At 44.9% G+C, this 288,358-nt stretch overlaps 3 protein-coding genes across 5 annotated transcripts; 1 reads left to right on the top strand and 2 right to left on the bottom strand.

Moving 5' to 3' along the window:
* The first annotated feature begins 30,475 nt into the window (after positions 1 to 30,475).
* Positions 30,476 to 52,152, top strand: nabp1a (nucleic acid binding protein 1a). Of its 2 annotated transcripts, XR_013577945.1 has the most exons (7): positions 30,476 to 31,137; positions 31,481 to 31,619; positions 38,960 to 39,031; positions 41,928 to 42,012; positions 42,197 to 42,263; positions 46,709 to 47,006; positions 52,075 to 52,152. XR_013577945.1 is itself a non-coding variant. In XM_078551855.1 (6 exons), the coding sequence occupies exons 1-6, from the start codon at positions 31,047 to 31,049 to the stop codon at positions 46,915 to 46,917; spliced, it is 663 nt and encodes a 220-aa protein (XP_078407981.1). In that variant the 5' UTR covers positions 30,476 to 31,046; the 3' UTR covers positions 46,918 to 49,765. The 2 variants fall into 2 exon arrangements, 1 of the variants encoding a protein (XP_078407981.1); XM_078551855.1 differs by lacking the exon at positions 52,075 to 52,152 and having other exon boundaries at positions 46,709 to 49,765.
* An 11,648-nt stretch (positions 52,153 to 63,800) lies between these two features.
* LOC144686535 (caveolae-associated protein 2-like) lies at positions 63,801 to 67,926 on the bottom strand. Its single transcript, XM_078551854.1, has 2 exons — positions 67,073 to 67,926; positions 63,801 to 65,356 (listed from the first exon to the last, which is right to left on the bottom strand). Exons 1-2 carry the CDS (start codon positions 67,556 to 67,558, stop codon positions 64,553 to 64,555), a joined length of 1,290 nt encoding a protein of 429 aa, XP_078407980.1. The 5' UTR covers positions 67,559 to 67,926; the 3' UTR covers positions 63,801 to 64,552.
* Positions 67,927 to 75,947: 8,021 nt separating this feature from the next.
* tmeff2a (transmembrane protein with EGF-like and two follistatin-like domains 2a) lies at positions 75,948 to 192,150 on the bottom strand. Of its 2 annotated transcripts, none has more exons than XM_078551852.1 (10): positions 191,672 to 192,150; positions 190,314 to 190,423; positions 190,036 to 190,165; positions 189,554 to 189,580; positions 100,234 to 100,330; positions 91,449 to 91,597; positions 87,485 to 87,544; positions 86,206 to 86,332; positions 85,935 to 86,093; positions 75,948 to 77,000 (listed from the first exon to the last, which is right to left on the bottom strand). In XM_078551852.1, the coding sequence occupies exons 1-10, from the start codon at positions 191,826 to 191,828 to the stop codon at positions 76,904 to 76,906; spliced, it is 1,113 nt and encodes a 370-aa protein (XP_078407978.1). In that variant the 5' UTR covers positions 191,829 to 192,150; the 3' UTR covers positions 75,948 to 76,903. The 2 variants fall into 2 exon arrangements, with proteins under 2 accessions (XP_078407978.1, XP_078407979.1); XM_078551853.1 differs by lacking the exon at positions 75,948 to 77,000 and adding an exon at positions 81,160 to 82,254 and having other exon boundaries at positions 191,672 to 192,115.
* Between the last annotated feature and the right edge of the window lie 96,208 nt (positions 192,151 to 288,358).

Below are 288,358 nucleotides of genomic sequence, written 5' to 3'. Positions count from 1 at the left end.
TCCTGCAGTCAGCATCGCAGTGAAGCAGTCTGGAAAGAGTGTCCCACAGACAGCATCATGGTGAAGCAGTCTGGGATGAGCGTCCTGCAGTCAGTGTCGCAGTGAAGCAGTCTGCGAAGGGTGTCCTGCAGTCAGCATCGCAGTGAAGCAGTCTGGGAAGAGAGTCCTACAGTCAGCATTGCAGTGAAGCAGTCTGGGAAGAGTGTCCCGCAGTCAGCATCGCAGTGAAGCAGTCTGGGAAGAGTGTCTTACAGTCAGCATCACAGCGAAGCAGTCTGGGAAGAGTATCCTGCAGTCAGCATCATGGTGAAGCAGTCTGGGAAGAGTGTCCCGCAGTCAGCATCACGGTGAAGCAGTCTGCGAAGAGTGTCCTGCAGTCAGCATCGCGATGAAGCAGTCTGAGAAGAGTGTCCTGCAGTCAGCATCACAGTGAAGCAGTCTGGAAAGAGTATCTTGCAGTCAGCATCGCAGTGAAGCAGTCTGGGAAGTGTCCCACAGTCAGCATCATGGTGAAGCAGTCTGGGAAGAGTGTCCTGCAGTCAGCATCATGGTGAAGCAGTCTGGGAAGAGTGTCCTGCAGTCAGCATCGCGATGAAGCAGTCTGAGAAGAGTGTCCTGCAGTCAGCATCGCAGTGAAGCAGTCTGGAAAGAGTATCTTGCAGTCAGCATCATGGTGAAGCAGTCTGGGAAGAGCGTTCTGCAGTCAGCATCATGGTGAAGCAGTCTGGGAAGGGTGTCCTGCAGTCAGCATCACGATGAAGCAGTCTGGGAAGAGTGTCTTGCAGTCAGCATCGCAGTGAAGCAGTCTGGAAAGAATGTCTTGCAGTCAGCATCGCAGTGAAGCAGTCTGGGAAGAGTGTCCCACAGTCAGCATCATGGTGAAGCAGTCTGGGAAGAGCGTCCTGCAGTCAGCATCGTGGTGAAGCAGTCTGGGAAGGGTGTCGTGCAGTCAGCATCACAGTGAAGCAGTCTGGGAAGAGCATCCTGCAGTCAGCATTGTGATGAAGCAGTCTGGGAAGAGTGTCCTGCAGTCAGCATCGTGATGAAGCAGTCTGAGAAGAGTGTCCTGCAGTCAGCATCGCAGTGAAGCAGTCTGGAAAGAATATCTTGCAGTCAGCATCATGGTGAAGCAGTCTGGGAAGAGCGTCCTGCAGTCAGCATCGCAGTGAAGCAGTCTGGGAAAAATGTCCCACAGTCAGCATCATGGTGAAGCAGTCTGGGAAGAGCATCCTGCAGTCAGCATAGTGGTGAAGCAGTCTGGGAAGAGTGTCCTGCAGTCAGCATCACAGTCAAGCAGTCTGGAAAGAGTGTCTTGGAGTCAGCATCGCAGTGAAGCAGTCTGGGAAGAGTGTCCCACAGTCAGCATCGCGATGAAGCAGTCTGGGAAGAGTGTCCTGCAGTCAGCATCGCAGTGAAGCAGTCTGGAAAGAGTGTCTTGCAGTCAGCATCGCAGTGAAGCAGTCTGGGAAGAGTGTCCCACAGTCAGCATCATGGTGAAGCAGTCTGGGAAGAGCGTCCTGCAGTCAGCATCGTGGTGAAGCAGTCTGGGAAGGGTGTCGTGCAGTCAGCATCACAGTGAAGCAGTCTGGGAAGAGCATCCTGCAGTCAGCATTGTGATGAAGCAGTCTGGGAAGAGTGTCCTGCAGTCAGCATCGCGATGAAGCAGTCTGAGAAGAGTGTCCTGCAGTCAACATCGCAGTGAAGCAGTCTGGAAAGAGTATCTTGCAGTCAGCATCATGGTGAAGCAGTCTGGGAAGAGCGTCCTGCAGTCAGCATCGCAGTGAAGCAGTCTGGGAAAAATGTCCCACAGTCAGCATCATGGTGAAGCAGTCTGGGAAGAGCATCCTGCAGTCAGCATAGTGGTGAAGCAGTCTGGGAAGAGTGTCCTGCAGTCAGCATCACAGTGAAGCAGTCTGGGAAGAGTGTCCTGCAGTCAGCATCGCGATGAAGCAGTCTGAGAAGAGTGTCCTGTAGTCAGCATCGCAGTGAAGCAGTCTGGAAAGAGTATCTTGAAGTCAGCATCATGGTGAAGCAGTCTGGGAAGAGCGTCCTGCAGTCAGCATCGTGGTGAAGTATTCTGGGAAGGGTGTCCTGCAGTCAGTATTGCAGTGAAGCAGTCTGGGAAGAGTGTCCTGCAGTCAGCATCACAGTGAAGCAGTCTGGGAAGAGTGTCCTGCAGTCAGCATCACGGTGAAGCAGTCTGGGAAGAGTGTCCTGCAGACAGCATTGCGATGAAGCAGTCTGGGAAGAGTGTCCTGCAGTCAGCATCGCGATGAAGCAGTCTGGGAAGAGTGACCTGCAGTCAGCATCGTGGTGAAGTATTCTGGGAAGGGTGTCCTGCAGTCAGTATCGCAGTGAAGCAGTCTGGGAAGAGTGTCCTGCAGTCAGCATCACGGTGAAGCAGTCTGGGAAGAGTGTCCTGCAGACAGCATCACGGTGAAGCAGTCTGGGAAGAGTGTCCTGCAGACAGCATTGCGATGAAGCAGTCTGGGAAGAGTGTCCTGCAGTCAGCATCGCAGTGAAGCAGTCTTGGAAGAGTGTCTTTCAGTCAGCATCGCAGTGAAGCAGTCTGGGAAGAGTGTCCCACAGTCAGCATCATGGTGAAGCAGTCTGGGAAGAGCGTGCTGCAGTCAGCATCGTGGTGAAGCAGTCTGAGAAGAGTGTCCTGCAGTCAGCATCACAGTGAAGCTGTCTGGAACGAGTATCTTGCAGTCAGCATCATGGTGAAGCAGTCTGGGAAGAGCGTCCTGCAGTCAGCATCGTGGTGAAGTAGTCTGGGAAGGGTGTCCTGCAGTCAGTATTGCAGTGAAGCAGTCTGGGAAGAGTGTCTTGCAGTCAGCATCACGGTGAAGCAGTCTGGGAAGAGTGACCTGCAGTCAGCATCGCAGTGAAGCAGTCTGGAAAGAGTGTCTTGCAGTCAGCATCGCAGTGAAGCAGTCTGGGAAGAGTGTCCCACAGTCAGCATCATGGTGAAGCAGTCTGGGAAGAGCGTCCTGCAGTCAGCATCGTGGTGAAGCAGTCTGGGAAGGGTGTCGTGCAGTCAGCATCACAATGAAGCAGTCTGGGAAGAGCACCCTACTGTCAGCATTGCAGTGAAGCAGTCTGGGAAGAGTGTCCCGCAGTCAGCATCGCAGTGAAGCAGTCTGGGAAGAGTGTCTTGCAGTCAGCATCGCCGTGAAGCAGTCTGGGAAGAGTGTCCTGCAGTCAGCATCATGGTGAAGCAGTTTGGGAAAAGCGTCCCGCAGTCAGCAGCATGGTGAAGCAGTCTGGGAAGAGCATCCTGCAGTCAGCATCGCAGTGAAGCAGTCCAGGAAGAGTGTCCTGCAGTCAGCATCGCAGTGAAGCAGTCTAGGAAGAGTGTCCTGCAGTCAGCATCATGGTGAAGCAGTCTGGGAAGAGTGTCCTGCAGTCAGCATCATGGTGAAGCAGTCTGGGAAGAGTGTCCTGCAGTCAGCATCGTGATGAAGCAGTCTGGGAAGAGTGTCCTGCAGTCAGCATCGCAGTGAAGCAGTCTGGAAAGAGTGTCCCACAGACAGCATCATGGTGAAGCAGTCTGGGATGAGCGTCCTGCAGTCAGTGTCGCAGTGAAGCAGTCTGCGAAGGGTGTCCTGCAGTCAGCATCGCAGTGAAGCAGTCTGGGAAGAGAGTCCTACAGTCAGCATTGCAGTGAAGCAGTCTGGGAAGAGTGTCCCGCAGTCAGCATCGCAGTGAAGCAGTCTGGGAAGAGTGTCTTACAGTCAGCATCACAGCGAAGCAGTCTGGGAAGAGTATCCTGCAGTCAGCATCATGGTGAAGCAGTCTGGGAAGAGTGTCCCGCAGTCAGCATCACGGTGAAGCAGTCTGCGAAGAGTGTCCTGCAGTCAGCATCGCGATGAAGCAGTCTGAGAAGAGTGTCCTGCAGTCAGCATCACAGTGAAGCAGTCTGGAAAGAGTATCTTGCAGTCAGCATCGCAGTGAAGCAGTCTGGGAAGTGTCCCACAGTCAGCATCATGGTGAAGCAGTCTGGGAAGAGTGTCCTGCAGTCAGCATCATGGTGAAGCAGTCTGGGAAGAGTGTCCTGCAGTCAGCATCGCGATGAAGCAGTCTGAGAAGAGTGTCCTGCAGTCAGCATCGCAGTGAAGCAGTCTGGAAAGAGTATCTTGCAGTCAGCATCATGGTGAAGCAGTCTGGGAAGAGCGTTCTGCAGTCAGCATCATGGTGAAGCAGTCTGGGAAGGGTGTCCTGCAGTCAGCATCACGATGAAGCAGTCTGGGAAGAGTGTCCTGCAGTCAGCATCGCAGTGAAGCAGTCTGGGAAGAGTGTCCTGCAGTCAGCATCACAGTGAAGCAGTCTGGGAAGAGCACCCTACTGTCAGCATTGCAGTGAAGCAGTCTGGGAAGAGTGTCCTGCAGTCAGCATCATGGTGAAGCAGTCTGGGAAGAGTGTCTTGCAGTCAGCATCGCCGTGAAGCAGTCTGGGAAGAGTGTCCTGCAGTCAGCATCATGGTGAAGCAGTCTGGGAAGAGTGTCCTGCCGTCAGCAGCATGGTGAAGCAGTCTGGGAAGAGCATCCTGCAGTCAGCATTGTGGTGAAGCAGTCTGGGAAGAGTGTCCTGCAGTCAGCATCGCAGTGAAGCAGTCTGGAAAGAGTATCTTACAGTCAGCATCGCAGTGAAGCAGTCTGGGAAGAGAGTCCCACAGTCAGCATCATGGTGAAGCAGTCTGGAAAGAGTATCTTGCAGTCAGCATCATGGTGAAGCAGTCTGGGAAGAGCGTCCTGCAGTCAGCATCGCAGTGAAGCAGTCTGGGAAAAATGTCCCACAGTCAGCATCATGGTGAAGCAGTCTGGGAAGAGCATCCTGCAGTCAGCATAGTGGTGAAGCAGTCTGGGAAGAGTGTCCTGCAGTCAGCATCACAGTGAAGCCATCTGGGAAGAGTGTCCTGCAGTCAGCATCGCGATGAAGCAGTCTGAGAAGAGTGTCCTGCAGTCAGCATCGCAGTGAAGCAGTCTGGAAAGAGTATTTTGCAGTCAGCATCATGGTGAAGCAGTCTGGGAAGAGCGTCCTGCAGGCAGCATCATGGTGAAGTAGTCTGGGAAGGGTGTCCTGCAGTCAATATCGCAGCGAAGCAGTCTGGGAAGAGTGTCCTGCAGTCAGCATCACGGTGAAGCAGTCTGGGAAGAGTGTCCTGCAGACAGCATCACGGTGAAGCAGTCTGGGAAGAGTGTCCTGCAGACAGCATTGCGATGAAGCAGTCTGGGAAGAGTGTCCTGCAGTCAGCATCGCGATGAAGCAGTCTGGGAAGAGTGTCCTGCAGTCAGCATCGCAGTGAAACAGTCTGGAAAGAGTGTCTTGCAGTCAGCATCGCAGTGAAGCAGTATGGGAAGAGTGTCCCACAGTCAGCATCATGGTGAAGCAGTCTGGGAAGAGCGTGCTGCAGTCCGCATCGTGGTGAAGCAGTCTGAGAAGAGTGTCCTGCACTCAGCATCACAGTGAAGCAGTCTGGAACGAGTATCTTGCAGACAGCATCATGGTGAAGCAGTCTGGGAAGAGCGTCCTGCAGTCAGCATCGTGGTGAAGTAGTCTGGGAAGGGTGTCCTGCAGTCAGTATTGCAGTGAAGCAGTCTGGGAAGAGTGTCCTGCAGTTAGCATCACGGTGAAGCAGTCTGGGAAGAGTGTCCTGCAGACAGCATTGCGATGAAGCAGTCTGGGAAGAGTGTCCTGCAGTCAGCATCGCAATGAAGTAGTCTGGGAAGAGTGACCTGCAGTCAGCATCGCAGTGAAGCAGTCTGGAAAGAGTGTCTTGCAGTCAGCATCGCAGTGAAGCAGTCTGGGAAGAGTGTCTTGCAGTCAGCATCGCAGTGAAGCAGTCTGGGAAGAGTGTCCCACAGTCAGCATCATGGTGAAGCAGTCTGGGAAGAGCGTCCTGCAGTCAGCATCGTGGTGAAGCAGTCTGGGAAGGGTGTCGTGCAGTCAGCATCACAATGAAGCAGTCTGGGAAGAGCACCCTACTGTCAGCATTGCAGTGAAGCAGTCTGGGAAGAGTGTCCCGCAGTCAGCATCGCAGTGAAGCAGTCTGGGAAGAGTGTCTTGCAGTCAGCATCGCCGTGAAGCAGTCTGGGAAGAGTGTCCTGCAGTCAGCATCATGGTGAAGCAGTTTGGGAAAAGCGTCCCGCAGTCAGCAGCATGGTGAAGCAGTCTGGGAAGAGCATCCTGCAGTCAGCATCGCAGTGAAGCAGTCTAGGAAGAGTGTCCTGCAGTCAGCATCGCAGTGAAGCAGTCTAGGAAGAGTGTCCTGCAGTCAGCATCACGGTGAAGCAGTCTGGGAATGGTGTCCTGCAGTCAGCATCGCAATGAAGCAGTCTGGGAAGAGTGTCCTGCAGTCAGCATCATGGTGAAGCAGTCTGGCAAGAGTGTCCTGCAGTCAGCATCACAGTGAAGCAGTCTGGGAAGTGTCCTGCAGTCAGCATCACAGTGAAGCAGTCTGGGTAGAGCACCCTACTGTCAGCATTGCAGTGAAGCAGTCTGGGAAGAGTGTCTTGCAGTCAGTATCGCAGTGAAGCAGTCTGGAAAGAATGTCTTGCAGTCAGCATCGCAGTGAAGCAGTCTGGGAAGAGTGTCCCACAGTCAGCATCATGGTGAAGCAGTCTGGGAAGAGCGTCCTGCAGTCAGCATCGTGGTGAAGCAGTCTGGGAAGGGTGTCGTGCAGTCAGCATCACAGTGAAGCAGTCTGGGAAGAGCATCCTGCAGTCAGCATTGTGATGAAGCAGTCTGGGAAGAGTGTCCTGCAGTCAGCATCGTGATGAAGCAGTCTGAGAAGAGTGTCCTGCAGTCAGCATCGCAGTGAAGCAGTCTGGAAAGAATATCTTGCAGTCAGCATCATGCTGAAGCAGTCTGGGAAGAGCGTCCTGCAGTCAGCATCGCAGTGAAGCAGTCTGGGAAAAATGTCCCACAGTCAGCATCATGGTGAAGCAGTCTGGGAAGAGCATCCTGCAGTCAGCATAGTGGTGAAGCAGTCTGGGAAGAGTGTCCTGCAGTCAGCATCACAGTGAAGCAGTCTGGAAAGAGTGTCTTGGAGTCAGCATCGCAGTGAAGCAGTCTGGGAAGAGTGTCCCACAGTCAGCATCGCGATGAAGCAGTCTGGGAAGAGTGTCCTGCAGTCAGCATCGCAGTGAAGCAGTCTGGAAAGAGTGTCTTGCAGTCAGCATCGCAGTGAAGCAGTCTGGGAAGAGTGTCCCACAGTCAGCATCATGGTGAAGCAGTCTGGGAAGAGCGTCCTGCAGTCAGCATCGTGGTGAAGCAGTCTGGGAAGGGTGTCGTGCAGTCAGCATCACAGTGAAGCAGTCTGGGAAGAGCATCCTGCAGTCAGCATTGTGATGAAGCAGTCTGGAAAGAGTATCTTGCAGTCAGCATCATGGTGAAGCAGTCTGGGAAGAGCGTCCTGCAGTCAGCATCGCAGTGAAGCAGTCTGGGAAAAATGTCCCACAGTCAGCATCATGGTGAAGCAGTCTGGGAAGAGCATCCTGCAGTCAGCATAGTGGTGAAGCAGTCTGGGAAGAGTGTCCTGCAGTCAGCATCACAGTGAAGCAGTCTGGGAAGAGTGTCCTGCAGTCAGCATCGCGATGAAGCAGTCTGAGAAGAGTGTCCTGTAGTCAGCATCGCAGTGAAGCAGTCTGGAAAGAGTATCTTGCAGTCAGCATCATGGTGAAGCAGTCTGGGAAGAGCGTCCTGCAGTCAGCATCGTGGTGAAGTATTCTGGGAAGGGTGTCCTGCAGTCAGTATTGCAGTGAAGCAGTCTGGGAAGAGTGTCCTGCAGTCAGCATCACAGTGAAGCAGTCTGGGAAGAGTGTCCTGCAGTCAGCATCACGGTGAAGCAGTCTGAAAGAGTGTCCTGCAGATAGCATTGCGATGAAGCAGTCTGGGAAGAGTGTCCTGCAGTCAGCATCGCGATGAAGCAGTCTGGGAAGAGTGACCTGCAGTCAGCATCGTGGTGAAGTATTCTGGGAAGGGTGTCCTGCAGTCAGTATCGCAGTGAAGCAGTCTGGGAAGAGTGTCCTGCAGTCAGCATCACGGTGAAGCAGTCTGGGAAGAGTGTCCTGCAGACAGCATCACGGTGAAGCAGTCTGGGAAGAGTGTCCTGCAGACAGCATTGCGATGAAGCAGTCTGGGAAGAGTGTCCTGCAGTCAGCATCGCAGTGAAGCAGTCTGGAAAGAGTGTCTTGCAGTCAGCATCGCAGTGAAGCAGTCTGGGAAGAGTGTCCCACAGTCAGCATCATGGTGAAGCAGTCTGGGAAGAGCGTGCTGCAGTCAGCATCGTGGTGAAGCAGTCTGAGAAGAGTGTCCTGCAGTCAGCATCACAGTGAAGCAGTCTGGAACGAGTATCTTGCAGTCAGCATCATGGTGAAGCAGTCTGGGAAGAGCGTCCTGCAGTCAGCATCGTGGTGAAGTAGTCTGGGAAGGGTGTCCTGCAGTCAGTATTGCAGTGAAGCAGTCTGGGAAGAGTGTCCTGCAGTCAGCATCACGGTGAAGCAGTCTGGGAAGAGTGACCTGCAGTCAGCATCGCAGTGAAGCAGTCTGGAAAGAGTGTCTTGCAGTCAGCATCGCAGTGAAGCAGTCTGGGAAGAGTGTCCCACAGTCAGCATCATGGTGAAGCAGTCTGGGAAGAGCGTCCTGCAGTCAGCATCGTGGTGAAGCAGTCTGGGAAGGGTGTCGTGCAGTCAGCATCACAATGAAGCAGTCTGGGAAGAGCACCCTACTGTCAGCATTGCAGTGAAGCAGTCTGGGAAGAGTGTCCCGCAGTCAGCATCGCAGTGAAGCAGTCTGGGAAGAGTGTCTTGCAGTCAGCATCGCCGTGAAGCAGTCTGGGAAGAGTGTCCTGCAGTCAGCATCATGGTGAAGCAGTTTGGGAAAAGCGTCCCGTAGTCAGCAGCATGGTGAAGCAGTCTGGGAAGAGCATCCTGCAGTCAGCATCGCAGTGAAGCAGTCCAGGAAGAGTGTCCTGCAGTCAGCATCGCAGTGAAGCAGTCTAGGAAGAGTGTCCTGCAGTCAGCATCATGGTGAAGCAGTCTGGGAAGAGTGTCCTGCAGTCAGCATCATGGTGAAGCAGTCTGGGAAGAGTGTCCTGCAGTCAGCATCGCGATGAAGCAGTCTGAGAAGAGTGTCCTGCAGTCAGCATCGCAGTGAAGCAGTCTGAGAAGAGTGTCTTGCAGTCAGCATCGCCGTGAAGCAGTCTGGGAAGAGTGTCCTGCAGTCAGCATCATGGTGAAGCAGTTTGGGAAAAGCGTCCCGCAGTCAGCAGCATGGTGAAGCAGTCTGGGAAGAGCATCCTGCAGTCAGCATCGCAGTGAAGCAGTCCAGGAAGAGTGTCCTGCAGTCAGCATCGCAGTGAAGCAGTCTAGGAAGAGTGTCCTGCAGTCAGCATCATGGTGAAGCAGTCTGGGAAGAGTGTCCTGCAGTCAGCATCATGGTGAAGCAGTCTGGGAAGAGTGTCCTGCAGTCAGCATCGCGATGAAGCAATCTGAGAAGAGTGTCCTGCAGTCAGCATCGCAGTGAAGCAGTCTGAGAAGAGTTTCCTGCAGTCAGCATCATGGTGAAGCAGTCTGGGAAGAGCGTCCTGCAGTCAGCATCATGGTGAAGTAGTCTGGGAAGGGTGTCCTGCAGTCAGTATCACAATGAAGCAGTCTGGGAAGAGTGTCCTGCAGTCAGCATCACGGTGAAGCAGTCTGGGAAGAGTGTCCTGCAGACAGCATCACGGTGAAGCAGTCTGGGAAGAGTGTCCTGCAGTCAGCATCACGGTGAAGCAGTCTGGGAAGAGTGTCCTGCAGACAGCATCACGGTGAAGCAGTCTGGGAAGAGTGTCCTGCAGACAGCATCGCGATGAAGCAGTCTGGGAAGAGTGTCCTGCAGTCAGCATCGCGATGAAGCAGTCTGGGAAGAGTGTCCTGCAGTCAGCATCGCAGTGAAACAGTCTGGAAAGAGTGTCTTGCAGACAGCATCGCAGTGAAGCAGTCTGGGAAGAGTGTCCCACAGTCAGCATCATGGTGAAGCAGTCTGGGAAGAGCGTGCTGCAGTCAGCATCGTGGTGAAGCAGTCTGAGAAGAGTGTCCTGCACTCAGCATCACAGTGAAGCAGTCTGGAACGAGTATCTTGCAGACAGCATCATGGTGAAGCAGTCTGGGAAGAGCGTCCTGCAGTCAGCATCGTGGTGAAGTAGTCTGGGAAGGGTGTCCTGCAGTCAGTATTGCAGTGAAGCAGTCTGGGAAGAGTGTCCTGCAGTCAGCATCACGGTGAAGCAGTCTGGGAAGAGTGTCCTGCAGACAGCATTGCGATGAAGCAGTCTGGGAAGAGTGTCCTGCAGTCAGCATCGTGATGATGCAGTCTGGGAAGAGTGTCTTGCAGTCAGCATCGCCGTGAAGCAGTCTGGGAAGAGTGTCCTGCAGTCAGCATCATGGTGAAGCAGTTTGGGAAAAGCGTCCCGCAGTCAGCAGCATGGTGAAGCAGTCTGGGAAGAGCATCCTGCAGTCAGCATCGCAGTGAAGCAGTCCAGGAAGAGTGTCCTGCAGTCAGCATCACGGTGATGCAGTCTGGGAAGAGTGTCCTGCAGACAGCATTGCGATGAAGCAGTCTGGGAAGAGTGTCCTGCAGTCAGCATCGCGATGAAGCAGTCTGAGAAGAGTGTCCTGCAGTCAGCATCGCAGTGAAGCAGTCTGAGAAGAGTGTCTTGCAGTCAGCATCGCAATGAAGCAGTCTGGAAAGAATGTCTTGCAGTCAGCATCGCAGTGAAGCAGTCTGGGAAGAGTGTCCCACAGTCAGCATCATGGTGAAGCAGTCTGGGAAGAGCATCCTGCAGTCAGCATTGTGATGAAGCAGTCTGGGAAGAGTGTCCTGCAGTCAGCATCGCGATGAAGCAGTCTGAGAAGAGTGTGCTGCAGTCAGCATCGCAGTGAAGCAGTCTGGAAAGAGTATCTTGTAGTCAGCATCGCAGTGAAGCAGTCTGGGAAAAATGTCCCACAGTCAGCATCATGGTGAAGCAGTCTGGGAAGAGTGTCCTGCAGTCAGCATCACGGTGAAGCAGTCTGGGAAGAGTGTCCTGCAGTCGGCATCGCGATGAAGCAGTCTGAGAAGAGTGTCCTGCAGTCAGCATCTCAGTGAAGCAGTCTGGAAAGAGTATCTTGCAGTCAGCATCATGGTGAAGCAGTCTGGGAAGAGTGTCCTGCAGTCAGCATCGCAATGAAGCAGTCTGAGAAGAGTGTCCTGCAGTCAGCATCGCAGTGAAGTAGTCTGGGAAGGGTGTCCTGCAGTCAGTATCGCAGTGAAGCAGTCTGGGAAGAGTGTCCTGCAGTCAGCATCGTGGTGAAGCAGTCTGAGAAGAGTGTCCTGTAGTCAGCATCGCAGTGAAGCAGTCTGGAACGAGTATCTTGCAGACAGCATCATGGTGAAGCAGTCTGGGAAGAGCGTCCTGCAGTCAGCATCGTGGTGAAGTAGCCTGGGAAGTGTGTCCTGCAGTCAGTATTGCAGTGAAGCAGTCTGGGAAGAGTGTCCTGCAGTCAGCATCACGGTGAAGCAGTCTGGGAAGAGTGTCCTGCAGACAGCATTGCGATGAAGCAGTCTGGGAAGAGTGTCCTGCAGTCAGCATCGCGATGAAGCAGTCTGGGAAGAGTGACCTGCAGTCAGCATCGCAGTGAAGCAGTCTGGAAAGAGTGTCTTGCAGTCAGCATCGCAGTGAAGCAGTCTGGGAAGAGTGTCCCACAGTCAGCATCATGGTGAAGCAGTCTGGGACGAGTGTCCTGCAGTCAGCATCGTGGTGAAGCAGTCTGGGAAGGGTGTCGTGCAGTCAGCATCACAATGAAGCAGTCTGGGAAGAGCACCCTACTGTCAGCATTGCAGTGAAGCAGTCTGGGAAGAGTGTCCCGCAGTCAGCATCGCAGTGAAGCAGTCTGGGAAGAGTGTCTTGCAGTCAGCATCGCCGTGAAGCAGTCTGGGAAGAGTGTCCTGCAGTCAGCATCATGGTGATGCAGTCTGGGAAAAGTGTCCCGCAGTCAGCAGCATGGTGAAACAGTCTGGGAAGAGCATCCTGCAGTCAGCATTGTGGTGAAGCAGTCTGGGAAGGGTGTCCTGCAGTCAGCATCGCAGTGAAGCAGTCTAGGAAGAGTGTCCTGCAGTCAGCATCACGGTGAAACAGCCTGGGAAGAGTGTCCTGCAGTCAGTTCTTGTTGAAAATAACAAAAGCGACATCACGAGACAGCGCGAGAGAGAGTTGTGGAGAGATCAGAACCAGTGTGAGTGTGGGGAAGCTTCAAAAAATGACGTCAGCACAAAGGTGAGAGCTGATGGGTGAGTAGTGGGTGAGTGTTTTTCTCCAGTTTAAAATAGATTAAGCTAAGGAAAGGTAAGAGTTCTAGTTTTTATTTAAAGTATATAAATCATTTATTTTTTTTTACTATATTTAACTTAAACTAATGGTTTTTTTTCAACTGGCGGGGCAGCTCAGTCCTCCATGTTATGTACCGCCTGCAACATGTGGGAAGTCCTAGACGCTCCTTGTGCTCTGACCGACTACGTGTGCAGGAAGTGCCACCAGTTACAGCTACTTGAGCTCTGAGTTTTGGAGCTTGAGCGGCAGCTGGAGGCACTGATGTGCCTCCGCGAGGCAGAGTGTTTCATGGATAGCACGTTTTTAGACGTGGTCACCCCACAGCTTACAGAAGTGCAGACAGAGAGGGATGGGTGACCATCAGTCAGAAGAATGGTGTCAGGCAGGTAGTAAGGAAATCTCACTCGAGAACCGTTTTTCTGTATTGGAAATGGTGAGAATGACAGTTCCTCTGGGGAGTGCAGCCAAGCTCATGGCACTGTAAGTGGCTCAGCTGCACAGTGGGGGGAGGAAAAAGAGGGGCAGAGCAATAGTGGTAGGAGACTCGATAATAAGGGGAATAGACAGGCATTTCTGCGGCCGTAGATGTGTCTCCAGGATGGTATGTTGCCTCCCTGGTGCCAGGGTTAAGGATGTCATTGAACAGCTGCAGGGCATTCTAAAGGGGGAGGGCATGCAGACAGAGATTGTGGTACATATTGGTTCCAATGACATAGATAGAAAGAGGGATAAGGTCCAGCAAGCAGAATTTAGGGAGCTAGGAAGCAGATTAAAAAACAGGACCTCAAAGGTAGTAATCTCTAGATTACTTCCGGTGCCACGCGCTAGTGAGTACATAAATAGGAGGTTAGTCCAGATGAATGCATGGCTGGAGAGATGGTGCAGGAGGGAAGGCTTTAGATTTCTGGGACATTGGGACCGTTTCTGGGGGTGGTGGGACCTGGTCAAGGCAGACGGGTTGCACCTGAACCAGAATGGGATCAACATCCTTGCAGGGAGATTTGCTAGTGCTGTTGGGAAGGGTTTAAACTAACTTGGCAGGGGATGGGATCCTGAGAGGAGATTCAGCAGGGGGAGATGCACAGCCAAATTTAGAAGAGAGAGCATGTGAATCTGGAAGGCATAGAAATTATAGGCCAGTTCAGGCACAAGGGAGTTTGGCAAGGTTGGATGGTATTTATTTTAATGCAAGGAGTCTGACAAATAAGGCAGATGAGTTGAGGGCACAAATTAACACATGGAAGTATGATGTCATTGCTGTCACAGAGACATGGTTGAGAGAGGGGCAGGATAGGCAGCTCAATATTCCAGGATATAGGGTCTTCAGGCGAGACAGGGAAGGAGGTAAAAGAGGAGGGGGTGTCGCAATGTTGATCAAGGAATCAATTACAGCAGTAAGGAGGGATCACATCTTAGAAGGCTCCTCAAATGAAGCCATATGGGTAGAACTTAAAAAGAAAAAAGGAGCAATCATATTGCTGGGAGTGTACTATAGGCCCCCAAACAGTCAGAGAGAAATAGAAGAGCAGATATGTAGGCAAATTTCAGAGAAGTGTAAAAATAATAGGGTAGTAACAGTGGGGGATTTCAACTTCCCCAACATTAACTGGGTTAGTCATAGTGTGATAGGTTTAGAGGAAGTGGAATTCTTAAAATGCATCCAGGAGAACTTTTTAAGCCAGTACGTAGAAGGCCCTACAAGAGACGGTGTGGTCCTGGACTTAATTTTAGGGAATGGAGCGGGCAAGTGGTAGAGGTATCAATGGGGGAGCATTTTGCAGATAGTGATCATAACTCCATTAGATTCAAGGTTGTTATGGAAAAGGACATGGATAGGCCAGAAATCAGGGTTCTAAATTGGGGGAAGGCCGATTTTAATAAGATCAGATATGATTTGGCCAGAGTGGACTGGGAGCAGCTACTTTTAGGTAAATCTGTGTCAGAGCAGTGGGACTCATTCAAGAAGGAAATAGGGAGAGTACAGGGCTAACACATTCCAGTAAAGATAAAGGGTGGGAACAACAAATCCAGGGAGCCCTGGATGTTGAGGGATATACAGGATTGGATAAAGAGGAAAAGAGAGGCTTATGGCATATATCGAGGGCTCAAAACAGCGGAAGCCCTAGAGGAGTATAGAATATGTAGGGGGGGGGGAGTATAGAATGTGTAGGGGGGAACTTAAAAAGGAAATTAGGAGAGCAAAAAGGGGGCATGAAAAAACATTGGCAGGTAAAATAAAGGAAAATCCAAAGTTATTTTACAAGTACATTAAGAGTCAGAGGATAAGAGTAGGGCCCATTAAGGACCATAGTGGTAATTTGTGTATAGAGCTAGAAGATGTAGGTAGGGTTCTGAATGAATACTTTGTGTCGGTGTTCACAAGAGGGACAACGTGAGTATGGAAATCAGGCAGAAGGACTGTGATATAATTAAAGAAATTAGCATAGAAAGGGAGGAGGTTCTAAGTGATCTGGCAGGCTTATAAGTAGATAAACCTCCAGGCCTGGATGAAATGTATCCCAGGCTGTTGAGTGAGGCAAGGGAGGAGATAGTAGGGGCACTGGCAATAATTCTCAATACCTCTCTGGCCACAGGAGAGGTGCCAGAGGACTGGGGGACAGCCAATGTGGTACCATTATTCAAGAAGGGAGGAAGGGATAAACCAGGGAACTACAGGCCAGTCAATCTAACCTCAGTGGTAGGGAAACTATTAGAAGCAATTCTGAGGAACAGAATTAACCTACACTTGGAGATGCAGGGATTAATCAAGGACAGTCAGCATGGTTTTGTTAAGGGGAGGTCATGTCTGATCAATTTGATTGAATTTTTTTAAGAGGTGACCAGGAGTGTAGATGAGGACAATGCATTTGACATAGTTTACTTGGACTTCAGCAAGGCTTTTGATAAGGTCCCACATGGGAGACTGATAACGAAGGTAAGGGCCCATGGGATCCAAGGCAATTTGGCAAATTGGATCCAGAATTGGTTGAGTGGCAGGAAGCAGAGGGTGACTGGATACCTGTGTCCAGTGGGGTTCCACAGGGATCGGTGTTGGGTCCCTTGCTGTTTGTGGTATATATAAACGATTTAGATTTGAACGTAGGAGGGTTGATCAGTAAGTTCGCGGATGACACGGGTGGTAAATAGTGAGGAGGATAGCTTTAGATTGCAGGAGGATATAGACGGGCTGGTCAGATGGGCTGATCAGTACAAATGGAATTTAATCCGGATAAGTGTGAGGTGATGCACTTGTGCAGGACAAACAAGGCACGGGAATACACGATGAATGGTCGTACCCTGGGAAGTACCGAGGATCAGAGGGACCTTGGTGTGCATGTCCATTGGTCCCTTAAGGTAGCAGAACAGCTAGATAAGGTGGTCAAGAAGGCATATGGGATACTTGCCTTTATTAGCCGAGGCATAGAATACAAGTGCAGGGAGGTTATGCTGGAACTGTATAAAATGCTGTTTAGGCCACAGCTAGAGATTTGTGTGCAGTTCAGGAATCCGCATTATAGGAAGGATGTGATTGCACTAGAAAGAGTGCAGAGGAGTTTTACCAGAATGTTGCCTGGGCTGGAGAGTTTTAGTTATGAGGAGAGATTGGATAGATTGGGGTTATTTTCCTTGGAGCAGAGGAGATGGAGGGGGGACATGATTGAGATGTATAAAATTATCAGGGGCATAGATAGGGTAGACAGGAAGGAACTTTCCCTCTTGGTGGAGGGATCAATAACCAGGGGGCATAGATTTAAGGTAAGGGGCAGGAGGTTTAGAGGGGATGTGAGAAAGAATTTTTTCACCCAGAGGGTGATGAGAATCTGGAACTCACTGCCTAAAAGGGTGGTAGAAGCAGAAAATCTCATAACACTTAAGAAGTGTTTGTACGTGTACTTGCAATGCCATGGCATACAAGGCTATGGGCCTAGTGCTGGAAAATGGGATTAGAATAGTTAGGTACTTGTTTGACTGGCGCAGACTTGATGGGCCGAAGGTCCTTTTTCTGTTCTGTAGACCTCTATGACACCCATCAGTTAGGTGGCGTTTCCCTGGCCGTCGACTCTTTGCATTTGATTCCTAATTGAAAGTCCTCTGAATCGCGGCCTCCCTGGACTCCTTGACTCCCATATACATCTTCACATCAGATTCTTGCTCCTTATCCTGGGGCTCTTCAGGCTCGTCCTCAGCCTCAGCACTTGAATTGTCCTCTGCGGCCTCTGGAACAGCACTGCTGTCTTCATCCTCCAACTGGGTCCACCCTTGAAAGAGCAAGATTGTGCAGTCTGCAGCAAACAACAGAAGGGAGACGCGTTCAGGAGAATATTGCAGTGATCCCCCTGAGTGGTCCAGGCAGCGAAACCTCATCTTGAGTAGGCCTATTGTCCTCTCAATTATTGCTCTTGTGGAGGCATGACTGCAGTTTTAGATCTCCTCAGCTGCAGTCCTTGGGTGTCTCAGTGGCGTCATTAGCCACCTTTTCAGAGGATAGCCTTTATCTCCCAGTTGCCAGCTATCCAGACGTCCTGGAGCAATGAACAGCCTTGGCACCTGGGAGTGACGCAGGACGTAGGCATCAGGGCAGCTTCCTGGATACCTGGCACAAACCTGCAGTATCTGGCTCTTGTGGTCACACACAATCTGGACTTTGAGAGAGTGGAAGCCCTTTCTATTGACAAAGGCACCCGGATCCCCCGCTGGCACCTTTATGGGCACATGCATGCAGTCAATGGCTCCCTGAATTCGGGGAAATCCTGCAATTGCAGCCAAGTCTCTGGCTCACCCTGCCTGGCTTAGCCTCGTTGGTCCTGAAAGTGCTGATCCTTGGGAACAATGCATCTGTGACCAACTTGATGCAGCTGGAGGCAACTGATTGTGAGACTCCACAGAGATCTCCCACTGACCCTGGAATGAGCCTGAGGCATAAGCGTTTAGGGCAACTGTCAACTGCAGAACCACTGGCATAGGGTGGCCACCTGCACAGTTGGAGGCAATCTCGCATATAGAGGTCACAGTTTCCCTGGAGAGGCAGAACCTTCATTGGCACTTAAACTCTGACATGTCTAGGTAGCATGATTTCTGCCTGTACACTCTACCAGCCGGGTAACGGCGCCTTCCCTGGACTCTTTTGCCTTGCATTTCCTATTGGCCATCCACCCCTTCTGGCTGCACCTCTTGGTCCATAGGGCCGACTCTGGAACGGTGCTTGTGGGCAACTGGCCTCCTCTCCATTATGGCCCTATCCTCTTCTGAGGAGGAGGTCTCTCCAACAGCGTACACAATTCCAATTTTTGTCCATGTGAATGCATAGTTTCCGCACTGAAGGGGCCTTTCTGCAGAAATCCTCTGCAAATGCTTAAAAATCAGACAGTGCTCCAAAACACCAAAAAAAAAGCCTGAAACAATCTCTTAACCAACTCCAAACAATTCACAGCAAACTCCTAACTCCTCACCTTATCAACATCCTGTGGGTCTTTTATCCCACCCTGGATGTAGAATGAATGAAGGCTGACTGGCCCATGCGCTGTGTGTAGAAGTTCGGGCTACTCAAAATCATTGACAATTAGTCCTTAAATGGGCTTAATTGGCCCTTTAGCTGTTGGTGGGCAAGCATTCACCTACACCAGCCGACTGGAATATAGCAAGGTGGCGCAATGACGTTGGGAAACCATCCTGATGTCATCACGGCCCATTTCATAGCTGCTCATGTCTATTGTGCGCCCACTCAGCCAGCACAAAATACTGACCGTTATGTGTAAATGGACATTAGTAAACATTTCCCATCCACCACTACCCTCCTCCACCTGGCTGAATTTATTTTCATGTCGAATAACTTCACCTTCAACTCCACCTACTCCCTCCAAATTAAAGGTGTTGCTATGGGCACCCGCAAGGGTCCTAGCTATGCCTGCCTTTGTGTGTGATATGTGGAGCATTCCTTGTTCCAATCTTACTCAGGCCCTTCCCTCACCTCTTTTTGCTGTACATTGATGACTGTATCATTGCCACATCCTATTCTTGTCCTGAAAGTGAAAATTTCATTGCCTTTGATTCCAATTTCCAGCCTTCTCTCACCATCATGGGGGTCCAGCCCTTCCCTTCCTTGACTTCTCTGTCTCCATTTCTGGGGATAGGCTAGCAACCAATATTCACTATCAGCCCAAAGACACCCACAGGTACCTTGTCTACATTTCCTCACACCCCACTTCCTGTAGGATTCTAATCCATTCTCCTAGTTTCTCTGTCTCCTCACATCTGTTAAGACAGTGCAACCTGCCATACCAGCGCTTCCCATGTGTCTTCTTTTTTCCTCAGCCTGCACTTCTACCTTCTCACCATGCAAGGCCCCAAACACTCCTTCCAAGTGAAACAGTGATTTACTTGTACTTCTGTTAATTTAGGATACTGTATTCACTGCTCACAATCTGGTCTCCTCTACACTGGGGAGGCCAAACACAGACTGGGTGACTGCTTTGCAGAACACCTCCATTCAGTCCGCAAGCATGACCCTGAGCTTCCAGTCATTTGTCATTTAAATTTTCTACCTGCTCCCACTCTGACTTATCCATCCTTAACCTGCTAGTGTTCCCATGAAGTTCAATGCAAGCTTGAGGAACAGCTATTTGAAAGCCTCAACTTTCAAATAGGCACTTTACAGCCTTCTGGACTCAACACTGAGTTCAAAAATTTTAGATCATAACCTTTGCCCCATTTGGTTTCATTTATTTTGCTCATTTGGTTTTTTTCTCATGTTTATTTCTTAATACTTTTTCTTTGGATGGCTGCTATCTTGTCATTGACACCTCATCTAGACACATCTTTTGTTTCTTTACTGGTCCTTTAACCACTCTCTTTGGCTTTGTACCATGAAACCTTTTGTCATTTAATCTCTCCTGTCCTCCAACCTATCACAGACCTTCCCTTTTGTTCTTCTTCCCACCACCCCCTTCACTTGCTAAAAACCTATTACATTTCTAACTTTTCTCAGAAAGGTCACAACCCGGAAATATTAACTCTGTTTCTCTCTCCACAGGTGCTGCCAGACCTAGGATGTTTCTAGCATTTTTTGTTTTCAGATTTCCAGCATCCACAGTACCTCGCTTTTGTTTCAGTGAACATTGTTGAGTGTGAAACATCGATTGCAACAGATTAGATGGTTGGTGCAAAGCATGGAATCAAGAAAATTGATTATAAGGTCTTCCATTCATTAATTTTAGCCACATGCTTTGCCTTTTTGGGTAATGATTTTCTGTGGTCAGAGATGCTGATGCTTGGGAATGAAATTTCCCACTAAAGACACCTGAGGGCAGCGAAAGGTTTAGTGCAAACTGCCAAATTGTGAACAACAGTATTTTGTGACCACATTTACCTAGCCTTCTCATTCGGAACCTGTTTTAATGATGCCAGTTTATTCTGCTTTAAAGGTAAAAACTCCTGTGCTGAGGTGCTTGTCCTTGATCGTCAGCTGACCTCTAGTATCTTGCCCAAATAGCCAATATAATCATGGAATCAAAGAATGGGTACCGCACAGAAGGAGGCTATTCAGCCCATATGTCCATGCCGGTTCTCTGCAAGAACAACTCAGCTAGTCCCACTCCTTTGCCTTTTCCCTGTAGCCCTGTCATTCTTTTCTCTTCAGATAATTATCCAGTTTTCTTTTGAATTTTTAAAAAATTCATTCATGGGATGTGGGCTTCACTGGCTGGGCCAGCATTTATTGCCTATCCCTAGTTGCTCTTGAGAAGGTGGTGGTGAGCTGTCTTCTTGAACCGCTGTAGTCCATGGTGCTGTTAGGGAGGGAATTCCAGGATTTTGACCCAGCGACAATGGAGGAACGGTGATATATTTCCAAGTCAGGGTGGGGAATGACTTGGAGGGAAACTTCCAGGTGGCGGTGTTCCCATCTATCTGCTGCCCTTGTCCTTCTAGATAGTAGTGGTCGTGGGTTTGGAAGGTGCTGTCGAAGGAGCCGACTTGAGTGTTGGCATGCTATTTGACCACGAGGTGGATCCAGCTGAATCGGATCCTGTACTCATTCCAACTCTCGTGCATACATATCTCCCAAAAGAGTAATTGGATCACAATCATGAGTGAAAACTTTACCCCCTCTTTACTCTGAGGTCTGCTTGACATCCCTGCTACCACTTTGTTGAGATAAACTACCTAACATAAACTGGTGCCTTCTTCACCTGTATGGTTGTTTGCTGGATAAACCTGCCAGAAGAGACAAGAGGTGTAGGAAGAAACTGCAGGGACATGATGTTTTGTCACTGATGGAGGGGGAGAAGCAGGAGACCTTCAGTAAATCAGTATTAGATGTTAGCAGGGATGTCAGACTGGAGGAGTTTGCAGAGAACAAGGTCAATGAGAAGAGGGATTTAGAATCAATGCGTGGGGAACGGTGCCGGTGGATGCCTTTAAGTGCAGGGACATTGTATGGGAGAGAATGTGGCAGTGAAGTTTTGGAAGAATTGGTTATTGTTTGGGTTGGGGTTTGGGAAACCAGTGAGGAGATTGTTGGGGATATCTAGCTGGAAGAAGGTTCATTTGACTTATTCCTGGGATGAAGTATTTATCTTATGAAAAAAGGCTGAACAAGTTGGGTCTGTAGCCATTGGAGTTCAGAGAATGAGAGGTGATCTTATTGAAACATATAAGATCCTGAAGGGTCTTGATAGGATAGATACCAGAAGGATGTTTCCACTTGTAGGGGAGACTAGAACTAGGGGACACAGTTTAAGAATAAGTGGTTGCTCTTTTAACACGGAGATGAGGAGAATTTTTTTCTATTAGAGGGTTGTTTGTATGTGGAATTCTTTTCCCCAGGAAGTAGTGGATAATTGAATTTATTCAAGGCATAGTTAGACAGATTTTTGTTATACAAGGGAGTCAAGGGTTATGGGGGGCAGACAGGAAACTGGAGTTGAGATCACAACCAGATCAGCCATGATCTTATTGAATGGCGGAGCAAGCTTGAAGGACTGAATAGCCTACTCCTGTTCCTAAGTCCAATGTTCCTAAGTGATAAAGGTGTAGATGTGTTTAAAAGGGTTGGGGCTAAGGTGGTGACAAAGGCAGTATTGCAGAGCTGGAAGTAAGCAGTCTTGGTTATGGATGAGGTGTAGCATTTGAAAAACAGTTCCAGGCCAGGGTCAAATAGGACACAAAGCTTGGCCCTGTCAATATCAGCTTGAGTGAGCAGCTGGGGAGATAATGGGATCAGGGAGTAGGTTGTAGAATTTTCAGAAGAAGCTGAATAAGGTGGCTTCAATCTTACCAGTATTTAGTGTTGCCATTGTCAGGTTTATAAGACTATTATGTTTTGGGACTGGATCTTTTGGTTTATAAAATTATTTTATTTTGGAACTGTAGCTTTAAATGTAGGGTAGGTGAAGGGGTGATGACTTCTTTCTGACTGTAAGTCTGGGTGGTTTGATTGTTAGGGATCAAAGGGAGGTTTGGATTGTTTGACTGAAGAGAAGGTGCAAGATATTTACGCCTCAGCTCTCTCTGAGTGTACCATGAATAGGCTATGAGTCTCCCAAAGCCCCAGAGATGTGTTAAAAGTTGTAAACAATCCTATAAACTGTCCATTTACTTCTAAAATGAAAGAGTTGAGATCAAAGATAGCTAATTAGGAATTCTACCTAGATACAGTTAATGGGCTAATTAATAGATTTCATGTTGTCATGGGGAAGAGGGCTGAGGATGCCATTTTTGAGATCAGGTTACAGGCTTCCCTACAAATTCATGAATATCAAAGACAGGCAGCAGTTTTATTCAACTTGAGGTGGTCTTCAGTCATCTGAGAGGCAGAGAGCAGGAGATACAGGCAGCCAGTCGTGCACCTGAAGCAGAGAAAATGCTGACTGTTTTGTTGACCACACAGAACACAGGTAGGAGCTTGTGCACAGATTGAAGGCTGAGTTATGAGGATTTAAAGGGAGGCTGGAAGATTTATCTAGCTTGGGGCTAGAGGGAAGGAGTCAACAGAGTAACCCTCACAGTGAAAGTTAGTTTTGGAGTCAGAAGTTACCCAGCTAGGAAAGTAAAAAAGGAAGCAAACCCTTTTAGACTGGTTCCTGAAGGATAGTGTAATGTATAACTGTAGCAGGAGATTTTTTGTCGTGATAAAAGTTAAATGGGAAATTGTTTCTCTGTGGTTTAAAATACAAGTTGTCTACTAAAAGAAAATAGTGTTTAGTCAATAGTGCTTTAGTCACTTGTTACAGTAAAAGGTTTAAAACATGTCATCTTTCAGCTGTTAACTGGAAGTTCAAATTTCACTTTAAAAATTATTGGTCTCTGAGAGATCATAACATTAGTTGGAGAAAGACCAGGTTCATCCACAAATTGATGTTGGACAAGCAGTTAGACAGCAGAGTAGCAAGGGTGATAATAGAGTGGTAAAGCTGCATTTCATCAGCATACATGTAGAAAATGATTTTAATCTTTATAGATCATGTTGATGAGGGGCAGCAAAGAATAAAAGGGAACCAAAGATGTAATCTTTAACTGTGTTGCAAGTGGCTATGCACAGGAGAGGGAGAAGTGACTGCAGGAGATGTGCTGGTTTCACAGGAGTGAAACAATGAGAGGATGATATTGCAAATGCATTTCATGCGAGAGTGCACGTGGAAGAATGTAGAAAGATGAACCAAGTGGAAGGTTGATGAGAAAACAGGGAGTGGTTTTGTGAAACTCTTGCAAAGTATGTTGCTGTTTAAGCAGCATGGTCTCGGTGCCATGTTTAAGAGAAACCAAACTGAAGGGATTTGAATAGAGAGTTGTGGGAGAGGTGGACATGGTGCTAGCATTACATTTGAGAAGCTCAGGAAGAAAGGAAGCTACAAGATGGTGCAATAGTTGGAAATGACAGAGGGGTCTAGGATGAACTTATTAAGGACAGGGTGATGGCAGAAGGAGGAAAACATTGCTTTTGCAAAGGGAGCACTTATGATGACTGCAAACATTTGGTCGGGAACGGGACTAAGGGAGTAAAAGCTGGAACTCCTGAAGATAAGGACATAAGAAATAGGAGCAGCAGTGAGCCAATGGCCCCTCAAGCCTGCTCTGCCATTCAGTAAAGGCATGGCTGATCTTCCTTATTGTGAATTTGATAACAACTGGGAGACAAGCTACAAAGTCCTTTGGGACCAGGGCAGCAGAGATGGTGGGGAGGAGGAAGTTGAGGTAATTGAAATTATAGCTTCGGTTTTGGAGACAAAGAAAACCATTAGCTCTTCATATGGTATAAAAAGTGATAACAGTTGGGAAAGGATTTTGGAGAAAGTGATCTATGATGGAGGAGATTGAGATTGCCCTGTACCCCTGAGAGGATATGGCTGCAGAGAAAGAGTGGCAATACTATTTTAAAGTGGTTAAGCTAGAGCTGGCAGTTGATGACCAAGTCAGTTATGCATCATGCACACTCAAGCCTCTGGCTCTTAAATGGAGAAGATTGGAGATGGAAGACCATGAAAAGTTATGTGAGGCTGACGGCATCAAAGCAAAAAAAAAAGAGCATTTTGCGGTCAACAGCGATGGCAATGTCAGGAAAGTGGAGAGCCAGAGAAGATGGAGGTGGAAGTTAGGAATGACGCTGTGAAGGGAGTTGAGGATAATGTTTCCCTGAGGTGGCAGGTGAAAAATGGGGGTAACAAGAATAAGATGTGGATAGTGAGAGAGACAAGGAAGAGCTTGGAGATAGAGGGTTCAATGGGGTGGCTAATTTTGGTGGAGGGGGTTGGGGGAGGGCTATGTGCTGGGTGAATGAAACATATATAATGCCACTTGGGTAATTTGTAATCATAAAACCATACCTTATCAAGAAATCAATGAGGTCCATTTCAATCCTTCCAGCCCTCTCCTCCTCCTCCTGTACTGCTCCTGTTCAGGCCTAAATGCACCTTTGCTGTGCTATTAACATGACCTGGGGCTGGGAGGGCTGTGGCACCTAACATCAGCAAAAGAGGAAAGCATTTTGTGTGACTGCGTTCCTGGCCACTGACGCTGAAGCCTGCTCCCAGAGGAATATCAGTTGCAGCTTAGTGGCAGCATTTTGAGTCAGAAGTTTGTGGGTTCAAGTCCCACACCAAAGACCTGAGCACAAAATGTTTAGGCTTTTTTAAAAAAAAAACTTTATTCATAAAATATCTGAAAGAACATTACAAAACATTTCAAAATCACCATCACAAAAAGTATAATCAGATTCAACTTTTACACATGGATCATGAGGTGCTTCAATACAGTCAATGAACATTACAATAATTTCAGTATGGTCATTACAGACAGTCAGATATCACAATGGTATTAGAGTTATCAATATACATCATGTTGCACTCTGAGGTGCTTCAATAATAGCCAACTATTATTCAATGCATACATTCATTGTGAGCCGTACACCTCGAGGGGCGCTAAACAATTCCCAGCCCCTCGGTGCACTGTGGCAGAAAGGTTTCAGACAGCGACCTTTCCCCATTGCGCCTTTGCGGCGCCTGCTCCAAGCTTTAGTGCATCCCTCAGCACGAAGTCCTGGACCTTGGAATGTGCCAGTCTGCAACACTCGGTCGGGGACAACTCTTTGCGCTGGAAGACCAACAAGCTTCGGGCAGACCAAAGAGCGTCTTTCACCGAGTTGATGATCCTCCAGCTGAAGTTGATGTTTGTCTCGGTGTGTGTCCCTGGGAACAGCCCGTAGAGCACAGAGTCCTGTGTCACAGAACTGCTCGGGATGAACCTCAACAGAAACCACTGCATCTCTCTCCAGACCTTCTTTGCAAAGGCACAATCCACAAGGAGGTGAACAACGGTCTCATCCCCACCACAGCCACCTCAAGGGCAATGTGCAGAGGGGATGAGACTCCTGGTGTGTTGGAAGGATCTGACGGGGAGGGCCTTTCTCACCACCAGCCAAGCTACGTCTTGGTGCTTGTTGGAAAGTTCTGGCGATGAGGTATTCTGCCAAATGACTTTGACAGTCTGCTCAGGGAACCATCCCATAGGATCCACCCTCTTCTTTTCCCGCAGGGCCTCTAAGGCGTTACGTGCCGAACACTGCCTGATGGACTTGTGGTCAAAGGCGTTTCTCTGCATAAATTTTCCCACGAGGGACAGGTGGTACGGCATGGTTCAACTACTTACAGCGTTCCGCGGCAGCGTGGCCAGACACATCCTTCACAACACCGGAGACAGGTAGAACCTCAGCACAGAGTGACACTTTGTGTTTGTGTACCGGGGGTCTACACACAGCTTGATGCAGCCGCACACAAAGGTGGCCATCAGTATGAGGGCGATGTTGGGCACGTTTTTTTCCCCCCTTATCTAGAGGCTTGTACATCGCGTCCCTGCGGACACGATCCATTTTCGACCTCCAGATAAAGCGAAAGATGGCTTGGGTGTTCGCCATCATGCAGGAGTCTGGAATGGGCCAGACCTGCGCCACGTACAGCAACAGCGAGAGTGCCTCACACCTGATGACCAGGTTCTTACCCGCAATGGAGAGGGAGCGTCACTCCCACATGCCCAGTTTTATTTGCGCCATAGACACTCGCTCCCTCCAGTTTCTAACGCATGCCCCGATCCCTCCGAACCACATCCCCAGCACCTTCAGGCCGTCAGCCCTGACGGTGAAGGGGACAAATAATCGGTCAGCTCAGTTCCCAAAGAATATGGCCTCGCCCTTCCCACGATTTACCTTGGCTCCCGAGGCCAGTTCAAACTGGTCGCAGATGTGGATCAGTCTGCGCACCGACAGCAGATCCGAGCAGAAGACGGCAACATCGTCCATGTACAGGGAGGCTTTGAACTGAGTGCCTCCACTGCCTGGGATCGTCACTTCTCTTATGCCCAGATCCTTCCTGATGGACTCAGCAAAGTGTTCTATGCAACACACAAACAGGACAGGGGAGAGAGGACAGCCCTGCCTGTCTCTGGATTTAATAGGAAAGCTATCTGATTCCCACCCATTGATTAAGACTGCGCTACTGATGTTAGCGTAGAGCAGTTGGATCCAATTGCGAATTCCCTCCCCAAACCCCATTTTGGAGAGCACATCCACCATGTAGGTGTGCGATATTCTGTCAAAGGCTTTCTCCTGATCCAGGCTGATGAGGCAGGTGTCCACACCCCTGTCCTGCACATAGGCAATCGTATCCCTGAGCAGCGCGAGGCTGTCAGAGATCTTCCTGCCCAGCATAGCGCAGGTCTGGTCAGGGTGGACCACCAATACCAGAGCGGACTTGACCCGATTGGCGATGACCTTGGACAGAATCTTATAGTCCACGTTCAAAAGTGAAATGGGTCGCCAATTTCTAATTTCCTCCCTTTCCTCCTTGTGCTTGTCGATGAGGGTGATGATGCCTTTCCTCATGGATTCTGACATGCCACCGGCCAGAAGCATACTCTTGTACACTTCTAGCCGATCCAGTCCCACAGAGCCTTATAGAACTTCGCCGGCAAGCCGTTGCTTCCGGGAGTTTTACTCTTCTCGAAGGACTCAAGGGCCTTAGTCGGTTTGTCAGGAGTTAGTGGTTTGTCCAGGCTCTCCTGTGTACTCTCGTCTAAGATCTCCTGATAGAGGACAGGAAGGACTGGGAGGCCGTGCTGTCTGTGGGATTTGCTGATCCTCAAAATGTCGGACTGCGATGACTTTACTGAGCCGTCTTCTTCCTCCAGGCTGCTGATCACAGAGCTCTCTCTGTGTACCTTTTGGAAGAAGAAACGTGAGCACGTCTCATCCTGCTCCACGGAGCAGACTCTGGACCGGAAGATGATCTTGGAGGCCTCCGAGGCAAAGAGCGAGGCTTGCTGGCTCTTCACCTCTTGGAGTTCCTCCTTGACATCGACCCCCATCGACTGCAGCCAGAGCAGATTCTGCATGTTTTTCTGGAGTCGGGACATTTCCCTCTGTTCTTTTCTAGCTTTCTGGGCGCCTTTGAGGATGAAAAACATCTTGATGTTTCCCTTGATCGCTTCTCACCAGTGTGTCAGGGGCTCAAAAAGGGGTTTCACGGTTCTCCAACCTTTGTAATCCCTTTTGAGCTCCTCAATATTCTCTGGGGTCAGCAGTTGCACGTTTAGCTTCCATGCTCCCCTGCCAACCCTCTGGTCTTCCTCTAAATGACAGTCAGCCATGTGGAGGGAGTGGTCAGGGAAGAACACCGGCTTGACGTTGGTGGATCTGACTGCGAACGCACGGGACACAAACAAGAAGTCGATCCTGGAACGGATGGACCCGTCTGGCCGCGACCAGGTGTATCTACGTTGCGTTCTGTCTGCAGGGTTTCTGAAGACGTCGTACAGCTTGGCATCCATAACTGTTTCCATCAGGGATCTGGACATAACGTCCAATCTGCTGTCGGCCCTGCCGGATCGTCCAGCCGCATCAATGATGCAGTTGAAGTCACCGCCCAGAATGAGCGGCCTGGAGGTCGCCAGCAGCAGTGGGAGCTGCTGAAAAACTGCCAGCCGCTCGCCCTTTTGTGCCGGGGCGTCCACGTTAATTAACCGGAGTGGAGAATTCGTGTACATTACGTCTGCTACGAGGAGGCGCCTGCCCACCACCTCCTTAACCTCGGAGACGGTGAAGTTGCCTCCCTGCAGCAGAATACCCAGGCCGGAGGAATGAGAGTTGTTTCCTCCCGACCAGATCAATGGCCCATAATCTTTAAGCTTGGCATTTCAGTGAAGGGGGTGCTGCATTGTCTGACGTGTTGTCCTTTGGATGAGATGTTCAACTGTCTGTCTCATATTGAAGTAAAATATGCAATAACACTTTTTGAAGAAGAACTGGAGACTTCTTTGTGATGTCCTGGCAAATATTTAGCCCGCAACTGACATCACTAGAAGAAAACAGATTATCTGGTCATTATCTCATTGCTGATTGTGAAACATTTGTATATGCAAATTGGTTGCCAAGTTTCTACATTACAGTAGCCACTACACTCCCAAAATAAATAATTAACTGTTAAGTGCTTTGGGACAAACTGAGTTTTTGAAAGGCACTATACAAGATGCTCTCAAGGGCGTAATGAAAGCAAAATACTATGGATGCTGGAGACCTGAAATAAAAACAGAAAGCACTGGATAAACTCAGCAGGTCTAGCAGCATCTGTGGAGTGAGAAACAGATTTATTGTTTCAAGCCCAATATGACTTCTTCGGAACTGAAGAGAGGTGGAGATGTGGTTGGTTTTAAGCTGTTGAATAGGGGGAAGTTTGGAAAAGGTGGGGGGGTGGGAGAATTCTCAAGGGCAGTTAGGAATAGCAACAAATGTTGGCTTACCAGCCACACCCATATCCCAATAAATGAATATATAAAAGAAATATAATTGCAAGAGCGGACTGGTTAGCTTAGATAGCTAGTGTGTGGTTCAGAATAATGCCAATAGCGTGGTTCCATTCCTGTTCCGTATGAGCTCGACTTGGGATCTGCCTCCTCACCTGTTTCTTGCTTGATAAAAGCAAAATACTGCGGATGCTGGAAATCTGAAACAAAAACAAAAATAGCTGGAAAAACTCAGCAGGTCTGACAGCATCTGCGGAGAGGAATACAGTTAATGTTTCGAGTCCGTATGACTCTTCATCAGAACTAAGGGAATATTTCCTTAGTTTTGATGAAGAGTCATACGGACTCAAAACGTTAACTGTATTCCTCTCTGCAGATGCTGTCAGACCTGCTGAGTTTTTCCAGATATTTTTGTTTTTGTCTCTTGCTCGATATGGACTGGTGCTCCTTAAGCTATATAACTAATTGTCTCTCCCTCTCTAATAGAAAGGGAAAGGTTGCCCATGGTCCCATGTGGACTGTGGCTAATTACCTATCCGTAAATGTAAGGTCTTCAGCAAACAGCAGACTGGAAGCTCCCCAAGTGCCCTATTAGGGAGTGGTTTGAACTACATAAGCTGCCTGCAGATATCTTTCACACTGCTTCCAAGATCCTCCTTTCTATGGGGGTCATGGTACTAACCAGAACACAACTTCAACATGCAACCCTCTAAGCAGACAACAGGCCAATGTAAAAGAAAAAGCAAGTCAAAGAAGCCCCCTCCTCACTTGTTTACAAACCTACAATAGGGTGGTACCTCCTCCTGCTGCGGACCCAATGCTGCACCCTCCCCATCAGTGGGGTAAATCCCAGGAATCCCCAGGTAATGTCCCTGCCACATTTTCCACATTGTTGCAACAAGAAAGAGGTGTTTTCTGGGGAAGGGGCGGGGAGGGAATATTAATCCAGATGTCTCAGAAAAAGGGTGGAGTAAACTGAAGAAAGAAAAAAAATCGGCTGCTAAACAAAATACTGGGAAAGATGAGGACTTCTACATCTCAAAAAGATTAAAATGGCCAGTGGACTAATCTTTTGGGAAAGTGGCACAGATCTAATGTTACTTGCCCATCCTGATCCTTATGGTTTAGTCTTTTGTGTAGGTATATGTTTGTAGTGTGCCAGCGACATCTAACCAACTTGACCACTTACTATCCGGGGAAGCGCACGACTATCAAATAGTTTAAAAGGTAAATGGGAGGTGGGGGGGGAGCGGGGAAGGGGTGGTGAAGAGGAATCTTTTCTGATGACTGCGCAGAGAACTTTATTGTCCACATCAAACGTTTGATTAAGCTGGTTCTCACACAGCCCTTCCATTATACACAGGATTCCTGATGAATTCCCCCCTCCCCCGCCCATATTTTGTAATGAACAGGGTAAGGGATTGGGACATGTAACGCTGGCAGCCCATGTGCCCTGTGCAGCAAGGACGTGTCAGGCTCTGCAACGTCAGCCAAGGCGATTGGAATCCGGAGACAATGGTTTGGAACATCCGGACACTGAGTAACCAATCAGCCGCTTCGCTGACGTTCCAACTCTGATTGGCAACTGTTGGGAACACACCCTTTGGAACAAAGCTTATTTCCCCAGATTGATTTTTTTATATTAGAAAAACACAAGTAAAGACGCAATGCCAATGGAGTTGATGTCAGGACAAAATATTCAATAGTCAGTAAGAGATTGCCGCTATCTGTCCCTCCTTTTCCGAGGGGTGGGGTGTTACGTAGCGACGGGGACGTTTCACGACCGCCGTAAATGCGCCGGTGGGCCTATAAAAGGCGCTGGGAGCGCATGTTTGCGTAGTGTGGGCTTTTGTGTGAGAGTTGGAGGTTAGGTTGAAGCTGGGCAGTAGGACGAAAAGGCAGCCTACATTAGGAACAGGGCGCAGTCAAACAGCTTCGCGGCTCATTTATTCTGATCACGGGGCTTAATCATGATTTTAATCAGCTAATTAAAAATAAGTTATTGCCAGTTCCGAGATGAGAGTTAGAGAGAGAGAGAGAGTGTGTGTATATCTATACATATCCCTGTATGTGTGAGCAAGAGTTTGCTTCATCGCTGCAACAAAAAAATAGCGTGGGAGTTATTAGGGGAAAAGCTGGAGGTTTAGTTTTCGTTTTTGTTTTAAAATACAAATCCCTGACTTAATTTTTCGGAAGCCACCGGGTTTTTTGAGTCAGGAGGAAGTATTAACTAGAAGTGTCACCAAAGGGACTTGTAATCTGCGGAAGTTGCATTTTTTTGTCTCTCTGTGAGAAGAGGGGCATCAGTAGCCAGCTTCCCGCACACCGAGCCGGGACTCCAGCCAGCGAGGCTTTCCCCTCCCCGAGTGATGCTTTGTGTTGCGCTGTCTGCCCGCAAATTTTCCCAATCACCATGAGCATGACCAACGACACATACGCATTTGTAAAAGACATTAAGCCAGGAATGAAAAATTTAAATGTCATCTTTATTGTTCTGGAAATAGGTAAGTTAGGTAGGGGCTCCAGCCCTGAAACAACAGAAATAAGTTACCATGTTTTCGTTTAAATAATGACAGAAGGTCTCTATGTAAGTTTACTAAAAACCCAAGACACGCTGGAAGCATGATCGTGGAGTTTTAAAAAATCGGTGGGAAGTGAACCAAGCCAGTTTAAAACCCCTTAAAGTGCTAGCGAGGTACAGGTCAGCTTCCTGTCAAAGCGACGCCTTCAATTTTCTTTTATCAGTGAGTTTTACTTCTGGTGCAGTTAAGTGCATCCGTTTCTAGACAGGTTTATGAATGTACGTTACTGGAACTAATTATAGGTTTTTATTCGCTCTCTGTGCAGGTCGAGTTACCAAAACTAAAGATGGACATGAAGTGAGGTCGTGCAAAGTAGCCGATAAAACTGGCAGCATCACAATTTCAGTGTGGGATGAGGTTGGAGGTCTAATACAACCCGGGGATATCATTCGCTTGACGAGAGGGTACGTCGAATGTGGCCAAGTGACTACTGGCATAGCGTGTGCCTGAATAACACAGCTTGTCAGTATCCTTAGATGTTTGTGTGTATACATGAAAAAAAATTAACGGTTGAAAACCAGAAGGGAAATTGAGCCGCAATGGTAACTCGGGAAACGTCAAAAAAGTACTATTTTAAAATGGCAACGCGATCACTGATAAATCCTGCCTGGTTTAATAAAGGTGTTGCAGGTTTATCTGTGCCCAGTGGGGTGAGGTGTCATATTGCTGGCTGAGTAATAAGGTCTAAGAACGATATGACTCCTTCCAGAATGGAGAGTCCCTTTCAGATGTTGGAATAGAATGGACCCCCATGTAAAATAAACATGAAGTAGGTTTCCAAATGTTTAGAAATTTGACCATATGACATTGACTTGTATAATCATAGGAATTTCCAATGACAACTCGATCATTAAGTTAGGCTGCTAATGGCCTACAACTGAACAATGCCAAGTGATCTTGCTTTCCTACTTACCCTGTCCTAACTTGGGTATTGAGGGTAATTTATTCTTTTACTGCCAGTGGCTGTGATTAGTCTACTCAAACTAGGTTTAGTCATACAGCTTCATGCTTAATAACAGGGTTATTTTGGGAGCTGAACTGTGGCTTAATATGCCATGTTGTGAATCTTGCTCATCTTGATCTGTTCCTCCAACTGCTACAACAATAACTTATATTTACAAAGCTCCTTTAATGTAATTGACCATTCCAAGGTACTTCACACGTGCATTATAAAATGAAGAATGACACTGAGCCACATGAGATATTAGGTCAGATGACCAAAGGCTTTGTTAAAGAGGTAGGATTTCAATTTTATCTTTAAAAGGAGAAAAAGGTAAAGAGGTGCAGGGAGGGAATTCCAGAGCTTGGGGCCTAGGCAACTGAAGGTGTATCCACTGATGGAGTGATTAAAATTAGAGAAGTGCAGATATCTTGGAGGGTTGTAGGACTGTAGGAGATTAAGAGATGGGGAGGGATTTGAAAAAAGGATAAATTTTAAAATCAAAATGTTGCTTGACTGGTAGTTGTAATGTAAGTCAGTGAACATGGGTGATAGGGGAACTGGTGTGAGTTAAGACACATGCAGCAGAGTTTTGGATGATCTCAAATTTAGAGGGTAGAATGAGGGAGACCAGCCAGGAATGTGTTGGATAGTCAAGTACAGAGATAATAAAGTCGAGTACTGGATGTCAGGTAAGGAGTCTGATAATTGAGCAACATTGGTGGTTATGAGGCAGAGCTGGGTTATCAGCGTACATGTGAAAATTAATGCTATGCTTTTGGATGTCGTGGGGCAGCATGTAGATGACAAATAGGAGGGGACCCTTGTGGGGTGGGGAGGGGGAGACATCAGAGGTAATGATGTGGGAGCAGGAAGAGAAGTCATTCCAATTGATTCTCTGGCTATGATTTAGATAAGAATTGAACTAGGTGAGAGCTAGTTGGATGACTGGGGAGGCATTAGAGGACGGTGTGGTTAGCCATGTGAAAGGACAAGGAGGGAAAGTTTACCTTTGTCACAGTCACATAGGATGTCATTTAGGACTTTGGTAAGAGCTGTTTCAGTACTGAGGCAGGGGAAGAAACCTGACTGCAGGGATTCAAAGAGGGCATGGATTTGGGAGGTGACAATACAAGAACTTAAATGAAGCTGGAGATGGGACAGTGGTTTGCAAGGACGGTGGGGTCAAGGGTTTTTTGAGGAGCATGGTGATGGTAGATATGCTAGCACATTCTAATCTTTTACTTAAGTCCTTGTCACACATCACCTAACTCCTTATGCATCTCTGGCAGCACTCTTATTGAATCCCCTCAATCTGGTGGCTGTGCCATACCCTTCAATATTTGATGTGTGCAGTCCCATGTTCAACTTCTCCATGGCTCCACTCCCATGACTCATATGTGGTCTGCCTGTGTCAGTGTCCTATCCTGGTCCCATTCCTACATCTCCCAATGTAGAAAATAACATCCCAAGTGATGGCTTCTCTTATTTCATTATGCTAGAGGTGATACTACTAAGCCTCTCCCTTGACTCTATGCTGCTCTTGATATTATAAACACAGACTTCCATGTTTACTGATGTGTAATTATCTCCCACCACTAACTTTGATTCAAGGGTTCAAATCTTGCTGGAGTGGGAATCTGCACCAGTCACCTTTAAGTTGCTGGAAATTCACGCTGACAACAGCATAGTGAGGGCAAGGGGTACCTAGGATCTCAGTGAATGATGGGACCAAAGGTCTATCTCATTAACAGAGATATGACTGAGAAAGAAACAGGAGTAACAAATGGAGGGTGAATTAATCAAATTGTGTACAGAAAGAGAAGGAACAAAAGATTAGATTGAGACAAAGGAAAAGTAAGAAATTAACTTAGCATTTTTTAAATTGAAGAACTTACCACATGGAGAAATGAGATTCAACATTTCAAACAGCTTTTCTGAGCTGAGGGGTTGGCTGGAATTACTATATAGTTAAAGGGTACATGCGCTGTTAAGTACCATCTTTAACTTTCTGCCATGTGTTTAATTTGTTTGTGCAAATCCTGCAAGTTCCCAAAAAAATGGAGGCTGAAGATGCAATGCTGCTTGTGTGAAGCAACCTGTGGAACAAACTAACATGTTATGGCTATTTGCAATTCTGCCTGAACTGGTTGGCTGGTTTCTACATTAATATTGGTTTGCATTGTGAACTTCAAGTCTTATTTTTCCAACAAGATTTGGGCCGTAACTTCTGCCACCTTGAATTGCTGCCTGTCTTATATCTTGGCTGAACAAAAGCTTCTTCCCTGGTAAGATGGAAGCCATCCAATTTTCACCCTGTCTTTTCAATCTTTAAGTTGTGGCACTTATTTTTCAATTTTGTTACTGATCTATGTATGCTGCCTTCTTGCACTCTACTATCTATGGCAGAGCCTCCACCCATCATGTCTGGCACTCTGAATCCTCTGCCTTTCTAACTCTCCATGATTTTTTTTGTACCTATGGCCACTTCCTATAACATTTTTCTCCCAGTTAGTGTTTTGATTTCCTACAAAGTATCTTGCAATGAATTGCATGAAATGCACTATACAAACTTGTTTTAAATAAGTGAAGATTCAGAATTGTTAAAATGAACTTGAGTAAAATCCCCATTTGGTTTCACAACACTAATCTTTATATCCCTGAGGTTGTCAATATGTACTGAACGTTAATGGTTTGTGCGGAGTCCTATAGCTAAACTATTGAGACTGCAAGCACACTTCACATGAAACTTTTGTATAGTAAAAGAGAATTTGTGAATAAGTGAGTTCAACCAAACCCAGGATACAGATGTGAAAGACCAGTATGCCAAACAAGTGCATCGTCCGTTCCTGAAACACAAGAGTACTGAAGCTTTTCTTGCAACTGAAACTGTAAAAGTTGAGTGGAAGAAGCTGCTCTGTAATGTTTGGCCCCTGGTATGGAGAATTCTGGGGCTCAGTACTCGACAATAAATTCAGTCGGTGATAGAAGTTAAGGAAATTGAAACCTAAAACCTATCCTGAATGAATACATGCTGGAATATAAATCTGTTGCATTTGGAGGTGAATTTCAGATGAATGTGTGATATAGATGATCAAACGACAACCTCCTGGTTAAGCATTTCGATATTCTGTCAGATCAGTGAGGCAAACAAATAATTTCTCAAGTTGATTTGCACTGTCTGATTTACTTCCAGTACTGGAGGTTTCCAGGACAAATTTGTTCTGCCTTAGAGTTGAATAATTGGCCATCAGACAAACATTTGCCAGGGTCTTGTTCTGACTTGTTTTTAACTTCATGAGAATTATATTTCTCAACCAGCTGCTTTGTCTTTCTAATATAAAATATTGGCAGATGAGTTTAGACTACAGCTGTTTGCATAAATGTGAAAGCACCAGCTATCACTGCAGTGATAATCAGAGCCCTGTGCATATATATAGATTTAATACAGTCCTCTTTTTGTAAAAATGATGAAAAAGCTCTTTGTCTAGGAGCAAAAGAATCCTTTGTGATTTGCCTTGCTGCAGAGGTCATCATTTGAGCAGCAATGAGCCCCCTCCCCTCCTCCCCCACCCCCACCCAATTAGCCTGGGCTTTGTGTCTCCCAGGGTTTTGAGCCTTTCAAGTGGAGTGCATATAGTAGTGAACATAGCATCACAGCATAGGCTGAATGGAGCTGTGGGTCATTTTCCCCTCCATCATTGTATCTGTATAAACCAGTGCTTTTACTTGTAGGGTCCTACATCTTTATCATTGGAGGTTTAGCTTATGATGGGTCATGGAGAAATTATATGTCATTCAATAACAGCAACTTTAAATCAGCTGCATATGTTCAGTTTTTTTTTTGTTCTAGTACCATTGAGTCACTGCAATGCAAGTCTGGCAGGTTCCACACCAGTGGTGTCCATGTCAGCATTAAGGATTGTTCTCCTGTACTAATCTGAAAAATGGTGTGTAGGGTTTTTGTTTCTGCTTTCACCCTTTTTTAACCTGAATGGGGAAGGCCAAATCTCTTAGCATGAGGGAAGATGTGTGGGAGAAGCAGGAAATGATTGTTCCTGACGTCATTTGTTGAGTGTGTGTGGTTTACACACGCCTGTTAACAAGTCACATTGTTTCCTATCTCACTGCCCTTCAGTTTGACATTTGTCTTCCTGATGTTTGGCAGTTTTTCAAGCACAAAAAAAAAGCTACATGGTTTAAAAAGGGTGATTAATACTTTTGATTCTCTAGTTTGGAGTAGAACAAAATTCTGTTGGACTTTTAATGACCAGAGCTCCATTTCTAGACCAGTTTTTGATGGAAGTCACACTTTATTCTACTGTTGGGAAGAGGGGAATTTTAACATGCTTGCCAAGTCATGGGTGTGAGGGAATGCTCTCCACTTGCCTGGATGAGTGCATTTCCAACAACACAAGCTTGACACCATCCAGGACAAAGCCCACTTGATTGGCAACCCATCCACAAACATTCACCCCCTCCACCACTGACAGTGATAGAAGCATGTGACATCTACGAGATACACTGCAGGAACTTGTCAAGCACCTTCCAGACCCATGATGACTACCATCTAGAAAGACGAGGGCAGCAGATACATGGGAATACCACCACCTGGAAGTTACCCTCCAAGTGTCTCACCATCCTGACTTGGAAATATATTGCTATTACATCACTGCTGGGTCAAAATCCTGGAATTCTCTCCCTTACAGCACTTGGTGTATCTATACCAAATGGGCTGCAGCAGTTCAAGGCAGCTCAGCACCACCACCTCCAAGGGCAATTAGGGGATCTGCAATAAATACTGGCCTAGCCAGTGATGTCCACGTCCCATGAATGAATAATTAATCATTTGTTTGTATTTCTGCTGTATATTTTCAAAGTTCTTCAAAAGTAAACAAAGATTCTTCATTGATCAGCACTGTGATCATTACAGATTTGTAGGTGTTTCAGCTGATCTTGCTATGAGGGTGGAGGTACATCTGTCAACATTTGGAGGAAGGTTTATAGCCTAATTGTGCTTAACTGAACTTTGGGTTTAGAAGGTAATGAAGTATCAGGTAATACATATATGCAAAAAAAAGTAGTGGTAGATTGTGTATATTTGTACCATGTGCATATTTGATTTAGGGTTTATAATTTTTAGAATGCTATGATTTAATTATTTGGTCAAATGTGGACCTGTAGTAGGTTTAACTTGTACCTGATGTTGCTTTTTCAAATTCCAAGTGAAACTAACTATTTGAGTTTACAGTGTCGACTCCTATATATCTGACAGTGAGATTGCTGTATATGGTACAAAATTCTTGAGGCTGCTGAAACACAAACTATAACTGATCTGATGAGTAGGTGATTTAAAAGTACAAAGAGTTAAAAGCCTAGAAAGCAAAAAATTGCTTCTGTTTTCTATATAAATGCCTTCAGTATTTTAAAGGTAAAGGGAATACCCGGCCTGATGTTCAAACTTTAAGTTGCGTGCCGCAATTGGTCAAGAACAAGATGACTCTGACCCCTGAGTGAATTTCCCATTGACTCCAGAGTGCATGCCTGAAGAATGACCACCTGAGGGTGCTGGTGGTTTTGTATTCCACTTTTAGCCACTGAAGGGAGAGTTCACCGTAGTTACAATATAGGAAGCTACCCTGTGGTCCAATCTACCTATTCTGGTGCTAGTTTCTTAATAACAGCCTATTCACTCTAAACCTTGACCTGTTCCTGTTTCCTACTTTTCAAATGCTTATCCACAGCATCTTGTGGTAAGGCATTATATCTTCTAAACGACTGGCAACAAATTTTCCTAATCTTTAGGACATTGGATGCCAAAAGTAGTGTTCCCTTTTATGGGCAGTTTACGTCAGATTTACATAGGATATGTTGCACAGAAACAGCCATTTGGCCCAACCAATTCATCCATACATTGGTCAGCACAAAAATGTCAGTTTGAAGTAATGAAGTTATTGACTGACATGGCAATTCTGTAGACCTGTTTCCAGTTATTTTGGATGGCTGTCTTAAAAACTCTAGTGTTTATTCATCAATTTGTATTCATTGCTATTGGGAAACATGTTTCAACAGACTGTCAAGACATTATGCACATTCAGAAGCTTGTTTATGGGTTTGTGAATGTAGAATATGAAACCAAAATGTGTGTCTTCTATTTTGAGTCTTTGGCTGTATAAGGTGCTAGCAAGTGTTTCAGCAATGTTAAGGTTTTAATGAAAATGTAGATGGGGCTGACAGCTGCAGTATCTTCCCTAAGAAGTGCCTCAATTTAAATTTGCTGTCTGGAGATGTGCTGTTTAGCTGCTCAATTGAAGTTAAAGGCTACTTTATTAAGCGTGCAATAATATTCCATACCCAATGTTGTCCTGAAAGCATCGCATTTTTTTTATTCGATGGAGGTTACAGCTTGTGCTTCAAACAAACCCCTTTTTGGGGTCAAGGTCTGGAAACCCCTGTTCTTGGATAGATTTTTCCACACCTCTCTGGTTCTCTTGAAGTTGTATTTTGAGAGGATTTTTGAAAAAAGCAAGACTAGGCCTGTGCTGTGAGGTGGCACTGATGGTACTTTGGAGTCTTTGGATTAGACCATCCTGCCATCCTGTGGCAGGAGGTGGTAATATTATGCACTTGATTATGTTACTGCATACACATTGTAGTGGCAAAAGTATTTTATTTTGGTTATTGGCTTCTCAGCAGCATCACTAAATAGAAAAGGCTTTGCAAAGTGTTTTCCTTAATTGTATGGCATATCTGTTTTTTATATATAATTTACCAACCTTTTTCTTCATGACCTTTCTTGTTCAGTTACGCTTCAATGTGGAAAAATTGCCTGACGCTGTACACTGGGAGAGGTGGTGATCTTCAAAAAATAGGAGAGTAAGTATGATGACACAACATAAGGAAATCCAAGGAAAATAGCTACTCAAATTCATCCTTATGTACTGTGGATGCTCTCCACAGTCAGCCTGACATCATTCGCTTATAGCTCTGGTGTGTATCATAACCACATGGGTAGTGTGGTGGTTACCTTTGAGGTTGTACCCCAATAGTGTTGGTGTCTTCAGGAAAGGGATTTGGAATGGGAGAGATTTGAGACTGAAGAACTGTTTCAGCACACTTTGTTCCCCACAGTCGTCCTGCTGTTGAGTGTTTGCAATCGGTTTTTGAGACTAAAGGAAAATCAGCTTGGCTGTGAGAAGAAAGGCTTAAGCTTGCTTATTGTTTCACAAGGGAATTCTATGCAACAAAATATTAAGAATATGACCTAAGAAATAGGAGCCAGAGAAGGCAGCCCCTCAAGCCTGCTCTGCCATTCAGTAAGATCGGTGCTCATATGGTGTTGCCTCAACTCCACATTCTTGCCAATTCCCTGTAACCTTTGAGACGCACACACGCGCCCCCCCCCCCAGTTCAAAAACCTGGCTAACTTGGCCCTGAATATATTCAGTGACTCAAACTCCAAAGCACTTTGCCCCCATGAGGGGAACATTAAGCACTTACCCTGTCAAGTCCCCTCAGAATCTTGTATGCTTCAATCAGAACGCCCCTCATTCTTCTAAATTCCAATGAATATACCCTCAACCTTCCTCATAAGACAATGGCATCATCTCATGAATCAATCTAGTGAACCTCTGAACAGCCTCCAATGCAAGTATATCCCTCAAATAGACAGACTGTACACAGTACTCTAGGTGTGGTTTTATGACATGAGGTATATGTACTTTTAAGGGGGCATATAAACCGCTGGCAATTACTACCACCTCGACAGGATGTGATTTGTGACATGACTTGTCAGATGACCAAGCACCAGCAGTAGAGATCAGATGTACTATACTTAGCCTCCAAGTTAACTTTATCTGTATAGTCTTAGCTTCAAATAAAGAACCCATATTATTGTATTACCAATCCTTGTCATATGATTGGTACGCTTATGTCAAAGAGAAGAATGTAACGGGTCTTGCCAATGCCCTGTACAGATGTAGCAAGACTTCCCTACTTCGATCTCCCTGCAATAAAGGCTAACATTTCATTTACCTTTCGAATTACTTACTGCCCAAGCATGCTAAATGTTTCTTGTACAAGGATGCCCAGGTCCTTCTGTACTGCAGCATTCTGTAGTCCTCCATTTAAATAGCTTGCTTTTCTATTATTCCTGCCAAAGTAGATAACCTAATATTTTCCCCCTCATCTGGAGGTCTGACTAGCTTAATTGGACAGACAGCTGGTGTGATTAATGCCAACAGCATGGGATTCAATTCATTTCAGGCTGAGGTAGAATTGGAGCCTGCCTTCGTGCCCCACCCATAGTTTAAATAAAAAAATCACAGCTCTTTGCTGTGGTTTGGCAAATAATTGCCAAGGACCTTCCTTCAGGCAGAGAATGAGATACTCCATCTGCCAAAATTTTGCCCACTCACTTCACCTATCTATCCCTTTACAAACTGTCTTCCTCAACTTGCTTCTCCACCTATCATTGTATTGTCAGCAAATTTGGCTACAATGCACTCAGCCCCTTCATCCAAGTCATTGATATAGATTAAATAGTTGAGGCCCCAGCACTGACCCCTGCAGCACTGCATTAGTTAGTTGGCCAAGCTGAAAATGACACATTTATCCCGACTGTTTTGTTAGCTAGCTAATCCCTTATCCATGCTCATATTATCCCCAAACCATAAGCTCTTGTGTTGTGCATAACCTTTTTATGTGGCACTTTAAATGCTTTTTTACATCAGCCACAACAGGAGATAAATGTGTCTTGATTATGCCTGGTCAGCACAGAGCAATTGTGGCTTTAATTGTTTTGATTAATTTTACATTTATGGCTCTTTTTAAGAAGCTGACTTGACTTTCAAATTTTTAGAAGTACATCTAATTAATGGAGATTTTGTGTAAAAGGCAAGGCTAGTAATATAACATCAGACAAGTAGCAATCCCTTTTTCTCCATTGGTGTTGGGATCACATTACATGATTCATAATTTTCTCCTGTGGACCCTGAACCAATAGCCTTGCCCATAATATATAAAGCAGCTATCGTGGACTTTGACTTGGTCTGTGCGAATGCTGATGGATTTAGGGATTATGTTTGGGATTTCAGCAGTTGTTTCCCCGCCTACCCCACCGCAGCAGAGAACACAACTTGGCCGTGGGAGTATTGATAAAATGAAGCTGTTCAAGTGAAATGAAGCTCTACTTTTTAAGTATTGAATTCTTTTTGACATAATTGTGATAATGCATCTTTGGCAGTTTTTAAATGAAGTACATATTTCGTCACTACTTCAGATTACAAATTATACAAGTAAAATGTTCCTGCTCCCATTGTCTCCTAGCAAATTCAGAGTAGTGGAGGAGGTAGAGATGGGACAATGGCATAAATGAATGAGGTGCAGGAGGTGACTGGTGTGTATATGGCTGTGTTGCTGAGAACATGTCTGACCTGATGCTTGGAAGTGACACCTGGCCATTTTAATAATCCTCACTAATTCTAGCCATACAGGGCTCTGGAGGTAGTGGAGGTGCTGAACTATTGTGCTGCTTTCAGTGCTTCTCTGATCATGTTTTGTCACAGTGGTCTGGAGATGTTTTGTCTCCTCATTCCCTTTCTGGTCCATACATCAACTGCTGGTGGCACAGGAGTGTAGTTATATCATTCTTTGCAACTCCAGCTTGCTCCCTTTCATCTATTTTCACAACTACATTTTCAAATTATTAAAAGAATTGATATATATTTCACTTGAGTGTAACATTTTAATGTTTTCTTTACTTTGCTGTTAGGTTTTGTATGGTATATTCAGAAGTACCCAACTTTAGTGAACCAAATCCAGACTACCTCAACCAGCTGAACCAAACAAACAAAGTTGTAAGTGGCATTAGGACTGTTGAAAGCATGTTTTCTTGGCATAATGGTCCTCATTTCTTAACTTTAAAAATATGGGGGATATTAATTTAATTCAATGTATAATCAACTTTTTATTGTGGAGCTTTTATTCCTCATTGTCTCTATGATACTGTTCTTTCATTTAATATTTAAATGTTTTATCAAGGCACAAAGTGAACATAGAAACAATTCTCCTCCTAGTCAGCTGGCTACAAATGGACAGATGCAAACAGGTAAGCTGGTAATGCAGATCACTCTTGAATAAAACGGACATACTTGTGTATGATCACTGCAGTGTCCATGCTTGTTCATTTCCTCTTTCAGCCTGTCATTCTCTGAATTTTAAACAGAACAGAGGCAATGAGTGATTGTGACCTGTTCTGCAGGAAGGCTTTCCATCTGTGCTAAAATGCATATTTTTGCTCCTAAAATATTTATTCTTGGTAAACAAAGCAATGGAAAGTATATCTTAACGTAACTTCTACTTATTAAAATATTTAATAGAATTTTTTGAAGGGGAAGGAATGGAGGTTGTCTATGGATTTTAAAGTTTGTCAAAGCACATGAAAAGCTATTGAACAAAGTTGAGGCACATTGAATCGGGTCAGAGTCAGCTTGGATAAAAGAATTAAGGACTGAAAACACAAGTTATAGTAAATGGTGGTTTTTCAGACTAGAAAATGGTAGATTGTCATGTTTTCCAATTAAGTGTTTGGACCAATGCTTTTTTTGATATGAATAAATAAATGATGGATATTTGAAAACAGTAAAATTTCAGAATTTGCTGGTGATACTAAACTTGGAAGTGTGGCTGACAGTGAAGAGCATACCTGTCGACTGCAACAGGACATCGGCTAGCTGAATGGGCAGATAAGAGGCAGATGGAATTTAATAGAGAAGTGTGAGGTAATGTATTTTGGCAGAAGGGATAGGGAGAGGCAATATAGACTGTTTTAAAGTGTGCAGGGACAGAGGGAACTGGAATTTCATGTGTCTAAATCTTTCAATGTGACAGGGCATATTAAGAGAGTAGTTAGCTAAGCATATGAGACCTTGGCTGTCTTAAATAGAGGCATCGAGTATAAAAGTAGGGAAGTTCTGCTAGACATTGATAAAGCTCTGGTTTGGCAGCAAAAAGCAAATTGTGCCCAGTTCTGGTTGTCTTGCTTTAGGAGGGATGTGGGGCTTCTTGAGAAGGTGCAGAGGAGATTTACCAGAATGATTTTGGGGATTTTAGTTAGAGAAGCTGGGGTTGTTTTCCTTAGAGCAAATGGGGTTGAGGGGAGATTGATAGAGGTGTACAAAATTGTAAGGTTTAGATCTGGTAGACAAGCTGTTCCTGTTAGCTGATGGTACACAGACTTAAGGTTCTGTGCAAGAGATACTGGGGGGTGGGGGGTGGGGGAGAGGAAATGTGAGGAAGACTTTATGCAGCTAGTGGTAATGATCTGGAACTTGCTGCCTAATGGAGATGAAAGGTTTGGAAAGGAATTTGGAACTTTAGGGACTTGCAAGGTTATGGGGGCAGAGTGGGGGAAATGGAACTAATTGAAGACCCCAATTGTCTGACTAACTTGGTTAAGTTATTTGATTCAAATAAGTTGATTGCTGAAGGTAGTGTAGTATGTGTTGAGGAAATAAATGGGATACTTAACTTTGTAAATGGGGGCATTGAATACAGAAACGGGAAGTTATGCTAAATCTTTAGCTGAAGCTTAACAAGTGAGCTAGAGTATGGTCCAATTTTGGGCATCACACCTTGGGAAGGGTGTTAAAGCTCTGGAGAGGTTACAGAGGAAGTTTATCAGGATGGTGCCCAGCATGAGGGAGTTCAGTTGTATGGGTGAGACTGGAGAAACTAGGATTGTTCTCCTTGGTTAAGGGGATAAGGGCATTCAAAATTGTGGGGTTTTGGTAGAGCAAGTCAGGAGAACTATTTCCTCTTGCAAGTGGGTTGTTAACTAGAGGGCACAGATTTGAAATAATTGGCAAAAACTAGAGGGGAAATGACAAATTGCCTTGATTGTTTTGAGATGGGGGGAAAAGGTGTGTGGGATTAAATTGGATGCCTCAATGACTCAATTCTGATCCTGTTCCTAAATCTAAACAAGAGGATTAGATTTAGTTGTGATGCCCTCTTTATTCAAGCATGCTGCTTGCTGATGACTTTAAACAAGTGTCTTGGGAGTGGGTGGGGAGAAATGAGTCAGTGCATTGCATTTGGGCTTCTGGAGCATCCCATGGAAATTCAGTTCACAAATGCTCACTGTCCTGAGCTGTGAAAAGATTAAATACATTTTGTACATAAATTTTGAAATTATGTAAAATTGCCCAAGGCCAGTGAACATTTGGTAGCCACAGTAGCTGACATTTCATAAACATGATTTCTGCAGCTGTCCCTGAATCGATGCCATGAGATAAATACTTGGAGTCATTCCCTGCCCCCTGTTAATTTTTAAATGACACAAGTTTATTCCAATCTCCTGCCATAACTTTGAAAGATCAAAGGAAACCAAAGGTGTATTATTTGACTTCAGCTTCCACCAAAGTGACAACAAGAATGTTGTAGAAACCCTGCTGCACTGTTTTGGTTGTATGGTAAACTTTAATGCTTTGTCTACTGATTGTGAAGCTTTCAGATAGACTAGCCCCTGGTCTCATGGTCCTGGTCACTGAACCTTAGGATCTGTAGAGTTCACTTTTAATGACATTTAATCAACCGGTTTAGGTAAAGCTTTATGAAAGAGTCATGTAAATGACTTGCTATGGAAAATAACACATTTGACAATTTTTAATAATGCCAAAGCTAGGACAGTTAAAGAAGCCTTCAGATTGTTACTGCCATGGGAAGGAGGAGAGTACAAACTTGGTAGGTTGTCCTATTATCAGGAGTTGAGGTAAATTTTTGTGTACCATGACTGTCCTCTGTTCAGTGCCATTAAAGTAGAACAGTGATACTTGAAGTGTTTTGTGACCACTAAAACTACCTGAATTTAAGTGGGGACAAGACAGAGCAATCTGTCATGTAAGCTCAATTTTTCCTCCTCCTGCCAAGGTGCATGGAGTACTCTCACCTCTTGAGTCACAATATTGTGGGTACAAGTACCACTTCAGGATTTGAGCACAAAAATCAAGGCTGACGCCCCGTGCAGTGCTGAGTAAGTGCTGCAATGTTGCCTTTCAGATGAGACGTTAAACTGAGGCCTTGGGTGTAAAAGATCCCTTGGCAATGCTTTGACAGAAGTGGAGGGTTACCCCCCTGACTAATATTTATTCCTCTGTCAACATCACAAAATTATCTGGTCATTATTACATTGTTGTTTGTGGGTGCATGCTGTGCAGAAATTGGCTGCTGTATTTCCTGCGTTACAACAATTATGACACTTTTTAAAAAAAAAGTAATCCATTGACTGTAAAACACTTTGGACAACCTGTAGTTGTGCTAACTTGAAGCTGTTGAGATTCTGTTAGGTATTTGTTTGCCTGCATATAAAACAGTATAATTTTGTTCTGTACAACATTTGGTTTGTCAGGTTGGATGTGGTAAGTTTTATATAACATTAACAAGTGAACATTTTCTTGATGCTGCCAATGCCCTCTTCATAATATGTTAAACTGTTTAATTGTGAAAATGTAATTCTCCTTGAAATCACTCAACCATTGCTTCACTTTTGTAGTGACAAACATGAGTAGAATGTATGTATTTAGTAACATAATATATGCTATTAAAGTGCAAATAGGTTCCATGGCCTATCAAGCCTGCTCTGTCATTCAATAAGTTCATGACCTTCTACATCAACTCCACTTTCCCGCTGTCCCCATATCCTTAGTGCCCAAAAATCTTATCTCAGTCTTTTGAATATACTCATCAATTGAGTATCCACAGTACTCTGGGGTAGAGAATTCCAAAGACTTTCAACCCTTTGAATGAATGAATGAATAAATGTATCCTCATCTCAGTCCTAAATGCCTTACCCCTTAACCTGAAATTAAGTCCCCTAGTTCTAGACTCTCCAGCCTGGGAGAACAGCCTTTCAGCATCTTCCCTTATTTTGCTTTTCTTACCAGAAATGGATGATTTCATATTTCCTCACATTCTACTGTCTGCCACCTTGTTCATCACTAAACCAATCTATAGCCCTTTGCAGTCTGTCTTCCCCCCACAGATTTGTATTGTCAGCAAACTTGGATATATTGCACTTGTTCCCCTCATCTAAGTCATGGATATAGATTGTAAATAGCTGAGGCCCCAGCACCGATCCTTGCATCATCCCACTACTTATACCCTGCCATCTCAAATGACCTACTTCTGCTGTTCTGTCATTAACCAGTCCTTAGTCTATGCTAGTATATTACCTCCAATGTTGTGGAATAAGCTTGTGTGCAGCACTTCATTGAATGCCTTCTGAATATCCAGATATACTACATCCACTGGTTTATCCTTCTAGTTACATCCTCAAAATAACCAATAGATTTGTCAGTCAAGCTTTTCTTTCATAAAAGTGCCTGTCTAAACATATTGTGATTTTTTTTTTTTCCCCCAAGTGCCCAGCTATCATGTCCTTAGTATACCTATATGACATGGGAGCTTGTTCTTTTAATGTTGAATTGAATTGTTTAAAATGTACAGTATTTTCAAGCATTAATGTCAAGGATTTTGTTAATCATTTTTGTTTAGGAAATGGCTCACAAAGTGGGCCATTGCAAGGGGGACTTCCCCCATCAAGCAATAATCATCAGCAGCAACAGAACCCTAACTTTGTAGGTGGTGGAAGAAGCAATGGACGGGGACCAATAAGTCAGCCACAGATGACTCTAGCTCAAGGATCTGCAGCTGTCGGCACTGTTAGCAATGGAAGAGACCCACGTAGAGCATTCAAAAGATGATATGTGCCATATGTATATACCAGCCTTGTTCAACTCTACACCCTACTTGAACCCACTTGATGCACTTTTATTTTTACATAACTGAGTTTGTATGTATTGTTTTGTTTTAGCCCTGTTCTTCATTTAAGGTGGGGTTTTGAACTGTAAAACATTGCCTCAATAGCTGAGGTGTCTTGCAGTGTTCAACCTGCACAAAACTTTATGGTCTGAAAATGAGTTGTGAAAGTAGAGGTGATTGTGTTGAGAGCAGTGGGGGATAAGTTAATTTTAGGTTAAAAATGTCAATAAAATCATTAAATTACTGATAGCATGTAGTGAAAGGTATTATGTCACCTTTACTGTCATCAGGAGTGTTAAGTTGAATCTTGCTCATGTATCCTATACTAAATTTACAAAGGATTGTTTCTTCAAGTGCTTTATAATGGCATTGCAGGAAGTTGTCATGAGGCTACAATGAGATTGAAAAAGCTGTTGCCTCATTCTTTACAGTTCATTTCTAGCGAGCAATCTCAGGTTTCACCTTTAGCCTCTAATCCAGCCAGAGTGGCAGTCTGATGATACAACTGGTTTGTTTCCCCGGCTTAGAGAGGGAAAAATTACAGGCCTCCTGCTCCTGGCTGCTGAGCAATGACTCTTGCTGGAGGAGTACGGGATGGAGCTTGGTTGGAATATCCTGTCCAACTGTGCTTCATTGAGTAGCTTGCAGCAATAAATTGAGGAATGGTCACTTAAGAACACAAGGTAGCTGGCATCTGTTACCTTATCTATAATAAATCCCTTTTTAATATGTTGGGGAGGGGATGGTTCAGAGGAAATGCCACTGGTTGGGGTGGCGGGGGTTGGTGGTTGTGGAGAATAGCCATAGTTCAAAGCACAAAAGGAAAGGTATTCTGAAACTTCATTTTCTCTTTTGGGCATCTTTTATAACATGGAGCAATATACTGCAGTAATAGGTGCCTATGCAGTCTAACATTGGACCTGAACTGACAGGAAGGTTCTTACTATTATTGCCTCAAATGTTTGTCACTGAATGTGTAACTGCTCATTTTCTAGGTCAGATTTAACATGCCTATTTTCACATTTTAAACTTGTGTCCAAGCAGGCATCAATGAAGATGCAAAATGTACTATGCTTAGACATTACAGCATGCTTAGCTAAGAAATTTATTTTTTCCTTCCAATCCAAGCTGCCTGTCTCACTGCCTTCATTCTGCCCAGTTTTAAGCTATGATCCAAGCCCTACTCTAGATAGTGTAATCATGTGTTCAAACTACTGCTGGAGTATCCTGATTGCTACAGTCTTTCAGCTGAGATGTTAAATTGAGGTCAAGACTGTCTCCCTTGGGTGAATGTAAAAATCCCTGTTGCACCATTTTTGAAGAGGAGCAGAAAAGTTATTCCAGTGTCCTATCCAGCATTTGTCTCACACCAGCATTTCATTGTCTGTCTGTAGGATCTTTACTGTGAATTAGCTACCACACTTGCCTAAATTACAATTGCAACCACAGTTCAAAAGTACCTCATTGGCTGTCCTGAAAATGCAAAAGGTATTATGCAAGTTCAGGCTTGTTCTTTTGTACCTATTTGCACAGAAGTATGCATCAAACCTCAAGTGTGTTATTTTACTTATCAATCTGTAGTTCTGGGTTAATAAAAATCCTTCACTTAGTGCTGTACAGGGACTAGTAACAGCCTTTTCAGACTGCTCATAATATCCATATCAACAAATGTTAAATGTAGAGCAGCTGAAGTCTACAGCAAGGATGGTGGAAATAATTTTCAATGGAAGTTGTGGAACATCTGGTGGGGTGGTTGGGGAAATTGGCATGATGGAAAAGCCAACAGTTGAAATTGCTTAAAAGTTAGATTTGGGTGAATTTTTAGTGTTTTCCTTTTTAAAAACTAATTAATCTGTTATACTGATGCATTACAGCAAATTGACTTTCTGAATTGCTGTAGTGATCAGAAATGAAAATTCTAATATGACTTGATAAATAACTATTGTGCATTCTTCATAAGCAAAAGTTTAAGTGCTGGCTAATATGTACCAGCTTGATTTTTAACACTTAAATGATTAGCATTTTGCTTTACAATGTAGGTTTAGTCAGGAAGCCCCTCAAAGTAAATATATTGTAGTGCCCAATTAATTCAGAATTACTAAGTTATAGTGCTTAAGGCATGGAGGTTTAGATGTTATATGGTGTATATTAATTTCCATTTCTGCTGCTCTGCACTGAGTTTGGTGCTATGGCTTCTGCTACCTTCCCCAACTGGCTGTTCTGCATACCTAGCAAACAGCTTAATTCTACACACTGCTGACTTCCATCAGGGCTGCTAGACTGTACTTGGGAGTAGGATATGTAGCAGTTTTGTCTTTTATGATCAGCCTTATCCAAAACTGTTAAGATGCCTTGTCATGCTCCAGTTCTTGCTGTATCTGAAATCTGTGATTTGGGAGTGGGAATCAAAGCTTGGGCTTCTTCTGGTCAATATGTGTCACTGGACTAGTAATCCAGAGGCCCAGGCTAATGCTCTGGGGAGATGGATTCAAATCCCACCACAGCAGCTGGTGGAATTTAAATTCAATTAATAAATCTGGAATTAAAAACTAGTTTCAGTAATGGTGACCATGAAATCATTGTTGACTGTTGTAAAAACTCATCTGGTTCACTAATGTCCTACATGTGGCTGCAGTCCCACAGCAATGTAGTTGACTCTTAACTGTCCTCTGAAATGGCCTAGCAAACCACTCCACTTAGTTCAAGGGAAATTAGGGATGGGCAACAAATGCCGGCCTTGCCAGTGATGTCCACATCTCATGAATAAAAAATATATTTCAGCTCACTGAATCAATTGGGGAGGCTTTCTGTATTTGTAATATCTTTAATGCACTTTTGCTAGGAGTTGACAAAGGCACTTGTGCAAATTATGGATGGTGCTTTTTTTTAAAAAAAATGTTGCTATAATTATACCATACATAACAAAGCAAGCACTATGATCACTTCTGGAAGTTGGGGAAACTGACTGAAACCAGGTTTGGAATGTTTCAGGAGAATTGTCCTACCTATTACAATATGTATGTGACATTAAGATGTATGTGGGATACAGAGGACTATGTGAAGCAGAAAGTATGTGTTGTGGATGTATATAGATCTGCCAGTATGTGTGCAAACTGCTGATATTTTTTGAGATGCTGATGAATCTAATATAATGTATTCTGGGTTTGTAAAAAAAAAACAACTTTTTATCATTTGTGTGTAGGGGCTAGTGCCTTTATTCATATTCAGGATACGAATGGAACAAATTTCAGGAAGTGATAGTGTAGTCATTCAAATGAAATGACTGTAGATGGTAGTTTATGCAAAGATTTGAAGAACTGGTTCCATTTTGTTTCCATATATAATGGTCTTTAATTCAATACTACTTGAAGATCCTTGGATGGAGTATTGCAGCATCTTCCTATTTGAAGGGCCTGGATTATAGGTTCAAATTGTTAACGATTAATAAGGGGACATCACTGGCCAAAGTACAATGAATGTGAACAATATGGAGTCAATATATCCTACTGTAAGAAATGAAAGCATTTCATACTTTAGCTGCTCTGAGTTGGGTTGAAGTGCAATATTATTAGCAACAGAATGCGCACTCTTCTATGGAGCTGATCTTGAAAGGGTACAGATAGTAATGCTGAAGTCATTAGTTACTGCTAGATGTCTCCTACCCTGTTGTGAATTTATAAATACAAAGCACCCACTTTTTTTTAACTGTTTCCTCACCACCACCCCCCACCCATTCCACAATACATATGCCAGTTTTACTAATGAATTGCTTCTTCCTCTAAGTTGAGGGAAGTGTAATGATGAGTGAACAGCAGCTGACATGCATATTCAGTGTGTGTTCTTCTAAAGTAAAGATGCTTCCATCTGAGCATGCCCCTGTTTGTTCTCAGAATTCCACATTGGTCCCAAGCCCCGAATCCTCCCTCGGGAGCTGGTACTTCCCAACCTGAGCCGCTTCGTGGAAATGTTCCCTGTGCCTTTTAGCATAGCGCGGAGGGGTTTCCTGTATGGGCTGCTGCACACCCTTCACTTCCTTGCCCACTGCCTGGACGCTCCCTGGCGTGCCTTGTTGCCATCCAGCAGCAGAGGACCCCTCCCGCTTTCCATCGGGGACCTGGGGTGGAGGGTGTTAGATGCAGCAGTCCCACACAATTGTAGGATGTGTCAGTTGACGGACTCCCAATATACCTGCCCTTTTTGCAGTCTTGTGGAGTCCGTGGACCATATTTACATAGGGTGTTGTAGGCTGCATTCCCTTTTCAGTTATTTAAAGAACCTTTTATTAATGTTTTGTTTGCACTTCCGTCCCACGCTCCTGATCTACAGGCAGCCGGGGTGGGGAGGGAGGAGGACCTCCTTGTGAACCTGCTCCTGGGCCTGGCCAAGTTGGCCATTAACAGGTCCAGGCAGCGGGCAATCAAGGGGGTCGTCTGACCCGACTGCCTGCCTCTCTTCTGCGGCTACATTCGCGGCCGGGTGTCCCTGGAAAGGGAGCACGTGGTGTCTGCTGGCATCGTCGAGGCCTTCTGTGACCGGTGGGCACCGCGGGGACTGGGGTGCTTTATTGACCCTCTTAATCACATTTTGGTTTGATGTTTGTAAGTTTCCTTTAAATTTTGTCTTTGGCTTTTTCAGTTACCCTAATTTAGGGGCTGTGTTTATTTTATCCCTCATTTTGTTAATTTAGTTTATTTGGTGGACTCTAAAAGAGTTAAAATAAAGTTGTCATTTTGAAGCAAAACCGGAAATAGCTTGATGGCCAACCTAGGGGTGGGTTCGGTGACGTTTGGGACGGAGCCTCGACCCGCAATCTGTGTTGTGCCCAGTAGATGGCGGCTGAGCTGCTGGGCATTTGCAACGTTTCTTTCCCGCCCCAATCATCTATGCATTTATTCCATCCACGTAGCTGTTACCTCGCTATCCTAGTTTGATTCTGTTGTGCTCAGTGAGAGCATTGCAGGTGGTCACTGAAAGTTGCATCAGTTTTTGCAAAAACCGTCGGAACTGCGGCCATGCAAAAAACTGAAATACCCTCACATTGCTTAGCGGATGCCGTTTTCTTTCTGGAATATTTAACCTGTGTTTTTCTTTTTTTACAGTTGGACGTGTCATTAAAACTTTGTATAGGGACTATTATTCCTTAAATACGACACACAGTACATCCAAAAGGTGTTGGTGGATCGGCAGTCATTGCTTCACGGTTCTTGATGAAAATGCCTTTTTTTTTTCAACCTGCGCCTCGTGATTGGCACAAACCCAAGAGGCCGATGATCTTTACTGTCAGTTCACGCGTCTTTACAATAGCGACAACCTTACAGGCAACGTCAATTAGCGTCTCACTTTTGTCTCCCCCCGTGGTTTTTTTTTAAATGGTAATCTTGGCCATTGATTTTCTATATCTCTGTTTATTATATAGCGTCTTTACATGAGTAAAGTGCCCTAAGGCCCTTCACAGGAGCATTATAGGACCAAATTTGGCACTGATCCATTTAAGGCGTTATTAAGATAGATGAACAAAAACTTAAGTGAAGGAGGTAGAATTTAAGTAGGGTTTTAAAAGAGGTGCGAGGCGGGCATTTTAGGGAGGGAATCCGAGACCTTGAGGCCTCGGCAGCTGAACGCATAGCTTGCCCGTGGCGGAGCAGTGAAAATTGGGCATGTTTAACGGGCCAGAATTGGAGGTATCTGGTGATCTCTGGAGGACTGTAGAGCTGGAGAAGGTTGTAGAGAGGGAAGTGTGAAGCTGTGGATACATAATTAACATCTAGTGTTTAAGGCTCAGCATTAGATCTCTACAGACTGAAATTCCAATGTTTGAACCTTTAGCAATTCTGTCCAAAATAATCATTGGCGCCAAATTTCTTAAACCTGGTACTCATACACTGGGTGGAAACTATGCTGCAGGGATAGAGGCAATCATCCCTTTTCTTTCCTGACCCTTTACTCACTTCACCGCCTCTCTTTGCTTTGAAAATATTTAACCCAAGATAGTTCAATCAAATTATAATTAAAGGACTGGATGGCTAAAGTACAATTATCAGGGGACGATGCAGCTCTTGAAGTAACATTTGCCCTTGAATGAGAACTAGTCCTTCACCATTGGTGGTGAACTCCCTGCAGTTTTTTTCCAAGCTTTTGCAGGTGAGAGTTTTGGGACACAGGCTGGAGCTAAGGAGGCCAAATGGAGTTGAGGTACGAATGATCTAATTGAATGGCAGAGCAGATTTGGGGGGGCTGAATGGCCTACGTTAATGTTAAACGTTTTACCTTCCCCTTTCTTGGTCATATTAAACTCCATTTCTTTGCCCTTGCTTCTCATGGAAAATACCCACTTTTCCATCCCTTCGCCTTGGGAAGTACTCTTTTCACCTAACGAGCGCTAGATAAATGCAAGTTTGATACAATGGGATTTAGGGCTCAGCATTAGATCTGAATATGCTGAAATTCCGGGGCCTGGACCTTAAAAAAAAACTATATTCAAAATATACCGCCGTAAGTTTCTAGCTAAGAGATCTCGACTGTATTTGAAAACGGGTTCCCTTGACCCTGCGGGTGTCTGAGGTTTACCAAGGGGTGCGTGAGGCTGGAACGTGAAATAACAGTTCCGTTGCGTATTCGTAACTCGCAGTCTCATTATAATACAAGATAATCTGGGTGGGTGTAATGTTACAATGTGGGAGCTTCAATTGATTTTACTGGAGGGCAGCGTGCCACCAAATATTGTGCATCACAACTCATTCTGTCTCGACTTTTTTGACAGATGGACTGAAAATGTATGACCAGTGATAAGATGCAGAGCAAAAAACATCAAATATGTGCATTTTCTGTTGTCAATGCGTTACCACCGCCAATTATAAGAAAGACTGAGGCAGTATTGATTCCAACAGCACCTGAGACAAGACCGAACTTTTCGGTTTTCCCTCATGTCTATTGGACACTGTGTTCTGTTTCAATATGAAAATGTTTACGATAGTGATAGCGAGGCAGATCGTGTTGTCTTTTGAGTGATTTGGGACACGGTGTGCAAATAAATTTCCAGTTTTCTTTCAGAAGTTTTAGGATTGAAAATTCACTGGCTTAAATTCTCAACCCTCCTGCCCGAAGCCAGCGTGCTTCGAACGAACACAACAGAAGAGTATTCTCTTCTCACGCCATTCTCAAGAAAAATAAGTGACCTGATTCTTATTTTTTTATTTTCTTTCTCTCATTTGCTCCGCTTTTACTGGTAGCCACCAGAGCACTTTAAATCCCTTGGTTGTTTTATTGTGGGCGTTTTCTCTCAAAAGTATTTACATTTTATTTCAACATATATTTAATGGTTTGATTTTTAAATCCTCTTTCACTCAATATATACCCGTTACTTTTGAATTCACCTTAATTTCGAGCCCATGTAACTCCAGATATCGGACTGTCAGTGTTTGAATTCCAGCTTTAATGACTTTTGAACTAGATTTCCTCAATAAAGGTGTCATGCAGTAGAGATGCCTGTCCACTGGGAAGTCTACAATTCAATCAAGCCTTGCAGGCAGGCATTGAAAGCGATACCTGCTTCCATTTGTGATTAGAAGAATGGATACAAAATTACTTAAGGGACAGAAAACAGAGCATTGGTGAAAGGTTGCTTTACAAGCTGGAGGGAAGTATGCAGTGGGTGTTCACATAAGTCTGTATTAGGACTGCTGTTTTTGATATATATATATATATATAATATATGTGATATATTCCACCCTCAGCTATCCAGAATGTTCAATTATACTTATCTCTCCAAGGGCACTTCCATTTTGAGGTGCTCACAAGATCTGCTAGCTACTTCAACGAGCTAAGGTAATGAGTTCATAAAGCTCAGAAATGTAGTTAACAGTAAGGAGTATAGGAACAGACTCCAGGAGAACACAAAGAGATGGAATTAAAAGACATAAGGCACAAAAATTTTAACACAAGCGTGATGTGATAAATTTTGATCAGAAAATGGGGTGAGGCAATATTAAAATGCTATAATTTTAAAGGAGGCAGGAACAGAGACCTGATTTCAGGTGTACGCACACAAATTATTGAAAGTGACAGTGGCAAGTTGAGAAGGCTGTTTAAAAACATGGGATACCTGGTTTTATTAATAGAGGCATTGAGTACAAAAGCAAAGAATGCTAAACCTTTACAAAATACTGGTTAGTCTTCAGCTGGTGTATTGTGTTCAATTCCAAGCACTGCACTTTAGGAAGGATGTCAAGGATTTAGAGAGGGCGCACAGAGATTTACTGAAACAATGCCAGAGATGAGGAACTTTAGTTATTTGGAGAGATGGAAGAAACTGGGTTTGTTCTCCTTAGTGCAGAGAAGATTTGATAGAGGTGTGTAAAATCACAAAGGGTTTTGTAAGTAAGGGGAAACTGTTTCCAGTGGCAGAAAGGGAAATAAAGAGAGGGCACAAATTTAAGGTGATTGGCAGAACCAGCAGTGATATGAAGAAACATTTTGCACTCAGCGAGTTATCATATCCCGGAATCTGCTGCCTGAAAGGGTGGTGAAAGCAAATTCAGCAACAACTTCCAAAAAACAATTGGATAAATGCTTAAAAAAAACAAAACGGGGCTATGGGTGATGGAATTAGTTGGATAGCTTCACTAAAGGGTGAGCAAGGGAATGTTGGAGTGAATGATTTCCTCTGCTGTATGATTCTATGAATCACAATCTTTACAGTGCAGAAGGAGGCCATTCGGTCCATCGAGTTTGCACTGGCTTTCTGTAAGAGCATTCCTCACATCACTTTTACTCCTTTTGCCAATTATTTTGAATCTGTGCCCTCTAGTTCTTGATGCTCCCTTGAGTGGGAGCAGTTTCTCACTATTTACCCTGTCCATACCCTTCAGGGTCTTGAATACCTCTATCAAGTCTCCTCTCAGCCTTCTTTTCTCCAAGGAAAACAGTTCCAACCTCTCCAATCTATCCTCATAGCTACAGTTCTTCATCTCTGGATTCACTCTTGTGAATCTCCTCTGTGCTCTCTCCAATGCCTTTACATCATTCCTCAAGTACGGTGCCCAGGACTGGACGCAGTGCTTCAGATAAGGCCTAACTAGTGTCTTATACAAGTTCATTTGACCTCCTTAATCTTGTACTCAATGCCCCTATTAATAAAGCCGAAGATGTTATATGCTTTATTAACTGCTCTTTCAACATGCCCTGCTATCTTCAATGACTTACGTACATATACACTGAGGTCCCTCTGTTCCTGCACCTCCTTTATAGTTTCTCTCTTTATTTTATACTGTCTCTCCATATTCTTCCTGCCAAAATGCATCACCTCACACTCTCTGCATTGAACTTCATCTGCCACTTGTCTGCCCAATCCACCAACATGTCTATGCCCTTTGGAAGTTCAAGACTATCCTCATCACAGGTGACAATGTTTCCAATCTTCGTATCATCTGCAAATTTTGAAATCATGCCCTAAACTCCAGCTTAGGTTATTAATATATATCAGGAAGAGCAAGGGTCCCAACACTGACCCCTGGGGAATTCCACTACAAACCTCCCTCCAATTTGAAGAACATCCATTAACCGCTACTCTGTTTCCTGTTACTCAGCCGATTTCTTATCCAAATGTCTACTCTCCCTTTTAATCCATGAGCTAGAATTTTGCTCACAAGTCTGTTGTGTGGCACTGTATCAAATACTGTTCGGAAATCCATATATACCACATCAACAGTGTTGCCCTTATCAACCTTCTCTGTTACCTCCTCAAAAAACTCCAGCAAGCTAGTTAAACATGATTTTCCCTTAATGAATCCATGATGACTTTCTTTAATTATCCTGCAATTGTCTAAATGACTATTGATTTTGTCCCAAACTACAGTTTCCAGAAATTTTCCTACCACTGAAGTCAAACTGACTGGTCTGTAGTTGCCAGCTTTATCCTTGCACCACTTTTTGAACAACAGTGTAACGTTCACAATTCTCCAGCCCTCTGGCACCACCCCTGTGTATAAGGAAGACTGGAGGATTATCACTAGTGCCTCTACAATTTCCACTCTCACTTCCCTCAGTATCCTTGGATGCATCTCATCTGGTCCTGGTACCTTTTCAATTTTAAGTAAAGATTGCCATTCTAAAACCTTCCCCTCCTCAATTGTAAATTCTTCTAGTGTACCAGTTACCCCCTCTCTCACCTCAGCCTGGGTACCATCTTCTTCCTTTGTAAAGACAGATGCAAAGTACTCATTTAATATCCCTGCTATTTCTCTTGCCTCCACGTGCAAGTCCCCTTTTTTACCCCTAATTGGCCTTATTCTTTCTTTTACCATCCTTTTATTATTTATACGCTTATAGAAGATCTTGAGATTCCCTTTCATGTTAGCTGCCAGTCTCTTTTCATTCTCTCTCCTTGCTTATTAATTTTTTCACTTCCCCTCTGGTCCTTCTATTTTCAGCCTGATTCTCCATTGTATTTTCTACCTGAAATCTGTCGTTTACATACTTTTTCCTTTTCATCTTCACCTCTATCTCTCTTGTCATCAAGGCACTCTGGATTTATTTGTCCTATTTTTCCCCTTCAAGGGAATATACCTTGACATTGCCTGCAATATGTTTTCTTTGGAGATAGCCCAACATTTGATTCCAACTCACATGACTCAGATGCATTCTCATCCCATCAAAGTTGGCTCTCCCCCAGTAAATTATCTCTGCTTTGGATTGTTCCTTGTCTTTTTCCATGGCCAACCTAAATGTTATGATACAATGGTCACTGTCCCCTAAATGCTCTCCCAACTGATATTTGGTCCACTTGGGCCAACTGATATTTGGTCCACTTGGGCCAACTGATTCCCCAGAACCAGGACCAACAGTGCCTTCTCTCTCATTGGACCGGAAACATACTGCTGCAGAAAATTAACTTGAACACATTCCAGGAATTCTCAACCCTCTTGTCCCTTTGCACTATTCCTATCCAAGTCTATATTTGGATAATTGAAGTCCCCCATTATAATTACTCTATAATTCTTGCACCTATCTGTAATTTTTTTGCAGATTTGTTTCTCGTTGGTGGTCTATACACTATATCGATCGATGTTATTGCACCTTTTTCATTCCTTACCTCCAGCCAGAGAGATTCCACCTTGACCCCTCTGGAAGATCCACTCTCTCCAGTACTGTAATGCCATCTTTAATTAATACTGCCACTGCCCACCCTTTTCTGTCTCTCCTCACAACCTTATACCCAGGCAGATTCAATACCCAGTTCTGCCCTTCGTTGAGCCAGATCTCTGTTATAGCAATAATATCATAATTCCATTTGTCAACCAGGGCCTGTAGTCCTGAATCCCAGAGGACCTGGATCAAAAACGTTGTAAAAAGGACTTATTTTGAAGGAATCCCAAAAGTATCTATATTTTGGAGACGCAGGATGATAAGATAATAAAACTTGATGTCCGTTTTCTTGATATGTCTCTGTAAAGCACCTTGGGACATTCACTGTGTTACAGGTGCCTTATAGATGCATGTTGTTATTGGCCAGTTGATCATAGCAAGCGTCAGTGCTGCATAACTTTGCATTAGATCCACAAAACTTAGAATCTCTTAAAGAGAAAGAAGTACTTTTGAGTGGGATCAGTACCTTTGACCTTACTTTGCTCAGTGATAATGTTTTTCTTCCACAAAATAGAGAGAAATTGAACTTTTAAAGTTAAATTTGGGTAAGATTGTTAATTCATGATCATCCCTTGTTTCATCACACTTCCCAACATTTATTACTCCAGGCTACTCCTAATCTGATGCATTATGTATGTGAAATCACAGGAAAGTTTCCATTTCTGCTATTCCAGACTCTGTAAGAAAATGGCCTGGAATTGCAGTAGTAACAGTAAGGATGTCAATGCTTGCTCTCATTACTGTGTAAAACTGACAGCAACTTCTGGCAGTTTAAGGTGGAAACCCAATAGTTGTTGTCAGTGGTACCTTGCTCCTCCATGTTGTGTGTTGCAGTCTTTGCAGATGGAATCAACACCGAATCACAGATTTGACATGAACGTCAATTATTTATGCAATATTCTTGCTGTAAAAAAACAAATAAAATGTTAAACCACATTTAGTCAGGAGTAACTGAGTTTTTAATGATGTACAAAGTCATAATTATTGCTAACAGTCTCTTTGGCCCTGAAAAACAAATTTTTACAAATGCAAAGTCTCATCCCTTCAGGAAGAATATTTAAAAATCACAGATTTTTAAAAAGGAAAACAAGAAATTTTAATTTTTTACAGTTTGTTTTGGAATATTTAAACTTCTCTCAATCCAACGCGTACATTCCAATCTTTATTTTGATTTATGTACAATGATTTAAATGTAATTCAGATTCCCTGTTGTTTACTTCCTGCTTCACTAGCAGTGAGAATTATTCAATCTGATTGGCCGATTGGTCTACTTGCTGCTTGCCCTGTTCCTGGATGTCACCTGTTGATGGCGCCAATTTGAAACTAATGGAGAAGAGGAAATCTACACCCTCGAGCCTGCTAAATCTTTGTGGGTGGCTTTTCTCAAAGTCAGCAGTCAGTTGGACTATTAACCGTGACCCATTTGAGGCCTCCCTGTTCCAAAATGGGTAAATTGGGAGGTCAGGTACAAGCCTGGTTTTCTCCATTCAATAGAAACATATATTTGTTCTCCAAAGCAGTGATTGGTCAGATTTCCAATAGAAAACTAAGTAAATCGAAAGAAACCCACATCAACTTCTATGAACAAAGCACTTTTAGTGTAATATAACATCCCAAAGTGATACACAGAGGCATTATAAAATATGGTACAGATATTAGGGCAGCTAACCAAAGGTTTGGTGAAATTTTAAGGAGTGTTTTAAAGGAGTGAGATAGAGATGTAGATTTAGAAAGGGAAGTCCAAAGATTAGGGCCTAGGCAGCTGAAGTCATGGCAACCAATGATGGAGTGATTAGAATTGGGGACACTCAAGAGACTGGAATTAGAGGAGTGCAGGTATCTTGGAGGTTTGTAATGGAGAACATTACAGAGATAAGGAGGACGAGACCAAAGAAGGATTTGAAGACAAGGACACGAGTTTTAAAATCGAGCCATTGCTTAACAGGGAGTCAGTGTAGGTCAGTGAATAAGAGTGACGTGGGTACGGAACTTGTTATAAATTAGAACACGGGCAGCAGAGTTTAGGATGACCTCAAGTTTATGAAGAGTGGAATATGGGAGACCAGCCAGGAGTTCATTAGAATAGATCAACCTGGAGCTAACAAGGCATGAATGAGGGTTTCAGCAGCAGAAAAGTTGAAAAAGTGCTGAAGTTGGGTGATGTTATGGAGATTGAAATAGGAGGTCTTAATGACAGCGGAGCTATGTGGTTGAAAGCTCATCTCAGAGTCAAATATGACAATGAGGTTGCAAACAGTCTGGTTCAGGCCCAGGCAGTGGCTAGGGAGAGGGATGGAATCCCTTGCGAGGAAATGGAGTTTGTGACAGTGACCAAAGGCCAATATTCAGTTTTCAGTTGGGAGAAAATTTGTTCATCCAATACTGGATGTCAGACAAGCAGTCTGATAACAGAGATAGTGGAGTGGTCAAAGAGGTGCTGGTGTAGGAAAGCTGGATGTCATCAGGATACATGAGGAAACTGATGTTGTATCTGGATGATGTTGCCGAGGGGCAGTATGTAGATGAGAAATAGGAATGAGACAAGGTTAGACCCTTGGGGTATATGAGTTAACTATGTGGGAATAGGAAGAGTAACCATTGATGCTAATTTTCTGGCTAAAATTAAATAAATAAGACTGGGACCAGGAGAGTGCAGTCCCACCCAGATGGATAATGGCGGAGAAGCATTAGAGGCAGGCAGGTCAAAAAGGACGAGGGGGATAGTTTACCTTTGTCACAGTCGCATAGGATGCCATTTGTGACTTTAGTAAGAGCTGTTTCAGTAATGAAGCAAGAGTGGAAACTTGATTAGAGTTCTGGGAAGATGGGCATGAATTTGGGAGGTGACAACACATTCAAGAACTTTGGAAAGGAAGATTGGAGATGGGGCGGTAGATTGCAATGACTGAGGGGTCAAGTCACTTAACTATGTTTTGTTACAAGATTGAGGGGTATGAAGCTGACCTGGGGAAATCTGATTTACAAATAAAACACCAGACTCCATACAGAATGATTTTGTACAAGTAGCATGGAGCTTCAAGTATCGCTGTTGGTACAGTGTAGTTCAGTCAGTAGGTGGCACTCTTACTCTGTACGAGAAGAGCTTTGCATTAATTGATATAATTGAATCTTTAAAATGCTGTGATTTGACAATGAATTGCCCTTTATCATAACCCTTCTGGAGGCAGTTACTTATTAAAAGTGGCTTGTAGCACACAGTGTTATAAATTAAACACTGCCAGCAATAATCTGGATTGATCTGCCACACTTACAGTAGCTTCATGTCATTTTTCTTTATCCTTTTACGGGATGTGGGCACCACTGGCTAGGCCAGCATTTATTGCCCATCCCTAATTGCCCTTGAGATGGGCAATTATAATCTTATTTCCTCTGATCACAGTTCTTCTTCACCCAACACTAATCCTGCTAACCTATCAGTCCTGTCCGTATTAGCTCCAGGTCACCGAACCTCTCCAATTTTAAATTCACATCCTAGAAATCCATTGATGGACTAATTTCTTAACCATCTCCAGCCTACAACCTCCCCAGAACTCTCGAGTTACTTTTTGGCCTATTGTGCATCCACCTCTTGTCACAAAGCTATACCCTTTATTTTTGAAATATGATTTTCAAACCTTCAACTGACTGGAAATGTTGCAATTTGAAATGAGACAGAACAAACTACTTTAAAATGTGAGGCCACCTGCCAAGGTGAAGGTGAGAAAAGCAAACATGACCTTCCCCACCCCTAAAGGGCATGTGAAGAGAGTGATAGTTCTGGTGATTTACAGATCCATCGAAATTCATCTTCAAGGAAGAGATATTAAAGTGCAAAGTGCTGGATTTTAATAAACTATAATCTTATTAAGACAATGGGGGACTGCTAGCCAGCCAGGGTATGCAACTTGCACTCACTCAAGTGGGTACAGGCACCCAAACCCCATTGTGGAGTGTGAAAGACCCCCATCCCCTGTTGGCTTTCGCTATCTTGAAATGCTTCAAAAGTTTCTGAGATAAGACATCAAAAATGGGATTACCTGTCCTACAACACAGTGACTACAGCAGACACGGTAATCAAATTCCTCTGGAATATACAGCCAGCAGGACTTTAAGAACTGGCCAGAGGCAGGTCATCAGAGCAGAGACTTTTGCAAGAGACTTTAGCAGAAGAGAAAGGCTGAAGAGCTCTTTTCTTGGAACAAGAAACTGGTTTGAGAAGTCAACATATGAGAAAGCTACCAACGAACTGAGGTCTCTTAAGAATAAGAACATAATAGGAACAGGAGTACAATATTTGGCCCCTCGAGCCTGCTCCGCCATTCAATAAGATCATGGCTGATGATCTTGTGTTTTGCTTTGCACATTTCCCATCTAACCCCAATAACCTTTGATTCCCTTGTCTAACAAGAATATATCTACTTCTGCCTTAAAAATATTCAATGACCCCACTTCCATCACATTCTGTGGCAGAGAATTCCAAAGTCGCACAACCCTCAGAAAAAAATTCTCATCTCTGTCCTAAAAGGGCGACCCCTAATTTTAAAGAATTGCAATATCTTCTACAGCTGACTGCATCCAAGAATCCAGCTAACCTAAATCAGCTGCAAAATTTAACAATCTATGCCTCAAAGACAATCAAAGGAAACTTAAGCATATACTCTTGTTTTTTTTCTTATTGGACTCTAACTTTTCTTATTTCTGATACTGGTGTATGAGACATCGCATTTTTATTATCCCAATCCACCCCCTTGACTTATGAAAACCTTGTTTGATTGGCTCTTTATTAAATGGTAAATAAATTTGGATTTGGAATAAGCATATCCTTGTGGAAAAGAAGTTTAAACCTTTGTTGTGACCAATCTAGGAGGCTGAATTGAGGGGAGCCAGTTCAACCCATCTCACCTTGCCATAACACTCTCCTTATTACTGCAATGAAGTTCCCTTCAATTCTCTAAGGCCCTGGGATCCCCTCCTTTCCAAAACCCACATCTTTTACCAGGCTATTAGTAACCCCTCCTAAGAACTCATTCTTTAATTTTCCAGCACTTCCACCTCTGTGAAGGCCTGGAGACATTTTTCTAGATTAAAGGTTGTAAATAAATACAAATTGTTTTTGTTTAACACAAAGGTAGAGCACATTTCCTTATCCATAATGATGTAATCACAATGTTACCTACAAAAGGAAGGGGGCAAAAAAATGTAAAGCTCATTAATAGCCATATGTGGCCCTAGTTATTCAGAATCTACAATGCTGATCTAGCAGTTTTATAATGAAACTCATGGTCAAATTTCAGCTTTTACTGACACGTAGAGGAATACAGTTCTGATTAATGTGTGGTCCTTCAGGAAATGGTACCTTGTTTTGACAATCACTGCTCGTCAACACAGCCTCCTTCGTTACATGGAAATTCTGTCAAATAAACAGTATTTTACACGATCCACTTCTTGAAGATGTGCATCAGTGCCCAAACTGTCACTGGGACGTATGCTTAAGTATTCTGCTGCTCGTCACCATCAGACTCACTGCACTTGAAACGATAGTCAATTAATCTGGCTGACAAGCATAACCACCTAAAGGAATTAAGCATGAATGTAGGAAGATATATATTCTATACAGTACACAATATCATGCTATTAGTGGTTGATTATCATAATGTTAGTAGCAAGGAATAACAGGCAGGAATCCACTTTTAATTCTTTTTTATTTAGATATTTAATTAGGATTATAAAACATTTTGGCTTTCATTTTGTTTAATAGCAAACTGAAAATAACAGAACAAAAATAATGTTCACCAAGCAATATATTACATGTGAAAATAATTAGCTTATGTATTTATCATGGCAATTTATCTCAGAAAAGCTTTCCTCAATCAGCAATAAGGTGAAAGAAGCTAGAATTCATCTACATTACACAGGCCATGAAAACGGCACCAGGGTAGCTGAACTGCTTACATTTATACAGGGAGTGATGATACAGTACTATTTCCTTTTCAGTCAGTTTCTTTGGGTTCAGTGTTAAGCACAATTCTTTTAGGAAATTGGCATCTATCTAAAGAGCTTGCAGCTATGAATCAAAATTAGAGTATTTGTATGTACGAAACAGATGCATTTCAAATAATTAAAACATAAATTGGCTTGGTGTCTGTTTTACGACTTTTATTCAGGCCTACAATATTAAACCCAAATAACTCAAACTTTGCCGAAAAGGTTTCAAAACCATTTTTGCTTCCACACCAAATACGCAATTGTATAAACATAGCCCAGCACCATTTGTTCATATCTGTTTCTCTCTTACCATTTACCTCTCATCTTCCCCCCCTACAACATACTTCAGTCCCTCTCACACTCCTCGTAGGGTTACAGTAGCTAATAATAACTATCGTAAGCATGATTTTTGTATACAAACAGAGGTTCATTGATCCGCTCTCCAGGGGTTTAGGCTGTTTGCTTTATCTGCAGAACAGCGGGCTCATCTGGCTCCTCAATGTGCAGCTCTATATTCGGCCCTATGTATTTTTCTTGGTCTTCTTCTTCTTGTTGGTCTTTGGGCAGAGTCTCCAGCAGTATCTCGGCCTCCTCTGTGCTTTCCGCTTTCATCACAATGCCCCGGTTGTTACTGCTTCCCATCACTAATTCTGCCTCTTTCATTTCCTCCTCTGCACTTTCTGCCAGCTCTTTAACCTCTTCAGATGCTAAAGTGTTGGGGCCCAGGTGCACTTCGGGGAACTCGCTGTCTTCAGGGGAACCTGATGGATCGGCTTCCAGCGTAACGACTGTGTCACTGGGGCTCTGTGGAGGGGTCTCCCCGTTCCTAACCTTTTTCACCTTGAAAGTCATGGGCGTTACTTTGAAGCTGGAGGACTTCGCTGAGTGTGGCTTCTGCTGACTCGGGGTCAGTGACTTCTTAATCTTCTCTCGTCTTTCAGGCGAAACAATCTTTGTACCAAACTTATTCATCCTTTTCTCAATGTTCTCCCGGGAAAATGCCTTCTTGATGCTATCGACTTTCTTCATGCTGGATTTCTTGATTTTGGCAGCCCTGGATTGCTCCAGTTTTTCAGCCTTTTCCCCATCGTGTATCTCGTCATTGTCTTCACCTTCGTGGATGTCTTCATCCGAGGACAGCTCCAGCGATGGAGGGGTGTCTTCCACTGCTTTGTTCTCATCCACACATCCTTCCGCTGCCACATCTTCTTTTGGTTTTTCAACAAAAATGTTGGCTGGAATCTCTGCTTCTTCCTGCAATGATTCACCAAGTATAAAATCAACAGTTGCTCAGTACCCCATAAATTTAAACAAAACTATGGCTGCTTTTAAAAAAGCAAAATGACAGAACAAAACTGCTCCTCCTTAGCTTTTCAACATCTTGCTTCTTTTTGAAACACCCAGCTATCTTCAAATTTATTGTTTCAAGATTTTCGGCATGAAAAAGGCAATTGAACAGCTTAATAACTGATTTAAAAACTACACAGACACACAACGGTAAACAGAGTGATGAGCACATCAGCCTGGGGATATGTGTAAGCTTCAGAGTAAGGCTAGTATAAACTTTATTTTAGCAATTAAAGCACATCGGAAGACATCAACAAGTTAAGAGTACAATGATAAGCGCTAAAAAGTGACTGAGTTTGCGGAACACAAAAGTCTGTTCAGTCTACAGAATTAGAAGAACTCAGAATTGTGCCAAGAATGAAAGAAAACATTAGCTGTCATTTATTGTGCTTACTTTTCATTTAAAATTTGGTTCTGTTGACTTCATATCTCTCTACCCCTGCATTTCCAAACACTCATTTCTGGTTGAGATTCCTAATTGCTTGACAGTAATTCAAATAACCTAAGTAATTAAAACCTAATTATTTACCTTCAGGCATTGATTACATTATAAATTAAAGCCCTACTGATTAAAAACATGCTTGAAAGACATATACAGCTCACAATGCAAGTTGGCTGCTAATCCTTGTACAGTATTTTAGTCTAACTTCTCTTCAAAATCAGACCTAGAGGGTTAGAGATAGAAGCTATCAAGGTCCAAGAAATCAAAAGCAAAATACCACGGTTGCTGTATAAACAAACATCGCCCCGCAATTACTTTAAATTGGAAAAAATGTCCGTGTTGTGACTCATTCTCCTAAAATCCCGGTCAAATGGATAGTGGAAACTTGCACTAGCATGTGAAATTTCAAACAGGTCAACTTCACAAACGCCAAATTAATTCTACACATTTGGAATGTGTTTTAAAAACAGTTCGGAGGTTTATAGTTTCAGCCAGACGATTATACACTTCACTGCTTTGCATTCCAACCTCCTCCCACTCTTACCGGAAAAAAAGAGGCAGAGCACTGGTCCCGGGCCACTGGGGTCCCGGGGTGACAGCAGCGCACAGACACAAGCACGGCCTTGCCTTATAACCCCAAAAAAGGTTTTCACTACAGATTGCCTGACACACCCCATCTGCTCACATACCAAAACCGAGATTAGTCCGCCATATCAGCAAAATGAAAAAGCACCGCTTTAATGCCACCAGGTTTGATGAGATAGGGTGGGGATGGTGATGATTAGTGTTAACATTTCAAACATGTATCATGTGAGCGCAAACTGCTTTCTTGCGAAACAGAAGCGCCCGAAAGAAGCTTTTACCGAGCTGGTTGAAAGAGTTTAAAGGCCCTACAGTGCGTTATGTTTATCACTTGTAATTCTTTCTTTAAAAAAAGTTTGTAGCCAGCTCAGATGGAGCGATTCGTAAACAACTCTCAACTCTAAAGCAGGGTTCATTTCTGAAATGTACATAAGCTGTAACTGACAGCATTGAGGTTCCCCCAGTCTATGGGCTGATGTTGCCACCAATCAGCGTTCACTTTCGGTGTGTTCTGGCCATCTGTTTACTGGTGAGCATCAGTGTAAAAACTGCAAAGTGACTCATGCCCCCACCCACCCCACCCCACCGCACAGTCTTACCTGGAAGATCAGCACTCTGAAGTTGTTTTTCTTCAGGAGCTGCGCCTGGTTGGTTTCCAGTTTCTTCACCTGCACCGCCTGTTTGTCCAGGCGCTCCCGCATCTCCTTCACGTTGTTGCTGACCTTTCGCGATTTGTCCAGTAGCTTGTTGACGGTGTTGCTGGTCGTGCTGTGACTCTTGGAGAGTTTGGTGATGTCGCTCTGGATGCCTTTCACCGAGCTCTCCACCCCGATCTGTCGGTGCTCCATCTTTTTCTGGTTGTCCTGCACTGTGTCCAGCATGTTGACCAGCTTGTCCAGGAGAGCCAGCACGGTGATGGCGTTAACCTGCGTGCCGTCCCGCAGCAACTCGGCCGGGATGGGGCCGGGAGCCGGGCTGGGGGGCGAGCTGGACTCCAGGCTCGGGCTGGGGGGCGGGCTGGGCTCCGTGGCTCCCTGCACGGCCTGGGCGCTACTTTTCTCGGCTTGCACTCCGTCTTCTCCCATCTTCACGGTCCCCGCCAACTTCTTTCTGCTCCTCCTTGCTCAGTCTCGGCTGTGCAATCCTTGGTTCGGTTTCCTTCTGGGAGAAGAGAGTCACAAACTGCAGCCCTCTCTCTCTCAGCTCGGTCCAGCCTGGCTCCCTCCTTCCCCTGGGGCTGTTGATTGTAACTTCCCACAGCCGCTTGCCTGCAGCGACCGAGTTATGGAAAACTCCCAAGGTCCAGTGCTATAGTGTCCGCCCAGTAACTGTGCCTTGTTACAGGCGGGGTTTGAGCTCCCCCCCGAGATTATTTTTTTCCATAAATGCCATAACATTTTTGCAAAGTATCTGGATCCTGTGAAAGCAAATCACCAGGAGCTTGGCCCCGGTCCCACTGCTGCTATTGGCTGCAGAGGCGGGGGGAGCGCCGATGGGCTGGGGTGGGTTTTCCTGGACGCTGCTCCCATGTTCTAACTTAAATTGGGCAAATGTAGCCGCTCCGTAGGCATTGCACACATCACTGACCTTTATATACACTGTGCATACCCCACGCTGCAAAGCCAGCTTGCAATATCTGCTTTTTAAAAAAAAAAATCAAAAACGCCACTAAATGCAATCGTCTGTTATTAAGTATGAACTGAAAATAAATCCCGGGAGTCGGTGTTTCTGCTGAGAACTTCCAGTCCTCGGTGGGAAGTTCAGACCGATCCAGGGTGACTTTCATGTGATTGAAGTTTCTTCCTGCAGGTGGCAGCAAACCTCTTGCGGTGAAAACGTGGAAAGTGAAGGAGGGGCTGGGAGATATTTCGCCTCTGATGTAATGTGCTCGGAATTATTTACCAAAATACCTTTAGTTTTCAGCACCCCATACACTCAGGCGCGTGCCTTCCGTTTCATGCTCAGCGTTCATCGATGACCAACTTCTTTTTGTGCGCAAATACTTTTGCACTCCTCAATGTGAACCCACAATTTTAGTTACGACAGCACGGATCCTCCTCCCAAATAGATGCTTAGCAAAGTCCCCACGTCCTCCCACATACATTCCGCATGTCAATAAAACAAAACAAAAACCTGCCGATGTTGGAAATCAGGAATGAAGCAGAAATATTCAACAGCTCAAGCAGCATCTGTGGAGAGAGAAACAGAGTTGAGCTTTTTAACTTGGTGCCGTTATAAGGAAAGGGCATGGACCTATCTATAACTGTTTCTCTCTCCAGAGGTGTTGCCCGATGGATGTTTCCAGCATTTTTTGGTTTTTATTCCACACGTCACTGTTACATTGATCCAGGACACTCAGCAAGTCAGAGGCAGCATTTTTGGAAAGAGGAATCAAGAGTTAACCTTTCAGATCTGTGACCTTGGGTCGGAACCTGGAGATGTTAGAAGTGCTGGCCTGAGCTGGGGAGATTTTTTTTGTTAACAGCCACTTTCGACCAGTATAAGACTTCGCATCTGATTATTATCGCTGTTGGGAATAATCACTATGAAACTGAGGGTTATTGGAACAAGATGGAAGTTAACTTCATTAAACTGATTATATATGTTATCCAGCCAGCAATAGTCCATATCCCGCTCCTAGACAAATACAAGCGTTTAAATTTACGCACTTGCTTGTGTTTACACAACTGGTTTCCGTGTATTGTGGTTGTCAGAAAGTAGAGAAATAGTTGGAAGCAGGATTCTCTTCAGCAGCCCACGTGTTTGGATGATTCATTACTTCACAGCACAACCCTGCAGTTAATTCCTATATTAACTAATTGTTAACCAATTTTTAACTCCTATGCTTGGCCAATTGTTCTTGACATTTTTCGAGCTACGTAAACAAACTTATATTTGAAGAACACAACTTTTTAACAGATGGAGATCTTTTAAGGTGGTTTGACAGGTCTCGCCATATTTTGTCATCAACGCTGAAGTATTAATTCTTTGGAGTTATCAACAGTCACAGATTGCAACTCTTTTGAGTACAATCACAGTTCTTGGTTTCCGGGAGTGGTACATGAACCCACAACCCTCTAATTCAAAGGCGAGGGTGCTATGAACTGAGCCACAGCCGAACCTCAGATGGACTCGTTCCAGCCAAGAGTGAATGAAAGCTTTCTCAGCTGCCAATCACGTTTACACAGCCATTGTATGTTTGCATATTTGCCTGCCTGCTTGTCCCTTCAATGATTATGTATATGTGTGTCTCAGTTATTGTGTGTGAGTATGCCTGCCTGTCTATCCCTGTCATTGGTTGTGTGCATGGTTATCTGCCTCTGCCATTCATTGTGTGTATGTTTGTGTCTGTTCCTGTCATTGATTGTGTGTGGTGTCTGCTTGTCACTGTCATTCTTTTGTATATCTGCTTGCCTGACAATCTTGATTTTGTGTGTCTGCCTGCTTCTCTATCATTGGTTGTGTGTGTCTGCTTGTCCCTGTCATTGATTGTGTGTGTGCCTGTCTCTGATTAGATGTGGTTGTGTGTGTCTGCCTGACTGTGTGTTGCCTGACTGTCCCTGATTGTGTGTGTGTGTCTGCCTGTCCCCGATTAGGCATGGGTGTGTGACTACCTACCCCTCATTGTGTTTGTGTGTGTGTGTGTCTGTCTGTCCCTGATTGTGTGTGTGTGTATTTTTCTGCCTGTCCTTGGTTTTGTGTGTGTCTGCCTGTCCCTGATTGTATGTGTGGGCCTGTTGCAGATTTTGTGTGTGTGTGTGTGTGTGTGTACCTATCTCTGATGTATGTGTGTGCCTGTCGCTGATTTTGTGTGTATGTATATCTGTGCACGTGCCTGCCTGGATTGTGTACGTGTCTCTACCTGCCCTGATTGTGGGCAGAATCTAGTGAAGCTCTCAGGAACAGGAAATGAGGTGAGTGAGGAAACAATTGTGTTACTTTACTGATGAAAGTTGGGAAGTAAGCTGGTGGGGGTTCCAGACTACGGGAACATATTTTTAATGCATTAGCATGTCATGCATACTGATTAAAATACATGGTCACGAGATCAAATTGTACCTTTGTGATTAAGTCAGCAGCAAATGGGAAACACGTGTCTTCAGGTTTGCAAGTGATTAAAGGTGGCATGCAGCAAGCAAAGTAATAGTTCTGGTGGATTTGGAGTAAATAAGAGCTGCTTTTCTTGCATGGGGAACTTTGTTGGACCAGGGGGGTGGAGGCTAAGCTGTTGTATTGAGTTTGGGTGATGGCTGTCTGAGGGAGGGAGGTCTGGTCATGGTGGCCCTAGGAAGGGTCATGGGGGACAGGAGGAGGGAGCTGGATAACAGAAAGAAGGTCAATATTTATTGAAGGCAGCAAAAGCATGGTAGACGGGAGATCAAGGTTGAGTGAGGGCAGGTCAGTGGTGAGGCTGGGAGAATCAAGAGTAACCGAAGGCAGGTCAAACATGGTAGTGGGAGGGTCGAAAATGAGGTTTGGCAGGTCAGGGTGATGGTGACAGGTTTGACAGTGCCAGGGGCAGCTTGATGATGATGGAGGGAGCAGCTCTAGGTTGACAGTTAATCAGGGGTGATGGTGGGTGGCTCGAGGGCCACAGAAGGCAGGTATAGGGTGATGGAGGGAGGGTTGAGGGTGATAGAAGGAAGGTCAAAGGCGACTGAGAGATGTTGCTAGGTGATGGCTTGCAGCTCCAGGGATCCAAATGTGGCAGTTTAGGGGGGTGGGGGAATGGGTTGTGGTGTTGGCAGCTGTTCAAATTCTAAATTCTCCCCTGAGGCTGGCAGAATGATGCTCCTGGCTTGCAGGGAGTGGTAGCCTGTGCAGCTATCGGTTAAATATGGCGCACGGACCTTTCACTGCAGTGAGTTAACAGGGGAGTTGGCAACTTGCTGCCCGTCCCCGCACAGTTAGTCAGGCTCCTCGACTGTCCATGTGTAACTGACTGGCTGCTGCATGATTGCACGTGGTCAGGCTACTTGTCTTAGGGTGGAAGTCCCGCCCGCTCACTCCCCCCCCTCCCGCCCACCCCACCATCCGCGCCGTCAGGACACTCGCAGCTGCAGCAAGATTCACCCTCATGCGAGATTTTCATTATGAAAAAACCTGGACTGCAACTGACATTGATGGAATTGCAGTTTCTATGTTCCTCCAGTGTAACTTATATAGGGACACAACCCTATGAGCGCAAGTTGCAGCCTGGCACTCTTCCTAAATGACTGTTCATTATATGTTAGTTTAGGTAGTGAGAACAGGTTGGTTATTTGATCATGGGTGAAGGGCAACACAACTGAGCCGAATGCTGTCTTCACCTGTTCTCCTTACACATTTGTTTTCCAGCAATGGCCAAAGGAAGTAACCAAGAACAATAATATGGGACAATTTTCTCCTCCCTCCGACTTGGGAATATTGTAGCAGAGCAACTGTTGCCTCAAAGATATTTTTGTTCACCTATATTAAGGGCAGAGTTTTTAGCTTGGTGGGCGGGCGCGCGCCTGACCCGCTCGAACGCTAAATAAAGCGCGTTGATGTCGGCCGAGTGTGCAGACGTCAATGCGCACTCTCATGATATGTCGCTAGGCAAGCACATAATGGAGATGGAGGTGTGTCCGCCATTAATTAAGTGGCCAATTAAGGCCCTTGAGACACCAATTGTCTCTGACTTTACGTAGCCCGTGCAATTTTTAAGCCGTCGCAAGGGCAAAACTGGCAGGCGGGCAGGTCACAATTAGCAAAACCTCATCCATGGGCAGGATAAGAGGGGTCAGTGGCCTTGACAATGTGATTACTGAGGAGTGCAGGCTATCACTTGCTGCTGGTTGCTTCTGTGAACAGGAGAGCTTCAGTTCACTTCAGAGCTGCATTCAGAGAATTTCAGTTCAGGAATCAGCTATTTTCCAGGCCCCGGTGGATTCACACCGTGTGGGGTCTTCCAGGTATCAGACAGCCTTCCCTTTACCCTGGTAATGGGGATTATGGTCTCCATTGGAGGCACCTCCTCTGAGGAGGAAGAGGGGGCCAGAAGGGGGAGGAGGCCAGGAGTCCAGATTTGTGACTCTGGAGGTGCAAGGCACTCAGTCCAAGCAGACAGGGCTCACCCCCTTGGCCAGCTCCTGCCTCATTGACATTTGGCATTCACACTCTAACACCTCTGAAGTCTATTGGGGGATGGGCAGCTCTTAACTGCTCTGCAAAGTGACCCATGCCAACATGGTACTCACCCTTCCCGATCGCAGCAGATCATTGAAGTGCTTCCGGCACTGCATCCATGTGCGCCTCACTACATCGTGGCTGCTGACCCTGGATGCCACCTCCTCCCAGGCCTTTTTGGTGAGGTGAGGGGGCGGGGGGGGGGGGCCTCCGCCTCCCATCCCTGGGGACATGGGTTTCTCTCCTCGCTGCCACCTCCTCTTGGAGGGCTGCGACTCACTCATCCCCACCGGCCTGCCCTCCTACCTGCGGTGTCCACCCGCTACGGTTTCCATTCACAACACTTCAGTGTCCTTTGGTGGCAGCCTTCCAGGGGCTGCCGAGGCCGCAGTTGAAGCAGCCGCTGGGTCATCATTGGGCCTGGCGGACATCATGCCCCCGCCCAGCCCTTCGCGCACATTCAAGGCCGCGTATTACGCGTAAAATCGCGGAGTGCTGCCGATCACGGGTGGTGGTCAGCTTCCCGATTGCACCTGCCGATCCCACACACCAAGGGTAAAACTCTGCCCTAAGTTTTAGATCTTAATCTAATACGTGTTACTTAACACAACTACAGATGCAACAATACGGAGACAGAAGCTGTAGCTTGAGAACAGGTTGGTGACTTATGAAAACAATGTCATTTCAGTTGCACAAACTTCAATTAATTTTTATACATAAATTTGGTTTTTAGTTTAGCAACAAAATAATTTTTTGATTATGGTTTTATGAAACAAAAAGATGTTGGTTATCATTATAGTTAATTAAAACATACTTGCACGCATGTCCTTTAATGCCCCATTTGCCCTGCAGCACCACGTGTTGTGATAATACTGCTCCAGCAATAAACATCGCCTGATCAAAAACATTGATTAGATATCATACAAAATACTTTGTGAAAGGGCTCCAAAAGAAGTGTTTTTCTCTTGTAAATTTATACATATTTTTGTCATATCTCTTAAAATTAAAAGTTTGCTTGAAATGCAAAATTACTTGTGTAGGGAAATTGCGCAAGGTAGGATTAGTCAGTACAGTAACACTAATTGTTACAAACTGCTATAACTCAGTCTTAATGGACTGGATTTTGCTCTCAGCAGAGAAAGAATGCCACCATCCATTCATTTCAGTCACACTCGCTCACAGACTTTCTTGGGCTTTTGCACTGTAACTTGGGGCTCATCCATCTTGTGATTAGAAGACTATTTTGGCATAGCATCTTCTACAGGGGATTTGTCTGAATGGGGCAAACAAGCGTGTATTTTCCAAACCAGTCAGTCTGAAGAATCATAAATGAGCAGGACAGAATCTGAACCAGGAAGTGTAAATAAAGATAGCTCATTAATTGCCAAATCAACAACAACAATTTACATTTATATAGCACAAGGTCTTTTGGCTCATATATAGCGCCATTGCCTCCGAGATAGAAGCCCTGGGTTCAAGTCCCACTCCAGGACTTGTTTTGGTGAGGTTCAATAGGTTGATAATCAGCCTGCTAATCCTTCCATCACTTCCCCACAATTCCCAAAGGGAAAGGTGAGTGAAGATATGAAACAAATAATCTATATAACACCTTTAATTTAATAGATGTCCCAAAATGTTTTACAGATGTATTATATAACAAAGTATGACATTGAACCAGTAAAGAAGATATTAGGTTAGATGACAAAAAGGTTAGTCAAGGAGCTAGGTTTTATTTGACTCAAAGGAGGAAAGGGAGATAGAGGCAAAGAAGTGTACAGAGGGAATTCAAGAGCTTTGGGTCTATGCAGCTGAAGGCACAGCCACCAATGGTGGAGTGATTAAGATCAGGGAGACTCATGAGGCCAAAATTAGAGGAGTGCAGATACTTTAAAGAGTTGTGGGGCTACAGGAGATTATGGAGATAAGGGAGAGGCCAAAGAGGGATTTGAAAATAACGATAAGCATTTTAAATAAAGGCATTGCTTGACTGGGAGCCAATGCAAGTCAGCAAGCACAGGGGAACAGGACTTGGTGAGATTAAGACATGGGCAGAGAGTTTTGGATGATCTCAAGTTAATGGAGGGTAGAATGTGGGAGACCAGCCAGGAGTGCGTTAGAATAGTCAAAAGGTACCCAACGCATGAATGATGGTTTCATCAGCGGATAGGTTGAGACAGGGTGAAATTATAGCGGTTGAAATAGGTTGTCTTAGCAATGGTGCAAGTATGTGATTAGAAGTTCATCTCTGGATCAAATAAATCAGGTACATAAAGTGAAATAAAAAAAAGATAAAGGAAGATGACAAGATGAGAAAAAATACAAAAAGAAAGTTTTTTAAAAAGTTAAAATCATAGCAACAATAATTAAAATATTAAAGGATGGGGGTCCTCACTTGTAAAAGTTAGTTTTCAGTGCCAGAGTGGTTGTTTGACAGTAATTAAGATTTATCACATTGTTAAATTGTTACTTATAATGGAATGGACCTTTGCTTGGTGAATTTAGTGTGTATCAATCACACAAGTACAGCATCTTCATGTATTTGAATGCTGAGTCTTTTGGCAAGATACTATTACAGTGAAACTTCAGGAGGAACTGGTAGCCCCCCTCTACCAGTTTATATTTCATCTCATTGCTATATTTATTTGTTCTGGTGAAGGGTCATTCGGACTCAAAACGTCAACTGTGTCCCTCTCCGCAGATGCTGTCAGACCTGCTGAGTTTTTCCAGGTATTTTTGTTTTTGTTCTAGATTTCCAGCATCCGCAGTATTTTGCTTTTAGCTCAGGCAATTTCTTGGTTTCTGGTTTTAACTACACATTTGTGGTGCTGGAAGTTACCGTCAGATTTATTTTAATAATGGTGAGCGCCATTAGCCTCACCATTATTTCTACAGCAAAATCTGAGGCATAATTTTATCAGTAAACTTGACCACCCAAAGTACTTTTAATGTATATGTACATAAGATTAAAAGGTACACATACTTCCAAGCTCAGGGCCAGTATAGTTATCTTGCCTTCCTTACACATGACTCATGTAGGAAATATTGCTTGATCCCTTTGTTAGAGGAGATCTGATTCATGCTTGCCCTCGTGTAATATGTCGGGATTCTTCAACATACACCAGGGTATGTGTTACTTGTGGTTAAGCCCTGCTCAGACTGTGCTAGATCAAAACGTAATCTAGTTGGGTGTATTTGTTCAGTAAATGATGTCTAATCCTGAAGATGCAATTCATGTTTCCAATTTTTAGGCTCAGACCAAGTCCAGGATAAGGAAAAACATTGTTAAGTGACAGTAAAAAGAGACTAAGAAAACAATTCAAAACTCCCTATTGCTGAAGTAATATTTTTATTTTTGTCATCTTATTATGAAACGTTAGCACTGGAAATGTATATTTCAAATGAGGATCCATAACAGAGCAAAACAATGCCCTAACTATCCTTTGTCATTATCAAAAAGTACATGTGTGATCCTCTAGTTACTACCACTTTGGTCAATGCAACACATTTAAACCATTGTTTTTGACTAACCAGCCTGGGTGACCTGTAACCAATTGGTAAAAATTGCTTATAATGTATGTTCCTGTGTTTATGTAAAAGGTGCATTTTGAGTTATGCTAGTGCAAAAGCACACACAATATAAAATAGGATACTTCACTAATGACACTTATTATAGTTTATCTGTCTAAACCGAGAGAGCCTTGTTGACTGAGTTCTTTTGTTATGGTGTGTTACACTGTCATGTATACAATACTACTGAATTCAGATAAATAGCATTGCCCTTATAAAGCTCACCGCCCTTGGTAACAAGTGAGTAAAAAAATTATGGTAGAACCTCTGGTCATTAACCCACAGCTTCCCAAAATTAATTTTCAATTAACAGCATAGAATCCTTATTTTCTTTACTTAACATTGGTAATATCTGACTGAGCATTACAAATTGCTTGCTTTTAAAAAAAAATCCAAAGCACGATTCATCTTTAAAAAATTCAGAAACATCACAGAAGTATTTATTCTCCATTAGTCCAGCTTTATAGTACTTCATGTGCAAATTAAATCGATATTGTGATATAAATCGTTAACCATTTATTTTTATTACTGAAAAACACATCAAGACAGTATATACTATTTGAAATATATCCAGACATAGTCAAATATAACTGTAGTATATGTATTCATTGGTGTAGTATACCACAAATGCAAGGCAACATGTGTTGTTCCATTTTGTATGATAATAGTCCAAACTGTGTCTAATTATTTTTGCAGCTGTACAATCATGCTTTTTTTTAAATTAATCTTGTTGATGCTCTTGTTGTGTTGTCGGAACTGTAATGTGTTGCATTTTGCTTCTGTCTTTGAATTCTGTTGCCCCGAGGACATTTTCTGCAGATATGAATAATATTACTAATTCATAGCATAGGAAAATTATCTTTTACTTCAAAGCAATTTATTCATTTCTTCAACACATTTCCAACTGAAAATAAATGGCTAAGAACCACTGTGAATCTTTTAATATACACATGATTGTTTTGATAGATATATATATATATATATTTAAAATCTGATGCTTTATGGTTTCCATCTTTGATCAATGGTTTAAATGAACAGAGCAGGAAATTTAGCCTGTTCAGCTAAATTTCAATAATTGGAACCTAGGTGAAAAACCAAGGCCTATAGTGTAGCACACCATCAGCAGTCCACTGGCACCTTGCCCTACTGCTGATCCTCCACGTATGAGCCTCAGGAGTGAGTGTTAATCATCACATCCAAGTTCAAACTTGCTCTCACCACAATGCACAAACATGCAGGTTTTGCAGCTGGAATCACTGCATGATAATGAGGAGTACAATTTTTGGCTAACTATTCCTATCCTGTGAGCTGAATTTTCCAAGCCTGTTGGTGATGGGCTGGCAATATGGAGGGGTAGTGCCGGGAGGAGAGCCTGACGTCTTCCTGTCACAATGGCATATTGCCAGCAGCAGGCACCTTAGCAGCATAGCTGCCCATTGGGCAGCCAATCGAGTCATTGATATAGCTATTTAAGTGCCACTTCCTGCCCCACAGAAATTTTACCTGCATTGGGACGGCCTGCTGCCATGTGTGGAGACCACCCAGGAGGCTCTGGGGCAGGGGCCCTCCTTGCTGGGACTCCATGGCCCATGGAAGGACCTTTTTGGCGCCAATAGCCACCTCTGCAGCAATAGCCATACCAGTGCACCACAAGCCCGAACCCTGATCATCAGGACCTGACTGCCTGGCCCTGGCTCCGCTCAACCAAACTCACCTCTTCGAGGGTGCCTCACCATTGATGCGCCCTCTGCCAGGTGCTGCAGCATCAGTGATGGCCAATGCCAGGGGTGGTACTCTTGAGCTGTCGGCTTTCTGATTGGGTTGGCAGCTCTAGGGGGCATGGCATCGTCCTTATTTGGACAGTGGCAAAATGCGACCCAAGGGTCCCGCTGTCTGCTGGAGTGGAGTTAGCTCCAGTTTTTGGTCCTGGTGGCAGGAGAGTTCAAGAGGAGGACCCCGAGCCAGGCAGTCAGCAGATCTAGAAGAGAGTGTGAGAGGAGGACCCTGGGACAGGCAGTCAGCAGCATCTAGAGGATCTAGTTTATCTAGAGGATCTAGCATCTAGTCTATACTTGAGTAGGTGTAAGAGTAAAATAAAAGCAAGGGTCCATATTCTACTTAGTTAAGGTATGTCTGGGGAGCATATCCTGCGCTATGTGGGAAATCTTAGACGCTCTTGGCGGTCTGGATGACCATTTGTGCAGTAGGTGCCTCTGACTGGAACAACTTGAGCTTCGGGTTTTGGAGCTTGAGCGGCAGGTGGGGGCACACTATGCATTCACAAGGCTGAAGGGTTCATGGATAGCACATTTCAGGACATGGTCACCCTGCAGCTTATGGAAGTGCAAGCAGAGAGTGAATGGGTGACAGCCAGACAGAAGAAGGGACCAGGTAGATAGTGAGGGACCCCCCTCCCCCGAGGGAATCTTGCTCGAAAACCGTTTTTTTGGCCTTGGAAAATGGTGAGAGTGATGGTTTCTCTGTGGAGGCCAACCAGAGCCAAGGCCATGGCATGGGGATGGTCCAGCTGCTCAGGGTGGGAGGAAGAAGTGTGGAAGGGCAATAATGATAGGAGGTTTGTTAATGAGGGGAACAGACAGGCACTTCTGCGGCTGTGGGTGTGACTCCAGGATGTATGTTGCCTCCAAGGTGCCAGGGTCAAGGATGTCACAGAACGGCTGCAGAGCATTCTGAAAGGGTCGGGTGAACAGGCAGAGGTCATGGTCCATGTTGGGACCAATGACATAGAAAGAAAGAGAAATTAGGTCCTGCAAGCAAACTTTAGGGAGTTAGGTAGGAAATTGAAAAGCAGGACTTCAAAGGTAGTAATCTCTGGATTACTCCTGGTGCCACGCAGTAGTGAGTATAGGAATAGAAGGATAGAGCAGATGAATGCGTGGCTGGAGAGATGGTGCAGGAGGGAAGGCTTTAGATTCCTGGGGCACTGGGACCGTTTCTGGGGGAGGTGGGACCTGTACAAGTTGGATGGGTTACATCTGAACAGGAACAGGACCAACATCCTCACAGGGAGGTTTGCTAATGCTATTGGGGCGATTTGAACTAAATTGGCAGGGGGATGAGATCCTGAAAAGTAGTTCAGAGGGGAGAGAAGCTGAGAAAGAATTAAAAGTTAAAATGCTAGTAAGTGAGTCTGGAAGGCAGAGGAAACATAGGCTAGATAAGAAAGAAGTGAGTTTAGCAAAGCTAAATGGAATATATTTTAATGCAAGGAGCCTGAGGAATAAGACAGATGAGCTGAGGGCACAGATAGGCACTTGATATCATAGCTATAACTGAGGCTTGGCTAAAAGAAGGCCAGGATTGGCAGCTCAACATTCTTGGTTATAGGGTATTCAGACAAGATAGAGAGGGATAGAAGAGGGGGGGGGGGGGTCACAATATTGATCAAGGAGTCAATTATAGGAGTGAGGGGGGATGATATCTTGGAAGGATCATCAAATGAGGCCATATGGGTAGAAGTAAAAAACACAAAAGGGGCAGTCATGCTGCTGAGTGTGTACTAAAGGCCCCAAACAGTCAGGGAGAGATAGAGGATCAAATATGTAATCAAATTTCAGAGAAGTGTAAGAATAATAAGGCAGTAATAGTAGGGGATTTTAACTACCCAAATATTAACTGGGATAGTTTTAGTGTGCAAGGTAAGGAGGGAGCAAAATTCTTAAGTTGCATCCAGGAGAACTTTTTTAGCCAGTACATAGAAAGCCCAACAAGGGAGGGGGCAGTTCTGAGCCTAATATTCGGAAATGAGCCCAGGCAGGTGGAAGGCGTATCAGTAGGGGAGCATTTTGGAGATAGCGATCATAACTCAGTTAGGTTTAAGATACTTATGGAAAAGGATGCGGATGGGCTGGGAATAAAAGTTCTTAACTGGGGAAAGGCTAATTTTACTAAGATGAGATACGATTTGGCCCAAGTGGACTGGGAACAGCTACTTGCAGATAAAACTATGTCAGAGCAGTGGGAGGCTTTCAAGGAGGAAATAGCAAGAGTACAGGGGGAAATATGTTCCCGTAAAGACAAAGGGAGGGACCAAGTCTGGAGAACCCTGGATGTTAAGGAACATAAAGGTTAGGATTAAGAAAAAAAGAGAAGCTTATGGCAGATAACAAGGACTCAATACGGCATAGTCCCTAGAGGAGTATAAAAAGTACAGACGGGAACTTAAAAAGAAAATTAGAAAAGCTAAGAGAATGCAAGAGAAAGCGTTGATGGGTAGAATAAAGGAAAACCCAAAGAGGTTTTTTAAATACATAAAGAGCAAGAGAATAACTAGGGAAAGAGCAGGGCCAATTGGGGACCATAGAGGTAATCTGTGTGTGGACCTGAAAGGTGTGGATACAGTCCTCAATGAATACTTTGCGTTGGTCTTCACAATGGAAAAGGATGACGCAGGTATAGACATCAGGGTGGAGGACTATGAAATGTTAGAGGAAATACTAGCGGGTTTAGCGGCCTTAAAAGTGGATAAATCCATAGGCCTGGATGAGATGTATCCCAGGTTGTTGAGGGAGGCAAGGGAAGAGATATCAGGGGTCCTGGCAGTAATTTTCAATTCCTCTCTGGCCACAGGTGAGGTGCCAGAGGACTGGAGGACGGCTAACGTTGTCCCGTTATTAAAAAAGGGAGGAAGGGATAGGCTAGGAAATTACAGGCCAGTCAGTCTAACCTCAGTAGTGAAGAAATTACTAGAAAGAATTCTGAGGGACAGAATATATCTGCACTTGGAGAGACACGGATTAATCAGGGATAGTCAGCATGGATTTGTTAAGGGAAGGTTGTGTTTGACAAATTTGACTGAATTTTTTGTGGAGGTAACCAGGAGTGTTGATGAGGGTAATGCATTTGATGTGGTCTACATGGACTATAGTAAGGCTTTTGATAAGGTTCCTCATGGTAGACTGGTCAAGAAAGTAAGAGCCCATGGGATCCATGGCAAAGTGGCACATTGGAGGCAAAATTGGCTGAGAGGCAGGAAGCAGAGGGTGATGGTAGAGGGATGTTTCTTATGACTGGAAGTCTGTTCCCAGTGGGGTTCCGCAGGGCTCGGTGCTGGGGCCCTTTCTGTTTGTGGTGTACATAAATGACTTAAATGTAGGGGGTATGATCAAGAAGTTTGCGGATGACACAAAAATTGGTAGGGTGGTAAATAGTGAGGACGATAGATAAACTGCAGGAACGTATCAATGGACTGGTCAGGTGGGCAGAACAATGGCAAATGGAATTCAACCCAGAAAAGTGTGAGGTTATACGCTTGGGGAGGGCTAACAAGGCAAGGGACTACACTATGAATGGTCGGACCCTGGAAAGTACTGAAGATCAGAGGGACCTTGGTGTGCATATCCACAGATCCCTGAAGGTAGCAGGGCAGGTAGGTAAGGTGGTTAAGAAGGCATATGGGATACTTGTCTTTATTAGTCAGGGCGTAGAATCTAAGAGCAGAGAGGTTGTGCTGGAACTGTATAAAACGCTGGCCACAACTGGAGTACTGCGTGCAGTTCTGGTCACCACATTTTAAGAAGGATGTGATTGCACTGGTGAGGGTGCAGAGGAGATTTACCAGGAAGCTGCCTGGGCTGGAAGGTTTGAGCTATGAGGAAAGATTGGATAGGCTTGGTTTGTTTTCCTTAAAGCAGTGAAGGTTGAGAGGGGACCTGATAGAGGTGCATAAGATTATGAGGGGCATAGATAGAAGGCACTTTTTCCATTAGTAGAGGGGTCAATAACAAGGGGCATAGGTTTAAGGTAAGAGGTAGAAGGTTAAGAGGGGAGCTGAGGAGAATTTTTTTCACCCAAAAGGTGATGGGAGTCTGGAACTCACTGCCTGCAAGGGTGATTGAGTCAGAAACTCTCATAACATTTAAGAAGTATTCAGATATTCACTTGCATTGCCATTGCCTCCAGGGCTATGGACCAAGCACTGGAAAATGGGATTAGTGTAGTCAGATCTTTGTTGACCGGCATGGACACGATGGATCGAATGGCCTCCTTTTGTGGTGTAAATGTCTATGAGTCTATGAGACTTGACCATCAGCAAAGTAATTCAACCCTGTATGTATATTACATAAACTAGTAGTAAACAGCTGAAGTAAACAATGATCTTTTTTCAATGAGTCTCAAATCAGCCACTATATATAAAACAGGAAAGACAGGTCCTTCGACATACTGCTTGGTTTATATAAGAACCAGTTCTCATTGCCATGCAAATACACCCTAGTTTTAATTGCATCAACGTAAATTTCAATGAGAGTCTAAGTTTCATTAAGTGAAGTTTCACTTCCCTAAAATGTTGGTCATTTTCATAAGAATAAATTTGCAAGAAGTCCCAAACTTTAGTCATTGAACTGTAAATAATCAGAAACAATAGAACTGCAAATCAGTAGCCTATGGGCGGAATTTTCCGCTCCCATTGGTGGCAGACTTGTTTGGTGACATGGGCGGACAATATTGCGTGAAGTCCAAAAATCGCTTTTACACCGCTGTGAAACCACTTTGCGATCGTCCACTCCACCCATCAATGGCAGGCTCGTTCCCATCACCGCACATCGGGAACCTAATTTCAATACTTCAGCATCTCATTATAAGCCCTGCTCACCAGAATCATCCCTCCATGCTGGATCATCCAGGCATATTGGTGTGATTGCACGCCAACGTGTTTCACAACTGTACATAAGCAACGTGCATTGGTGAGGTGCACTTCACTCAGGATTTTGAGGTTTGTTTGCAAACCTTGCTTTGGACAGCACTTGCGGTCATCACCGCTACCTGGGACAATTCTACCCTATGTTTGCAGTCAAAGCAGCAGTTTTTTTTTTATTCATGGGATGTGACCATTGTCGGCAAGCCCAGCATTTATAGTCCATCCCTAATTGCCCTTGAAAAGGTCATGGTGAGCTGCCTTCTTGAATCACTGCAGTCCCTGTGGTGTAGCTACACCCAGTGTTATTAGGGAGTTCCTGAGACTTGGAGTGGAATGTGCAAATACTAGTGTTTTGATGTGCCGACTGCCCTTGTTTTTTTGGGTGTTAGAGATCATAGTTTTGGAAGGTGTTGTCAATGGAGCCTTCGTGAGTTGCTGCAGTGCATCTTGTAAATGGTACACATTACAGTCATTGTGCACCCATGGTGGAGGGAGTGAATTTTTAAGGTGGTGGTTGGGGTGCTAATTAAGTGGACTGCTTTGTCCTGGATGGTGTTAAGCTTCTTGAGTATTGTTGAGAGTTGCACTCATCCAGCCAAGTGGGGAGTGTTCCGTCACACTCCTGAATTGTGTCTTGTAGAAGGTGGACAGGTTTTGGGGAGCCAGGATGTGAATTAACCACTGCAGAATTCCCAATCATTGACTTGCTCTTGCAGGTACCTTATTTATATGGCTGGTCCAGTTAAGTTTCTGATCCATGGTAACCCCCAGAATGTTTATGATGGTAATGCTGTTGAATAGCATGTGTGAGGCACAAACATTAAGTTCACTTATCAGCCCAAGCCTGAATGTTGTTCAAGTCTTGCAGCACACAGGCACAGACTGCTTCATTATCTGAGGAGTTGTGAATCGAACTGAACACTGCAATCATCAGTGAGCATTACCACTTCTGGCCTTAGGATAGAGGGAAGGTCATTGACGTAACTGCTGAAGAAGACTTCCTGCAATGATGTCCTTGTGCTGAGTTGATTGACCTTCAACTGCTGCAACCATCTTCCTTTGTGCTAGGTATAACTCCAGCAATGGAGAACTTTCCTCCATATTCCCATTGACTTCAATTTTACTTGTGTTCTTTGATGCCAGACTCAGTCAAGTGCTGCTTTGATGTGAAGGGAAGTCACTTTCACCTCACCTCTGGAATTCAGCTCTTTTGATCATCTTTCGGCCAAAACTGTATTCAGGTCTAGAGCCGAGTGGTCCTGGCAAAACCCAAACTAAGCATTGGTTTGCAGAATATTGCTATGTAACTGTTGCTTGATAGCACTATCAATGACACCTTCCATCAGTTTGCTGATAATTGAGCATAGGACTTCTGGACGTTGATTGGCCATACTGGATTTGTCCTGTCTATTGTAGACAAACATACCTGGCCAATTTTTCACTTTGTCAAGTAGATGCCACTGTTGTACATGTACTGGAACAGCTTGGCTAGGGGCACAGCTAGTTATGGAGCTCAAGCCTTCAGCACTACAGGTGGGATCTTGCCAGGGCAAATAGCCTTTGTGGCTATTGCTATCTAGTGCATTCAGCCGTTTCTTGATATCACATGGAGTGAATTGAATTGACTGGAAACTGGCATCTATCATGATGGGAACCTCAGGTGGAGGTGCTTTGCACTGACATGATGGTTTCCATTATCATTGAGGGTGGGAATGTTTTTGGAGTTTCCTCCTTCCATTACTTGGTTAATTGTCCATCACCATTCAAGACTGGACATGTTAGGACTGCAGAGCTTTGATCCGATTTATTAGTTTGGGACTGCTTAACTCTGGGTGGTAGGTGGTAATCAGTAAGAGGTTTCCTTGCCCAGGTTTGACCTGGGCGATGAGACTTCATTGGGTCCAGGGTTGATGCTGAGGACTCCTAGGGCCACTCCCTCTTGCTTGTATACCACTATCTCTTTACCTCTGCTGGTGGAGCAGGGCATACCAAAGGATGGTGATGGTGGAATGTGGGACATTTGTTGTAAGGTATGATTTGGTGAGTATGACTATGTCAGGCAGTTGTTTGCCTTGTCTGTGGTATAAGCTCCAGATGGTAGTGAGGCAGGATCAACTGGACAAAGTATGCCTATGTTGTGTCTGGTGCCAAGGTTCACACCAGATGGTATGTCCGCCTTTATTCTTATTCAACTTTGCTGTTGCGGTTTGATACAAGTGAGTGGGCAATTAACAGTCAATCACATTGCCATGGGTGGGGAGTCACATGCAGGCCAGACTGGGTAAGGAGAGCAGATTTCCTCTGCTGAAGGGCATTAGTGCACCAGATAGGTTTTTAACAACAATCCAGTAGTTTCATGGCCATCATGACTGAGACTAACTTTACATTCTGTTCAATTAATTAATTTTAAATTCTCTCCAGTTGATGTGGCGGAATATGAACCCATATCTCCGGAGTATTTGTCTAGGCCTCTGGGTTATTAGTCCTGTAACACCACTATTCTACCATCCCCCTTCAAATTCAAATTTCCAATGCTCTGTGGAAACATGTAAAATTTCTTCAAACTACTGATTTTAATGTGGGCATACACTGTTGTTGCAGGTACGGATAACTCCCTTGGAGCCTTGCTTTTCCTGGTGGTGGCGTAGTGTATTGTCACGATCCCAGGCACCCTTACGAAATTCTCTGGGGGCCTGAGTTCGAAACTCACAATGTCAGATGGCGGAAATTATATTCAATAAACATCTGGATTTAAAAGTCTGAAGATTACCATGACATACATTGCTGTTGAAAACCCATCTCGAACACGACTGCCCTTTAGGGAAGGAAATCTGCTGTCTTTATTACTCAAAAGAGTTACAAGCCAGACCCCGGTCTCTCTCAGATTAATAACATTGCAGAGCACTTGCTCCTGCTGCCAATCAGGATTTGCAAGAGTGCTTAATGAGGAGCCCAGGTGTCTGAAATGAGACAGTGCTTCTCAAGACTAACATTACCCACTTAGATAGCACAAGATGACAGTGGAGACCAGAGAAATGCTTAATTATCATACTCATTAATAATTGGTCAAGTCATTTGATTGAGATTACCTTGTTATGCAAAGAACTACAATCAAAATGATGGCCACCTGCACAGCTCCAATGATGGATGCTATTAAGACATACTGAAGTTTTCCAGCTCCAGGAACTACGTACAAAACATTAAACTCTTTTTGTTCACAGCGTGGTCCTTTAAAACCTGCTTCGCAGCTGCAAAATAAGAATAATTGGATAGAAAATGAATTGATACAATACTGAAATAAGGGATGTTTACAATGAGATCACAAAACTTTGACTAGTTACTGTATTGTCTAAACATTACCTGCAAGATGGTTCCTGTTTATTAATCAAGTATTCACATTTTCCATGTAGACAAAGATTATCCAAGTGATTGGGACATGGGATATATAGTCCCCGGGCAGGTTTTTCTAATTTATTGGCATTTTTTTCTGGTAATATAAAATGTAAAGTAGGAGATAAATAAAAGGTAATGAAAGACTGGAGTTTAAAGAAGAATTCTTTATGAGTCAGAACAAGTTGGGTTCTCTATGAACCTCATCTTAAAAAGCACAACATCAAGATTAGATTGATCACAGCACAAGTATAATAAATTGTAGCGAAGGCACTTCAGAGAGACATACCAGTAGAACAAGATCTAACTTATGAAACTGAGATCACAAAAGCAATTTAGCTTTAATGTTCTTGGCCAGTAACTTCGTGTACTGCTATCCCATAGGTGCTGCATCATGCTATGTGTTAACTCCACAGATGCTAGTTCTCCTCCACCATCTCATCCAAGTGGCTATTTTTAATGTAGACCTAGTCGGTGAATTTTGGCAGACTTATTCAACTGTGGAGGGCATTACATCTGAACCCGATCTTGTCTTCACCCTTTCCAGAAAGAGTCACTGTATCGCTATTAGAAGTGAGAATCCTACAGATATTTCTTCCTTTCTAGCTTGTGCAAGCATTTGGGGTTACCCTTTTCACATTTGGGACACCTGTCAAAGATGCTACGTCCCCCCCACTTTGTTCCCCCAACCTCCTCCCCAGGCTGCCCAATCTCTCCATACCCTAAAAGCCCAGGTTTATCTGGATCTGGGATTCATTGCAGCTCTTTGTGGGACTGCTTGCAGTCCCGGCAGCGCCCACTACTCAGTTCTAGCACTGCTGGGAATACCCTCAGGAACAGGACTTTCTCCCACTGAGGGGCGGAAGACCCATTCTCAGCCCGTTTAGCCTGCCAGAAGCACGATATTGCTGCAGGGCGGGCTTTTTATGTTAAGTTCATTGGTTGTTGGCTGACTCTTGCAACAGTGGGCGGGGGGGGTGGGGGGGTGGGGGGGGGGGCGGTGGGGGTGGCAGGTGCGAGCAATACACCCCTCCCCTTCCCCTGTAAAATTCAGCCCATTGAGTCATGAAAACATCACAATAAGTGATATTTTGTAATGGTTTTCAGAAAGCGTAAAGAACCTCAGATGTCTCTTAGCTCCTAAGATTATTGGAAAATAACCTCAAAACTTCAAGCATTTTGTTTTAACATTTTTTGCTGAAAAAAAGCAACTGTATCCCTCAAAAGGGTTAGATATTGAAATGGGTACCTGTGTAATCAGTTCTTGCATAAAGCCCATCTTCAGTTTTTGTACCAGTGGTCACATTTTCTGTTCAAAGAAAGTTGGAAATTTGACTTAGAGACACTGTAGCTACCGCGATAACCTGCATGATAACAACACATTTCTGTCTTGTGACTCTTTCCATTAGCTCTCTCTACAAGTAAACAGTTGGAAAGTAAGTTATACATGTTTCCTGTTAAAACCACCAGGGAATAAGCAGCATTTTATTTAACTCAATGTGTTAATTAAACATTTGCACAAAGGCATTTCATTTTAAGCCTCATTCTTGAATTAATTATCTTGATATGCAATGTGCTGCCCTGTGGGTCATGTGCAAATTAGTAAGATTAGAGTTGCTAGTTTACAGAAGGTAATTTTCCAGAACAATTTTCCCTGATAAAGATGGGCCATTAACTACAAATAAAGGATGCCATGCACGTTTGGAGGCTTTATGTGTTAAGTTTAATGGTAGCTATTTTAAAATGGTATTTCCTTCTTGCAGGTTAGTTCCACATTATCCTCTGTTGATCAGGAAGACTTGAGAATTTATGGGTGTCTCCATTGATAGAGTAAATGATTGATTCTCTATCACCGTCCATGTCTGGCTTTCCTCCCTATTCCAAGTAACTTCACATTTACTCCTGTAGAATTCTTAGCATAAAAGGATTTCTTAAAAAAATGTCTTTTACTTAAAATATAACACAGGTATGACACTGAATACTGTTGCTTGTCACGATCATATTGTTTATACTTCATGTATTGAAAGACACTGTAATCTGAGTTGAGGAGTAGTTTAAGTTATCCTGTATATATTCTGACAAAATCTCTCTTTGGAAGTTATGGGATATATATGGTTTCATTACAATAAATATTACAATAAACCTTTTATTTAGTAAAAAATAACAACATTGCCATATTCCATATTTACTTTACATCCTGGTCAAACTACCAAACAAGTGTAACTGCGTTAAGCATCATCAGGATCAGTAATTTTGGGACAAGTGCAAGTAATTCAACAGTGATTATTTTTTGTTCCTGATCTTCTAATCCCTCAAATTCCTGCTGAATTGGGGGATGGTGGAGAACATCAATCTCTGCTAATATCTCTAAGGATAGTGTCAATATACTCCCTGGTTTAGCGAATATGGGCATACTTGAATGCTATTGACTTGAATGCTACAGAAATGAAAAAGCAACCTTGTAGACAAAACCAGGGAATGATTTCCAGCCAAAACTAAGTGCTGCACATGGGTCTCCTAATCTGCAGTGACAGTGTCATAGCCTATGGTTTGCCAGTAAAAAAACTAATCTTACAGTTTATACAACTTTACAGCTCTTCCAACTTTTCTGTTCCATTATGCTCTTAACTCAGGTGATGCCCTCAAAGCAGACATTGATAAATTCTAGAGTAATGGAGAGTAGTGTATACACACCGTTATGCAGGTTGTTGGGGGATGGAATGATGGCAGGTGAGTGGGCGGGGGTGGCGGGGGGGTGTTATCTGTTCCAGAATGACTGCTATCTAGACTGATTTACAAAACTGCAAAATACACACAGGTTCACCCGAATCTTGATAAGAGTAATACACTTGATTCAAAACTATTCTTATTGTATAATGCTATTAGAAAGCAGAGTTGTCACTGCGAATGATGAAACCCCTACTTTCTTTGTCTTATATTAGAAAGGATTTACCATTGTTATTCATATCATGCGATTGATCCCAGAAATTTATACAAAATTTGTTATAAATTTTCGAACATGCTACAATCTCTATATTTTAGCATGCTGCACAGATGATGTGTTGTAAGATCATAATACATTCAGGAGTTTTGTAACCCAGCAAGCAGACTGCGCTCTCAGTGATGAACTTTCTTCCTGTCAGTTGAGAAAACCACATACTTCATTTTGTAGTTAAAAAAGTAAACAAATACAAGTCACACTGTCTAATAATATTAACTTATAAACTTTGTGTCACAATATGTGCATGTGCATTATAGGACCTAAAAAGAGTAAGAGAAAACAATAATAGTGGAAAATGTCAAAATAAAGTTCAACTGGTTTACCTTGGAAATGGAAAAACAAAGATGCATACAGTGATTACAACATATTCAGAGCCTCCATGTAGGTACATTTCAGCGCGCAGATCAGTTATAGTGGTTTACAACATTAACTGGCTCTCTATATTATGCTCACTTTTGCATGGTTTATAATAAGATGACATCAGGACTTCAAGATTTGGTTCTGGTCATTCAGCATCACTCAATGGAAACAGTTCATTGTATTACTGAATATTTGGGGTTGTATTACTAGCTTTGTATGATCTTAGCAGCTGAAGTTGAACAGAAGGTGTAGGTCACAGATGGTCAACTTTTCAAGAGGTGAAAAAATAGTTTGTGTGCTGTCAAGAGGCTACAGATTTTAAATTGATGGGAAGACTGTATATTTCCATGCTCTCACTGAGGAGTGGCACTTGCAGGGAGCACACAGTGAGAAATTTGTGCATAAAGCCCATTATTTTTCATCGGTTAAAACGAATGGCTACAAAGTCACAAGTTGTGCATCCACAATTTCCCATAATTCTCTCCTGGTCAACACCAGTCGCTGCTGAGTGTGGAATCAATCTTATAATGCATGTCATTATGCTAGCTAATATTCTCATTGTAACTAAGGCATACGAGTCATTTTGAAACTTAATTCATCAATGTGGCAGTTAAATTATGCTTTGTTTCCACAGTTATTTGATATCTGGATTTCTCCCTCTTATTTTCACTCTGTCTCTACCTTCTCTCCCTCATTCCATCTCTTCTCCAACACCCCTCTCTCATATTCACTTTTTTTGCCCTCTATTTAAATCACATTCCCTCTTCCCCACTTCCCTCTACCTCTCATCTCTTTCATTCTCTCATTCTGGCTTTCCCTCTTCATTTCTTGCCTTCTTTCTTTCATTACCTATAATTCATGTCCTATCTCCTTGTTTTTTTCTCATTGCTTCTCTTTTTGTTTTTCACTCAACATTCCAGCCATTCTCCCATCCCCGTCCCCTTTTGTTCTCCCTATTTTTGACCTCTTTATCCCTCTCATTCCATGTCTGTAATTTTCTATTCAGTACATGAGATTCTGTTAAAGTTTGGAAAATGTGACTAATTCGTTCTTCCCTGTCCTTGTCCTTCAGTGCAGTGGAACAACAGCCAGGGAGGGTTTCTGCCTGAACTTAAGGAGAAGCTCAGTGTTGCCATGTCATTCTTCTTCAGCTCCATCAATGTCTGTGTCATGTATGCTATGATCAGCAGTTAAGGGCCCAGCATGCTGCACCTTTTAATTGAAAAAAACCATGCGGCACAATCTATCTGATGGTAAACCAGCAGCAGCTCTTTCAGTCCAGCTGCCTTGGTTCCTGCTAGAGAGTTCGGTATTGTGCTGCCACTTCACCAATGGGCTCTGGGTGAGATTTGCATGAAGTGACACAAATAAGTAAAAAGTCACACTTCACCAACAGGAGAACTATTCGAGAAGTTGGCTACCCCTGATATAGGTGTTGTCAAGTTGGTTCATTTTGCTTTATAAATGCAGGTAGTCATTCAGTAATTTCATTATACTTTTTGATTGCTACACAGACAAAACTGATTATGGAATTTCGTCACAAAGATTAAACATCAGATGCACTAGAATAAAATCATGGTGTTGTATCAGGAAAAGTCATAATTGTTTTGTAAGTTTACTGATCCTGTACTTTTGAGTGTGGGTCAGAGATACAACTGTAACACCGCAGCCCTAATCCTCCAACCTATGTCCTCTTCACGCACTTTAGTGCAGGATCAGTGAATTTACCCTCATCAGACACTACAATAGTGTGAACTTTGACAGAATATTCACAGGGCTCTGCAGAGATAAAATCATGACTAAAATCACACATTTTAAGTACCAAATGGAACAATCAAATTGTTCAAGTTACCTGGACATCTTCCCAAATGGGTAACTTCTATGAATTCCTGATTCTGGCAAGATGCCTCTTTAACCTGACAAGGGTTATCATAGGATTTACCATCAGAAGCACACACAGGGTTGAAACTGATGCGGGAACAGTCAATGTTGCACACACACCTAGACAAGAAAAATAAACTTTATTTAAATCTTTGGATCATTCCACCATCTTGAGCTCTAAGCAAGGAGCTGCTTTCATATGGAGGGCAGGATGAAGAATTGCTTTAACAATACTATAGTGCTATGCCTGTCCTGCTTTCCCTGTCATTGGGAACCTGCACTGTGGGCTCAGAAGAAAGCAATTATCCCTTAAAATAATCTCCTGGATGCAGAGTGCTTAGCAATAAATATACACAATAGTAATATGCAGCAATTGGTAGTTATTTCCTATTGAAAATATTAATGAAATTCATCATGGCAAGCTTTCATGTTTGAAGAAAGCTATTATGTGAATTGTAGACATTTAAAATGTAACAGTGATATTCAGAATCTTTGGTGACAGTAACTACACAGTATAATTATCACAAGGCCAATTTTAACTCCAGGTGGACTGCAATCCCACGCCGGAGTGAAGTTGGAGTCAGAGTTTCAATTGAATCCAGTCTGTGAGCAGTTTCTGGTGGTAGCTGACAGCAAGGTAAATCTAGGATGGGGGATGTTTGCAGAGTCACAAGGCTGGGAAGGGTTGAGATGGGTTGTGATCTAGTGAGGGGGAAGCCAGAGGCTCAGGCTTTGCTAGTGGGGCCTGGAGGAACACTCCTGTTCCTCCCAGGCTCACTAAGGAAAGATTTAGAAATTCATCCAAGCATACATTGCTGGTTTCTAGGCAGGTTAATCTAGTGGAACGTCCACAATAGGCGCCCTGGTCAGTAGCCAGTTAAAATTCCAGTGAGTTCCCATGTACATCACATAACCCTGATTACATAAGGCCGCCACCAGAGCCCAGTGAGAGTCTTATCCTTCACCAAAACTAGTCACTTAAATGCAGATCAGCGGGAACAGAGCAGAAAATGGAACTCCTCACTTGAACTGCCCCGGGCCCCTCCATTACCACGGATCAGGGATAACTGAATTGCCCCATGATCTTATGCAGTAACATTTAGCTGAGGATTACAATCAGAATCAATATTCTATATGAGAGTACCCTCAGGAATTCTGCAATATGCTGCATCATGGAATGATGAGGTGTAGGTCTGATTCTTTGTTCAAGTGAAAGCCAGGCACTTCACCCCCTCAGAAGGAAGTGTTTTAAAAAAAGCAAGGCCAATAGTTGTATTAAAATAGTCCTATGATAATTGTATCCTTTCACTCCTTGGATGGAGCCCAGTAGTGATACCCTGATGCTATTTTGCTGTCTTCATTTTCTGAGAGCAAGAAAAAGAGGCAAAACAGCAAAGGATCACTACCAACAATACCTCAGAGCCAGACAGGCCACAAATGGAAGCCTAGAAGCACAAGGAGCAGCAAATCCACCAAAGCTGCAGTTCAAGAATATGCTCAGGACATAAGGTCCTGGATTGTATAACAAATACAATTGCTAGAGTGCAATATTGGTTTAAAACAGAGAGCACTAGGCTTTATTTCTAGAGGGATGGAATTGAAAAGTAGGGAAATTATGCTAAACCTGTGTCAAACCTTGGTTAGTCCACATTTAAGAGAACTGTGTGCAGTTATGGTCACCATATAAAAATGATAGAGGCACTGGAGGGGCTGCAAAGAAAATTCACAAGGATGCTACCAGAAATGGTTGCATATACATATCAGGAAAGGACTAACAGGTTAGTTCTCTTTTCTCTTGAAAAAAAGGATAAGGCGTGGCCTAGAGCAGAATTTTCCATGCCTACTGGTGTTGGGTGTCATGGCGGGCCTGAGCGGACAATATGGCTGGAAGGCAAAAAATTAGTTTCACACCATCGTGAAACATGTTTGCAATTGTTTGCTCCACCCGTCAATGGCGGGCCGCGTTTCCCATTTCCGGATGTTGGGAACTTCATTGTAATACATCTGCATATCATTATAAGTCCAGCTCGCCAGAATCATCCCCCCAACATCAAATTTATCGACTACATCGTGGGGGAAAACACGCCGGTGCAGAACACATCTTGACAAGTGGATGTGCAGAAGTCGGGACTTACCGCTGGGGCCTTGCTCACATCGCGGACATCCGAGGAGCAGAAGATGCTGGAGCCCGACAGCAACGGGACCCTGAAGGAATGTCCATTGCTGGGTGCACATGGCCATGTTGCAAAGCAGCTCGCGGAAGTTGGCAAGTCAACATTGAGGGTCTGCTTCGGGACTTCAGCGTCTTGGCCATGGTCTGCTATGGGTGATCATCGAAGGGGTGGAGAGGAATGTCCAGCTGTGAGTGGGAGAGGAAGGTGTTTCGGGGGGTAGGAGAGGAAGGCCTAGGTTTGACTGGGGGAGGAAGTTCTGTCGAGGGGCGAGATTAGGGGGACGGATGGTAATATGGCAACTGGAGAGGTTGGTGTAAGGGGGAGGAAGGTGTAAAGCAAGGAGTTCGGAGGGGTTAAGAAGTTCGGAGGGGAGAAGGAGTTCCAAGGGGGTCAGGACTTCAGGGGGAGGAAGGAGTCTGGAAGGGGCAAGGAGTCCAGGCAAGGGGGGAAGGAGTCCAGGCAAAGGGGGAAGGAGTCCAGGGAGGGGGAAGGAGTCAGGGAGAGGAAAGGAGCTCTGAGGGGGTAAGGAGTAAGGGAGGTAAGGAGGAAGGGGGGAGGTAAGGGGTAAGGGGGGGACAAGGAGTAAGGGGGGGGGGGCGAAGGAGTAAGAGGAGTAAGGGAGGGAAGGAATGGGGGGGAAGGAGTAAGGGGGGAAGGAGTAAGGGGGGAAAGAGTAAGGGGGTAAAGAGTAAGCTGGGGAAGGGGTAAAGGAGGGGGGGAGGGGGGTGATGTCCAGGTGAACATGCAAGGGAGGGGATGCAGATCAGCAAGGATGGACAACTGAAAGCGAACCCCAGTAAGCAGCATTGAAAATGCTCAGGACATTGAGATGAGTGTGATGGAGTATGGATCCACGTGTGTGGGAGAGTGCTTGCACGAGGTTCCGAAAGGACCTGCCACACACACACTTCATCCTCTAGAATCACTGGTGGGCCAGCTGCCTGCAGCTGAACTGCTAATGGGAGGGATGCAGTGGGACAACTCATGAAGCCTGTCAGTGAAGGTGAAAGACTCCATTACACATTATTCAGTGAAAGTGAATATATTTTCAGATTATAAAGTGACAAAACGTGTTCACCTGTGCAACCAACTGTGATCAGAATTTCTTAACTTTTCTAGGCCTTCTAACACTTCTAGGTGCTGCCCTGATATCTGCGTTCGGGTGGAGACAGCCTGTGCAATGGCTGGCCCTGTTGCCTCTGATGTCTTTGACCTAGGTGCTCTGGAAAGCAAAGGCCACCAGGAGGGATGTTGAGGTGCCCTGTTTCCCGCTCACATTGCCACTGCAGGAACTCACCAGTGGCTACCGCTATGGAGTGCAGGTCTGCGTGCATCCCCGCCTTCTGCTGACTCTCCACAATGATTTGGAAGGCCTCGTCATTGGGCCTCACAGATGCCTCTTCCCCAGCACTCCTTCGAGTGCTGGAGAGCTCGGCTAAACCTGCCTTCTCCTGCTGCATGTCTGTATGGTGACTACCAGATTGTGAACCTGAGCCTGTTCTAGATCTAAGTCCCACTGGGGTGTGTGTCTCTGTGCTGGTGGAGGGTGTGATGGATCTTCCAGTCTGCTTATTTCCAGCTCTTCAATGGAGGAGGTGTCCTCTTAGCTGGAGATGAGGACCTGGATGGAGCTGAGTGACTGGCTGGCTGAGGGTGTCAGTCGCTTGACAGAGCTCCCTGTGAACCAAAGTAGAGATAGTTAGTGCATGGCAGCAGAGTCAAAAGCAGGAGAGAGAGCATTCACTTTTGTGTTGAGAGAGGGATCAATTGGTGCAGGATCCTCACATGGGTGTTCACTGCCGACCTCACCATCACCTCAGGCGTGGTCCATGTCCTCACGAGTCAGTGCAATAGCACGCTCCTCAAAGTGAGTGAGGGGCCGAATGTGGGTCACTTCACCCCAAGTCTGGGACCTCTCCCTGCTGCTTTGAGCCAGCTTCTCCTGCATGAAAACAGATGGAGAGAGTGTGAGTAGGACACATGGCACAGCGTGGAATGTTTGTGTGGTGAGCAGAGCTATGGATGGGATGAGATGCGAGCTTGAGAAGATATGAGCCTGATGGAGATGTGAGGGTGTGTGTGAGAGTAAGTGGTGTTGTCCTTTGAGGCGTGAGATCCCGTGGATGTGTGATGGGTTTGTGAGTGTGAGTTGAGAGTGACTTACCCTGGTGGAATGGATGAGACCATTCATCCTTTTGCAGCACTGGGTGGCTGTCCTCTTTTATAAGGCGTTGGCACTGACCATCACCTCCCATGCTGGACTGGTGACCTTGCTTGCCAGTTCTGGCCAGAGCGAGGGTAGAGGACATTGCGGTGGGCCTCTGCTCCATCCAAAAAGGCGTTCCAGGGACATGTCACTGAATCGGGGGGCTGCAATCTTCTTGCCTTTCAGGGGCATGTCTTCTGGGCAGCAGTCCTGGGCTGGAAGCACTGAGAAGTGCGTGTGCGGCTTAAATATGGCATCAGGTGTGAAGAAGCGGCGAGGTGACAGTGTGGCGGGCAAATCGGAGGCTGCCCGCCATCGAAATGGCGTGTTAACCGTGAATGCATGATTAATGAGGCGGGATTCAGACAATACGACATGGTATGGTAAAACATTCTTTTTCCTGCCCACTACCGCACTTAGTGCAAACCTGGGATGATCCCACCCCTAATTGAGACCTTTAAAATTATGAAAGGGTAAAGCTTTCCACTTGCCTGGAAGAGCATAACTAGAAGCCATCAATATAGGATAGTCACCAAGAAATCCAATAGGGAATTCAGAAGAAACTTATTTACCCAAAGAGTGGTGAGAATGTGGAACTCATTAGCAGAAGTGAATAATACAGATGGATTTAAGGGGAAGATAGACAAGCATACGAGGGGAAAGGGAAGAAGATTAGATTTAGTTGAAGAAAGACGGGAAGAAGCTCAAGTGGAGCATCAATGTCGACATAGACTAGTTGGGCTGAATGGCCTTTTTCTGTGCTGTATACCCTACGTAACATATATATGTATATGTTTTTAAGCACCTTAAATGATTTATATTGAATTGCTAGTGTGCTACAAAGATTTGCAATTGGCTGCTTTCTCTGCAGTTCACAGAATCATGATCTGAACAAAACTCTGATCTAAGCACAGCATTTCCTAGCAAGCAGAATTGTATGAACAAACAATGAAACAGGCAATGCATAGGGGAGTTAATTAACTAGCAGGGATTTGGAGTAATGTACTCATTTAGATAAATAATCGATCTGTTACATAACAACAACAACTTGCATCTGTATCGCGCACTTAATGAAATAAACATCCAAAGGTACTTTACAGGGGTATTATTAAACAATTTTTGATACCAAGACACATAAGAAGATACTAGGAAAAATGAGGTCAATGATGCAGTTTTTGAGGAGTGCCTTAAAGGAGGAAGGAAAGATGCTGAAGGCAAAGCTGCCAATGATGGAACAAATAAAATTGGGGATGCTTAAGAGGTTAGAATTGGAGGATCACAGATATGGTGGAAGTTTGTAGGGCTGGAGGAGGTTAGAGAGATAGGGAAAGGTTTGAAAATGAAGATTTGAAATTGAGGCTTTGCCAGACTGGGAGCAAATGTAGGCCAGTGAACATAGGGTTGATAGGTGAATGGGATTTGGTGCTAGATAAGATGCAGGCAGCTATGCGTTGAATTGCCTTAAGTCCTTGGAGGGAGAAATATGGGAGGCAAGGCAGGAGTGCATTGAAATAGTTAAGTCTAGGGGTAATGAGGGAATGGATGAGAGACTCAGCAACAGATGAACTGAAGCAGGGGCAGAGTAGGGTGATGTTACAGAAGTGGAAATAGGTGTTCTTTCTGATCGTGCAGATATGCGGTTAGCAGCTCAACCCGGGGTCAAATGCGGCACTAATGTTGTGAACCGTCTGGTTCAATCTCAGAGTTGCCAGAAAGATGGCTAGAGTTGGTGGCTAGGGAAGGGGGTTTGTGGCGGGGACCAAAGACAGTACCCTATACAGCTAGCTTTAAAATGTCTTTACCTACCTTCATTTAAAACATTATTAAACAATAATGACATTCTTTAGGTAAATGTGCATTTAGCAAATCATAATTTCATTAAACTTAAATAAGTTATCAAGATATCAGTCAGTTTACTGCAGCTCATAGCCCAGTTACAAGAGATGAGACTGTCTTAGAACATTGGAAAATGCGAAAATGTAGATGAAGAAACAACATGTCTGTATGTGTTTTTATATATTATATGAATGTATTTTTGTAGATAAACACTTATGATAACAGGTTGCTGTACATGGACTTTTATATTTACATTATCAAATTACTATTCAAATGCATCATCACCATTAATACATGAATACTGTTGAGTAAAGATAGATCTGGCAGTGTTATTTAGTATTCAAGACAGGGAGGTGAGATTCAGTATGGGAAAAGCAGTGTACAGTGATATGTTTTTCAAATTCGTGATCTTAACTGTTTGTTCTGCATTTAAATTTATTATGGAAAGCATACTTTGATGAGGTCTATAAATAGTACTTTGGAAAAAATTTACAAAGATGTATTTGGGGGGAAAATGATGGAACAGAATTGAGTAATTGATTTGGGTCCTCAAGAAAGAAGTGGCTTGAGGTTTAGAACATTTTAATCCTGCCTTTATAATGATCAGAGTATTTCTGCATCTTCTAACATCTTCCTATGCTGGGATAGCTATTCAAACATTTTATACAGATACCACAGACAAAATGTAAATACGAATAAAGTTAAGGATTTTGGTGCTGGTAAAGACAGGTAGGCAGGAAGGCTGCAGGGATAGTATACTGTTCAGGAAGCTCAGATGTACAGGTTTCCTGCAGGTCTTACTGAATTTAATGGCAGGACCTGATTTTTTTTAAAAGAACCATTTCCTGGCTGCAGCCAGCCAAATTGAAGGCTGGCTGGCTGTCAGGTCGCTCTAAGCCAGAGGTAGGCATTGGTTGTTGGCAGGGGTTCTGGCATCGGGAAGGGATGAGTTATCAGGAGCGGGTCAGACTGATTGCCAGATGGAGGTCTGAGGGACAGATGGTGGGTACACATTTTCCTACTCCTTCTGGCCTACAAGTAGTACAGGCACCTATATCATCCAGCCCTCATGCCTCCGTTCAGCTACTGGGTTTCCCGAAGCCTGGGTAACCTGGCCTGCAGGTGTTAAAAATAAAAGCGATGTTAAAGTGGATGCATGCAGCCTCCTTAAAATGATTTGAGGATCCAACCACCACATGACAGCGGGTTGGTCTCCCGTTGCCATTAAAACCAGAAGTAGTTTGGAGGTGAACTGCCCTTTCTAAAAAATTGTAACTGCTATGAGTGGAGGAGTTTAAAATTACCCCCGATGATAGTGTGCTTTACAGCAGTTAAAAATGTTCGCAGGTATTGGTACTTTGTGTGCAATCCCAAAAGTCTTTGTTAAAATACTCTGATCTTGAAGTGTAGGCACTGGTATGTGTGAAGTACTGTATTAGAGTGATTATTTATAGTTACAGACCAGTTGGATCAAGTCAGGTCATATTAAGTTGTTTCTGGACGCATGTCTTTTTGGTCAGCTTGGCTAATCTCAAGTGCTTTGAGGGTAAACTTTGAATGAAAATGCTGGGTGTTAATACTCAGACAGGTTCTATATAAGCCTATGACTTACAGAATTAGGGTAAAGACTAGCTTTGTGATTTTTGCATCCAAATACACTCATGTAATTCCTTTGTCTGCTGTCTTAACAAGGACATGATGTGTTCATATACTAACATTTCATTGATTTTCCACCAAATTGATTTTTAAATAGTTAACTTAAAATTCATTAAAGTCAAAACAATTCACAGCAATGAATGCCCTATTTATTGTATGCAGATTTTTTTTCAAACAGCTACAATTCAGTTTGACTTGAATGCTTTGATTTGTGTTATTGTATCCTACAGTGACTAGAATGTAATGTCAAACCAGCAGTAGGAAACACGTCAGTCAGCGTAATGCAAATTTCAAAGAGCACAGTGAACTCACTAATCAACTTCCAGTTTAAACACCATCTCACACCAGTTGGAATTTGCTATGAGCACATGCAATGACCTTTTTAATTCTTGGTCAACACTGTGCTGATCAAGGGTGCTGGGGAAAAAAAACACCACTTTACATTTGATTTCAGTAGCAAGCACTCTTTGGCCAGGTACAGAACAGATCAGGTATGGGGTAAAACCTCCTAAAGGCCTCCCCATAATTTCAGAAAAGTATCCCAACTGCATCAATATGACATCCCCACCTCCCCCAACAATCAATTTTGGAATTAAGATTAAACATATTTGGATGCAGGTTAGGACACTTACTGAGAATGGAGGCCACACTCCTTTGAGGATTCTGCCCAATTTCTTTTAATTCTCAGAGTTGCTAGATAGAAGGGACTTTCATCCCATTGGACTGGGCTGGATTTAAATCCAGGTCCCAAAGGCAAGAGCCCCAGTTGACGCTCTATAAGAATTTCTAATTTAATACAGTGTGCCAGTGATGGAGTTGCATTTATAGTTTGTGGATATTAGCAAATATTAATATTTGCTGTTAATTAACACTGGAGAATTTACCAAACATCTTCTGCGTCTTCATCACATTCTGCTCCAAATTGGCAGATATCACATGATGAGGTTTTCTTCGGAATGGTTTCTCCAGAACCTTCATTTCCTGCAGGTCACAGAATTCACAAATAAAAATCATGCAAAATACTACTAGGACTTTGTGATTTTATTTTTATTTTCTGATGCACATTAGAAACTATTAAAAGGCATTTTTAAATTGTTTCAGTCACCTGACAATCTAGCCAACAAGGAATTAAGGTCCATAACTCTAACCCAGCCCTTATGTTTGACTTTGACAAGGTGAAGCCATTCTTCAAATTACTACTTTTGTCCATTTAACCACTGTAAATATTTCATAGTCCTATCTTATTCTCAAGTCAGAGGAGTGTCATAGAAAATGTCAAAGCAATCACCTTTCTCAAAATGTGACTGCATACTTGAAGTCTTTTTAAACCCTTCCCTCCCTCATATCATTTTTATTTAAATGAAACTAATCTCAGTCAAGACAGGCTTCAGTGGAACTATCACGACCAGTTGCAAAATTTACCAACAATCCTTTGCGGGAATATACATCATGGTAACCCATATCCACTAAATAAGTCAGCATAGAATATTCTGACAAGAAGAAACAGCTGAGTCGCATTCACAGTAATCACATGAAGAAATAGAATGAATGCACCGCACTGCAGTATATAACGATTGAAGGACCATAGAGGAATATGAAATTTTTTTTAAAACTGTGTGAAATAGCACTTAAAATGGAAATATTCAAAACAGTTTATTCCACCCAGAAATACCATTCTTTGTCAAAAATATGTAATTTTAAAAAAGTTTAAACCAAGATTTCATTTCTACTAATCAGATTCTAAAAACTTGTTGGAGACCTTAACCAAGTGACCGGACCTTGAATGATACATTGCTGGTGTAATCAATTGCAACATATGCCATTACTGTATGCATATACCATGCATTGTTTTTATTTTATATGGAGCTGGGTCACGGTCAGGGTGATCCGGTTTTCTGAACCCAGAGTTTATGTTCTGAATTAACTTAAGCATAGACTGAATCTAGGCAGCTGATGGCTCAGTTGTTCTCTGCAATGCCCACTATGGAAATGAGCAGTATAAACCCTGGAAGGTTCAAGGTTTGACTTCAGCCTATGCCAAGCTGACTGATTTTTTTTAGATATGCAAATTGTCCCTGGACTGCAGGTTAGACATTAAAGTCATGTTCAAGAATAGAGAGGAAACCCTGTTCAAGGAGGGAGAGGACATTGAACAAATATAGTCTGGTTAATCTAAAGGCTAAAGAAATAACTTACATTTACACAGCACATCCTTAGGACATCCCAACATGCTTCACAGCCAATAAATTATCTTTGAAGTGTACTCACTGCTGTAATGTAAGAAAACTTGGCAGCTAATTTGCTCACAGAAAGCATCCACATACAGCAATGAACAAAATGACAAATGAATGTTTTTATTAAGTGTTGGTTGGGGGATAATTGCTGACCAGGCCACCGGGAAAAATTATTTACACTTCCTACAATAGTGCCATGAGGTATTTTATGCCCACATGGGCAAGTAAGTACCTTACCCAGAACACAGCACCTTCAACAATATAGTATTCCCTCAGTACTGCACTGAAGTGTTCACCTAGATTATGGACAGAATTTTCCATTCTGGAGACTAAGTGCGGTGGCATGTTGGAAAGTTGATGTTATTCCCACTGGGCAGCAGGTTGGATTAATCCGTGTGATTACTTATGCATCATTGAGGAGCTCGTTGAATCTCATGACGTGGAGGCCAGGGATTCGTCCGCCATGCCATTACCTAGGGTCGAAGGTCCTGGCGCCATATTTAAATGGCATACGCACAGACATTCACTCTCTGCAGACCTGGTGTGTTGTTTCATTCTGCTTCTCAATGGTGCCTAAAAGAACCAAACCCTCCACTCCATGGTTCAATGAGGCCTCCCTTGGGATTCTCCTCCAGGCTGACCAGGAATGGCAGATGTCCTCTTTCCTTGGGGTGGGAGCTGGAAGTCCTCTCACCTCACCACACCAGCCTGGGAGGAGGTCGCTAGGGAGGTCAGTGCCAATGGCCAAGAAAAAAAGGACTGCCGGGAAAGGATGAATGGTCTGATGTGCTTTACAAGGGTAATTGAAACTTCTACTCACTCCAAACTCTCTCTCATAGGGCCATCAGGCAGTCTAAGAGCTAAAGTCAACAGGGATGTCACACACTATCAGCAGATGGGACATCAGCATTGAATGTCTGCCAGCTACTTTAAGCCCACCATCTCATGTAAATTCTTCCACAAATGACATCTTAATCCCTTACTGGGAAGGGCTTATGCAGCAGGCACGCATGCTTCTGAACTGCTCTTTCATCCATAGTGCTCACAGTCAATTCATCTTTCTTTATGCAGGACAACATTTCCCACAACAAAAAAGGGAGAGAAACAAGACCGGACGAGGGACCTCAGAGTTGAGGACACTCTCCACCCTGGAGGAACAGGTGGCAGAGCTCTCTGGAGAGAATAGTGATGATTCCTGCATGGAAGGAGAGATTGGCCTCCCCCAAAAAGTCAGTGAGGGTCCATCCAGTATACATCAGCCACATGTGGACAATGACTATGAGTGTCCTATAATGTTTGGAGCCTGCCTAGTCAATCACTAATTATCTCTTCTCTCTATTCAGATACCAGCAAGAAAAGGTGAAGGCTGTCTTCAAGCAAGCCCCTCAGCACCAGCCACCAGACCATCTCAGAAGAGGATGCTGAACACCCATCTGATGAAGATCCGTCACTGCATTCACCTGCACCATCCACCAGCGCAGATGCACACACCTCAGTGGGACCTAATTCTAGAGTAGGCTTGGGTTCACAATCTGATGATCACCTCACCGACAAAGGTCCATAGCAGGAGGAGGCAGTGACAGCTGAGGTCTCTAACACTCGGAGGACTGCTGAAGACCAGGCCACTGGCTGAGTCAGAGTCCGATGATGAGTCTCTGCAATCGGCCCTGAGGGAAATATTGGAGATGCAGAGACATTAGGGGAACATCAGGCAGAGTTGTCGGAGGCTGTCAGCAGACTGGAATGAAGGATGGAGGAGTATATCCATGTTCTATCTGACGTCATGGCTCCGGCATGCGAGCGCATCGAAATTTCCATGGAAAGAGTGGTGGCCACATTGAAGACAGGTCCAGCAGTTTCTGCCAGGTTTGCGCTCAGACTTGCACACCATCACACTAGCCATGGATGCGTTCTAGCAGTGGCTAGGCGAGAGAGGGACAAGGCACCTTGACCTCCCTCCAAATGCCCCTTCTCCTCAAGGAGTCAGGGAGGGACCTCAGGCACCCAAAGGGAGGATAAGCCCCAGCTAGACACCCTGGAGGCATCCACCCAGGGCACTCCAAAGGTGTCCTGTCACTCCACTCCAAATCTCCTCTGCCTGTGACCCCATCAAATCCAACAGGTCAGGCTGAGGAGGGTGCACCTGCCCAGAGCATGAGATCCTTAGCAGGCTGGGCCCCCTAGACCTCAGACCACCAGAAGTAATCACCAAAGTAATCTCAGATAACAGGGCATAGCAGTCAACAGGCTGCCTCCACCTCTGCTGCAGATGTTGGGGTTGCATCCAGACGTAGCAGTAGGGTTAGAAAATTAAGAAGTTTTGAATGCAGGATGGTTGCATGGGTGTTCATTCACAGCATATACTCCTCACTATTGCAAATATAGTTCGCATTTATCCCTCTCCAAGTCTCAGGTATTCAATGGCTAGTTGTTGTGATGCAAGGTCCCACATTCATTCAAAATGTACCCCCCCGCCTCCCCCCAGTTAGCTCCCATCTGGATCCTCAGTTCTATTAACTCTCACTCAATCCCATCACAGTGATTTGCCTTTATTTCCACGTCTGTGATATTAACAAAAGTACTTCATATGTGAGAAAAATGGCTGGACAATACATGTGTGACCCTTGGATTATTATTTTGCCTCAGGAGTAATGCTCATCAAGGTTAGTGATTATCCTGATGCTGTTGCACTGAAGTCTGTAGTTTGTGGATGTAACAACTATTTGTCATGACCAATGTTAGATTCTTTTCTCCCAAGTGTACTTTGTACTGGCGTTTATTTTACGACAGTAAGTTTTTGGGAAAAGTAGTGTTCATTGTCGAGCACCACAGCCTTTCATGTCTCCCTGCAATGTGTTTTTGTCTCTGCATTTAAGGCTGAGCATTAGTCCTTTCTTAGTTCCCACTCTCCCTGTGCATAACAGTGAACGATGGAAGTAGGTTTCACTCAGTAACATTAGAAATGTCTGCTAGAGGGGAATGAACGTGTGGTGTCAGAGGTGTGCACTCATCCCGATGAAGCCGTCTACTTACTTGTGAGGATCTTACTTTGCTCTGGAATGGCTGCCTAGTGGTGCTTTATGGAATCCTCCATAAAGGCACAGTAAGTGACTCGAAATGAAATTCGTTGCTTGACTGTGCACTCAGACTTAGGGTAGAAAGAAAGGATTGGCCTTTGTGAGATGGAGAATGTCGAGGACTGGAATGCTATGAAAGCAATATTTTGGCACATGTCCTGAGTCCTCAGCAGGATCTATGAAGGGAAGAAGCTGTCATTGACTGCTGTGTCAATACTGACTGGGCCACATCGCCCCCAAATGCCAAGGCAATGCAGGATGCAGGACATAGACTTGACAGGCTTCCGGCAAATGCAGGGTAATGAGTGTTTGTAAATAATCAAATGATGGTCCTGCTGAGCCACTCTCTGTGAGGACAATTCCAACAAAACTTGCAGTTTGGGTGCATGCTGTAGAGTAACAGGTCACCTGTGTCCTGATGACCAAAGGCATATTGGGGCTTAGTAGCAAGATGAGGCCTCTGCATTATTCATCCATGACAGTTGACATTTGGAGAGATGGTGCTGTCCAGATGTATCTCCCTCTTGAGATGGTCAAGCACTAACCACCGACGAATGCTTTTCCTGTTAGAGCCGCTTAGTGTTTCAGCCACTTGAAGGCTTCCATGCCCACTGACCTATTGATGCCACGGGTGAAACGACTGCACTATGTAATTTCTTAAGGAGGTGCACTAGTGGAGTGCTAATCACATTCCACAGCAGCCACATGTTCCCTAGGCTACTGCGCCTTCCAAAGATGACTCCATCGTTAGGGATGAAGGTGACTTATGCTGCTTCTGTGATCACTGTGAGATTGATGATCTTTATGGTGACACTGAGAATGAAGATTTTGTTGTGTACCCTGCATTGAAGCCTGAAGATAACTTTGATCATGAAAACTTGTCTTCATCTTATTCCACTTGAAATCTTGTAGCTATGAGGTTGTCACGGGCACGTCTGCCACATCGTGCCCGTGCAATGGCATCTTTTTGTGGCTTGTCTGAATCCACGCACTCTCCACATTCATCCTCTTCCAAGACCTCCTCATCTGAGGAGACATCTAACTCCTCATTGTCTTCCTCTGGCAACACATCCCCCCTTTGCAGCACCAGGTTGTGCAGGGCGCAACAAACAACAATGATATGGGGCACCTTGCAGTAAGCATTGGGGTGCCCTGACTGACCAGTCCAAACTTCGGAAATGCATCTTTAACAGGCCAATAGTTTGTTCTATTAAGGATCCTGTGGTGGAATGTGCAGCATTGTATCTCTTCTCAGATGCACTCTGTGGCTGACGAACAGGCGTCATTAGCCATGTCTACTCTGGGTACCCCTTATCACAGAGGAGCTAACTCTCCAAGGGCTGAGCTACCCCAAATATCTCTGGCACCTGGGAGTGACTCAAAAAGTAAGAGTCATGTGAGCTCCCTTGGTACCTAGCACAAACATGTTGGATCTGCTTTCTGTGATCGCAAATGAGCTCGACATTCAGAGAGTGAAATCCTTTCCTATTAATGAATCTCACAGGTTGTTGTCAGAGAGCTCTCAGGGCCACATGTGCACAGTCAATGGAGGAAAGCCTGAGACTGTAGCAAATCCCACAGCTCTGGCAGCCTGGCTTGCTTCATCCACGCGGAACTCATGGTGAGCTTTAATGAAAAGGGCGCCTGTCATCTCCCTTATGTATTTCTATGTCGCCAATTGTGAGATTTCACACAGGTCCCCAGTGGAGCCCTGAAAGGACCCGCTGGCAAAGTAGTTCAGTGTAGCAGTAACCTTCAGAACAACCGGCATTGGATGCCCTCCGTTGGTGTGGCATGAGTTCCTCACGGAGAATGTGGCAAATGTGAGCTACCACATTCTTAGACAAGTGAAGGCATCTATGGCACTGTCTTTTGCTCATCTCCATATATGAGCTCCATCTTCTGAAGACCTTTGGTCCTGCCAAATGTCTTTGTGGATTTGGCCCCTCCTCATAAACATCTGGGATTTCCTGGGGTCCTGCTGGCTCTTGATCCTCAGGGCGATGGTCTTCCTTGAGCTGCATTAATCGGCGACAGGTCCTTCTCCTATTCTAATCATAGCTCTCAACCAAGATCAACATTACCTGCAGTCTGCATTCTCCACTCCTCCTTGTATCTGTGAACGGCTACAATTGAGCAATCAATGATAGTTCCTTGGTGCTCTCAGTCGGTATATTGCATACCAAGGCCACCCCTTGCAGGATGATATCATCCTGGAGGCCAACAGGTGGTTGAGCTTTCCCCTCAGAACTGCACATTCACAACGAGGATCCTAATTAGGGTAAAAAGACCCATGCCCTATAACACAGTAAGACTTCTGGTGGTTGTCTTCCAGTGGCACGTATGTCACAACTGTAAGCATGGTGCCTTGAATGCCATGACCAGTGCACTGGGAACATGGAGGCTTGTAGGGTCCTTGCTGTCTCTGCACAGCAGACATGGCCCTTGATTTTTTGACTCAACATCCATTCTAACATGCCTCTGTAAAGATCAAATGCCAATTAAGACCAAATGCAACACAGCACCTAAACTTAATGGATTCTCGCCTGAATGTGAGTAAAGGAGTTAGTAAATTAGTAAAGGAGCCAAGCTCATTCATTGTGCTTTAGACCCTCGAGTCCAGCACTCAGCTGAGCCATGCTTTCCATGGTTTGTCCAGGAAATTTATAGGGTGCCCCGTCAATCGGCCAAAAATTGCTGTGCTGAACATCCCCCACACGTCCAGAAACCCATCGCCGACTGATTTTCTTCTGGCTTGTTTTTCAAACTCCATCATTCTTAGGTGAAAATGAAAATGGTGCTGCTAACTTTCATTCATGACACCAGTTTCCAACCTCCCCTATCACCCACCAAGTTCCTCACATCCACCTCCACCACCACACTCACCACCTCCTAATTCCCATTCCTCCTGTCACTATCCAGCCTCCCCTTGTTACCCTTGACCCCATCATTGTTCATGTGGATATTCCTGTTCCCCCCACTGAACCCTTTAATGTTGATGTCCTGTTGCAGTTTATTTGCCTGATCCCACCCTTCATGGTCACATGCACCCTTACTTTACAGGACGCCCTCTATGAGACCATCCAATATTTCTTCCGCCCCCATGATTTTTCAGCTACCAACTTACAGGATCCAGATGCCTTCCCTGATCGCTACTGTGCCCTCTGCCTCACAATACCATGACTCGACCCCTCAAGGTCGAATGCATTAGGTGTGCATGATCATCACTGCCCAGATAGACCTTCCTCTGCCCAAAACTGGGACCAAGACATGCATGCCATGCCATGCCATGCAGAATCGTCTGCATGGCCCATATAGCAGACAGAAGAGGACAGCCTCTTCAATATGGTCCTGACAGCGAGGCCTCAGTCCCAGGACGGTCTCTTCAATATGCCTCTGACAGCATAGCCTCAGCCCCAAGACAGTTTCTGACTCTTCCCTGGACAGTCTCATAACTCTTGCCCCAGGAGTCTTTCACAACTCCTCTCTGTTCTTTGACCACCCCAATCATGCCTCTATCTTCCCCCCAACTCTCTTGTTTCCCCCTGCTTAGTCCTGCCTCCGTCTTCCCCCTTCCATCTAATATTCTGCACCCACCCCTCCCTCACCTATGTCCTGCTTCCGTCTCACCCCTCCTTGCTGGTCTTGCCTTGCGTGCCCAGCCTTTGCGCAGCTTGTGCTACAGGCACCTGATATTTCACAGCTATGGTCTTAAAGGAAAGTGAATGCAGCATCTACTGACCTCCAAGTTGTTGATGAACTGAAGCTGTCCAGGTGCATGCCACTTATATACAATTCTGAAACAGACTGTTCTAATTGTCTGCTGGCAGGATACTTAATTTGGAGAGGGAACGCAATTCTGGCAAGTTGGCCTTTTAAGGAGCATTCATGAAATGCAGATGAATGGAAATGTGGTTCCTGATATTGATCAGTGGGAAACTCAACCCGCCTATAACCCGTCATTGAAGCTGGGAGACCAAACTAATTTTCTGCTGGCGGGAAACTGACTTTTTCCGTCATGCCAAATTTAGTGCCCTTGCCTGCCTCAATTCCCGTCGATGGTGGGAGCAGACAGTTCTGTTCACATTTCTGGACTGGATCTAAATCCACTATCTTCTGAATCAGTCGGGAGTGATGTACACCTCACTGGGGTACCCTGCATCGGCTTGTTTGAGGTCCTTACACGTGGTGCTGTAGGTCAAAATGCCACTAAAAAGGCCAACAATAATTTTGATTTTATGAATAGAGGCATGGAGTATAAGTGTAAAAGGATTACTTGGACAAGGCAATGGTTATGGCAGAGTCCATGTAGCTTATGGTAACCCATTTTAGAAAGCTACAGAGTATGTACAGTGTAGTTTCAGCAGGATGATACCAACTAGTTATTAAGTGAGACTTACCATCCTAGGAATATTTCCCATGGAATAAAGAATGTTAAGAAAAGAATTTTAAAAAAGTTTTAATTAGGTGAATAGGGAAATTCTATTTCTACTGGCTGGGGAATCAGTAAAAGAGAGTGAAGAGAGCAGTTTGAAGAAGATAACAGAGAGCTGTTTTTGCCACAGGGAACGGTTCAGGTAAAAACCATTGCGATTTTCAAAGGATGGATAGATAAACACATGAAGCAAAGGGAGATAAAGGATTACAGCAATGAGCAAAGCAGTTTAGATTAGTAATAAAATTAGGAAATACTCAGCGGTGGCTTATTGGTCACGTACTTAGTGCATACAGGTTGAGTGGGCACGGGAGAGATGAGGGACCATGGGAGGGTAGGTGGGGGGGTGAGAGGTGAGGTTCTAACAACCATGAATACAACTGGGCTGATGTCCCAGAAAAAGGAGGTGGGCCTTCTAACCTGCCGGTCTTGCCAACTGCCTGCCTCTGTTCCTGCATTGGGCCTTCCTCCAGAGGTGGCGGACCTATCTCCAGCCCATGTCCATCACCCAGGCGTGAAAGTAAGACTGGCAGGCTCCTCCAGAATGGAGATAGGATCACAAAGTTGAGAATTTTCCCCCGTTTCCATCTCCTTGATGAAAATATGGCCCTTGGTGTTCATTTTATGAGTATCCCTAAGGACTGAATTTTTAGGCCCTGTTGGGTGCAAGCATGGAGGCAGGCAGGTACAGAATTTCACCCCATTGGCTGGCATGCTGGTTTCCTGGCACCAATCCTCTCCTGGGACATTGGGTAGCCAATTAAGAGCTGTTTAAAGGCCTATTATCAGAGGCCAATTGGAATCTTCCTGTTAGTGACCAGGACCACAGCTGCGTGGTGGCGGCCTCTCAGGGGCATGTTGAGAGGCCAGCACTCCAGACAGGCTTTGAGGCTCTCCCCACCTTCCTGGCTTCAAATACAGCTGATGGTTGCCCTTTGAAGGGGTTCTCCCTCCACAATGGTGGCCTGGCTGCCAAGGGGATTTTTTTTATTTTAAAGTTGAAAATGTTGGTGAGAAGGTGTCTCCATCTTGGAATGCCCTCTCTCACTTGCCTGAAAAGGCAGCCTGTTGCTTCTTCAGTGGTGGGAGGCCTCCTATTTGCCCTCCAGCTTAGAAAGCCACCATCCTCAATTGAATGGCGAGCCTGCCCTCTGGCTATTAATTGGCCAATTCAGAGAAAATCAGAGGAGAAAATCTCCACACAGTGCAGACTTTTGACCTTCATGTGACCCTGATGCCAGGGTCCTGAAACCCGCAGGGAAAATCCTGCCCCAGGTCTCTCTGAACATCAACATTTAAAAGTTTCACATCTTTTAAAAAATATTCTGCTTTTTTATTCTCATGACCAAAGTGAATAATCTAATACTTCCCCACATTTTACACCATCTGCCACCTTGTTGCCCACTCACAAGCTGTCTATATCTCTTTGCAGCCTCCTTTTTTGTGTCCTCCTCACAGCTTACACACCCACCTACAGAGGAAACCTTGTTTGCTATATATAATTATCAAAGTAAGAGTCCACTTTACAGTCACTCATTTTAGCAGCTTTGCTTCTTTGCAGTGCACCAACAACACGTACCATTACTGCAGACTTTGACAAAAAAAGAACAAAAATAATTCATTGGTTTGAAGCTCTTTAGTATATCCTGATGTTGTGAATAGGTGCTATATAAATGCTGACTGCCGTTGTGCATCTCAGAATGATCACAAATTTAAATTTGAATAATATGGATTCTAAGAGTTTTCCCATAAATGACTCTGGAGACCAGCTAGCTTATCTGACATAGAAATAAGGGCAATTCCAGGCTCAGAAGTTTGTTCTATTCATAAAATATTAACCATTGCTGTGTGACAGGAAAGGTTTTATGTTGACCCAGATTTTGCTGTAATAATAATGGCAAGGTTAACATTGTGTGCTATTATCACAGGGTAAACCTAACAGCATCCACATACAACACAGTTAAGCGCAGGATCTGGATGTTGCTGTTAGAAATACCCTGCTCAGCCAGAGGGTGCGCTGTTGCAGTCCTTGCTGATGGATTCAGCATTGAAATTACTGCAATGTATGAACTTACTGCACTTGCCCACTTGTTCCACGCTGAAAACAGTTTTCAATGGCATAATAAATCATAATAGCTGAATTACGTATCTCACATTGAAAAATTAAATTTACAATGTAAAAACTCATTTCCTCAGAAGAAAATTAATGTTGATTTAAAAAAAGTTTGTTTTTCCTCTCTGTCCCTAAACTCCCTCCTTTAATATCATCCGTACTTCCCAATATTTATTTTCCTCCTTGTGCACAATTTAAATACAATTTATATTTCCATCTTTACACTTTATGGTTTGAACTCTGTAGACTAGAAATTCAAGTGTCCCTGTTTCTTTGGCGCGGGAGTCGTAATTTGCTACCTATCTACCTGTGTTCTGATTGAGATGGGCAGCATGCAAATTTGGTACATCCACCTCATTGACATAACTGCAGCATCTGGCCAAGTGGTCCCACACTGCTTTCCTCTTCACACCGCAGGGCACCTCTCTGCTCAGCAAGGGGACAAGCAATGTTGTGCAGCCAGCCTGCTCCTAAGAGCATGCTGACCTGTTAAAAGTGAAGCTGCGCTGAATAATATTGGTGGAATTTAAATGATGGAAAATTGAACACTAGGCCAGGCAGTGCGGGGGGAGTTGAGACTGACGATACAGTGCTGGAAGCATTGGTGGTGGAGACGGGCAGGAGGAGAGATGCTGTGGTTTTGCAGAGACCCTCAGAACGGAGTGGGAGGTGGTAATCAGGGAAGTCAATTCCAGAGTCTGGACCCAAGAACTTGGCAGCAATGCCACAAGAAGTCTAATGACTGCATGTGGGAGGTCAAGGTTAGTGAATGTATCTTCAAATGACACCTCCTACCCACCACATGACCAACCTCTGGACTAGGGCTGGTGGGGTCAAGATGCCTGTATCTCCTGAGCCCCATGGAGGAAATGGCTCTTGCCAGCAGGGTCAGAGCCAGTGTCATTGAGCATTGCTGAGAACATCAAGGATGGTAGTGTGTTTCTGCCTTATGCCTCTCTCAATCCCCAGCTCATCCTCATCCTGCTATCTGACATGATGTGAAAACTTCAGATGCAGTGGCCATGGATCTTCTGCTTCCCTCATATCAAGATTTCTCTAATGATTTCCTGCTTTTGGACACCCAAGAATTTCTGTCTGTTCAGCCACAGGAGCTTGTAACAATTTTGAGGTTTATAAGGTTGTTATGTTTGGGACTGTGTCTTTAATTTAAGGCAAAAATTGAAGGAGGTTTTGTGACCTGGTCTGAAGTCTGCCTGACAGCAAGCCTGGGTGGTTTGATTATTAGAGATTAAAGGGGGCCCACATTGTTTCACCGGGAAGACAGTGCAAGGTGCTTATAACAGGAGACAATGGCAGTTGCCTGGATAGATTGCAAGTCTCCCAAGCCCCAGAAAAGCATCAAGAATGTTGGGTGCTTACAACAGGAGACGATGGCAGTTGCCTGGATAGATTGCGAGTCTCCAAAGTCCCAGAAAAGCATCAAGAATGCTGGGCTGTAAACAGTTGTGCTTTAAACTGTCCATTTACTTCCAAAATAAAAGAGAGTTGGCGTCTCAAGGATAGTTAATCAGCACTTTTACCGGGATACAAGGCCTGTGTGATTCACATGGCCACGGAGATGGGCTTTGATAAAGGAAGGGTCTAAGATATCCCTGAAAACTTACAGACAAGCTTTGTCTGCCCGGATCTGGGAGAGGCACACGATGCTGTGATTCACCATGCAGGAATGCGGGTGCGAGCTCACGCTTGGATTGAAAAGACCAAATTCATGAGGAATTAAAACAAGCCTGGAAGTTTCACCTGGCTTGCGCTCTGGGGAAGACACCTCACTGTGGAAGACAGTTCGGAGATTAAATGTTCCTAGAGTAAGAAAGGAAAATAACATAAATAAATTCTTGGGAGCTAAGAATCACCTTGGACCTGTTCTGGGAGAACTGAATGGCTAGATAAAGGGCAGCGTACAGTATGTCTGTGAAGCACGTTTCGGATTTGCTAAAAGAAAAAGGGGAATGTTCTGTTTTGTCGTTTAAAGTATAAGTTGCCTACAAAGATAGTGTTTCGTCAATAGAGCTTTTAGTCTTGTTACAGTAAAGCCTTAAAAAGTAAAATCTTGTCATGTCATCCTTTCAGCTCTTATTTGGAAGTTTGAATTTCTTTTTAAAAGTTATTAGTTTCCACAGAGATCATAACAAGCCCTAGGAGGAGAAAAGTGAGCAGCAGCACAGCACCAGGAGGCCCTGTCACTTGATCGGACACTTACAGCCACCATCTCAGATACTGGCATTGTATGCACCTTGGGAGCTAATAAAGATTTGGGATCAGTATATGGTAAGTCATGTAGGCATAAGTGGGTTGCTGCCAAACCAGGAGTAAAGGATTGCTTGTTTGCCATCTCCCTAGAGGGGCAGGGATTCTACTATAAAGGACTCAGGTGAGGAGCTAGACGGGATGCATACAGGAGATCACTAACGGATATACATACTGAGATGTTGCGTGCATTGCCTGACCAGCCAGATGCTTTTCCTCTCAGGGTACAGCAACACTCTCTGGCAAATCCAAGGACACATCACAGCAGCTCCAAAAACAATCCTGAGTATTTCAGACACTCTGCAATAACAGAAGTTCTTAAAAATGATCTTACCTACAATAAATGACCTGTCTTGCATCTCTGTGCTGATTTTTTTGTATTTGTTGCCCGAACTGGCTTACTCAAATTAGGTATCCTGGCATCGCATCAGCCAGTTGGGCTGTGTGACTTCAGGATAGCGCTGCTTTACATGCTTCCAACACATGTTGGGATGCCCACATAGTTTTGAAGAGGCCGGGCTGCAGCACTGCATGCCCCAGCAAGGTGGTGCTAGGCCTCTGTAACACATGGATGAATTTCCCACCTTGTACGTCTCAAGGATGATTATTTAAGCTGATTGGTTGAAGAGTCTTGCTGTTTCTTGGCCTGTTCATAGATGCCATAGATCACCTGTAGAGGGTGCAGCATTGAACCAGAAGCTGGATTAGTGGATATCCCTGCTGACAAGCCTCTGACAAGTCTGCAGGCAGTTGTCAATGAGGTGAATGGTGAAAGCCTTTCCTTCACTGCTGTGAGAAAAATCTGTGCAGTTATATTCCCAGAAATTACACAGTACAGGGCAATTCTATGAGTCTACGCTACTATTGGGAGAATTATCAATGATTGCATATATTGGAATTTCACGTATGCGCTGGTCAGTACATGTCCAAATTTCCAACCTGAGATGCTGGTGAAGCTGTTGTCAGCAGCAGAGACTTTTAAAACTTGCATATGTTTAAAGGGAAATCACAGATTACTTATCTGTTTCTCAAGCTCAGCTTCCAATGTCCAGTTCCTCATAGATGAGTGGTGTTTAAACCGCATTGATCATTTTCTAAAGGCTCCTGTACCCAAAAGCAGGACCTTTCGGGGACTGGGGCAGAATGGCTGACTCAATGTAATTTAAATGCATGATGCATGGAACACTTAACACGTATGATAAGCGACTGTAGTGGAACAGACCTGAGCATGATGTTTTTAGGCAAAAAGTTATACCTGCACTGGGATGAAATCACCCACCGTACAGACACATTGGCTACATGTTCCTTTATCTGCTATTTTAATGAAAATGTGTGTTAAGATCCCAGTTAAAATATGAGCCAAAAACATGTGAACATGTTGGTGTGGTCGTGTCACAATGTGTGATTTCACCCCAGATTCTTTAAGAAATAAAATATAATCTTAAATTGAGTCCACCATTAATATTCTAATTACAAAGGAAACAGTAAGCTTCTCAATGGTTCAAAAGTCTCATACATTGAGCATGTGACCATAGATACCAAGGAGGTCACATGTTTGATTCTAGGCCTGTGTTGGGTTAGTTGCTCTAAGACAAAGTATTGGTGAGTGTACTATAATTGGCCTCAGTGCCCCTGGGTCAGGGAGAGAAAATCAGCCAGGATTCCCACCTGATTGCTAGCCAGAGGCCCATGCTTGAAGAACATGTGCACTGAATCGATGAAAAGCAGGTTTAGACTCGCTTGCAACGACCCTTGTAATTGAATAGGCTGCCAATAACAGCTACAAGGTTCACAGATGAAGAGTAGCCGCTTGCTTAACGAGCATGCATTAGACCAGCAAGAGATCAATGCCTTCAGCAGTAAAAAGGCAAGAAAGAGAGGTTAATAAAAAAGGCAACATAAAACTTCTAATCCTCACACCTTGGAGTCAATGATCTGTGCCACATGATGTGGAGTGACAGCAAAGAGAGATCAGACTCTAATCAATGTGGAGGAAAGGCATCTGGAAATTTGCTCCTGGCCAATACAGGCTGTCCAGCTCTGACCACCATCGGCAAAATCTTGGAATTTCAACCCTAATTTATTTGGGGTTACAATGCTAACCAACCTTTGCACACCGTTCCCTCACACTTTCAGTATCTTGTGCCTCCACTCCATTACTGTCACAAATATCTAGCTCATAATTCATTTGTTTTAGAATATAACTTTTAGTTTTAGGAATTAAAATTTTAACTGTAGAAAATAGGGGTATCTAGTTGAGAAACTGGTGAAGGCAGCCTTGAAGCAAATACAATTCAAACAAGCTTGGAGTTTATTACACTTAAAAAATTGGGCCATGTTGACTTGAGAGGTTACCAGCTAGAAATGCAAGATCATATAACGGCAGGTGTCTTACTTAGCTAACAACTGGAGACGTGATGTTTGCAGTTATTCCAGTAAAGGATGTTTTCCATGTGGTTTCCTAGAATTAAGGAAAGCTTTGGAATTAAATAGTTAATTTGTGTTTTTATCTGGGAACAGGCCGTGTGTGTCACATTGCCATGGGGAAAGGTGGAGCTTAGTGAGATTCTTTGTTTTGAGTTTATCTCTGTGAATTCAGTTAGGGCAAAACCAGCAGGCAAGACTGGCTAATGTTTGGAAAAGCAGCTAAGAGATTGTGTTAATGTTGGGTCTTTTGTTGCTTGATGCTCCTTGGAAGCAGAAAGAGAAAGCCAGATCTACACCTGGAGTAAATGCCAGATCTATCATCCATGACACAGTCTGCGATTGGGAGCTGTTATTCCGTATAAGACAAGTTGTTAAGTGGAGTCCTGGGCCTGAATTTTCATTCACGTCAGGTGCACAGAGTCTGGAAAATTCCCAACTCCTGAAACCTGACTCGGGAGAAACTTCCCTGAATGGCTTAATATTCGCTGTGGGGCATGATGGAGTCTGGTCCCGTTGACCCTGGAAGCAATGGAGTTACGGAGGCGTGCCCAGTGTGGGTTAAGCAATGCGATTGGAGTTTAAAAGGAGAGTCGATGCGTTGCTCAGAGGAGACATCAATCAACAGTTAGGTGCATACTAACTGTAATAGTTGTCTAACTGGTTGCTGACACTGGATAAGACGGTCCATTATGAACTTTCTATAGGAGAATATAGTCATTGCTGTTGCCTATTCACATTGTATTGAAAGAGGACACTCTACCAAGTTAAGGTCAGAAAACCTTCACAAGACACAGCCATGGAGATGGTAACATCTTGGTACCATCAACTGCTCACAATATTCTGTATTTACTCAGGCTACTATAATGCCTCAGGGATGACTGATACACAGCATATTTGCCACGAGCCTATGCCCTTCCTCCTACCCTCTTTCTACCCATCTCTCCTGGTGTGGCCATGAAATTGAGCTTTGACTAGGAGCCTCACAGCTACATACTGTCATGGCAGAATAGTGTGACTCAGAGGGAGCAGGCTATCAGGGTAGTTTGTGATTGGGAGCACAACATGTCACTCCCAGAGGGCAGGATAAAAAGTCAGGATAGCCTGCATTCATCAAGTGCCATTTCTCCCCGCAACCCCCAACATTAGACATTGATGAAATAGAGAACATAGTTTGTGTATGCAAGCAGACATATATGTGTGAGACCATTTGAAGCTGGAAGCCTTGTGTGCCTTTTCTTTTTTAATTTCTCATTACAGAATGTCACTAAGAAGGGCATGTGGGGAAGGAGTGGGAGGTGACTGTGCCCCTTCATTGACCAGGACATGGAGATGGTGGTCCAGGGACACCCCAGCATATTATGGCGGAATCCACCCACAGCAACTATACAAACATACGAATTAGGAGTAGGCCACTCAGCCCCTCGAGCATGCTCCACCATTCAATATTATCGTGGCTGATCTGATTGTAACTTCAACCCCAAATTCTTGCTACCCCTGATGACCTTTCACCCCCTTGTTAATCAAGAATCTATCTAGCTTTGCCTTAAAAATACTCAAAGACTCTGCTTCCACCGCCTTTTGAGGAGGAGAGTTCCAAATGCTCATGACCCTCAGAGAAAAAATTTCTCCTCATCTGTCTTAAATGAGCGATCCCTTACTTTTAAACAATAACCATAGTTCTAGATTCTCCCACAAAAGGAGTCATCCTCTCCACATCCACCCCGTCAAGACTCCTTAGGATCTTAAAGGTTTCAATCAAGTCCATAATGCCAGGGAGATGGCCTGGACTAGGGATGGGACTGTGAGGCTATGGGGAATCCTCCTCTGTGTCGGATTCATGAACCAGGACAAGGGCCTCCTCCTCCTGGTCCTCATCGTCCTCCTCCTCAGATGTTAGAGCTATAGGTCCGGCTTCTGTCCCCTCTGGTTGCAGGCCCCTCCACAGGGTTTGAGCAGGTACAGGGTGGCGTTTTCACTGCCAGTAGGAAGCAGGGCTTTACATCCATGACATTCAGATATGATTGTATGTGCTAGAAGTACTGCAGCTATTGCACATGGTGCAGGGTGATGCCACACGTGTGTTAGAACAACTCCTTCAACTACCTTCTATATTATCCATCTACCATCAGTGTCCAATGTCAGGAATGTGCAACATCTGCAACATACAATGTTGCCATACATCTTGGCTCCTTGTGAAACCGCGGCCTCTACCACATAGAAGACAAAGACTTCAGATGCAGAGGGGAAACAACAAAGGCATGCATCCCTGCAGCATACATGGCATCATGACATGTGGCAGCCTCTACTATGTATGGGAACTGTGAAGGTGGTGAAGGATGTCTCAAGGTGTATTTGTGCAGGTCAAGGGTTGTTGAGGCCAAGGGTTATGATGGTTATGGTTTCAGCCATGTTAATGGCACTGACTTTCAGTATGTACTGTTGTTGGGATGCATTTCCCCAAGGAAGTATGGCTTCCACGTTGAAGGTTTATTATGTGGAAGCAGGGATTAGCTGATGTAATTTGTGACCTCTTAAGAGACTAGGGGAACCTACGCTCGATTAGCAAACTTCTGGAGATGACCCCCTCCTGTAAAGAATCAGCCGTGGTCTACATGGGCCTGCCCCTCAGCTGGTCTCCCATTGCCAACCTATTCCTCCTCCTCTGAGTCAGATTCTTGAGCCTGGACAAGGACCTCCTCCTCATTGTCCTCCTCCTCAGGTGTTAGAACCCTCTGGTTGCAGGCCCTCCGCTGTGCCATATTGTGGAACATGCAACACATGATGACTATTCCAGAGACCTTTTCAGGAGAATATTGTAGAACTCTTTCAGAATGATTAATGCACCTAAAGTGCATCTTCAAGATGCCAATAGCCTGCAGCTCCATTGTGTTGTGGGTCAGCACATGGCTGTTGCAATGGCTTTCAGCACTGTTTGCAGCTGCCTAAAGGGGTTCAGCAGCCACCTCCTTAAGGGGTAATTCTTATCCCCAGAAGCCAACCACGGACTGAAACTGGAAAAAGCTGACTGTTGCAAATTCCTCAGGATAAATTAGTTGTGGCAGCTTTCAAGATACCATGCACACACGTGCAGGAACACCTTGGTGTGGCCGCACACCACTTGCACATTCAGGGAGTGGAAGGATTTTCTGTTTATGAAGGTGTCAGGTTGATAATGTGGTGCTCTTCTGGCGAAGGGGGTACAGTCGATAGCCTCCTGTGCTTGAGGGGAGCCTACTAATTCAGCAAACCCCCGGCCCTCTGATTCTGCAACGCCACATCCAATTGGGAAGTTTATATGCTCCCCTCCCTGAGCAAAGAGGGCATCTATGACTGCCTTGATGCACCTTTGTGTGGCTGGCTGTGCGATGCCGCAGACGTCTCCGGCTAACCCCTGAAAAAGCCTGCAGCATGAAAATTCAATGCCACTGGCAGAGTATGTGGATCTGCAGATTGTAGTGCCAGATCTTGTTGCACCAAGGCACATATGTTGGTAACCAATTCCCAGCTTAACCCGAGTCTGCTTCTGCATTGGTTTGCATATCCAGATATGACCTCAGCAGTAGATAGATCCTTACCTCAGGGTGAAACCTGGTTTTCCTCCTCCTCCTACCTCTAACTCCTGGCCATGTCCCCTCCCCTGACCGCATGTTGCTCCTGCTTTTGTGCCTCTATGGCGCGAAGGTGCCATCCCCATTTTGCAGCCTCTTTGTCATGATGTGCACTCTTCCCCTTATCTGGCACACTCTCCTTCTTCCCACCTCGGTGCTCGAGTCAAGAGGAACAAAAATATCTGCCCTTCCAAGGCATAGGCCCCACCCTCCAATTCCCTTGGGTGTGAGGCACACATCTGTGTTTGAAGTTGTTGAAGTTCTATGGCACTTGGTGAAAATATTTAAAGCTTTCCAAAAGGGTACCTGAATTCTCCAAAGAACTCTGGTAGGTTTAGACCTTTTCCTCAAATTCGTAAATCAAACCTCGGTGATGAAAATCCCTTCTGAGTGAAAGCAGCTGTGAACCGTGCCTGTACAAAATACATGCCACGCCCCATTTCCCTCCCCTCCAGCGAAAACGATGGTTACCAGAAGCTGGGGGCAGGACTTCCAGATTCAGGACTCCGGTGCCTTTTTGGCTAAGGTGAGGAGCCCTTATGTCTTTGCAACAATTTGGGTCCTGATTTCTATTTACTAAATTGCCCATTTCCAATAAGATTACAGGAGAGCCAAAGGACATGGTATTATAATTATGTTTCCTTTTCCTTAATTTTAAAACAATTAACGAAAAAAATCAGAGCACAGGACAGAAAGAGAGGCTGAGCAGGCCGAGTCTGTTTTACATGCTTGTGTTATAAAAAAAATCTGACATCACAAAGCATCACACACTGACTGCCTCAATTTATTAACAATGTCAATTGTGGAAGGCAGTAATACTGGGGCACACTGAGGCCCAAGCAAGTGAGTATCTGATGTCATTGACCGAATAAAGGCTGAGAAGTTCACATTTGGCAGTGCCAAGTGAAGGCGCTGCACCCACATTTCAGGAGTTGGTGCCTTGAATTACCAGCACAGATTCAGCCAATGTGCTTCAGCAAGATTGGCATTTCAACTGGGAATTTAGTTCAGTTCATATGCATCAGATTCAGCGACCCAGCAAAACCAGGTTCCATAAGGGTTCAGCAGAACAGATGGTTCATTGGGTTATTATGTTAACATGGTAGGTCTTTGTGGGTTCTCAGCCTCTTCTTAAGTGCTGGTAGATGTCAGGAAAACTCCAATCGAAATTCTATCCCTTGCCCTAACTCAAGTAAGTTTTCTTTCCCTCTAATTGTTCTTTCTGTTGCTGCAAAGAAAATCAGTAACTTCGCAAAGAGAAAATCATCATTCAAAGTAGATGTCAAACAAAGTAAAAACAAAACAAAATAATTAGGATTTGAATGTTAATCATAATTGTTCAGCTATTGTAGGAATGTAGGAACAGGAGTAGGTTATTTAGTCCCTCAAGCCTCTTTCAACATTCAACTAGATCACGGTTAACTTGCATCTTAATTCTATTCATTTGCCTTGGATCTGTAACCCTAACATAAATATCCATCAATCTCAGGATTTAAAACTTTCAATTGGCCTAGCCTCAACAACTGGGGCAGGGGGGAAGGTGGCGTTTGGAAAGATTTCCAGATATTCACTGTGTGAAGTGCTTCCTGACATAAGCCCTAAACAGCCTGGCTCTAATTTTAAGGTCATGCCCCTTTGTCCTGGACTGCCCTACCAGAGGAAATAGTTTATCTCTATCTACCCTATCGACTACTTTCATCATCTTAAACACCTCATTTAGATCACCCCATAATCTTCTATGTTCAAAGGAATACAAATCTGGTCTATACAATCTGTCCTCATGATTTAATCCTTTAGCCTTTCGTACCCTTCAAGTGAATCTATGCTGCATTCCAAGGCCAATATATCTTCCTGATTTGCATTGCCCAGAACCGAATTCAGTACTCCAGATGGGGTATAACCAGAGCTTTATATAACAGTTGCATTACTTCCACTGTTTTGCATTCTGGTCCTCGAGATAAAGGTCATATTCTATTAGCCTTTTTAATCATTGTATTTTAACTGATGGTGATGCTTTGCCTTCAACAAAACTTGCATATATATGCCATCTTTACATGAAGTAAAATATCCCAAGGCACTTTGCAAGAGTGTAATCAGAAAAATGATTAGGCGAGATGCACAAAAGTTCAGTTAAAGAGGTAGGTATTAAGGAGCATCTTAGAGAGAAAGAGAGAGAGAGAGAGAGAGAGAGGGAGCGAGAGAGAGAGACAGAGAGAGAGAGAGATGGGGATAGAGAGAGAGAGAGAGAGGGGGATAGAGAGAGAGATATAGAGAGAGAGGGGGGGGGATAGAGAGTGCCAGATAGAGAGAGAGATGGGGATAGAGAGTGGCAGATAGAGAGAGAGAGAGAGGGGGATAGAGAGAAAGAGGGGGATAGAGAGAGAGAGGGGATAGTGAGGGGGATAGAGAGATAGAGCGGGAGAGAGAGAGGGGGAAATAGAGTGGCAGATAGAGAGAGAGGGATTAGAGAGAGAGAGAGGGGTAGAGAGAGAGGGATAGAGAGAGGGGTAGAGAGAGAGAGAGAGAGAGGGGGACAGAGAGAGAGGGGGATAGAGAGAGAGAGAAGAGATGGGGATAGAGAGTGGCAGATAGAGAGAGGGAGAGGGAGAGGGATAGAGAGAGAAGGATTGAGAGATAGAGAGGGATAGAGAGAGAGAGGGATAGAGAGAGAGAGGGAGAGATGGGGATAGAGAGATGGGATAAAGAGTGGCAGATAGAGAGAGAGAGCGAGGGGATAGAGAGATAGAGCGAGAGAGAGAGACGGGGATAGAGAGTGGCAGATATAGAGAGAGAGAGAGGGATAGAGAGAGAGGGATCGAGAGGGGAGAGAGAGAGAGAGAGAGGGACAGAGAGAGAGAGGATAGAGAGAGAGAGGGGGCGGGATAGAGAGAGAGAGATGGGGATAGAGAGAGGCAGATAGAGAGGGAGAGAGGGATAGAGAGAGAGGGATAGAGAAAGAGAGAGAGAGAGAGGGATAGAGAAAGAGAGAGAGAGATGGGGATAGAGAGAAAGAGATAGAGAGAGAGAGGGATAGAGAGAGCTGGGGATAGAGAGTGGCAGAGAGAGAGAGAGACACAGATGGGGATAAAGAGTGGCAGATAGAGAGAGAGAGAGAGCGCGAGGGGATAGAGGGATAGAGTGAGAGAGAGGGGGGATAGATTGGCAGATAGAGAGAGAGCGAGGGGAATAGAGAGGGGGATAGAGAGAGAGAGAGAGATGGGGATAGAGAGTGGCAGATAGAGATAGAGGGATAGAGAGAGAGAGGGAAAGAGAGAGAGAGATAGAGGGATAGAGAGAGAGAGATGGGGATAGAGAGTGGCAGATAAAGAGAGAGAAGGGGATAGAGAGTCGCAGATAGAGAGAGAGGGATAGAGAGAGATAGAGTGAGAGAGGGATAGAGAGAGAGAGAGGGGATAAAGAGAGAGAGAGATGGAGATAGAAAGTGTCAGATAGAGAGAGATGGGGATAGAGAGTGGCAGATAGAAAGAGAGAGAGGGATAGAGAGAGAGAGGGATGAGAGTGAGAAGAGAGAGGGGAGAGAGAGAGAGAGAGGGATAGAGAAAGAGAGGGATAGAGAGAGAGGGGGGAATAGAGAGAGAGAGATGGGGATAGAGAGTGACAGAGAGAGAGGGATAGAGAGAGAGAGGGGTAGAGAGAGAGAGGGAGAGGGATAGAGAGAGACAGAGGGATAGAGAGAGAGAGGGATAGGGAGAGAGAGAGAGACAGACAGACAGAGAGAGAGGATAGAGACAGAGAGAGAGGGCATAGAGAGAGAGAAAAAGATGGGGATAGAGAGAGAGAGCAGCGGATAGAGAGAAAGACAGAGAGGGGATAGCAAGAGAAAGAGAGAGAGCGGATAGTGAGAGAGAGGGATAGAGAGAGGAATAGTGTGAGAGAGAGAGGATTAGAGAGAGAGAGAGTGGGCGATAGAGAAAGAGTGGGATAGGTGGAGAGGTAGAGCGAGAGAGAGGGGTATAGAGAGTGAGAGGAGGGGATAAAGGGTGAGAGAGAGAGAGAGGTGGGTAGAGGGAGAGAAAGGGAGAGACAGAGAGAGGGAGTGGCGGATAGAGATAGAGAGAGGGGGGGATAGAGAGAGAGAGAATGGTGGATAGAGATAGAGGAGGGGGTATAGAGAGAGAGAGAGGGGGAATAGAGAGAGCGAGAGAGAGGGGGACAGAGAGGGTGGATAAAGGGTGAGAAAGAGATAGAGAGAGGGGTGGATAGAGAGAGAGAGGGGGGGAATAGAGAGCGAGAGAGAGGGGATTAGAAAGAGAGGGTGGATAAAGGGTGAGAGAGAGAGGGGGATAGAGATAGAGAGAGAGGGGGAAAGAGAGAGAGTGGGGGATAGAGAGATATAGCGAGAGAGAGAGTGGGGGGTAGAGAGATAGAGCAAGAGAGAGGGGGGGATAGAGAGATAGAGTGAGAGAAAGAGGGATAAAGAGAAAGAGATAGAGTGAGAGAGAGGGATAGAGAGAGAGGGGGATAAAGAGAGAGAGAGATGGAGATAGAAAGTGTCAGGTAGAGAGAGATGGGGATAGAGAGTGGCAGATAGAAAAGAGAGAGGGATAGTGAGAGAGAGGGATAGAGAGTGAGAGAGAGAGGGGGATAGAGAGAGAGGGATAGAGAGAGAGGAGGGATAGTGAGAGGGGGGAATAGAGAGAGAGATGGGGATAGAGAGTGACAGATAGAAGAGAGAGAGGGGATAGAGAGAGAGGGGTAGAGAGAGAGAGGGAGAGGGATAGAGAGAGACAGAGGGATAGAGAGAGACAGAGGGAGAGAGAGGACAGACAGACAGAGAGAGAGGATAGAGACAGAGAGAGAGGGCATAGAGAGAGAGAAAAAGATGGGGATAGAGAGACAGCAGCGGATAGAGAGAAAGACAGAGAGGGGATAGCAAGAGAAAGAGAGAGAGGGGATAGCGAGGAGAGGGATAGAGAGAGAGAGGGATAGTGTGAGAGAGAGAGAGGATTAGAGAGAGAGAGTGGGCGATAGAGAAAGAGTGGGATAGGTGGAGAGGGAGAGCGAGAGAGAGGGGTATAGAGAGTGAGAGGAGGGGATAAAGGGTGAGAGAGAGAGAGAGGCGGGTAGAGGGAGAGAAAGGGAGAGACAGAGAGAGGGAGTGGCGGATAGAGATAGAGAGAGGGGGGGATAGAGAGAGAGAGAATGGTGGATAGAGATAGAGGAGGGGGTATAGAGAGAGCGAGAGAGAGGGGGACAGAGAGGGTGGATAAAGGGTGAGAGAGAGATAGAGAGAGGGGTGGATAGAGAGAGAGAGGGGGGAATAGAGAGCGAGAGAGGGGATTAGAGAGAGAGGGTGGATAAAGGGTGAGAGAGAGAGAGGGGATAGAGATAGAGAGAGAGGGGGAAAGAGAGAGAGTGGGGGATAGAGAGATATAGCGAGAGAGAGAGTGGGGGGTAGAGAGATAGAGCGAGAGAGAGGGGGGATAGAGAGATAGAGTGAGAGAAAGAGAGAGGGATAGAGAGAGAGAGAAAGACAGAGAGAGAGGATAGAGACAGAGAGAGAGGGCATAGAGAGAGAGAGAAAAAGATGGGGATAGAGAGAGAGAGCAGCGGATAGCAAGAAAGACAGAGAGAGGGGATAGCGAGAGAGAGGGGATAGCAAGAGAGAGGGGATAACGAGAAAGAGAGAGAGGGGCTAGCGAGAGAGAGGGGATAAAGAGAGAAAGAGAGAGAGGGGATAGCGAGAGAAAGGGATAGTGTAAGAGAGAGAGAAAAGATTAGAGAGAGAGTGGGCGATAGAGAGAGAGTGGGATAGATGGAGAGGCAGAGTGAGAGAGAGAGGGGTATAGAGAGTGAGAGGAGGAGATAAAGAGTGAGAGAGAGAGAGAGGCGGGTAGAGGGAGAGAAAGGGAGAGACAGAGAGAGGGAGTGGCATATAGAGATAGAGAGAGAGGGGGGGATAGAGAGAGAGTGGTGGATAGAGATAGAGGAGGGGGAAAAAGAGAGAGAGAGAGGGGGGAATTGAGAGAGCGAGAGAGAGGGGGACAGAGAGAGAGGGCGGATAAAGGGTGAGAGAGAGATAGAGAGAAGGGTAGATAGAGAGAGAGAGGGGGAATAGAGAGCGAGAGGGAGGGGATTAGAGAGAGATGGTGGATAAAGGGTGAGAGAGAGAGGGGGGGATAGAGAGATATAGCGAGAGAGAGAGTGGGGGGCAGAGAGATAAAGCGAGAGAGAGGGTGATCGAGAGATAGAGCGAGAGAGAGGGGGGATAGAGAGATAGAGCGAGAGAGAGGGGGGATAGAGAGATAGAGCGAGAGAGAGAGGGGGATAGAGAGATAGAGTGAGAGAAAGAGAGAGGGATAGAGAGGAAACGAGAGAGCAAGAGGGGGGATAGAGAGAGGGAGAGAGAGAGAGGGAGAGGGGATAGAAAGAGAGATGGGGATAGAGAGAGAGAGTGGGTTAGGTCGAGGGGCAGAGAGAGAGGGGTGGATAGAGGGTGGCAGATAGATGAACAGAGAGAGAGGGGGAGACAGAGAGAGAGAGAGAGAGAGAGGGGATAGCGAGAGAGAGAGAAAGGATAGCGAGAGAGAGTGGACAGCGAGAGAGAGAGAGATAGGATAGCGAGAGAGAGGATAGAGAGAGAGAGAGGCAGGGATAGAGAGAGAGGGGGGATGGAGAGAGAGAAAGGGGGATAGAGAGAGAGAGGGCGATATAGAGAGAGTGTGGGGGATACAGAGAGAGAGATAGAGAGACTGGGGGATACAGAGAGAGGGGGGGATAGAGAGAGGGTATAGGGAGAGAGAGAGAGAGAGAGAGTGAAGGGGTAGAGAAAGAGATGGGATAGAGAGTGGCAGATAGAGAGAGTGGCAGATAGAGAGAGAGGAATAGAGAGAGAAAAGGATAGAGAGAGAAAAGGATAGAGAGAGAGGGATATAGAGACAGGGATAGGGATAGAGAGAGAGAGGGATAGAGAGAGAGAGAGAGAGAGATGGGGATAGAGAGTGGCAGATAGAGAGAGAGAGAGGGAGAGAGAGAGAGAGTGAGATGGGGATAGAGAGTGATAGATAGAGAGAGTGAGAGGGATAAAGAGAGTCAGACTGATAGAGAGAGTGAGAGAGGCATAGCGAGACGTATAGAGAGAAAGAGGGAGAGAGAGAGAGAATGAGTGGGAGATAGAGGGTGAGAGAGAGAAGGGGATAGAGAGGGAGAGAGACAGAGAGAGAGGATCATGACAGAGAGAGAGGGCATAGATAGAGAGAGAAAAAGAGGGGGATAGAGAGAGAGTGGCAGATAGAGAGAGCGGGGGGATAGAGAGAGAGTGGGTGATAGAGAGAGAGAGGATAGTGAGAGAAAGAGAGAGAGAGGGGATAGTGAGAGAGAGGGATAGAAAGAGAGAGAGAGAGAGGGGGAGAGAGTGAGTGGGGGATAGAGGGTGAGAGAGAGAGGGGGATAGAGAGAAAAAGAGGGGGATAGAGAGAGAGCGAGCGGAGATAGAGAGAGAGACAGAGAGAGAGAGGGGATAGCGAGAGAGAGGATAGCAAGAGAAACAGAGAGTGAGGGGATAGCGAGAGAGAGGGATAGAGAGAGAGAGAGGGATAGAGAGAGAGGGATAGAGAGAGAGAGAGGGAGTGGGAGATAGAGAGAGAGTGGGATAGATGGAGGGGCAGAGTGCGAGAGAGAGGTGTATAGAGAGTGAGAGGAGGGGATAAAGGGTGAGAGAGAGAGAGACAGAGACGGGTAGAGGGAGAGAAAGGGAGAGACAGAGAGAGGGAGTGGCGGATAAAGATAGAGTGAGAGCGGGGGATAGAGAGAGAGAGAGAGACTGGCAGATAGAGGCAGAGTGGGGGGGGATAGAGAGAGAGGGGGGAATAGATAGAGCGAGAGAGAGGGGGACAGAGAGAGAGGGTGGATAAAGGGTGACAGAAAGATAGAGAGAGGGGCATAGAGAGAGAGGGGGATAGAGAGAGAGGGCGGATAAAGGGTGATAGCAAGAGAGGGGGGGATAGAGATAGAGAGAGAGGGGGAAGAGAGAGAGAGGGGGATAGAGAGAGATGGGGGGATAGAGAGAGAGAGTGGGTTAGATCGAGGGGCAGGGAGAGAGAGAGGGGGATAGAGAGAGAGAGAGAGAGAGTGAGAGAGAGGGGTGGATAGAGGATGGCAGATAGATGGAGAGAGAGAGAGAGGATAACGAGAGAGAATGGACAGCGAGGGTGGGAGAGAGAGAATAGCGAGAGAGTGGATAGAGAGAGGCGGGGATAGAGAGAGAGAGGGAATGGAGAGAGAGAAAGGGGGGATAGAGAGAGAGGGCGATAGAGAGAGAGAGTGGGGGATACATAGAGAGAGATAGAGGGAGAGAGACTGGGGGATACAGAGAGAGAGGGGGGATAGAGAGAGAGAGGGGAAAGCGAGAGAGAGAGAGAGAGAGAGAGAGTGAAGGGGTAGAGACAGAGAGAGAGAGATGGGATAGAGAGTGGCAGATAGAGAGTGGCAGATAGAGAGAGAGAGGGATAGAGAGAGAAAAGGATAGAGAGAGAAAAGGATAGAGAGAGAGAGGGATAGAGAGAGGGATAGAGAGAGGGGGAGTGATAGAGAGAGAAAAGGATAGAGAGGGACAGAGAGAGAGAGGGATAGAGAGACAGGGATAGGGATAGAGAGAGAGGGATAGAGAGAGAGTTGGGGATAGAGAGTGGCAGAAAGAGAGAGAGAGAGAGAGGGATAGAGAGAGAGAGTGATAGAGAGAGAGAGGCATAGCGAGACGTATAGAGAGAGAGACAGAGAGAGAGAGAATGATTGGGAAAAAGAGGGTGAGAGAGAGGGATATAGAGAGAGAGAGAGAGAGAGAGACAGAGAGACAGAGAGAGAGAGGATCATGACAGAGAGAGTGAGGGCATAGAGAGAGAGAGAAAAAGAGGGGGATAGAGAGAGAGACAGAGAGAGAGGGGATAGAGCGAGAGAGAGGGGATAGCGAGAGAGAGGATAGTGAGAGAAAGAGAGAGAGAGGGGATAGCGAGAGAGAGAGGGATAGAGAGAGAGAGAGAGAGGGAGAGTGAGTGGGGGATGGAGGGTGAGGAGAGAGAGTGGGATAGAGAGAGAGAGAGGGCACAGAGAGAGAGAAAAAGAGATGGATAGAGAGAGAGAGCAGGGGATAGAGAGAGACAGAGAGAGAGAGGGGATAGTGAGAGAGGGGATAGTGAGAGAGAGGGATAGAAAGAGAGGGATAGAGAGAGAGAGAGGGAGTGGGAGATAGAGAGAGAGTGGGATAGATGGAGGGGCAGAGCGAGAGAGAGAGGGGTATAGAGAGTGAGAGGAGGGATAAAGGGTGAGAGAGAGAGACAGAGGCGGGTAGAGGGAGAGAAAGGGAGAGACAGAGAGAGGGAGTGGCATATAGAGTTAGAGTGAGAGGGGGGGATAGAGAGAGACAGAGAGTGGCGGATAGGGGTAGAGTGGGGGTATAGAGAGAGAGAGAGAGGGGGGAATAAAGAGAGCGAGAGAGAGGGGGACAGAGAGAGGGCGGATAAAGGTTGAGAGAGAGAGAGAGGGGTGGATAGAGAGAGAGGGGGGAATAGAGCGAGAGGGCGGATAAAGGGTGATAGAAAGAGAGGGGGGGCTAGAGATAGAGAGGGGGAAAGAGAGAGAGAGGGGGATAGAGAGATAGATCGAGAGAGAGAGTTGGGGGTAGAGAGATTGAGCGAGAGAGAGGGGGATAGAGAGATAGAGCGAGAGAAAGAAAGAGGGATAGAGAGAGAGCGAGAGAGTGAGAGGGGGGATAGAGAGAGGGAGAGAGGGAGGGAGGGGGGATAGAGAGAGAGAGTGGGTTAGATCGAGGGGCAGAGAGAGAGAGGGGGGATAGAGAGAGAGAGAGAGAGAGTGAGAGAGAGGGGGGATAGAGGGTGGCGGATAGAGGGAGAGAGAGGGGCAGACAGAGAGAGAGGGATAGCGAGAGAGAGAGAGAGAGAGACAGGATACCGATAGAGAGAGAGAGGGATAGAGAGAGAAAAGGATAGAGAGAGAAAAGGATAGAGAGAGAGAGGGATAGAGAGAGGGATAGAGAGAGGGGGAGTGATAGAGAGAGAAAAGGATAGAGAGGGACAGAGAGAGAGAGGGATAGAGAGACAGGGATAGGGATAGAGAGAGAGGGATAGAGAGAGAGTTGGGGATAGAGAGTGGCAGAAAGAGAGAGAGAGAGAGAGGGATAGAGAGAGAGAGTGATAGAGAGAGAGAGGCATAGCGAGACGTATAGAGAGAGAGACAGAGAGAGAGAGAATGATTGGGAAAAGAGGGTGAGAGAGAGGGATATAGAGAGAGAGAGAGAGAGAGAGACAGAGAGACAGAAAGAGAGAGGATCATGACAGAGAGAGTGAGGGCATAGAGAGAGAGAGAAAAAGAGGGGGATAGAGAGAGAGACAGAGAGAGAGGGGATAGCGAGAGAGAGGGGATAGCGAGAGAGAGGATAGTGAGAGAAAGAGAGAGAGAGGGGATAGCGAGAGAGAGAGGGATAGAGAGAGAGAGAGAGAGGGAGAGTGAGTGGGGGATGGAGGGTGAGAGAGAGAGTGGGATAGAGAGAGAGAGAGGGCACAGAGAGAGAGAAAAAGAGATGGATAGAGAGAGAGAGCAGGGGATAGAGAGAGACAGAGAGAGAGAGGGGATAGTGAGAGAGGGGATAGTGAGAGAGAGGGATAGAAAGAGAGGGATAGAGAGAGAGAGAGGGAGTGGGAGATAGAGAGAGAGTGGGATAGATGGAGGGGCAGAGCGAGAGAGAGAGGGGTATAGAGAGTGAGAGGAGGGGATAAAGGGTGAGAGAGAGAGACAGAGGCGGGTAGAGGGAGAGAAAGGGAGAGACAGAGAGAGGGAGTGGCATATAGAGTTAGAGTGAGAGGGGGGGATAGAGAGAGACAGAGAGTGGCGGATAGGGGTAGAGTGGGGGTATAGAGAGAGAGAGAGAGAGGGGGGAATAAAGAGAGCGAGAGAGAGGGGGACAGAGAGAGGGCGGATAAAGGTTGAGAGAGAGAGAGAGGGGTGGATAGAGAGAGAGGGGGAATAGAGCGAGAGGGCGGATAAAGGGTGATAGAAAGAGAGGGGGGGCTAGAGATAGAGAGGGGGAAAGAGAGAGAGAGGGGGATAGAGAGATAGATCGAGAGAGAGAGTTGGGGGTAGAGAGATTGAGCGAGAGAGAGGGGGATAGAGAGATAGAGCGAGAGAAAGAAAGAGGGATAGAGAGAGAGCGAGAGAGTGAGAGGGGGGATAGAGAGAGGGTGAGAGGGAGGGAGGGGGGATAGAGAGAAAGATGGGGGGGATAGAGAGAGAGAGTGGGTTAGATCGAGGGGCAGAGAGAGAGAGGGGGGATAGAGAGAGAGAGAGAGAGAGTGAGAGAGAGGGGGGATAGAGGGTGGCGGATAGAGGGAGAGAGAGGGGCAGACAGAGAGAGAGGGGATAGCGAGAGAGAGAGAGAGAGAGACAGGATACCGATAGAGAGAGAGGGGACAGCGAGAGAGAGGATAGAGAGAGAGAGAGGGGATAGCGAGAGAGAGTGAGAGATGGGATAGAGAGAGAGAGAGGGGGAAAGAGAGAGAGAGGGGATAGCGAGAGAGAGGGATAGAGAGAGAGAGAGAGTGGGAGATAGAGAGAGAGTGGGATAGATGGAGGGGCAGAGCGAGAGAGAGAGGGGTATAGAGAGTGAGAGGAGGGGATAAAGGGTGAGAGAGAGAGAGACAGAGGCGGGTAGAGGGAGAGAAAGGGGGAGACAGAGAGAGGGAGTGGCGTACAGAGTTAGAGTGAGAGGGGGGGATAGAGAGAGACAGAGAGTGGCAGATAGGGGTAGAGTGGGGGTAGAGAGAGAGAGAGGGAATAAAGAGAGCGAGAGAGAGGGGGACAGAGAGAGAGGGCGGATAAAGGGTAGAGAGAGAGAGAGGGGTGGATAGAGAGAGAGGGGGAATAGAGCGAGAGGGCGGATAAAGGGTGATAGAAAGAGAGGGGGGGATAGAGATAGAGAGAGAGGGGGAAAGAGAGAGAGAGGGGATATAGAGATAGAGTGAGAGAGAGAGTGGGTGACAGAGGGTAGAGCAAGAGAGAGGGGATAGAGAGATAGAGCGAGAGAGAGAGAGGTGGATAGAGAGATAGAGCAAGAGGGAGAGGGGGATAGAGAGATAGAGCGAGAGAGAGAGGGGAATAGAGAGGGAACAAGAGAGCAAGAGGGGGGATATAGAGAGGGAGAGAGAGGGGGGGATAGAAGGGAGATGGAGGGAGAGAGTGGGTTAGATTGAGGGGCAGAGAGAGTGGGGATAGAAAGAGAGAGATTGAGAGAGAGGGGTGGATAGAGGGTTGCGGATAGAGGGAGAGAGAGGGGGGAGAAAGAGTCAGAGAGAGGTAATAGCGAGAGAGAGAGAGGGAGAGGATAGAGAGAGAGAGGGGACAGCGAGAGAGAGAGAGAGGATAGCGAGAGAGAAAGAAAGAGGGGATAGCGAGAGAGAGGGTATACGAGAGAGAGAGTGAGGGAGGATAGTGAGAGAGAGTAAGAGAGGGGATAGAGAGAGAGTGGGAGATAGAGAGAGAGAGGGGGTTAGATCGAAGGGCAGAGAGAGGGGGGAAAGAGAGAGAGAAGGGATAGAGAGAGAGTGGGGGATAGAGAGAGAGTGGGGGATAGAGAGAGAGAGGGGGTTAGTTCGAGGGGCAGAGAGAGAGAGCTGGAAAGGGAGGGAGGGAGAGAGAGAGAGACAGAGAGAGAGACGGGGAGAGAGAGTGGATAGAGACAGAGAGAGAGAGAGAGGATAGAGAGAGAGAGAAAAATAGGGGGATAGAGAGAGAGTGGCAGATAGAGAGAGCGGGCGAATGGAGATGGAGAGCGGATAGAGGGAGAAGGGATAGAGAGAGAGAGGGGATAGAGAGAGAGGGGGTGTTAGACAGAGAGGGGATAGAGAGAGAGAGAGTGGGGTATATATATATAGAGAGAGGGGAAGAAATAGAGCGAGAGGGGATAGAGACAGAGAGAGAGGATAGAGACAGGGAGGGGATAGAGAGAGTGGGGATAGAGAGAGAGAGCCGATAGAGAGGATAGAGAGAGAGGATAGGGAGAGAGGGAGGATAAAGAGAGAGAGAGGAGAGAGAGAGAAAAAGAGCGAGACACAGAGAGAGAGGGGGTTAGCGAGAGAGAGAGAGGGGATAGCGAGAGAGAGGGGATATAGAGAGAGAGAGGATAGCGAGAGAGTGAGAAAGAGGCAGAGAGAGAGGGGATAGAGACAGTGAGTGAGGGGATAGAGAGAGAGGGGTGATAGAGAGAGAGGGGGGGATAGATAGAGAGGGGATAGAGAGAGAGAGAGAGTGGGGGATATAGAGAGGGGGGATAGAGAGAGAGAGGGTATAGAGAGAGAGAAGGGGTAGAGAGAGAGAGGGGGAATACAGAGAGAGACAGAGAGAGAGATAGACAGTGGGGTTAGAGAGATAGAGAGAGTTAGATCGAGGGACAGAGAGAGAGAGGGGGATAGAGAGAGGGAGTGAGTGAGAGAGTGGGGGATAGAGGGTGGCGGATAGAGGGAGAGAGGGGGTAGACAGAGAAAGAGGGGATAGCGAGAGAGAGGATACCAATAGAGAGGGGACAGCGAGAGAGAGAGAGAGGATAGCGAGAGGGAGAGAGGGGATAGCGAGAGAGAGTGAGAGAGGGGATAGAGAGAGAGAGAGAGGGGGAAAGAGCGAGAGGGACAGAGAGAGAGAGGGGATAGAGACAGAGAGAGAGGGGATAGAGAGAGAGAGAGAGTGGCGGATAGAGATAGAGGGAGGGGGGATAGAGAGAGAGAGAGGGGGGAATAGAGAGAGCGAAAGAGAGGGGATAGAGAGAGAGGGCGGATAAAGGGTGTGAGAGAGAGAGGGGGGATAGATATAGACGGAGAGTGGGAAGAGAGAGAGAGAGGGGATATAGAGATAGAGTGAGAGAGAGAGAGTGGGTGACAGAGGGGTAGAGCGAGAGAGAGGGGATAGAGAGGGAGTGAGAGAGCGAGAGGGGGGATGGAGAGATGGAGAGAGAGCGACAGGGGGGATAGAGTGAGAGATGTGGGGTTAGAGAGAGAATGGGTTAGATCGAGGGGCAGAGAGAGGGGGATAGCGAGAGAGAGTGAGGGGTGAATAGAGTGTGGCGGACAGAGGGAGAGAGAGAGGTGATAGCGAGAGAAAGAGAGAGAGAGGATAGAGAGAGAGAGAGAGGGGATAGCGAGAGAGAGGGGATAGCAAGAGAGACAGAGGGGGGATAGAGAGAGTGGGGGATAGAGAGAGAGTGGGGGATAGAGAGAGAAAGGGGGTTAGATTGAGGGGCAGAGAGAGAGAGAGGGGGAAAGAGAGAGAGAGATAGAGAGAGAGAGGGGACAGAGACAGAGAGAGAGGGGGATAGAGAGAGAGAGAGAAAAAGAGGGGGATAGAGAGTGGCAGATAGGGAGAGTGGGGGAATGGAGATGGAGAGGGGATAGAGAGAGAGGGAGAGAGGGGATAGAGAGAGAGAGAGGATAGAGAGAGAAAGTGGGGGGATAGAGAGAGAGAGTGGGGGACAGAGAGATAGAGAGAGAGAAGGATAGAGAGATAGAGCGAGAGAGAGGGGAATAGAGAGGGAGCGAGAGAGCAAGAGGGGGGATACAGAGAGGAAGAGAGAGGGGGGGATAGAAGGGAGATGGGGGATGGAGGGAGAGAGTGGGTTAGATCGAGGGGCAGCTAGAGAGAGGGGAAAGAGAGAGAGAGAGGGGATAGAGAGAGAGAGTGGGGGATAGAGAGTGGGGGATAGAGAGAGAGAGATTGAGAGAGAGGCGTGGATAAAGGGTTGCGGATAGAGGGAGAGAGAGAGGGGGAGAAAGAGACAGAGAGAGGTAGCGAGAGAGAGAGAGAGGATAGAGAGAGAGGGGGCAGTGAGAGAGAGAGAGGATAGCGAGAGAGAGAGAAAGAGTGGATAGCGAGAGAGAGAGGGGATATGAGAGAGAGAGAGAGAGGTAATAGCGAAAGAGAGAGAGAGAGGGAGGATAGTGAGAGAGAGTGAGAAAGCGGATAGAGAGAGAGAGTGGGGGATAGAGAGAGAGGGGGTTAGATCGAAGGGCAGAGAGAGAGGGGAGAGAGAGAGAGAGAGGGGATAGAGAGAGAGAGTGGGGGATAGAGAGTGGGGGATAGAGAGGTGGGGTTAGATCGAGGGGCAGAGAGAGAGGTGGAAAGGGAGAGAGAGAGAGACAGAGAGAGAGTGGATAGAGACAGAGAGAGAGAGGATAGAGAGAGAGGATAGAGAGAGAAAGAGGGGGGATAGAGAGAGAGAGAGTGGGGGATAAAGAGATAGAGCGAGAGAGAGAAGGATAGAGAGATAGAGCGAGAGAGAGAAGGGAATAGAGAGGGAGCGAGAAAGCAAGAGGGGGGATATAGAGAGTGAGAGAGAGGGGGGGATAGAAGGGAGATGGGGGCATAGAGGGAGAGAGTGGGTTAGATCGAGGGGCAGAGAGAGAGAGGGGGGATAGAGAGAGAGAGATTGAGAGAGGGGGTATAGAGGGTTGCGGATAGAGGGAGAGAGGGGGGAGACAGAGAGAGAGGTAATAGCGAGAGAGAGAGAGAGGATAGAGAGGGGGGGGGACAGCGAGAGAGAGAGAGAGAGAGGATAGTGAGAGAGAAAGAGTGGATAGCGAGAGAGAGAGAGAGAGAGGTAATAGCGAAAGAGAGAGAGAGGGAGGATAGTGAGAGAGAGTGAGAGAGGGGATACAGAGAGAGTGGGAGATAGGGAGAGAGGATAGCGAGAGAGAGAGAGAGAAAGAGGCAGAGAGAGAGGGGATAGAGAGAGAGAGTGGGGGATACGGAGAGAAAGGGGATAGAGAGAGAGAGGGTATAGCGAGAGAGAGAGAGAGAGAAGGGGTAGAGAGAGAGAGGGGGATACAGAGAGAGGGAGAGAGAGATATAGGGAGTGGGGTTAGAGAGATAGAGGGAGTTAGATCGAGGGACAGAGAGAGAGAGGGGGATAAAGAGAGAGAGAGACAGAGAGAGAGGATAGAGACAGACAGAGAGAGGGGATAGAGAGAGGGAGGATAGAGAGAGAGAGAAAAAAAGGTGGATAGAGAGAGAGAGAGTGGGGGATAGAGAGTGAAAGAGAGAGAGAGGGGGGTAGCGAGAGAGAGGGAGAGGAGGAGAGAGTGAGAGAGAGAGAGAGATAGAGTGGGGAATACAGAGAGAGAGAGGGGATAGAGAGAGAGTGTGTGGGGGTTAGTGGGAGTGTGGGGGAGAAGAGAGAGAGAGAGTGGCAGAGAGTGGGCGAGAGAGAGAGAGAGGGAGGGTAGGCGAGAGAGAGGGAGAAGGAGCGTGGGCGAGGGAGAGAGGGAGGGTGGGCGAGAGAGAGAGAGAGGATAGAGAGAGAAAGAGGATAGAGAGACAAAAGAGAGAGAGGATAGAGAGAGAGGATAGAGAGACAGGATAGAGAGAGAGGATAGAGAGAGAGGATAGAGAGAGGGGATAAAGAGAGAGGATAGAGAGAGATGATAGAGAGAGGGATAGAGAGAGAGAGAGAGGGAGAGGGGATAAAGGTGGTAGAGAGAGGGAGAGACAGAGAGGGGGGGATAGAGAGAGAGGGGATAGAGAGAGAGGGGATAGAGAGAGAAAAGAGGATAGAGAGGGACAGAGGGGATAGAGAGAGAGAGATGGGATAGAGAGAGAGGGGGGATAGAGAGAGAAAGAGAGGGGATAGAGAGAGGAGGGTGATAGAGAGAGATAGAGGGGATAGAGAGAGAGTAGGGGATACAAAGAGAGAGGGGGGATAGAGAGAGAGAGAGGGGATAGAGACAGAGAGAGAGAGAGGGGATAGAGAGAGAGAGGATAGAGAGAGAGAGAGAGCAGAGAAGGAGAGAGTGTGGGGGATACAGAGAGAGGGAGAGAGAGAGAGAGAGAGTGGGGGATACAGAGAAAGAGTGGGGGATAGAGAGAGAGGGTGGGATAGAGAGAGAGAGAGTGTGTCTGGGGGATAGAGAGAGAGAGAGAGATAAGAAGAGAGTGTCTGGGGGATAGAGAGAGAGGAGAGAGAGTGTGAGAGAGAACAAGAGCGGGGGATAGGGAGTGTGGGGGAGAGAGAGAGTGGGAGAGAGGGGGCGAGAGAGAGAGAGAGAGAGGGTGGGCGAGGGAGAGAGAGGTGATAGCGAGAGAGAGAGAGGATAGAGAGAGGGGACAGCAAGAGAGAGTGAGAGAGGGGATAGAGAGAGTGGGGGATAGAGAGAGAGTGGGGGATAGAGAGAAAGAGGGGGTTAGATCGAGGGGCAGAGAGAGAGAGAGAGGGGGAAAGAGAGAGAGATAGAGAGAGAGGGGATAGAGACAGAGAGAGAGGGTACAGAGAGAGAAAGAGTGGGGGATAGAGAGATAGAGTGAGAGAGAGAAGGAGAGAGAGATAGAGGGAGAGAGAGGGGAATAGAGAGGGAGCGAGAGAGCAAGAGGGGGGATATAGAGAGGGAGAGAGAGAGGGGCGATAGAAGGGAGATGGGGGGATAGAGGGAGAGAGTGGGTTAGATCGAGGGGCAGAGAGAGAGGGGGGATAGAGAGAGAGAGATTGAGAGAGGGGGGGATAGAGGTTTGCGGATAGAGGGAGAGAGAGGGGGGCGACAGAGACAGAGAAAGGTAATAGCGAGAGAGAGAGAGAGAGGATAGAGAGAGAGAGGGGACAGCGAGAGAGAGAGAGAGGATAGTGAGAGAGAGAGAGAGTGGATAGCGAGAGAGAGAGAGAGGGGATACGAGAGAGAGGTAATAGCGAAAGAGAGAGAGAGGGAGGATAGTGAGAGAGAAGATAGAGAGAGAGGGGGTTAGATCAAAGGGCAGAGAGAGGGGAAAGAGAGAGAGAGAGAAGGGATAGAGAGAGTGGGGGATAGAGAGAGAGAGGGGGTTAGATCGAGGGGCAGAGAGAGAGAGGTGGAAAGGGAGAGAGGGAGAGAGACAGAGAGAGAGAGTATATAGAGACAGAGAGAGGATAGAGAGAGAGAGAAAAAGAGGGGGATAGAGAGAGAGAGTGGCAGATAGAGTGGGGGAATGGAGATGGAGAGGGGATAGAGAGAGAGAGAGTGGGGTATATTTATATATATATATATATAGAGAGAGATACAGAGAGGAGAAAGAGACAGAGCGAGAGGGGATAGAGACAGAGAGAGAGGATAGAGAGAGAGAGGGGATAGAGAGAGTGGGGATAGAGAGAGGATAGGGAGAGAGGGAGAAAGAGGCAGAGAGAGAGGGGATAAAGACAGAGAGTGAGGGGATAGAGAGAGGGGTGATAGAGAGAGAGGGGATAGAGAGAGAGAGTGGGGTATATATATATAGAGAGAGAAAGAGAGAGGAGAAAGAGACAGAGCGAGAGGGGATAGAGACAGAGAGAGAGGATAGAGAGAGAGAGGGGATAGAGACAGAGAGAGAGGATAGAGAGAGAGAGCGGATAGAGAGAGAGAGGATAGGGAGAGAGGGAGAAAGAGGCAGAGAGAGGGGATAGAGACAGAGAGTGAGGGGATAGAGAGAGAGGAGTGATAGAGAGAGAGGGGGGGGATAGAGAGAGAGAGAGGGGATGGACAGAGAGGGAGAGAGAGTGGGGGATACAGAGAGAGAGGGGGGATAGAGAGAGAGAGGGTATAGCGAGAAAGAGAGAGAGAAGGGGTAGAGAGAGAGGGGGATAGAGAGAGAGAGAGAGACAGGGGATAGAGACAGAGAGAGAGGGGGGATAGAGAGAGAGAGGATAGAGAGAGAGAGTGTGGTGGATACAGAGAGAGAAAGAGAGAGATAGAGAGTGGGGTTAGAGAGATAGAGGGGGTTAGATCGAGGGACAGAGAGAGAGGGGATAAAGAGAGAGAGACAGAGAGAGAGAGAGGATAGAGACATACAGAGAGAGGGGATAGAGAGAGGGAGGATAGAGAGAGAGATAGAAAAAAGGTGGATAGAGAGAGAGAGAGAGTGGGGGATAGAGTGAAAGAGAGAGAGAGAGAGGGTAGCGAGAGAGAGGGAAAGGAGGGGAGAGAGTGAGAGAGAGAGATAGAGTGGGGGATAGAGAGAGAGAGGAGGGATAAAGAGAGAGAGTGTGGGGGATAGTGGGAGTATGGGGGAAGAGAGAGAGAGTGGCAGAGAGTGGGCAAGAGAGAGAGAGAGGGAGGGTGAGCGAGAGAGAGGGAGAAGGAGCGTGGGCGAGGGAGGGTGGGTGAGAGAGAGAGAGGGAGAGGATAGAGAGAGAAAGAGGATAGAGAGACGATAGAGAGAGAGGATAGAGAGGATAGAGAGAAACATGATAGAGAGAGAGGATAGAGAGAGGGGATAGAGAGAGAGGATAGAGAGAGAGAGGGATAGAAAGAGAGAGAGAGGGGATAAGAGGTGGTACAGAGAGGGAGAGACAGAGAGGGGGGATACAGAGAGAGGGGATAGAGAGAGAGGGGATAGAGAGAGAGGATAGAGAGAGAAAAGAGAGGATAGAGAGAGGGGATAGAGAGAGAGAGAGAGAGTGGATAGAGAGAGAGGGGATAGAGAGAGAAAGAGAGGGGATAGAGAGAGAGAGTGTGTCTGGGGGAGAGAGAGAGAGAGTGTGTCTGGGGGATAAAGAGAGAGATAAGGAGAGAGTTTCTGGGGGATAGAGAGAGAGAGAGAGGAGAGAGAGTGTGAGAGAGAGATCGAGAGAGGGGGGATAGAGAGAGAGAACAAGAGTGGGGGATAGGGAGTGTGGGGGAGAGAGAGAGTGGGAGAGAGGGGGCGAGAGAGAGAGAGAGAGAGAGAGAGGGTGGGCGAGGGAGAGAGAGGGGGGGTGGGTGACAGAGAGAGTGGAAGGGTGGGCGAGAGAGAGAGCGGGAGAGTGGGCGAGAGAGGGAGAGGATAGAGAGAGAGAGAGGATAGAGAGAGAGGATAGAGAGGAGGGATAGAGAGAGAGGGGATAGAGAGAGAGAGAGGGGATAGAGGGTGGCAGAGAGAGGGAGGGGACAGAGAGAGAGGGGGGATAGAGAGAGAGGGGGGGTTAGATCGAGGGGCAGAGAGAGAACGAGGGGATAGAGACAGAAAGAGAGGGGAGAGAGACAGAGAAAAAGAGGGGGATAGAGAGAGAGAGTGGCAGATAGAGAGAGCGGGATAGAGAGAGAGGGGGGGATAGAGACGGGGATAGAGAGAGAGAGTATCTGGGGGATGGAGAGAGAGAGCGTGTCTGGGGGATAGAGAGAGAAGGAGAGAGAGTGAAAGAGAGAGATAGAGAGACAGAGAGGATAGTCAGAGGATAGACAAGGAGAGAGAGAGGATGGAGAGGATAGAGAGAGAGGATAAGTAGAGAGAGGATAGAGAGAGAGAGAGAGGAGATAGAGAGAGGCGACAGAGAGGGAGAGAGGGGGGATAGAGGGTGGCAGAGGGAGAGACAGAGAGAGAGGGGGGATAGAGAGAGAGAGAGAGAGAGGATGGAGGATAGAGACAGATAGAGAGAGAGATAGAAAGATAGAGAGAGATAGAGAGAGAGAGGATAGAAAGAGACAGAGAAAGAGAGGATAGAGGGAGAGAGAGAGAGGATAGAGAGAGAGGATAGAGAGAGAGAGGGAGAGGTCATAGAGACAGAGGGGATAGAGAGAGGGGTGATAGAGCAAGGCAGGGGGATAGAGAGAGAGAGGGGACAGAGAGAGAGAGAGTGGGGGATACAGAGAGAGAGAGGGGATAGAGAGAGAAAGAGGGTATAGCGAGAGAGAGAGTGCAAAGAGAGAGATTGTGGGGGATACAGAGGGAGGGAGGGAGGGAGAGAGAGAGGGGGGGAGAGGATAGAGAGAGAGAGAAAGAGAGGATAGAGGGAGAGAGAGAGAGAGGATAGAGGGAGAGAGAGAGAGGATAGACAGAGTGAGAGACAGAGAGAGAGAGCTATATAGAGAGAGGGGTTAGAGAGAGAGGATAGAGAGAGTGAGAGAGAGGGTATAGAGAGAGGATAGAGAGAGAGAAAGCGAGGATAGAGGGAGAGAGAGAGAGGGGATAGAGAGAGAGCAGATAGAGAGAGAGGGGTTAGAGAGAGATAGAGAGAGAGAGGGAGAGAGGGGATAGAGAGAGAGGGGATAGAGAGAGAGGGGATAGAGAGAGAGAGGGGATAGAGAGTGGGGGATACAGAGAGTGGGGGATGCAGAGAGAGAAATAGAGAGAGAGAGAGAGTGCATGATACACACAGAGAGAGAGGGTATAGAGAGAGAGAGGGTAGAGAGAGAGGGATAGAGAGAGAAAGAGAGAGAGAGGGGATAGAGACAGAGAGAGAGAGGGGTTAGAGATAGAGAGGATAGAGAGAGAGAGAGAGAGAGGAGGGAGAGAGAGTGTGGGGGGGGAGAGAGAGAGAGTGGGGGATACAGAGAGAGTGGGGGATAGAGAGAGAGAGGGGGTTAGATCGAGGGGCAGAGAGAGAGGGGGATAGAGAGATAGAGAGAGAGAGACAGAGAGAGGGGATAGAGACAGAGAGAGAGAGGGGATAGAGAGAGGGAGGATAGAGAGAGAGTGGCAGACACAGCGGGATAGCGAGAGACGGGGGGATAGAGAGAGAGAGTGGGGGATAGAGAGTTAGAGAGAGTGAGAGAAAGGGGGACAGAGAGAGAGAGGGAGAGGAGGTGAGAGAATTAGAGAGAGAGATAAAGAGAGGGGGATAAAGAGAGAGAACAAGAATGGGGGATAGGGAGAGAGAGTATGTGGGGGATAGTGGGAGTGTGGGGGAGAGAGATAGAGAGAGTGGGTGAGAGAGAGAGAGGAGGGTGGGCGAGAGAGAGAGAGAGGGAGGGTGTGAGAGGGAGAGAGAGGCAGGGTGGGCGAGAGAGAGAGAGGGAAGGTGGGTGAGAGAGAGAGGGAGAGGATAGAGAGAGAGAGAGGTTAGAGAGAGAGAGGATAGAGAGAGAGAGGGAGAGGTCATAGAGACAGAGGGGATAGAGAGGGGTGATAGAGCAAGAGGGGTGATAGAGAGAGAGAGGGGACAGAGAGAGAGAGTGGGGGATACAGAGAGAGAGGGGGGATAGAAAGAGAAAGAGGGTATAGCGAGAGAGAGCGAGCAAAGAGAGAGAGATTGTGGGGGATACAGAGGGAGGGAGGGAGGGAGAGAGAGAGGGGGAGAGGATAGAGAGAGAAAGAAAGAGAGGATAGAGGGAGAGAGAGAGAGGATAGAGGGAGAGAGAGAGAGTGGATAGACAGTGAGAGACAGAGAGAGAGAGCTATTAGAGAGAGGGGTTAGAGAGAGGATAGAGAAAGTGAGAGAGAGAGAGAGGGTATAGGGAGAGGATAGAGAGAGAGAAAGAGAGGATGGAGGGAGAGAGAGAGAGGGGATAGAGAGAGCGGATAGAGAGAGATAGAGAGAGAGAGGGAGAGAGGGGATAGAGAGAGAGGGGATAGAGAGAGAGAGGGGATAGAGAGTGGGGGATACAGAGAGAGAGAGTGGGGGATGCAGAGAGAGAAATAGAGAGAGAGAGAGTGGAGGATACACACAGAGAGAGAGGGTATAGAGAGAGAGAGAGGGTAGAGAGAGAGGGGATAGAGAGAGAAAGAGAGAGAGAGAGGGGATAGAGACAGAGAGAGAGAGGGGTTAGAGATAGAGAGGATGGAGAGAGAGAGAGAGAGAGAGAGAGGAGGGAGAGAGAGTGTGGGGGATACAGAGAGAGGGAGAGAGAGAGAGTGGGGGATACAGAGAGAGTGGGGGATAGAGAGAGAGAGGGGGTTAGATCGAGGGGCAGAGAGAGAGGGGGATAGAGAGATAGAGAGAGAGAGACAGAGAGAGGGGATAGAGACAGAGAGAGAGAGGGGATAGAGAGAGGGAGGATAGAGAGAGAGTGGCAGACACAGAGAGCGGGATAGCGAGAGACGGGGGGATAGAGAGAGAGAGTGGGGGATAGAGAGTTAGAGAGAGTGAGAGAAAGGGGGATAGAGAGAGAGGGGGAGAGGAGGTGAGAGAATTAGAGAGAGAGATAAAGAGAGGGGGATAAAGAGAGAGAACAAGAATGGGAGATAGGGAGAGAGAGTATGTGGGGGATAGTGGGAGTGTGGGGGAGAGAGATAGAGAGAGTGGGAGAGAGTGGGCGAGAGAGAGAGAGGAGGGTGGGCGAGAGAGAGAGAGAGGGAGGGTGAGAGAGGGAGAGAGAGGCAGGGTGGGCGGAGAGAGAGAGAGGGAAGGTGGGTGAGAGACAGAGAGGGAGAGGTTAGAGAGAGAGAGAGGATAGAGAGAGAGAGGATAGAGAGAGAGGATAGAGAGAGAGAGGAAGAGAAAGAGAGGATGAGAGAGGGGATAGAGTGAGAGGATAGAGAGAGAGAGGAGGTAGAGAGAGAGGGAAAGTGTCTGGGGGATAGAGAGAGAGAGAAGGAGAGAGAGAGAGATAAAGGGGTATAGAGAGACGGGGATAGAGAGAGAGAGAGCACAAGATTGGGGGATAGGGTGAGAGAGTGTGTAGGGGACAGCGGGAGTGTGGGGGAGAGAGAGAGAGAGAGCGTGGGTGAGAGAGAAAGAGAGAGAGGGTGTGCAAGAGAGAGAGAGGGAGGTGGGTGAGAGAGAGAGAGGGAGGGTGGGTGAGAGAGAGAGAGAGGGAGGGTGGGCGAGAGAGAGAGAGGGAGGGTGGGCGAGAGAGAGGGAGGGAGGGATGGTGGGCGAGAGAGAGGGAGGGAGGATGGTGGGCGAGAGAGAGGGAGGGAGGGAGAGTGGCCGAGAGAGATTGAGGGAGGGTGGGTGAGAGAGAGGGGAGAGAGAGGAGGGAGAGAGGTGAGGGGGGGCATCAGGGCTCTGCACTGAGACCTGGAAAGATCTGGCAAGATCTGGCTGCGGAGAGGTTGAGGGCCACCATGATCTTCAGAGTCATCGGCATGGGATGTCCACCAACATAGTCGGAGGTGATCTCAGGCCCAATCATCTGATAAATAGAGGTCAGTCTCCCTGGAGAGGCGGATCATCCTTCAGCATTGCACCTCGGACATATTGAGGTAGCTGCATTGTCGCCTGTAAACCCTGGCAGCAGGATAGTGGCATCTTCTGCTCCCCCTTCCGCCTTGGACTACCTGCTGGCCCTGCGCCTCTCCTCCCACAGGTCGCTCCCCTGGAAGCTGCACTGGGAAACCTGGCCTTCTCTCCCTTCTGCTCCTCTCTTCCTCCTCAGAGACATGCCTCCAGCAGAGACCACAATTCCCATTACCAGAATTACAGAAGGCTGTCTGATACCTGGAAGGATCCACATGGTCTGAATCCTCCGGGGGCCTTGGAGACACCAGTGAGTCTTGAAATGAAGCCTGGAAATGCTAACAATGAAGCCCTGAACAGATTCAAAGCTGCCAAGTATCAATATGCAACCAACAGCGAACCATCTCCAAAACTCCTCACTACTCATACTGGCAATGCTGCTGACCCTTTTTATCCTGCTCTTGCATGAGGTTTTGCAAAATGTCAGCTGCTTGCCTGCCCGGTTGGCCTGTGCGACGAGCGCGAAATCGCACGGGCAACATGAAATCTTGGTCTATTGCCTTTTAATGCCTTAACTGGCCTCTTAACTGATGGCGAGCACGGCTCCGACACCTGTGCGCGTCTGCCAACCGAAATATCACGTGAGTGCGGAATGACGTCAGAGCGCTCACCCGCCATAATCTCGCGTGATTTCTCGTCCGATCGGGTCAGGTGCGCACCCGCCTGATTGGCGTAAAATTCTGCCCTGAGAGAGAGAGAGAGACAGAGTGAGAGAGAGACAGGGAGAGATGGAAAGAGAAAGAGAGACAGAGTGAGAGAGGGAGGAAGAGGTGGGGATGGTGCATAGAGGGAGGGGTCCATAGAGGGAGGGGGGCGGAGACGGAGGGGGGCAGAGAGTGAGGGGGGCAGAGAGAGAGGGGAGAGAACGGCTGGCAGGGAGAGAAAGGTGGAGAGAGAGGTGGAGAGGTATAGGGAGGGAATTCCACAGCTTATGGCCTAGACAGCTGACGGTACATACACCAATGGTGAGATGCAGTAAGCCAGGAGGAGTCAGAAGGAGTCAGTTCCACAAGGAGTCAGAACTAAAAGAACACAGAGTTCTTGGAAGATTTTAGGGTTGGAGGACGTCACAGAATCATGGAAGGGGCGAGGTCATGGAAGGCTTTGAACACAGTAACTATATCACTTCAAAATAAATGTGGATTGAAGGAGATGTAAAAGTTCAATTATATTGCAGATTATTCAAAAATAATCTATTACTAGTTATAATTAATTCTATAATTGCTTTTCTCAATGTGTTATCAAATAGATGTAAGAGGTTGGAAATTAACAAGATGTTGGAATATAAATAGGTGCAATGTACATTATGCAGCAGGGCTGGCTATATGTGTATAATAAACAATCACTCAATGCAGTTGCACAGAAACAGGAAATGATATGAATTACAAATGCACACTGTAATGATTTTAACACTCGGTGCTGATTACTGTTTTAGTCTTTGTTCTAAGTGTCTATGCTTCTTTTGTGTTTGACTGTTTTGTGCCAACAATACACAGCCTGCATACACAGCTGCAAACCACTTTTCTTTTCTTGAAGAACTGGTAAACATTACCAGCACTGGAAGAGGATTCATGTTCTTATCATGCCTTAAAGCCTTGAAAGTCAGTGCCTTTAAAAGGTCAACAGAAAATGTTGACGAGTTTCCTTCAAGGGACACGTTTTTAAGTCATACCATAAATCATAAGTGGTCCTTTCCCAGCTCCTCCACCCAAAAATAAAAAGAATATTTTGTTTCACAAAACAGTCAACATAATTTATGTACAAAGGTTAGATAGATCACAGGCAAGCTCATAATTCTCTTATAAAATTGTTCCAGCCAACAAGTCATTATGCTGTTGTAGTGGTGCACAACTTTGCCAATCCTGTGCGTAATTATCAATGATGCTTTTAATTAAAATCAGAGATGATCAATGCAGTTGACTTTTCTGATTTACCTGAATTCTTTTTATAAGGAATATATTAGTTGGTCTTTTTAAAAAAAAATAACTTCATGCTCACAGTGAATGCAACATTCAGTGACTAAATTTATCCAGAAAATTCTGATGGTTTTTTTCAATGCAGCATTCCCTGTGGAAGTGCTACAAAGCTGTTCTTGCATAGATCTGCAGACAGTCTGATGGAAAAGGTTATCAACAGCTCCCCTAGGCAAAACTTTACAACAGCAATTTATACTGATGAGATTATTTTAATTAAATGTACAAGACAGTTCTTTATTTTTCAATGTAAATCCACCAAATCCTAATTTTATTAATCTGCGCCATAGAAAGTATATCAGTGTTGGCAGAACCGAGCTGTGCATGTCCCTGTTTCACACTGAGTCACCCAAGCAGAAATGACTGAAACTGTTTGGCCTGCTATTGATAAAGCTGCTATAAATGGAATGAGGAGTAGAAAAGAAATCTAGATTATAAATATTTAATGTCCTCTTCTACCATGTAAAGTTTCATGACTCCAGTGTCACAATAACAATGATGCTTGTATTTTTTTCCTTTAGGCAGTTTTTTCCCCGTCAAATAACCATCCTCATTAAAATGATATACAATATTGTGTAGGTATACAGCAGTATCATTGAATTGGCTACAATATTGCACTCTGATTAGCAGGAGTTTTATGTATTTATGTCTTTCCTCAAAAATATTGCCCATAATTAATTGCTTCAAGTGTCTTGGACCCTGCTTTATTCCAAAAGCTGGTATTTGTTTAAATTCTGCTGCATTTGTGCAAATTGTGAAGATGATTATTAAAACGTGATGTGAAATCATCAAATAGTTCTGAAGTTAGGCAGTTTAAACCCTTGTGGGAAGAAATTGTGCTAGATATATACCCAGCAAGATGAAATAAACTAATGCTAGCTACAGGAAGTGTGATTTAACAAAATTGTTATTTTTACAAATGTCCTTTCTCCATTTTCCCAATCCCCTCCTCAAGGTGCACAGCTTCCCTCAGGTACAGTTTCACAGATACCCCACCAAATGACCAATGAGCCTGGACTCTGAATGTCATTAGGCTATTTAACCATGGCAGGCCTCATGGCTAGACCCAATTCAGTCATCATTTGAACAAGCATGCTCAGTAGAGGTGAATAGATGAAAAACAAGAACAGGACCACTCAGATTTATTCACCAGGCGCCATCCTCACGTCCTCTTCTCTAGCTCACCAACACGATCCCTACCAACTCCCTGCATGAGATTAGCTCACTTCACACAGACTATAGATCAAACTGAGGACTTGCTTGGTCTGTATCACTCAGTTTCACACTGTACAGAGTATTTGACAGAAAAGCAAAATTACTTTATTTTAAAAATAGCCATATTGGCAAATAATAATTGTTTTGCTATTAGAGGACAAGATGTGTATTACACATAGCTGAAAGTTGTGATGCGAATTGATACAAAATGTAGCAAAACGGTGGAAAGCAGTACATTGAGTGATATTGTGCTCCTGTGATGAAGAAAGACAGAACTTGGATTTATATAACGTCTTTAACAATTTCAGTAAGTCCCAGAGTCCTTCACAGCAAATGAAGTACTTGGAAGCACTGTAGCCAGTTATAACAAAATATCCTCCCTAACATAAAATAAGCTTTGTTAATGATATTATTGAACGTGACATTCCTTCTGTCAACCCCTTCACTACCTCTACAATGTTAGACTGTTGTTCAGTACCCATTTATGGATGAGAAGAAATTTCCTTCAAATCAACTTTGGGAGGACTGAAGCTATTGCCTTTGGAACTTGCCATAAGCTCCATTCCTTAGCTACCAACCCAGCCTCCTCCCTGGTTACTGAGGCTCAACCAGACCATTTGCAATGTGTTTTTTTTATCCTGAACTGAGCTTCCAGCCCTATGCTCTCTAATACAAAGGTCACCTACTTTCACCTTGTCCCAGCTGCTGTTGAAATCCTCATTTATGATTTTGTTACTTCCAGAGTATTCCAATGCTTCTCTGGCTGGCCTCCCACTTTCCCAACTTTCATAGGGATCTTCACTGGCTCCGATCCAGCAACATTTCCATTTAAAAATTTTCATCCTTGTACTCAAATCTCTCCATGGCTTTGTGCCTTCCCACCTCTATAAAGTCCTCTAGCCCTACAAACCTTTAAGAACTCTATGGGCAGAATTTTCTGTGCTTGCTGGGATTGGGTGTGTTCGGCGGCGTGAGCAGACAATTTGGCAAGAAGGCCAAAAATCGGTTTCAAGATGTTGTGAAACCAGTTTGCAATCGTCTGCTCTACCTGTCAATGGCGGGTTACATTTCCCGCCGTCGGACGTTGGAAACCTCATTGTAATACATCTGCATATCATTATAAGCCCAGCTCATCAAAATCATCCCCTATGCTAGATCATCCACCCATGTCGATGTGATTGCACGCCAACGTGTTTCACAACAGCATATATAAGGCTTGTACTTGGCGGGCAGCACTTTGAGGGAAACTCAGAGGTGAGTACACAGTAAGGTTACGCAGCACTTGCCAGGGTTGCCTGTTGGACTTCAAGGTGGAGGCGACTTGTGGGGGAGGCGGCGGGGTGGGGGATTGCAAGGGTTGCACTGTGGTCGAGGCAAGTTGTGGGGGGGGGCAAGGGCTGCACTGTGGTTGAGGTGAGTTGGGGGGGGGCAAGTGCTGCAGAATGTGGTTGATGGTAGGGTATAAGCACTTGCGTTGGGAAGGGAAGCGGCCACGCATTACAAACATGGAGGGCACCCAATGGCTGTGAAATTGACCGCAGCGCTCAATTTTTACGCCAGTGGCTCCTTTCAGGGATCCACAGGTGACCTCTGTGGGATATTGCAAGCCTCCACCCACAAATGCATCTGTGAGGTCATGGATGCCATCTTCGCGAAGGCACACAACTTTGTGCATTTCGCTTGGGACCAGGAAAGCCAGGATGCAACAGCACTGGGATTTGCCCAGATATCAGGTTTCCCACAAGTGCAGGATGCCATTGACTACACTCACGTGGCACTCAGATCTCCATGGCAATATGCTGTCAACTATGTCAACAGCAAGGGCTTCCACTCGCTGAATGTTCAGCTGGTGTGCGACCACCACAAACGCATCCTGCTGGTGTGCGCATAGTTCCCAGGGATTGTCCATGACTCCTACATCCTTAGGAGGTCTCAGATCCCTGATGTCTTCCAGGGTCCAAAGGCTGCAGGGCTGGCTTTTCGGAGGCAAGGGCTACCCACAGTGGACATGGCTGATGACACCCATGTGCCGGCCTCAGGCTGCAGCTGAGTGAAGGTATAATGAAGCTCATGCTGCAACTCGCAACTTGGTGGAGCAGGCCATTGGGATGCTGAAAATCAGGTTCAGGTACCTGGACCAATCTGGTGGAACCCTGCAATATAGTCCACAGAGGGTGTCATGCATCATTGTCACCTGCCGCACCCTTTACAACCTGGTGCTGCAACAGGGAGAGGAGATGGCTGAGGAGGAGATGGAGGAGCCTCAGGTCTCCACCGATGAGGAGAATGTCAACAGGGATGAGGGTGAGGAGGTCCTTGAAGGTGACAATGAAGGCAATGAGGCCATTGCACAGGCCAGACTAGGCAGGCATGCTTGGGAGGCCCTGATAGCTGCTAAATTTGTGGAAGTTGATCATGACATGCAGTGAGGAGATACCATAGCTCCTCATAATGCACCTGTGAATGTTTTACTCCACTCTGGCTGATAGCAGCACAAATACCCTCTGTGATAAGGCTCCTGTCATGGGGACACAGCAAAGGCCCTAATAGTCGCTCGATTCCAGAAGGATGATGATGACGACATGCAGTGAAGACACTCAATAAATCTTCACATGGCCTCTGAATTTCTGACTCCTATCTGGCCAAGGGCAGCTCGCTTGTGCTTTGTGATCAGGGTCATATCATGGGGACGCAGCCGTGTAACTTTAAATGCACCTGATCCTTTGTCAGCCTTCAGTGCCTGACCCCTTTGGGAGCACAGCGTCACTGGTCACAGGTGCTGACGAGATGGGGGCAGCCCAACCTCAAAGTTGTTGAGTGCACACAGAGAGAATGACGGAACTCTGTGATGCCTTCCCACGACATTCTGGCAGCAATGACAAGTACCATCGAGGATCGAGGCGTAGGCATCACTAATGTGTCCAGTGAGTGTGAGGCTGGACCATCACTTTGTTCTGAAGGCTGCACACCTGCCTTTATCTTGTGCAGAAACCAAGGTTTCACATCTGAGCGCCATGAACACTGCTCATCAGAACAAGGAGTCATAGGCAGGGAGGCATTCTTAGGAGTTGATTTACAATAGTGAACATTGTGTAAAAGTGGTTAACATCTGTGGCCAGGCTGTGCAACTACATCTTAACCTTCCTAACCCTGCCACTATGTCTTGGTACTCCCCTGACATCCGCAGCAGAGGTGGAGGCAGCCTGCTGACTGCTATAGCCTGTCTGTGATGACCTTGGCGGGTGTCCGCTGGATAGCCGAGACCTCGCGGGCCCCGGTCTGCTTTCAGGGTCCTGCTGTGTCAGTGGCACCCTCCTCAGCCTCTGGTGCTGGAGTGCTGAGATCACAGGAAGAGGGGATTTGGATGGGCTGGACATTCCCGGAGTCACCTGGGTCGATGGCACCAGTGTGTCGAGCTGCTGGTACTCCTCCCTATGGGTGCCCGAGGGGACCTGGCTGACTCTTTGAGGAGAAGGGGAAGCTGAGATTAAGCTGCCCCGCACCCCTCTTGCGTACAAACTGTTGGAGGCCAACTATGGCATCAGCGATGGAGATCAGCCCGTGCAGTAGTGCAGGACCAATGTCCTGGGCCAAAGTCTCCATAGCAGCTGCCATCTTACCAGTGTTGACCTCGGTGTGTTGGTACACCAGCGCCTCAGCCTGAAGGCGGATGGACTCCTCCATCGTGCCTAGCAATCTGAGGAGTGCAGTGGTCATCCTTTCCTGATGTTCCCGAGTTTGCCTTTGCAGCTCCAGCAACTGAGGCATGAGCGAGTCCAGAGGCTTGTCACTTGACTTTAACTCAGCGGATTTCTGGCCTCCAGTAGTCCTCTGAGTGCCAGTGACGTGGGAAGTCCCTACCGCCACCTGCTGTGGATCAGACAATGCAATGTGCTCACCAGATTGTGATCCCAAGGCTACTCTAAAGCTAGGTCCCACCGAGGTGTGTGTCTCTGCGCTGGTTAATGGTGTGGGTGAGCGCTCTGACAGGTCTTCAATGAAGGTGCTTTCAGATTCTTCTTCAGAGGTTTCTTCGGGGCTTGACTGGAGGCCCTGGGTCGTGGACTCTGTTGGCTGTCTCCCAGATGTGCATGCGAAAGCAAGGAGAGATAATTAGTGCAGGGCAGGGCACTGTGGAACAGGGGAAGTGACTCACAGCATGGTTGTCTGATGAATGTTGCACTGGTAGATCATCACTTGGTAGGGCACTGCTGACCTCACCATCAGTACAGAAACAGTCCCGATCCTTGCTGGCTAGCTGGATGGCTCTATTTTTAAAGTCCATGAGGACCTTGATTTCAGGCATTCCTCCACCAGTCTGTGACCTCTCCCTCTTGTGTGCCAGCTTGTCCGGCATGAATACAGATGGGGAGACTGTAAGCGGGATGCCTGCCAGGCCAGATGATAAGTATGCCTAGCATGTGTGGCTGGTGAGTGGTCCCATAGATGGGCCAGTTAGTTTAACATCTATCATAGGGAAAATGTTAGAAGCTGCTATTAAAGAAATTATAGCAGGGTACTTCGATAAGCTCAAGGTCATCAGGCAGAGTCAACATGGTTTTGTGAAAGGGAAATAGTGTTTAACCAACTTATTGGAGCTCTTGTCAACTAACATGTGCTGTGGATAAAGAGAAACCGGTGGATGTACTGTACTTAGATTTCTAGAAGGCATTTGATAAAGTGCTGCATCAAAGGTTACTGTGGAAAATAAAAGCTCATGGAAAAGTGGGTAACATACTGGCATGCATAGAAGATTGCTGGCGAACAGGAAGCAGAGAGTGAGCATAAATGCTTCTTTTTCAAGTTGGCAAGATGTAACGAATGGCATGCTACAGGGATCAGTGCTGCGACCTCAACTGTTTACAATTTATATAAATGACTTGGATGAAGGGATTGAAAGGACAGTTGCCAAATTTGTTGATGACAAACATAGGTAGTAAAGTAAGTTGTGAAGGGGACATAAGGAGGCTACAAACAGATATAGATATGTTAAGTGAGCGGGCAAAGATCTGGCAGATGGACTAGAATGTGGGAAAACGTGAAACTGTCCATTTTGGCAGGAAGGATAAAAGAGAAGCATATTATTTTAATGGTGAGAGATTGCAGAGCTTTGAGATGCAGAGGGGTCTAGGTATCCTAGTGCATGAATCACAAAAGGCTGGTATGCAAGTACAGCAAGTAATTAGGAAAGCTAATAGAATGTCATCATTTATTGTGAGGGGAATTGAATACAAAGGTAGGGAGGTTATGCCTCAGTTGTACAGGGCACTAGTGAGACCACATTTGGAGTACTGTGTACAGTATTGGTCACCTCATTTAAGGAAGGATGTAAATATGTTGGGAGCAGTTCAGAGAAAGTTTACCTGACTAACACCTGGAATGGGTGGGTTGTCTTATGAGGAATGGTTGGACAGACTAGGCTTGTGTCCGCTGGAGTTTCAAAGAGTAAGGCGACTTGATTGAAACCTATAAGATCCCGCCATTGCAGGTTGGCAGGAAAAACGTTTTTTTCCCATCCGCTGCCGCACTTAGTGCAAATCTGGGATGATTCCGCCCTATGTTCCTCCCACACTCACCTTTTCTGCTTCTCACTTTCATTGTACCAACATAGGACACAGAGGGCCCAAGGCATGGCTGCTAAAGCTCTGGAAACCCCAACCTCAACCTCTCTGCCTCTTCACTTCTCTTGATCAAGCTTTTGGTTGCCTGACCTGATGTGTCTCTTTGACTGCATCAATTTTTATCTGATTATGATCCTGTGACACACCTTGTCAGAAGTTATTATTGTGGTGTACCTATTTAAACATATTTTCTACAAATCAGCCCAGAGGAAATTTACAGAAGTGCGTTAACACATGCGCTATAAATAGCACTCAGTTCAATTTCAGCCCCTAAGAAAGCTCAACCATTTCATATTTAAATATATTTTCCTTCAATCTCAAAATAAAATGGATGGACTAATTTTGAAATGCATGTTGCTTAAGAAAGTTATTTTGCTAACAGGAAGGATGTCAAGTAACTAGGTATATAGGAAAAGAGCAGAGGAGCTTGACTAATTGGATAGCTCTACCAAAGAGCCAGAACAGGCATGGTGGGCTGAATGTCCTTCTTCCATGATTTTATGCATTTGACTATACCTGCATTAATTACACTTTCATATTTCCCAGGTAGCTTAAAGGACACTTAACTGGTACAAAATGTCAGAAAGGCCATTAATCCAGGAGTGATATTCATAATTTGGGAGGAAAATGCCTTAACAGCAGCATTAAGAAGCAAGATTTTAGTCACTATGCCCAATAATGCCCTTTTTTCTCTTCAGAGACTGAGAGTACAGTATTCAACATTTCTTAAGCACAAGAACAGAGGAGTAGGTCATTTGAGTCCATTAGATGACAATTTATCTCTAAGCCAACTTCAATCCAATTTATACCCTTAACCAACAAAAGCCCATTTATTTCAGTGTTGAAAAATTCAATTGGCCCAGCAACCACGGCTTTTCTGGGGGAGAACTGTTCAGATTTCCATTACTCTTGTGCATCCTGACTTTGTTCCTAAATGACCCAGCTCTAATATTAAATCATGAACCCTGATTTTGGATTCTCTACCAGAGGAAATTGTTTCTCTGTATTTATCCTACCAAGTCACTGAAATCATTTTTAAACACCTTGGTTAAAGTACTTCTCAACCTTCTAAACTCAAGTGAATACAAACCAATTTCATGAAACCTGTGCTCATAATTTAATCATTTAAACCTTGGTCTCGTTCTGTTGAACCTGACCTGTACCCACTGGAAGGATTACAGTATAAAGCAGCCCACTTGACTGGAGCTCACCTACCACCTTAAATATTTACTCCCTCTAACATCGATGCACAATGGCAGCAGCGTGTACCATCTATAAAATACACTGTAGCAACTTGTAAAGGCTCCGTCAACAACACTTTCCAAACCTGTGATCACTATCACCTAGAAAAGCAAGGACAGTGGGTGCATGGAAGACACCACTACCTGCAAGTTCCCCTCCAAGTCACACACCATCCTGACCTGGAAATATATGACCGTTCACTGTTGCTGGGTCAAAATCATGGAACTTCCTCTCTAACAAGGGTATGCCTACACCACAAGAGCTGCAGCTGTTCAAGGCGGCAGGTCACCAACATCTTCTCAAAGGTAACTGGGAATGGGCAATAAATACCGGCCTAGCCAGTGATGCCCACATTCATGAACAAATTTTTAAAAATCCTTCCTAAGGTATGGTGCCCAGAAATGAATACAATATTCCAAAAATGATCTGACCAAAGTTTCATACCAGTGAAGTATCACTTCCTCATTTTTGAGTTCAAATTCACATTAGTCTTTTTGATTACTTTTTGTACCTGTGAACTAGGTTTTAGTGAGATAAATGGACACCTAAAGCCTTGTGCTCCTCCTATTAGCTCACCATTATTAACATTCAAAATGGATGATCTCAAACCTCCAGCACAATGAACTCAGCCTGTTATAGTTTTACCCACTTGGCACAAATACACGTCCAAAAAAGGACAAGATCACAGTGATCATACTGCAAGCAATATAGAGGGATGGATTTTACAGTGGGATGGATTACCCCACCCCTCCCGTTGGCAGTCCAATGGCACTGCGCCAACCAGAAACCTGGCTGCCCTGCCATTATTAAATGCTGGGGCAGCCTTAATTGGATCAGAGTGGGACTGTCGCCCCCATTTAGGGGGAAGTCCTGCCCTAGAAAGCTGACAGGCAATCTAATTGACCAGCAGCTCTGTAGTTCCAGCAGTGCCTGGATCAAGTAGTGGCCACTGCTGGGAATATAAGCAGTCCACAAAGATGAAGAAGTGATGACTCTCAGACTTCAGGTAAGTCAGGAATTTTTGTTGGGCCTGCCTGGCAGACCCAAGTGAGGGGAAGTCAAACTTTAGAGGCCAAGGAGTAGGGATAAGGCGGGGGGGCGGGGTTACGATATCGGGGGAGGGGGTGTTCCCGATAGGCCCGCACTACACATACAATTGTGGCGGAGGTGGAATGAGCCCTTAAGCGGCAATTAAGTTCACTTAAGGGTCTCAACAGGCCCAAGGGTGGGTGGGAGGCAGCAGACAGGCCACCCGTTTTATTTCAGGATCCTCCCCCCCACCACCCCCCTTCAAAAATGCCAGCAGGGGACTGTAAAATTCACCCAGTTAGTCCATTTCAACGTACTCATATGCAACCACCAGGGAGGAGTTCTACACTTGCACATTTTAAGCAGTAGGCATCATGAGAAAATGCCCTCCAACAACCTGTGGAGTAGCCTAGGAGTATTGGCCTGGCATTCAATGTCAGTCAGTACCGTGCCATTATGTAACCCTGCATAAGTGGAATCAACTCAGAAAACAACAATCTCACATCCATTTCAGCAAAGGCGACTACTGGCATTTCAAGGATAGCTGCATTTCCAGGCAGTAGATCTTTTGCAACCTACTGAAGCTTGCCTGTTGCCTATGCAGCCATTCTCACTATTCTACTCCTTTGAACCAGAGCAGCATTTGGTGTGTTACATTAACAAACATGGAGAAGTTCACGATACACAGGGGACAAATGCAGGATCAATGCCTATTCAACAGAAATAAATAGCTCTGCACAACTCAATAAAATAAATTCACTCTTAATGTTATCTGTTAATCTCCCATTGTGTAGGGAATAAGGCAGTGGCTGTCTAAAAGTCAATCAAACAGAACACGTAGGGGTGGAAATTATTTTGTGTTAGATTTCAAATTTGAAATGGGCCCCCAACATTCATCTTAAAATGGATGAGCTGCTACCTTTATGCCTCTGCAGGCAGCTCACCCATTTTAAGAAGGTGAATATCAGATTACATGCCTCATTGGCAGCAGTCTGAAAGTAGTCCCAGGGTGGATGAAGGGTGGCCAGAAATGCTGTGGAACAGGAGTGGCGGCACGGTGGGAGGGAACCACCCTGCTTCTGCTAACTCCACAGGAACAATAAACTTACCAGCCACTGAGGAACTGAATGGAATAGGCTCACTCGTTCCTATTAGCACTATCCAAGTTTCTAGAAGTGGCCTAAAACAGGCATTATGGCCCTCATTTACAGATGCAAGGGCCCAACATCCATTTCAGGCAGCCATCAGGATTGCCTGAAAAATGGCCCAACCCAACATTTGATAAGTTACCTTCTAAGTATACTTTGGATCTGCAATGTTGGTCCCTTACACTGTCCGTTGTCGTGCAAAGTTGGGGCAATGAGATGTAATTTCTCCTCAGTTAAGGAAAATAGTGGTTTACTGGGAGTATCAGGGACAGGGTGGCCAACTTTTAAGGAATAAAATAAGGGACACTTTGACTGTGAGACTGGGGTTGTGAGGTGCCAATGACCATAACAGCAGGGAGTGCTGGTGATCATTAGAGTGGGGCCAAGTGCTCATGACCATAATTTGGTCATCAGCCAGTGCGCACGGTCACAAGAGGAGACTCCCAAGCTCAGTCCCATAGGCTATCATAGAAATAAGAGACAAAAGTTGTCTCAGAAAAATGTCAAAATAAGGAACAATTTCTTAAAATATGGTGCCGTTGATCACCCTGATGAGGGATGTGATAGGGCCAAAGAAAAAAAAAACCTGAAAATAGGTGAGCCCTTTGAGGGAGCAAATTGACCAAGTGGGGGGTGGGTGTGGGAGGGGGAGTGATTTGCTCCATGGTTTGGAGACATTTTAAATATTTGCTTTGAAATGGGATTTTCTGGTGCATTATTTCAGCAGCATTTGAAGAAATAATCTGGCATTTCTGAAGACAAAAATAACCCTGAGATTAATCATACAATATGTATATCATTGTCACTTATTGGAAAAGATGGACCACAAATTCAAAACATATTTAATGGCAACCCTTCAAGTTGACCAAATTCCTGTACAATCATTTGTGTCTAGTGTATTGTCAGTACACAATACTTTAAACTCTCTGCCCTTTTCAACTAATTTAAACATATTTGGTAATTTACCATGGTTTGGGAACAAACCCCAACATTGTTAAATCCTGTATTGATTGTATTTACATAGTGCCAGTAATCTAGTACAGGTAGTGAACATCAAACTAGGCATAAAGATACAGTCTCTCTCTCACTCACCGCTCTGATGCTCACACTAATACACTGTCACTCGCTTCCCCGCTGCTCCTTCAATCACAGGCTGTTCCTCTCCTGTGCTTGCTGCTAATAGGTTCACTGACGAGTAAGCCTATTAGCAACAAGGATAGAAACAGCCTGTGATTGGAGGAGCAGCAGGAACCTGAGTGATGGCGCAATTAGCCTGAGCACTAGAGATTGTGTGTGGCTGTAAAACAAAAAAAAACACAGAAAAGTCATATCCCTGAAGTATATTCAATATTAGTAATCAATAGCAGAACCCACTGGAAGAAATGGGAAATTAAACCCTGATGCACCTGTCTCCATCTGGTTTGCTGTTAGTGACATCTGTATACCATGTTCCCTCTGCTCTTTTATTGTAATGTTGTGTAGTATTTAATGTAGTTCTATCATCTAGCATACCTTTTCTGGGCCATCTTTTAAAGGTACATTTTTGACTAAATCAATGTATGGAGCATTGCTTTACCTGTTGAGTTGACTCTGTAGATATTTTCTCAGAAACTTGGAAGAACTATCTGGTACAAATGTTGATATGTAGTGCAGAGCTGATGGCAGACTGCCGATGGAGTTTAGAAGGATGAGGGGGCATCTGATTGAAACTTACAGAATACTGAAAGGCCTGGATAGAGTGGACGTGGGGAAGATGTTTCCATTAGTAGGAGAGACTAGGACCCGAGGGCACAGCCTCAGAGTAAAGGGAAGACCTTTTAGAACAGAGATGAGGAGAAACTTCTTTAGCCAGAGAGTGGTGAATCTATGGAATTCATTGCCACAGAAGGCTGTGGAGGCCAGGTCATTGAGTGTATTTAAGACCGAGATAGATAGGTTCTTGATTGGTAAGGGGATCAAAGGTTATGGGGAGAAGGCGGGAGAATGGGGTTGAGAAACTTATCATCCATGATTGAATGGCGGAGCAGACTCGATGGGCCGATTGGCCTAATTTCTGCTCCTATGTCTTATGGTCTTATGCAGGTCCTCCTGGACCCGACTACAAGATAGAGATGAGGAAGGCCTTTAGCGCACCTTGATTCATCCATTCAGAGATAACGAACTCCCCACCTTCCACAACTGCAGCATCCAATTGTTCCTTTTATGATTTCAGGGTTTTTACTTCTAGTAACCCATTTTAAAGTTTATTCCACATGTAGATCATTCTCTTTTCTAAGAATTTTCTGAATTACATTCTAATGTTTTAATTACCAGGCCTCATTTACTTGCTCCAACACTAACTCCCACCGAATAGGGATGATATCACTGCTGGCGAGCACAAGTTAAATTTGTGTGGCAACCAAAGGTTGGTACTGATTAGTGGGTAACAGGAGGGAAATAGATTGGAGGGTCAGCAGGAGCAGTGGGACCTGAGGGTATACGCACACGTGTTGAAGGCAGCAAGACAGGTTGAGAAAACCGTTAATATGGCAGAGAGGATCCGGGGCTTTATAATAGAGGGTATAAAAGCAAGGATTTTATGGTGAACCTTTATAAAACACTGGTTCAGAGTATTATGTCCAATTCTCGGCACTACAATTTAGAAAGGATGAGAAGGCTTTGGAGGGGGTGCAGAAAAGTTTAATGAAAATGGTTTCAGGGATGAGGGACTTCCATTACGTGCATGGATTGGTGAAGCTGAGGCAGTTCTCTTTAGAAAAGAGAAGGGTGAGAGGAGATTTGATAGAGATGTTCAAAATCATGTGTGGCCTAGACAGTAGATAGGGAAATTTTTCCCATTGGCAGAAGGGTTGAGAACCGGAGGACATTGACTTAAGATGCTTGGCAAAACAATCAGAGAAGACAGGAGGGAAAAACTTTTTTGCACAGCGAGTGGTTAAATTTTGGAATGCAGTGCCTGAGTGTGTGATAGAGGCAGATTCTATCATGGCTTTCAAAAGGGAACCGAATAATTATCTGAAGGTAAAAGGCAGTGGGATGGCATTAGCTGAGTAGCTTCTAGAGAGCTGGTGTTGACACGTTGGTCCAAACAGCCTCCTTCTGTGATGTTACCATTTGATCATTATGTGATTCCACATTTGGAGAAGGGGAAACTCCAAAGGAGGGGAAGAAGAGTCATACAGACTCAAAACATTAACTCTGTTTCTCTTTCCACAGATGCTGCCAGACCCACTGAGTTTTTCCAGCATTCTTTGTTTTTATTTCAGATTTCCAGCATCAGCAGTATTTTGCTTTCATCAAAGCAGGGGAGGTCCAAGGCATTCTTATGGGGCCATCCGGAACACATTATTTTAAATGGCTTGTTAGGATCTCCAGTCGTCAGAATCCTTTCTGCAGCCATATCTCACTGACAGGTTGGAAACCGTGCAGGCCTTGGGCAGGTCACATGGAATTGATAAACATGTCCAGTAGGTTATCATTGAAACACGACTTTGCCATTGAAATTAGGCTCCTACTCTTCTTGGGTGGCAACCTTCCATGTCTGAATTCGAGGAAGTCAAAATACTAGGAGTAGGAATGCATCAGAATTCTTGGAATTCTCAATTAAGCTCATGAGCAACTTTTCTGACCTGAATTTAAATATTTGCTTTTTGATTATCCTTCATGCATTCATCTTCCACAATTTGCTGTTTGCTTTTAAAAAAAGCTTCATTTTTCATTATTGTTTATTAATTTATTTTTGTAGGGGTAGCATATCAGGTGAATTCTTCAAGTGAGGAACAAGGTCAAACACTAAGTTGAGAGGGGAAGTGAAGAAGAACATAAGACTGGCATGGTAGTTAATATAAAAGGTAACCCCCAAATCTTTTACCAGCATGTAAATACTAGGTGGGTAGTAAAAGGTGGGATGGGGTCTATTAGGGACAATGAATCTGATGTATGTTTAGAGGCACAAAGCAAGGCCCTACTAAGGAAGAGGATGGTGACAAAATAAATGAATGGGGTGCATATTGATAGGCAGGATGTACTGAAAAGGCTAATTATACTTACAGTGGATAAGTCACCTAGTCCAGATGGCTTGCATCCCAGGTTGCTAAGGGAAGTTGGGGTGGAGATAGTGGATGGACTCGCCATAATCTTCCAATCTTCCCTAAATACACCTAGATGCATCGGAAAGTGGCAAATGTGACACCCTTGTTCAAGAAAGGGTACAAGGACATTCTTAGTAACTTTTCAGGCCGATCAATTTATCATCAGCGGTAGTTAAGGTTTTAGAAACAATAATTACGGAAAAATTAACAAGTGCTTGGAAAAGTTTGAGGTAATTAAGGAGAGACAGCATGGATTTTTAAAATCAGATCATGCTTAACTAATCCAATTGCATTTTTTGATGGGAGAAGGTTTTTGAATAGAATGCAGTGGATGTTGTCTAAATGAATTTTAAGGAAGTGTTTGGCAAAGTACCACATAAAAGGCTAGTGTACAAAATTGAGGCTCATAGAATAGGAAGGTCAGTATCAGCTTGGATTAACAATTGGCTTAATGACAAAAAACAGCAGGTCGTGAGAAATGGTTGTTTTTCAGATTGGAGGATGGTTGACAGTGGTGTCCAGAATGGACAGACAAATGCCATGTGGACTTTAATGCAGAGAAGTGTGAAATGATGCATTTTGGCAGAAAGGATAGGGAGAGGCAGAGTTAAATGCACAGTTCTAAAGAGTGTAAAGGAACAGATGGACCCGGGGTTCAGGTACAGAGATCCTTGAAGGTGGCAGGACACATTGACAGAGTAGTTAGCAAAGCATAGGGTATCTTGGGCATCATAAATAGAGACATTGAGTACAAAAACTGGGAAGTTATGCTGAACCTTTATAAAACTCTGGCTATGCCAAAACTGGAATGCTGTGTCCATGTCTGGTCACCACACTTTAGGAAGGATGTGAGTTTCCTCAAAAGGTGCAGAGAACATTTGCCAGAATGGTTCTATGGATGAGGGAACTTAGCTACAAGGTTAGGCTGGAGAAACTAAGGTTGTTCTCTTTGGGGCAAAGGAGACTGAGGGAAGATTTGATACAGGATCTATAAGATTATCACAGGTTCAGATAAGGTAAACAAAGTAAAGCTATTATAATTAACTAATAGTACAAGTACTAGGGGATACAGATTTAGGGGTTTGAGCAAAAGATACAGCCAGAATGTAAGGAAGAACTTTTTTTTAATGTAGCGAGCGTTAATGACCTGGAACACCCAGCCTGTGGTAGTGGTGGAAGCGGAGATGATCAATGGTTTCAAAAGGAAATTGGACAAGCACTTAAAGGGAAATAAACTTACAGAGTTACTTGGGATAGATCAGGCGAATGGGATTGATTAGATTCCACTACAGAGAGCCAGCAGGGACTCTAAGCTGAAAGGCCTCCTTCTGTGACACAATGACTAAGAATCCTCAGATTATTGCTGAACATGTACTGTAATATGTCCATTAAAATTTATTGACAACTATCCGGACTTTTTCCTTGTACCAGATTTTTTCCATTGTCTTTAGGCAAAGAAAAGAAAACATGCCCCATATAACTATCAGGAAGATAGAAAAATGATATCTATTTTTGGCTGCTCTGCTTTGAGATGCAGAAGCATTGTCCTTATTGCTTGCACCAATTGTGTACTGAACAGCAAGATATATCCCATCTAATATGAAAAAAAATCAATGAAATATTTTGGCCCTGATCAATACCTTTTGAATGTGATAGGCAATGTTCAAGAGCTTTATCTCATTAATTTGACACTTAAATGACGGACACACAAATGACCCAATTTACTAAATAGTTGACAATTTTTCTGCTAAAAGCTGAATAGTTTCATATTCACTGAAAAGAGACATGTTGCTGCAGCTTTTCATCTTGCACTCATGGTGACAAACGCAGGAATGCCAAATTTCAAACAATCACAGCTTCAGCAATATGCCTCTCTTTTCAGCAATATTCAGGCTCTGGACAATCAGGCAACAGTTTCTTTGTCCTTAAAGATAACCGGTACAAGTCATTAGGCATAAACAGATCAGGCTCAGCCTTACAAGAGCAAGGTACTGTTGAAGATAGAAATCTGAAATAAGAGCAGAAATGCAGAAAATACTCAGCAGATTTGGTAGCATCTGAGGAGAGAGAAACAGAGTTAATGTTCCAGAACTGGGAGCACTCAGAGACATAAGAGCGTTTAAACAAAGCAAGGAAAGGGGTTGGATGGAGGAGAGGAAGGAACAAATGGGAAGATTGAAGGCAGGAGACGTTAAAATGACAGAAAGGGGTGACAGTGCGAGTGCAATGCAAAAAGCAATGGTAATCAGGACAAGCAAAAAGTATCCAGAGGAGGCATAAATGAAAAACGCAAAATCACCACCAACATCTATAAGCACCCGCCACCCCCCCACTTCCAGAAAAGGGGCAGAGGTTATGAAGTGAAATTATTAAACTCATTGTTGAGTCCAGGGAGCTATATAATGCCTAATCAAAAGCTGAAGTGCTGTCTCTAGAGCCTAATATTGAGCTTCATTGGAACAGCGTAGGAGGCAGAGCACAGAAAGGTCAATGTGGGTATGGAGCAGAGAATGAAATGCCTGCAACAAGAAACTCAGGGTCATGCCTGTGGACTGAATGGTGGTGTTTTACAAGGTGATCACCTCTGCCAAGGTTCGTCACCACAGGATAGACAAAACCACATTGTGAGCCAGCGAATAGAGTCTACTATATTGAAAGTGCAAGTAAATTGCTGTTTCAGCTGGAGGGAGTCTTTGATGCTGAGAAGGGAGGAGGGAAAAAGAGCAGATGTTGCACTTCCTGTGCTTGCATGGTAAGGTCAAGTGGTGTTGGGGGTGACTGATGAATGGACCAAGGTGGCGTGAAAGAAACAGTCCATTTGGAAAATTATTCCTTCGGTCGGCTAAAAGGGAAAGGGTGGAAGTGTTTGGTGGTGACATAATACTGCAGATTGTAGGAATGGAAGATGATGATTATTGAATTGTTGCACAGGCTGGTGGGGTGGAAGGTGAGGACAAAGCGGACCCTGCTGTAGTTTGGTTGGGGGATCAGAGAGGAGGAGAAAGGATATGAGCAGAAATGCTGGAAAAAATGGTGAAAGGTCCAGTAAATCATGGTGGGGGAGGGAAGGGGGGCCCCCACTCCCTAGCACCACAATAGGATTCCTCTTGCCCTCACCTTCCATCCCACCATCCTCCACATTCAACAGGTCATCCTCTGTCATCTCCAGCCAAACAAATCCACCCCTTCACTTTCAGCTTTCTGAAGGAGCTGTTCAGTCCTCAACATTCGAGTCCACTTTACAATTACCCCCAACATCCTTCCCTTTCCCACACAAGCGCAAGGGATACAACACCTGCCCCTTTAACTCCTCCCTTCCCACCCTCTAAGGCCTCAAACATTCTTTCCAGGTGAAACAGCAGTTTACTTACACTTCTTTCAATTTTATACTGTACTAACAGCTCACAATGCGATTATCTCTACGCTGCAGAGATGAAATGCAGATCGGGCAATCGCCTTCCAGGACACCTCCGTTCAGTCCACAAATGTGATCCTGAGCCTCCAGTTGCCTGTAATTTTAATTCTCCTGTCTATTCCCACTCTGACCTCTGTCCTTGGCCTCTAACACTATTCCAAAAGAAGCTTAATGTATGCTTGAGGAACTTCACCTCATCTTTTGACTCAGCATTTTACAGCTTTCCAGAATCATTGAGTTCAATTTCAGATCATAACCTTTTCTTTTTCTGGCGCAGTTGCTGGGGTTGATTCTGTTCTCTTCCAGTTGCACCTCTACTGGACACGTTTTTGTTTGCCTGTCCCAGTTATTTCTTTTTTCCAGGCAGTATCATTCCTTTTGTCATTTAATCTCTCCAGCCTTCAACCCTATATCAGACCTTTCCAGTTGTCGCTTTGTCCCCTTGCCATGCTTAAAAACTGTTGCGTTTCTAAGTACTCCCTGTTCTGATGAAGGGTCACTGAACTGAAACATTAACTGTTTCCCTGTCCACAGATGCTGCTAGACTTACTGAGTATTTCCAGCATTTTCTGTTTTTATTTCTGGCTCCGCCTTTTTGGGTTTCTGCTCAGCAAACTTATTTATACACTAAATAACTGAATATAATGCCTAATATTTAATTTGTTAAAAACTAAATATTGCATAAGGCTATCAGTTAACATGCTATATTGTGAAATGCAACATATTTTGGCTCATAAAATGATATACTTTATACAGAAAGTGACTGGCTCAGTACAATAATTAAATGACTGAAGAACTGATGTGTTCTCAATGCACAGGCTTGGCAAGACCAACAGTTGACTGGTATCTGTCAGTTTCAGTACTCCATCACGCTGTTAAGATCAACAATGAGATCAGGCCAATTCTTCCTGCAAACTTGATTAAGTAAAACTGGATCTAAATATGCTGCCAGGCTACAGAATTCAGGTTTAACACAATAAACACCTGAAGCCAACTTATAAAGGCTGGGCTCCCATAAGCCAATTTAAAGGAGGCTATTATAAAAGAACCCCATTGTGCTCCTGAACATTGCATACTTTTTTTGCAAGCCCATTGTTTAGCTTGGAAGGATTAAGTAACAATGTTGTATGGGTCTATTGTTAAAGAACTGTGAAAAATCTGTTGTGATCAGTGTTCTTCATGCCGATTCATCCTGAAATTCTACCAAGAATAGTTTAACATAGAAGAGATAATTACAGTTTTATGAAAAACTGGCATTATCAATTAAAATAAGAATTAAAATAATTACTGCTTTCAACTAATATCCCAACCGTGAGAAATGGTGATAATCAAACAGAACTCTTACGAAAACCTTTTAAAGTTAACAAAATAACAGAAAATACTATGTACTGACTCTTCCAGATCTGCATTTGCACAAATTTGATTCAATCCAGTACTTTGAGAAAGCTTGACAGACAAATCTCTTGCTAGTACAATTGGTTACTTGTTATATGCAAGTCTGGTTACAAACAACTTTGTTGTCAATTTCAATTTATTAAATACAATAGAGTTTCAACTACTAATTAAATCCAATTGTGTTACAATCTCATACAATACGTCACTTTTTATTAACACTTTGTTATAGATAATTACCTTTTAAAATATCACACAATCCAGGACATGAAAATTACTCCAATTCACGCTTAAAAAAAAACACCCATTGGGGTTTAACACAAAAGAGGTAATGAATGGTACAATAAATTCATTAATTGTATTGCTACTCTAAATATAATTTCTGGATAAACTGTGCTAATAAATTGTCCCACTTGAAGTACATGCTCCCTCTTTTGTTGCAGACAGACATGTTGTTGATAGGCAAGCAATGTAGGAAGATTTTTGTAAATGACTCTTTAATATTCTAAATGGAAACTCAATGTTTATCATGCATCCAATCAGCCTGGATCCTACCATAGCCTATGACTCAGTTTGCATGTCTGCCCTTGGATTATGGATTATTCTATTTTTGTAAGCTACATTATTTGTTTAATGTTTGATGAAACTTGATGCAATTCATTTGCCCTCTTGTTCATTTCCTGACTCCTAGGCCTGAATTTCACGCTTGGCGTGTGTGCCCAGTCAGTGAGAGCGGAAGCGGATGTGGAATCTGGCCGTGGTCACGTTGCAACACATGGTCAACAATGGCCAACGTGACTGTGGTCATGTTGCAAACGAGATTTCATGCTGGATGGCAAATCAAGGTCCGCCCAGCGTGAAATGCGTCCTCTCAATGGTCGGGAAGGACCGGGCGGGGGCGGGAGCCTTTCGAGCGCCGGGTCCAATAGCCATCCGGCGGGTGCTTTAAAACTGGTAGAGGCAGCTCCCTGAAGGCTGCCAGGGGAGAATCTTTGGAGTCTGTCCAGGAGACCATTTCACTAGAACAATGCCTCACCAGCAGCTGGAAACGTCAGGCAGGAGGGCAAGTAGGGTGGGCACTCAGCTCCCTGTTTCCTAGACGAGTGCCTTGTCCTTGTGGAGGAGGTCGGTGTCAGCCGGAACACTCTAGTACCCAGGGATGGCAGGAGGAGGCCACCGCAGTTTGCCAGGCTGCAAAGGTTTTGCCAGGTTGAGAGTGGACTAATCAATGCTCCTCTGTCAGTTCAGGAGAAGAGAAGCCATAACAACAACAAAAGAACTAAGACAGGTGGAAGCCCCCTAACCCTCATTCTGACGAGGTTTGAGATGGATGCCTTGGAGCTGGAGTGCCGCCACTCACCTCAGTCAATTGGTTGTGGAGAGACAGGGGTCTCTGATGAAGGTAAGAGTGCAGTGCACAGAGGTGAGAGTGTCGGATTGTGCAAACATTCTCGTGTAGTCTCATCATTAATGGGAGCCTCAAACCTGGAGTCACCATCGATCATTGAAAGATGATGGCACCATGAAGCAGATCTCTATTGTCTCAGGATGCCTGGCATGCACAGTGAGTGTGATGACTTTAGACTAATGATGTATGGTTGTTCTCCCCAAGAAGCCAGCTCGCCCTCGAACACTGGATCCCAACGAACCATCCTTGATGCCAGAGGACAACTGGGCTTTAGATGTACCTGTATCATACCCCCTCTGAACCAGGCACCAGCGCAGATACCTCAGTGGCCATTAGATCATTGGCTAGAATGTTGGTGCATAGCGGTGATGTCAATTCACACTCGCTTGAGGAGCAGGCGGTGGCAGAGAGTGCCCAGGGTGCCTGCAGTTGGAGGACTGCTGGAGTCCAGGACGATGCTGAATCGAAGGTAGATGATGAACCTCTGGAGCTGTCCATTAGGCAGCAGATGCTGAATGTCCAGCTGGATGTGCAGAAGGATCTGACGGAAACCCATGAGGGTTTGAGTGCCATGGTCTCTATTGTGGAGGAATCCATGCGGAGTACAAGCACTGTGTTGACCCTCATTGCCGAGCGCCCTGCCACGCATGGTGACTGTCATGGAGAGGCAACTCCAGGGCCAGGATTTTCCATTCATCGGGCGGGCTTGGTGGGTGGGGGCGGTCGCGGAGCCGACTGCCGCCCGCAATCGACTCCGCACCGCAATTTCATGCGGGCGGGCCTATTAAGGCGTGCCCTGAGTGGATTGTGAGCGGTAGCACTGAGTGCTACCTGTGCAGGCGGGGGGAGGAGTGAGAGTCGGGTCCACTGCTCTTTCGCGCATGCGAATTCCTGGTGTTGCGCTCGGACCTGCAAGCCCTCACACAGGCAATGACCTCAGGGGGTCAGTGCCAGTATGGGAGATGGATGAGGCATCCAGTATCCAAGCTAGGTTCCCGGTCCATCAATATTGAGCAGGGAGGTCCAGAGAGACCTGACGTTGGCGCACGAGCTGCTTGTTGTCTCTACGGGCTCCACTCAGGGCGCTCTGGATGATGGCTGCAGCTCCTCCGCCCCTCTGCCAGTGACCATGGCACCTGATGAGGCTGCAATGACTGGGAGAGGCCAGCCGTGGCACTGGATGCTCCCTCCCTTGTGGGACCAGCACAGTCTCCACTGGCCAGAGGATGACCAACAAGGTCATCAAGGCCAACAGGACCGCACATGTAGTGCGACGTCTCCAATGCTGCTACCAGCGAGGTGGAGGGAGGTGGGGGGACAGTACTCGCAAATGCAAGTTTAAGGCACCATGAGTGAAAAAGGGACTGTTCACAGGTGGTCTTCCGTTCTGCTATATTTTGTTAATATGCTTACTGGTGTGATCAGTAACACCATATATAGTTATGTTCATTTGATGTGACTGCCAACATGATATAAATTTTGCTTTTGCCTTAATGGCCTGAGTATGCTTTGCTTTTTGCTTGTTTTTTAGGTGCAGGGCATGCCAATATCTCATATTGGATGTGAGTGGCTCTAAACTTTATTCCACAGACACTGAGTGGATTTTGGGTTCAAATGGAAAGGTCATTTCAGACATCCGGGATAGAGGCAGCACTCCTGGCATGAGATGGAAGCAGACCTTTGGCAGCCTAGCTGAAGGAGTGTTGGATCAAGGTGTCCCTGCCTCCCTGGACATTAGAGGTCTGGCTCCATGCCCTCAACATTCTCCTCACGGTGCTTCTTTTCTGTCTCACTACTGGACTCATCATTTGTGGCCTGTGCAGCTGCGACAAGATCCTCTTCCTCCAATGGGACCCCCCTTGCCTCAGCCAGATTGTGAAGAGCGCAGCATGCAACCACTATCAGTGACACCCTTTTCGGAGGGTATTGTAGTGCTCCTCCTGAATGGTCCAGGCATTGGAGCGCATCTTGAGAAGACCTATGGTCCTCTCTATCCCCGCCCTTGTGACTCCTATTATAACGCTGCTCTGCCTCTGTTCTTGGGTGGCGGAGAGGCGTCATAAGCCACCTTTTCAAAGGACAGCCTTTGTCACCCAACAGCCTTCCATCCAGTTGAGCTGCAGCACTGAACAGCCTTGGCACCTGGGAGTGTCTCAGGATATAAGCATCATGGGAGATGTTAGGGTACTTTGCACAGACTCGTAGAATCTGCATCTGTGGTCAAAAACTATCTACATGTTCATCAAGTGCAAGCCCTTCCTGTTGACTAAGGAACTTGGCTGACCCACTGGCACCTTGATGGCCACATGTGTGCAGTCGGTTGCACCCTGGATGTGGGGAAACCCAGAAATCGCTGCAAACTCTCTGGCTCGCTCAGCCTGGCTGGCCTCGTCCATATGGAAATGAATAAATGTCATTACCTGACTTAACGGAGAATCAGTCACCAGCTTGACACAACTGTGGGTAGCTGATAGGGACACTCCACAAAGATCCCTCACTGACCCCTGGAAACAGCCAGAGGCCTAGAAGTTGAGGGCCATTGTGACCTTCAGAGCCACTGGCATAGGGTGTCCACCCACATTGTTGGAGTTGATCTCAGGCCCAATCTGTCAAATGGAGATCACAGTCTCCCTGGAGAGTGGAGCCTCCTTCGGCATTGCACGTTGGACATGTTGAGGTAGTTGCATTGCTGCTGGTAAACCCTGGCAACAGGATAGCGGCGTCTCCTGCGGCCCTTCCTCCTTGGACTACCTGCTGGCCCTGCGCTCCTTGTGGCTGCACCTCTCCTTCCACAGGTTGCTCCTCTGGAAGCTGTATTGGGACACGTGGCCTTCTCTCTTTTTTGCACCTCTCTGTTCCTCCTCAGAGGAGGTGCCACCAGAGGAGACCACAATCCCCATTACCAGGATAACGGAAAGCTGCCTGGTGCCTGGAAGGGTCCACACGGTCAAAATCCTCCATGGGCCTTGGAGACACCAACAAGTCCTGAAATGAAGCCTGGAAATGCTAAGATTGAAGCTCAGAGCTCAGATGAAGCTGTCAAGGTCAAATAGGCAACCAATCTCCTAAACTCCTCACTACTCAGAATGGCAATGATGTAAACCCTTTATATCCCACCCTTGGATGAGGTTTAATTAAATGTGGGCTGCCCGTCAGTCCATTTTGCCCCAGTGACGAGTGTGATATTGCATGGGCAACATAAAATTGGGATCAATTGCATTTTTAATGGCCTTAAGTGGCCCTTTAATTGTTGGTGGGCTCGGCTCCGCCACCTGAAGATTGCTCATGTGCGGGATGACGTCAGAATGCTTGCCTGATGTCATCTTGCGCTATTTCACGTCAGTTCGAGTTGGGTGCATACCCGCCCCTGTGGCATAAAATCCTTGCCCTATTGTCATTCTTCATAATGAGACCCTGTGACAACTATTTCCATTGGTCAGTTTGTAGTCTATCAGGGTCATAAACCCAAATTTGTGCTGATTGATAGCTCTCAAAAATCTGATAATCTCTAAATGTGCAGTTACCAAAATATTTGCCTTGCATACTATGGGCCAGGAAAGCCTAGATCTGATAGACACCTTAGTCTTGTCTTCAATATCTTTGACCTAGACAAGATAAACCAACCATAGTTTCTGTTCCTGATCACTAACCAGTGCCCAGTTTTGAAAATGTTTGGGGCCATAACAGGTTCAAGAACTCTGATGTCACCCGAAGTTGAACAAGCACTGGCCAGGCTCATCAAGGAAGAATAGCTCTTAGAGTGAGATGCTAAAGGGATGCCATAGCCTGCAGAACTGTACTCCAGAAGGAGTCAGAAGAGGGGAGGAAAATAAAAATAAATCACGTACTCAAATGTGTGCACATAAAACTCATGCCCCTATCTGCTATTTAATATTTGAAGAGGAGAAGGTCTCTCAGCGGGTCATATCCACCCAGGGAGTTTAGCAGACATTGCTCCTGCCTGAAGCTCAGTGAAGAACTGCATGTGAGATATCTGCATTTCAGTAAGGATGCCCTCACTAAAACCTGCCACCCACGGAGGCCGAGACTTCAACTTCAGAGCAGGGCAAGGACTGCATTGCCAGTGGTTGTGAAGGTGAACGTGGCCACAACTTCTATACATCAGGCGCCTTCCAGTCTGAAGCTGGAGAAATTTGTAACATCTCACAGTTTGCCCTCCATTATTGCATCAAGGAGGTCACTAAGGCGTTATTTTGTGAGCTAACTACACTCTCTTGCCAGAGACAAGCGGGAGTGAACATATGACTTTGTTAGGATTACAGGCCTCTCCATGGTGCAGAGTGCCACTGACCATATGTACATTGCTTTCTGGGTGTCACAGCAACTCTGCCCTATACTAAAACTAAACTCCCTCAACATCCAGGTGGTGTCTGACCATAGGCAGTGAATCACGCAGGTCGATGGGAGGAATCCTGGCAGCAATCATGATCAATGATCCCTTAAAGTTGTGTTTGTGTGCAGCCATGCAGCAACACAGAAGACACAACATCAGACTCTTTAAAATACCATGCAGAAAGCTTTAAAGGTTCTGTGCTTGAAATGAACAGGCCACGCAAAACAAAAAATGATTTAGAGGGAACTTTGGTCACAGTCAGTTGTGCCAACTGCCTTTCAGGCACCACATCAGACTAAAGCGGGGCTACTGGGTGACAAGGGCTGATGGCTCTAGTATGCAGACAATATGCACATACACAGCATAAATACAATGAAAGCCATGTTGCCACATGAAATGTGATAGATAAGACCATTGGCATACTGAAACAATGCTTCCAATGCTTATACAACTCTGGAGAATACCTGTAATACTCAGCAGGGTGGATATCAAGATTCATGGTGGTCTGCTGCAAGCTGCACAACATCACAATCATGAAGAGGATAGTCCTTGCCACCAGATATACAGGGGGAGGGAAGACAGAGGATGAAGATGAGGGAGGAGGCTAGACTGACTTTTTCTAGTCCACTGTCCATGAAGAACTCATGGACAGATACCAGTAACTGCAACCCAATTCTCTATTCGCTAACAGTTCCACACTTAATCTTCCCTCTGTAACTGATCATCAAAGCATCCTCTTGACCAGAGTGCAAAAACAAAAGAATTCCAAACCAAATTTTTAAATCAAATCATGCCGTATTGCATACAGAAGTCAATGAGTCACTCTAGTGCATTCCCTTATGGCGGACCCACCCTATCTTCCCATCCACACCTGAGCTCACTTCCATAGTACAGGGGATGGGCAGGCGCTGAAACTGGCAGCCCACCTGCCATATTTAAACAGATAATCAAGGGTCAATTAGGCTGTTACCAGGCCAATTAGCCCTGATAATACACTACCCATGCAATAAAACTTTTGGCATGGGCAGTCAGTCAGGAGTGGCCAACCCGATTTTTAAAATAATCTCTTCAAAGGGTGGGAAGGAAAACGTTGGGGTGGGGTTCTATATTTGGCAGCTGCCCTTTGCCAGTTGGGGGCGGGGGGGGTGTGGCCCCCTAAGATACAACGCCCCCTTTCGTCTTACCAGCCCACAACCTTAAACCAAACCCCTGACCCCCTTCCTGCCCAAACCCTTCCTGTCAAAGACCCCAGGCTTCCATGGGCCTTCTTCCTTCCCTTCTTGCAGTCCCAGCAATACACACCAACATGGCCTTATCCCTGCCAGGACTGATGGAGTTGCTGGATAATTAGAATGGCTGGCATCTCCTGAGGGCGGGACTTCCTCCCCAGTGAGAGGAAGAAGTCCCAGTCAGCTCTTGTTTAGTCCACCTGCAGCACATTATGGCTGTGGGGTGAGCCCGTGTGGAGCGGGTCGGCTTCACGCAGATTTTGCTTCTAGCAGTTGGGGGGGAGAAACCATCCATTCTCCTGTAATATTCAGCCCACTGAATGGCTGCTGCTTGTCCTGCAATGGAAGCTGTGACATCTGTTATCAGACACTGCATCATAGTTGGGTGAACAGAGTTGGCTACCCAGAAAGACATTGGAAAAGAAGGCCTCCAGGTTCTGCCTGAAGCAGTGTGCCACACTGATGTTGGACTCCTCAATACACCTTGACCTTGACCACAGGATTCCCAATGCAATAAGAGTTTATTGTGCATAACCATCAGTGTTCTTCCGTAGGCTGCTCAAAAGTCCTTAAGATCACAATCAGTGTGCGATCTCACCCTCCGGTGAGTTGGTACCTGTACAATCCTTTCCCCCACAGTCCTGACTGCAGCTCATTCATACCTGGTGTTTAAGCATGTGCTAAACCTGGCTCCAATCTGTACCCTGGTACACATAATATAATTATTTCAAGTGACAGGGTTGTGATTTCGTCATCGTTCTCTTCTGTTTCTCTGTTGCCTAGCCAGGTTACATCCCTTAGCTATTTGAAAGGAAAAAGGCACAAGGATAATGTTATAGCATGAGGAGCTGGGGAGAGGGTGGGGGGAAAGTAAGAGATGCATGCTTACATCATCTGCAGCTTGTAAAATCAGGAGAAAATGTGTGATGAGGGGGAAGTGGGATATGAGAGGGAGGATTTGATTTGGGGATATTGTCATCTTCAATAGTTTCAGCCCCGCCGCTGGCCATGGCCTCAACAAAGGCCACCCCAATAAATGCCATCTCCTTTATGGGGGTTGAAGCTGGCACTGCAGCCAGTGAGATGTGGATGCGAGGTTTGCAATTTTGCTAAGCGTGAGGATGAGGTAAAGCATATGAAATGTTGGGTGCGAGTCCCGATTGATAGAAATTTTGCCAGGCAAGTTATGAAGGTTTAGGAATTGAGGAGTGGCTGTGGTTACTGACATGATTGGTAGGATATGTCCTTTGCATTGAAGATGCATTCAATGACCTTAATCGCACATTTGAAGTCATTGAAATTCTTGCGACACTGCATCCAGGTCCTCATTGCTTAATTCTAGCATTGACCTCAACCGTTATCTGCTCCCACTGTCTTTTGACCACGTATCTGGAAGGCCTCCATTCACCCCTCCCCCCACAGGACATTGGTCCTCCTTTCTACTTCCTTCACCCAGACCTCAGTGCAGCAATCGCAAACCTTCGAGCTGACTGAAATTTCCACAGGTGTAATAAGCTTTGAAGGTTGTAATGACCTCCTGGTTCATTGACTGGATGAGTGAGGCCCCTTCTTCCAGAAGCAACAACATGAGCCCAAAAGTTAACCTGGCAGTATGACTACCAGAAATAATAACGCTGGCCCTTATTTTATCTTCAAACTGCCTAATGTACTTAATTGTAGATTCAATTAACACTGTATTGCCTGGCTAATATAGTAGCACTAGTGCCTTTTTTCAGCCTTTCTAATATTGTCACTTTTTCGGCAAGTGTCATCACCTGTTATGACTCTTCTCGCTCTTTTCCTGATCAGATTCTCTTTAACGTCAGCTCCCACCACCTGCTCCAGCCACAACATTACTTTATTTCTTAAAGGGAAGTTAAATCCCACCATTTGTGTCTTTGCCATTCGTTAATTTGCTTATCTGCGCAAAATATTATGTACACCATTTCACCGATTGCGGGTCCAATGTTCACTTATCTGGGGTTTTCACAGAAAAAAAAACAGAAAAAAGATGAAGAAAATGTGATAAAATAGAAAATGCACCCAAATGAATATATCAAAAAAAACGATACAGAAGATGTCTACAACGTATTTCCTGGACTAGAAGTTGAGCATTGCACGAGGGCATTCATAGTTGCTGCAGATTCATTTGATCTACAGTACAGTACAGTATCTGGGCAGTCTTCAAGTCACCATTATTGAAAAATGATTGAATCTGAACCAAGCAGTAAACATCCGAGAAAAGTGACAATATTACATAGGCTGAAAAACTGCACTAGTACTTTCATATTAGCCATGGAATACAGTATTAATTCAATTTACAATTAGGCACATTAGGCAGTCTGAAGATAAAATAAGGGCCAGTGTTACCGTTTCTGGTAGTTGCACTGCCAGGTTAACTTTTACGCTCGTTCTTGTGCTTCTGGTGATGAAGAAGGGGACTCACTTATCCAGTCAAGGAACCAGGAGGTCACTGCAACCTTCAAAGCTTATTACACCTGTAGAAATTTCAGCCACATTTTCAACGTTGTGGAAACAAGTCCTTCAACCACTGTTTGTGATTGCTGGAAGGAATTCAACATCCTTATATCAATAGGAATAATTAAAGACAAGCGCTATGAGGTTAGAGGATTGACCATAAATGCCTACTGGAAATAAGTTTGGCCTGAGGCTGTGAATGGTTTCATAGGGTTCTTTAATGTGATGTTGAAGTAACCAAGATTGTTGAGTTGGCAAAACAAGTTGCAGCTGGGGTGGGGGGATGAGGTTTGAAGACCTAGCCACAAATGAACATGAAAAGTTGGTTCAGTCTCATCAAGCGGAACTTGCTACAGAAGAATTGGTGGAACTGATGAAATCAAGTGAATGCAAAGAAGAGGAGGAAGAAGAGCCTGAGGAGGCTCAATTTGCACTCAAGATGGCAGATCTCATAAGATCAGCTGAAGAATTAAAAAAGCAGTCGACGGACTATGACAAACATAGAAAAAGGGATTGTCTTTTGTAGAGTGATTGACACTGCTTTTGCTCCTTACTGAGAACTTTACAAAATGGAAAAGCAAAAGGCGAAGCAGTCAAAAATATATATATTTTTTTAAATCTACTGCCACATCAACATCTACATCAGCCACCTCACCCACTCCCTCCACCTCCAAGTAAACCTTCTCCAACTTCACCTCCAAGCCACATTCTGTTGGAGAACCCTACAATAAAGGTAAGTATGACTAATATATATTTCTTATTTTGTTAAACAGCAGGACATCTTTATATTTATTAAAAACATTGTTTTATTGTCTTTTATTCTCTATATGTATCAAATTTTTGAAACCTAATTGATTCCCATTATAAAATGTGTTCAACGTTTGCGAGCTACAGATTTAAGCAGTGCAGGCTAGATTTAAGTGGTGCTAACTACTGGCCCCTGTTGACTACATCCAGCAATGAGCAACATATTTAGTGTTGCTGGACACAGAGATCATTCAAATATACTCCAGCAACATAAGAGTGACATGTTGCATGCAATCAACGGTTGATTGCACATCAAAATCCCTGCTCCCGTTTTTGGGGTCCATCCAATTTAGCCCCCATAGAATATAATTTTCAACCTGTAGAGGTGAGCACTCATTTCACAAAGACAAGTTAGTTTTCCACAAAATTAACACGAAAAAATAAGCAGTCACACATGTCCTGAGCTTTGTGGGGTGTTCAGAGATATGATAGTTTGTTCCTAAATTTCATTGGAAATAACCATTATGTAGGAATAACAATCATTATTCCAATTCAAAGTTTTAAAGAGAACACAAACAAAATGACAGCAGAATAAAGCCTGCACATTTTGTAGTGAATGCCACAGAAATCTTAGCAGTTACAGTATTTTATTCCATTACCCATTTAGATCCAGCTGACAATACTCTTGTTTGACTGGCAAGGCAAGAAAGTAAACTATAAATAGGTATGAGTATTTCATATACAAATGGACTATACACAGAAAGCAATAATAACAAATCTGACAGTAATAAAAATCAAATGGTCTACTAAAAATTATTTAGAGTTTCTAAGAAAATTCAGTAAGTAGCATATGGCCCAAAACAACAAGTAAAATTCATTGTAGATATATTCTACAAATCTTGAATTACTTCTTCCTTATAAAGATTGGATTTTTCAGTCAGAGTTTGAAATATAACAAGGGAGTTGCTTTTAAAATTGCCATTTTGTTTCATTCACTGTTGTTCAGCTTCTGGAAACTACATGACAACGGAGGAAATTATAACTGTGGTATTGAATGCACCAAATCTAATTACATTTAGAGACTGGCGATATTAATAAATAATTACTTGATGGTTAGCTCTGCTAAGTAATAAGTCAAATAACTGAATAGTAAGTTAATTGACAAGTTGCATAAGCCCTGGATTTTGTTAGTCACTAGCTAAATTAGCTGAGATATTTTGAAGAAAATTCATTTTTATAACAATCTAAAATATGTATTTATTTGCCTTTAAATGGTCATTGCATTTATGGAAGTCCTTGATATTCCTTTTTTCTCATTTATAAACATTACACTAAATCACATTGCAAACACGTCATCATTATGATGAAATCATGCTGTGAGAGACTGGCAAATGAATACATTAACCCCTCCATTACAGTCATAGACAATGGATTTCCTACAAGTACATTAAAATGCATAATTTCATCTTACCCATCACTTGTCCAAGATATCATTGTAATACATATGATCCATGAATCTTCCAGCTGCTCTCCACCACCGAAAATAAATTCCAAACATTTTCTACATTTGTATAATGCCTTTAAAATGTAGAAACATCCCAAGACAGTGGCTCTTTAATTCTCTTTATTTCTGTAATTTCTTCCTGCTGGCTAATGGTATGAAATGTTTACTTATTTACAGTTAGTATGATGTGTCTTCTGTATGCTTTCTATTGGGAATTTACAACTTTTCCTCTGGGAACCCTGAAGTTCAAATGTCAATGTTTGATTCTTCCTAGATTTTCCTTGTCACACTATATTAAATGTCAAAGCTAAAGTATGAATATTAATTAACATAATTAATGATCTGCTTAAGTGTGCTCATCAAGAATGTTCTCAAGCACTCTGACCAGGACAATCATGCAGAGCTGCCAAAAGTCAGTCCAGAATTTTGCCTTTCAGGTCATTTCATACAGGTGAAGTGACACTTTCTCTGTGCCACTTGCCTCAACAACATTCAGTACAGCAAAATCAATTCATGAAACATATAAAGGCATTTATGGAGTATCAGTATATTCTGCACACACTGGCTCCAGTAATCAGTCATTGCAGATACAACTTAATCATAATAGCAATAGCAACTTAATCATATAGCTTTACTTTTTCTGTACGCAGGTGCATATGTTACTTTTTCCTCTCCAACACACACATCCACAGCAAAGTGATTGGCAGTTAGCATTTATAAATAAATGATTCGGAGCTTTGCATACAAACAATTAACTTTTTCAACCCAATGTGGCTTCAAGAAATTGATTGTTTTTATACGGGAAATTCATAATTGGCATATTGTTGATATATAATAGAAATTGTTAGAAACGCAGCTTAAATTGGCTCCTTGTCTTTTTTTTTTAAGTTCTTTGCTTAAAAGAATCTCAGATAATTCCTAAATAAATTGTAAGGGTTACATTGATCTGTCAGCAACTGTCTGATTGGTTGTTCACTGTAAATTCTGGACAGTGATGCTGGTGTCGATTATTAGCATTTTTTTAAGAAAAAAAGTGTCTTGCTGTCATTTTCATGTGTTACGTATATGCTATTGATTTGCTATGTGCATCCATTACAATGAACATATTCAACGCGTTCTCTTAACAGCTACTGAATATATATTGTCCTCTGGCATGGTGTATTCCTTTTTCAGACTGCAATTTGCAACCCCTCCAAGAAGCTCACGCTTACATTTAGTATTCACTCCACTTCCTCTGTTTCAAACTTCACTTCTTCAAGTTCTGAAATGTGTTGTTGCATTGCAGCAACTCATCCAGCTCTCCCATCATCCCTTCCTTGACACTCTCCAACCTGACTTCTACCCTGCCAACAGAATCAAGACTGCACTGGTCAAAATCACAAACATTCTGTTATCGATGAAACCTTGGTTTTGTCTCTCTGTATCCTCTTCTATTTCTGACCTTGAACATCATTGGTAATTCCACTGTCCTCCTACATCTCTCCTCAGCAGTCCACTTCTTTGGCATGATCTTTTTAGTTCATCACACAGGAAAAAGCAGCTCCTTTATTATCTGCAGTGGCTTTCTTCACATGCCCGTATCGTTATCGATAGTATGCTTCAGGAATTCAACCTTGGTCCCCTCCTTTATCTCATCATACAAATCATCGGAAAGTATAGGATCAGCTTCCATATGTATGACAACTATCTCAATCTCCGTCACCTTTAAATGGATCCAAAGGTAGTTTCGAAACTTTCTAAAATCAACAACTGGACAAGTCAAAATTACTTCAGGTTCAATGTTGGCAAAACCAAAGCAATCTTTTGTGGCTCCTGCCACCATTTATGTGACATCATCTACTTCCACAACTGTTACTTCAGGCTGATTCAGGAAATACAGAAGCTTAACAATGTTCAAGCTCCAGAACTTTGCTGCTCCCTCTACTACCACTCTCTTTGCATTTAAAAACATGCCAATTTATTTTCGGAAGTAATATTTTAAAAATAGAAATCATCATATTGATTGGACATAAAATTAAACCATGATGTTCTACAAGCAGAATCAGTGATACAATACTAGATTAACTCATTCAGCATCTGCAAAATAATTATGCAATCCAAGTGGAAATTAGTCTCCATTATTTTCCCAAGCAGCAAGCCAGACTTGTATAAGTGGCCATAATGATGGAGTTCATGCTTCTCACAGAACCCAGACTGATGAGCTTCCTGACCACTTATGTTGTAATGAATACAATTATAGGAATAACTAATCAGGAACATAATCATTTGGTATCAGTTGTACTGATTATTTGTTCCTTGCATTACATCTTTGCTGCTTTTTAGTGGCCTAATAATGACTATTTTTCAAACATCAATTCACAATCACAGACCTCTTGTTATACCTGATATGGCCCATGAACCCTATTTTCCTGTTCATTAACTTAAAGAAGACACATATGCAGCAAGTGCTGCAGCACCACTTTAAAACAGTAACATATTCAAATTTGTTTACAGGTGATCATGATCAGTAGGTTTAGAGTTGTTATGAAAAGGGACAAGGAACAAAGGGGTGAAGATATTCAACTGAAAAAGTGCTGATTTCAGTGAATGATTTTTAAAAATTCACCCACAAGATGTGGGCTTCGCTGGTTGGGCCAGCATTTATTGCCCATCCCTAGTTGCCCTTGAGAAGGTGGTGGTGAGTTGCCTTCTTGAACCACTGCAGTCCATGTGGTGTAGGTACACCCACAGTGCTGTTAGGAACAGAATTCCAGGACTTCGACCCAAAGGCAGTGAAGGAATGATGATATATTTCCAAGTCAGGATGGTGAGTGACTTGGAGGGGAACTCGCAGGTGGTGGTGTTCCCATCTATCTGCTGTCCTTGTCCTTCTACATGGTAGTAGTCGTGGGTTTGGAAGGTGCTGTGGAAGGAGCCTTGATGAATTCCTGCAGTGCATCTTGTAGATGGTACACACTGCTGCTACTGTGCGTTGTTGGTGGAGGGAGTGAATGTTTCTTGAGGTGGTGCCAATCAAGTGGGCAGCTTTGTCCTGGATGGTGTCCAGCTTCTTGAGTGTTGTGGGAGCTGCACTCGTCCAGGCAAGTGGGGAGTATTCCATCACACTCCTGATGTGCCTTGTCGATGGTGGACAGGCTTTGCGGAGTCAGGTGAGTTACTCGTCACACGATTCCTAGCCTCTGACTTGCTCTTGTAGCCACAGTATTTATATGGCTAGTCCAGTTCTGTTTCTGGTCAATGGTAACCCCCAGAATGTTGATAGTGGGGGATTTAGTGATGGTAATGCCATTGAACATCAAGGGGCAATAGTTGGATTTTGTCTTGTTGGAGCTGGTCATTGCATGGCACTTGTGTGGCGCGAATGTTACTTGCCACTTGTCAGCCCAAGTCTGGATATTGTCCAGGTCTTGCTGATTTGGGCATGGACTGCTTCAGTATCTGAGGAGTTACGAATGGTGCTGTACATTGTGCAATCATCAGCGAACATCCCCACTTCGGACCTTATGATGGAAGGAAGGTCATTGATGAAGCAGCTGAAGATGGTTGGGCCCAGGACACTACCCTGAGGAACACCTGCAGTGATGACCTGGGGCTGAGATGACTGACCTCCAACAACACAACCATCTTCCTTTGTGCTAGGTACGATTCAAACCAGCAGAGAGTTTTCCCCCTGACTCCCATTGACTCGTTTTGCTAGGGTTCATTGATGCCACACTCGGTCATATGCGGCCTTGATGACAAGAGCAGTCACTCTCACCTCACCTCGGGAGCTCAGCTCTTTTGTTCATGTTTAAACCAAGGCCGTAAAGAGGTCAGGAGCTGAGAGGCCCTGGTGGAACCAAAACCAGGTGTCAATGAGCAGGTTATTGCTAAGCAAGTGCCGCTTGATAGCACTGTTGATGATCCCTTCCATCACTTTCCTGATGATCGAGAGAAGACTGATAGGGAGGTAATTGGTCAAATTGGATTTGTCCTGCTTCGTGTACAGGACATACCTGGACAATTTTCCACATAGCCGGGTAGATGCCAATGTTGTAGCAGTACTGGACCAGCTTGGCTAGGGGCGCGGCAAGTTCTGGAGCACAAGTTTTCAGTGCTATTGCCGGAATATTGTCAGGGCCCATAGCCTTTGCAGTATCCAGTGCCTTCAGCCATTTCTTGATATCACGTGGAGTGCATCAAATTGGCTGAAGACTAGCATCTGTGATGCTGGGGAAGGCCAAGATGACTCCCCCACTCAGCACTTCTGGCTGAAGACTGTAGCAAATGCTTCACCCTTATCTTTTGCACTGATGTGCTGGGCTCCTACATCATTGAGGATGGGGATATTTGTGGACCCTCCTCCTCCAGTGAGTTGTTTAATTGTCCACCACCATTCATGACTGTGTGTGGCAGGACTGCAGAGCTTAGATCTGGTCAGTTGGTTGTGGGATCGTCTAGCTCTGTCTATCACTTGCTGCTTATCCTGTTTGGCATGCAAGTAGTCCTGTATTATAGCTTCACCAGGTTGACACCTCATTTTTAGGTATGCCTGATGCTGCTCCTGGCATGCCCTCCTGCACGGTTCATTAAACCAAGGTTGATCCCCTGGCTTGGTGGTAATGGCAGAATGGATATGCCATGCCATGGGATTACAGATTGTGTTTGAGTACAATTCTTCTGCTGCTGATGGCCCACAGTTCCTCATGGATGCTTAGTCTTGAGCTGCTAGATCTGTTTGAAATCTATCCCATTTAGCACAGTGGTAGTGCCACACCAGACAATGGAGGGTATCCTCAATGTGAATACGGGACTTTGTCTCCGCAACGACTATGCGGTGGTCACTCCTACTGATACTGGCATGGACAGATGCATCTGCGATAAGTAGATGAGTTTGAGGTCAAGTATGTTTTCCCCTCTTGTTGGTTCCTTCACCACCTGCCGCAGACCCAGTCTAGCAGCTATATCATTTAGGACTCGGCCAGCTCAGTCAGTAGTGGTGCTACTCTTGTTGATAGACATTGAAGTCCCCCACCCAGAGTACATTCTGCACCTTTGCCACTCTCAGTGCTTCCCCCAAGTGGTGTTCAACATGGAGGAGCACTGATTCATCAGATAAGGGTGGGCGGTATGTGGTAATCAGCAGGAGGTTTCCTTGCCCATGTTTGACCTGATGCCATGAGACTTCATGGAGTTGATGTTGAGGACTACCAGGGCTACTCCCTCCTGACTATATACCATTGTGCCACCACCTCTGCTGGATCTGACCTGTCGGTGGGACAGGATGTACCCAGGGATGTTGATGGTGGTGTCTGGGACATTATCAGTAAGATATGAGGACTATGTCAGGCTGTTGCTCCCAATTTTGGCACTAGCCCCCAGATGTAAGTTAGGAGGACTTTGCAGGGTCGACAGGACTGAGATTGCCATTGTCGTTTCCAGTGTCTAGGTCAATGCCAGGTGGACCATCCGGCTACATTCCTTTTTTGTAACTTTTTAGCGGTTTGATACAACTGAGTGGCTTGCTAGGCCATTTAAGAGTCATCCACATTACCGTGGGTCTGTAGGCACACGTAGGCCAAGACCAGGTAAGGACGATTGAGTTCCTTCCCTGAAGGGCATTAGTGAACCAAGTGGGTTTTTACAACAATCAACAATGGTTTCATGGTCATCATTAGACTTTTTAATTCCAGATTTTCACTGAATTCAAATTCCACCACCTGCCAAGGCGGATTTGAACCTGGGTCTCCAGAGCATTGCCCAGGGTCTCATGGATTACTAGTCCAGCGACAATACCAATACGCCAACGCCTCACCCAGTAAATGAGCAATGGTAAGATAGTAGGTGGTAAGATAGTTCAAAGAGAAGATAGTTCAGGTGCAGATTAATCATGGTCCCCTGAGGGGAATATGATGGGCATGTGAAGCTAGAGCTTCCTGGATGACTAAAGGAATGGAGATTAAAATGAAGCATTAACAAGGAGGCTTATGATGTCAGGTTGATAATATAATCGAGAATCACAAATACGGGAAGTGGAGAGAGAACTGAAGAAAGGAAATGAGAGGTAGAGAACGTGCAATGATAGATTAATAAATAACAAAAAGGAACAAGCAATTCTTTTTTAAACTGAGTAAAGAAGGATGGTCAAAGGAAAGTTGGGGCCAATTAAAGACCTTCATGGGGAGACAGAGAGCTTGGCTCAGGTACTGAATGAGTGCTTTGTATCTGTTTTCACAAAATGTGATGCTGTCAACATCATAGTATAAGAGGAGGGGTAGAGAAACTGGATAAGATAAAAACAGACGTAGACGAGGAACTTCAACGGTTGTCAATACTCAAAGGCAGAAAAGACACCTGGACCAGATATGGTGTATCCTAGCTTGCTGAGGAAAGTAATGGTGGATCTGGCCACAATCCTCCTTGGATATGGGAGTTGTGCCAGAGGGCTAGAGAGTTGCAAATGTTACATCCATGTTTGAGATAAACTACAATCCAGTCAACCAACCTTCAGCAGTGGGAAATTTATAATCTGTTATAAAATTAATTTTCACTTGGGAAAACATGGGTTAATTAATAACAGACAACATAGATTTGTTAAAAGCAAGTCAAAACTAAAACATGATTGAGTTCTTCGATGAAATAATGTAGAAGGTTGATGTGTATATGTACTTTCAAAAGGGTAATTGATAAAGTATAACATAATTGACTCATCAAAATTGAAGCCCACGAAATTAAAGGGGCAATGGGACTGTGGATTATGAAACTGTTTAAGAGATGGGAAGCAGAGAGTAGTGATGAACAGATGACTCAGACTAGAGGAACATATAGAATGGTGTTTCCTCTAGGGATCAGTATTAGGCCTACTTCTCTTTTTGATATATATTAATTACCTGGGCATGAATACAGAGAGCTCAATTTCAAATGACACAAAACTTGGAAACGTAAATGTAAATGGAGAAAAGTATCTGACTTTAGGAGGACATAGATAGACTGTAAATTGGTCAAAACATATGGCAGATGAAATTTAATGCAGAGAAATGTGAAGTGATGGCTTCTAGGGTGAAGAATGAAGAGAGCTTATATTGGTACAATTTTAAAGGGTTTGCAAGAGGCCTGGATTCACGTACACAAATCTTAAGGAGGCAGAATAAGTTGATAAAACTATTTTAAAAGCATATTGGGATCTGATCTGTAGCTTTAAATATAAAATACACAAGCAAAGCAGTTATGCTAAGTCTTTATAAATCATTGGTTACTGTTGAATTGGATTCTGGGCACCACATAAAGAAGGATGTCCAGGACTTGGAGAAGATGCAGAACGCTACCAGGGAGGAAGGACTATCAGAATGCAGATCAACAGAATGCTACCAGGGAGGAAGGACTTCATTTATGTAGAGAGACTAGAGATAATGTGATTGTTCCTGTTACAGCAGAGATGGTGTTTAAGGGGCATTTTAACGAAGGTGTTTAAAATTATGAGGGCAAATGAAGAGAAACTGATATCATTGGCAGGAGGGTTGGTAACCAGAGGACACATATTGAAGATAATTAACAAAGGGAGTAGAGGGGAGGTAGAGTCATTTTATTAAACCAGCATGTTATGATCTGGAATGCGCATACACACTTAAAAAGGAAAAACTTGTAGAATAATGGCACATGAGCAGGGAATTGGATGAATTGGGCAGCTCTTTCAAAGAGTCAGCACGGGCACGATAGGCTAAGTGATCTCCTTCTATGCTACATCGTTCAATGATTTTAGTGCTGCTCTGAGGATTGCTTTTATTTAAAATGATTTCAAGAAAATTAAAGTGAAAAGAAAAAGAAAAGACCAAAACAAAATGTGAGTAGAAGAGATGGTTTGGGCACAGACAAGGTGCGGCCCATGAGGAGGAAAGATAGGACAACTAAAGCCGGGGCCCATTGGATAACAAAAGCAATAGAGAGTAAGAATAAGCAGAAGAAAGGAGGCATATGATAATACAAGTGGGCACTAGGCTGAATATAGGAAGTTCAGAGGTGAATTAAAAAGAGAGAAGAAAAGGGAGAGTACAAGGAGAGATAGCTAACATAAAAGGAAATCTTAAACTCTTATAGACATATACATTGTGAAAGAGTAGGAAGAGAGAAGGAGTGCGGCTGATTTGGGAGCAAAGAGAGAATCTACACAGACAGGTACCAAATTAATACTTTTCATTTATTTTTACGAAGGAAGATGTTGCCAAAATCATAGTGAAAGAGGTGGTAGTTGAGATACTAGATTTGCTAAAAGTTGATAAAGAGGAGGTTTCAGAAAAGTTGACTCTACTTAAAGCTGATAAAACATCAGGTGCATCTGAGGATCTGAGGAATGCAAGGGTGGAAATTGTGGAGGCACTGGCCGTAATCTTCCAATCCTCCTTGGATACAGAAGTGAGTCCAGAATCCTAAAGAATTGCATATGTTATGCCTTTGCTCAAAAAAGGATGTAAAGATAAACCCAGCAACCATGAGCCAGACAGTTAAAGTCAGCGGTGGGACAAAGTTACTAACACTAGTTAATCCAATAATGACTAGTTACTAGTCACTTGGGCAATTGTGGATTAATTAAGGAAAGCCAACATGGATTTGTTAAAGGAAATTCATGTTTAACTAACTTGAGTGAATATTTTGAGGAGATAACAGAGAGGGCAAGGTGGTTGATGAGGTCCATATCAATTGACTTTTGGAAGTCCATAAAGTGATACATAATAGGCTTGCCAGCAAAGTTGAAGCTCATGGAATAAAAGAAGCAATGGCATTATGGACACAAAGCTGAGTGAGTAACAGGGTACAGAGTGGTGAATAGTTGTTTTTCAGACTGGTGGAAGGTATAAAGTGAAGCTCCCCAGCTTTTCTTGATCTATATTAATGACCTAGACTTTGGTGACCAGGGCACAATTTCAAAATTTGCAGTCTACACGAAACTTGGAAGTATTGTGAACTCTGAGGAGGATAGTGATGGAATTCAATAGGACAGATAGGCTGGTGCTTGGGCAGACATGTGCCAAATGAAATTTAATGCAGGGAAGTATGAAACGTTATATAATAGTAGGAAGAATGCAGAGAGACAATATAAACTAAAGGATAAAATTCTAAAGGGAATGCAGGATCAGAGACACCTGAGAGTATTGCGCACAAAGTGTTGAAGGCAGCAGGACAGATTGAGAAAATGATTAAAATGACATACAAAATCCTGAGCTTCATAAATAGAGGCATAGGAGTAAAAATGCAAGGAAGCTATGGTAAACTTCCATAAAACACTACTGGTTTGGCTCAACTGGAATATTGGGCAATTCTGGGCACACATTTTAGGTAGGATATGAAGCCTTAAGAGAGGGCACAGAAAGGATTTACAAGAATGATTCCAAGGTGAGGGACTAGATAGATTGGAGAACTTGAGGTTGTTCTCCTTAAGAGAAGAGATTTCATAGAAGTGTTCAACGTCATGTGGTGTCTAAACAATAAATAGAGTTAAACTGGTCCCAGGTGAATAGCAAAAGAACCAGAGGGGACACGAGGAAAAACTTTATGCAGCACAAGGTTAGGATCTGGAATGCACTGCCTGAGAGAATGATGGAGGCAGATTCAGTTGTGGCTTTCAAAAGGGAATTGGATAAGAAGCTGAAGAGTAAATTTGCAGGGCTATGGAGAAAGGGCAGAGAACTAGGACTAGTTCTTGCAGAGACCCAGCACAGGTATGATGGGCCAAACAGCCTTCTTCTGTGCTGTTTCCATTCTATTCTATGAATAGTGAACTCTTGGTCAAATTTGCCATTACCTGGAATAAAGTGCATGATTTTGTATTCTTTTACTTTTGGACAACCAACAGTTTATTTTCTCACCAATCAAGGAATGACAGACTGCAAGACATATTACATTAATTCATTTTATTTGGTGTTTGAAAGTATGTGTTTTATGGAGTGATCTAATGATGGAGTAACACCCTACGAGTGATAAACCAATACGTTTCTTTATCTGAGGTTGTGCATGGCTACTCAACTACTGTTGAGCCGCATGGAATACTGCTATCTATAATTAACCCTAATCTGCCTACATCAGTGCAATGAATTTTCATTCCTGGAATTGCTATGTTCTCATTGTTTGAGACTATCATTTCAACCACTTAAGATCACAGAATCAGATAGCACAGAAGAAGTAATTTGGCCTGTAATGCCAATTAGTTCCATTCTCCCACTTTTCCTTCATAGCTCTGCAGATTTTTCTTTTAAGTATATATCCAATTCCTCTTTGAAAATTACTAATGAGTCTGCTTCCCCCACCATTTCAGACATTGCATTCCAGATCAAAACTCACTGAATTTAAAAAAGTTCTCATCTGCCCCTAGCTTTTATGCCAATTATCTTAATCTGTGTTCTCTCCTTACTGATCCACCTGCCACTGGAAAAGTTTCTCCCCATCTACCATATCAAAACCCCTCAATTTTGAGCATCTCCACTTATCTTCTTTGCTTTAAGATGAACCATCCCAGCTTCCGGCACAACTGAATTCCCTCATCATTGGCAGACTCAGTGATGGCACAAAATTATCACAGACGTGAGGCTGCTCTTGTGCCACTTCACACATCACAATGAGCCCATCGCCTGTCCACTAATTTGTTAGAATATTAAAGAAGTGGCTGTTTAAGTTCCCTGACAGCATAGCATAGGTGGAAGAAGCTTTCATGAGAATAGCTTGTACTATTGTGCCAATAAACTGTGTTACAGAGGTAACATCGTCTTTGCCACCAATGTTGATCCTTGTTCAATAGCTAGAGATCATACATCTATTCATCCAATATCACACTCACTGCTGGAAGTCTGGGGGCAAGTGACTACTTAGCACTATTCATTCATTGTGACATCCTTCATTGGAAGGCAGATTTGCTGAGTTCTGTTTTCAAGGACGACTCAGGAGGGAAATAAGCATGCCTTTAGCTCTGACCCTACTGCCTTCTCATCAACTTCTTGTTCACAAAGTGAAACGAATAAAGGGTATGATCAAATGCAATGGGCGGAGGAGGAGCAGTGTGTGTTGATCAGGATCTAAACAAGGGAGTATAAGTGAAAACTGGTAAAATGAAAATTTAGAACAGATATCTAGAACAAATTCTTCACGTAATGAGTAATTAATACTTGGGTGGCTTCTGGATAGGGTAGCCCACCAAAAACCTTATTTTCTTCCAGAGACAGATGCTGTGATGGAGGAATGTTTTTCCTCCATCTTATTCTGGGTGGATGAGCCAAGATGGGTCAAATGGTCTCCCTCACCATTATTTTGGCAGATTTAAAAAAATACAAATGGGAAAGGTTGGCTGAAGAAAGCAATTTTTTTGCACTTCCCTAAGCTATGGTTGTGGCAAGCCACAATATGAATTGAGTTCATACATGCTTTAATTAACTCCATGTAACCACCCTACTTGTCATGTTGAAGGAATTATCCTGTTCACCAAGGTAGTTCTGTCATTTGTCTAATATGCAAAACACCAAGCTCGCTCTGTGCAATGGGCTTTACCACCTAGCCATTCAGCTATTTCACAATTGAATCATTAACCACCAACATTTATACTGACTGCTTGAGAATGTTAAAGAATCATTATTATAACTTGTTTTGTGACTAGTAAGAAAGAATAAAATTTCAGCCAATGAAATAATATTGTACAAAAAATGATTTTTTATACATAGAATTTACAGCAGAGACAACTGCCTAACGAGTCTATGCTAGTCATTATGCTCCACACCAGCCTTCTTCCACCCTACTTCACCTATCAGCATAATATACTGTTCCTTTGTCGCTCTTGTGCTATTTAGCTTCCCCGTAAATATAACTATGCTATCTGCCTTAATGACTCCATGGCATTGAAAGTTCCATATTCTAGCTACTTTCTGGGTAAAGAAGTTTCTCCTGAGTTCCTTATTGGGGTTACTAGCGACCATCTTATATTTATGACTCCTAGGGCGGAATTTTACAGCCCTGTTGCGGCGGGGGCGGGGCTGTAAAATGTGGCAAGCTGTTCAAAGGTCCGTTGACTTTGGCGGGACCAGAAAATCACGCCGGCAGAGGGGCCGTAAAATACTGCCCCTAATTTTGGATTCCCTGACAAACAGTAACGTTTTCACTAAATCTACTCTATCAAACCCCTTCATGGCTTTAAAGACCTCTATCAGGTCACCCCCTCAGCCTTCTTGGGTTAGTAAAACATTAAAAATATTTATTCGACTTTTTCTGAAAAAAGTGAGGCCCACATAATTCCGCAGAAACTAAATAATGAAGCTTGCACTATAAATGAAATGTTCATCTAAAGGGTTGAGTCAATCTTCGCTGACCTTTAACGTGAATGAGAAAAGCAGAATTTGTCTGTAGATGTTTTCTAGTAAGTACTTCTATAATTGAACTTTGAGATTCATTTCTCGCTTGTCCTACCAGCTTCAAATGCATGTATATCTCCCCACAATCAAATGCTTAAATTTCATATTTGGTGCATGAAATGCAAACAGATTTATATCAGAACTTAGACCTCCAAAATACCAAAGGCCTAGAAATGCCTTCTGCTACATGTAGCACAGTGAAATGTAAAAGAAGCATTGCTTTTCAGAGTAATAATTTAGTTTTTTTGTATATTGGTTATTATGATCAAACATTCAGAAGGAGTGGGATTAATTGGATAGCTCGACCAAAGAGTCAACACAAGCTTGATGGGCTGAATTGCCTCCTCCTGTGCTGTATCATTCTACAATGTCAGTAAGTCACAGGGTTATTGGCATATTTCAAAATAATTGTAATACAGAGGATATATTTCAGCCACACAATTCTGTGGTTAGAATTGAAATTTTAGTTTCCTTTTTTCAGTAGGTGCATGATTTCATCTATGTACTTAATGATAACACTTTTACTGGACAGCAGCACAAGCGGCAAAACAGCTTCCTCGCAACTCGATGGCCGAGGGTTAAAGTTCCAGAGTTGTGCCTGTTACTGGAGTTTGCTCCACTTTTGCTCAGGGGTGCTCAACACTGGTTGATTGAGGGGAAGGAAACAAGTCTTTGCCACTCAGCTATCCCCACTACAAGCTGACTCCTGCCCACCTATTATGCAGAACCATGGCATTGCAGAGCGGCCAAGACTGTCTAGCCCTTGCAGCTAAAGCAGGCTGCCAGAAAGCAAACTGCGACTGCAGGAAAATAAAAGGAGAAAAATTGTAGAGGAAGAAAAATCTTGATGCCTATATCCTAAGATGCATCATCTAAAGATGACATGGCAGCCTCTATAACCACAATACTATGATTAGATTAAAAATACATTTGCGATAGGCACTTACCTCCATCTCCAGAACCTGATCCCATATCTGTAGAGAGACAAGATCTCATTAGAAGCCACAATAGTATAGCAGTGATTTTTCTGACTGGATTTTTTTTTCATTTTAACACTGGTTGTAGTCTATTGCTGAAATCTATAGATATAGATTCTATTGTCTATGCTGAGAGAATTAAACTGATGAGCAAATGACCAAATACTAACTCGAAGTCACCCAAATGTACTTTTTATTGTGGGTTGAATGGTGATTAAGTGCCCAGTACAGGGTACTTCCAGTTCCCATTTCCGTTCAATATGCTTCAATAATAGCTTTGAAACGTGATAACGAGCAGTGGCTGTTGTCTGAGGCTGCCTATGTAACAACCTCCTGCAAATTGGATCACGCCGGATAATCGGATTTATTTTATGAATTGATGAAATACAAGGTTAAAAGCGCGTGTTACGCTCACATTCACGCCGTTACGATGCATATTGTGGTATGCATACCGTTGGGACAGGATCCTTCACCCAGCACCTTTATTTCACTTTGCTGCTTGCACGCAGCCTGTCGCAGGTAACACTCGTTCTGGTAGGTATGGCCATTGGAGCCGCACACAGGCACATAGTCAGTGCTGCACTAAAAAAAGAAACAATTATCATAAAGATCTGCCAGACTTTCTGCAAGGTCCACACTGCACACATCCCGAGCACAAACAGACAGCAGTCTGTCCCATTTCACCCAGACTAAACGGAACCCTATTAAAACAGCAATGTATGTTCCTTACCTTGAGCTGGCAGTCGCAGGTTATGGTCTCTCCGATCCGCAAACACTCCCCACCAAACTGACACGCATTGATGTCGCAAAGAAACAAGTCGTGTTCTCGGTCGTCAAAACCTTGAAATATTAAGAGAGAGAGAGAGGAAAGGAAAGTACTGGCAGAACTTCAGTGGCTGCTGAAAATTAAATGCCAACCTTTTCGACAAGGGCTCGCCATTTATTCTGTCCCTGGGTTCGCAGGTGGGTGTTTGTCGGCGTGGGGTGGGCTCCCTCTTGGATGGCCGGGGTCTCACTGGGCAGATCTACAGCCTTGTTCTGATGGCCGAGTGTTGCAAAGATAAATTCTATGGCAGCCTTTTCAAACCTCATGCTCGAGATTGCAGCTTAAACTGAAACACGGCACTGTCTCTTCAAATTATATTTCACTACTCTACACTCGCTGCCCCCTTTCCCTCAGCCTTTATCTTGGCCCTTATTAGGTGTCTATTTGTAATATATACATATACACATACATACGCACACACACTATATATACACACACATATATTGCCAGAAACCTAGAGGTGACATGACCAAGTTGCAACAAAGATAGAGAAAGCTAGATTTTTGGTGAAAGCTTGTCATTGTCTATTTCTAACGAAGATTGATGACCTAAATCTTTCCACTAGAGATGTGGTTAATCACAAGTCTGAACCCGCAGACCAACATCGCTGGCAGCCCCTTGCTTTCTTTTTGTTTTGGCTCCAGTTTTCTGTGGGATTGCGACATAACAATCTCAACAGAGAGAGGGAGAAGAGAAACAACTCCTTTTGCATTGCAACCTGCAGTTTGTTTCCTTTCACTAATGCAGATCTCCATCCTCTTCATATCCCGGCTTCTGCGGGGCGCTGAAGATCTGCTGGAAGAATAGCAAAGCCGGCTTGTGTCTGGATGCTTTCGACGGGAATGCCCAAGGTTTTTGCACCCGGGATCATATTTAAAAAAAACGGAGGAGCAGCAGCAATATATAAAATGGCCAGTGCAAAGGTGGAGGCTGCGGGAAACATTTCCCCACCATCCCTAAAACAAATCGAATTCAGTTGGAGATTAAAATATTAATTTAAAAAAACGAAAAATGCTCAGAACATCAGTGGAGAAATGTTGTGCACTTATCAGAACATTGGGCAGAAACGCTCCGTTTGCATTTTTTTAGCTGCCTGTCTGCAACATCTTTGCAATACTTCACCCGAATCCATCACAACCCAGTCAGTCAATCACAGAGTAACTTTCAGCATCAGTGTCAATATTCAGCTGCCTACGGGAAGTTTAAAGGGACCCTTCCCTACCCTCCCCACCGCCCTGTCCCAGTTGGGACTGTTGCCTTACCCGAGCAGTTCCAGCCGGTGGGTGTCTGGCAGTCACTCAGGGAGGTAGGGTAAGCTGAGAGTTTAACAGGTAGCGTGGAGAGAGTCAGCATCGCCAGCAGAAAGCCCGCGCGGTGTGGATGAAGAAGTGGCCAGCCTGGCGGGTGGGACTCCACCATGACGACAGGCGGCGGCGGATCGCGGATCTCGGCTCAATCCCAGGCTCTCCGACCCCACCATCTTACACAGGGCACATCACGCATCCTGGGCGCAGCAGCAACACTGCCACATGTGTCCGCCGCGGCTCCCGGACTGCAGCAGCAGCAGCCGCCCTCTGCCTGTCTCGTGCTGACCGGGCTGGGCTGGCTTCCCGCTACTGCAGCCAGTCTCTCTCTCTCTCTCGCTCTGTGCCTGTCTCTGGGCGGCTCGTGCTCTCTCTCTCTCTCTCGCGCTCGGAAACTTGTTATTGATGAGCCGCCCGGCGCGCGCCGGCTTTTTCTCAGACATCCCTCGGCTCTGATTGGAGCGGCGGGGCCCGGCGCTGTCACGTGGGCAGTGGCAGCCCCCTCTGATTGGCCCGGTAGGATATTGGCGGCTGGGAGGCAGGCAAGCGATAAAAAGAGGCTGAGGCAGATTGTGAGGGACCAAAAAAAAAATCATCAGCGCACACGGAGCCCGGGCTCAGCTCATCCCCAAATATCAGCCTGGAGCCCGGGATCAGCTCATCCCCAAATATCAGCCTGGAGTCTGGGCTCAGCTCATCCCCAAATATCAGCCTGGAGTCCGGGCTCAGCTCAACCCTAAATATCATCCTGAAGCCTGGGATCAGCTCAACCCCAATATCAGTCCAGAGCCCGAGATCAGCTCATCCCCAATATCAGCCTGGACCTGGGATCAGCTGATCCCCAAATATCAGCCTGGAGCCCGGGATCGGCTCATCCCCAAATATCAGCCTGGAGCCCGGGCTCAGCTCACCCCCAAATATCAGCCTGGACCTGGGATCAGCTCATCCCCAAATATCAGCCTGAAGCCTGGAATCAGCTCATCCCCAAATATCAGCCTGGAGCCTGAGATCAGCTCATCCCCAAATATCAGCCTGAAGCCTGGAATCAGCTCATCCCCAAATATCAGCCTGAAGCCTGGAATCAGCTCATCCCCAAATATCAGCCTGGAGCCTGAGATCAGCTCATCCTCAAATATCAACCTGGAGCCCGGGATCAGCTCATCCCCAAATATCAGCCTGGAGCCCGGGATCAGCTCATCCCCAAATATCAGCCTGGAGCCCGGGATCAGCTCATCCCCAAATATCAACCTGGAGTCCAGGCTCAGCTCATCCCCAAATATCAGCCTGGAGCCTGGAATCAGCTCATCCCCAAATATCAGCCTGGAGCCCGGGATCAGCTCATCCCCAAATATCAGCCTGGAGTCCAGGCTCAGCTCATCCCCAAATATCAGCCTGGAGCCTGGAATCAGCTCATCCCCAAATATCAGCATCGAGTCACCGACAGGACGGAAGATTGATTAATATGGAGCCGCATTCGGCTCGGTTTGGATCGGGATACTACCGCTCGAGATATCCCAACATCATCACTGGGTCGGTCTCTGCTCGGTTCGGTTTGCCTCGACACAGAGCCGGGTGGGGGGAGTGGGGATGGGCGCTGGCAGAGCTCAACATTCAACACCGTCTCCTCTCACCAATGCTCCGCGACAGCATCTCAGCCCGGTCCCTGTCTCCTCTCACCGAGGATCCGCGACGTATGACCCCAGCCCCGGGAGGTTAGCTGAGTTTAGCGGACTAGGTTAGCAGCAACCACTGGCAGTACAGCTCAGCTTGGCTGACTGCCGAGTGGATAGGATGAGGAAAACTCCATCAGATCCAAGCTCCTTTCATCTGCTGGCCGGCCGACGGGAGGAAGGATCGCGCGTCCAAATAGCCAGTCGCACTGCAACCGAATTTTCAGACATTACTTCGGATCGGGCCGATTCTCTGTGTTGAAAATTCAGGACCTGAAGAGATTAACATCATATCACACCTCGATTTCCATTCTACAAGAGCGAAATGTGAGAGAATGCCTTAGCTTGGACACTTTCCAGAGGGGCGGCATTACCAGAAGTTACATGCGATTATGCATTTTTTTTTCATTTTACTGGTGAAGAGACTAGATACAATAAAAGCATATCCCATCTCGCTCCTACCGAGGGATTGAGTTAAAATGCGATAGATCATATGAGTAATGTATTAGTGCTCACCGTTCCCTGCTGAGAGGACTAGATGGGAAGGAATACTTGAAATCTCACTACATCTTCTCCAGCTACCCTGGAAACTGTATGTTATGCGCAATGACCGCTGAAAGCTGGGGAAATTGGTTTAGAAACCAGTAGTCGCTGTGGTCACCGAGGTGTACACGGGGTTGGGTACCAAAATTGTGAAGACCTAAGATTAGAAACCAGGAAACAGTACCTACACTGTTAACAAAGGATAAAAGACCAGGAACAGTTAGTTCGGAGAACAAAGGATGAGAAACCAGGGGACAGCATATTCTTAGAACATGAATTGGACATAAGCAACAGTAAATTTTGGAGACATGGGATCAGATAACAGTGAACAGTAAATTCAGAGGACAAGGAACTGGATAACAGTGAACAGTAAATTCAGAGGACATGGAGCTGGATAACAGTGAACAGCAAATTCAGAGGACATGGAACTGGATAACAGTGAACAGTAAATTCAGAGGACATGGAACTGGATATCAGGGGACATTAAATTCAGAGGACATGGAACTGGATAACAGGGGACGTTAAATTCAAAGGACATGGAACTGGATAACAGGGGACGTTAAATTCAGAGGACATGGAACTGGATAACAGGGGACGTTAAATTCAGAGGATATGGAACTGTATAACAGGGGACGTTAAATTCAGAGGACATGGAACTGGATAACAGGGGACAGTAAATTCAGAGGTCATGGAACTGGATAACAGGGGACAGTAAATTCGAGGTCATGGAACTGGATAACAGAGGACAGTAAATTCAGAGGACTTGGAACTGGCTAACAGAGGACAGTTAATTCAGAGGATATGGAACTGGATAACAGAGGACAGTAAATTCAGAGCACATGGAACTGGCTAACAGAGGACAGTAAATTCAGAGGACATAGGATTATAAACCAAAAGAGAGTAAATTCTGAGGACAAGGGATCAGATAATAGTGAACAGTAAACTTTGAGGACATAGGATTAGACATAAACATTGGCTGGTTAAATTCTGAGGACATGGGTGTAGATACCAGGAAACAGTAAATTAAGAGGACGTGGAACTGGATAACAGAGAAAAGTTAAATTTAAGAACGTGGAATTGGGGACAGCAAATTCCTGAAGACACATAATTAGACATCAGAGGATAACACTAGGATCAGCGTAAAACATCAAAAAACATGGACAAGAATGTGTATTTTGACTCCTTAAGCTTGTTCCATTCAAAGACCAAGCACAACCTGTTCTAATAGGGACTCTGTTTAATGCATTTCATCCCATGATGAAAGATTTAGCAATGCTTTTCCTTCCCTTCCAAAGATAAATCAAGTAAAATTCTTCAAATTTTAATTTTTTTAAATTTAAAATGTTTAATTTTTAAATTTAATATTTGAAAACTTGACCAACTTTCCAAGATTTCAGGAACACTTTGCTATATTGAATTTCATTGTCATTTATTACCTATTCTGCAAACCTATTTATGTCTTCTTGTAATTTAGTGCATGGATCCACATTATTAGTGATACCTCTCAGCATTATCCCCTTTCATGTGGCACTTTATTGAAGACCTTTTGAAGTCCATGAACATTTCATCTGCTTGATTGTCTTTGTCTACCCTTTCTGGTATTTCTTCAAATAATTCAGTAAGGTTGGTTAAACATGAGCTTCCTTTGAGAAATCCACACTGACTAACTTGAAATATTATTCATCTCTAGATATTTTGTTTTTTGATCTTTTAGCAAATATTCTACCATCTTTCACATCAAATGATTTATATTTAAAGTGTTGCTTAGGCAAACAAATCAGACAATTTGCACACAGCAAGGTTTTATAAACAACAAATGAGATGAATCACCATTTAATCTATTCTTGGTGTTTTTTTGTTGAATAGTGCCATGGGATCTCTTGCATTCTCCTGAACAGCCAGACATGGCCTCAGTTTATCATCTCATCACCACCGATAAAGTAACACTCATTCAGTACTGCACTAAATTAAATGCTCGAGTCCTGGAGTGGAACTTGAACCATAACCTTCTAATCCAGAGGTAAGAGTGCTACCAACTGAGCCAAGTTGAGACTATACTTAGCATTATAACCCTCAATTCATTCTTAATGGAAATCATCCTGGAGGGAAAAATAAATCCAAAGCAAATGTTTCCATGATTAACCACCTCCTTTAAGTTCCTTGCTCACGACATCCTCACATCTTGCCAGTTGCAAAATGCTCTTGTTTTTTTTTTAATCTCAAAATGGAGGCTTTCCCTTAACTTCCTTATACCTCTGTGTTTTTTTCTAACCATCCTAATCCATCCTTCATCCAATTTCAAATTTACAGTAGGATTTAAAAAAAAATTAAGTGCCTGTAGAGCACAGATTTTTTTTCTGTGAGTGCATATCAGAAACTTGGGCAATTCTCTTCCCTCATGATTTTCTGTCCATTTAAAAATTCTGCACCAGGAGTGCTAAAGCCAGACTTTAGCCTAACTCTTTTCTGTATCTCCACATCAATCTTCACAAGATTCACATCTGTTCTGAGAGCTACTTTCTTTGCCTTGACCACCCCACTTTTACCTCTTTTATATTCAATCAATTACAGGTATTATAAAGAGTTAATAATTTCTTCCCTCCCCCTTTTTAAGGTGAAAATCACTAATAAACTAACAAACAAATGTTCAAAGGAGACTTAAAATTCTGTTCAGATTATCAATGAAGCACTCCAGTCCCCCCAGTGCCCATAGATGGCCTCAAGGATAGCAGCATACAGTACATGTTCCATCTCCAGGGACAACCCCATTTTAAACTTGTCATCTTCTAACTCAACTGCCTCTCCTTAGCTCAAAACATGTCATATCAATCACACGGTCAATTTTCACGTATGCACCTGCAATACCCACCCCTTCACTGTATTTGATTCCATGGCTGCTGCACTATTTTTGGGACAAGACCAAACTTCTTATAATTCAACAGTGACAGTACCAAATCATCTACCAAATACTGACCCCTGATCCTGTCTTATTTCTTGAATGCTGATCAAGATTAACTTAATGGTACAAAACCTCAATATTTTGCTTGACTCAAGGTGAGTTTTAAAATCTATATCCACTTCATCATGAGGAAAGACTGCCTTAATTTCCAAAACATCTCCCACCACTGTTTGTACCTCACCCCAATGTTACTGAATCCACAACCTATGTCATTGCCACTTCCTCACTTGACTTATCTATTGCTGTAATTGTTGATCTCTCAAATTTCATTTACATAATTCCATCTCACCAAGAATTCTAGCAAATGCCAGAAATGAGAAGTAACAGTCATGAGGAGAAACTTGAGATGATAGGACAATTTCAACTGGAGCAAGGAAGGTTAAGAGAAGATTTAATAAAAGTTCTTGGGAGGCAGGGGGTAGTGATAAGAGCTCATCAATTTAATATTAACATTATGAGACTGAGGAGAGAGGCTAAGAGAAAATCGTTACAGAGCTTGTGTAGTATGAAATGTGTTGCAATTGAGACAGGGCCATTGTTTCTTTCAAAGAAAATTTGGATATATATTTTAGTCAAAGAAAGGCACAAGGTTATGGAGAAGGAGGCTGGCAGTGGAATTATTTATTGATTGCTATGGCAAAGAACAGGCACAGACAAACTGGCAGAATGGGATACAGTGCTGTAAAATCTATTGTTTTGAGGATCTAAACACTTCCTATTGCACACTAAGCCATGTTCAGCTATCACCCTTAATCTTGCTGATTTCTATTGGCTCTCTATCTCTCAGTGCATTAATTTCAAAATCTTCAGTAATTTTGAAATTCCTCCACAGCAATGGTTTCTCTTTACACAAACAATTTCCTCTAGACAAATGTACTTTGCATTCTCAATTCTATCTAGGCTAATGTTCCCTCTTCCTCTATTTCACTAGTAGTGGAAAAGCATGTAAGCATCTTGTCCATTCTTTGGAACTCTGTCTCTCCAAAATTCTTCTGGTTTGCCACATCCCTGCTAACCTTCAAAGCCTTTTCAAAACATTCTGGCTTTGGATTTGTGTTTTTGAATCTCTCTCCTTATCTTCCTTCTCACTCCTGCGTAGGTCTAAGCCTCAACTGAATGTTTTGTTATACTAACGGTTCAATAATGATGTAAACCGTTGTTAAACCAAAAAAATTAATCCAGTTTTTTTTTTGATCTGCGTTAGCTGGGAGTCCATTCCATAGAGCAACTTATCCGTGGAGGAGAACATTTTTGTCGCTTTGTATTTTGTAATACTTTGTATTTTGTCCTTTTGCTCTTTATTCATATTCAAGCCAAATAATCTGGTTGAATTGTCCAGTGAATTCTTGCTAAAATTAAGCAGTATAAGAATGAAATCTATAGCGCTCATAGGTGGGTTCCTTGACTAACTGGGAACGTTTCAAAGTTTGCTTTACACCATATCATTGGAGTTATACTACAGGAGCTAAAACTGTACCGGACTACCTGAACAATTTCTCCACTTGCTACAAAATGGGACCATTTCATACCGTACGTAACTGATGCTTTCCATATACACTGAGTGTAACGCAAGGGAAAAATATATAAATACGTCCTTTTTTGTTTCTTATTAATGTGGAAGTACGTTCGTAGAAGATTGTTGTTTTATTTACAACAACTAGTTTAGAAAACAAAGGAAAACAATCGGCATTATTCAATATAGGCAACATTACGTTCATCCATATTCAAATTTATCCACCATTGCTTGGATCATCCACTTAATTGTTTAGTACTACTTAACACTGCGGAATTAGAAACCGAGAGGAGTCACCGCGATTTACGCCCAGGATTTATTCACTGCCGAGGGCATTGGTTCAGTCACATGGAATGCCGAGAGAATGATGCTGAAGAAACGGGACGAACTGTGTGAGAAACCACGTCAGCACTGATCCTTTCTGGACTCATTGATATAATGTCCGTCAGGGACTAAATGAAAACTGATCCTGCCTCATTTCATTGCCGAGTAGAAGGGATATCGAGTAGCAAACTTCCAGTGAAGCGTTTTCGAATTCGTAGACGACCACATGGTATTTGGTCTCACTGTTGAGGAAAAGGTGCAGTGTAGATGTGACAGACTACATCAAATCAAATTCATCAGATATTATTCTCATGTCACAATGCGTCAGAAGCATCCCGAGATCAGACTGCATTTATCTAACCAGACGAATACAGTTTAGGATTGGACTGCATTCATCATTAAAGAACCTTTATAGGAAAGAGCATTGCAGATTAAATGCATCATTTAGGCCATACTTTAAAATTGGAAACTCTTTAAAATAATAATTTTGATTTTCGACAACATTAAAAAATAAACACTTTGTTGGTGTTTAAATTTTAAAAAGTCCTTACTGGCCTGAAGGGAATTCTAAAAGTCGTCACTTAACCAAGTTCCCCTTTACCCCGGGTAAACCCTAAAAACTATGAACAGGATCCAGAAAGATCTTAACAAACGCAACAATACAAACACAAAAGAAAGACTTGCATTTATACAGTGTCATTCACCATCTCAGCGCAGACGACAATCAATGATATATTTTTGAAATGTACTCTTGTACTGTAGAAAACGCTGCAGCCAATTCTCATACAGCAACGTCCCATAAACAGCAATGTGATAATGACCAGATAACAGTTCTACTGATGTTGCTTTGAGGGTCATCAGGAGAATTAACCTCCTCTTCTTCCAAAAGTGCTGTGGGATCTTTAACATCCATCCCAGAGGACAGATGGAAGCTCAGTTTAACTTCTGATCTGCAAGAGGGCACTTCAGACAGTGCAGAGCTCCCTCAGAACCTCTCATCTGAAAGATGGCACCTCCGACAATGCAGTACTCCCTCAGAACCTCTCATCTGAAAGATGGCACCTCTTGACAGTGCAGAACTCCCTCTGCATTGCTCATCTGAAAGCTGACACCTCTGAAAGTGCAGCACTTCCTCAGAACCCTCATCTGAAAGATGGTCTCTCTGACAGTGCAGCACTCCCTCAGAACCCTCATCTGAAAGGTGGTACCTCTGACAGTGCAGAGCTCCCTTTGTATCTCTCATCTGAAAGCTGACACCTCTGACAGTGCAGCACTTCCTCAGAACCCTCATCTGAAAGATGGTACCTCTGACAATGCAGCACTCCCTCAGAATCTCTCACCTGAAAGTTGGTACCTTTGACAGTGCAACACTGCTTCTATCTCTCGTCTGAAGGATGGCACCTCCACCAGTGTAGCTGGTGCAGGAATTAGGGATGGGCAACAATGCTGGCCTTGCCAGCGACGTTTACATCCCATAAAGGAATAGATGACAAAAAGGCACATGTGCTGGCACTGAGCCACGGCTAAAGAAACGTTGGCATGATTTAAAAGAACTGTTTGAAAATATTAATGGGAGAATAGGGTGCCACACAAGGTCAACATAAATGTTAACATTTTATTATCTGTATTGGATTGTTTCGGTGAAATATGTGGATTGTGTCTTTGAAACTCTTTAGGACCCTGATTGTAAAGACCCAATGAACGAATAAATGTGACTTACAGTCATTCATTTTCAAAGGACAGAGTTACTTACACATCACATACTCAGTCATTCCGATAAAGATAGCATCTATTTTCACCAGCCTGCAACTTCGCGGGTTAATTGAAAAGCTTCAGCCACCGGATCTACACCCCATGTTCCAGCCCCTGGGAAAACGAACCGCTTCCTTTAACAGTCAATGCAGGGAATTAAATTGACATACCTTGTTACAAATGAGGTCGCTGGAGTTTTTTAAAAAGTACTTCAACACTTTGAAACACATCCATCCACAGAAAAAAGACGAGCAATGAAAAAGGACCAGCAAATTGATTTAATTTTTACGAGTGGGGTATTAACCTTCCCAGTCGTCCTGTAAACGTGTTTCGGTATACTGGCCCCCTCGCCAAAACACAAAAAGACAGAATCTCCCCCCGCCCCCCCCCCACCCCTCACTTCTTAGCTCAGTATCGGAACACATCTTTGGGAACTGCGAAGTTGAGTTTTAATGGTAGGAAATTTAATGGTGTGAAAATACCTGAAATCCGCCGAGCTCCATTAGTACAGCTTTGATGTGTCTGATTAGGAAATTGTGTGACCGCAGACGTTGGGCTGAACCCTGTGGTGCAGGCTGCTCAATTGTTACGCCACGGTGGCAATTTCTAACAAGATTAACTGCTCTAAGCGTCAAAGTAATGTGCGCATTAAGTGGCTTAAACACCATATAGTGAGAATGTATCTTACACCCATTAACATTTGAGCGGCGTTGGTGCAGTGTTGTCCTTTATAGTATATATTGGGATGTGCGTGTTCATATATGTATAAATACACACACGTTCCAATATATTATACCGCATAGTCAACGTAAATATGTGTATTTGTACATGTCGAACTTGAACAGTAAGTTATTTGACAGCTAATAACATGTTCGCGTCTATTCAACAATACCTCTCCGTTATTAAATTGAACATACCCTGGCTTTTTCCTACTGCATTTCGGTTTTGATTGAAGGTGTTGGCCATGAGATACGAAACACTGAAGGATGCGGATGAATAAACATTTGAATGAAGATTTACGGTCCATTTCACTTGTTGCCTGCTTGTATAAAGCACCCTTGTAAGTCTCGTTGTAAAACGCTACCAGCCACGCAGACTTCTGATTGTGTGATCAAGAGAGAAGTTGTAATGAAGCATAAAAACAAAGCGTTAAAAAAGGATTAGACACATTTATTGTCTGTCTTTGATTTTGGCCACTGGTCGGTGTTATTTAGCACATGATTACATACTGAATGATACAGACGCTTTCGGGCAATTTTAGTTTAAAGCAGGACTCTAATCATCGCCCGGCCGTTGTCTGCTTCCCGAGATCGACAACAGGACATCGGATGTTTCATTTTTAAATTTCCATTACACACGTCACTCTGATCATTAAGAAAAAGCAATTACTTTTTACTGCCATTATCTATTTCTGATGGCGCTTCTTCAAAACTCAGCGCTAGCAAGTAGTGGCAATCATTATAGGCCGAGTTTAGAGGATATGAAATTGACCCGAAATTGACAGGTAGATCTCTAGAGTAAAGGGTTTTTGCAGCTATTTGAAGTGTATTCTATATAATGGATTGTAATGTATATACTTTAAAATATCGCCGCAGTAACATTAGACATTTGCCATTCGCCTTTTTCCTTTAATAACCGATTATATTAACTTTAAAATAAAACGAAAGTTGCAATTAAAGAAATAATTTGCATCTATGTAGCGCCCCTCACGATTTCAGGATATCCCAACAGGCTTTACAGTCAATAAATTACTTCTGAAGTCCAGTCACCGCTGTAATGTAGGACTTGTAACAGTCAGTTTGCGCACAGCAAGGTCCCACAAACAGCAACTGTGTGAATGTCAGGTAATCTGTTTTATCAAAATAGAAAGTGCTGGAAAAAAACTCAGCACGCCTGGCGCATCTGTGGTCAGAGTTAATGTTTGGCGTCCAATATGACTTCTTCTTGGACTCCAAACGTTAAGTCTGTTTCTCTTTCCACAGATGTTGTCAGACTTGTTGAGTATTTTGAGTGCTTTCTGTTTTTATTTCAGATTTCCAGCATCTGTAGTGTTTCACTTTTATGTGAACCTATTTTATCAATGTTGGTTGAGGGATAGATGTTGGCCAGGGCACCTAGGAGAGCTCCCCTGCTCTTCTTCCAGAGAGTACCATGAGATCGTTAACATTTACTTGAGAAGGAGGTTCTGAAGGACAGCACCTCAGTACAGCTCTGGAATGTTAGCATAAATTGACAAATTTAAATAAATGATATATCTAAGTTGTAAGGGTTTTGGTGTGACTATCCAGTGAGGCAGCTTCTTTTGTGCCATGTGATATCCACGGAGGCCCAAATTCTGCTGCTTATCTATCCTAAACTCTTCAGCAAATTAAATTTTAGCAATTCTTGAATATTTGTTTCCTTTTCCTCATATATTTCACATGTGATATCTACAATAAAAGCCAGAAGTGAGGTTTTTACAGAAGTTGATTAAGGTAACAGCTAAGGAAGGGATAGAGAGTCAAATAAGATTAGGACTGAAACAGTGAATTTGTATTTTCCCATGCTTTCTATTTAATATTTGATCAGAGGTGCAGAGGATCCAGATACTGAAACAGGATTAAAAATGGGAACATGAGTATAGTGAGGTAAACTGGTCCAGTTATTGGGAAGACTACTACAAATGGTGGGGTTGGCTTATACTGATACAAGGGGAGCCTGCCAGAGCTACTGGATGGCTACAATAGGTTAGAGATGGCTGCTGGAGATATTTAGATTACTCTACATACCTGGGGGAGATTGTGATAGATACTGGGGAAGGCTTTTGCAGGCACTGGGAACAGCAGCTACAGATACTGGGAAAAGCAGCTGCAGATACTGGGGAGAGTTATTGCAGGAGCTGGGAGAGGCTGCTCCAAATATTGGGAAAGGCTACTGCAGATATTGTGGAGGCTGATACAAATGCTGAGAGAGGTTAAGTGAGAGAAATATTACATAGGAACAGGAGTAGGCCAATTAGTCCTTTGAGCCTGTTCTGCCATTCAATGAGATCATGGCTGATCTGTGACCTGACTCCATATACCTTGCCTTTGCCCAATATCCCTTAATATCTTTGGTTGGCAATAATCTATAAATCTCAATTTTAAAATTAGCAATTGACCCAACATTAATTGCCATTTGAGGAAGAGAGTTCCAAACTTATACCACCCTTTGTATGAAGGAGTGTTTCCTAATTTCACTAGCAAAAGGTGTGACTCTAATGCTTTGAAGATGGCCCCTAATCCTAAACTCCCCAATTAGTGGAAATAGTTTTTCTCTATCTACTCTATCTATTCCTCTTAATATCTTGAAAACTTTGATCAAATCACCCCTTAACTTTTCAAATTTCAGGGAGTACAACCCTAGTTTATTAAATCTCTTGTCTTGTAGCTTAATTCTTGGAGCCCAGGATCATTCTGGTTAATCTACATTGCACTCTCTTCAAGGCCAAATTTTCTAATATATCCTTCCTAAGGTGTGGTACTCAGAACTACTCGTAGTACTCCATGTGTGGTCTAACCAGAGCTTGGTATAGTTGAAACATGACATCTCCTCTGGTGTAACTGGACCCCAAGTCCCTTTTAGAAAGCCATTTAGAAAGTAAAATGTTTAATCTTTTTTAAGCTCAAAGTGGATGACCTCACATTTGTCTATGGTGAAGTTCATTTGCCACAATTTGCTCATTCACTTAATCTATCAATACAGTATGATATGCACTCTGTTTGAAGGTAGATCCTTGGCTCATTGTCTGCTGATGCCTCATCCTGAGCCAGGTCCCAAGTTTACCTCAGCTGGAGCAGGAATTGAACCTGTGTTGTTAGCATTATTCTGACCTACATGATAGCCATCTAGCCAACTGAGATAACTGGCCCCCTTAATCTATCAATATCTCTATAATTTTATGCTCCCCTCTACACTGCTTACAATACTGCCCATCTTTGTGGCATCAGCAAGTTTAGATAAGTGACTTTCCAACCCATCATCTATGTATATAACCCTACACAGATCTTTGCAGGACATCACTGGTTGTTCTTGCGAATTAGGGTACCTGCCTATTTTTCCTACTCTATTTCCTTCCACTCAGCCAATTTCCTAATCAGGTCAACAAACTGCCTTCAATTCCACGGGCCTCAACTTTAGCTAGTTGTCTTTTATGAGGAATTTGATTAAATTTCTTTTGGAAATCTACATAAATGGCATTCATAGACATTTCCCTGTCCAATACTTCAGTCACCTCTTCAAAAAAGTTCAACCCAATTCATCAGGAATGACCATTGCTGGCTCTTGCTGATCAGTTGAAAATCTTCAATGTGCTCAGTCGCCCTATCCTTAACGATAGACTTTAGCAATTTCCTGACACTGGGGCCACATTAGAAAGGCCGCCAAATGGCGGGATCTTCGCTCAGAGTGGGGGTCAGGTTTGGGATAGAAATGGGCACGCTGCCCCCAGAAACAGATAGGAGGTGGCCAGAGGGGTGGCTGATTGCCAAGGCTGGCCTGTTAAAAGGCCCATCTTGGTTCTCTGGGACTTTGGCCCAGTTATTTAGTTGTGAATAGTCCTTTGGTAGTACAGAAGCTGAAAAAAGACATTTTGTCAAACCTTTTCATCTTGCACTCATCAGGGCAATCACAAGAATACCAATGTCAGGGGAAGCAACAACTTTATAATGTCTGAGAAGAGAGTGCCAATTGGTAGAGGTGTTGCCATTGGGAATACATCAGTTAATGGTGACTGAAAGTTAACTGCCAAGCATTGTTTGAAATTTTAAACCAGGCAGTTTGACTCTGATTGGTCAAGGCATTGCCCTGAGGAATGAATCAGCGAATGACTATCACTTATTTTGTTTAGCTGAAACAGGCGCGATGTGTTTTTTTTATTCCCTCATTGGATGTGGGCTTCGCTGGATGGGCCAGCATTTATTGCCCATCCCTAGTTGCCCTTGAGAAGGTGGTGGCGAGCTGCCTTCTTGAACCGCTGCAGTCCATGTGGTGTAGGTACATGCACAGTGCTTTTAGGAAGGGAGTTCCAGGATTTTGACCCTGCGACAATGAAGGAACAGCGTATATTTCCAAGTCAGGATGGTGAGTGACTTGGAGGGGAACTTCCATGTGGTGGTGTTCCCACCTATCTGCTGCCCTTGTCCTTCTAGATGGTAGTGGTCATGTGTTTGGAAGGTGTTGTCTAAGGAGCTGTGATGAATTCCTGCAGTGCATCTTGTAGATGGTACACACTGCCGCTACTGTGCGTTGGTGGTGGAGGGAGTGAATGTTTGTGGATGTGGTGCCAATAAAGTGGGCTGCTTTGTCCTGGATGGTGTCGAGCTTCTTGAATGTTGTTGGAGTTGCACTCATCCAGGCAAGTGGGAAGTATTCCATCACGCTCCTGACTTGCGCTTTTTAGATGGTGGATAGGCTTTGGGGAGTCAGGAGGTGAGTTACTCACTGCAGGATTCCTAGCCTCAGACCTGCTCTTGTAGTCACAGTATTTATATGGCAAGTTCAGTTCGGTTTCTGGTCAATGGTAACCCCCAAGATGTTGATAGTGGGGGATTCAGTGATAGTAATGCCATTGAACATCAAGGGGTGATGATTAGATTCTCTTTTGTTGGAGCTGGTCATTGCCTGGCATTTGTGTGGCGCGAATGTTAAATTTCCACTTGTCAGCCCAAGCCTGGATATTGTCCAGGTCTTGTTGCATTTGGACATGGACTGCATCAGTATCTGAGGAGTCGTGAATGGTGCTGAACATTGTGCAATCATGAGCGGACATCTCCTCTTCTGACCTTATGATGGAAGGAAGGTCATTGATGAAGATGGTTGGGCTGAGGACAATACCCTGAGGAACTCCTGCAGTGATGTCCTGGACATGTTCTTTCTGTGTGCAAGGAACAGCTCCTCATGTTTTAATACATGTAGTTTTCAGTACTTGCAAATGCACCATGCTGGGAGCCCAATTGGTTGTTAGTGTAATTTTTAGCACACTGAGGATTATTTAGCAAATGTTGTCCAATCATGGAATCGCATCTAATGTTGGACACTGCGTTTTGAGTTTTGTAAGTACAGGTTAGTTGGGCACAGTCTGCAACTTGCTTGTTACGAACAGCGAATAGCCAGTCTTTGGGACATGCAGCCTAGGGTTGCAGGAACATCAGCTTTTTTCAATTAGGAATCAGTGTCTTTATTTTCTTTAAGCAGTTTCACACCCTGCATTCTGTATTACTACAGTGTTCATTGGTTCTGTACATAGTGTATCCTGGGAGAATAGTCATGGAAGGGCCATGTGTTGGCATAGGGGCTATAAGGAGCCATTGGAGGTGGGTGGGGCATGAATTGGCATGAGGGCTTTAAAAGGCCATTGGGGATGGAATTGGAATTGAGTAGACATGAGGGTTAGAACAGGCCATGGGGGTAGTTGGGAGCGTGAGCTAGTATTTAGTTAGCATGGAGGGGACATGGGTAAAACCTTTTGAAGTTACCCTTCAAAAGGTTTCCAAATCCAGTCTATAGTTCATGACTCTTTTGAGATTCATGAACCACAAGTCATGAAGAAGCTGGCCCAACTCCACAAAAATTACAGGGTGTTACGAGATGCCTACCCCCATAATGGAGCTGGCCAAGTCTGGAATGCAGGGTGTGGGGTGACTGCCTGCACCCTTATCCTGCCCCTGCAAAAATTGGGGGCACTTGGAATGGAGGCAGGAATCCCAGAAATGGGTCCTGCCTGCCATTTTTAAATGGCTCTGGAGTCATAGCAACATAGGAACATAGAAAATAGGGCAGGAGTAGGCCATTCGGCCCCTCAAACCTGCTCCACCATTCATTTAGTTCATGGCTGACCTTCTACATCAATGCCATTTTCCTGCACTATCTCCGTCTTTACTATCTAGAAATCTATCGAGCCCTGTCTTGAACATGCTAAATGATTGAGCTTCCACATCACTTTCGGGTGAGAATTCCAAAGATTCACCAACCTCTAAGTGAAGAAATTCCTCCTCATCTCAGTCCAATATGCCCTACCTCTCATTCTGAGACTGTGTCCCCAGGTTCTAGATTTCCCCAGATGGAGGAAACATCCTTTCTGCATCTATCCTGTCGAGCTGTGTAAGAATTTGGTTTGTTTCAATGAGATCGCCTCTCATTCTTCTAAACTCTAGAGAATACAGGCACAGTCTCCTCAATCTCTTCTCACAGGACAACCCGCCATCCCAGGAATCAGTCTGGTGAGCCTTTGTGGTACTTCCTATATGGCATGTACATCCTTCCTTAGGTAAGGAGACCAAAACTGCATGCAATACTCCAGATGTGGTCACACCAAAGCTCCATACAATTGCAGCAAGTCATCTTTACTCTTTAAGGAATCCTTCCGTAATCCGCAAAAATCAAGGCCCAGATGTTAAGTTAATTGCTCTAAAATTACCTGGTTTCCCCCTCTCTCACTTCTTTTAATTAGCAGAATGGCATGTGCAATTTTCCACTCAAAAGGAAAGATTCCCAAATCTATAGTACTTTGGAAGATTATAGTTTGGGCATCTGCAGCATTCTCGCCTACTTCTTTTAAAACCCTGGAATAGAAACCATTTGGTCCTGTGGACTTGTTGGCCTTTAGTGCCATTAATTTCTTCATTACTGTTATCTTGCTTGTATTAATTTTGTTGAGTCCCTGTCCCTGCTTCAATAATAGTTTCCTTGGCATGCCTGTCATGCTGACCTCTTCCTTTTCTGTAAATTATGCAATGTAATTATTCAGCAGATCTATTTTTTCCTTATTTTCATTGACAGTGTCATCACTAGCAGCTTTCAAGAGCCCACATTGCTTGTAATTGTAAAAGCTTTTTTATGCTGATTTTGATATCCCTTGCAAGTTTCTTTTCCTATTCCCTTTAAGTACTTTTCATCATTTGCTTTTTTGCCTTTTGCTGCTCTTTGTATCTTTCCCATTTACCAGAACTTGTGAATTTTTTTTTTGCATTTATGTATGCTGTTTCTTTTAGTTTTATGTTGTCTCTTACCTCTTTAGTTGTCCATGGCTAACTGTTTTGGCAAGCAGAACTCTTGTTCTTTAGGGGTATAAAGTGGTTCTGTATCACATTAATCTTTTTTGAACATTTCCCATTGATTTTCTGTCATTTTACCCAGTTTACTGTGGACAGTCTCTGCCTCATCCCATTGAGGTCAGCCTTATCTAAGTCTAGAGTCTTAGTAGCTATTCCACGTTTCTCCATTTCAAACATGATGTTAAAATTGATCACATTATGATTGCTATTGGATAAATGATCATGTGCTGTTAGGCTGTTAACTAAATCTTGCTCATTACTTATTACTAAGTCTAATATGACCTGCTCCATTTTTTGTTCCAGAACATATTGCTTCAGAACACTGCCCTGACACACTCTAATAAAGTTGCTCCAGATATTGGTTGCAATGCTGCAGATAAAGGGAGACGCTACTGCAGATACTTGGTGAGGCTGTTCTAGATATTAGAGAAGACTGCTGCAGATGCTGGGAGAGGTTGCTGTAAATACAAAAGGTGGCTTCCGCAGACACTGGGGGAGGGTGCTTTAGTTTTGGGAAGCCTGCGACAGATGGGGATCATTCAGTTTTAAAGGTGTTCACTCCAAGGTGACTGCAAAGGACAAAACAAAAAATATACCACTTCTAGAAAAATCACTTGCTTTGGGTCAGCGTCTTAGGTGGTGTTTATACTGCAACTTTAACATTGCTGCCAAATAATTTTCACTATAGAGCAACATTAAAGTTGAAGTATAACTCCACGGTTCCAACCTAATGTTGAAGTGAAGTGCTTGAAAACTCCCAGGAGGAGACAGCCCATCAGTGCTTACGTTTGACTGAGCAAGGAGTATAATTTAAGAGCAAAATAAAAACCTGGCTCACAGGGATCTCTTAAGCATTTTTCAAAATTATGATTTAAATATAGAGAGTGTGGCGGTTCCTGCCCATGCTTTCAAAATATTTAAATTTACATTGGAGAAAAGAAAAGACTTGCATTTATATAACAGCTTTCACAATTTCAGGACTTCCCAAAGTGCTCTACAGCTAATGAAATACTTTTGAAGCGTAGTTATTGCTGTATTACAGGAAGTGCCACAACCAATTTGCACACAGCAAGGTCCCACAAACAACAATATAATAATAACCATATAATCTGTTGGTAGTGATGTTGAGTGAAGGATAAATATTGATGAGGACAGGGAGAACTCCTGTGTTCCTCTTTGAATAGTGCTATGGGTGCTTTTACATCCACCTGAATGGGTGAATGGTTTAATGTCACACTTGAAAGACAGCAGGCTGCATTTTACGGGAGGGCAGACTGCTTGCGCCCCAGGAAGTAAAGTCGGCCAGGTGCTGATTCACTCCATGCCAACCTGTCCCCCAGCCATAATACGCCATGGGTGGAGTAAATTGGTGGAGAGTGAAACTTCTGCACCTCACTTGGGAGGAAGTCCTACCCTTGCGGCTGTTTGGCTGGCAGGTCCATCACTCCCAGCAGCTCTAGAGTTGAGTAGTGGGCATTGCTGGGATTGCAGGAAGATGGCCTAAAAGGAACATGGCTGCCCTGAGAGGGTAAGCCCCAGGGTTTTAGAGTGGGGAGGTATTCCAGAGCCTAAGGAGCAGGTAGAGGTGGGTGGGTGTTCTGCCAGGCTGGTGGCATGGAAGGAAGAGGGGGTGTCAGTTTTGGGGGGGTGTCCCCAATGTGTGCAGGGCACCCCCTGAATGAGGTGCCCCCTCCTTCCTTCCTGTCTTTATCCTAGTGTTGTTAAACATGGCCTGCCCAAGCCAACAGTATTATGGTGTGGGAGTGTATTATTCAGGTCAATATCCTTGTTAAAAAGCCTAAACGACCTTTAATTATTTATTTACATGTGGTGGGCGGGCTGTCGATTTCAGCACACGTGCACCTAGTGTATTATGTGAGTGAGCTCGGGGGTGGGCACGAAGATGGTGGGTTAGCCACCGGACCAATTTTATATGCCACCCCACTGAAAACATGCCCGGCAGGGACACGTAAAATCCAGTCCGTCATCTCCAAACTGTAGCAATCCCTCAGTACTGCACTGGATTGTTTGCCTAGAGTTTATGCTCCAGTCTCTGAAGTGGGACTTGAAGTTACAACTTTCTGACTTAGAGGCAAGAGTGTTACCACTGAGATCTGCAGTTGGCATGTCTATCAGGTATGCCTACCACATCAGGATACAGGAAAATGAATCCAGTTGTTCCAAATATTGACGTTAGCCTTGCATAAACAAACAGGCATAAAAACTAGAAAGAAAAATTATTTTCTGACTAAATCTACTAAAAAGTTGGGCGATAATAATGGAATTCCAAAGTAGAATTGGACAGTAGAGTTAGAAAAAGCAAATTGCTGAGCCCAAAGACTTCAGAATGCGGCAGCTCCCTTTCCAAGCCTACCTTCTCTCTCTCTCTCTTTCCTCTCCAAGTCCATCACATCTTCGGAGCACCAGAATAACTAGAAGAATGCTTAAAACAGTTTTTATTGGAATTCTTTGTGAGCTAAATTTGGTTGGTGATAGTTGTGGACCTGCAGGCAATGTGATTTTGCAGAAATAGTCATTCGGGAGACTCTCTGGAGAATGTACTTCAGGATGCATCCACACCAATCCAGGCAGTGGAAGTATTGCTTGAAGATGCCAATGGTTGATCTATCAGGGCTCTGGTGAAGGCATAGCTTTGATGTAACTCATTTTGCCATCTGAACACACATTCCTGACATGTGTCAAGAATCACAATTTTGGGGAATATTCAAAGCAACCAACCTAAGACCTGAAGGTCTGTGTGATAGAATGGATAGGGGAATTGATGACTGACATACAATTAAGGTGTATGACAACTGGCAGGATACCTGCCACAGATCTGCACTATGTGCTGTGTCTCATTGCACGCCATCTGCATGTTCAGTGAGTGGAAACCCTACCTGTTCAGGCACAGTCCAGAGTCTTGTGTTACAGCACCTGAGGCTATGTGCATACAACTGATATTGCCATGCACCTGGGTAAAGCCTGCAATCTAAGTGAAGCTTAGAGCTCTGCTTTTCTGCTTTGTGTCCTCCCCAAGGAAGGAGATATAGTAATTTACGCTGGCAAGAAGCACATCCATCACCTACTTGATGCAGACTTGCAGCACAGTTAGACTAATGTTGATGTTGCCACCTGATGCAGCTTGGAATGGCTCCAAGCACAAAAATTCAGAGCCACAGACAATAGTGAGTGTGTGGAGAAATGTCTTTGTCTTTGGGCACTGTAAATGTTGTGTACAATGACTTGCCATTGTCATGTGACCTCTGAGTCATGTGACCACTGACCTCATTCCTTTGTGAGTTAAGGATTCAGGCAGAAGTAATTTTACCCACCATATACAACGTGGTATTAGGAGTGTACAGCTGAAATTGAGTGGATTTTGATACCTATAAGAGAGCCAGAAGCTGTAAGAAACAGCAGAAAATAATTAAAAATTCAGTCTTCAACTTTGTACAGGAAATTGACCACTGGGTGAGTCAGTGTGACTTTGAATATTCTAGTACTTGCTCTTATGGAGATGAAGGCAGGTGTGAAAATGAATTGGAAATTCTTCTAGTCTCAATGGCATAACTATGAAATTGCCACAAAGTTAGACAGGGAACCTGAACAAATAAGAATAGCAACTCTGTTATCAGTGCTGGGGAAAAAGTTCTACAAGCTGTTTGCACCCTAGTCTTCACTGAGGAGCAGAAAAGCCAGTCTTGTGAAATTTTGGAGACCTTGAAGACCCATTTTGAACCCTCTACTAATATTATTGATGAGTGCAATGTGTTCAACACCAGAACTCAGAACGATGGAGAGAATATTGATCAGTATGTGACTGTACTGAGACACCTGGATGAATCTTGTGAGTTTGAGCAACTGAAGGATGATCTGATCAGAGATAGGATTGTCTTAGATCAAACGATCCCACCATGAGAGCACGTCTGCTGAGAGAAGAAAACCTTACACTCAAGCAAGCTATTGACATGTGCAGAAGCTCTGAAGGGATTAATCATCAGCTGAAGACTATTGGTGGGAGAACCGATGAGGCTTTGCACTATGCTGAGAGGCAGTTCAGGTCTTCCAAGCATAAGACAACGGAACAATGAAAGAACTATTTAAAGAAGGACCAGCAGAATGATCAAGGCCAGAGTACTGGATGTAAATATTGCAGAGGACACCACACAAAAGAAAAGGAAGCATGTCCAGCCTTGGGAAGGCAGTGGTCTAACTGCAAGAAGCTGGATCACTTTGCACGTAAGTATTTTGCTGGAAATAAGAAAAGCAAGCATATAAATGTGGTTGCTGGAGTGATGTCAGATGATGATTCTGACAAATCACTCCACATAGACGATGATTTTGATAAATCATCCTGCACCCTAGAACAGTTTGGCACTGTAAAGCCTCAAGGTGAAAAACAGTATGTGGCAATGGGAATGATGACTGTAGAAGGAGATCATCAAGTTAATGTGAAGTGTCAGATAGACTTATGTGAAGTTGTTCAAGATGGTGACCTGAAAATAAAGTGATCAAAGGTAAAGTTGAGGCTATATGATGGAATGATGCTAACCCCAATAGGACAAACTAAGCTGAGAGTCCAATTCAATGGGAAGAAAGAGAATCTACAGTTCCAGATAGTAGGCACTAAACAAAATCCCTTCATCTCAGCTGAAACAAGTCAAAAGCTTAGGCTGGTAACCCTCCATGTACCAAAAGAGATTTGTAGTGTTTTGCATTGACAAGGCATGGAAAGTAGTCCAGTCCAGCGACTAATGTCGCGTCGCACCCAGACTGCTCTTCCGATAGCAAAAAATACTTAAGCCAGAAGTAGTAACAGAAGGGAGAGACAAAGTCAAAGTGAAATGACAGAAAGCCAATTGCATTTTTATAAAGTGGCCCAATCTTTGCTTGAGAGTTGGCGAGCTGGTCAGCGTGCAAATGTTGAACGCACTCAACAAAAGTCAGCCTACGTGGCAACTTGGAACCTGTGTAAAGCAGTTGTCACCTTGGTTGTACAGGGGAAAGTGAACAACTGGATATATCGTCAGCACCACAGACACGTACGTACAAGCAGAGAAGCTGCTCCTTCGCAGCAGATAGCTGATGAGGAAGAAATGATTCACCAACTGAACAAGGAATGGAATGACTGTCAGTTCCAGAGGGCAACTGCTCCCCAACAAAGCAACAGATCAACAGCAACACTCGCCACTGCAGTGACATTCCCAGGCGTGGCCACGTCGCACCAGGAACCAGTAAACACCATACAAACAACCAACAACAACCCACACTGGTACCATTAGAAGAGCTGAATGCTTTAAAGATTATGGCCAGGATTTTCCGGTCATCGGGCGGGTTCGGCAGGTGGGCCCAGGAGCAGTCAGGAAGCCGAACGCCGCCAACGATCGGGCCCCGACCACGATTTCACGCCAATTAACAGTCAGCCAGTGTGAATCATGTGCTGCAATGCTCAGTGCTGCTGGAGTGGGAGCAGGAGGAGGGTGAGGGTGGAAGTTCGTGCATGCGCGCAGGTGCGCGCGGTAAAAGCACAGAGCTGCCTTAGGGAGCTGAAGACTTTTAAAATGAAAAATAAAGATACTAAAAATAATGAAAACATGTTCCCTCATGTAACTCTGTCATGTGAGTAGGGACATGTTAAATATGAATGTTAAAAGGTTTTATTTCTTTTAATCACTGGCCGAAACCTCATCCCGCTCGTGGATGAGGTTTCGCCAAAAATGCAAAGGCCGCTTGGCCTTTTCGTCCGCCCACCAACCGAATGGTTGGACGGGCAGTGAAAAATTCTAGTCAATTAATTGATTAAGGGCCTCAATAGGCCAGTTAATTGTCAGCAGGTGTACTGCCGGCTCCCGTGCATGCCCGCCAACCGAAATATTGCACGAGAGTGTGATGACGTTGGGAAACTCGCCAGATGTCATCTTACGTATTTTACGCTCATTTGTGTCAGGGGCGCACCTGCCCATTGAGAGACAAATTCTGCCCTATGTGTGCAATGAATGTGTAGAGACAGACAGACAGAAATGAGACAAACTAGAATGAACAGTTTTCTGCTTGTGGGTGATAATTTTCTTTGTAGGCTGTGCAAGTGGGTAATTTGAAGCTGCAAGTGAAAGGGCATTCAATGTGTTTTTTATTTTTCTGTAAAGGTGGATGCTTGGAGAAATGCCTTTGTCTTTGTGCACTGCTGTGTACTGTGGCTTGCCATAGCCATGTGACCTCTGAGTCATATGACCTGAGTCACTGCTTTGTGAGTTGGAGATTCAGACAGGTCATTTCACCCACCGCATGGAGCAGTGAGTGTGCCCTAGTGGTGGGCAGCATTTGGTTTGTGGAAGGTGATGTAACTCTGATAAAGGGGAACCTTCTCACATACCTCTGCGCACTGATTACAGTCCCAATGGCTGAGATTTTCTGGCCCCACCCGCAGCCGTGAGTTTCCAGTGCTGTCGAAAGTCAATGGACTTTTGGCTGGCTCTCCAAATTTTCTGTTCCCACTTGCGAAGGGTTGCGCCGGATGTGGGCTGGAAAATCCTGGCCAATGATCTTGGCCTGTCATTCTAGTGGGATAAAGCTTCTATGAGCACCATTCTTTCTGTCTCCTTTTTCTGTTCAGTATGTGGGCTGTTGCCTGTTTCTTCACTTCCTTCCCTCCCTCCCAGCAATAACGGATCCCATAAATCTAAAGGACATTCTGCCATAAGCCCCTGGTCAAAATTCCAATCTAGATTCAGCCAGATAACTTTTTGGGAAGTTTGTTCTTTGTTAAAACAGCAGAGCAAACATGCTAGCAGTCCAAATGAATGGCCCAGTTATTTATTCAAGAGCAGCTGAGGATCCCTTCAAAGAATAGAGAAAATGATGTCTCCCCAATTGTTGCTGTGATTAGTGGGTTCATTGACTGGCAAATAGCATGCTGCAGCAATTAAAATTGCCTTTTGGGCCCTGTAACTGCTGCAAGGGCCTAATTTGAATATAATCAGCAGGTGCCCACTAATTTTGGGATGCCGAACCTAAAGCCTGGTCCAAAATGGTGTTGGTTACACTTCTAGGAATGAATGGGTGGGTGAGGCCATGACTCATTTCTAAAGATCTTAATGCCTTTTGTTTGAACATAAAGTGGGTGGGCAGCTGTTGAAAAGCATCTCATGTCTTTAAGAATTACCTGCCTTTTCTTTTTCTCTTTCACTGTTTCCACATCTTTGGAATCTGCTGCCATTTCCATGAATTTAGCCTGAATTTGCACTCTCATCTGTTGACTATCACATATTTTTCTCTACTTTCCCATGTCCATTTCAAAGCCCCTCCAACCTACCTGATACCTTTCCCTTAATCGCTACTGTTACTCTCGGTGCCTCACTCTCACATTCACAGGGAGCACTCTAGTGGTGGGGTTATTCCAGGATGCTTAGTATGACTACTGCATTTTGTTTATTTGAGCTAATCTTCCAAGCAAACGCCAGAAAACAATAATAAGAGGAAAGGAGCCAATTCAAGTAAACAATTAATTTTGAAATGTGCTGTTTGATTATTACTACCAAACATAGCAGAAATGGTGATTCTGACAATTATTCTGCAAGAGCTGGAACTTCATAAATGAGACTTGAAACTTCCAGCAGTCTTGTTGACAGTTGAAGTAATGATTTTGCAGAGTGGTGGCTAATTCTCCCTCCGCGTGGTAGTGGACTAATACTTTATCTTATACAAGTGAGCTGGCAAGTTCAACATCTGCAGCTATTCAAAGCTTTCAGTTGGCAAGTAGTCAGTAGCTGACTAGACAGGAAGAGAATAGTGAAATATAGGAGCCTGGAGTGAAGCCTTCCTTTGTATCTTCCAAGTGAATATATCCAAATGAAGGTGGAGGTGAAAGGGAAGGGAGCTAGATGTGAGATAATCAAGAAGGTGGGAAGCTTTTACTTAGTTAGTCTAATAATAAAGTCTTACCTAGAAGGAGATACATAACTTAGGGGCATTCTTAGCATCTCTACTATTTTCTCTATCATTGTAAACTGTGGCTACAACACAGCAATGCCAATGCCCATTAATAACTTTGATAGTCCTCACATTTACATTAAAATATTAGAAAGCATCTGTGAAAATATAAGGCAATTATAATTGTAGATAGTTCTACTATTCAAATTATGTGACATATGTTTTCAGGACCCTGTTGTCCATTTACATTTCTGAGTACTGTAATGGTAAACCTTCTCTCATTTTATGAAACATTTAAAAACGCATTTGAACAGTTACCCAAAATGGTTTTCCAGCAGAAAGCTATCAGCATTTGTTTTTGATAACAACAAAGGACAACACAAACACATTAAGGAAAATGTTAGGTGACATCAAACCCCTGGTACAAATATCTCAGCTGTAAAGAAGTGAATATATAAATGTATTTTCTCCATGCACAAACATAAAAGACATACAGGTCATTTGCAATCATAGAGAATTCAGACAGTGTTAACCATTGACTGTGACAACACAACTGTCATATTTCAAGATCCCAGGGGGCTTGATTTTAACTCTGATTGGGCTGAGTGTAGGTGGATAGCAGGATGAGTGCAAGACCTTACCTGCTGGAAACAGGCATTTTAACTATTGGGCTGAATGTAAACCGACTTCCCACTCGATTATTCGACCAGCTGAGAAAATTGCCCAATTCCAGAGTGTAATTTCTGGCCTGTCAGCCAGAGGCTTATTTAAAGCAAGTAATACACGTCTTAAAGTAATGTTGCATTCCCTTCTGGCTGATTTCTCTGTAGCAATGGTGGAGGAAGAAACTAAATCAGCATAGTTCATAGGCAAAACCCTGGGTTCATTGAGGCCTCCCTGGAGATCCTGCTGGAAAAAATCAGAGCAAAATGGGGAGGTTTTCTTTCCCGTTAGGCCAGGCAGACCCAGAAAAACAAAATTCACAAGGCATGGAGACAGATTACTGAGATTTCCAGCACCAGGAGCATCACTCCCAGAACATGGATGCAGTGCAGGAAGCCCTTCAGAGTGAGCACAGCTCTTCATTTCTCCATCTCTCCTGACAAGACACGGCAACAATATTTACTCTCCCTCCACAGCACTCTCAAGAGTTCCCTCTCCTCCACCTTAAGGCAACATTATACCACCTATCATTCTCAATTTAAATAGAGTCACCTCTTCCTTGATCCTGTTACAACAACCATTGGCAACATTTTTTTCTCACTTGCTATCCTTCACACAATTATCAGTTTCTTTCACAACCCCTTTCTCACTTCAAATTTCAAACACCTGCTTTCATTTCCATGCTGCCCATTCTTATTCCTTCTTTCTGCTTCTCCCTCTCAGTATCTACACAACAGGCAGAAGCCCGCAACCTCTACTTTGTTGAAAAAAGGTGGAGGCAATTATTACACTAGAAGGGTTTAAAGCCGATAAGGGGGAGGCATTAGATAAGCTGTCAGTTGATAAAGCACCAGGACTGGATGAGATGCATCCAAGGATACTGAGGGAAGTGAACATAATTTTCTAGTCTTCCTTAGATTCAGGGGTGGTGCTAGAGGACTGGGGAATTGCAAATTTGAGCCTTTGAGCCTGCTGTGCCATTCAATGAGATAGCTGATCTAGTTGTGGTCTCAACTTCACTTTCCTGTCTGCTCCCCATAAGCCTTGACTCCCTTATCTATCAAAAGTTTATCTAACTCAACCTTGGATAAATTCAATGACCTAGCCTCCACTGCTTTCTGGGGAAGAGAATTCCACAGACTAACAACCCTCTGAGAGAAAAAAATTCTCCTCATCTCCGTCTTAAAAGGGAGACCTATTATTCTTAAACTGTGTCCTCTAGTTCTAGTCTCCCCCACATGAGGAAACATCCTCCTGGAATCCACCCTATCTAGTCCCCTCAGGATCCTATATTTCTCAGTAAGATCACTTCTCATTCTTCCAAACTCCAATGGGTATAGGCACAATCTGTTCAACCTTTTTTCATTAGATAACCCAGGAATGAGTCGAGTGAACATTCTCTCAGCTACTTCTAATGCAATTATTTCCTTTTTCAAATAAGGAGGCCAAAATTGTAAAGAGTATTCCAGATATGGGGCAGAATTTTGCCCTTGTTGGGCGGGCTCGGTGGGGGTGAGTGGGGCAGTCAGGAAGCCGCCCGCCGCCCGCAATAGGGGCTGGAGCACGATTTCACGTTGGTGGGCCAATTAAGTAATACACCAAGGCTCCTTGGACAGCACCTTACAAACCCACGACCACTACCACCTAGAAGGACAAGGGGAGCAGATAGATGAGAACACCACCACCTGGAAGTTCCCTTCCAAGTCACTCACCACCCTGACTTGGAAATATATTGCCGTTCCTTCGCTGTCACTGGGTCAAAATCCTGGAACTCCCTTCCTAACAGCACTGTGGGTGTGCCTACGTCACATGGACTACCGCGGTTCAAGAAGGCAACTCACCACCACCTTCTCAAGGGCAATTAGGGATGGGCAATAAATGCTGGCCCAGCCAGCGAAGCCCACATCCCGTGAATTAATAAAAAAATGTATGCTGCAGCGCTCAGCGCTGTCTGTGCTTGGGGGTGGAGGGGGAGGAGGGCAAGTGGGGAACTTCACACATGCGTGCAGGTGCACGCTGGAAAAGCTCCCTGAAGCACAGAGCTGCCTCAGGGAGATAAGAGTTCTGAAAAACAAAAATGAAGAATTTTTAAATGTTAAAAAATGTCCATCATATGACTCTGTTACATGAGCAGGGGACATGTTATGGATGAGATGTAAAATTTTTAATTTTATTTTTATTTGCTGTTCGAAACCTCATCCCGCTTGTGGATGAGGTTTCCTAAAAGTACAAAGGCCGCTTGGCCCTTTTGTCTGCCTGCCAGCTGTAAGGTTGGACAGGCAGCAAAAAATTTAAGTTAATTAATACTTTAATGGCCTTAATAGGCCTTCTAATTGTCGGCGAGCGTGCTACCGATTCCCTCGCCTGCCTGCTGACCGAACTATCGCGTGACTGTGCGTTGACGTCGGGACGCTCGCCCAACGTCATTGTGCCTCATTTCACGCTCAAGTGGGTTGGGCGCCCGCCCACCCGCCAAGGTGAAAATTCTGCCCATGATCTCATCAAGGTCCTGAACAGCTGTAGTAAAAGTTCCCTACTTTTATATTCCATTTCCCTTGCAATAAACACCAATGTTCCATTTGCCTTCCCAATCACTTGCTATACCTGCATATTAACTTCTTGTGATTCATGTACAAGGGCACCTAGAGTTCTGCAATTTCTCACCATTTAAAGTGTTTACTACTTTTCTATTCTTCCTGCCAAAGTGAACAGGTTCATGTTTTCTCACATTATACTCCATCTGCCAATTTTATGCTCTCACTTAACCTGTCTATATCCATTTGCAGACTCTCTATCTCCTCTTGACAACTTACTTTCCTACCTGTCTTGGTGTCATTGGCAAATTTAGCTATCAAACATTCGGTCCCTTCATCCAAGACATTGATATAGATTGGAAATAGTTGAGGCCCCAGTATTGATTCCTGTAGCACTCCACTTGTCACAGTTGCCAACCTAGAAAAGACCTACTCTCTGCTCCCTGTTAGCTACCCAATCCTTTATCCATGCTAATATGCTACCCTCCACATGATGTTCTCTTATCTTGTGTAGTAACCTTTGATGTGGCATTCATATCAAATGCCTTCTGGAAATCCAAGTATGCTACATCTACATTATTCACCTTGCTTGTTACTTCCTCAAAAAACTCTAATAAATTAGTTAAACTTGGTTTCTCTTTCACAAATCCAAGTTGACTCTGCCTTCTCACAGTATGATTTTCTAAGTATCCTGCCATAAACTCCTTAATAATGGATTCTAGCAATTTCCTTATGACAGATGTTAGGCCAACAGACCTATAGTTCCCTGCTTTCTGTCTCCCCCCTTTCTTGAATAAAGGTGTCACATTAGCTATTTTCCAATCTACTGGGACCCTTACTGAATCTAAGGAATTTTGGAAGATTATAATCAATGCATCTACTACCTCTGCAGCTACTTCTTTAAGATCCTAGGATGCAGGCCACCTGGTCCTGGGGACTTGTCAGCCTTTAGGTCTAATAGTTTTCCCTGCACCTTTTCCCTGGTGAAGATGATTGTTTTAAATTCCTCCCTCCCATTCACCTCTTGATTTTCAAGTATCTTTGGGAAGTTTTCTAAGTCTTCTACAGTGCAGACAGGAACAAAATACCTGTTCAATGCCTCTGCCATTTCCTTGTTTTCCATTATCAATTCCTCAGAATCACTCTCTAGAAGATCAACACTAGCTTTAGTTTCTCTTTTCCTATTTAAATACTTGTAGAAACTCTTACTATCTGTTTTTATATTACTAGCTAGTTTTCTCTCATACTCTATTTGCTCTCTCTTTATTACTATTTTAGTCATTCTTTGCCTTGTTCTTAAAATCTGACCAATTTCCTGACCTACCAGATTTGAACAGTGTAGCTTTCAATTTGTTACTACCCTTAACTTCCTCATTTAGCCATGGATGATGCATCCTCCTCAAAGGGTCTTTCCTTTTCATTGGCATAAATATTTGCTGAGAGTTATTAAATATCTCCTTAAAAGTCTGTCACTGCATCTCTACTGTCCTACCTTTTAACTTATTTTCCCAGTTCACTTTAGCTAGCTCTGCCTTCATACTCTTATAATTATCTTCATTCAGGTTTAAACCATTAGTCTTAGACCCACACTTTTCCCTTTCAAACTGAACGTGAAATTCTTCATGCTATGATCACTGTCACCTAGGGGCTGGCTCCTTTACCATGAGTTTATTGATTAATCCAGTCTCATTGCTCATTACTAGTTCTAGAAAAGCCAGCTGTCTGGTGGGCTGTAGAATGTACTGCTCTAAGAAATTGTCCCAAATACAGTGTATAAATTCATTTTCCAGGCCATCCTCTGCTTTTTAATTTAGCCACTAGCTGCTCATAATCCCTAAGCAGAACCTCTTTCCCGACCTGCCTATGTTGCTGGTACCCACATGGACCATAACAACTGGACCCTTCCCTCCCAATGCAAGTTCCTCTCCTGTCCCGAGCAGATGTCCCGAACCCTGGCACCGGGGAGGCAACATGGCCTTCTGGACTCATGCTCTCGGCTACAGATAATTGTGTCCATCCCCCTGACTGTACCATCCCTTACTACCACAACATTCCTATTTACTCCCCCAACTTGAATGGCTTCCTGTACCATGGTGCCATGGTCAATTCGCTTATCCACCTTGCAGCACCTGCTCTCATCTATAGAAGCTGCAAGAATCTTGAATATGTTAGACAATTGCAAGAGTTGAGGCACTCCACTTCTACCATCTTGACCCCCGAAGCTGCTTCACTCGGTCACAACCTCCTGTCCCTTACCACTGACAAAATCAGATGACTGTATCCTAAAGGGTGTGACGACCTTCTGGAACAAAGCATTCAGGTAACTTTCCCCCTCCCTGTAGCTCGGCCTCCCGCTCATTGACTATGAGCTGAAGTTCCTCAAAATCCAGATATTTACTGCAGATATGTTTGCCTTGGATCACATTGATGTCCATCAGCTCCTGCATACTGCATCGCAAGACATCATCTTTATTATGTACTAATTAATTTATCTTGTCTTAATTTATTTTAATTAATAAACCCTACTGTTCCTAATAAGCTTTACTGCTGCTAGCAAACCTTACTATCACCAATAAAACCTTACAATTACTAATAAAAGACCTGAGTTTTTAAAGATAAATGCACAAAATACTCACCAACCAATTAATCACTTGTTTCCCTTTGACACCACACACAGAACCATAGAAAAGTTATGGTGCAGAAAGAAACCATTCAGCCCATCATGTCTGTGCTGGCCAAAATGAGAGAAAAGAAAGTAGCCACCCATTTTAATCCCACTTTCCATCACCTGGTCTGTAGCCTTGCAAGTTACAGCAATTCAGATGTAGACTCAGGTACCTTTTAAATGAGTTGAGCATTTTAGTGAATTCCAGGCGCCCACCACCCTCTGGGTGAAAAAGTTTTTCCTCGTGGCTCCTCTAGTCCTTCCACCAATCACCTTAAATCTATGCCCCCTGGTAATTGACCCTTCAGTTAGGGGAAACAAACCTTTCCTGTCTATTCAATCTAGGCCCCTCTTAATTTTGTACACCTCAGATACAAAATACACTTTGATTTTTTTCAGAACGCAGCTGATCCGCTCTGGAGTCACAGGCTGAGTCTGAGCTGTTTTATCTGATCTGTCTTTTTCTCTCTTCTCGCTCTGTTTTATCTGGTCCACCCCGCTCTCCTCTCGCTCTGTTTTACCTGGTCCGCTGCCTTCGCCTCTCCCTCTGTTTTATCTGATCCGCTGCTCTCTCCCCTCACACTGTATTATCTGGTCCACCACGCTCACCTCTCAGTCTGTTTTATCTGATCTGCTGCTCTCGCCTCTCATTCTGTTTTATCTGGCTTGCTGCTCTCTCCCCTTGCTCTGTTTTATCTGGTCCACCGCGCTCTCCTCTCGCTTTGTTTTATCTGATCTGCTGTTCTCGCCTCTCACTCTGTTTTATCTGGCTTGCTGCTCTCTCCCCTTGCTCTGTTTTATCTGGTCCACCGCGCTCTCCTCTCGCTCTGTTTTATCTGATCTGCTGCTCTCTCCCCTCACACTGTATTATCTGGTCCAATGCTCTTTCTTCTTGTTCTGTTTTACCTGGTCTACCAAGCTCACCTCTCACTCTGTTTTATCTGATCCACTGCTCTCGCCTCTCACTCTGTTTTATTCGGTCTGCTGCCCTTTCCTCTCACTCTGTTTTATCTGGTCCGAAGCTCTCTACTCTCACACTGCTTTATCTGGTCTACTGCTCTCTCCTCTCACTCTGTTTTATTTGGTCTGCTTCTCTATCCTCTCATTCTGTTTTATCTGGTCTACCGCTCTCTCCTCTCACTCTCTTTTATCTGGTTTCCTGCTCTCCTCTTGCTCTGTTTTATCTGGTCCACCACGCTCTCCTCTCACTCTCTTTTATCTGGTTTCCTGCTCTCCTCTTGCTCTGTTTTATCTGGTCCACCACGTTCTCCTCTCACTCTGTTTTATCTGATCCACTGCTCTCGCCTCTCACTCTGTTTTATTCAGTCTGCTGCCCTCTCCTCTCAATCTGTTTTATCTGGTCTGCTGCTCTCTACTCTCACACTGCTTTATCTGGTCCACTGCTCTCTCCTTTTGCTCTCTTTTATCTGGTTTCCTGCTCTCTCTTGCCCTGTTTTACCTGGTCCACCGTGCTCTCCTCTTGCTCTGTTTTATTTGGTCCACTGCTCTCTCCTCTCACTATGTTCTATCTGGTCCACTGCTCTCTCCTCTTGCTCTGTTTTATCTGGTCCATTGCTCTCTTCTCTTGCCCTGTTTTCTCTGGTCTGCTGCTCTCTACTCTCATCCTGATTTATCTGGCACACCACTCTCTCCTCTCGCTCTGTTTTATCTGGTCCACTGCTCTCTCCTCTCGCTCTGTTTTATCTGGTCCACTGCTCTCTCCTCTCGCTCTGTTTTATCTGGTCCACTGCTCTCTCCTCTCGCTCTGTTTTATCTGGTCCACTGCTCTCTCCTCTCGCTCTGTTTTATCTGGTTCACCACTCTCTCCTCTCGCTCTGTTTTATCTGATCTGCTGCTCTCTTCTCTTGCACTGTTTTCTCTGATTTGCTGCTCTCTCTACTCACGCTATTTTATTTGGTCCATCGCACTCTCCTCTTGCGCTGTTTATCCGATCCTCTGCTCTCACCTATTGCGCTGTTTTATCTGGTCTGCTGCTCTCTCTTGCTCTGTTCTATCTGGTCCACCTCTCTCTCCTCTTGCGCTGTTTTGTATGTTCCACTGCTTTTTCCTCTTGTGCTATTTTACCTGCTTCATCTCTCTCTCCTCTCATGCTGTTTTATCTGGTCCTCTGCTTTCTCCTCGTGTTCTGTTTTATCTGATCAATTGCTCCCTCCTCTTGCTCTGTTTTATCTGATCCACTACTCTCTCCTCTTGCTCCTGAAGGGACTGAATCTGCGACCTCATCAATGCACCTCAAGACCCGACAAGCTCCATGTCCTTCAGGGGGCTCTTCTTTTCTTCGTACACCTTCTGCAGGGCCAGGTCTTCTATGGCCTGACAAAGATGGGGCTCCAGGTCAAGCACCTCCTGCTCCCACCACTTGACCCTGATGTTCTCCCTCCTTGTTGACCCCCTCTCCTACTCCTGACAGAACACCCAGAGAGTCTTGCCCACCTCCCACCATAGTCTCATGGTGGCCTTCCTATTTCCTTCCCCAATTGACCTAGAGTCAACAATCCGGGTCTCCAACCACTTGTCCTCCAGCAGCATGTTGTTAAAGTGCCAGTTTGCAGACCCCATCCATGCACAGAATCGAACCAATGCCACCCACACCAGGCAATGGTCTGAGCATGGCACTGACTGCATGTAAGCCGCCGGAACACAGGAGATGTATGCCTGAGAATATAAAGACGGTCGATTCTGTACCTTCCTCCTCCAGGCCTCATGAAGGCGAAGACACTGAAGTTGGGATGGAGATTTCACCAGATGTCCATCAAGTCATTGTACCTGACCAAGTCCCTCAACTTCTGCATTGACGCTCTGCAGGGTGGGGTACTGGAGAGGTCCCTCATCTTGGGGTACAGTTGCAACCTCTTCTGAGGATGATGCACTCGCTAATGATGGAGCCAGGATGAGTGGACACTTCTTCAAAGAAGCATAGGAAATTCATACAGGAGGAACATTTCTGGAGTTCCATGAGGGGGGTGAAGGGAGACTCAGTAGGGGGCACAACGGCATCCATTGCCTTACTGACGATGGACACTAAATCATCCACTGCACTCTCTGCTTAGCCATTGTCCTCCTCCAGGTTGTCACCATCAGTGACTGATCTGCCCATCACGTAGGGTGCTGTGGGCAGCTTAGCCGCACAAGCTAGTCCTACCTCAGCCACCATCCCACCCTCAGGTTTGATGGTAGAGGGGTCCTCTGGTGGCTCTGGTGTGCCAAAATGTGGCAGAGGTTTGGGGCATCGCTCTGCCTCAGGCACTGGTCACATGATGTCTCAGGGAAAATCTCTGTTCCCAATACCTGTGTACCCAGTGCCAAAGTTGGAGACGGGGAAAGGGGAGATACCCCTCCCCTGCCACTGCCCTGTGATGCAGCAGGTGGGGCTATTCTGGTCAAGTCCTCGGCTGGATAGAGCAGGCCCTGGGGGATAACAGCATGTGTCTGGGCGGTCTCAGCGACCCTGCCACCTTGCTCTCCAGAATGACTGACTTGTTATCAAGCCACCAGGCCATTCCAGGTGGATCCTCTAGCCCCACTCCAGGCAGGGGCAAGCCCCAGTGACAGTCCATCACAGTAGAACAAGATGTTGGATCCACTAGGGACACCAACTCCTCCTCCAAAGAGGGATAACCCTCCTCTGAGCTCTTCCCATTCCTGAGCAGTAGTGCCTCCTCCTTTCTTTTCTGCAAGGGATGTGAAGGGACAGAGACCTACATGTCAGATGAGACCTCTGGCTCCGCGCCCTCCCTCCCTCTATTGCTCCCAAACCTGAGCACAGCCTTGGGATGTGCAAGTCCCGCCAAAGCAGGCAAGGTCCTGTGGTCAGCTGAGGTCACAGAGTTACAACTAGCATTACTCACGGGCACAGGAACAAATGTGGGTTTGCTCATGAACATGGGGAGACTATAGTTTATAACAAAGCCACATTCCTTTAATGCACAAAAAACCAGCAAGGTAAGTGTTCCAGCCACAGCTAATGAAAAAAGTCAAGGATTTCATTGGATCAAAGGTCGAGGCGTATAAAGTTGCCAAAAAAAGAGATAAGTCTGAGAATCGGGAGCATTTTAGAATTCTGCAAAGGTGGACAAAGAGAAAGATTAAGAAGGGGAAAATAAAATATGAGAGTAAACTAGCGAGAATCAAAAATGGACTATAAAAGCTTCTTTAGGAATGTAAAAAGGGAAAGATTGGCAAAAACAAATGGGGGTCCATTACAAATGGAGTCAGGAGAATTTATAATTGGCAATAAGGAAATGGCAGGGAAACCAAGCAAACACTTCAGGTGGAATTTTCCCAAAATGAAACTAAGTGTAGTGGCAGGCGGTCTCGCCAGTATCCAGCCTGCTGTCCGTAATGGTGGCAGCTTGCGCCCAATTCTGGGCTTGGAGCCTTATTAGTTATGCAGAGGCGCGTATCGGTCTGAATCACCTGGTGGGTCAGGAGTTGATTCGTGTGGCTGCTGTGAGCTGCAGGTTTGCAGGTCGGGCGCCATTTTTAAAGTCCAGTACAACACACAATCTCACTCTCTCTAGCACACCAGTGATGCCTGACAGCCAAAAGAGGAAGGCCAAGAGCCTGAACAGGAAGGCAGCACCCCAATCATGCACCAGGCTCTCCAGACCTTGACCAAAGGGGTGCAGGTGCACAGATAGGTGCTCTATCCCAGGGATGGTTGCAGGAAGCACAGCAGCCTCAACTTTCTGGCCTGGGAAACCATCGTGGAGCAGGTTAACGTGGCTGGCACCCACTCCCGAAGTGCCACCCAGTGCAGGAAGAGGATGAATGATCTAATCCGCTCCGCAGGGTAAGTCATCTTTCAGCACCCTCCAATATCAAACTCTCATCATGGCATCATGCACTCAAATGGCTAGTCTCTTCAGGGGTCTCACACAACCATTAATGGGGGACACATATCAACACTCGTCCTCTCACTGAGACTTTCACATCACCACCATCCCATCTATCATGTTGCTCACACTCCATTCTCTGGCCAATCTGGATAGGGCTCCCCACACACAGTGAACATGCATCTCACCCAATCTCTGCTCCACCCCTTCCCATCTTTCTTTCTTCTTCATACGGGATAAGCTGGCGCACAACAGGTGCGAGAGAGTGCAGACCTGGGGAGGGATGGCTGACGTGATTGTCCTCAGTGAGTTTGGGGAGCTGGCCAGGGAGGACAGGGATTGCTCCCGTGGGGAAGGGGAGATTGGTCTCTCCCGGCAACCTAGTATGGATCATAGCTCCATCACCTCATCAAATCCTGACATTCACAATGAGTCACGTACAGTCTTATCTAGCTCATGCTCATTAGCTGAAACTCAATTTTCTAATTTTTAGGCACCAGCAGATTGAGCCCCCCAAGCCAGTCAAGCACCCAGACATCATCCGAGGAGGGAGCTCCAGAACTGTCACGGTGCTCACACGCACCCTCCAACAGCTCAGAGACACACATTGGTGGGGCACAGATATAGATTAGGCTCAGGCTCTCTTTCTGGGAAACACCTCGCTGACATGTCCCTGCAGCAGTCGGAGGCAGGGACAGCCCAAGTCTCCGGCACTCGGAGGGCTGCTGGAGACCAGCCACCTGCTCAGTCTGAGCCAGATGATGAATCTGTGGGAGTGGCAGCCAAATCTATGCTGGAGATGCAACGACAGGGAGCGGAACATCAGGCAGAGATTCCGCAGTCACTCAGCAGACTAGAGTGAATGATGTAGGAGTCTGTCCACTGAAGTTGTGGCTCCGATATGTGGGCACGTCAAGGTCACCATAAGGCTGGACCTTAGTCCAGCAGCATAAGCCGGATTTGCACTCGGCCCTGCACTCCATGGCCACACAACCTGGTGGGCACCATCAGGATGTAGACAACATGAGGATGAAGCACCTTGACCACGCACCCCCCTTCCAGGTGCACCATCTCCTGCAGGAGTCGGGGGGGCCCTCGGGCACTCACAGGGAGGATGACCGTCAGCTGGACACCCCAAGGGCCTCCTCTCAGGACACTCTATGGGTATGCAGCCGCTCACAGACCCTCTGCCTGTGACCCCATCCATTCCAGCTTTTTAGGCTGCTAAGGACGCTTCTGCCCCTGAGCAGGTGACCCTTCTCAGGCCGGGGCCTTCCAGGCTATGGGCCACCAGAGGATGTCTGCCAAGGTCATCACAGCTATCAGGATATAACAGTCAGCAGGCTGCCTCCACCTCTGCTGCAGATGTCGGGGCTGCACCCAGGCGTAGCACTAGAGTTAGGAACGTTAAGAAAAATTTATGTCGCTTTTGGGTGATGGGGGTGTGGTTTATAATACAGCAGGTGGTATTTGCCAGGCTGACCAAATCCACAAGGGAAACTTGGCCACGCTATCACGGTTTTGCAATTTGTATTTATTACAAGGAGGTTTGTGCACTGAATTCAGAAGTAATGATGTGACATCTTTAGAGATTTTAAAAATTAAATTAAAACATTTATTAATAAAAGAAAAGAATTAAAACACACACATAAGTTATGTATGTTATTAAATATTATAACAAATCCCAAAATTCCTAATTAACCTGACTCCTAACTACATACCCCCTTTAAGGCAACAGTCCAAAAAATAAATTTTAAATTTAGATAGGCAATCCAGCAAGGTTACCACAGCACCCACTCGACAGTGGAATTCCAAAGGCTTTTAACACAACTTTGGTTACTGGAACAGCAGACTTCCACAAAGTAGCTAGAGGCTTTTACCCTAAGTTTGTTTCACAGGGTGTTTCTTTTAGATCTTACACGGCCACCCGACACAACCTTCCATCCTTCTTTACATATATTTCTTCCTCTTTAATCTGTAAATCCCATTGTTCCCATATGTCTTTGGAATTTACTTTTTCCATAATATAAAAATCTTTGTCAATATGGCCTTTTCCTTTTGGGAAAAATAAACATAATAACTTTTCCCTATTTATCCTGTCAGTTGTAAAACAAAAACCAAACACTTCTTCACTTATCTTAAAATGCAAATTTCATTCACATCCTATCTGCTGAGACTCTTACCCTAGCTCACTCGTTAGCATTTCAAATACCCTTTTTACACCCAACTCTTTTGATAAGTTCAACCTTGCAGTCTATCCAACTCTAATTCAATTAAATCAGCCACACAGACAGAATCATCCACACACACACACAAAGATAAGCATACCATACAATATCCTACAGTACTATTATGAAAAATATGATAGTTTCATGACAGGGACTTGCCTTGATGAACTTGGCTTTTCGCTGTGCCTTCCTCCTGCATGAACATCCCTCCCCCCCTCAGCTAGCAGCCACAGTGATGTTGGCTGCCGATGTTGACGGCAGCCCGAGGGTTCAGATGGGGGATTGTTGGGGGGTGGTGGGGGAGAGGTGCGGTGTTGCACCTGCCTGACCTCCTTACAGATGGGCCACTGCACACTGTCTGTCAGCTAGAAGATGTAGTAGGCAGCTCTCTGGTGCTCAATAGGGAAGCCACCTCCTCCCTGTCCTCATCCTTCCTCAATTCCACAAAGACCTGGCGTCGAAAGGGGAAGACATGGAGGCTGGTCTCCCTGAAGCCGAGTAGGATCAGTACTATCCCTATGGGGGAGGAGGTGCTCACCTGGGACAAAGAGCAAGACATTGGAGGTGAACATCTGCTCTGTGGTGGCATCCAAAGGGTCCACAGGCAGTAATGTCCCACCCACAGTGAGACCCCTCACGAGAGAGGTATACCATCTGCTCAGTCTTCAGGAAGAATGCAGCTTTCCCATAGATCGTTGTGGCGGCAATGGTGGATAAGGGGCCGAAAACCCCAGCCATGGCTTTAATGCACACCACAATTGTCATTGGGGTGGGTGTAGGTCTTTTCACTATGGTTTTTGGTGATTAGCACGAATGGTTATTGTTGTAGGGCATTGGTTATTGTTGGGTAGGTCTTAATGAAGTCTTTGTTGTCTGAAGTAGGTTAACTGTATATATTCAACTACAAGAACTATGCACATGTATACAGTAAAGGGTTCAAGGTAGGAGATGTCTCCATGCTTGCTTGTACACATGGCTCTGTCCAGCACTAGACTGATCCCTAGGTGCAGGTCATGTGTTATCTTACATCACTGTGTGGTGGTACTCTACTTAGTCCCATGTTAACCCTATATATGTCAAACCCTTATACCACAGTTATGGGCCTGCAGGAACAGTTGGAGCAGCAGAGGCAGCCACCCCTGTGTAGGCCCTTTATAGATCTTGCCGCCAGTGAAGATGGAATCGCCACTGGGGTTTTGCAAGCCACACCCACCCAAGTGTCCAGTTTGATGACAGCCTCAGGCTGAACAGAAGGGCACAGAAAGCATCTAAATCTAACTGCTGCAGGGGTGCACCTTCTGGATGGTCAAAGTCTCTGTTGGTGTTTATTCTGGTAGGAGGAAGTGTTGCCTTCACCTGGGACAGCTGGAGTTACCAAGTCACAGTCCTCCACCTGGTCTTAATAGTGGGAGTCAAAGAAAATCTTCACCCAGGCAGCTCCAGCTGTCCCAGGCCAGGCAATGAGGGAGGGCAGGATTTATTAAAATGTATAGCATAGGCAATTTGCAGCAGCACACACACACAAACAATTTCCCATGCTGTCTTCTTTCCTCCCCTCTCCTTCAGCAACAGTCTCGAGCAGAAAAGTACACCAAGTATCCTGATTTACATGTTCTTGTTATTTTTCTTTCTCTCCCTCCTCCAGGTGTTAATTCTACTGGTTAGTGCTTCCTCCACCTCTACCCCCCTCCCAATATGGGGTATCTGCATCACAACAGTCCTTCCGTTCAGGCAGATTCTCTCTCTCCCTCTCTCTCTCTCTCTCTCCCTCTACCTCTCCTTCAGGCCTCAGGCCCCAAGCAGTGGCAGTAACAGCAGCAGCAGTGCCTGACCCAATCTTTCAGCAATTTGTAATCAGCTGTGACACAGTCCAAAGAATCTTTTGATGTATAAAGATGATTCAGGATCCTAAAACCTTTCCACACTAAAATAAAAGCAAAATACTATGGATGCTGAAGACTCAGCAGGCCTGGAAGCACCTGTGGAAAGAGAAACAGAATTAAGGTTTCAATTTGAATATGAAGAAGAGTCATTTGGCTCGAAATGTTAACTCTGTTTCTCTCTCCACAGATGCTGCCAGGCATGTTGAGTATTTCCAGCACTTTCCGTTTCTATCTTCTTTGCACATTTAGTTTTTAAATCAGCATTCACTTTTCACTTGGTGCAGAGATGCACATCACAAGCATGCACCCAGGGGCAAAGGTGAATCCCCAGTTAATGCCTACCATCTGCATATAATTAAATGCAATTAACAAGTAAGACTGGGGGTGGGGACAGACTACCCGACCCCATGCTGCTGTCAGAGATGAAGTACCAGGTGTTACAGATAAGTGATCCTTCCAGAGTAGTCCCACAGGAGACTTTGAGGTTGGTTGCTTCAGCGAACAGGATCTCTGACGATAATCTGTACCCCTTCATGAACCGTTGAAGCAATAACACAACTTGATCACTTCTGCAGTGTGATGCCTGTCATTTGTTACTATCTCGCCTCTCAGTGCTCTCATAACTTTCCTGTTCTTTCCCTTTCCTCCAGGTGTTTCTCAACACCCACAGCCCACTGAAGAAGACCTTAAAAGTAGGAGGCAAATTCAGAGCAGGTAAGGGGATTGAACAGGTTAGCAAAAGCACTGCTCTATCTGACGGTCCCTGCTCTGTCTAGCTAAAATTCATTCTGCTGGCTCTCATTGTGATTTTCCCTCACTTTCATCCAATTCTGTTATGTATGACAATGCCTCTTCTTGTTGTTAAGCTGCTTCCAACTCAGATCTTTGCATTGTCAGATTGTGCAAAATGAATCAAACTACAATGATGCAACCCACTTTGACTGGGTCTTATTGGAGGGAGACCCCAAAGCAATCAAAGAACCTGAGTCTTTGCTTCAAAATGCCAATGGTATGCTGTATGATGTACTTGGTAGCCCTATGGTTCCTGTTGTACCTGTGTTGCTCAGGCATGGTGGAGTTGCAAAGCGGTATCATTAGCCATCTGTGTTGGGAGAATATTTATATCGTTTATATAAACTTTGGGAAGACTGAAGTCATTGTCTTTTGTCCCTGCTACAAACTCCATCCAGCTACTGATTTCATCCCCCTTCCTGGTAACTGTCTGAGGCTGAACCAGACTGGTTGCAACCTTGGTGGTATTCTTGATGTTGAGATGATCTTCTGACCACATATCCGTGCCGTGACTAAGACATGATTTCTTTAATTTTATTGCCCTGCACAGTGTATCACCCTGACTACCTGTATCGGTTTTTAAAAAAATCTGCATAGAGTTATTCGTTTTATTAACTGTTTGTGTTGGTGTGGGTGCTCCTATCCGGGTTGGGCAGTTGGGGCTGGGTTGGGCAGAGCAGGCCAAGCTGGGTTAGTTGGGGACAAGGGTTGCTCCGACCACTTGGAGCATGGGAAATGTCAGGCGGGCAAAGTGGATGACTACTCACATGCCACCATGTCGATGCAGCAACTCCCCAAACAAGCCAGTAAGTTTTTTCACTCATTTAATAGGACTTAAAATTTTTGCATGGCCCGCTTAAAAGAATATCTGGTTTTTGGACGCTGCCAGTTTTTGGATAGTCAGATTTGAGGTACTGTACTCTACAAGAATAAGGAAGTTTTGCTGCAATTGTACAGGGCTTTGGTGAGACCACACCTGGAGTAGTGTGTGCAGTTTTGGTCTCCATATTTAAGGAAGGATATACTTGCACTGGAGGCAGTACAGCGAAAGTTCACTAGATTAGTCCTTGGGATGAGAGGGTAAATTGGGCCGATACTTTCTGCAGTTTAGAAGAACGAGAGGTGATCTAATTGAAACATATAAGATTCTGAAGTGGTGTAATATGGCAGACACTGAGGGGTGTTTTCCCTTGCTGGGGAATCTAGAACATGGAGGCACAGTACCAGGATAAGGGGTTGATTACTTTAGACTGAGATGAGGAGAAACTTCTTTATTCAAAGGGTTGTGAATCTTTGGAATTTTCTACCACAGAGAATTCTGGATGCTCTATTGTCGATTATGTTTGAAACTGAGATAGGCAGATTTTTGGTCTCTCAGTGAATTAAGGAATATGGGGAGTGGGTAAGAAAGTGAAGTTGAGGCAAATCATCAGCCATAGCCATATTGAATGGCAGAGCAGGCTTGAGGGGCCATATGGTTTACTCCTGCTCCTATTTCTTATGTTCTTAGTGAAGGCATGAATATGTGGCAGATGTGGTCGGAAACTCATTTTGGCATCAAATATCACGTCAAGCTTGTGAACAGTTTGGTTCAGCCTCAGTCAGTTAACATGAAAGGAATGGAGTTGGTGGCTAGGAATGGAGTTTGTGACAGGGATGAGACTAGTTTATGTCAGTGGCACAAAATGGACTCAGAACAAATCAACAGCATGTTTTTACACCAAAACTAATTTTCTTTTACATTAATTTCAATGGAAAAAAATTTGACCACTTCACTATGAACTCGTTTCGTCCAACTGACATGGACCAATTTCACCCCTATATCTTTCACATGTGGAATTTTATATATGTTTTTTTGTCAATCTTTCTAAGGCAGACTGAAATGTCGGAATACCAACCATTAAGCTTATCTGGTCATTATTGCATTATTGTGTGAAAATTGGCTGCTGTGTTTACTATATGACAACATTGGTCTTCTTGTTCGTTCTTCGAGGCAAAGATGACCATATTCATCGTGTGGGCTGTTTGGTAGCGTTCTGGTGGTTATGCCGATCTGTGTGTCCAGAAGGTCTACTGCAAACAGACAGAGTACTGAAATTATTGAGTTTTGGATGAGTTGCTTGTTCGGGATTTTCTCTCCTTGAGTTTTCTCTCTGCCTCTGATATGTGCTTGCCTTTGAAGGAGGTTTTTTTTATTTGGTTGGGTCAGGAGCAGTGATCCTGGGTGAATTTCTCCAAGGCCTTCAGTCTTGTGTCGTTCTAGCGCTACCGTTGGCCACTGTGAGAACATACCCCAGACTCAGGCTCTCCATAGAAGATTGGCTTTGGCAATTGAATGTCAGGCAGTCTGGCTACATGACCAGCCCAACTCATTTGTGACTGTCTCAATATGGTGTGGTTGCTTGGCACGCCAGCTCAGATGAACACCTCAGTGTTTTTTTCATTCATTCATGGGATGTGGGTGTCGCTGGCTAGGCCAGCATTTATTCCCTATCCCTAATTGTCCTTGAGAAGGTGGAGGTGAGCTGCCGTCTTTAACCACTGTAGTCCATGTGGTGTAGGTACACCCACTGTGCTGTTAGGGAGGGTGTCATGAAGCTATTAATGGATATAATATTTTGGAAAATGTTTTTCTTTTAAAATAGAGGTTTAGTCTGTGGGTGTGTCTTAATTGGATTAAAACCAGTTAGTCAGGGTGCTTTGCTGTGTACTAGTTTTGATATGTAAGTGGATAGCATACATTTACATTTTTTGAATGAAGTAGGATGGAAACTTGATGCCTATCTAGAAGCTACCAAACAATATGTTTATATTACTAATAAAATTGGTACTATGAAAGGGGTTTTATTGTTAGAGAGGTTTAGTTCAAAGGTTGTTGATACAATGAGAATTAACATTCAATGGGCAGTGGTAAGTATAACAAGACAACCGTTTTGGGTGTGCAGAGCAGAGACAATGTGAGATCAAAAGGCAGCTGCAAGCCTCCAACTGGCTCCACAGGAACCAAAATGAGAGAACCTCATTTTGAATTTGTAAGGTGAAAATGCTTTGCCTGGTGTTTGGTTAAGTCTATGGGTTGGTGTTGCCTTAATGGAGATTAGTTTGGGGATTTGTTTAAAGTTATGATAGTAGTAATTTGAAGCCATGTGTATATTTTTTTTAACCTGTGTAAAGTAATAAAATGTTTCATTTAGTTTAATGTGAAGCCTCGAGAACTGGTGGTCTGATTCCTGAACTTAGAATCGCATCTCAAACATAACATGTAAAGTTATAGGTTATGACAGTTGTTTAACATTTCCCTCTGGGATTTTTAAATAACTCCACTTTACCAACTGCATTGGTCATAACAGAGGGAGTTCCAGGATTTTGACCCAGCGACAGTGAAGGAACGGCAATGTATTTCCTAGTCTGGACGGTGACAGGCTTGGAGGTGAACTGCCAGTTGGTGGTTGTGGGTTTGGAAGGAACTGTCTAAAGAAGCTTGGTGAGTCCCTGCAGTGCATCTTGTAGATGGTACACAATGCTGCTACTGTGCGTTGGTGAAGGGAGTGAATGTTTGTGGAAGGGTGCCAATCAAGTGGGCTGCTTTACCCTGGATGGTGTCAAGTTTCACTCCTGACTTCTGCCTTGTAGATGGTGGACAGGCTTTGAGGGGTCAGGAGGTGAGTTACTCACAGCAGGATTCTTCACCTCCGGCCTGCTCTTGTAGCCACAGTATTTATATGGCTAGTACAGTCCAGTTTCAGGTTAATGATTACCCCCAGGATGTTGATTGTGGGGGATTCAGCAATGGTAATGCCATTGAAGGTCAAGGGGAGATGGTTAGATTCTCTCTTGTTGGAGATGGTCATTGTCTGGTACGTATGTGGCGTGACTGTTACATGTAACTCTTCAGCCCAAGCCTGGCTATTGTCCAGGTCTTGCTGCATTTGGACATGGACTGCTTCAGTATCTGAGTCACAAATGGTGCTGAACATTGTGCAATCATTAGCAAGCATCCCTACTTCAGATCTTATGATGGAAGGAAGGTTATTGGTGAAGCAGTTGTAGATGGTTGGGCCTAGTACACTACCCTGAGGAACTCCTGCAGTGATGCCCTGGAACTGAGATGATTGACCTCCAACAACCACAACCATCTTCCTTTGTGCTATGTATTTTTTCCTGCCATCTGATCTTCAGAAGCTTCTGAAGGCAGCTCAAGGGAAAGTGGTTGAGCTTCTTGACATGATGCTGGAGCACAGTCCAAGGCTTGCATGTGTTGAGCATCATTGGCTGTACTATTGCTCTATAGGTTTTCAGTTTGGTAGGCAGACTTATCCCTCTTTGTTCCCAGACTGACGCTCGAAGTCTGCTGAATGCTACTCTTGCTTTGGAAAATCTTGTATGTGTCTCATTGCCAATATGGACAGCTTGAGTGAGTGTGCTGCTGAAACTATATTCCCAAAGTATTTTATTGTTGTGAAGTGCTTAGGGACATCCTGAAGTCATGAAATGCATTTTAGAGGTTAAGTATTTCCTTTCTTTTCTTTCTTTTAGCTGCTTCCTTTAATAGGCATCAAGTAGACATATAGAACAACAATCAAAGCTAGTTTCAATGAACTTAATCCTAAATCGCTCCTCAAAAAATTGGGAAAAACACTAAACCACATGGCCTGTACATTTCGTGACTAACTTACTTGCTTTGGCATTACCTTTCTTTCAAACTCTTCTATAGACAGACCTCTGTTTAAAACTTTACTGCCATTGTCCTGGTGATCCTCCAGCTTACAATGACTTACAATGTAACAACTGTGTAGTTGTGGTTCACATTGCACAAGACATTCAGACCACCCTCAACCTTTTCAACTCCGTATACAAAGGATTGGTCTCTCACTCAGCATCAGCGAGACCAAAATCCTCCACCAGCTGTCCTCAGGATGAGCACCTACACCTACAGCTGTTGTTATTGATGAAGAGGCTTCAGAAGTTATTGAATACATCCCATATCCCAGTAGCTACCTTTTTCAAAAGGACCTCATTGAAGAGGAGACCCAGCACCGAATCAGCTGTGCCACCGTGGCTTTCTGAAAATTGTGCATCTGGTTCTTCAACCACTGAGCTCTCCATAACAGGATTAAGGCTTTAGTCTACGAAGCTATTGTTGTCACCACCATTCCATATGGCAGTGAGACTGGGGTCACCTACCAAAAACACCTCCAGGTGTTGGAGAATTTCCACCAGTGGCATTCCACAGGATACTCAAAGTCAAGTGGCAAGACAGGCGAACAAACTCCAGCATCCTCACCAAAGCCAATTCCTCTGGGAGCAGAACGATGATCATGCAAAATCAGCTCCACTGGTCTGGACACTGAATCCGCATTGCCAAATAATCGGCTTCCGAAGCAGATCCTCTTTTCACAACTTAAGGGTGGCACCCAATCTCAAGGAGGAAACGTTTTAACGACCCTTTGAAGGCTTAATTGAAAAGGGGACAAAGTGACTTTTGTGCATGACAGGAACTTTCCACAAACTGTACCATGTGACAGCACCTCATCCAGCAAGCTGCAACATAGCCAGAAACTGACCACATCAACTTTTCTGCAGAGAAGTGACAAAAGCGGAAAGTAGAGGAAGCAGAACACTGGTTCGAAAAACCCCCTCCCTTATCCTCTCTGCTCAAAGACCTGTGGCTCCAGGATTGACCCGCTGAGCCACCTGAGGAATACAAATCATGAAGCCTGGCAGACGTCATCCTCGTTTTGAGGGACTGACAATAATGATGATGACAATGATGGCAATGATGGTTTTCCTTCTCTCACCATTCCCAATCAGTAAAAGGCCTCTGGCATGAACATATTCTTGTTACTTACTTGGTAGCAGACCTACCATTAAAACTGCTTACCTTTTCTCCAGCCCTCACAAGGAGCATGGGTTTAAGGAAAAAAAAATCTCTTATCAGCTTAAAATGAATGAGAGCCATCCCTGCTAACTGGTTTTGGAGGAGAGAATTAACTCTTATTGAATCAGTTTGAAGTAGACAGGGAGCCGTGACAAACTATCCCGTCTGGTTTCATTACACATCTTCAATGTCTGAAGCTTGTGTTTTTTTCAAATCTGTGAAGGGTCTCTTTGTTTTAAAACATGACACATATACCTAAGCAATTCCCAAACCCATCACATAAAGAGAAACACTGATCAAAAATCCTGAATTGTGGTGGGAATCTGAAATCTTGGACATCACAGATTCACAGAATTGTTACAATGCAGAAGAAGGCCATTCAGCCCAAATTGTCTGCACCGGTTCTCCAAATGAACAATTCACCTAGTGCCATTCCCCGCCTTCTGTAACCCTGCACATTCTTCCTTTTCAGATAACCGACTTATTTCCTTTTGAATTCTTCAATTGAACCTGCCTCCACCACACAATGCAATCCAGAATCCAACTGCTCACTGTGTGAAAAAGTTTTTCTCATGTTGTTTTTTTGCTTCTTTTGCCAATTACTCGAAATCTGTGCCCTCTTGTTCTTGATCGTTTTACAAGTGGGAACAGCTTCTCCCTATCTACTCATTCCAGACCCCTACCCCCCCAGTGATTTTGAATCCCTCTATCAAATCTCCTCTCAACCTTCTTTTCTCCAAGGGAAACAGTCCCAATTTCTCCAATCTATCTTCACAACCAGGGTGTAGTGCCAAATTTTGAGGTGCAGGAACTCTAACAAAATGTGTTGGCCATATCATTTTTAAATCTACTACTACATTGTTTTCCTATGTAATAATCATTTGAGTCCCCAAATGTCAGTAAAACTATGCTTTTTAAGTAAAAAATATTAGTATTGGGATGCATTTTATTTCGAAACATGTGGTAATTTAAATCATTGGTCTCTAGCATAGCTAGAATTTCATTATGCAACAGTTTAATTTTATAATTCAAGCCTGTTAAAAACATAAATTACAGAAAACTTCCACTTACTTCTGACTGGGGGATGGTATATAGAAGGACCACTGCTTTTCTTGATTAATATTAATAACCTAGACCTGGGTGTACAGGGCACAATTTCAAAATTTGAAGATGGTGCAAGACTTGAAAATATTCTGAACTATGAGGGTGAAAGTGATAGACTTCAAGAGGATATATATAGGCTGGGCAGACACATAGCAGATGAAATTTAATGTGGAGAAGTGTGAAATGATACATTTTGGTCAGAAGAATGAGGAGAGGTGACATAAAATACAGGGTAAAATTCTAAAAGAAATGCAGGAGCAGAGGGACCTGGGTGTATATGTGAATAAATCATTGAAGGTGGCAAGGCAGGTTGAGAAAACAGTTAATAAATTAGACTGAATCTTGGATTTTATCAATAGGGGGTGGGATTTTCCCCTCAGTGCACTAACTACGGTGGCAGGCATGAAAATTAATGTTTTACTTGCTGGCTGCAATGGCGGGTTTTCATGCCGTATCGTCCGCTTCCCACCTTATTAAATATACACGGACGGGAAACATGCCGGATTGCTGGCAGATGACCTCTGAATCGCCTGCCCCACCATGAGCTCACTGCTTCCTCACTCCCAATGAGGCGTGTGACTCTGCGCTGGTGGAGGGTGTGGGTGAGCTCTGTAACGGGTCTTCTGCCCTGGTGTCCTCAGGGTCTTCATCCGAGTCGTGGTCGGGGCCCGAGCTAGATCTAGAGCAGGGTCAAGGTCACAATCTGGTCACCCTGGTGACTCCAGGAGTGTCCAGCTGATCCCAATCCTCACTTTCTGTGACCCCCCCATTGCCTCCAGCTCCACAGGTTGAGGAGGGTTCACCTGCACAACAGCAGGACACCCAAAGCAGGCTGGCCCCCTCCAGGTCTTGGCCCTTCAGAGGACGCCCACCAAAGTCATCACAGACAACAGGGCGTAACAGTCAGCAGGCTGCCTTCACCTTTGCTGTGGCTATCGTAATGAACCGAGAAGTAGCGTTGGGGTTAGTAAAGTTTAAGAAAAATATTTAGGAGCACAACGGTGGGATGGGTGTTCACAACATGTATGTAACGTTCACAAATGTTACTAGAATCGCACCCATTTCACATTTCCTCTTGTGTATGCCTCCTTTTTATGATGAGCTGCGTTGCTGTCAATCAGATATAATGCCATGCTTCCTCCCCCACTTATTGCAGATGTTACTATCATTGACCTCTTGTCTATGTAGTGTGCTTCCATATCACCACAGTGTGTGGCCCTTTTCCAGATCATTCTCGACATCAGTGATGCCTTGACCTTAATGTTAAGTGTGCTTGTGGAAGGAACCTGTTCACGTACTTTGCAGGTTCGTGTCATGTTTATTCTTGGCCGTGTAAGATTGAGGCAGAAGTGTTCTCCTATCTCGTCTGCATTCTTGAAAGGTGAAGGCGTAGTGTACAAGGAGAGATATGTTTATACATGGAGAAGAATCATACATTGTGCAGCTCCATGTGCTCCCTGTCATCCAGTAGGATTTTAATGCTATAAGCCCATATTCAGTGCTTGTGTGTGCTACTGTCTGCAAACCACGTTTCTGACTTTCCGAGTGTACATTTGCTAAGCTCACCAATAAGTGGGAGCACCTTGCCACCTCAAGGGTCGAAGCTCTGCCCCTCTCAGCCACATTATTGCCCTGGCACTTGAACCTATAACCTTGATCATTTCTCAACCTGTAATTGTTTGCAGTGTGGCCACAAGGCCCTTGTCACAATGTTGGGATGCAGCGCTGTGCGTCCCATCACCTAAGCACTCGCCGAGACGTGTGATGCTAATTGCAAATGGTGATTTTTGGTGGTCAACAGAGCCTTTGAGCATGCTCTGGAAGTGCACATTGTAGCTTTAGACAAATTGGGTTAGGAACGAGGATGTACTGAAACTGAAGTGTGCTCTTTATTAGCAACGACTCATCACCTTGAGGGCCTCATGGTGTTTTATAGCATTTTGGAGTTCGCAAGGGCTGGGGCTGGTCATGTGGGCACAATGTGTATCTTAAAGAGGAGGCATTTTAAGTCTGGCACACAAGTGGATGAAAGTTGTCATCTTCAGTAGGTTGAGGATAAAAGCAGGCCAGAATCCCTAACTGAGAGTGCTGAATGTTAATGTGATAGAGAAGAAGGTGGCACAGAGGATTGAGTCATCTCTGATTAGATGCACATTCCCGGCTGCCTTGGCCCAAGTGTCACCTACCAGTTTCACCATGGATGTTACACAGGATGTGTTGCCCCATTGCTGGAGATAATCTCCTTGAGGAGCTTTGTCAGATTGAAGGCATATAGCTAAAAGCCCACTGAGGACAGTGGAGCAGCTCCTGGCTCTTGTAGGCTGCCATTGCGACTGGGATGCTGGAGAAATGTTTGAAGAGGCAGCACCATCTGACTTCTGATGCCGGGACTCCCTCCTCCAGTTAGCACCTCATCTCAGCAAGGACACTTGCTCTCGAGGCTTCATCATCCTTCAAAGGATCAGGACAATGTGAGCCTGATGTGCAACTATTCACTCTCATTGAAGTGCATGATTGAAATGAGAGGAATAGCAACACTGGTGTTAACGTTAGCCCATGATGGAGGGCACTTGTCCAAGAGGGTACTCACTGCAAGTCGTCATCATCTTTGTGGAATCTGGTGGCTATGAGGGCCTCAGGCGCACACCTGCCTCACCTAGCCCATGCTATGGCCTCTTCACCTGCTGCCTCGACTTTCTTGAACTCAATGCCCTCATCTCCTTTGATGTCCTCCTCATTGGAGGAGACATGCAGCTCCTCCATGTCAGCATCTGGCAAGATGCCTATGGTCGGCTCCACCAAGGCTTGGACAGCGGCATGAGCATCACTTCTCTGCAGGATTCTGTGGCCGCTGCAAGGGCTTCATTGGTCATGTCCTTTGTGGGTACCCCTTGTCACCGAGGAGCCAACCCTGGATCCTGTGTGGTCCATCGAAGACGTCCAGGATCTGCAATCTACTCAAGATGTACGAGTTGCGGATGCTTTTTGGGTATCTAGCACAAAGCAGAATGATAAGTTTCTTATTGTAGCAGACCAGCTGTACATTGAGTGAGTGGAATCCTGTCCTGTTTATGTGTTGGAGTGCCTGTTGCCAAGGAGCTTTTATAGCTACGAATGCAGTCAATGGCACCCTGCACCTGTGGGAATCCAGAAATCGCTGCAGAAATCCCTGGCATCCTGACTTGCTTGATCTCTGTCAAAATTTACATAATTGTGGGCCTTGGCAAAAAGGGCATCTGTCACCTCATGTATGCATTTGTGTGTGGATGCTTGAGAGATTCCACAGAGGTTCCTAGTGAAAACCTGGAAGGAGACACTCACGTAGAAGTTCAATGCGGCTGTTACTTTCATAACCTCATAGGATGTGTTGCCCCATTGCTGGAGATAATCTCCTTGAGGAGCTTTGTCAGATTGAAGGCATATAGCTAAAAGCCCACTGAGGACAGTGGAGCAGCTCTTGGCTCCTGTAGGCTGCCATTGCGACTGGGATGCTGGAGAAATGTTTGAAACCCTCCCGCTCCCCCACGCACCAATCCCTGGAGAACGTGGCAAATTTGAGTCACCAGATCTTTGGACATGCAGCAGCATTGGCGACACTGTCTCTCGCTCATCTGCAGGTAAGAAATTTGAGTTCTGTACACCCTCAGTCTTGCAAGCCACCTACACATAACGTCGCTGTGAGCCTCATCCTCTGCATCCAGAGGGGGCCCTGCTGCCCCTTGGTCTTGAGGGTTCAGCACCTCCCTTTGGGGAGCCTGGTGCCTCCATTGCAATCTTCTCTTTCTCTCCTGCCTGTAGGTGATTATATAGGCAGCAATAAATCCAGGCTCCATCTTCCTGATGGTGTCCTCTCTGCAGCATCAATGAGAAACAGACAAGTCAGCATCAGCCTGCAAAGGTCCTATTTCTGTCAATGACTTGTCAAAAATTGTGGGGCTTGGTTTCAGTGTTGGAAACTAATTGCCCCAAAAATCTAGGCCAGTGTAGGGGTCGTGGGGGTGTGCCTTCCTACTACCCTCCCTCCCCCACCCCAGCTCCCCGCTATGAGATTGCTTTGACCAGGTGCTTAAATCCTCATCACTGCACTCTAATACCACACTCTGGAATACACGTGAGGGAAAATGTTTATAATAGTATTAAAGCTAAATACTGCGGATGCTGGAAATCTGGAATAAAAACAAAAAATGCTGGAAAAACTCAGCATGTCTGGCAGCATCTGTGGAGAGAGAAACAGAGTTAATGTTTCAAGTCCGTATGACTCTTCTTCAGAGCTGGACGATTCTGACGAGCAGCCCTGATAATGAGATGCAAATGTATTGAAATGACTTTCTGGATGGCTGGAGCAGATGATCCTGGACTGCTTTTACAATGGTGGTAAACTGATTTTTCCGATCTCATGATATTTTCCACTCCCACCTGCTATGACCCCCGCCGTAGACGGGACTGGTAAATGCCACTCAAGGGTACAGAGTACAAAAGCAAGTAAATTATGGAGTTTCATAAAACACTGGTTCAGCTTCAATGGGAAGGATGTGAAGGTTTTAGAAAGGGTGCAGAAAAGATTTATGAGAATGGTTCCGAGGATGAGAGACTTCAGTTGTGTGGATAGATTGGCGATGCTGGGCTGTTCTTCTTGGAGAAGAGAAGGTTGAGAGGAGATTGTTGGACCTGTTCAGAATCTGGGAGCCTGGGTAGTGTAAATAGGGAGAAACTGTTCCCTTCGGCAGAAGGTCGAGAAACCTAAGGTGATTCACTAAGGAACCAGAGGCGACATGAGGAAAAACTTCTTTATGCAACAAGTGATTTGGATCTGGAATGCACTGTCTGAGCACATGGTGGAGACAGATTCAAATGCGGTTTTCAAAATGGAACTGGAAAATTACCTGAAGAGAAAAGGTTTTACAGGACTGCAGAGTAAAGGTCGAGGAGTGGGACTAATTGAATTGTCGTTGTAGAAAACTGACATGAAGAAGCTGAAGGTTACCCTGATAGTGTGATCAAGAAGGGTGGGAAGAGGCTTGTGTGGAATGTAAACACCAACATAGATGAGGTGGGCCAAATGGCCTGTTTCTGTGCTGTAAATTCTATGTAAAGCTGCCAGCAAGGAATACAAACACTATACTTAGTTTCACATCCTCAGGACGTCACAGCAAAGGAATCAAAATAGTCAATAGGCAAACACAGCAGGGAGTTTGGGGATGTTGATGCTACTTTATATCCCAGGAACCTTGAGCTTCAAAGACCCTGAAATGCCTATTTATGAGAAAGCTGTGTGCAGGGAGTTGTAAGGTCTATATTTTCTTTAGTCAGGGAGCTATACAGGAGGGTTATTGCTGTTGCTGCTGCTGCGCATTGACTCAGGGACATTCAGCAGCAGCAGCGTGAGGCTCTGTACCCTGGGCATGGGCTTCACTCTGCCACCTTTTAACCTCCCCAGGCTCCAGATTCACAGCCACACTGCAAGCTCCGGACATTCTGGTCCACTCTCACCGTGCGGCCTGAACTCAAACTCCAGGAACTCATGACCAAACTTGCCCTTGTGCACCACTTAATAACGCAGGTAGAAATCACTCAACATGGCCCCCACACCTCTGCCAGAAGTACACAGCCCCACATGGTCGCGAGAGAATTCCCCTCCTGTTCTGATTGTTGCCGTAAATGAGCCAAATCCCCCTTCATGTGTTATTCCTGAGAACAAGTAGCTTCAATATAGGAGGCAGTGAGGATTCAAATCAATACCAATCTTACAGATTGAAAATCCAGTGAGACAATTAATGGTGAGGATTCCACTGAGATCAGTGAAAGAAAAATCAAGTGGAACATATAAGATCATAAGAAATAGGAGCAGGAGTAGGCCATTCAGCCCATCGGGTCTGCTCTGCCATTCAATAAGATCATGGCTGATCTGACTGTGGCCTTAACTCCATTTCTTGCCTGCCCCCCCTCCCCAACTGCACATAACCCTTGACTCCCTTGTCATTCAAAAATCTGTCTTAACTCAAGATACTCAATGATCCAGCCTCCACTGCTCTCTGTTAAAGAGAATTCCAAATGCTAACAACCCTCAAGAGAAGAAATTCCTCCTCTCTTCATCTTAAATGGGAAACCCCTATCTTTAAACTGTATTCCCTAATTCAACATTGCCCCACGAAAGGAAACATCCTCTCAGCATCTACCCTCGGAAATAGGCAAGTGAGATATTCACCCTTACCCTAACACTCAGATGCCAAGAGGGTGGCTCGCCACCATCTTCTCAAGGGCAACTTGGCTCATAAACGCTGGAATAAAAAGAGAAAGTGCTGGAAAGATTCAGCAGGTCTGGCAGCATCTGTGGAGAGAGAAACAGAGTTAACACTCCGAGTCCAATATGGCTGTTCTTTGGAATAAATGCTCGCCTTGCCAGCGATGCCCACATCCCGTGAAAGAATGAAGAACTCTAACAAAGCACTGTGAAGCCACATTAAGAGGATAGGTCATAGTTTTGGCTGCCACATGATATAAAGGTGATTTAATTATGTAAGGATAATCTATCACTATAGAAAGGTTGTGTATATTAAGCTGACACCCACCCTATTAGGTGACTGACTCCAGGCGGTAGCTCCTTGATCAGGTTATTGGAGGTGGTGATGGAGTTCAGGAGGGAGAGGTCAGGCTGGAAGATGTGCCCAGGCAGGGCCTGCAGCTAGCTCCCAGACACATGGAGGCTGCTGAGGTGGAGGCAGCGGCCGAGGCTGAGGGGGAACTGGCTCAGGCAGTTGATGCTCATGCTCAGGCTGCTGAGCTGCTCCAGGAGGGCCAGGCTGTTGGGCAGGGAGCCAAGCTTATTCTTGGGCACATCGAGGATCTGCAGAGCCTGCAGGCGGCCCAGCTTGGCGGGGAGGCTGGACAGCCGGGTTGGCCTGATCACCAGGCTCCAGAGCTGGCTCAGGCCGCACAGCTCAGGTGGCAGCTGCTGCAGGTTAGCCCCCAGCTCCAGGTGATTGAGCAGTTGAGCAGTGGCAGCCGGTACAGCCCGGGATCCAGGCTGCCCTTCCAAACCCGCTCCTCCACCTCCAGACCCCGCAGCACCAGCTCCTGCCGCCACTCCGACAGAGCCATCCGGACCTCTGACCACATCGCCCCGGACACCGCTGCCATCGCAATCGGATATGGAGCAGCAGAACGGATGGATAATCAGCAAAGGGGAGTTTACCATCCAACAGTGCTCCGGCAGCACCACACCTTTGTTCATAACTGAAATTCCTCATCCCTGGGAGCAATATTGTGAATCTTTTCTGCACACTCTCCAATGCCTTCACATTTTTCCTAAAGTGTGGCACCAAGAACTGGATGCACTACTCCAGGTTATGGTGAACTGGTATCCTATACAAGTTTAACATAACCTCCTTGCTCTTGTACTCTATGCCTCTATTAATAAATCTCAGGATACTGTTTGCTTTATTAACTATGCTCTCAACCTGTCCTGCCACCTTCAATGACGTATGCACATATACATCTAGGTCCCTTGTTCCTGCATCCCCTTTAGAGTTGCATCCTTTATTTTATATTGTCGCTCCATGTTCTTCCTACCAATGTGAATCACTTCACATTTCTCCACATTGAACTTAATCTGCCACTTGTCCATCCATTCCACCAACTTGCCTATGTCCTTTTAAAGTTCTGCACTATCTTCCTCACAGTTCAAAATGCTTCCAAGTTTTGTATCAACCGCAAACTTTGAAACTGTGCCCTGTGCACCAAGGTCTAGGTCGTTAATTATATCAAGAAAAGCAAGGGTCCTAACAATGAACCCTGGAGAACTCTATTACAAACCTTCCTCCAGCCTGAAAATCATCTATTAACCAATACTCTCTGTTTCCTGTCACACAGCCAATTTCATATCCACGTTGCTATTGTCCCTTTTATTCCACGTGCTATAACTTTGCTCACAAGTCTGTAGTGTGGTACTGTTTTAAATGCTATTACCCTCATCAACCCTCTCTGCTACCTCTCCAAAAAATTCCAGAAAATTAGTTAAACATGATTTTCCCTTAAGAGCTTTCCTTAATTAAAACTGCATTTGCCCACATGACTATTAATTTTGTTCTGAATTATTGTTTTGAAAAGATTCCCCACCACCGACTGGCCTGTAGTTGCTGGGTTTATCTTTACACCCATTTTTGAACAAGTCCTCTGGCACCATACCTGAATCTAAGGAAGACTGGAAAATGATGACCCATGCCTCCTCAATTTCTACCCTCACTTCCCTTGGTATCCTTGGCATCTCATCCAGTCCTAGTGCCTTATACAGCCTATCTAATACCTCTTCCTTATCAATTGTAAATCCTTCTAGTGTATTAATTACCTCCTCTTTCACCATGGCCAAGGTAGCATCTTGTTCCTTGGTAAAAACAGATGCAAAGTAATCATTTAATACCTCCATGCATAAACCCCCCTTATTCGGCCCTACTCCTCTTTTTACCATCCTTTTACTATTTATCAGCCTATAGAAGACTTTGAAATTCCCTTTTACATTAGCTGCTAGTCTCTTCTCATACTCTGTCCTTGCTTCTCTTATTTGCTTTTATACTTCTCCTCTGAACCTTCTATACTCAGGCTGGTTCTCCATTGTATGATCCACCTGACATCTGTCATAAGCACACTTTTTCTTCTTCATCTTAATCTCTATCTCTTATGTCATCCAGGGAGCTCTGGATTTGTTTGTTCTACCTTTCCCCTTTGAAGAAATATTCCTTGATTGTGCCTGCATTATCTCTTCTTTGAAGGTAGCCACCATTTTTCCTGTCAACCTTTGATTCCAATTTATTTGGCCCAGATCCATTCTTACCCCATTGAAGTTAGCTTAGCCCCATTTAATTATTCTTCCTCTGGATTGTTCTTTGTCTTTTTCCATAGCCAACCTAAACCTTATGATACAATGATCACTGTCCCCTACATGTTTCCCTACTGACATTTGATCCATTTGGCCAACATCATTTACCAGATCTAGCAGTGCCTCCTTCTTGTTGAACTGGAACATACAAAATAGGAGCAGATACTAGTAGGCCATTCATCTCCTTGAGCCTACTCTGCCATCCAATAAGATCATGGCCGATCTGCTTGTATTTTGTATTCCACATTCTAAGCTACCCCCGAAAACCGCTGATTCCCTTGCTAATAAGAATGTATCTATACCTGCCTTAAAAATATTCAATGAGCCCGCCTCCACCGCCTTCTGAGGCAGAGAGTTCCAAAGTTGAAAAACCCTCTGAGAGAAAAAAATTCTCCTCATCTTTGTCCTAAAAGGGCAACCCCTAACATATTGCAGTATAAAATTTTCCCAAACACCTTCTAGGAACTCTTCCCCCTCTTTACACCTCTACTAGCCCAGTCTCTTCAGATAATTAAAGTCCCCCATTATAACTACTCAATAATTCTTGCACCTCTCTGTTGTTTCCTTGCAAATTTGATCCTCTACATCCTTTCCATTAGTTGGTGGCCTATAGATTACACTGAACAATGTAATTGCACCTTTTTTGTTCCTTAACTCTAACCAAATAGATTCTGTCTTTGACCCCCTCTGGGACATCCTCTCTCTCCAGCACCGCAATGCTCTCCTTAACCAATATCACCACTCCTCCCCCTTTTCTTCCTTTCCTATCTTTCCTGAACACCTTGTATCCTGGAATATTTAACACCCAATCCTGCCCTACTTTGAGGCATGTCTCTGTTGTAGCCACAACATTCTATTTCCACATGGCAATCTGTGCCTGTAAATCACCAATCTTATTTACCATACTCAATGAATTTGCATAAATGTGTGTTAACGTTGCTTTAGACTTTATTACTTTCTCCCCTACTCTGACCCAATCTAATAACTTACTGTTCCCTACTCTAATGCCATCTATCTCTCCCAATATTCTGTGCACCTTGGTATTCCTCTCTGATATTTCCTCCTTGTTCCCTCGGCAAATTAGGTTAAACCCTCCTTAATAATAGCATGAGCAAATCTCTCTGCAAGGAACTCAGTCCAGGCTCTAATTAGGTGTAACCTGTCTGGCCTATGCAGGCCTCATATCCCCCAGAGCCAGTCCCAATGTCCCAAGAATCTAAAGTCCTCCCTCCTGCATCATCTTTCCAGCCATTCAGTCATCTGCTTAATCCTCCTATTTCTGCACTCATTTGCATGTGGCACTGGGAGTAATCGGGAGATTACTACTTTAGAGGTTCTGCTTGCTAATTTCCTACCTAGTTCCCTAAATTCTTACCATCTGTGTGCATATTGTCCACTTCTGTCCCTTTTGCTCCAAGATTGGTTCATTCTCTCGCGAATGTGTGTAAAGTGCCCAAGTTAGGTCAGCATCTTGTGCGGCAGCACAATTTTGTGTAGGATTGGCAATTAGCTAATTTTCATCCCAGGGCTTTTGTGCATTACCACTGCTTTTCTCAGTAATGCTGTTTTTTTGTATCAGTTTATCTGTGTTAAATCACGAGAGTTGAGAACTATGGTTGGTTGTAAACAATATTATTGCTTTCAAAGTTACTCTTCACTCTGACAGCTGTATTCCCAGCATCTTCACTTTCACTTAAAGTACTTGAGTGACAGGGTAACCAGAGCTCCATGCTGCTGACATATATGTCCAAAGTGACATTTCAGGCTTTTCTCAATTATCTGTGTGCAAAGTCCATGTGCTCCTTCGTTCACAGATTTAGTAAGAGTCCAAAATTTGAAGTTAATTAAGAATATGGTTGGAGTTATTGCTTAGACTAGGCCCCTCACGTGAACTCCAAGTATAATGGAAATAAATAGCCACAAAAGTGGTGGAATAGCTTGAACTGTCCACATACTAGGGCAAAAAGCTAAGAAGGACTAAGAGAATTTTCAATGCATCTCTGATTTATGAGCAATAACCCCGATTAACTGGGCTCTTAATATAAAATTTGCCACATCAATCGTAACATTAAGCCATTATTCAGTTGATCAGCTCTGATTTTATTATAGCTATAAAGATTAATCCTGAGACCCTAAATGAAGAAGTCAATGACCTTGGATTCCTGGTCCTAAAGATTCTTGCTGGATTCTAGTGGGCAATAACATAATGACAGGAAATTATGGAAAGTTTATAGGTCTTGAAATTCAATAACATTTATACCAACTTTACAGGCATAAAATGGACAGGAAGGCTTCTAATATGGTGATCGGCACGAGTGCACTCATTCTGAGCTGAAAGTGTCCATTATTGATATAGATGTTATAAGCGCCACTGAGGAAGCTGTGGTTGACGGAAGGACACCCACCCAGAATCCCAGGAATGCAGAGGATCCATTACAGGAAAGTAATGTGGTGGGGGTTTTTGCAGGGTGGGGTCATGGGGAGAGGAGGGCGGGGGTGGTCAGAAGGAAGGACAGTGGGGTGGCTCTCAGGGAGGCTTCCCTTTCTGATGTCCAGTCTCTAGATCGGGCACTGAGTGCCTTCGATCAAGGGACCCCACCCCACTTGAGGTGACAAGCGGCCTGCACCACTTCACCTGTCATGCATGCCACATGATGATAGGCCTTTTTGCATCTATGTTAATCCCAATGGCAGTAGGATGAGGCCCTTAAGTGATCATTAATTGGCCACTTAAGGGCTTCAATTGGCAGCGGGGTGGCAAGGTTGACCATGGGCCTTCCCACTCAGAACTTAATTCTGGTAGAGGTAGGAAGGTGGCGGGGTTCAGGTAAGCCACCACTCCACCTAATAACATGCCCTTCCCGCCTCCAATCTCGCCAATAGAGAGGATTCTACCCATAGTCACTTTGCATATGCAAATAAGAGCCCTAAAACCAGTTTGATGCCCTTTCACCAAATTGGTTTGCCTTGATTGAGCCATTGCTGGGCTGGGAGTGTTCAGGAAATCTAGGTCTACATGTGGCCCACCAACAAATGCTCTTCATGGTTCTACCATAAACTCTTGGCCGCTGTCCAGCCTGGTGCAGGGATTGTTACCTGTGGCTGGTTCACACCAGAAGGCCATGTGTGAACTGATTTCTATGCCTCTTCCAGCACAGAACCCATAAAAATGACTTGACAAATGTTTATTTAACCCTTTGAAAACACATGACACAATGGACCTGTTAAAAGATGCATGTTGAAATCTTATTGCCATTCTCCTTGCTCAAAACTCCTTGCAAACACACATTTGTGAACACAATGCACCAATTAACAAACGAGTACCCTTTTCCTCCATGTGTATACATTTAATATGTGATTTATGGCTCTTTTGGTCTTGGCAGGAGTAAATGTTGGCATGTAATAAAGTTCTATATACCACAAACATTCCATTTCTTACAGGCCTGAACTAGTAATTTACAAAATTTGGCCTCAGATTATCCAACACCAAATGGCACACAAATGAAACATGCTGCAGAGGAAGAAGTGATGAGGGAATAATAATGCATGCCAATTCATCAACATCCAAAGCCACCAACCCAACAAGGTAGAGCCAGAGGCACATGAAGCAATAATCTATGTGGAGCCAAAATTTAGGAAGGGATAGGCTGCCCATGTGCCTTGGCCATTTGGGAATTTCATTCTTTGAAGCTGATATCCACATTTAAGGATTAACATTTGTGATGCAATCAGTACAGATTTCAGTAATAATCTATAGCTGATTCTCAGGAAACAGAACAGATATCGTGTAATCTAAAATGTTATTTCATTTGCTAGATTAAAAATCACTTTAATTATTAATATCTGATGCTTTTGAACCACATTCATTTGTTCCAGATTTATCTCCTGTATGACATGTTATTCCCTGTCATCCTAATTTTCTCTTCCCCTTTTCTAAAAGGAAGATACAACTTATGAATTTATTTAATAACATTCGCATCCTCAGGAAATTTTAAAATGTCTCAGTGTCAGTTAATTCTTTGTGGTGGCGGGTGGGCGGGAGGGATGGGGGGGTGCGCATTGGGAGGAACTGGGGGGTGGGATGTTGGATCAGAGTTGTTCCTGATCTTCTTCCTGTCACACAGGAGCATTTTCCACTAATAAGCCTTTCCTACCTACTTGGTTATTGGTAAAAGCATATGTGTGTTACTACAATTGAAAATCGATAAACAATTAATCATAAATCATCAGAGCGCATAAGATCAGCTTTGGCATGATGGAATATAGAGAACTTATGTTTTCCAAATCCTCTTGGTTTCTAATTAGTTAATTACTTGTTTATGGTTTCACTTTGTTGCTAAGCAGGGAACGATTCAGATGGCAAGCTTTTTATGCTTACAAGTCCCAACAAATTATATTGGTTTATTTATAGGAGAAACAGTATAAGCAATACAAGATAGGCTTTCTACGTGTTGACATGGCTGGCTGGCATTCTATTTGCATCCCACTGATGCGAATTAAATGCAGTTAGAGTGAAATACAATGCAGTTGCACCCAGTAAGCCAGCAACTGTGAGCTGAAGCAGACTAAATCAGTTGGAAAATTTCCATACGCACACTATGGGGTTATGATTACAATTATTCACCATATTAAGCTTCTCTTTAATGCTCTTTTTAAAGAAGGTTTTCCTTATGGTGCCGCAAGAACCAAAGACTACATGAAAAAAAATTTATGCAGCGAGTGGTTAGGATCTGGAATGCACTGCCTGAAAGTGTGGTGGAGATAGATTCAATCATGGTTTTCTTAAGGATATTGGATAATTATCTGAAGATAAAGAATTTACAGGGCCATGGGGAAAAGGTGGGGAAGTGGGACAAGCTGAATAGCTGTTGCAGAGAGCCGGCAAAGACACTACAATCCAAACAGCCTCCTTCTGTGCTGTAACTATTCTACTATTCTATGATGCTATGAAACTATCTTCCAAATCCTTTTTTCCACTGACCTCTTGTCTTGAAGGAGGTAAGTATTAAGAATAAGTACTATTATTGTGATTGGTAACATTAAAGCCACAAGCTTTGATCTCTGAAAATCCTTCTTCACCTATTGAGCATCAGATCTACAAGAGCGAGAGAAACAAAGGAGCAATAAAGAGGGCTGGCCTACTGCAATGCATTCTGGGTAAAATAAGCAACTCACTGGCACTTGACTGTTTACAGGCAAACAAGAGGTTACCTTACGGGAGAGCAAAATTGAGTCTGCCCCACATGAGCTTATAACTCTTTGTGCTACCACAAGATTTACAGCAGGCACATTCATACACTTAGATGTCCACAACCAATTTGCTGGAGCTGCTAATTCATTAGGATAAAGTAAACTCAGAGCTGTCATTGAGGGGGTATTATTTAGCCACACTGAAGAATAATCTCTTTACATAATTCACGTCACCACACATTTAATAGAATGTGTCTTTATGTTAGGTACAGCAAATTTAAACAAGGAGATTGTGTTCCACAGTTAAAAGGCAATGCACAAGAAACAGGTGATGAGACTTAGCTCTACCTAAAAATTCAATTGTGAATTTCAAACATCATTAACATTGAAGTTTCCATTGCTTAAATAATTGAATTTTGTGCTATTTAAATGTCATGCTCTCAATTACTATATTCTACCTTCCAGTGTAGTGTACTGGAGTATACTTTCAGAGATTTAAAATCAGCCAGTCATCCTGTGCTCATTCTGAAACTCATTATTATGTTTTCTTAGGGCTGAGTTTTCCCTTTGGCGTGCAGGGGGTGGGCGCAGCACATCCGCACGTAAAATGACGCACAGTGACATCGGGCGAGCATCCTGATGTCACCGTGCACCATTGCGATATTTCAATGGGTGGGGGCGTGATGATATCCGACGCACGCCTGCCATTAATTAACGGGCCACTTAAGGCCCTTGAGATGTCAATCGATGCCGATTTTTCAGCGCCTGTGCGATCTTTGGCTCGGCGCATGGGCGCAATGGACAGGCGGGTAGGACACATTTGTATTAACCTCATCCACGGGCGCGATAACAGGGCTCACTGGGGTTGCGAGTGTGCACAGTCAAGCATTTATTTCTGAAAGTTTTTCAAACTTGCCTGTGTGATTTGCAGTACTTCAAAACGCATACCAGCTGTTTTTTCCGGGCTCTTAACCTTCAGATCAGCATCTGCAGTGAGTAATCTTTTCTGGGCCTGCAGGTTTCAGGAATCCTTCCCTTAGTCTGGGAATGGGAGCTGAACTGTCCACTGGAGGCAGCTCCTGTGAGGAGGAACGGAGGGCTAGAAGGGGGAGGAGGCCAGGAGTGCACATTCAGCCTCCAAGGGAGCCACCTTTGGGAGGACAGGCACAGGCACAAGGTGCAGGGCCAAGAGGTAGTCCAAGGTGGAAGGGGCCGCAGAAGATGCCACTATCCTGCTGCCAGGGTATACAGGCGGCGAAGCAGCTACCTCAGTATGTCTGAGGTGCAGTGCCGAAGGAGGCTCCATCTCTCAAGGGAGATGGTCAATTATATCTGTCAGATAATAGGACCTGAGATCTCTGCTAACTCTGTGGGAGGACACCCTATGCCAGTTGCTCTGAAGGTCACAACTGCCCTCAACTTCTATGCCTCTGGCTCCTTCCAAGAGTCAGTGGGTGATCTTTGCAGTGTCTCCCAATCAGCTGTGCACATTTGTGTCAAGCAGGTTACAGACGCTCTGTTAAGGCATGCGTTGACCTTCATCCACTTCCATTGGCTTCAGGTAAGCCAGACACAGTGAGCCAGATGCATCATGGCAATTGCTGGCTTACCCTGCGTCCAGGGTGCAATAGACTGCACACATGTGGCCATCAAGGCGCCAGCAGGTAAGCCCGATGCCTTTGTCAACGGGAAGGTCTTCCATTCCATGAACGTGCAGATAGTGTGTGATCACAGGATGCTAATTTTACAAGTCTGTGCAAGGCACCCGGGCAGCTCTCACGATGCCTACATCCTCAGACACTCCCAGGTGCCGGGGCTCTTCAGTGCTCCAGCCCGGCTGGATGAATGGCTGCTGGGTGACAAGGGCTATCCCCTCAGAAGGTGGCTCATGACGCCTCTCTGCCATCCAAGAACAGAAGCTGAGCAGTGGTACAATAGGAACAAGGGCTGTGGTGGGGAGAACCATCGGTCTTCTCAAGATGCGCTTCTGATGCATGGATCGCTCAGGGGGCGCACTCCAGTACTCCCCAGATCGTGTCTTGGTGATAGTGGTTGCATGTTGCGCTCTCCACAATCTTGCGCTGGAAAGGGGGGGGCGCAGTGGACGATGAAGACGTCGACGTAGTGGCTGCGGCTGCACATGATGAGTTGAGCAGTGAGTCCGAGGATGAGCACGCACAGGGAAATGCTGAGGGGGTAGACGCTGACCCGGGCATACTCCAAGGAGGCAGGGACACCCTGGAGGCTTTAATCCAATGAACCTTCAGTTAGAACAACACAGATGGACCACCAGTACAAGCCTAGGCGGTAGGCTCGATACTCGACACCTAAGTGTAAAATCTGCCAGGTTAGGAACAGTCACTAAGGGCTTTGTTAATAAAGCTGAATGTCCAACCAAGCGCACATTACAGTTTTGGAAACCATACACATGCAGAAGAAAAGAGGCACCCTCAGCCATGGTGACATATCTGAATTTATTCTGTCAAGCAAACCAACTTATTCCAAAAAAAAGAGAATGGTGTTCCCAAACAAAACAAATCATAAGGACCTCATCTTGGGCCAACACAAAAATGCCAATGAAAAACCCATGGTGTGCCTAAGGTGCCTTATGTTTTTGTTTCTGGGTGCTCCGTCTTGGTGCTGCCCCTTCGCTCGGGGTGGCATCTGAGACAGCCTGCTGACTGCTGTCCTGTTGGTCTTGGTGACCTTGGCGGGCGTCCTCTGGCCCGTGGAGGCAGTTCTGGCCCCACCTGGGAGGGAGCTGCCAGTTCCACAGCTGGCATCTCCCTAGTCATCGCAGCCTCACCAGATGCGACGGTCACTGGGAGAGGGGCGGAGGAGCTGCCACCCTCATCCGGAGCACCCTGAGAGGTGCCCGCAGAGACGCCAGGCAGCTGCTGTGCCGATGTGGAGTCACTTCGGACCTCCCTGCTCACTGTGGATGGATGGGCACCGAGCTGCAAAAGTTGATGCCCAAACCATCTCCCACACATGCACTGACCAGCTGAGGTCGATGCTGATGTGATGTGAGGGCTTGCTGGTCAGAGCGCATCCCCAGGAAGCACTGACGAGTGTCCTGGAGGAGGGTCTCTACGAGAGTCTCCACTCTCTCCTTGGAGGACTCATGGCGCTTGGACATGTGGCTCATTGCTTCGGCGATCGTCTGCGTAGACTCCTCCACCACAGAGAACAAGCCAAGCATAGTCTCTTGTATCTCTGCCAGATGGCCCCCCACACCCGGCTGCATTTCCTGCACCTGCTGCTTCGTGGACGACTCCAGAGGCATATCATCAGGCACCGACTGAGCATTTGCCTAGTCCCCTGCAGTACTCTGACTGCTGGTGCCATGGGCACTCTCTGTCTCTGCCAGCTCCTCCAGCGACTGGGAAGTGCCCTCACCACTGTGCCCTGGGACACTAGCCGATGTTCCAATACTCACCGAGGTACTACTATCTGCACTGGTGCCTGCCTCACAGAAATGGTGTGATGCTGGTGAGACTTCAGGCCCCTCAGGTGTGAGAGGGGCCTCTGCTGCTCCTCCTCCCAGCCCTGTTCTGATGATGCTGAAAGGAAGAACAAGGACAGTGGATCAGTTAACGTGGAGACAATGTCAAAATGTATCCCTGTCCCCTGCATAATTATGCGCTCATCCTTCCATAACCAATGGTCAAGCCATGTTGCAAACTTAAATCAATTAACATTCAGCAGTACCATGGCTGTTGGGAGAACAATGCTGACCTCACTTTTGGGCATAAATACCTGGCCATGGCACCCCAGCCTCATCGACACCGATGGACCTGGGCGGATGGCACCTCTCCAAATCCAGGGCCTCCTGCTCGAACCGGCTAAGAATGGCGACCTGCGCCTGGCCGCCGCCAGTCCTTGCACACTCTGCAGCATTATGAGCATTCTTCTCCTGAAAATGAGAGACAGACGAGTATTGATTAGTGAAAATTGCACATGGACTTTCTTTACGCACGGCCCACCCCAACCAGAGTGGGACATATCAGGGCTCCAAAGCCTCCTCACCCCGCTGCTGTCAAACACTCACACAAAGATGCTAGGCCTGCTCCTCACCCCTCCACCACCCGCCTTTGACACATGCTGCCTACATCACATTAGGCACCACACAATATATCCTTCCATAGCAAAGAGGCGTAAGCACGTGGAGCGCAGCAGATGGTTTGTTGTCATGCCACCTTGAAGCTCCCCTCCAAGCAGGTCATCACCCTGACTTGGACATGTCCTGGAGTTCAAACACAGCGCCTAGGTGCAGCTCCTCCAGGTTGCCCCCAAACCCGTCATGTGGGACTCAGTGTATCACATGCTGCGGGGGCAATACACATCTCTTTATCACCCTCTCAGGATGACCTCAGCATGGGCAGTATCTGCTTGCCCACCCAGCGAAGGACAAATGCCGTCAATGATTCAATGCAGTCCCTACACTCAGACTTGGTGGGGATGGGGGCTGTTGGGTGAGGGGGGGGTGGTGTTTGGAAGGAGGGGGTCAGCAGAGGGGAAAGCCGACCTGCTGGGTTACATGACCAATGCTGACATGGTACTCAACCTGTCAGAGCACAACAAGTCATTGAAGTGCTTGCGACACGGGATTCAGGTGCGCTGCACCATGTCGCGGGAGCTCACCAACTCTGCCACCTCCTCCCAGGCATGTTTCGTTATGTGGGGGGGCCTCCTCCTCCCATCCTGGGGAACCAACACCTCCCGTCATGCTGCCACCTCCTCGAGGAGGGCAGCAAGGCAGTCATCCGACAAACAAGGGGCACACTGGCCCCCGCCCTGCCCTGTTGCCCTACCCTCCAGCCTCGCCTGCTCCGTTGACCTACCCTCCGGACTGACCTGCTCACCAGAAGCCCTCTGGTGAGCCCTTCCACTTGCCATTGCGAGCAGCCTTGCAAAGGCTGCCAGCACTTCTGATAAACAGGCTGCCGGGTTGCCATTGGACCCGGCAGACAATGCACTCCTGCTGGCGTCCGTCCACCCCTGCTATCCTCGGGAATCAGGCATTTCGCTGTGTGAGCATTAATTGGCCTGCCCGGGTAAAATGGCGGCACGGACCTGATTGCGGGCAGTGATCAGGTACGCGCCCGCCCGTGCCCGCTTCCTTTCCCACTCCACCCCGACCAAACAGAAAATTGAGCCCTTAATTTTCTTCCCTAATTTTCTCTTCTCCCTTCCTAAAGGCGTGGTGATGTGGTTCCATGTACCTCTAGAACCATCCCTAAATGTGAGGTTTGGACAGTGTGTGTTGACAGACTCAAGGGTCTGGAGGTATCACAAGCCAGTCTGCTTCTACTTCACCCAACAGTAACCAGGACATATCTTTGGACAGTGATTGAGAGTGGGAATCTTGGTTTATTTCCCTTCCTTAGCCCAAGGATGGTAAGGCAAACTGTAAAGAAAGAATTGGCTTGCATTTAAACAAGGCCTTTCATGTCTGAAGGACATCCCAAAGCACTTCACAGGCAGTGAGCCACTTTTTTGAAGTGTAGTTAGCCACTGTGGTAAATGCGGCAGTGAACCTGCACACAGCATGGTCCCACAATGAGTAAATGAAATAAATGAACATGAAATCTGTTTGATGATGTTGGATCAGGGACAAACTTCATGCCTTTCTTCAAATCGTAATGTAGGATCTTTCACAACAGTGGGTAATCCTTTGTTTTAATGTATCGTTTAAAAGACAGCAGCTCTGATAATTCAGCCTGCCTTCAGTACTGCACTGAAATGTTAACTTAGATTATGTGCTCAAGGCTCAATTGATTCTTGAGCAATGTTTGAGTTAGATATAAGCATGCTGCTACATAACTTTCCCATTGCTACCCCAACATAGTTAACTCAGCACAGCAGAAATTGAACAGAAGTATATGGGAATTTCACTGCTGCAAGTGCAGTGAGGTGGAGTTTCTACTTTTGTTAATTTACTTCTACTCACTGCTCTGCCTGCACAACAACCCTGTCCCATATCCTGAGGATTTGGTCATTTAACTGTTAGGGATGGTACTTGTGGTAATGGTGGCACTGCAGAGACGCCCATCCTGTGGACTTTGTGGGATGTTCGAGCTGCTCCCTGCTACCCGTAAGAGAGGTTCAAAGGCTAGTCCAGTTGCAGGGTTGGAGTGTTCTGGTCTTTTCTTTTGCTGCTTCTTGAATGGTAGGTTGCAGGTTGCTCTGGGATTGATGGCATTTGAATACAACATCATGGGGCCCAAATATAGACCGGTATGGCATATCTACTGCTTCCTGCAGGTGTCCGCTCCACTGGATGTAACAGTGCGCAACTCCCTATACATGCTCTCCAAATGAACATTGTGATGGCAGGGAGGTACAAGAAACACAAATTTTGGCCACCCCCCGCACCGTCAAAATTTGTTGGTGTAGCAAAGAAGAGGCAAATGAAAACAGAAAATGCTGGAAAAACTCAGCAGGTGTGACAGCATCTGTGGAGAGCGAAACAGAGTTAATGTTTCGAGTCTGTATGACCCTTCTTCAGAGCTAAAGAGAGGTAGAAATGTGATGAAATTTATACTGCTTAAGGGGGGTGGAGCATGTGGAGCTGGATAGAAGACTAGCGATAGGTGGGGGCTAAGGAGAGTTTGACAAAGATGTCATGGACACAAGACGAAGGGAGTGTTAATGGTAGTGGTAAGGGCTAAAGAAGGTGCTGATAGTGGCAAGAAGGTAAGAAAGCAGAATTTCTTAATAGCAGAACAAGGGTCAGCACTCTGTGAAAGAACAACATAGAAGAAATAACAGATGGTCCTTTTGGGGGTGGGGTAGGGGGAGAGAGTGGTAGTTGGGGACAAAGGATGGAAAAAGGGATAAAAAAGGATTAAAAAGCAGATAAAACAATGAATACACGAATAAAAATGAAAATGTGGATAAAAAATAAAAATAAATTTAAAAAGTGGATTAAAAAAGGAGTGAAGAAAGAGGAGAGAGTTCGAGGTAAAAGCTGGTGGACTCAGATTCTGTCCGATTTGAATCCCACCATTGTCAGGGTGCCAGACTTCTGCCCCAGATAGGAGTGGAAAGTCTAGATTCATATCTTCCTGGTGACTGCCACACCCATAGACAGTTCTGCCCGAACAGATGTGGAGTCAGTAGAATGGCTGTGTTGCCTGGCTGAAGCTGATGTTGGGAAGCTCAAACCATTTTCAGGTTTGGATCTTACTCAAATTTAACCAGTGACCTATGAATGCCAAATGGCCACTTGACTGTCGCTTGCCTGTGCAGGAAGACAGGAAATCAGCTAGTGTTAATGCCTTTCTAATTGGCCATCCAGATTTGAAAACAGATTGGGGAGCTGATCCTGGAGAGGGGCTACTAGGGGTCAGAAGTGGGCTGTAGTATTTTTGTGCCCTGTCATGGAGCAGCCACAAGTGGTCTTCTAAGGGCCATTGATTAACCTGCTCACAGCTGAGTACAAATGGGTGGGAGTGCACAACATTTGCTCTATTCATTTTACTTCCATGTCACAATCCTAAGCCCAACTATCTTCAGCCACTTCATCAATGACTTTCCTTCCATCATAAGGTCAGAAGTGGGGATGTTCACTGATGATTTCACAATGTCCAGCGCCATTCGTGACTCCTCAGATACTGAAGCAGCCCACGTCTAAATGCAGCAAGACCTGGACAATATCCAGGCTTGGACTGACAAGTGGCAAGGAACATTCACACCACACAAGTGCCAGGCAATGACATCTCCAACAAGAGATAATCTAACCATCACCCCTTGACATTCAATGGCATTACCAACATTGAATTCTGAACTATCAACATCTTGGGGGTTATCAATGACCAGAAACTGAATTGGACTAGCTAACTGTGGTCACAAGAGCAGGTCAGAGGCTAGGAATCTTGCAGCGAATAACTCACCTTCTGACTCCCCAAAGCCTGCCACATCTACAAGGCACAAGACAGTGGTGTGAAGAATACTCTCCACTTGCCCAAATGAGTGCAGCTCCAACAACACTCCAGAAGCTCGACATAATCTAGGACAAAGCAACCTGCTTGATTTGCACCTCTTTTAATGTTCACTCTCTTCGCCACCAATTCACCATGGCAGCAACGTGTACCATCTGTACGATGCACTTCAGGAACTCACCAAGGGTCCTTAGACAGCTCCCACAACCAGAACCACTACCATCTAGAAGGAAAAGGGCAGCAGACACATGGGAACACCACCACCTAGAAGTTCCCCTCCAAGCCACTCACCATCCTGACTTGGAAATATATCGCTATTACTTCACTGTTGTTGGGTCAAAATCCTGGAACTCCCTCCCTAACAGCACTGTTTGTGTGCCTGTACCACATGAACTGCAGAGTTCAAGAAAGCAGCTCACCACCACCTTCTCGAGGGCAATTAGGGATGGGAAATAAATGCTGGCCTAGCCAGCAACGCCCACATCCCATGAGTGTTTTTTAAAAATTCAATCAGGCTGCTACAACAATGGCTAGCCCTAATTATTTTCATTAAATAGAAGCAGGAGTATTGACCCCTCGAACCTGCTCTGCAATTCAATAAGATAGTGGTTGATCTTTTACACCAATTCTATTTTCCTGCCCTGTAACCATATTCCTTCATTTCTTTCATGTGCAAAAATCTATTGCTGTCAGTCTTTAATCTGCTCCCTGACTGAGCATTTATAGCTCTCTGGGTAGAGAATTCTAAAGATTCCCAACCTTCTGAGTAAGAAAAAAATACTCATCTCAGTCCTAAATGGCTGACACCTTAACTTGAAACGGATAGTCCTGAATTTTAAACTCTCTAGCTGTAGAAAACATCTTCTTGGCATCTACCCTGTAAAGTCCTCGAAGAATATTTGCATATTTAATCAGCCTCCCACACCCGTATAGGCAGGGTGCTGTTCACCCATTTACCAGCTATTGAAAATGGAATCAGACGGTCTGGAGGTATCCAATGGGTGGTCGAGATGCTGCCCCCAAATTTGAACTGCTGGCCATGTGCTTTCTCAAATAAACAACAGCATCTGGCAATTGAATACAGGACCCCATGAGCCCATTGCATTTACCCACCAAACCTTTGAGGAATCTATAATTCCCTAATTTATTGGATAATTGATAATTTTGCCAAGTATTTGTCGAAATAAAGGGATTTTGACTCAGCTGCTTATTATTTGATTTCATTGATCCTTAATGCTTAATCATTGCTGTTTTGCAAGTATACCTCTAACTCCAGTTCAATAACTCCCTCATTTACTTTAAAGTAGTTCTGCCAATTAAGTGATAAGCATCAGCCTAGATGTCTACATGATTGCTTATTAATGTGCTAAATAATCAGTGCTTATAGCCAGATGATCAAAGATGTTCCAATAATTTCTTTTCCAAATTTTTAGTTACAACAAAAAGCCAGCTTGAAGTCAGGTATAGTTATTATTCTTGGGGTTGAATTTTCTATTTGGCAGGGGGAGCGGAGTGGGAGCGGGCGGGCGCAGACCCAATTGGCGCCCAAGATCGAGTCCGCGCTGCCATTTTAGGCTGGCGGGCCAATTAAGGCCCGCCCAGCGTAATGCCCAACTCCTGAGGATAGCGGGAGTGGGCAGGCGGTGGCGGGAGTGCATTGTCCGCCGGGCCCAATGGCGACCTGGCGGCCTGTTTATCTGAAGCATGGCAGCCTTTGCAAGGCTGCTCGCAATGGCAAGTGGAAGGGCTCACCAGAGGGCTTCTTTTAAGCAGGCTAGTCTGGAGGGCAGTGGAGCAGGCAAGGCTGGAGGGTAGGGCCCTTGTTTCTTGGATGACTGCCTTGATGCCCTCGAGGAGGTGGCAGCATGGTGGGAGGCGCTGGTTCCACAGGATAGGAGGAGGAGGCGGAGATCGTGAGCTCCCGCGATGTGGTGCGGCGCATGTGGATCTAGTGTTGCAAGCGCATCAACGACTTGTTGCCCTCTGGCAAAGTGAGTACCATGTTACCATGTTGGCATTGGTCATGTAAACCAGCAGGTTGGCTTACACACCCCGCCACACCCCACACCCCCACCGCACCCCCCACCGAGTCTGAGTGTAGTGACTGCATTGAATCATTGATGGCATTTGTCCTTTGCTGGGTGGGCAAGCAGATACTGCCCATGCTGAGGTCAGCCTGAGAGGGTGATAAAGAGATGTGTATTGCCCCCGCAGCATGTGATACACTGAGTCCCACATGACTGGTTTGGGGGCAACCTGGGGGAGCTGCACCTTGGCACTGTGATTGAACACCAGGTCATGTCCAAGTCAGGGTGATGACATGCTGGGAGGGGAGCTTCAAGGTGGCATGACAACAAACCATCTGCTGCGCTCTGCGCTCCACGTGCTTACGCCTCTTTGCTATGGAAGGATATACTGTGTGGTGCCTAATGTGATGTAGACAGCATGTGTCAAAGGGGGGGGTGGAGGGGTGAGGAGCAGGCCTAGCATCTTTGTGTGAGTGTTTGACAGCAGCGGGGTGAGGAGGCTCTGGAGCCCTGATATGTCCCACTCTGGTTGGGGTGGGCCGTGCGTAAAGAGAGTACATGTGCAATTTTCACTAATCAATGCTCTTCTTTCATTTTCAGGAGAAGAATGCTCATAACACGGCAGAGCATGTGAGGACTGGTGGCGGCCAGGCACGGATCGCCATTCTTAGCCGCTTCGAGAAGGAAGCCCTGGATCTGGAAAGGCGCCATGCGCCAAGGCCCACTGGTGAGGCTGGGGTGCCACGGCCAGGTATTTATGCCCAACAGGGAGGTCAGCATTGTTCTCCCAATAGCCATAGCACTGCTGAATGTTAATTGATTTAATTTTACAACATGGCTGGACCATTGGTTATGGAAGGATGAGCGCATAATTATCTGGGGGACAGGGATACACTTTGACATTGTCCTCACGTTAACTGATCCACTGTCCTTGTTCTTCCTTTCAGCACAGAAACATAGAAAATAGGAATAGGAGTAGGCCATTTGGCCCTTCGAGCCTGCTCTGCCATTCATTATGATCATGGCTGATCATCCAACTCAATAGCCTGCTCCCGCTTTCTCTCCATACCCTTTGATCCCTTTCGCCCCAAGAGCTATATCTAACTCCTTTCTGAAAACATACAATGTTTTGGTCTCAACTACTTTCTGTGGTAACGAATTCCACAGGCTCACCACTGTCTGGGTGAAGAAATTTCTCCTCATCTCAGTCCGAAATGGTCTACCCCATATCCTTAGACTGTGACCCCTGGTTCTGGATCCACCACCATCAGGAACATCCTTCCTGCATCTACCCTGTCTAGTCCTGTTAGAATTTTATGGGTTTCTATGAGATCTCCCCTCATTCTTCTGAACTCCAGCCAATATAATCCTAATCGACTCAATCTCTCCTTATATGTCAGTCCCGCCATCCCAGGAATCAGTTGGGTAAACCTTCGCTGCACTCCCTCTATAGCAAGTACATCCTTCCTCAGATAAGGAGACCAAAACTGCACACAATATTCCAGGTGCGGTCTCACCAAGGCCCTGTACAATTGCAGCAAGACATCCCTGTTCCTGTACTCGAATCCTCTGGCTATGAAGGCCAACATACCATTTGCCTTCTTTACCACCTGCTGCACATACATGATTACCTTCAGCGACTGGTGTACGAGGACACCCAGGTCTCGTTGCACATTCCCCTCTCTCAATTTATAGCCATTCAGATAGTAATCCCCCTTCCTGTTTTTGCTACCAAAATGGAAAACCTCACATTTATCCACATTATACTGCATCTGGCATGCATTTGCGCACTCACTCAGCTTGTCCAAATCACACTGAAGCATCTCTGCATCCTCACAGCTCACCCTCCCATCCAGCTTTGTGTCATCTGCAAATTTGGAGATATTACATTTAATTCCCTCATCTAAATCATTAATATATATTGTGAATAACTGGGGTCCCAGCACCGATCCCTGCGGTACCCCACTAGTCACTGCCTGCCATTCGGAAAAAGACCCGTTTATTCCTACTCTTTGTTTCCTGTCTGCCAACCAGTTTTCTATCCATCTCAATACACTACCCCAATCCCATGTGCTTTAATTTTACACGCCAATCTCTTATGTGGGACTTTGTCGAAAGCCTTCTGAAAGTCCAAATAAACCACATCCAATTGCTCCCCCTCATCAACTCGAAAAATTCCAGTAGATTTGTCAAGCATGATTTCCCTTTCATAAATCCATGCTGACTCTGTCAGATTCTGCCACTGTTTTCCATGTGCTCAGCTATTAAATTTTTTATAATGGACTCTAGAATTTTCCTCACTACCGACGTCAGGCTGACTGGTCTATAATTCCCTGTTTTCTCTCTGCCTCCCTTTTTAAATAATGGGGTTACATTAGCTATCCTCCAACCTGTAGGAACTGTTCCAGAGTCTATAGAATCTCGGAAGATGACCACCAATGCATCCACTATTTCTAGGGCCACTTCCTTAAGTACTCTGGGATGTAGATTATGAGGCCCTGGGGATTTATCGGCCTTCAATCCCATCAATTTTCCCAAAGCCATTTCCCTACTAATACTGATTTCTTTTAGTTCCTCCCTCTCAATAAACCCTGTGTTCCCCAACATTTCTGGTATGTTATTTCTGTCCTCCTTTGTGAAGACAGAGCCAAAGTATGTATTTAGTTGGTCAGCCATTACTTTGTTCCCCATTATAAATTGCCCTGTTTCTGACTGTAAGGGACCTACATTGGCCTTCACCAATCTTTTTCTCTTCACATACCGATAGAAACTTTTACAGTCAGTTTTTATGTTCCCTGCAAGCTTACTCTCATACTCTATTTTCCCCTTCTTAATCAATCCCTTGGTCCTCCTTTCCATCATCGGAACAGGGCCGGGAGGAGGAGCAGCAGATGCCTCCTCTCACACCTGAGGGGCCTGAAGACTCACCAGCGTCACACCATTTCTGTGAGGCACGCACCAGTGCAGTTACTAGCACCTCGGTGGGAATTCAAACATCGGCTAGTGTCCTGGGACACAGTGGTGAGGGCACTTCACAGTTGCTGGAGGAGCTGGTGGAGACAGAGAGTGCCCATGGTGCCAGCAGTCGGAGTACTGCAGGGAACCAGGCACATGCTCAGTCGGTGCCTGATGATATGCCTCTGGAGTTGTCCGCGATGCAGCAGGTGCAGGAAATGCGGCCAGGTGTGCGGGAGCATCTGGGGGAGATACATGAGACTATGCTTGGCTTGGTCTCCGTGGTGAAGGAGTCTATGCAGATGATTGCTGAAGCAATGAACCACATGTCTGAGCGCCATGCGTCCTCCAAGGAGAGAGTGGAGACTCTCATGGAGAGCCTCCTCCAGGAGACCCATCAGTGCTTCCTGGGGATGCGCTCTGACCAGCAAGCCCTCACATCGGCATTGACCTCAGCTGGTGAGTGCATGCGTGGGAGATGGTTTCGGCTTCAACTTACATAGCTCAGTGCCCAACCATCCACGGTGAGCAGGGGGATCCGAAGTGACCTCACGTTGGCGCAGCAGCTGCCTGGCGTCTCTGCGGGCACCTCCCAGGGTGCTCCGGATGAGGGTGGCAGCTCCTTCACCCCTTTCCCAGTGACCATAGCATCTGATGAGGCTGCGACGTTTGTGGCGATGCCAGCTGTGGAACTGGCAGCTCCCTCCCAGGTGGGGCCAGCACTGGCTCCACGGGCCAGAGGACGCCCGCCAAGGTCACCAAGACCAACAGGACAGCAGTCAGCAGGCTGTCTCAGATGCCACTGCCAGTGATCGGCAGGACCAAGACGTAGCACCCGCAAATGAAAACATAAGGCACTTTATGCACACCACGGGTTTTTCACTTGTGCTTTTGTGTTGGCCCGAGACGAGGTCCTTATGATTTGTTTTGTTTGGTAACCCTATTCTCTTTTTTTTGGAATAAGTTGGTTTGCTTGACAGAATAAATTCAGATATGTCACTATGGCTGAAGGTGCCTCTTTTCTTCTGCATGTGGATGGTTTCCAAAACTGTAATGAGCGCTTGGTTGGACATTCAGCTTTATTAACAAGGCTCTTAGTGACTGTTCCTAACCTGGCAGATTTTGCACTTAGGTGTCGAGTATCGAGGCGCCAGCTCAGGCTTGTACTGGAGGTCCATCTGTGGTGTGCCAGCTGAAGGTTTGTTGGATTAAAGCCTCCCAGGTGTCCCTGCCTCCCTGGAGTATGCCCGGGTCAGCGTCTACCCCCTCAGCATTTCCCTGTGCATACTCATCCTCGGACTCACTGCTGGACTCATCGTGTGCAGCTGCTGCCACTGTGTCGATGGCTTCATCGTCCACTGTCTCTCCCATTTCCAGCGCAAGATTGTGGAGAGCGCAACATGCAACCACTATCACCGAGACATGATCTGGGAGGTACTGGAATGCGCCCCCGAGTGGTCCAGGCATCGGAAGCGCATCTTGAGAAGACTGATGGTTCTCTCCACCACAGCCCTTGTGGAAGCGTGGCACCTATTGTACCACTGCTCAGCTTCTGTTCTTGGATGGCAGAGAGGCGTCATGAGCCACCTTCTGAGGGGATAGCCCTTGTCACCCAGCAGCCATCCATCAAGCCGTGCTAGAGCACTGAAGAGCCCCGGCACCTGGGAGTGTCTGAGGATGTAGGCATCGTGGGAGCTGCCTGGGTCCCTTGCATAGACTTGTAGAATCAGCATCCTGTGGTCACACGCTATCTGCACGTTCATGGAGTGGAAGCCCTTCCTTTTGACAAAGGCACCGGGCTCACCTGCTGGTGCCTTGATGGCCACATGTGTGCAGTCTATTGCACCCTGGATGCGGGGTAAGCTGGCAATTGCCGCGAAGCCTCTGGCTCGCTGCGTCTGGCTTGCCTGGTCCTAACAGTAGTGGATGAAAGTCAATGCACGCCTGAACAGAGCGTCTATAACCTGCTTGACACAAGTGTGCACATCTGATTGGGAAACACCGCAAAGATCATCCACCGACCCCAGGAAGGAGCCAGAGGCATAAAAGTTGAAGGCAGCTGTGACCTTCAGAGCAACTGGCATGGGATGTCCACCCACACAGTTAGCAGAGATCTCAGGTCCTATCATCTACAGATATAGTTGACTGTCTCCCTTGAGACATGTAGCCTCCTTCGGCACTGCACCTCAGACATACTGAGGTAGCTGCTTCGCCGCCTGTATACCCTGGCAGCAGGATAGTGGCATCTTCTGCGGCCCCTTCCGCCTTGGACTACCTTTTGGCCCTGCACCTTGTGTCTGCGCCTGTCCTCCCAAAGGTGGCTCCCTTGGAGGCTGAATGTGCACTCCTGGCCTCCTCCCCCTTCTAGCCCTCCCTTCCTCCTCAGAGGAGCTGCCTCCAGTGGACAGTTCAGCTCCCATTCCCAGGCTAAGGGAAGGATTCCTGAAACCTGCAGGCCCAGAAAAGATTACTCACTGCAGTGTGCTGACCTGAAGGTTAAGAGTCCAGAAAAAGTAGCTGGTGTGCGTTTTGAAGTACTGCAGATTACACAGGCAAGTTTGAAAAACTTTCAGAAATAAATGCTTGACTGTGCACACTTGCGACCCCAGTGAACTCTCTTATCCCGCCCGTGGATGAGGTTAATACAAATGTGTCCTACCCACCTGTCCGTTGCGCCTGTGCGCTGAGCCGAAGATCGCACAGGCGCCAAAAAATCGGCGTCGATTGGCCCCTCAAGGGTCTTAAGTGGCCTGTTAATTAATGGTGGGCGCGCGTCAGACATTATTGTGCGCCCGCCCAGTGAAATATTATGATGGCGCGTGGTGGCGTTGGGTCGCTCGCCCAATGTCACCGTACGTCATTTTATGCGTGGACATGTGGGGGGCCGTGCGCGCCAAAGGGAAAATTCAGCTTTTGGTGTAGTTTGAACTTTAGTGAAACTGGAGTGTTTCTTCTAGACAATAGCCTAAAAATTTGGTCACGCAGTGCCAAAGGCACTCTCAGGCACTAACTGGTCTGAATAAGGGGGGCAGGAAGCATGCACACATTTAGGGTCAGAAGAGTGCCACTTGACACACTGGGAAAGGGAAAAAAAATTGCCATCCAGTACAGACACCTGAATAACGTGGCAGGCAATTTGCATGTGAGAAAGGAGCCTAACACCACAGCAAGGCTGATTTGCTCTGGGGCAGCTGCTGCCAACTGCGCTTAGAAAGATCAAACCTTTCAACTGCCTATCACCAACAAGATAAGTTTTTAAAATCTCTTTAGCTGACTGTGTAGCTGGGAGGAATTAGAGTACTCTTCTCAGCCCCAGATTTGAAGAATCCTGGCAGGTGTTTCGGATCAGCCCTAGCCTCTAATTTCCCCTGGATCCAGGTCAGCCGTGATTCTAGCATTGGCCTGCTCTTTGTTGTCTCTTTATCAGTGCAGTCCTTGTACCTTTCCAGTTTAATGGATTGAGGCTTGCAGCCTAATATCAGGGGCACCTAAGGCTTCACTATTCAAGCACAGGGATCCTACGTTGTGCTCCTTGCACCACCAAAAAATGGACATACCTGAATTTCTATCTCAATATATAAGTGATCCTTGTAACCGGGCATTAATGTGAGTAACACAATAGATACCAACAGAACACAATAAAAGGTACAATGCAATATCATCAGTCACTAGACTTAAGTAATCTCTGCAAACTAGTTGATACTATAATGATAATTTTAATAACAATGTTTCCTTTGTATTGCTTATTTATAGATAGTGCATGTTATTTTTATTCTTTGTGTACTGATGACGACTATTCAATGGAAGTGTTTTTATCATTCAGCATTATCACACATATGTACAATGAAGTTGTATTTAAAAGGTTTAACTACCATGTAAAATAGATGTTACATATCACATGTAGAGATTAAATGTTTTTCTGGAATACCCAAGTTGACTATATGCTTATTTGCGCAGCCAGTATTAAACATCAACCAAGTAATAACCTTCTTGAACAATAGCTATAAAGATATTACGCATTGGATTAATGAAAGGTATTAACAGCAGTATATATTCCAGCCCTGCACAGCGTGAACTCTGTACATAAGAAGGAGTGACAAAAGCATATGTGACCACAGAATTCATAATATGTTCTTCCTGGCCCGTAGGGATCAGTCTGCCAATTCTAACTATTAAAAAAAATCATGATTTACTTCTAAATGCCATCGTAGTCTTTTGAGACTGAACATTCTAGAAGGTCAAACTCAGCAGGGCTTCTTTACCAAACAATTTCCTGTTCCAGGTTTTGAATGCTTTTGCATTTGAAGTTTATTGTGTTTCATATCTGCAATGGTTTAATGTTTCCATTGAGAGTCAGAATAGTTGTTTCGTTCAGCCATATTAGGAATTCCTTATAAATTCAAATCCACGGAAACAAAAAAACGATTAATTTCAATAACATTCATTTATTTGTTTCTCTCACTCGTGTTCAGTTCCCTGGTTAATTGCTCCCTGGTATCTTGTCCAAGCAACGGTTATGGTGTCAGTTGTGGCCCAGCTGCTAGCACTCTTGTCTCTGAGTAAAAAGGTTGTGGGTTCCAATCCCACTCCAAAGGCTTCAGCGCATAAATCTATGCTGATGCTCCGCTGTGATAATTGAGGGATTGCTGTCTTAGCCCTGGCTGCTGTCTCAGCTGGATGTAAAATATCCCATGGTACTACTTCAAAGAGTTATGCCCAATGACATTACCAATATTTATCTCTCAGTTAACATCACTATAGAACAGATTAACTGGTTATTATCATATTTGTGTGAGTTTGCTGTGTGCAAATTGGCTGCTGCATTTCCTACAATCCAACAGTGACTGCAATTCAAAAACACTTTATTGGCTGAAACACTTTAGGGCAACCTGAGGTGGTGAAAGATGCCATACAAATGCAAGTCTTTTCTTTTTTAATTCAGATACGAACATTGGCAGTGCATCCCACTGCTTAGCTGTGGAGGACATTACAACTGAGCCTGATCCAATTTTTGTTTGATGTCCACACATGGTTTTCTGTACAATGCTAAGGAGTCGGGGACTCTGACAGATTTCCCCCTTTTTATAATAATATAAAGGCACCAATCAGTCATAAGGGATTGGTTAAAAATGTGTGGGTTCATTTATTCAGGCTAGGCATATTAGAACAGCTATACAAAGGTAGAAAGCTTGAAAACATCAGCAGTAGGGCTGTGTGTGCTGTGTTCTGTTCACAGGCCAAAGTGAAACTCAGACAGGATCAGATGACAGATTTCCCTTCTTGTGATAGCATGCTGCTATCCCTTAAAGACATATTACAACACCACCCTTTCCTTTTAAAGATATTTTCCCCCTTCCAAAGAAGTATAACTATTTACAATACATGTTCCTGTTGTGTTACCATTACATTTATATAAGACTGGTGAATCTATGGGGAGAATTTTTTCCCCGTCGGGAGGGGAGGGGGGAGGTGGGCGGGCGCGGGTGGGTGTGTAGCCGATTGCCGCCTGTGATAGGCTGTGCGCCACCATTTTACGTGGGTGGGCCAATTAAGGCCCGCTCAGCGTAACGCGCATCGGGAAGCTCTGTGTGCTCCCTGTGCAGGTCGGGAGAATAGGCTGAGTTGGGGCCTGCGCTCTTTCGCGCATGTGCGCGAAAGAGTGCAGAAATCTCCCTGAGGCACAGAGCTGCCTCAGGGAGATTAGTTTTATATTTGAAAATTTTAATGAAAAAAACATTTTTAAGCTATGTCCCCTCATGTGGCAGTGTCGCATGAGCTGGGACATGTCAATGAATTTTATTAAAAATTTTTATTAAACTTTAAAAACCTTCATGAAACCCCATCACGCCCATGGATGAAGTTTCATGATAAATGCGGAGGCCGCCTGGGCTCTTCACTTGTCCGCCAATCTTAAGGTTGGATGGGCAGCTCAGTTAATTAGCTTAATTGGTGTTTAAATGGCCTTATTAGGCGTGCGTGCCCGCCGAACCCAAGATCTGAATGACACGTGGTGACGTCTGGACGTATGCCCGAAGTCACCGCACGTCATTTTATGCATCAACCCTGCCCCTGTTCGCCGACCCGAAAATTCTGGCCAATGAATCTAAAGTGTGGAGGTAATCTGCTGGTATGCCCAAATCTTGTAATGGTAGCCTTGTCAGGTGGTTTCTTCAATTGCTCACAGTGATCTGTGGGACTGTCATCCTTAGATGTTGTTCCTGTTTGCATTTGGAATCTTGTCCTCGATGCAATAGGACTACACAATAGTTGAGTAGCTGGAATGGACCTGATTTGTCCTCGATTACACCTCACCCATTCTGCCTTTGTGTTTAATGACTTCAAAGGACCTTGGTTCCAAACAAATCCTTGTCAATTTGGCTGGTTACCACACACCTTCTGTGGGATCCTGCATTCAAACTTGTTTTCCTAACTCTAAACTTGGCAATTCTGTACCCACATTTGTACTGTGCACATTGGTCATTTTCTCTTGCAGTTTTAAAGGTTGCTCTCTGGTTTCTGAGAGAGTAGAATGGGAAAGAGTAGGTAAATTGGTACGCACTGGTCTGCAAACATGAGCTCTGCTGGTGATGGAATTGTTGCACTTAGAGGTATCGCTGTCAGATGTAACATTGCAATGTATAGACTTGCTTGGTCTGTCTACATTTGAGACTTATGGGTTTCATTGTGAAAATCATTCATTCATCTAGGCCATTAGATCTAGGGTATTGAGGAGAAGAAGTAGAGTGATCGATATTCCACTTCTCACACAGATCCTGAAATGGCCTACCAATAAATTGCTGACCGTTATCTGGAATGACCTCTCCATACACAACAAATAGACTGAAAATAACACTTAGAGTGTGCACGACAGTTGTGCTTGATGTATTGTGCAATTGTCGAATAATGGGGTACTTGGTAAAGTAATCAACAATGATGATGAAGTCAATGCCATGGACATGAAAGAGGTTGGATGTGATTTTGGACCAAGGATGGGTAGGAACTTCATGTGGAATTAATGGTACATATGCTCTTGACATGCCTCGCACTTCTTGATAATGACTTTAATGTCAGTGTTCATACCTGGCCAATAGACTGTCTCTCTTGTGAGTCTTCTGGTCTGATCTATGCCCACACGTGAGTGATGAAGTTGTTGAAGAATATCAGGTTGCAAAGATTCTGGTAAGATGACCTGCCTGCCTTTAAAAATATCTTCCCGGGAGATGCCTAGCTTTTCCTGGTAAAGCCAAAATTGTCTTACGTGTTCGTGGACATGCTGAATTGCATCAGGCCACACTTCAATATTGTGTTTTTTGTAGTATGGAATCTTTTACCATTTCTCCTTGTAGCTGCTGGCATTTGCATTGCACAAAATGTACCAGATCAATTTGGAGACCATCTTCATGTTTGATGTCAATGAAGTCAACTTGTAGATCCAAGGATATATCTTCTGTTTTCACTGGGTTAGGCAATCTGCTAAGTGTATCCGATGTGATCATCAAGTTACCTGGCTTGTACCTCATCTCACAGTCATAATCTTGAATCTTTATTGTGAGACACTGCAATCTTGTGGTGCACAGATCAATGGTTTTCACCAAATCATTTCCAGTGGCTTGTGGTTATTCTCTACCACAAATCTTTTGCCAAATAGATAGGTATGAAAACACATGATTCCAAACACTGAAGCTAATGTTGGAATAGTTGATTTGCATTACAGACAGAGATTTTGAAGCAAATGGTTTGCCTTTTTGTACTATGCATGATCCCAGACGTTTCTGTGAGGCATCTATCTCCAGGGTAGTTGCCTCCCTAGTATTGTAAAATTGCAATGTTGATGCTTCTGATAATGACTGTTTCAGTGCTTCGAAGAGATATTGGTGGTCTTCGTGCCACAGGAAAAGCACATCCTTTCTCAACAATTCCCTTAGCGATGATGATTTTTTGAGTGAAATTGGGAATGTATGGAGACAAGAAATTAAAGAGACCCATATATCGTTGAAGTTCGTCCTTATCTTGAGGAGTTGGCATGGCTTTACTATCCTCTATTTTACTTGGATCAGGACATATGGCAGCACTGGAATAAATAGAAGCAAAGAAATTGATCTGCTGCACGTTGATGTCACATTTCAAAAAGCTGAACACCAATCCTTCATTGTGTGTTGCTTGCATCAATAAGTACAGATTACGGCCTGTCAGGAAGATACAATAATTTTCATAATGTTATTGGATTTTATTGTAAAACAAAGTAATAGTGGGGTCTGTGTGTATGTATGTGTGTGACTTAATTGAATTAAACGTAACTGGTCTGATGTAACAGAAGATAAGCTAGGTTTGAAATGTTAAGTGGGTGTAAAGGGAACATTTGCATTTTTAAATAAACCAGACTAGATTGATTTCAAAGGAGGGGTGAAATGTTTCACCTAGCCAGGAGAAGTTAAGAAACAGTTGTTTATTTTTCCCAAAGATTACTGGTAAAATTTGTACTATGAGAGATTTTTATTATTAGAAAGATAAAGCCCAAAGACATAGTGAAACAATGGGAATTTGCATTCAAAGGGGTAAATATGGATAAAGGAGAGAAGGCTGTGTGCAAGGGAAGGCATTTTAAGATCTAAAACAAGTGTGAAAAAGCCTCCAGCATCTAAGCCTCAAGCTGCTATCTACAAAGAACTGAAGTTAAGAAACCTCACTTTGAATTGGATTGTTCAGGGTATCATGTTTCTTTGCCTAGGTCTTTTAAAATCTATGTACTTTACTGTTGCCTTAATGAAAGTGTAACTGGGAGTTAGATTAAGTAGGGGATTTAGCAGTTATCATAGTAGTAATTTGTAAATCTATGTGTGTACTTAAAATCATTTCTTCTATCAATAAAGGTTTAATTTAGTTTTGTAAGAAATCTATATGACTTGGTGGTCTTATTACTACTGAATTCAAGGTACACATCTCAAAATTTATGCAAATTGCAAAACATTTGTGGCAGTTGTTTCACGTTTCCCTCAGGGATTTGTGCAGCTCAGCATTTACCATCGGCTGTGCCCTAACAAGTCTTGTTCTTGCTTTGTTCATCCCACAACAGCCATGTCATTGGTGATATAGATGCATCCTGGCAGAGTGCATGTAATACATGTGAGTTTGAAAGAGATCCTGGCTAATAGATAGTCTGAAAGGAAGTCATTGAAAACAGTATTGTGCGAATAGGGTACAAAATGTAGTAAGCTCTTGAAACTTCTCAGCGAGATGTGCTGACCAGTAGCCATGCTTGGCATCAAGCTTCAAGAAGACTTTTGCACCTGCAAATCTCAGATTTAACTCTTCTAATGTGGGTATTTTGTAGGGACAATGTTTCAAAGCTGTGTTTAAATATCATAGATCAAAGCATACTCTCAAAGATCCATCCTTATTTATGACACATGATGGAACTGCATCACTCTGTGTGCTCCTGTACTCTTCTATTTTGTCTAGTTTGATCTTTAATTTGTCTTGTAAGTGGATGTTGCACTTACATGGTGGATCAATTGATGGACTTGCATTCTCCTGCAAGTGTAATGTTGCAGCTTCTTTGAAACTGCCAGTTTTATCAAAACATTCTTGATATTCCAATATTAGGTCATGAACCGAGGCAATAGAAATAGTTTCTGAGGTTTATCTGCCTATTGAGGCTGACTGATTCCATGGATTGTCACTACTGCAAGGTCACAGCATGCTGGTAGACTTATAGTCACTGGGCCTTTAGTCTCCACAATGTAGAACATTTGTGACACCCAGGAGCATTGATTGTGCTTGCACCCCAGGACTATGGAACCTGCACACAGAATTAATGAACTGTTGTATGCTGAAAATTGAGAAGCAGTAGTTTTCGCCATGCCCTTCCATGTCTGTGGATACATATCTTTTAGAACTCGCAGAGGTAGTATGTTGGCATTTGCCCCTGTGTCAAGCTTGGCCAATAATTACCAACTTTCTTGGGACAGATAATTTTAATCTTGACAAACACTTTGGATGGTATGATAGCATTTAGTTTTTCATGTGATTGACAGTGGGAAATGTGTTCCCCCTCTTCACCTTCTTGTGCACATCATCATTATTTTCTGGTTTGTCAATCACCTCACATTTGTGTTTCTTATGAGATACCGATGGTCAGTCTTCTCCCTTGAGGATACCCATTTTGTATGGTCTGTTTGGATCAGTACATGGTTCTATGTAGCTGCATCGGCCTTTGCTCTAGTGTACTGCCACTGTCAATGCCCTTTTCTGCCACATGCCTTTCAGAATTGCTGGAAAGCTAGGCATTTCCTTGTTGCATGCAGAAGGTACACCTTCCATATGTCTTTCTGGGTTCAGGTGTTCAAGTGAATGTGTCAACAATTTTGTGATATGTAGGATCTGTAAGCTTCATTGACCTGCGAGGATCACTTCTTTCTTAGGTCCAGCTTTGAGTAGCTCTTCGATGCTATATGTTTTGGGCTTGTCTAGCAGATTTTCTGGAATGCTTCCATGGGAGTGGATATGATCACCAGCCCAACAATTCTGTCTGCTAGCTCTGTACACTGTTTACACATTTTGAATTTGGATAGTAGGTCAGCTGCATCCCAATTCAGCCTGGAGAATTTTGTGGACATTTTGACAATATCCCTTTGACCTTCCTCCTTCTATTGTACCCTGCATAAGTGTCGCTATAGCCACTTTTATGTGCCGAAGTTCTGCCCGTTATAATTGCAACTTCCTCGGTCCTGATTTTATGACAGCTTTGTTTGTTCTTTTTTGTTTGACTCTCCCTCACTCGCTATCCATCCGGCCCACATGCTGGTCACTTGCCTTTCTCGACTAAGCCAACTCAATGCTGGTCCTCTCGATGCGCTGTCACACTCACTGAACTGATAGGCCATGTGCTGCAATAGCACTCAGGGATTTGTCTGCAAGGTAGTGGAATAGTGGTATTGTCACTGCACTGATAATCCAGAGACCCAGGGTAATGCTCTGGGGACCCAGGTTTGAATCCTGCCATGGCAGATGGTGGAATTTGAATTCAATAAATATCTGGAATTAAAAGTCTGATGATGACCAGGAAATCATTGTTGATTGTTGTAAAAACCTATCTGGTTCACTAATGTCCTTTAGGGAAGGAAATCTGCTGTCCTTACCTGGTTTGGCCTACACGTAACTCCAGACCCACAGCAAGGTGGTTGACTCTTAAATGCCCTCTAAACAAGGGCAATTAGGGATGGATAATAAATGCTGGTGACACCCACATCCCATGAATGAGTAAAAAAAAATTACCAGCTCTTTACTTGAGCACTATCTCACAAGTGTTTTCCAAGCTTTTCTGTGCAGTCAGCATGCTGCATTGCAACATTCTCCGATGCTATGACTTTGTAGCAGTCTGACCAAAATATCAAGGGTCATCTCATGCCATGTAGCATGATCTAAGTCTGTTCACCATGTTGTACCTGTAGTAATTCTTGCTGCTACACTGTTTGACCACTGCTGAATACCGTGTTGTGTTTTAATAATGATTTAATAAGGGATTAGGTAAACACATTGTAGGCTCATTTGTTTAGAGTAGGCACATAAGAACAGATATACAAAGGTAGAGAGCTTGAAGATATCAGCAGTAGAGCTGTGTGTGCTGCGTTGTGCTCACAGGTCAAAGTGAAAATGAGACAGGATCACATGATACACTTCCCTTCTAGTGATGGCATGCTGCTATCTGTTAAAGGCATATTACAATACTTAGAAGTCTGTACTGCTGTTTAGCATTACAGCATAAACTGGGGATTAAATCTAGGATCACCCCAATTTGTCGAGATCTTGGAGGACAGCCTCTAAATTGTTGAAAATCTGAAATTAAAACCAAAATGCAGAGCGAGTCCACAAGAATCTGAAAGATAAGGCTGGGGAGCCATTTTGAATGGAACCCTTCATAAACATTTCTGATGCAGGTTACTTTACATATGATTGGCCTACTATGTCTTTCCACTGTCCCCTGTTTTATTTTAGCAGTAACTGTGTAAAATTGTTTTCATTAGCACTTCAACTGTGTTTATTAGAATTCTACCCTTCTACATAGATTTATCCAAATAAAAAGGCTATCTGGATATCTTTGCCTCAGGTTACAAATTTACCACTTCACAGCCTAAATTATATACATTCACATTCTCCCTCATGCCGTAAATTGGTTGTTTGACTTTCTATCAAAATAAAGCTGGGTAAACACAAGATAATAGATTTTTTTTCCCCTTTAGCTCGCTTTATTATTCTCTTGTTCATATTCGCAGTACTGTTGTTCAGTATTTAATTTAAGGTTATTGTGGTGTGGTCCAACAAGAAACTTCAAGGATAATCATGAGACTCCCCTTGTGTTGTTTTGAATAACTGAAAATGTATCCACTGATGAGAATGTGCAATTTATAGATGTAGAGGCCACCCTAATAGTTAACAGTTATTTATACTCACACTTGCACCTTTCTAAGCAATTTGTCAGGTGAACTGAGAACAATGATTGACAATTAGTATTCGCACTATGTGTAGAGAAAAGCAAAGTGCTTGCAATTGTGCTCTTTCTGTGCCTGAGTCTAAAAGAATGTGGCCTCTAACAAGCAGGAAAAAAACAGCTACATGCTAAGGTTAGGCAGTGCAGTGTATTTTTGATAGGTTTATAATAACCCAACTATGAAATTTATTCAATAAGGTAATGACAGTTGGCCCATCTCTGTGGGTGTTTCATACTCCTACACATTTAAATTGAATGGTCTATAATGATGGGTTTCTCAATTATGAAAGTTTTAAACAAAAAAGCCTATTAAAACACACTCTGAAATTGTCTGAACAATTGGATTTTGATGTAAACCTTTTGATGATTAATGCTTAATACACACAAATGATTTAATTCCCTAGCCACTGACCAACAAGTCAACCCATTTAATAAAAAATAGAACAAAAGACAAGTATACTGAATAACAATTCACTTAAATAATGTGAATCATACATGGTTTTATAATTACAACCTAATCTGCCTAACTAGACTGAGGGAACCTCAACCTCAGGAAGTTAAAGGAGCCTGACACTAATAGGGTTATTAGAAGATAATGAGGTTAATTGAAACCAATCTATGAGGTTTGTAGAGGCAAATATACAGGTTAGAAAGAGAAAAAGAAAGACTTTACTGGCAGACTAGAAAAGTACCAGGTGAGGGAGCTGAGGAGAATTTTTTATGGAGCAAGTTGTTATGATATGGACAGGTGGTGGTATCAGATTAATAGTAACCTTCAAAAAAGAATTGGGTATAGGCTCAATAAAGGAAAAAATTCAGGGGTTAGTGGAAAAGAACAGGGGAGTGGGACTAATTGCATAGCTCTTTGAAAGAGTGACAAAGGCATTATGAGCTGAATGATCTTCTTCTGTGTTGTATGATTCAATGACTCTATAATTTAAAAAGTAATGTAACACCCTTTATGATCATGAATGCCCTACAGTTACTCAAGTACTTCTGAAGTTTTGTAAGGTTGGAAACATGGCAGCCAATTTGTGCTCAGCAAGATCCCACAAACAGAAGTGTGATAACCACCCGATAATATATTTTAGTGATGTTGGTTGAGAGTTACATATTATCCAGGATACCAGGGACAACCACCCTATTCTTCTGCAAAATAGTGCCATGGAATCTTTTGCATCCACCCAAGATGGCCGACCTGGCCTCAGTTTTACATCTCATCAGAAAGAAGGCATATCTGACAGTAAAACACTCCCTCAGTACTGCACTGGAATGTCAGCTTAAATTTTGTGCTTAAGTCTCTGAACCCAAAACCTTTGGACTCAGGCACTAAATTAGCTATTATAAATGTGGAGTCTCATTCAATCAGTATGGAAGCATTTAGTAGCTGGTGGCGGTGTGTTAATCCTGAGAGTGTAAATCTTAATGGCAGATGTGTACAGATTGTTGTTGAGCAAAATACCATTAGCCTTACCAGTATTTTGACTTCTGGAATGGGTCTTGAATTATGCTTTTCTGACTCAAAGCAGAGAGTGCTTTCACTGAGTTAAGACTGACACTTAACAATGAATCCACTGGGTTAATCCACTGGGTTAACATCTCGATAAAAATAGTGCACAAAGGAATTTCAGATGCAAGTTGTTACTAATATTGCAAAATGCAATTTCAATGCGGTCAAGATTGAAAGGTTTACTTGTATCCCCATGTAGTGTTTCTAAACATATATAAAGTATCTCCATTATGTTAACATGACGCACCAATTACTGTCTTCCTGACACATTCTGCATATGCTGTTTCTCTGTAGGAAGCCAGTGCTGAATGCTTTTAAAGGCAATCGGAAAGATTTACGAGGAAAGTAAGTGCAAGTTGTTTGTCTATTATACAGGAGGTTGCACTTTATGAGTTCATAGAATGATGGTGTTTTGTAAAGAACTCTTGATGAAAACTAAGGACCTTAAACCGTGACATTCCTGCAACTAACTTCATTTTGGAAAAAATAATCTTGACTGCCCCTTGCCCACCAAAACCGTCCACATCTTATTATCTTAACTCTTACATGCTGGCAGGTTCTGGGTAGCACTATCTCTTTGGACCTCCAGTTTAATTTGACTTCTGTTTACACAATTCACCAGCAGAATAAACATTGATATTGTATTGCCAGTCAAACACAAGAAATATACTGAATCATTAACACCAAAAACATAATTTTTTATATGGCCAGATGAATCATTAACACTTAGCAAAGAGCAAGCACAAATTGTTGAGTAAACTTTTGCTTGCCACTAGGAATGTTATTTCTCTCCGTTTTTTTCATGACTGTCTCCAAATTTTTCGACTGCTCGCCTGACTTCCAGTATTGGATGGGCAGAAATGTCTTTCATCTAAATATTGGGAAAACTGAGATCATTGTCTTTGGTCCCTGTCACAAATTCTATTCCCTAGCCACGGACTCTAATCTCTGAGGTTGAACCAGACTGTTCACAACATTGGTGTCATATTTGATCCCCCAAGCTGAGCTTCTGATGACATCAGTAAGAATGCCTATTTCCACATTTCTAATGTCACCTGACTTGGCTGCTGCTTCAGCTCATCTGCTGCTGAAACCCTCATCCATTCCCTTGATACCTCTAGACTTGATTATTTCAATGTACTCCTGGCTGACCTCCCATCTTTCCCCCCTCCATAGATGTAAGGCAATTGAAAACTCTACTGCCTATATCCTAACTCGCACTAAGTCCCATTCACTTATTGCCCCTATATTTGCTGACCTACATTCATTTCCGGTCTGGCAAAGCTTCAGTTTCAAAGTTCTTATCCTTGTTTTCAAATCCCTCCATGGTTTCTCCTTTCCTTCTCTGTGCATCCTCCTCCAGTCCTACAACCCTCTGCGATATCTGTGATCTTCCAACTCTAGCCTCTTAAACACCCCCAATTTTAATTGCTCACCATTGGCAGCTTTGCCTTCAGTGTCTCTACCTCTCTTTCTTCCTTTTAAGATGCTCCTTAAAAACAACCTCACTGACCTCATCCTAAGATCCCATTTTGTGGTTTGGTATCAAATATTGTTTAATTACACTCTTGTGAAGTACCTTTAGATATTTACTACGTTAAAGGCATGATACAAATGCAAGTTGTTATTATCATGTAAAAAATTTGATTTTTTTTATCTAACTGAGTAGAATACTCCAAATCCCTGCTTGTTAATTGAATCAACTATGAAATGCTTACATTGCTTGTTGCATTGCTGTTCATCCTGCTGGGAAATACTTTGCTTGGATGAAAGTTTTGTTCAGATCATGTTTCTATAAACTGCAGATAACAACAAGCCATTCACAAGTTTTTGTAGCATATAAACAATTCAATATTAACAAGTGAAGAAGGCAATCAGTAGAGCACATATCTCTGCCACACTGTTAACTTAACATTATACAATTATGTAACTCTTCCTTGAGGCTTTTCCCTACCTGATTTTTGCTCTGTAACTACAAAGCTTAAAAAAAAAATCTTTTTATTAAGAGCTTCCATCTCACTGAGGAGGCTTCAGGTCAAACCACATCCATCAATCTGCTCTGAAAACTCTGCTCGCATTTTGACAGATGTGACAAATTCCACCAATGCAGCTGAGACAATCCACAACATGATAAAACAATAACAAAGTTTTAAATCAAAACAACCCACAACATTCTAAAATAAGTCCATTGACCCTAGCTTCCAATGTTAACAGGTCCTTTAAAAAATTCCAGGATCCGGATCTGGATTCGCATCATCGCCAAAAACTAATCTGTTCTTTTTTGGGCCATATACTATTTTTGTATGAGGCAAACTGCATTGAATACAGTTCTATTCACACACTGAGCGATACTTAGCCCACATGGACAATGAACTTTCATGATAAACCTGTGGGTTTTTGATCACCATTTGTACTATTGCTCCCAATATCGCAGGCTGGTCCTGTTCTAATTTTCTTTTTTTTGCTCATGGACATTGCTGGCAAGGCCAGCATTTATTGTCAATCTTTAATTGCCCTTGAGAACGTGGAGGTAAGCTGTTTTCTTGAACCTTTGCAGTCCATGTGGTGTAGGTATAGCCACAGCACTGTTAGTGAGGAAGTTACAGGATTTTGACCCAGCAACAATAAAGGAACAATGATGTATTTTGAGGTCAGGATAGTGTGTGAGTTGGAGGAACTTGCAAGCAGTGGTGTTCCCTTGCCATGCTGCCCTTGACGGTGGTAAAGGTCAAAGATTTGGAAGGTGCTATCGAAGGAGCTACATTCCTCTATATTCGCTATGTTCAACGGAGTTTACCTTTAATAGTAATTAATTGGCTATGATGCGGTTGGGATCTCCTGAAGTCATGAAAAATGACATTTAATTGTAAGTTAATTCTTTCTTTCTATATATTTGCTCAGATTTTCCTGTGAAAATGATGGTGAGGCTAATGATACTTGTTGTTGTTAATGCACAGATGTTCAAGCAAGGGACAGGTGAGTAAATAAACTCAGAAATCCAAAAGTTGCTGTCTGAGATGTGCCGCTCTGCTGTTAGCTTTGTGATACCACCATCTTGCTGTCTGAAATATACTGAACAGCTTGAACTTGCTGTATTTGCACAATATTTGTAGATATCAACTAAACTTACCAGAGAAAATTAAGTTTTGCCCATTCCAGTCTAAGTTATTTTTATTAATTAATGGGATGTGGGCATTGCTGGCTAGGCCAGCATTTATTGCCCATCCCTAATTAACCTTTAGAAGGTGGTGGTGAGCTGCCTTCTTGAAACGCTGCAGTCCATGTGGTGTAGGTACACCCACAGTGCTGTTAGGGAGGGAGTTCCAGGGTTTTGACTCAACAACAGTGAAGGAATGGCACTATATTTCCAAGTGAGGATGGTGAGTGGCTTGGAGGTGAACTCCCAGGTGGCCCCGTTCCCATGTGTCTGCTGCCCTTGTCCTTCTAGATGGTAGAGGTCGTGGGTTTGGAAGGTGCTGTCTAAGGAGCTTTGGTGAGTTCCTGCAGTGCATCTTGCAGATATTACTCATTGTTGCCACTGTGCGCCAGTGATGGAGGGTGTGAATGTTTGTGGATGGGATGCCAATCAAATGGGTTGCTTTGTCCTGGGTGGTGTCAAGCTTCTTGAGTGTTGTTGGAACTGCACTCATCCAGGCGAGTGGAGAGTATACCATCACACTCCTGACTTGTGCCTTGTAGATGGTGGAAAGGCTGTGGGAGTCAGGATGTGAGTTACTCACAGCATGATTCCTAGCCTCTGACCTGCTCTTGTAGCCACAGTATTTATGTGGGTAGTCCTGTTCAGTCACCTAAGTACCCCTGCCATGTGGTAATCCCCAGGATGTTGATAGTAGGGGATCCAGTGATGGTAATGCCATTGAATGTCAAGGGGCGATGGTTAGATTCTTTCTTGTTGGAGATGGTCATTGCCTGGCACTTGTGTGAATGTTACTTGCCACTTGTCAGCCCAAGCCTGGATATTGTCCAGGTCATGCTGCATTTGGACACGGACTCTCCAGTATCTGAGGAGTCATGAATGATGCTGAACATTGTGCAATCATCAGTGAACATCCCCACTTCTGACCTTATGATGGAAGAAAGATCATTAATGAAGCAACTGAAGATGGTTGGGCCTAGGACACTAGCTTGGGAACTCCTGCAGTGATATCCTGGAACTGAGATGATTGATCTCTAACAACCACAATCATCTTCCTTTGTGCTAGGTATGACTACAACCAGTGGAGAGCTTTCCCCCTGATTCCCATTGATTCCGGTTTTGCTAGGGTGCCTCGATGCTACACTCAGTCAAATGCTGCCTTGATGCCAAGGGTAGTCACTCTCGCCTCACATAAGTACCTTTTTACTGATGATAATATATGTTAATCACTACCAAACAATCTCCCTGACACTGAAAAATAACTATTATAAGTGTGGAGTCTCACTCCTACAGATTTTAATGGTTGTTTGATATTTTGAAATTGCCAATTTTTTTCTGTCTCTTTTTTGTCTCTCTTTCTGTCTTAATCCAGTCTTTCTTTCACTGTCTTTATTCCTCTTTCTGTACCTGATTTGATATTGTATTCACCCACTTCAATCAGCACTCCCTTCTCAATTTCATAGGCCTGAATTTCACACTTGACGTGACAGTGTCCTTCCTGAAACCACTCCTCCAGGAGGATGGCGAGGCACTCCTCTGAAAAGAGGGGGGGCCAAGTGCCCACCTGACCTGCCCTCCCGCCTGCCATGTCCAGCCGTACTCGACTCCATAACTTCAATATTGACAACGCAGAGGAGATGTTCTTCCGCGGTAGCCTTCCAGGGACTGCCTGGGCTGTTTTTAAACCAGCTGTCGGGTTGCCATTGGACCCGGTGGCCCCCCGCCCTCACTCAGTCCTTCCCAACCAGTGAGGAGCCATGTTTCATGCTGGATGGGCCTTAATTGGCCTGCCAGCAGGAAATTGTGTTGGGGTACGATCACGGGCAGTGGACCACTTCCCAGCTGTTCCCGAGCCGGCCCACAACGCCTGCCCGATGACCTCAAAATCCTGTGGAGCATGAGTACTGCGTTGACCCTCAGCACCGAGTGCATTGCCTCCTCCATTGAGTAAGTGGCGACTCTCATGGAGAGGCAGCTTCAGGAAGAGAATCAGGGGTTCCTGGGGTTGTGCTCGGACCTGCAAGCCCTCACACAGGCAGTGACCTCAGAAGGTCTTTGCCAGTGTAAGAGATGGATGAGGCACCTGGTATCTCTGCTAGGTGCCCGCTCATCAATGGTGAGTAGGGAAGTCCAGATCGACCTCATCTTGGCGCATGAGCTGTTTGTCATCTCTGGGGGTCCTCTCAGGGCACTCTGGATGATGGCAGCAGCTCCTCCGCCCCTCTGTCAGTGACTGTGGCATCTGATGAGGCTGCGATGACTGAGGAGTGCCTAGCTTGGCGCTGGACTCTCCCCCCTGGGCGGGGCCTGCTCAGGCTCCACTGGCCAGGGTACGACTGTCAAGATCATCAAGGCCAACAGATGAGCACAGTCAGCAGGCTGCCTCCGATGCTGCTGCCAGCAAGTGTGGGTGGGGGTCACCAAGACGCAGCACTCGCAAGCGTAAATTTAAGGCACCGTGAGCACAAGAGGGTCTGTTCACGGGTGATCTTCTGTTCTGCCATGTTTTGTTAATTTGTTTACTGGTGTGACCATTAACACTTTATATTGTTATGTTTATTTTCTGTGAGTGTCAATATTATATAAATGTTGCTTTTGTGTTAATGGCCTGAATTTGCTTCACATGTTTTATAGATGCAGTGCATGCCAATATCTCATGCTGGACGTGAGTGGCTCTAAACTTTATTGCACAGTCACTGAGTGGACTTTGGGTTCAATGGAATGGGTCATTTCAAACAACCAGTAAGGAGGCAGCACTCCTGGCTTGAAGTGAAAACAGTGACTTAGCAGCCTAGCTGAAGGAATGTTGGATCAAGGTGTCCCTGGTGTCCCTGCCACTTTGAAGGTTCCAGAGGTCTGCCTCTGCATCCTCACCGTGTTCTTCACTGGGCTTCTCTTCTGATCCACCACTAGAGTCATCATCTGTGGCCTGTGGAGCTGCCTCAAAATCCTCTTCCTCCAGTGGATCTGCCCTTGCCAGTGCCAGATTGTGGAGAGCGCAGCATGCAATGACTATTAGAGACACGTGCTCTGGAGGGTATTGTAGTGCTTCAGGCACCTGAATCTCATCTTCAGCAGAGCTATGTTCCTCTCAATCACCGCCCTTGTGGAGGCATGACTCTAGTTACATCTCTGCTCCGATTCTGTTCTTGATTGCTGGAGAGGCATCATATGCCACCTTTTCAATGGATAACCCTTGTCACCCAGCAGCCATTATTCCAATTGAGCTGGAGCCATGAACAGCCTTGGCACCTGTGAGTGTCAGAGGATGTATGCATCATGGGAGCTGCCAGGGTACTGTGCACAGACTTGCAGAATCTGAGTCTTGTGGTCATACACTATCTGGAGGTTCATGAAGTGGAATCCCTTCCTGTTGATGAAAGCACCTGGCTCACCCGCTGGTGCCTTGTTGGCCACATATGTGCAGTCGATGGCACCCTGGATGTGGGGCAACTTAACAATTGCAGCTAAGCCTCTGGCTTGCACAGCCTGGCTGGCCTTATCTGTCTGGAAATGAATAAATGTTATTACCTGCCTGAACAGAACACCAGTCACCAGCTTCTCGCAACTGTGGATAGCTGATTGGGACACTCCATACAGATTCCCCACTGACCACTGGAAAGAGCCAGTAAAAGTTGAGGGCCACTGTGACCTTTAGAGCCACTGGCATGGGGTGGCCACCCACACAGTTGGACATGATCTCCGGTCCAATCATAGTCATAGTTATACTCATAGAATCATAGAGGCCTACTGCACAGAAAAAGACCCTTCGGCCCATCGAGTCTGCGCTGGTCAAACAAGTACCTAACTATTCTGATCACATTTTCCAGCACTAGGCCCATTGCCTTGTATGCCATGGCATCGCAAGCGCATATCCAAATACTTCTTAAATGTTATGAGGGTTTCTGCCTCTACCACCCTTTCAAGCAGTGAGTTCCAGATTCCCACCACCTTCTGGGTGAAAAAATTCCTCCTCACATCCCCTCTAAACCTCCTGCCCCTCAACTTAAATCTATGCCCCCTGGTTATTGATCCCTCCACCAATGGGAAAAGTTCCTTCCTATCTACCCTATCTATGCCCCTCATAATTTTATACACCTCAATCATGTCCCCCCTCAATCTCTTCTACTCCAGGGAAAATAACCCTAGTCTATCCAATCTCTCCTCATAACTAAGACTCTCCAGCCCAGACAACATCCTTGTAAATCTCCTCTGCACTCTCTCCAGTGCAATCACATCCTTCCTATAATGTGGATTCCAGAACTGCACGCAATACTCTCGCTGTGGCCTAACCAGCATTTTATACAGTTCCAGCATAACCTGCCTGCTCTTATATTCCATGCCTTGGCTAATAAAGGTAAGTATCCCATATGCCTTCTTAACCACCTTATTTACCTGTCCCACTATCTTAAGGGACCGGTGGACATGCACACCAAGGTCACTCTGATCCTCGGTACTTCCCAGGGTCCTACCAGTCATCGTGTATTCTCATGCCTTGTTTGTCCTGCCCAAGTGCATCGCCGCACACTTACCAGGATTAAATTCCATTTGCCACTGATCAGCCCATCTGACCAGCCCGTCTACATCCTCTTGTAATCTAAGGCTATCCTCCTTGCTATTTACCACCCCACCAATTTTCATGTCATCCGCGAACTTACTGATTAACCCTCCCACATTCAAGTCTAAATCATTTATATATACCACAAACAGCAAGGGACCCAACACCGATCCCTGTGGAACCCCTGATCAGGCATCCAGTCACAAAAACACCCCTCGACCATCACCCTCTGCTTCCTGCCACTCTGCCAATTCTGGATCCAATTTGCTAAATTGCCTTGGATCCCATGGGCTCTTACCTTCGTTATCAATCTCCCATGTGGGACCCTATCAAAAGCCCTGTTGAAGTCCAAGTAGACTACGTCAAATGCATTGCCCTCATCTACACATCTAGTCACCTCTTCGAAAAATTCAGTCAAATTGGTCAGACATGACCTCCGCTTAACAAAACCATGCTGACTGTCCTTGATTAATCCCTGCCTCTCCAAGTGTAGATTAATTCTGTCCCTCAGAATTGCTTCCAATAATTTCCTCACCACTGAGGTTAGACTGACTGGCCTGTAGTTCCCTGGTTTATCC

This window comes from Cetorhinus maximus, chromosome 11 (genome assembly GCF_964194155.1).
Source record: "Cetorhinus maximus chromosome 11, sCetMax3.hap1.1, whole genome shotgun sequence".
In the NCBI taxonomy this organism is placed as follows: domain Eukaryota; kingdom Metazoa; phylum Chordata; class Chondrichthyes; order Lamniformes; family Cetorhinidae; genus Cetorhinus; species Cetorhinus maximus.
The sequence above is the reverse complement of the archived record's forward strand: the minus strand, read 5'-3'. Positions and strand labels throughout refer to the sequence as shown.

Coding starts and splice junctions, on each gene's coding strand:
- nabp1a (XM_078551855.1), top strand. CDS start 31,047: ATGAGCATGACCAACGACACATACGCATTTGTAAAAGACATTAAGCCA. Junction 31,620..38,959: donor ATCATTCGCTTGACGAGAGG/GTACGTCGAATG, acceptor TTTCTTGTTCAG/TTACGCTTCAATGTGGAAAA. Junction 42,013..42,196: donor TGAACCAAACAAACAAAGTT/GTAAGTGGCATT, acceptor TGTTTTATCAAG/GCACAAAGTGAACATAGAAA.
- LOC144686535 (XM_078551854.1), bottom strand. CDS start 67,558: ATGGGAGAAGACGGAGTGCAAGCCGAGAAAAGTAGCGCCCAGGCCGTG. Junction 65,357..67,072: donor TCAGAGTGCTGATCTTCCAG/GTAAGACTGTGC, acceptor GAATCATTGCAG/GAAGAAGCAGAGATTCCAGC.
- tmeff2a (XM_078551852.1), bottom strand. CDS start 191,828: ATGGTGGAGTCCCACCCGCCAGGCTGGCCACTTCTTCATCCACACCGC. Junction 91,598..100,233: donor GAAGACGCAGAAGATGTTTG/GTAAATTCTCCA, acceptor TTTCTTGTCTAG/GTGTGTGTGCAACATTGACT. Junction 86,333..87,484: donor TGCAAGAACTGATTACACAG/GTACCCATTTCA, acceptor TTATATTACCAG/AAAAAAATGCCAATAAATTA.